Source organism: Melospiza georgiana, chromosome 13 (assembly GCF_028018845.1).
Source record: "Melospiza georgiana isolate bMelGeo1 chromosome 13, bMelGeo1.pri, whole genome shotgun sequence".
Taxonomy (NCBI): Eukaryota; Metazoa; Chordata; class Aves; order Passeriformes; family Passerellidae; genus Melospiza; species Melospiza georgiana.
This window is the reverse complement of record NC_080442.1, coordinates 13361219-13605011: the sequence shown is the minus strand read 5'-3', so window position 1 is coordinate 13605011 and position 243793 is coordinate 13361219. Positions and strand designations below refer to the sequence as shown.

The following is a 243793-nucleotide window of genomic DNA, read 5'->3' as shown; positions in this document are numbered from 1 at the left end:
ACTTACTGAGGCCAGAGAAGTCCTCTCTCCACTCCCCAGGGTGAGGCTTAATGGTTTGTAATACTCACAGGGTCACTGCCTCCATTCCCTCCCTGAAAGCAACAATGGCCCTGCAGGAAAAAGGCTGGGAAAAGGTGCAGGAGAAATGCCAAGGGCCAGCAGCACAGACAGTCCTCCCCTCATCCTTTTGTCACTGCCTGGGCACATGGAAGGGGACTCTGTTTTCTCAGGCTACCAGGAAAGGAGGCCAGTGCCCATGGCTTGGCTGCTGAGCTCTCAGCTGAGGTGCAGCTTGGCAAGAAGGACTTGACTGGAGCACTGATGGTCGGAGGTCTGATACAAACCCAGCCCAAGTACCTCAAATGCACAGAACTGGCTAGAGGCAATATTTAGCCTCAAACCTAGTTTCCACCTCATTTTTTTAAACTGAGGTAAACCCAGGTTGTGCCTCTTAAGCTTTGCTGTCATGGAGATTCCTGAAGCTGCGGAGCTGCTCCTGGGAGAGTGACTAGAAGCCCTGGTTGCTTGGGTCATTACACACAGTGCAAAGCACAGGGGAGGGATCTGTCACTGTTGGGCTAGAAAAGACAGCAAATGGACCTTTCCATCCCTAAATGCTGTGATTTTCTCCACTCCTCATTTCCTTTACGAGATCCAGCCTTGAATGTAGTTGCTGCTCCCGCAGCTGTGTGCCAGGCCCTGGGGGCAGAACATGCTGCTGCTCTCATTCCCAGCATCCTCTTTCTCATTTCACACATCCTATCAGAAAATAGTCCTTCCCCAGCAGGGTTCAAGGGTCACAGTTTGGTGCGAGTGCAGGAGAAGCCCTTGAGTCAGCTTTGCATTTCAGCATTTTGCAGATACTGAACTGCAAATGGTGGGATTGGGCTTCAAAATAACAGAATTTTGCTGCATATTAATAAAAATGGGGTGGACTGTGCCTCTCCTTGCCTTGGAGAAAATATGAGAGGAAGGCAAGTGCTTTGATCCCTGAAGGGGTGAAGGGGCCCTGGGCTCAGCTGTCAAAACAGGACATATTCTGCAGAACATATTCTGTAACTTCTCCTCCCAGGTGGTCCTGTTCTCTCTGGCCCCTTCTGGTGCAAGAAGTGCAGAGGAGCACCACATTTGCCTGCCCAAGGCCAGAGGCAGCTGACTCCCAGCAGGATGGTTTCCCTGTCATCTCGCTCTGACGATCTTGGTTTATGCTGTTTGTTTTCTTTAATTGAATCTTTTATAAATTAACGTGATTTCTGCATAATGTTTATCTTCCTCTCTGCGAGCCTTTATGACCAAGACAGCCTGGAGTGGGCTAATTAAAACCCTGAGCCATGGCTGTGTCCCTGGCCAAGAAGGGAGACGACCGTGTAATGTACGTGGTGCTGATACGGATCTGGGAGCTGGCGGAGCAGAGCACCAGAGGATCTGTCTGTGGCCATCAGTCTTACTTAAGGAGCCTTTTCTATTCATTGCTGTTGAGGCCTGTCTCTTCTCTGCCTGTAAGTGGATGCTAAGATTGGGAGTGAGCATCATCATCCTTGCAGATACCTGTGCTGGCAGTGATGCAGGCAGGTACTTGTGCAGGCAGCAAGGAGAGCTCCCCGAGTGCTGAGGCAAAGCTGCACGCCCTGATCACCTGGAAGGGCTTTTCCTCTGCACTTTGTGGCTGAGCACTGCCTTGAGAAGCAGCTGAAGTTGTCCCCCTGTTCCCCTGAGACCGGGAGCTGTGAATGTGCTTATCTCCCTCAGCAGAGACACGGCTGAGCTGCAGCTTTTCCCACCCTGGGAGCACTGAGAAACCAGGAGAGCTGTGCCAGGGGGCTGGAGGTGTAGGAGTTAAGCCTTCTGTGTTCAGCTCTGAGGAAGTCCTAAGGGGACTTTTCAGAAGGCTGCCTCCTTCCTCTACAGGCCTTTTTTCACTATTGTTCTTTCAAGATAAAGAACTTGGCTCTGTAAAGGAGTAAGCTAAGCACTGTTTTATTGCTACCAGCTGAATAGTAAAAAAGCCAAGCATAACCCATTTGCTGTTGTGCAGTGGTTAAAATCCAGCTTGGTACTTTGCATTCCAAGACATTCTGCCTCATCCTTTTTCATAGATTTCCTGCAAGTAGTAAAAATATCTTGCGAATGACTTATGCCCAACCACAAAAGCCCCCGTGTAAATATGCTGGTGCTCAGTTACAGAAGGGAAAGCATTGCACAACAGCAGCTTTAGGAATCTTTGTTTAATTTAAATGAGGTAATTGCTTTCCTCGTCTGTAAAGGCACTCTCATGTTAACCTCAGAGTGCAGGGTGGTTACCAGCACAGATTCAGATCACAGATTCAGATCCTTAATGCCTTAGGTCTTAAGTGAACAAAAGCCTCCTCTGGGCATGGTATTTTAAATGTTTATGGTTACAAACTGTGTGTGCCTATATCTGGCTCCTCCACTACATGACACATACAGGGTCCAAGAGCAGGCGGATATCAAAGCTTGCTTAATGAACTGCTTCACCTCCTTCCTCTCTGTGGTCACCTTTGTCTCTGTAACACATGTTCCCATGCTGAACCTCGTTGTTTTGGCAGCCTTCCTCTGTGGGACAGCAAGGAGTGCTCTGTATTTACAGTGACACTGAGAAGATGGACAAATGGGGTCTGGAGGAGGAGACTGGAGACAGAAGCTCTCCAGGGAAGCAAGGAGACACTGGTAGGATAGATGCCCTGAGCCTAATTCCTGCAAAGCTGTAGGCTCAAAATGAGAGAAGCCAACCAGAGCAGTGATGGAGGAATGGTTCCCAGTGAACTGGGACAGTGGGAGCTGCTCTGTTTAAACTCATTCCTTGCCCTCTACAATGTCCTTAAAGTCCCCCCTGAAGACCCTTAACATATATTGATGGGTAAAAATTCTTCTTCTCACATTACACTCTCTTCCCATTTGGCTTAATTTCCAGTACAGACCTGCCTGACTCCCTGTTTTATTTTCCATTTTATCAGGGGTGACTATAAACAAATCTTCTTGTAAGATCAGCAAATCCAGTCCACTTTTCAGCTTGTCCTTCCCCTCAACCATGTCTGCATCACAGTTTGAGCTGAGCTTTTATTACTCCTGACAGCTGGGGCTGTGGTCTCTGCAGAATGGTTTCCCCAACCTCTGTGAGCTCTGTGCCAAAACTGGAGTTAGCTGTTCTCAGATTTAACAGCCTCCAGTTTCACACACAGATTTCCAGCATCCCTGGCCCAGCACTCATTCCTGCCATAGCTCACCTTGTCAGCACTAGGAGCAACCTAACACTCATTGTTTCAACCTGACCCCACTCTCTGCCTTTAAAAATCTGCAGATAACCTTCTTTCTAATATGCCACTCGTAATGCTAGCCATGAGTGAGAATTATGGTAGGAAAATAAGTTCACCAGGCTGTTTTCTGTCTTTTTTTGTTCCACATGAGGGGCTTGAAGTGCATTTGTAGTTTTATAATTCATGTAAAGCAAAGAGTAGGAGCTGCAAGTGTGACTCTGAACAGGTAAACAGCAGTCCTGCTCCTCACAGTCTGAACCCACCAAGATGCATTTCTGACTGTCATCCTTTTTGCAGAGACTCTGACAGCCAGCAGGACTGGGCTTCTCAGCTTGGGGTGGAGGTAGTCAGGATGTCTCCATGGTGTATATGGAGATGAAAACCACTGAACCCTTCAGAACCTGTTCTGCCCAAAGGTTTTGGCTGTAGTTGCAGCAAGCAAGGGTTAAAGCTGTTGGTGAGGTCCCAAGCTCTTTGGTGTTCACCACTTTCTTACACAGATGGGGAAAGTTTTGGCAATCTTGCTGTGGTGCTGTCATTAGCATACATTCATTTCAAATTAATTAAAAGAGAAGATGAGATTCCCAAACTCGTTTAACTTCCTAAGCTTTGTTCTCCAGGGATTGATAGTGGAAAAACAGCTGGAGACCCAACCTGTCCTTTAGAAAGGGATGAAATGCAGTTAATCCTGGTTATATCAAAGGCAGCAGAAATGAAAAGTAAATTCCCACTTGAGAAGAGGTTTTTTTTCCTCCTCTGTGCATTTTCCCCACTGTGTTTTTCCATACAAGAACTTTCTTGCCCAGGAAGGTTGGGAGATATTTGTAGCCCTAGTTGTTTAAATATTAATCTGTGCTTTAAGACTCGTTTGTGTGTGCGAAAGAGAGAGACAAGTGCAGTGGAAATCTGACAAATGTACATTCTCTGCACTGGATAGAGCTGCTCCAGAGTGTGCAGTGACGTTAGTCAGAGCCAGAGATGTTATGTGCTTTGACAGGACCAGTCAATTATGGGTTTCAGAAGTACTAACCTGCAGCAGCCCCACAATATTAAATGGGGTGTCTGGGACCTGAGTTGGCCTAAAATCCATTCATTACTGTCCTAACCTGGAAAAATTGCCTTCCTGAGCTGAAAGTCTTTTCAGAAGTGATATCTGTGTTACATAAGTGAGGGTGTTTCTTCTGTAAAGAGAGGAAGCAGAGATCAGGCTGGGAAGGTGGGTTCCCAAGGTGCTGGCTCTGAAGAAAGAGGTGTCTGAACACTTAACTTGGCAATTGAAATGTGTGAGTTGAGATTTATGTAAATCTAGAGTCAAACTCTGCTCTTTCCCTTGCCAAACAACACTCCATGTAGCTGGTTATTATTTGGAAGCAATTTTGCTCTCTGATGATTCAGTGAGGGAAGCTGCTGAAACAAAACAGAAGTGAACTGCAGAATAGTTAATATTGTAGAACAGCACAGGAGGCACATATCATCTTTATTTTTTGGGTCTCAGTCCTCACTCAAGGCAGCTAAGCCTCATCCTGCCAGGGGAGGGTTGCAGTATCTGTGGACTGGCTCTTCATTCATGGTCTGGCACTGAATATGGAGAATATGTACTCAACTACCTGCACCTAGTCCAAGAAGGTAAAAATCCATAATCAGCCTTGTGAAAACATTTGAGTAATGAATAAATCGGAGAGAGACGACAATTTATGCCAAGAAGAAACAAGTAAATATTTTCACAATTTTTATTCATCTACCATTTATTGGCATTTTCCACTAAGGTAGAATGGGAGGCTGGAGAGGCAAAGATGACAGAGCTGAGATTTGGGATGTCCCAGCAGCAGGGATTCTGGGGCCTGGCAGAGCTGCTGTGGCAGCATCATTCTGGTGCTGTGGGATGTGGTGGAGCTGCACTGAGGCACTCACTGTATGAGGAAGTTTTCATAGCACCTGCCCACGGTCTGCTCGGCTGCATCCCACACATCTCAGGCTTTCACACGTAGCTTTTGCAGGTCTGCAGCTCTTCCAAGCAGATACGAATGATGGAGGAAAGGAGAATTTCCTCAGAGAGCAGCGAGTTAATTAATGGCTCCAAAGCACATCATTATAGCAATGAGCTGATGCACTGTAAATCACTTCCAACCAGTGGCTGAAGGTCATATCCATGTGCCATGGACCTTGCACGAATGCCCACAGTTTTCTCCATCTTCAGTGAGTGTGGTACATCGTTAACTGAATTTGGAATTCAGACCTTCAAAGTGAGTGGGCATAGGAGCCACACTCCTGAGGTGTTTGAAATAAACTCTGCATCTAGTGCATGTCTGAGCTGTGGATCTAAATAGCTTCTGGTGAGCTCCCTAGAGCTTTGGAGAAGCCTTTCCAAATGGCTGTGAGTCATATACCACTTCATCATTTAGGTATGCTGATGTGCATTGTTTGTTTGTGAGTTGTCCTTTTATTTCTGTAAATTTAATTGGGTTTTTTCGGGGAGAAAGGCAGGCACTGGCTTTGTTGTCAGGTGTAACTGGCCTGCAGCTGCTTGTTCAAACTGAGCTGTTCCTCCTCGTGTCTGTATCAGTGAGGAGCAGCAGCAGGCATTGCTTCCTGCCATGGAAGTGCCTCCCATTCCAGGCATGAGGTGTTATTAGGGAGGCTAGGAGAGGAGAGGAAAGGGAAAAGTAGAGAAGAAGCCTGTCCTAATTTTGACTGGATTGGTACATCTGTTTGAATGAGAGCATAAATTTGCTGAGCAGACTCATTGTTTCACTGGCTCAACTGCATCATCCTCCTGCTCAGCTGTTTCTAGTGGTTGAAGGAGTTGGGGACGATAAAGGCTTTACATCTCCTTTCAAAAGTTGTGTTTCATTCTGCCTCATTTATAGTATTTGGATTGGAAATAAGTTTATTTCCACAGTGTAGGCTTTGTTTGACAAATGTTAATTTTATAGTCTTTCTGAATCCTGCAGAGAATGCCAGCCCACCTAAAATCTGAGGTGACTTGAAAATGGCATTATTGAGCAGTTGCTTTCCTTTTACCACCACAAGCAGAACTTCCAGACATTTTCTGAGATCAGATGTATCACGGTGACTCTACTCAATCCAAATAAAAGTCGACTCCTTTTGTAAAGCTAAAGTGGATTTGGATGTGCTCCTGAAATGTGAGAAGGAATAGATCAAACTAAAGTATAGATTTCTGGATGGGGTAAGCTGAACTGGGAGCATGCACTGTTAGACCTTCAGGACCTCTGTACCTTTTATCTTTGATTTGAATCCATCTCATCTTTCCAGCAGTCTTTGATTTCCCACGTGAATAAAAGTTCCAAATGTCACATATCTGAGGACTGGCATATAAAAGGTCTTATTTTGGAGCAACAGGAACCACATGCATCCAGCATTGAACAGCTCCCACATGCTGCAGCTCCATTTAATTGCTGAAATCAGAGATGTTGGGAATGGGTTTCATCTGAAAGTCTGATCTCCTAAACTGAAAGGCATAGGACAACATTTGCTCATCCCCTGGAGATGCTGCCAGAAGTCTGTCTCTGATTAGCAATGTTAATGGAGTATTAACATAAGCCACGCCAGCAAGGGAAACTGTAGAACACATTATCATCAGGAGAGCCAGCTGTGTAAAGGCGTGTAAAGATGATGATAAATGTAGTTTGTGGCTTGGGGAGCTGGTTGCTGAACTGCTGCATCCCCTAATCCAGAAGGAATGGAGCGGGAATGGACACACCAGCCTGCTGCTCTCTGTGCCATGCTACCAAAGAGCAATGGAACAGGCAAAGAGAAGAACAGATGTTACCTTCACAGGCAAAGGGAGATGAAGGGGACGCCCCAGCCAAGTCAAGACTTTTGCTGTCGCAGGTTGAATACTTTTGGCTCAGCTCTGTCTTTCAGCTGTTTAGGATTTTGCCTTTTGCAACGTCTGTGGAAGATTGATCCAGGATCTAAATATTGTGATGTCTCTGATTTCCACTCTAAAAACATCTCCAGAGATACTTTTCACTATTTGTTCTTGTTTAGTAGGTTTTTTTCCCCTTTTGACTCAGAATATGTGAATAGTCTGGTCTGAGAGTGAGGCTCAGAGATGTTGTAAACCTGCTCGTTTCCTTTATTGTCTTGGATCTTTCATTGTCAAATATTAGCCATATAAGTCCTACAAATCCTCACACACTTGCCCCACCATATCCCTCAGGATGTCAGCATTTTTTCCCTGATTTTGTACTTGAAATCCAGAACCTTCAAGGGGGAAACTCAGTACATCTGACCCATATATTGTGGTGGTTTCTGCTTTGCCATGCGGAGAGAGAAGTGAGCTCTAGATCAGCTTGGAAAGGAAATGCTTGTCCTTCAGTGTGACAGCACCAACAGGGGCTTTGCAAGACAGCACTGAATCTACTGCCATGAGCTTGTCTCCACAGTTTTCTGGTGGAGCCACACATTTCACCCAATGACCTTTTTGACATTTTCCTGGTTTCCCTCCTGCAGGAACACTTCAGCAGTGAAGTGCCATACTCTGCTGAACAAACTTGGCATCTCATCAAGCTGACTTATTTGGTATGTATTTACACTTGTAGACTTTAGTACTCTCCTGGCAATTGAGCTTCCTTCCTGCCTACATAAATATGATTTCATTATTAGCTTTGTTTAGTTGTTGTTGTGCATCTGTGTGCTTTCCTTCCCCAAACTGCCAAAGAGAATTGCAGGTGTTGATCTCAATTTGCACCCAAAGCATCCTGAACTCTCTACCCCACCTGCCAACTCTAATAATGAGCAGCACTCTTGACCTCCTGCCTAAAACAACCCATGAAAACTCACCCCTGTAATTTTTTTACGCTGAGGAGCCAGTAAGCTCTGTTAGAGCTGTGGCCTCTGTGGTTTTGTTTGTTTGCACTTAGACAAAAGTATTGGGTTTGTCTCAAAGGCGCTTTTCTGGCTTTTCCCTCTTGCTCTTGGATCTGCAGTGTTTACTCAAAACACGGGCTGAGCCAGAGAGGTTGCCTCTGCACACAAGGCCCAGAGGTGCGTGAGACTCGTCCTGTTTGAGTTCTTGTGAAGTGCAGGAGAAGGTGTTACGAGCACGGTCTGGACAGGAAATAAAGCTCTTATTCCCACCATAAATGCTGTCTAGTGGAGCAGGTCCGATGAGAGATCTCATACAATTGCTCGTAGTGTTGGGCCCTCCAAGGGCGTTGGCAGCCTCGGCTCCCACTGATGGGAGTGGTTGGCCGCGCTGATCAGGCTTTGTCGAGGCAGGCGACGACTTCCAAAATACCTCCTTGCATGTCAGGCTGACTCCTGCTTAGGGGAAAATGAAGAGCCAGTGGTTGGGTTTCCACTTTCTTTTGCAGTCTAGGCACTGCCGGGCTGTTTGTGGCCCAGGCACTGCCAAGGCAGCTGGCTTTGGCACCTCAACAAAGAGGCAGATGAGCTGCAAGCACACAACTTTCCACAGTTCTGAGTTAAACCAGCTGCTGTGCCTTTAGAAAGGAATGAGGCAGTTTCTGCACAACCTCTGGACGATTCCTCTTTGCTGAAACTAACCATAAGGCTCCTCTAAGCTCCTACATCACTTTCATTCTGTGAAACCTTTGTTGGTTGGAAAAAGATGTATTTGTATGCACTGAAATGAGGATGCACTGAAACTGTGCTAATGCCAGAGGTTTGTACATATGTTATCTTCTCTGTGATCTCACATCCCATGTTCCTGTAGTTCTCTCCAGGGAATCTCAGAGTCAAAGGAGAACTGTAGGAATTGTGGCATTCACTTCATGTTCAGTCTTTTATAGGAAAAAATACTGCAGATGACCATCACTTGAATGACTATCCTGGATTTTTTGCAAGGTTTTGCAATGATCTTGCAGAGGAAAGTATTTCCTGCATATTTCTTGAAATTAATTTCTGCTCTGAGTCCCAGGACTATGTTTGAATTAAAGTAATTTTTATTCTTCTAGAAAAAAAACCCACAATCTCACTTTACCAGGTGGGACCTGGCACTGTGGGGAATGGAGAAGCTGGTGGAATGAGGGTAGATTTGTTTTTTGCCTGGGAAGACACAAACAGGAGAGGTTTTATGAGATGAAGGAGACACAAAGAAAGAAAGTGAAACCAAGCAGTCAACTTGGTAGCTGCAATCTTTGATCTGTGGCTGTCTGCAAGCAGCATCACAGCTCTTTGATTAGATGTACATGCTCATTATGTGTTGTACTCTCCAAGCAGGCATTGTAAATACAGCACAACAGATTCTGCTTCCTTCTGCCCAAATATCTTTTTTCATCTATATTGCATTAAGACCTTGAGGCCTATCATCAGGGAGAGAAAAAATACAATTTTCTTATTGCACAATGCATTTCATTCCCAGCTGCTGTATTAAATTTATTCCTATTTGAAGTGGTGTCTGTGAGTATAAATCATTTAAGTTTATATGTTTTTGTTGCTGTGGCAACTGTTTGACTAATTGAATTCCAAAGTGTCTCTCTGTATTTCAGAGCTACGATAAAGGGCACACAAATTCTTAGCAGCAGGAGTCTGAAATGAGGAGGGGGGACAGGCAGCCCTGTCAATGTGACATGTCCTCAATCTCCTGGGCACAGGCTTGGCAGTGGTACCTTTGGCAATGGGCAAGGAGGGCAAGGGCTGGGGAGGAGCCAGAGCTACCTGTGAGCTCTCACTGTGGGTTCCATGCTCAGAAATGGTGTTCATGCCCTCAGGAGGATGGATAAGGCATGGAGAGCCCGTAACTTGGCATTGGGAAGATCATGTTTTACCTCTGTGTCTATTTTCCCCATAATTCATCAGTTCTCAGAGGACAGTAGGAAATGCTGGTGTGCTTCGTGGTTAAAACAAGCCCAGGTTGTAGCAGGCTCCATCTTCTTTCCATGGGGACTTTGAACAGCTCCTGGGGTTTATCTGCTGTCTGGGATCATGCATGTGTTCCTAAAGGATTTCTTTCCCTGTCAGTTTTCAGTAGGGAAAGCTCCTCAGAGCTCTGCCAAAGGACTAGGGAATACTGGAGTATCCTGAATCTCTCCAGGGACAATTTCTACCCTGTTCTCTCACTTTCTATTTTTTCCCAGCTGCAAAGCAGAGGTACATGTCCTCCTAGACTAAAGCAGGAGAACAGAAGCATCCCCTTTGCAAGGGAATTGTCCTAGGTGGGGGTAAAGAGCAATTCCTTTGCAAGCAGAATGTTCTAGACAGGAACTGACCCACCTGTGGCATTCCCAGCTTGTTGTGGCAACTGGAATAGGCTCCTTTTTTTGTGTGTTAATTATGTAGGTGTTTATTATCGCCACAAAACGTTAATAGAAAGCCTAATGGAAATCATGCTGGCTAATGAGAAGCTCCTGAATACCTGCTGCTTTTCTCTGGCAATAACAGAAGCCACAACTCAACAGGAAATTATTTGTGCCATTCCTGCCCTGTGCTTTTACCTCGTGATTACGTCTTGTTTTTAACCTTTCATCTGACTCTCTCTGCAACCTGGGGGAAGGCCAGGACCTCTCCCTTCCCCCTGCCCAGAGGGCATGCAGGGGTCTGCTTGCCTTCCCAGCTTTCTGAAGGGTGATCTGTGAAGGGTTTTATGGAGCTTGAAAAGGTCATGGGGAGCCTTGAGCAGCTCGAGTCCTTCCATTGTCCACTTCCCACAAGGGATGCTGTCTAGTCTGGGGCAAGTGCCTGTGGCCTGACAGCCTCCTGGGCTGCTCTTTATTTTGGTGGAGTTTAATTTCCAGCCCATCAGATGCTCCACCAGCTGCTGTGTGCTCCTGAAACCACCTCATCCTGGATAGGCAAACTGCAGCAGGGGCTGGGAGCAAGCACAACAGGGTGACTCCAAGGGCAGTGGGTCAAACTGGGATTTGTTTTTTTCTTTATTGCATTCCAGCTGCTGGTTTATTATTCTGATGCTGAGAAAGGAAAGGGAGCTGTGTTTGATGAGTGAGGCCTGGTTTGGGACCCCAGAAAGCAGCAGGAATGAATAGCAGGGGCAGCATTTCCAGGGAAGGGAGCAAAATTCCTGTTGAACAAGAGCAGGAGAAGGCAGAAGAATGGTGGGCTGGAGCAGGGGTATGTGTGTGCACAGGGTAGGGAGGGGTGTCACACTGGGAGGATACTGGTGAGAAAGTGGGAGTGTGCTGGATTGGGGGTGGGATGTGTTGAATTTTGGAGAATGGGTGGATTTAGCTATGACCAAAATATTCCTTTGTGTCCACCCACATGTGGAGAGCACACACCTCCAACTTCCATAGAGGAGAAAAGATGTCCCTTAAGAAACTAAAAACCAAACCAGAACAAAAAAAAAAAAAAAAAAAAAAAAAAAAAAAAAAAAAAAAAAAAAAAAAATTTGAAAAAGCCCAAACTCAGAAGGCAAAATCCATTGGAGAAACTGGAAAGCTGCATGGCTGAAGCTGTGAATGAAGTAAGAGACTCTCCTCACCAGGCAATACGGAAACTCCCAGCTGGGACCAAGTTTCGCATTTTTTTTCCCTCGTGGGCAGAAATTGAATGCTTCTGTCTTTGCCTGCCAAAAATAATAGTTGAAAAAAAAAGTGGTCTTACTGCTGCAGGAAGAGCCAAACATTTCCCTCATGGGCTGTCTGAAAGAGCAGTTGTGAAAACACCAGATTTCACTGTAAAGGTGGGATTTCTCAACGGTGAGGAGCTGCAAATGAGGCATGTTGCAGGGTCCATATGGAGTTGCTGGTAGGAACTCAATACCAGGCTCTTGGAAGCATTTCAGAAGGGGCTTTCGGGAAACAGCAGAAAAGCAGTTCAAATGACTGGCTCTCAGTGATACAGAAAGCTGTAAAAATAGCAGCTGAGCATCTCCTGTTACCTGGGCACTGGTACCCAGATCCTGTCGAGTGATTTCTCTGGCATCCATCCTCCCTGCCTTGACTTTAACGGGTTGTGCAGATTATTTTATGATCAATAAATATCCAGGCAGACACTGTGAAATTCCAATCAGAAAAATTTACAGCATTAAGGCAGATATTGTATAGCAGGATATAAATAAATAGAAATTGTCAGTCAAATTTCTGGCAGCTGGAGTCTGGTGTCAGTTGCAGTAAATTAAGTGTTACTTCACAAATCATCTTTATAGTTTTTTACAGTAAGTGTATCTGTGCAAAGAGGGGTTTTTATTCAGCTTGCGATGGTAAATATCCTCTGGTTCCTGTGAGTTCAGCATGAAGCCTGGAATCAAGGGGAAACAAATGACAGCAGTGGATTTTACCATAATCCTAAGATTTGCTCCCAGCCCCAAGACTGGAGCTGAGTTTGGGTGCTGAGCAATCCAAGCAGCAACAAACCAACAACATAACAAGGAAGAGACTGGATCCTTCTAAGCCAAAAGGAAATTTCTGCACTCTGGGAGGGCTGGTTGAGGTAATGGTGCAGAGATCCACCAAAAGGGGAGGAGGAGGATGGACTCCTGCTGTCTCTACCCTGATGAAGAGAGCTGTGATTGGTGCCGGCTGCACCTGGAGGTAGGTGGGAAGGATGAATCTGATCAGTACAAAGATCATAATTTACTGCAGATGGGACAGCATTTTACTTACAGATTATTACCTTTTGTTAACAACTATTATTGGCCTTTTATTGACCAGCAAATAAAATTCCTGAAACATCTCGTGACAGTTTCTGCACTGTCGGGATAGCTGCAAAGTGCATAAATTTTAAGTGCCAGGTTTCTATGAATTAAAGCTGAATGCTCACCATGGAACAAAGAGGAGAGGAGAACCTGCTGGTGGTAGTTTTGTACTTTATTTGAGAAGAGAGAGCTACATAAACTATGTCAGGAGGGTACAGATCTACACATAGTTTCATCAATCAATAAATGGAGTTGTTAACGTAACACTGAGGATATGATACCTTGAAGAAGACATAGACACGTGACCAAGGAGTATTTACAGCTCTAACATACAATATATTTATACTTGAGAGAGAGATTTGTGTGCATTTGTGCACACAGGTACCACTGTGCACACTCGGTGCACGCACGCGCACACGTAAATAGGTATAAAAGGCTTTAAAAAAAACCTTACAGAGTTCAAGAAATGAGTCTGCCTGTCGTTTGCAGCAGCTGACCGTTTTCAGGGTGGAGATGGTTTCAGTTTGGGGGTGCTCTGGAGTGGAGGTTTCAGTTTGAAATCTCTGTTCTCCATCGGCTGAACCTGAAGCGGGTGTCGGGTACGTGGAACGCTGGGGCGGGTGTGTGGTGACAGAGGATGGGTGAGGTGGATGGAAGGGAGGGCAGTGCAGTTATGGGAAAGAGGGGATGGATGCACAGCCTCTGGGGCTGGGGTAGTAACACGGAGATGAAAAAAATGACCTTTGGTGATGCCATTAAATCATCCTTTATACTAAACATAAATTATCGACACAGTTTTAAAAAAATAATTTTCTGTTTCATTTCAAGGCTGGGGAGAGAGGAAGGGCCAAAGCAGGGCAGGAAGGAAGGGAAGGTCTGGGGAGGGTAAATACCTCAGCACTTTAACAGGTCCCTGGACCTCACTGCAAATTCTTAATTTAAAAACTCTTCACGTCAGTGTGACTAATGCTGTATCAGTCATCCCCTTCCAGGGTAGCTTGATGCAGATGATGTGGCAGGTAGGGGACAAGCAGGGACCCTACCTTGGCCAAAACTCAGATCAGAGTTCCTCATCCTCTGAGTTAGAGCCAGTGGAGGTGGGGTGGGCAGGCAGAGATCACAGCTTCCTTGCTTTCACCAGATTCTCCCTGAAGGGATAACCTGGCTTGTTCCCAGCAGGAGAAAATGGTGAAATTTTGTTTGGAGAAGGGGAAACTGCAGTTTGGAGAAGGTTGAGAACCATCAATTCACTTGCAAAATGGCAAATAGGACTCAAAAGATGCAAAAGAAGCCCCAGACTAAGCAAATGTGGGTTGGTGTATAGTGTAAAAAACGTCTTCCAAAAAAATAGAAATCAATTCAACATAGATCACCAGAGGGATTGTTCTCCGCTCATGCAGTCTTCCCGTGACATTAGCAGAGACTAAAATGAGCTGGTTTAAATAAGAGTAACATCACAAATGCCATCAAAATGCCTTTCCTCTGAGCTGTAGCCCCATCCTCCTCTCAGTACCAGAGAGGTGCTCTGGTACCTGCCAGAGTGAGCTGAGGAGCAGCATCCTCTGGGGGCCAAGCCTGCCTGCACTGCTCAAGGGCTCTTCAGCTGGGAGGAGGAGCAGGTGCCTGGAAGTTAAGTCTACCCTTGCAGATTTCTGGAAGGTGCATGGGGGTTTTTTGAAGCCAGCACAGGAAATCAGAGTGATTTTTCTGCCTAGGCCACCATGCTGCCACACAACCCCCTGACAGACAGCATTGCTTCAACACACAAATCTTAGAGAAATTACCAGAGGCAAGAGCACAGTGCAGCCCCTAAAAACATTCCCAAGCACAGCCTGAAGACCCCCAGACAGCCTTCACCCAAGAAAGTTGTGTATCCTCAATCTTTACTTGGGGAAAACTTGCCTCCTTGCCTGACTCAGAAGATTCAGAGGGAGTTGCAACACTCCTGGAAACCTAAATAAATGTTGATTGCTTGCCTGCCCAAAAATACTTCATTTCTCTTGAAATAACTTATGTAAAACAGCACTTCATTAAGACATGGTGGGGGAGGGGGAGGTAATTTAGTATAGTTATTTTTATTTTTTTTTCTGCTTTAAGCCTATCTATGTAAACCTCTCATGCAAAAAATTGCCTTCCAGTTTAGCTGAAAATTTAATGGACACTTCTGGGAAAAAATAATAGAAAACTTAAAAAAAAAAAGCCAATTCTCCTTCACACAAGGAATTAGCTGGTTATGGGGGTTGAACGGGAGGATTGAGGGGAACTAAAACAACTTAGGCTGTTAGTACTGAAAACAGAGCTGTCAGAGAGCAAAATGTATGCAGTTAAATTTTTGGTGTTTGTTGAGTTTTAAGCAGAAATTGTGGATCTGGAGGAAGCCCAGTAGAACTGAAAGTTTGAAGAAACCTTCAGGACCCATTTGGATGAGCCCACATCATTCTGTAAGGACTCTTTCCTCACATCTACAGTTCTTCCCCAACCTGGGCTCCCCTTTGCTTCACCACAGGTCCTATCTGACTTTCACCACCCTCTTGATCACTGACCCTTCACTGGGAATCAAGTCCTTGTCCATTTCTTTCCTCTCCCTGTGTCCCAGTAGGCTTCTCTGATCCCTCCTCTTAGCATCATTTGTTCTCCAAGCCCCTTATTAAATTATCTTTGCTGTCCCCTGCAAGCTCATCCTTTCTGACTCCCAGACAGCCCTAAGCACCACAAGTCTGGCCTTAATCCCTCATTTTCAGTACTGCTACTTACAAGTTTTGAAGTTTCGTGTCTCAGACACTTCCCAGTCCTCTCTGTCTCTGTGTCCATCCACAGGTCCCATTGTAGTAACTTCCAGTCACAGCTGGGGAGTGTGTGGGACGTGGGATACAGAGGAAAGTGCTTCTAGAAAGCAGCATATGTTGAGTGGGGGGAATAGCCCAACTTTCTGGCCTACTTTTCTGGCTCTTCTTCTTCACACTAAATTTTTCAGGCATGTTAATGAGCCTGCATGCTGCTGCCCAACAGCTTCTCACCAGGGTGAATAGGTCCAGGAGACATCCAACCCTAATTTGAGGGTACACCTTCCTTAGTGTGTACCCTCATTATGAAATACCTTCCTTATTTCATCCCAAATATGCAGGCTGAGCAAGATGAATGCTGAGACACTTGCCTTTTTTAACTCTGTGAGATAAGACTGCTTCTCTTCACAACATCCTGCCTGTTGGTGTCTTCATGGCTCTTCATCTTTATCTGACTCTTCAAGGCCAGAATGGACAGGGCTTTGTGCAACCTAGTTGGGTGGAAAATGTGCCTGCCCATACTGGGGGTGCTAAAACTAGGTGATTTTTAAAATCTCTTCCAACCCAAACCGTTCTATGATTCTGACAACTCTCTACTACTCAGTGATGTGGCTTCTTCTCTTTTTTTTTGGTGAACATAACTTCCAGTGGCCACAGTGTCATTTATATGTCCCTTAATTGCAATTTTCCAGGAGATTTGTCTGTTTACCCTTTACCAACAGTAAATGCAATTGATGGCTGAAATCTCAATCACATGATGCTTCCAATAAAATAAGGATTCTCTTTCTGAAGGGCTACCAGTGTAATATCTCTCCATTTGTCAAACTGTCCCAATGGATGAGAAGATAAAAACCTTTCACAATCCAGACTAGAGATGGAGCCTTCACAGGTGGAATACCAGTGCAGCAAAAAGTGGGGCAGAGAGTTTAACTCTGAAGGAAAAAATGGTTCTCTCTTGCATCAGAATGATTGGTTTGTGTTTTAAACCATCACTTGAAAACAAGATCCCAGATCATGATTTCACACTGGAAAAAGACATGGGAGAAAGGAACGAAGGGTGAGACAGCAGTTCCCTGGGCAGTGTGGGCACGATTCCTCCAAGGTTGGGTTTCTCCATGCGAGGCGCGGCTCCCGCTCCAGCGGCGGCCGCAGCGCCGGGCCGGGCCGCTGTCCGCGGTGCTGATCCGCAGGGACGCCGCTCACCACGTCTGTCCGTCCGCTGAAATCTCCATTTTATCAAGAGATTGGGGCTGTTTGGGAGCACTACTTGAAGCAATTATGGTTTCTAATTAAAAAAAAAAAAAATCAAAGAAAGGGCAGATCAGGCACTTTCTACTAAGAGGTGCTGGGCTATAAAGCTGTTGTATCATCCAGAAGGATCCAGTCCCTCTCATCCTGTCCCAAATCTGCCTCTTAATTTCAGTTTCCAGGAAGGCCATAAGCCAGGATTTATTCTGTATTAGCAGGAGAAGAAGAAAAAGGAAATTAAAAGTGAGGGGAGGTTTGAGCTGCTCTTGTCCTCTTGGCCAATGTTCTTGGTTACCAGGGTGAGTATTCCGTGTCTTTTCTCATGTACAGCAGTGGGTTTTCTTATATTGTCGACCAACCACAGTCTTTTCTGATGTAATATTTGTTAGTTTGGGTTTTTTTCCTCTTGTAGCATTTCTCTCTCTCCCACTGTTCTGCTCCTAACATCTGTTCAGAGCCTCTCAGAACCTGCAGCCTTTACTGAGTTCAAAGTTGTGGGTCATCAACACCTTCTACATTTAGCCTGGAGTTGCACAAGAAGGTTCAGTTTCACAGGAACAACAATTCAGTCTCTTGCTGATTTCTATTGTTTCAATCTAGCTACATAAGAATGAGGCTGGACTGGAGCAGGTCACAGCCGGAATCAATCCCAACCATCTCTCCAGCAATCAGAACAACCTGCTGGGAGCTGAGTAACGGCTGAATTCTTGGTGAGAGAAATTATAGGCATAAAAACAAAATCAAATATACTCGTGTGCTCATTCAACATTTCAAGGCATATTTATAGGTACTGCTGTATGGCATCTTAAATATCAGAGTTTAAAAAGAAACTGGATCACTGCTGTTGGGGAAAATAATTTTTCTGTTCTGTCACTTTCACTATCTCTGCCCCTGATGAAAAAGGGAGAGAAAGACACTGAATTACACACCCATTCAGCCCCTGCCATCACTTCTTTGGGCTGTTTGGATAGCCCTGGGAAGGATCTGTGAAGATGAGATCTGAAGGTCATCTGATGGTCATTCCTCAGAACTGGAATAGAAACAAGAGAGCTGGACAGGAATCTGAAGCTCAAGAAAAGCTGGAGATCTCTTCCTGTATGAAACTGGCCATGGCTCAGTAGGTGAACAGATGACTTTTCAATCCAGGTCCTAGCTGAGTCCCTTCCTTAAACTGCTCCACTGTATTCTTCTCCTCCTGCATCCAAGTCTTGCTGTCACTGGGAGGAAAAGCTGAAATTTTACTACTGATGAAAATCTCTACGCAGGGGAGATATTTCCACCTTATTTCTTCACTTTTCAACAAGAGAGAATGCTTGAGGATTTCTTAGATTTTTGGAGGGAGAATATCCTTCAAAAAAAAATCCCAGGATCACTGAAAAATGGATCCACATCCATTATAGAGAGGTGAGGCAGAGAGCTACAGCCTCCGAGGCCTGTACTTGTAATGGTCTGTGAGAAACAGCACTGAGCAGCTAAGAGTATTTGTCTTGGGAACTGCAGTCAGTGAACCTTAGGTGGGAACCAAACTAAATCAGCAAACTTGCTCCTGGTCCAGGATCAGAACGAGCTAAAACTCCTTTTTCACACACCTGAGACTCAATTACTGTGCAATCTCTGTGGCATAGACATCTAGGAACCTCTCTGGATAGCAGATGGCTGCTGAATGGTGAGAGCAGATGACAGATTCTGGGCAGTGCTAAAGCAGAAGACCTCAAATCCTGATTACAAAAGTCAGTTCTTGAGGTTAAATCAAGCCAGGCACCTTAGCAGGAGGGATTCATGCAGCATTGCACAAAGCCAACACACAACCAGACTTGGGAGGGCTCTTGTCAAAAGCTCCACCTCCCCTCCTCTCCCCAACACACATTCACACACGCTGCCACATACAGGAAAAAATATCAAGGTTATGTGTTTCCTGAAATATGGTTGGCTGAATAAACACACTTACTGAGAACTCTTTGTAAAACAATAGCAGAATGAGTAACAGTGCATCGCTGCCATGGGAAATAAAAAGGAAAGTAACCCAAATGCAATTCAGCTAGAATCATTCCAAACCCCAAAGGCTGGCCTCTTTTTTTTTTTTTTTCTTTAATGTGTCTGACATTTTATGGCATCAATAATGCAAACAAAGAGGAAATCATATTTGCAGAACACTAATGCACGGATGTCTAAAACGAAATACAATACTGATTACTTTTTAAATGAAGCCACCAGGTTTTGATGTGCTGTGGTGGTTAAATTGGTCCATCAAATTCCTTCCAAAGCAAATTCCAGTCCAAAGCAAGAGCTTGACCTTTTCTATAACCTTGGGTAGCCTTTTCAGCTGTATTCTGATTGGAGGTAATAAATGTTAGTTTGAAGGAATCTTCCTGATGGGTCAAATTACAAAAATGTCACAATTCCTCCTGAAGATAAGGAGAAACTGAAGATATGTCACCTCTTCACAGGCTGTCCAAAACCTTTGGCAAATAGAATGGTAAGGCTACTGTGAAGACCTGTGGGTGAGAGGAGAGATGGGCTCTGAAAGAGATTTCTATTGGGATTTTGCCCTTAGTGCTAGTGGTTGATCTCTTCAGCACCTGATAGCTTCTCTCTTGCCTAGAACCTCCTGCAGATGACTGCAGAGCAACATCTGAGTAGGAAAATAAATGTATCAATAAGCAGATGTGGCAAAAACACACAAAGAACCCTTCCCTTCCTTTTCTGTATTTTTTTACATGCTAGTGCTTTTTTCACAAAGTGAATCTCAGAGATGCACCTCAAGAACCACAGAGAGGATTGTCTCTGCCAGCACAAAAGTGAAGAAGCTGTTGTGGTCCTGCCTGGGAAATCCCATTGCTCAATCTCTTACAGCAAAAGACAGAAGGACTTGGGGTCAGGCCTATGGTTTCAAATTATCAGCAGGAGCATTCGTTTCTGGAGCCAAAGGGCTTCTTTTGCAACGTCCTCTGACTTTCACAGAGTTAACTGTGTGAATTTCTTTAATCCATGCAGTTTTGGTTTGGTAGGCAGCGTTCACTGTGTGCCTGTGTGCTGGTGAGTAGGACTGGATGCCACCATCTCGCATCAGCTGGGAGTTTGTCTGCCATTTATATCACATCCGATCAGAGCTTTGTGTTTGGGGATTGTATGTCTTGGAATTAATCAGTGCAAGCAGCTAATTGCCTCTAGTTAACTAGTGCCTTTTAATTAGGACTGTACTGCTGGCTGGATACATGAAGGGAGCTGTTTGTCACCGGCAAAAATTTCAGCCTTGTGATGTAAACCTCTTTGGGGAATTAGAAGGAAAAAAAAAAATACAGGCTGGAGCTATTGTCACTTTAGAACAGCAGAAAATCAGTTTCAGCAGAACTGGCCTGGATGAGGTTGGAGTCACGCTTTGCTGGGGTCAGAAACGATAGCAGCTGCTCCCCAACCCTTCCTCCCGTGCAGAAGGGTGGGACACTGTGGGCTTCAGCTGGGATTTACAGGAGATACCCCACATGCATTACAATGAGCGTTGCTGTAAAATTCACTGCACAGAGGTTAATCTAGATGTCAACACTGCCTGACAGCAGTGAAATTACTCCGGGGCAGTGCTCCTTCTGAAGTCTTAATATAACAGTCAATTCCATCCTGCCTGCAGGAAATGAAAGTTTTCTGCTTTGTGTGCGGAATCATCCGGCGCCAATTTTCTCACTGTTTGAAGTCCAAACTGTTTGTGGTCTTGGGATTCACCTCACATTAAGACTTTCACTTCATTTAAAAACTCTGCTAGTCAAGTCCTGAGAACTGCAAGGACAGGAGCTGCACAGGGAGAAAAAGAAGAGGGCATGGAGGGAGAAATCTGATCTCACCTACCACATCGAAATCAAACTGCTTCACCAGCCCTCTGAGCTCAGAAAAGAGAGGGAATGCAGAAACTCAGCTCTCTGAGTATCAAGCAGCAAAGACTGGAGAGGCTGGAAGCCAGCAGAGAGCAAGAGAAAACATGCAAGAAGACATTTGGACCGCCCAGAGCTATGATTTTCTTTAGCGGTATTTCAGCCCTTCCCTGCTGGGACCTTGTCCTGAGCTGCCAGTAGTTAAACTCCCCCTCAGAAGAACTGTTCCAGTTTTCAGCAGTGGGATCAGTCACTTGTGCTGGGAGGGAGGGCAGTTCCTGTGGAGGACTCCTGACAGTGCGGGGAAGTGATGGTTAGATTTGTGATGCCTCTTCCCCTTGCAGAGATGCTAAAATTGTGGGACTAGCAGAAGAGAGGAGGAACCAATGGTCATTCCTTTAGTTTGAAAAGAGCTCTCAGATTGGGTCTGGGAGAAACCCAAGCCACCAACATGAAACTGATCTACCAGCTTACTTAACTGTTAGGGAAAGCTGGAATATTTTGTCCTTCCTTCTCTTCAGTCTCTTATCTCTTTCCTCAGCTCACTTTTTCAAAATTGCAAGCAATAGGACTCCAATCACTTCTCTCAGGGAGCAGTTTCATGGCTCAGTGTTGCATTGGAAAGGAAAAAGAGGCACAGGAGAGATGGAATGCTCCTCCATTCCTGCCAGAGCAGCGACTGACATCTCTGCCTCTGTCATTTATGACACTGCCAGCCAGAACAGATGTTTTGAAAACACCTACTTTCTCTAGGCTTGAAATTCAATATCTGTACTTTCAAGGACAGCAGCAAAGGGAAAAGAATTTTTAGAATTTAGCAACTATGTAAACATTAAATTTGTACTGATGTAAGAAATGCCTTGGTGCGGGAGTGGAGAAGCTATCTTAGACTTAAGCAAGTCTATCCACTCCTGAAAAGCAGTGCTGAGGGGGGAATTTTCTCTTCTTTTGCTTTTGGTACTCATTTTGACACACCACCATATGCCAAGGCTCCATGAGCCCACCATCCATCAGAAAGACACTGAATGTAAATGGAGAACAAAACTTTTGGGTGGCACGGTGGCACACCTGTGCCTGTGAGTCCCATAGCAGAGGAGCCCTGTTGGTGTCCAGAGCCTTCCAGCTATCAGAGGATCCACCACAGCGTGGAATCACAGCCAGGATCTCCTTTATTCCCCTTGCTTATTCTCATCATTGCCTTACAACCAGAGAACACACCTAGAGCTGTTACAAAACATTGGGTACAAGCCATGGCTGTAGTGCTTCAGCTGATTCCTGGCCAGATCAGGAAAGGATGTAGATACTCCACAGGGAGGGAGGAAATTAGAAAGATTTTTTTAAAAAACTTTTAAAGGTAATATGCTGAACAGTTTTCACACAGACTGGCACACAAACGAATGCTGATCAAGTGTTCCAAACTACCTCTGGGTTTGGGGGCTTGTGGTGAACATGTCTGCATTCTTCAGCCCATATCCTGAAGTAAGAAAACCTACACATTTGAGTTCTGGGAAATAAGAGCTTTTCATGTGAAAAGAAACAGCTCATATGATACTTCTGTCTGTGCTCCTGAAACAGCATAACTTTTGAGACCCTCTTTTAGTTGCATTTTCTTACAGGAAAAAAAAAATCACAGAAAAGCACAAAACCTAGTGATTTTGTTTCCCATCTGCATAAATGGTCCCTTGATTTTATTAGTTTCTGCCTCCTTTTTAAACCAGTATTTGCCCAGTTTCATAGCTAACTTTTCCTGGAGCTGCAGTACGTTGCTATTTTCTTTTGTTTTTGCTTGTATCCATTGTGCTACTTAAAATTCTACACCACACTCCCCAAATCTGTCTTGATTTCCCAACCCAAGATACTCAGTTGCCTTCTAAAACCAGCTTTTCCCTTTCCCTGCCTCTTTTATTCCTCCATACATTCTCTCACCTTGTTCCACCCACTCCTTGGGACAAGCAAACAGCTCAGAGCTAACGGTGTCTCTCAAGCAAGCACCCTCTTTTCCACAGTTTTCACATTTGTCCGGGCAGCACAGTTCCCAGAGTCACCCATCTGCAATTCAACACCCTGCAGACCCAAGGATAGGCAGTCCAGACTTTTTCAGCCCCCAAAATCCATACACTGATGGACATCTAAAAAGGCCAAAGTTGGGCAAGTTGTGCAGGAGACAGGATGGACTTTCAGTCTGGCAGATCTCTGCATCTCTTCCCTTTGCTACATTTCAGCTTCTGCCTTGCAACCTGACAGACTGGGGTGGAAAGAAAAATAATGGCAGGAGAAAACAAACCAGGTCACTGATGAGACCCTGAGGCTGGAGCCACATTCACTGCCTGCAGTTTGCAGCCCTGGCACAAAATTTCCACCAGTACCATGCACCAAAATAGCACCTGCACTTCCAAGAAAGCATCACTCCAGTGACACCCTTGGGTGACTGAGTTGGTGCAAACAGTTTTAATTTTTAGGGAGCAGCATGCAGCTGGGACAGGGAAGACCCTATGGCCCCTTCTCAGCTGTGCTCAGGCTGATGTTCCTTCCAGCTCCCTTTCACAAGTCCCTTGAGAAAACTGCAGGTGGAAGGGGCTGGGTGGTGGGAAGGTCTGCCTGGATGTGCTGGGAATTTGGCCTGGCTTGCCCCAGAGCTGGGTGAGACATGTTCCCAGGCAGCATGGATAGCTCTCTGCTCTGAGTAGAGGCAGGGCATAGGGAAGTATCGCTCTGAGAAATAAAGAAGCATGAACTCATTTCTCTTTGACTCCAAACACTCATATGTTGATATTCTGTGAGAGTTTCCCCCAAAATCTGCTTTTCTTCTCCTCACACATAGCCCCATCACAGAGGCCCTCTTCCTACAGGGAAGATCCCCAGTCCATGCTGATGGGAAAGCTCTCTTCTGCTCCAGGAAAGGTGCTTCTGCAAACGAGGTCTCAGGGTGGTCACCAGGAATGCAGCACAGCTGCTTTCCCTCTTCCCCTCCAAAACTGTCATGCCAAAAAGGGATTCAGCAATTTCTGTCATGTCTTTGAACACAAAGCAATCTTCTCCTTGCTCCCAACAAACCTCCATCCAACAATGACAGGCCAAGGGGGCCAGAGCAGCAGCAGAGCAGATGTCACAGCACAGAAGTGCAGCTTATCCAGCTCTTCTGAGCAACAGTTCACAATTAACTCTGACAAAAAGCCAGAGCAAAGCAGCCAGAGCCTGAGCATATCACCACCTTCTTCAGCCATTTGCCATCTTCTGGAGACACATAAACTCTCCTCACAGGCCACCTAATCCTAAACATGCAGCATCAAGGCTCAGTGTCACACTTGGCTCCTGAGCTCACTTTGTCATTGTGACAGTACAAAGAGGTGGTGAAGGGGACAGGGTGGTGGTGCTGGGGAGGAGGGGAAGGAGGAGAGAAGTGAGGAAGGGAGGATGTAGCTGCTGTGAGGAGGGATCTCATCAGCTGGGAACCAGTGTCTGTAGGTGACTTTGTAGTGTAAAAGCCAAAAAAGAAATGACAGAGTGGGAGTGATAGAGAGGGGTGGAAAAAACTGTGGCCTTGCACAATGGCTGGGAGGCACAAGAGCAAGAAACCCCTTGGGGTAAGAGACAGGCTGGCCCAGGAAAGGGTTTTATCCTGGAGATGCTGGACAATTAACAGCCATTGCTTGTTCTCTCCCTGTGCTGAATCTCCAACCCTTTCAGCCAAGCAGCCTGCACAAAAAGGGAGCCAGGCTGGGGCCAGCAACCCTTTAACCAGTCTTTTCCCCTTTCAAAGTTGGACCTAAATAGGCAGGATATCTTCTCCCAAAAGAGCAAGGTCCTGCTATGGAGAGGCAGCATGTTACAGTCTTCCTGTGTGTGGACTCCTGGTGCTGGCCCACAGCCTTTCCATGACCATGCCATCACTGGTGATGCTGTGAGCTCCTGGTGCCTGTTCAGTGGCAGTCTGTCCAGGCCCCACAGGCACCAGTCTGTCCTAGATCTCTCTAACAGGCAGAGGAAGGCTGTGTCCTCACCCCCACGTGGGCACTGCCACCACTGCATCATCTCCCACCCCAGGCTCTCGCTGCCCATTACACAGACACAGAATAAACCCACAGCTGCTGTTGGCACCACAATCCTCCTTTACCAGTGTCCCCTGCCCCTATCTGAAACCATCAGACAGGCCATGCCCGTGCCATGAGTGAGAGATATTGATTGTCAGGAGACATGGGGGATGGGGAGAGGATGCAAGATCTTCCCTTCCAGTGCATAACCAGTCACCTAGCTCCCCTTGCATCTCTGGCCATGGGGAAGGAGCCAAGATCCCCTCTCTGTCCCCTCTTCCCCCATCCGCATTGCCTTCCACAAGTGCCACATCCGAGCAGGCTATTTTTGTGCTGGCAGTTGTTGCCTTCTCAAAATCGCCTTGACAATGCCTGTGCCGCCCGTTCCCTGCCTCCTGAGAGCAGCTGCCAAGCTGAGCTTCCCCCTCATCCTCCATTACCCACGTGAAAAAAAGGCCCAGAAAGGTTTTGTGTTCTCAGCCCAGTCCGGACAGGCAGGATCCAGCATCTGACTGAGTATTTCCCCAGGTCAGGATTATTTTCTGCTCCAGGGAGATCAGGCACAGCGAGGATGCTGCTGTCTCTCCCTGGCTGTCCCCAGCACCCCCTGTTGCTGCCTTTCTCCTCATTGAGATGCAAGGCTGGCCGCTGCGGCCATCCGCTGAGCCGTCTGCTCCTGGAGGCACCTTCCCCTCCTTCCCCCTCCTCCCGGGGCTGCCTGTGGAGCTATTCTTCAGCCTCTGCATTTCACAACAGCTCAAAGGCAGATGCATCAATCCTTTCAGGGGATGGCGACGTGAGGAGAATGGCAAGGGAGCTGCAGGCAGGTGTTGGTAGGTTCCCAGCCATCTCACGAGCCTGGTCCCCCTCCCTGTCCCCCGCTGGCTTGCGCCTGAGGCTTGGGCTGAGGCATGGGGCACGAATGGGGAAGGGGAGAGGATGGGGAGGAAGAGTGCTGGGATATGCTGACCCCCCCAGAATGCCCAGCAGGGCTGCAGGCATGTTCCCAGCTGTCTGCACCCTGTAGCCTTTCCCCCATGGGGAGAGCAAGGATCCAACCCTGCTCACTAAAAGTTTACGCCGGGGGCCGATTTGGCCCTGGTGCAGACAGCTGAGGGCAGGGGAACAACCCCACGGCCACCAACCAACCCCACGGCCACTGACAGCCAGAAGGGCAGGGAGGAGTGGGGTTGTTCCTCCAAAGTGATGCCCTGGGTGAGCAGCACTCCTGTCTCACACTGGAGTGGGTTGGGGATGATTCAGGACCGGGTCCCCAGGGCCCCAGGCACAGCTGCTTTGGTCCTGCTGCTCTCCCAGCACTGGCAGAGGGCTGGGGCAGGGGAGGGCTGGGGCAGGAGCCTGCAGCCTGCAGGAGGGTGGCTGCTCCCCCGTGTGTGTGTTTTACCCGGTGTGTTTTACCCGTAGGTGCCACAATCCTTTGACTGTGTGTTCAAAAGCCTTGAGTCTGTACATTTAAGAATCAGCAAATTAGAAAAATTGTCCTGAAATGTTGGAGGGAGGAAAAAGGCAGGAAGGCAGAAAGGGATGAGGAAGGGGTTGGTAAAAGAGAGTTCATCCAGGGGCACTGCCCTGGCTCTGTGCCCATCACCTGCGGGCTGGCAAGGAGGGAGGGAGGCAAGGACGAAAAGGGAGGACTGATTTCACACATTCAGTGCATATCATACAACCAGGGCAAGGCTTTCTTCCTGCAGCTCCTACCCAGGATGGCATTGCTGCCACAGCCAGTCTAGAGCCCTGCCCAGCTGCCCGAACCATACTCACAGCTGGGTTACATTTCACTGCTTGATTGCTCGGGGGAAAGATACCTTCTCCTTTCTTTCTCTTTTTTTTTTTTCCTTTTTAATTATATATATATTTTTAAGTATTTTTTCTCCCTTTTTTGTTTCTTTTTTTTTTTAATATATATAGTCTCACAATTTTCTGTAACAGCAGCTTCTTTCTGTATTGGTGTGGAAGTTATATAGAGAGAGATATCTATAAATATATATAAGCCAAACTGCTTTACAGGTTGTTGTTCTGTGGGTTTTTTGTTGGTTTGCTTTTTGTTTTGCTTTTTTTTTTTTTGTTTTCAGTGTTGTATGTGTAGCAGGCACTTGAGTTTATATGAAGATGTTTGCTTGGGAGCTGAGGGGAAAAGGGTTTGGGAGGGGGAGAGGGAAGGAAGGACGGGAGGAAGGAGCAGGGACTTCCAACAAGTGGCCACTGCTAGCCAAGGATGTCCAGGTAGATTGGTGTGGCCTTGCCCAGAGCATGGAGGATCTTGTAGATCTCCTTGATGTTGAGCCTTTGCTGAGGTTCCCTCTGCCAGCAGCCCAACATGATGTCGTAAACCTCCTTGGGGCAGACTCGGGGCCTCTCCAAAACTCGGCCTTGGGTAATGCACTCAATGACCTGAAAGAAAGAAAGAAATAAAAGAAACATTGAATACCAGCTGGGCAGTTTATGGAGGATATCCTGTGCCTGATATTGCTTGGCTGATGTGGCATCAATTAGTCAAGGGGAGAACTGAGAAGCCAAATCTCAGAGATCTGCACATCCTTAATGATCACCTGTTTGCTGCTAATGATGATTTTACCATGAAAATTTGGTCTCCAGCTGCAGTTTTTCAGATCTCAAAAACCTTCCACGTTTGACACCTACCTACCTCAATGCATTCCCCAAAGAGGAGGTCACAAGCAAATGAAATAGGTTTTAATTTTTGATGTTGGCTTTTCCTGCTAAATGAAGAATGAAAATATCCCCACAGTACAGCAATATTTTGCACAGCTGAAATTATATTTTTCTTGTCTGAAAACCAAGAGTCCGTTCCACTTCAAAGCCCAGGAGAGGTTTATAAGGAACAGTTCAGAGCATCTTTTCCTACACACTTCTCCTCTTTCTGACACAGAAAAGTAACAAAAAGAATGACATTTCATGTCAAATCTCATCTGTGAAGGAGAAAAAAAAATTACAGTGCTATCACTCTGTTCTGGGTCAGATTGGTGCTGTTAATGAGAAAAATGTGAGGTCCTGGATAACAGTAAAGTCTCTTCAGAGGGATGCCATTGGAAAGGACTCCCCTAAGAGTCTCTTTGTGTTTTGTTTACTGGAGGAATGAATGAAAAGGAAAGGGAAATATGAGCTTCCAGAGAGCTGCTATTACCGCCTGGCCTCCTTGGTTGGGGTTGATGAGTCCCAGCATTGCAGAGTGTGAGCAGCCTGCCACGCTCTGCAGATAAACACCAGTCCCAGGCAGCGTGTGGAGGGAAGCCACCCAGCAAGAGGTGTTTGGAGTTTATCATTTATGAATAGTAATGGTCCCACCACGCAGCTCAAGGGATACTTATCACTGTGCTGTTTGCATATAAACACAGAGGGGAGAGATTAGGACCAGCTGAAAGCAAGAAGAGCAAGGCACAGCATGAAGAGAAGCCTGCATTGCCACAGAGCTGCTGGATGCTCACTGTGGGGAGGAGGGGGTGAGCTGTGGTTCCTGCCAAGACATCCTGGACATGCACAGGAGCCCTGTGCTGGGCTCTTTCTCTCCAGGGCAAAGGAAAGGCATAGAGAGAAGGTAATGGACTGGCTGAGTGGTGCCCTGCCTCATTCCTCTGCTCAAAGAGGGTTTCTCCCAGCCTTGGAACAACCTGCTGAAAATGCTGTAGAGGTATGAGGCCATGCAGGTGGCACAGGAGGGAGTGGGCATCCCAGCCTTGCCAATGCCAACACCCAGCAGGGACAATGCTCAGCCAGCCTGATGCTTGCTCCTCGTCCAGTCCTGGCAGCCAGGAGCTTGGCACAGGCTCATTGACCTGTCCTTCCTTGGGCTCTGCCTCTCCATGGGGCTCTGGCACTGTATTTGGACTTCTACAGGGATTTTCTCTGATGCCACAGCATGCAGGAGCTGGTGGAGCTATCTGCAGCTACAGAAGTTCTGCCCATCCCTCCACAAACTGTGAAAAATGAGACTGATGAGAGCTAATGTGGTGCCCTCCCACAGGGGTACTCCACCAGGATACTGTGGTCAGCAGGCAGAAAGAAGTGGATACACCAACAGGTAAGGGAAGGATCATATTTTATCCCAGGAACGGTAGCAAACCAATACACCTTCGGGATGAAGGGTGGCTGGTTTTAACCCTACTGCTCTGCAGAGGAAACTGAGGCAGAATGAATGGGCAAAGCTGAGCTGTCACACTGCAGCGTGCCTGCTGCCCATGTTCAAGCTCCACGTGCTCATTTGTGTGTGTTTGTATTTGCCCTCAGAGGGAAATGCAAGAGCAGCTCATTAAACAGCGTGACAAATAACTTGTGTCGCTGTCGATTCCGTTGTTTGTGCCTCTGAAATGTTTGCGTGTGCTGCTTTGGGATGTGCAGTCAGGCCCCATTGAGCACACCAATGGGCAAGCATTAGAGCTGTAAAGCAACACCTTGGATTTGCCATCTCTGCAACTCACTTAATTAAGGGATCTGTATCCAGAAAGCAGAAAATGCACATTTTTCATTACAAAAGGTGAAATTTCTGAAATCCATTAGATACACAGTAGGATAAAAATGTTCAAGGTTCCCGCACACTGCTATGTCAAAGCATCTTTTTCCTCTCCTATAATACCTCCTGCTATTCCAAGCAAAAATTTTCCAATGCATTTCTGCTGATGTGCCTCAAACCTCAGCAGTGACACCCTGCTAATCCCAGCCAGCCTTCCCTCAACATTTTTATAGGGCAGCCCTGTCCTGGTGGGCTGCAACTTTTCCTAGTCAAAGAAATAACAAGGGCAAACAAGCTCCATGGGTTCCACCCTCAGTGAACTGGGGCAAACCATATTATAGATATCCCAAAGGCAAAAACCCCAAGGAAATGTGCCACATGAGATACACCAGGCTTAAAACAACTTCTCACAAACTGGAGCCTGCAGTGAGCTTTAGCTGCAAAAGGAGAAACCAGGGAAATTCAAGGCATGACTTAGATCCCAGCAGTAATCTGGGTATCCCCAGTTCTGGCAGCACCCCAAGAGTTTATAAGATATGAAAGATACGTCAGGATCTTAGCAGCGAGGGGCTGAGGATTAGCCAGCACATGGCTTTGGCAGAGCTCTTTGATTCCTGCAGGCCTCAGTCTTCCCAGCTCTTAAACTGAGAAAATGACACTTTTCCTATGGCTTCACCATGGGAGTGCCAAGGAGGGGACCATCCATGTACAAATTTCGTTGCAAACCACCTGGAAAGGAGAGACAGCAAAAAAATACAGTTTTCAGCTGAGGTGTCTCAGCACTGTTGTACCTCTGTGTTTGAGAGCTGGAACCAGGGCTGCTTCCCATAGGTGAAAATCTCCCAGAGGATCACCCCGAAGCTCCAGACATCACTCTCTGTGGTGAATTTCCTGTACATGATGCTCTCAGGAGGCATCCAGCGGATAGGCAGCATGGTGTGTCCTCCAACCTGAGTGAGGACAAAGGCAAATCTCAGTGGTGACAGTCCTGAGGAAGGGGTCATAGAATTAAATCATGGAGTCAAGCTCCTGGCCCTATGCAGAACACCCCAACAATCACACAAATGTTCCTGAGAGCATTGTCCAAATGCTCCTGGAGCTCTGCCAGGCTTGGAGCTGTGAGCACTTCCCCGTGGAGCCCCTTGTCATGTCGGCTGTGACATGATGTACACAAAATCAGGGCCTTTCTGTGAACTACAGCACCAAGGAGCTGTTCCAAAAAGCTGATCTGGCTCCTGTCCCCCTCACCACCACTCATGGGTTTACCCAGCAATCCCACCTGGTTAACATCATGCACAGGGAGTGAAATGTACCAAGATGAATTACATCCTCTCCAACCAAAATGGGCTGGTAAGGCAATCAAATGCCAAATGCCAAGAACATACTCCAGCCCCACAGTCTGGTGAACCTGGACACAGAGCAAGAATGGTCAGCAAAACATTTCAGGGCCTCAGTACTCTGAGGCACCCACCAGAGATACAGCATGAGGGCTGTCCCTCTTCAGAAAGGTTCTCTAAAGGCATCTGTGCATCACCTAATTGCATGAAAGATTTTTTGCTCACAAAACTGTGCTACAGGCCTTTTCAGAGGCTGCTTTCCATATGTAAATAGCTGCAGGACCACCCTGCAAAATGTGGTTTGTAGGTAAAGAACAGGCTCTCACAGGCAGGGATATGCCCATCAATTAATGGAGGAGGGAAAGCCAAGCCTTGTTTGGAGAGTTTGGAACTGGGTGTGTAAAACTGGGTTATGCCAAGCCAGGGAAAGGCAGCTCCTCAGGTAAGAGTCAGCCCTTCTGCAAGGCACATGAATCCAGCAGGCACACAGGAGGCTTGCGGGATGCATGCAAACAGTTCCAAAACAGATGTATTTACCTTCAGATTCACTAGAGATTCCTAAACAAGTTTCTCTGAGCAGGACAAGTTTTTCTCTGTGCTGTCTTTCTGCACAAGAAGCTCCATCTGTGGGGAAACAGCTAATTGCTATGACCAACCAGTGCTGCAAGCAGCAGGGCTGCAAATCTCCACACTTTTTTCTGCTGAGGGTAAAATGTCCGAGGCTTTAGCAGTGATGAGAAAAGTGCTTTTGTGGAGCTGCTTGGAAGATGCTTGTCTCATTAGGGACACCAAAAAAGCAATGCTAGTAACTTTGTAGCACTGCAGCTGAATCAAACAGGCAGAAATCTTTCTGGTCCTACGAAGGATGAGGGGAGACAGTGTCTGCTGTCTAGGATTCTAGCATATGTGTGCCAATTCCAAGTAATGAGATTGTTGTGCTCGCTCGGATGAAAACATTTCTCCTACAAACAAAAGCTCTCCTCTGAGCTGCCAGTGTTTCCACAGGTTTCTTTGACTGATTAAAGCAGAGCTAGTGTGGGGAAGGGTCAGTCCAGGGACATTGCAGTGCTTGGAAGCAAGAGGGAGGTGTGTTGGAATAGGGTGTGAAGGGGGTAGGATGCTCTGCTGGCTTTCTGCATGGAGGGGTTCAGATTTCTCTTGGCAGAATTTAGACTCAGGCTTGCAGGGTTGTACTCAGAGGGCTGCAAACCAGCCCTTTCCCTTACTCTGAAACAGACCCTCCCTCAAAAAACCCAGGATTTTTAAAAGTCTCAGGAAGATCTTTCTTTCCTAAGTGCAGATGCTTGAGGATAAAAAGCTCATTGCAGCTCCGCACCTCCTGTTTTGAGGTGGCTTGGCTGGTGTGTTCTCAGCTTGCTTCTCTGAGCTCCCAAGAATGTTCTGCTGTAATAGAAATGGAAATATGCTTTTCTTTGTTTGTTCCTTCAAAACCCTAACTCCAAATTTAGTTCTTTCCTACATTACCAGCTTTTACAGGTTGCTTTGCCTTCTTGCAAAGGGCTCTGAGGAAATGTTATAAGCAGAACAGGACATACATCAAACTTGATTGTTGCAAAAACTGTTTTGTGCTAATGCCTATTTTATTCTCCTTTAAGTAGCACTAACTCTTCAGTTTTCCAGCAATCTCAAAATGATTACTTGCTGAAAAGCTCTCTACGTTTGCAATATCCTGAATCTTGCAGGATCATTTGTGATTACAGGCAGTACAACACACTGAGCACAGTTAACTCCCTTTTGAAGAGGTCTCAGAGCAGCTCAGAACGTGTGAACCAGCTTACACAGACAGCATCACAGCAGCACTGCTCGAAAGGGAGAATCCTCGTTTACACCACTCAAGGATCTGGCCGTGGAAACACAGCAGAGAAGCCAGTAGTGCCATCTCTAAGCACTAAAATAAAGCTAAAATAAAGTCAAGGGCTTTGGTCACCTCTAGGCACACCCTGGTGAAGACCTGCCAGCAAAATGACACACGCAGCCAAGAGCTGTCCCAAGGATGTGACAATACAACCTTGGCTGAGCTCCTAGGCTGAAGTTCAGGAACAGCCAAAGCATTCCTCCCAGCCATGTGAGACACAGCTTTTACTACAAATTAATCTGGTAATAATTAATAATCAAATTAATTTGGGAACAAAAATTCAAACAAGCAATGCCCAGAAATTTGTGGGTCCCAAAACCCAGCTCAGAGATGAAGTGCTCCTTGCAGAGGCATCTTTTGCATCTCAAGCAGGGTGCCACATTTTTGAGAGCAAAGATTTAGCCTTGCACTTACCAGCCATAAGCAGAACAGGCATCAGTTACACTCTACCATAAACCCACTGCAATGTCTAACCCAGCACATAAGGCTGGCTATTACACTTTAAAGGATTGCCTTTGACTATCCCTTGCTGCTTCCCTTGCAAACTGATTAGGATTAAAATTCCCATTTCACAGATGAGAAAACAGATGCAGGAAGGGCAGGGGAAGGCCCTGCTCTGAAGCTGTGCAGTAAATGAACACCAAGTCCTCCTGGCCTGCAGTCAGCCATGTCCTGTTTTTTGATGATGTAGCACAATGATTTAGAGCTGAGCACAGAGGGATTGTGCCAGTGATGCCACAGGAGGCAGAGTGTGTCCAGGGTGACAGAAATCCTTTGCATAACGTGTAGTGATTGTGAGCTGTGTTCTGCCACTGTAGACTGGCACGTGATTCCCTCAGCTACACACTTGTTTTACAGGACCAGCCATTGCCAGGAGCATAAAACCAAAATGATGCTATTAAATCAGGCTGAAAAAAATGGGTGCTGTTTTCTTCTTTTGCAAAGCCAGCTTACAAGGCACAGCCTTGGCTTTAGCAAGAATCATTACCATGCCTTTAGGTAGAAGGTGAAAGTTTATTTCAGCCTCTGCTTGCTCAGAGCTGGGTCCAGCAGGCTTCAGAAATAAGTGACCATGCAGAAATGGTGCTTGTTAAGAGCATGCTGCTTCTGGAACTTCTCTAAAACAGCCATGTCCTCTTCCCACACCATCTTCTCTATTTGGGAGCTAGGGCTGGGAGAGCCCTGCTAACAGGGAGCCTCACCTTCCCCAAGGGTAAAGTGTCCTGAAACAGTGGCATTACAACATCTCCCCTGGAGACACTCCACAGTTTGGAAGAAGGCTCTGCTTGCAAGCAAATAAGACAAGCAAATCCTCTTCTGCTCCTCTCTTTAAATCCTATGATGCTGCCAAGCTTGCCCTTTTGCCTTGTTATTTTAATGCTTCACAGATCTGCAGACTGGCCTCTTTATCCCATTGCCATGGCTGTCTAGCTTTGTTTGACATTTTTAGCTAACTTTCTCTCCCTAGATCAACTCCCCATGCCCACACTGACACATTATTCCCACTGCTCTGCTCTTTCTCTTCACAATGCTATCCTGGTAATAAATAGAGCAATCAGTGCACATCCTCTGAGCAGCCAAAGTTTTCTTCCTCTCCATTTCAAGATCACAGTATCACCTCCTTGATTCCATCCCTTTCCAGTGGATGCTCCCAGGGGCATGACCTGGTCCACGGCTCTGTGTTTCTGATACTCCAGGGCACCTGGCCCCTGCTCTGAAGCCTCATTACACATCCAAACCCTTGGACTAGCAAGATATCCAGCCCCTCCCTCTGAGCAGCTTATTGCTGGATTAGATATGAACCTCTGGGAGCTGGGGGAGGTTCATGAAAGGCCAGCATTAATGGCCATTAGGGAGAGAGATAATTACTTAATGCTAGTACAGCACTTTGAGGATGTAAAGCTATATAAGTGCTATGTACATGTAGTATTATAAGGCTTGAGGTTTGCCTGCCACCAAGGAAAGCTGGTGTCTGGGGGAAAAGTTCTCCTTGTCCCAGCTTCCTGAATGACATCCAGCTGATTAGGAAAGGAAAAGATGACATGTTATCCCCTGGTGAGTCTGGCAGTACAGCAGCAGGTAGTGGAGCAGCAGTGCTCAGCAAAGACTGTGCAATAAATCCACAGTTTGGGCCACCAGCAGAGATAACCTGGAAATCAAAACCAGAGTAGGGCTGAAAAGCCGTCATGCAAATTTAGGACTGGTGGGAATACAGATACTAGCACATTAAAGGCAGCTTTTGGTGGGAAGCACTGTTTTCCCCCTTCCCAGCTCACGTATCAGGGCTGTAGTCCAAAGCAGCATTCAAAGGGGAAAAACTGAGCCATCTTTTCTACACCCACAGCTGGAAGGCACCTCCATGGATCTCAGCTCAGAATGGGATTTGTCCCCAGCACGCTCTTAGCCTGTGTCTTATTTTTGTTTTTGTGCAGTTTCCTTTGCAACATTGAAATAAAAACCAAACCAACCAAAGAAAGAAAGAAAGAAAGAAAGAAAGAAAGAAAGAAAGAACCACAACAAAAACCCCAGTGCTTCTGTTTTCCTTGGGCATTTGACATTTGCTTTCCAAGGTCATTTGCCACCTTTCCTCCTGCTCCTGGCACACTTAATGGAGGCTCTGCTCCTGCCTTGGGAAGATCACAAGAACCACTGTAGATGTCTTTGTATCATGCAGCATTATTTGAACTTCTCATTTTTGTGCAGGAAGCAGAGACATTTGAGTTTGTACAGAATCACATAGCAGCAGTGGAGACCTTGGCACCATTCCTCTCCAGGAAATTCCACTCAGCCTAGTGATAAGACACACATTCTCTGATTGCCATCTCTGTTCCTGCTGCTGTAGGTAGGGGTGACCTGGGATCTTCTTTCCCTGCAGGCCTGGATGCCATCCCAGCCTGGACCACACCAAATCTTGTGTCCTTTAGAGCTCAGCTTGAGGAGCTGGGTGATGCAGCTCTGAGCCTTCCCCAGCAGCCAGCTGTAAGTCCCCATCAGGACATGCTGACTCCTGCTGCAGCAGGATGTGCTGTTATTTCAGCAGCTCTGGACAGCCTTGTATGTATAAGAGCCACAGGTGGCTCTCAGGGTCATCTGAGGGGATGTAAGGGCAGAAAAAAAAAAAAAAAGCAATGAAAGCAAGAAGGAGGAAAAGCTGCTCTGTTTGGCTAAGTTGAGCTCTTGGAGAACAACAAACAAAACTGCTGTATATTGTGCCTTTGTGAGTCAATGTTTGTCAGTTCAGGTTGGGGCACAAGGAGGTGACATCTCAGGGTGATACAAAGAGCAGCACATGCTGCTGGCTGGGGATCCAGGAGAATACACACTCCTTCCTTGCCTTCAGCCTGGATCCAGCTACACTGAGAAATTTTTCAGATGTGCCAGTATTTTGCCTCTGTGAGCCCTGACAGATTCCTGGGCACCTTTTACAAAGCACAGGGATTAACTCTGACATGCCAGAGAGAGCTGAGCTTTGCTGAACCTTAGCTGTCCCCACTTCATGGTTTCAACTGTCACCTTAGCAGGCTCTTAAGTACCCAAGTTTAGATCAGAGGTTGCTGAATTTAACTGCAAATTATGCCTGGATGTGATTCCCAAGTGCTTTATCTGTAATTTCCTTTCAGCTTATCCAGGAAGAAAGGTCCTAACTATATCTGAGACTGCACCATTGCCAGAATTACCCAAAATTTTTGGCTTCCAAAAATCCCCAGGGTGTTGCCCTGACGGAAAGGCAGGGTGTGTTATAGCTGCCCCAGCCCGTGGGCTGAGCATCCTCAAAGTGACTCAAAAGCCATCATAGCCCTGTCCTTGCCTTCACCCCTTGTGTCTCTGCGGTCACTGCTGCCATAGCCAGTGCTGAAAGGGAGATTAAACAGTCAGCAAACAGCTTCCATCAAACTTTTCAACTGACTTGGCTGTGTCCTCAGCACGCTCCACTCTCCAGGAACAGCAGATGTGATCTTCTGACAATTCTCACTGGCTACACCAACCATCTCCTGCATTGCAGGCTCTGGCAATGCCACAGCAAAAGGCTCCCTGCCTGCCTCCCTGCATGCCAGCAACCAAAGACAACTCACTGCAGTTTTCTAGGGATTTTTGAGATGTACAGAATGCACACAGCAACCTGGAGCTGTTTCTCCTACTTTTATGGAGCTGTGCTGGGTGTCCCAGTCGTGCCCAAGGAAAGGAACATGCTGGTTGCCTGCTGCTAGAGGTGAGAAGGTTGGATTTACCCGGAGAGAACATGGAAAAAGGAACCAAATGTCCCTGCCACGAGGTGATGCGAGGAGCCAGATGGACTGGTTCAGGAGCAGGAAACACTGACCAGGCAGGGTTAATGTGAAACCGAGAAAGGGGTGAGAGCTTCCTGCTGTCAGTAGGACTGTTTGGCAAGGGACTGTTTGTTCCCCCTAGATGCACACACTGTGTTTAAACATGAGTCTAAAAATAAAACCTGCCATTGACATTGTTTTTCCTTACTTCATTTAACAACCTAGTTGCTTTATGACCTGTAATTCTGAATCACGTTGAATCAAGCAGTGTAATTTGCAAGCAGGGACAGCAACCTTTCCCCCCCTACCCCCCATCTCTGCTCCACTGAGTGTGTTTTAATCCCACGGTTTTCAGCATTCCTAATGAGCCATTAACAAGCTGCCAATTACTTATGCAAATGAGGGAGGGCAGACATGGAGGGGTGGCTGTAGCTAGAGGTAAATTCTTCTACCTCAAAATGGTCTGAGATAAATCACTGCTGCTCCAAGAGCTGCCTGTGCCCAAGAGTCCTCTCAGCCACATTACCTACTGTCTAAAAATGCCAGAGGTAATGCAGGAGATGGTTAAGACAAGGGAAACAGAGGAGAAATTGCACATATATTTTTAATTGTGTTTGCCAATAATCTGCTTGGTGTGCACCTTACTACAACTCACTCTTCACCTTTTCTTCCCAACACTCAAAGCAGCTGCACTCGCTGCTTGCAAACAGCTGCACAACCAGCCTGCAGAGGGATGGCCAGTTCCATGTTCATCTGAGTAAAAGCTCCAGAAGCCATGATCTCCAACACCAGGATGTGAGCTGTAAGAAACCCCACCCATGCCTTATTCAGCAGGGGGGTCTATGGGAGCAGAGGAGCTATAGTTTGTAAAGCCTGTAGTGAAGAGATCAGCAAAGGCACCAGCAGCTCCTAGCAGGTTCTAAACTCTTGTACTAAAGATTGCTGCCAGAACCTTCCCAGGTGGAGGAGAGATGACCAAACTGATTCCTTGGGTGACTTACTGAGAGCTTCTGGTGGCCCAGAATGACAGAGCCTCGCACTGGGAACACAGAGAGCAAAGTGGTAGTGCTGGGGGAGGATTCTCTGGTCAGCTCCCCCAGAGACCCTGGAGTTCCCTGCTCAGCTCTGGGTGAGCACGGGGCAGCTGTGGACCTGTGTGTGCCAGTGGTGGCCTCTGAAGTCCCCTGCACAACCTGATGGGCACACATCACAGCCAGTCAAAGCTACCTTTCTCATGGTCACTGCCCAGATAGCAGCAGAGGCTGGGAATGCCACCAAGTCTATTCAAACCACAGCCTCCAGATAGTTTGTTAGGCGCCTCACAGATTTACCAGCTGTCTCCACAAGGCTGGAGACCCTTCCATCAGAACACACTTTCTTAGGACAGGCCTGCTCAGAGAAATGTAATACTCATGAGACAATGCAGCTCACTGCTGGTTCCAGCTTTAAGGGGGATCTGGATTCTGCAAAGACTGCTTGTGCCAACAGAAGCTGTCCATGAATGATCTGCATTATCATTTCCCTGGTAATGCTACAAAAGGTGTTTAATAGCTCAAAAGCTAATTGGAAAGAAGTCAAGTTAAACCATCATGATGCAAGAAACACATCCATCAGGATTCTGTTCTTTTGGCAATGCAGAGAATGAAAATCAGCCCAGTTTCTGGCTATGGGAAGGGGGAGAAATATTTGCCCAATAAATCTTAACCTGGTGGTATAAAAGCCAAGTCTGAAAATGGCCTGAGAAATGTAGCTTAGGAAATAGCAGCAATAAAGAACCTGCATGTGTGATCACTCCATGCTGAAATGCTTTCAGATGGGTATCTCATCATCTCCCTTCCATCTCTGTCCTGCCAGTGCCTCCCCTCTGGGTAACCAGCAACACTCATCTTTGTCTGCAGCCAAAGCCATTCCTGACTGAGGACTACACAAGATGTAGATAAGGCTCCATTACTTCTGGATACTGGATAATCAGTTCAACTGCCTTAGCATTAATCATGATAATATTCAAAATTCATTAGGCGAGATTGTTTGGAAATCTATTTCTTGTTAATGTCAGATTCGCTGAGCATCGGCCTGGCAGCATGCAGACAGAAAACTGATACAAGCCAGGGCATGCCACCTCTCTATGGAAGCATTCCCTTTTTTTATGTGTAGATAGACTGTGATGTGGCAGCTCCTGCCTGGTTTGTGTTTTGTGAATCTTGTCAAGAGCAGTAGAACACCATGAGCACACCATGCTGCCACTTTGTTGATCAATGGACAGCTGCAAAAATAAATAGCTGCATATATAGTATACAGGTAATAATATGTATACCATGGAGTTTTTAAGGGGGAAGGTTAGACACTGAGATCTGCACCCACAAATCTTAATGATTTTGTATCTAAAACCTGGACAAGCAACCCGAAAACTTCTATGTACAAGCATGGTATGGAGGTACAAAAATAGAAAGTATTTTAAAAATTAAAAACTGTTCTTTGCTTGCCTGAAAACTTACAGCACTTTAGATTAAGCATGAGGCATAACTGCTTTACCAAGATGAAAATCTTTCAGGAATAAAATAGCTGGATCATATCTTGTAGCCAGTTTTGTATACCAGTTGATGATTACTCCAAACAATGAACTTCCTAGTGGCCTATTTGGCCCATTTAGGCATTTTGGGTAATATTGCTTTCCTTCAGGTGTGGGTTCGCACCCTCTAGTTGAACAGTGGTTTCTCAGCAGGGAAATATCACAGAAATACAGACCAATGTCAGAAGATACAGAGGCTTTCTCTCCTAATGAAGGCAGTGCAGGCACAGATGGCATCTCAGATAAACACGCTGAAAGCTGTGTTAGAATAAAGAGCTCATCATCGGAGGCTGCAGTGTCACACCTACTAATGATGTGATTAAACCCATCAGCGCCGGTGGGAAAGCTGTGCCAGCTCTGGCGCTGCCGAATGAAACGCTGCATTTCACAGCAGGGCAAACCCCAACCTGCACCCCCAGCCTCCATCAGTCAGAGCACTGTAGAGACACACTGGGGACAGAGATGTTCTTGGCTGAACTTCCTGAGACCTAAACTAGGGGAAGTTGCCATGGACATCTCTTTTCTGTGCCTGCCTCAAGCATCCCTGCCCAAAGCGGGTGTGGCAAGCAGGGGAGAGGCTGCAGGTGGCGGCAACAGCCCAAAAGGGACAGGCACAGGAGAGGACAGTGACAGCACCTCAGCACTGCTGTCACGGGGGAGCAGCAGTGGCACCAGGAAGGGGAATAAATAAAATGTGATGTGTGGATGGTGAGGCTGGGGTTGGGCTGCAGGGTTCTGCTGGAAAACAAGTTAATTTTAAAAATTTGAAGGAACCAAGCTTTGCATTCTCTTCTCTATTTTTCCAGCTAAGACTTTCTATGCATTGAAGTTCCCTCCATTCTCTATCAAGTTGTCTGGATGCCCTTGAGTAGGACAGAGCTGCTGCAGTCCCATGCATTTCAACCGCTGTGTTAAAATTCTTCCTCCCTACTTTATTTAGCCAGGAGCATAAATAAATAAGCAAACCCACAAACACAGGAACCTGTTTCCCAGATGCCATTAGAGCCCTGGAGCACTAAGTGGCCATCACAGATATCACCAGTTGCCTTCTGCTCCCCTTCCTGCAGCCAGCCAGACCCTCCGCCCCAACCAGCCCCGCTGGGGCCATTGCACAAACCCAGCACCCAGTAGGACACATCTGCCTGGTTTTGCCCTAATTTAGGGCTCCTCCAAGACAGCCAGCTCTCCAAACAGGCCAGCTTTCCTAGAAGAGTCTCTAGCCACCAGCTCTCCATTAGGGTTAGCCACAGGCGGAAGGACGGAAGGAGAAAGTGAGTCTCAAAAACCGCTAATGTTCTGCAGTGTCAGAGAGGATGAATGACCCCTGCAGACATATGCTGAGCAGACAGGACAGCCCTCAATTATGTCACTGCTGGAGCATTTACTTCAAGGATAAACGTGACTACAGATGCTGGGTTTAAAGCCCTGGCTGCTTTCACTCCTCTGGACAATCTGCTCCAGTCCAGGAGTGTTAGGGGTGTGTGTGCGCCGTGCCCCCACAATAACATGCACCTGCATAGGAAAAATTTTTACAGGGGGGAGTAGAGCTGAAAAAATCCCCCATTAAATTTCATTCTTCTCCTTTTCCTTTGTGAGAGCAGGCCCTAAAGGATTTGCTAAGGTATTGATGGGTGTCAATCCATATATAACCAAGTGAACAACCCACAGCCTCCCTCAGGAAATCACGAGCAAATCTTGCCTACACGACGGAAATTTCCTGCTTGCCACACTGATTTTCCCCAGTCATCCTCACCACATTATCCCTGTGCTAACTTCCATACACTTCTCTAAACATTTTCTAACCTTCAAGCTCACAACTTTGTAAATATTTGCAATCAGGTAGCACATCTCCCCACTCTGGTCATCCTTCAGACAAATTATTTACATACAGCCCTTTCTATCCTCAGTAATCAATGGCTTCACACTGTCTTTGTTTCTGCCTCACCTCTTCAGAAGCTGTTGACTGTATGGATGCTCTTTGTGGGGAGGAATTGGAGACATGTGACTATGTAATAAAAGAGTATTTAAACCAGTGATTGCTGTAGAGACACACGCTTTGCTCTTTAGCTTGGGTTCTTTACATGGAGGGGTTTCAGAACAGCATTTGTTTCACTGGCTCACTGAAAGGCAGAAATTCTAGGGAGCTGCCACTGAAAAGAGGCTGTGCTTGGCTTGAAGAGAGCATGGTTTATAAAGACAAAATGCAACGTGGCCTGGGGCGGGCACAATCTCACTCTACAGCACTATTTGCTGTATATTGATCAGAATGGGCTTGCTGCTTTATTAGCCACTCAAGAGATGCAATGAGCTGCCACTGGAATTTGTGCTTGATAATCAAAGGCATTTGTCATTCCTCCAAATGCTCCGTGAGTAGGTGTTTGATTTGGGTGCACGTGAGAAATGGGGGAGAGCAATCTGGAGCAAGAGGCATTGTCCTGATGCACTGCAGCATCCTCCATGGCTCCATGGACACCACCCCACAGCATGGTCAGGGACATGGGCAGGGTCTCAGGCTCAGCAGAGTCCCTCGCCACTGGCAAAGCTGTTCCTGGTGACACGTGAAGAGCCTTTTGCCTTTTAGCAGCCCGGCACATGGATCTCCTTCCTTTCTGTTTTGGCTTTCCTGCATTTCCTAGACAAACTACTCTGGGGTTTTATTCCTCCCTTTCTCTGACAGGTACAGGTGGCCTTGCTACCCTCTCATTGCACCTCCCCCGGCTTGAATTTTAAACTATTTAACAGCTTTAAATGCACCTAATGAGGCTTCAGCCTGCACTTTGCTGCCATCCCTCTGCTTCTCTGGCACCAGGAGGAAGAGTGGTGTGGAAGCCTATCACAGATTCCCTGCGTTGGAGATCTAATTACACACTAACTGGTGACCTTGTAAGTACAGGGTAATCTGCTGTGTAATACCAGGGTAAATGATCCCAGAACTCCTGTCTTTTCCACTGCAGCCTTCTGCAGAGATGGAAATACGGCCAGTTAAATGGTAATTAATCTTTGAACCATCTGACACTCGCCCAAGGCGAGTGAGGAGTAACCAGCAGAAGCCCCACTGGCTCTGGGCAGGGCAAGGGACTCAGGAGCCACTGCTCTGGGAGTGTCCAGGTTCACCTGGCCAAAGCAGGGACCGCCTCGTCACCTGGCCTCTGTGGGAGCCAGCTGCCAGAGGCTGCTGTGGGAACAGGCTGCTTTCCTGGGGCTGCATGAGCTGTGTTTTGGAGAGACACTGAATTATTTGGAGAGACACATCCAGAATCATCTGCAGAAGGAAGGGGGCACCAGGGGTGTGTGGATGCCTAGGGGGAAAAGGAACCTGTGCTGTCAGTGGAAGCAGGATGGAGCCAGAGGTTCTGAGCAGCTCAGCCATGCTGGGATGAGCTGTCTGGGGCACTTCCTTACCCCAGGCAGGTGGGTAGGAGCAGCACCAATGCTTTCCTCTGAAACCATCCCAACCAGCCAGGCCCAGGCATTCACCCTGCAAAACTCCAGGAAAATCAGCCAAGAGATCCATTTTCTCCCTCCCCTCTGTGAGATGCATTTCATTCCCTCCCCTGCTAACAGCCTGCTGCCCTGGGGCTGGGGGCTGCCTGTCTGACCCCTGCTACCTTCACGGCAACAAAATATATTTGCATTCAATTCAGACCCACTGACATCATTCCCTCTGAAGACCTGCAGTTTTTTATGGTAAGCACAGTAATGATTTTCAGATTATAGACTAATAAAATATTTTAATTTGTTCAGCACATTAAGGTGGGCACTGTATGATTATTATGACATTTAAATAGTGCTTTAAAAAAAAAGAAAAAGGAAAAAGGAGGGTGAGAGGGTCTGCTTGCATTTCTTTTCCAAGCATGAGCACTGAAATAGAAACTTAAAATCCCACATGTGGGTACTGAGATCAGCTCTGATACCTCCCCTCTGTGCCTGTTTCACTTGAATACCTGCCAAGTTAAATAAGCAAACATGGGATTGCAGTGTCCTAGTTCCAAACCTGGTTTTGGCAAAGGAGCCCTCCTCCTTAGTCACTCTGGCCATTCTGTGCAGCAGTGGCCTGAGCTAAGCACCACCTCCATGTGCCACCAGGTCACACCTGGGTGGGTCATCACACCTGATGGGTTACACTGAGCTTTTACACTTGAGCCTGTGCTCACCAATTTCTCCATTCATTGTATTATTATCCATTGTGTATTAAGATGAACTAACTGGATAAATCATGGGTTTAGAGCATCCCATCATTTTCATGGCATGCAGTGAGCTGCTGCACCAGGCACCTTCCTCTGCCTGGGCAGCACCTGCATGGTTTGGAGTCAATCAGACTGCACTGGACAAAGCAGGGGCACTTTGGAGGGGGAAAGTTGCTCTTGAACCACCATGGGTTGGTATGGCTGATAACTGTGGAATTCCTTTCCTAATCTGCAAAACAGGACAATGAATCTCCACCCTTGGAAGCGTTCAAGACCAGGCTGGATGAGGCTTTGAGCAACCTGGTTCAGTGGAAGGTGTCCCTGCCCATGGCAGGGGAAGGACACTGGATGTCTTTAATGTCCCTTTCAATCCAAACAATCCCATGATTCTGTGAACTCACTGCCTCCTCAAAAATGCTGTGCAGGTAATGGCTTGCACAGTGAAGCTATAAATGGCAGGGAAAAGCCTGTCAGCAAAAGGAAAAAAATAGCCAAATGTTTAGCTCAGCATTAGTTATACCTGGCAAGAGAGACAGAGGGTTACACAATGAATATGATGGTGAAGAATAGCAACAAGGTTCCTTTGTGCTGTGAGTACTTTTGCATTGCTCCTCACCTGGATCACTCAGGAGATGATGTGAAGTCTGTTCTACAAGGCAGAGGCAAGATTGAGCTCAGGCCTCCCCCTTATCATTGCCTGACCTTGCACGTTCTCTTCTGCAGCCTCAGCATTTCTTTGTGGTGAGGATTTCTGGGTGGTTATTTTAATAAAAACTGTGTTAAATTTCTTGCTTCCACGCCAGGTACCTGCTGTTTAACAAATGGGCCATGACTAAGCATAGACTGGAAATCAGGGGCAGCTACGATTTAAAGCAATGGGATTCTGGGACTGTCTTCTTCCCCTTAGGAACACAGTTAATAGTGGTGCTTGATTATGAAAAAGATAAATCTGATGTGATTGATGCAACAGGGGATTGGATTTGATGATCCAGGGAATCCTTTCCAGATCTCTTTGCTCCTAATGAAGTAATTTTTTAAAGGAGTTTTTAAGGGTGTGGTGGGGATGCAGTGCTCTGCTGGTGGCAAACAGTGGTGAAGTGTGCAGGTACCTGGTGATGTTTAGTGGGTCCCCATGCCCAGATTTAATCAATTCTCATCCACAAGAGGATGGAGCAGTTATCTTTCCTGGTTCTACTGATCTAGAGCAAACCAAGCAGAGATGGGTGCAGGGATCCTACCTGCTTCCTTTGCACTTTCCAGCCACTGAGAACTCCCAAAATTCATTGTCTGTGAACCAATACCTCAAATGTCTCAGCTCACAGATGGCCTACATATTCCTAAGGTACTCACCTGTTTCCCAATGCTGCAATGACTGTGCCCCTTGCAATCTTATTTTCATGTGAATCTCCTTGGTGAGCACGAACAGGGATCGCTCTTTAACAATGGCAAAACGAGGCACAGGAGAACTAATGGAATTTCCTATGGTGGCAGGAAAGGGACCTGCAGCACAGTGCAGGTCTGGGGTCTCACTGCTGGGCTTTTCTCCCTGCACCTGGCTCTGCCCTCCCTTTCCAAACAGGCAGAGCAGAGCACAAAGCAGTTTTCAGCCCAAGCATTCACTGATCTAAGATCCACGTCCTTTATCAAGCCCTGGGGGCTGAGTTTGGGGCTTTTGAAGGTACAGGGCAAGATTTTTTTCAGAAGTGATGCCCAGGGAAAGTGATAATGTTCTTTTTTGTTTTTCCCCTAGCAGTTTTAATTCTTTAATTCCCACTTGCTAATAAGATAAAATGCTGTGATTTCTGCAGGATCAAATGGTGCAGGATAAGCTAAAGGAGTTAATTAATTAACAGGCTTTTAGAGCTGGGAAAAAATAATAAAAAAAGCAAGAAGGTTGGTAGATAATAGCTATGAATACTGCCCCAGCATCTCCTGCCATGACACTGTAGCCAAGGGGAGGCTGTCATGTTAGTGCTGGGCATGGCATTCTGATAGTCAATAAAAATGATAAATGAGAGGGTGAGGCTTTTTCTCTCCAAGATGTGGTTATTCACAAATGTGCTACATTTCTCCAGGGCCTGATCCTGCAAGTAATACCAGGTGTAGCAATTCTGTGCTCCTCTGGCTTCCCCAGGGATTGCTTGGAGCAGTGAGTGCTAGGCCCAGTGGCAAGTGGTTGCAAGATCAGATTCATAGTGTGCCAAGCATTTTGAATGAAAAGAGCTATAAAGAAGTCACATATTATTATGTCACATTGCAAAGGTCAACCCCAGTATCTGTTCTGTCATAAGGACATGATTCAAAGACAACAAAATAGTGTCAGGGCACAGGGGAAAATAATTTTTTTAAAACTGCCTTCAGGGCCAAAGATACGAAATTACATCAGTGCTTAGAACTAAATTCCCATCCACACCCCACAATTCAATTTTGGCTCAGAAAGGCATAAGCATAACAAAATCACCTTTCAGTGGCAAATCTTCTTATCTGCAGACATATCCTCTGCAAAATCAGCAATATCTAAACCCACACTCCCATTTGGTTCTGGCAACAGTCAGGAAGTGCCAGAGCCTTGCTGTGTCACAGACCCCAGGAAGGATTTGCAGGATCCATTCAGCTATTGTAGGTGTTCTCTGGGGCAGGAGGAGGGGTCCTGGCACTCATCCTGCATCACCTGGCCAGGAGCAAACAGCTCCCCTCACAGTGCCACAGGAGGTTGAGGTGATTTATCCCACACATGCCTACTTTGCAGATATTTATGCTCATCTCTGGGACTGCTGGCACAGGGAAGTTATTGGGAAATAAAGAGTGGAAACCATCACTCTCCTGCCTTAAACTATGAGGGGTCATAACTGCTCTGTTCAGTGTCTTAGGGTGGATTAGCTCCACCCACTTCCAAAACAGGCTCAAGCAAAGACTCCCTAACTTTCTGGATCAACAGAGCATTTCCCTGTGTGCCAGCAGGAAAATCCCACAGGACAACCAAGTTGGATGTTTGGTCCTTTCTCAGGCTCCTGCAGCTCCCTGGAGGGGACACTGAGCTGAGGATGCTGCAGAGAGCACCACGGGATGCTGCCTTTGCCCTGTGGGAGGAGGGCAGGGTGAACAGAGGTGTCACCAGCCCTCAGCAGGTTCACACAGCTCACGTGGCTCCCATCAGCCACACCCTTGGCAGAACCAAGCTCCTTTTCTCTGTCAGAGCTTCAAACTCACAGCAACCCCTCTGGCCAAGGGATGGGAGCAGCAGTGTGGGGTGCATCCACTCAATCCCAGCTGCAGACACCCAGAGTGCGCTCAGACCAGCACATAAAAGCTGCCAGGGCTGGCATGTGACAATACAACCACCCAGTTTGACTGTCCAGGCAGCTGTTGAGAGGACAGCAAGGTCAGGGACAGTCCCAACGAGCAGTGCAAATGCCACCCTGCTTGGAGACATGGGGTAGTTTAGCTGCACAAAGACAAACCAGGCCGTACTTGCTGCCACCAGAGGCCAGCCCACACTGTCCACTAGTGCAGACACAGCCTGGACACCCTCAGAGGAAGGTGGCACTGAGGGCTTCTGCACTCACCCCATGTTACCTCACCATCCAGAGGAGCCCCAGAGAGCGGCTACAGCAGACACGTGTGCAGCTCCCATCACAGACCAGAGCCCCTTCACTGCCAAACGCACCAAACCCGAGCTGTTCCCAAAACCACTCAGCCCCAGGAGTCATTCCATGCCCCAGCAGCAGCAGTCCCCCATTGCAGGGTTTGGGATCACTCACTGTTGCAGCTGCCGACGGTGCCAGTCTCTGTCGCTGCCACGCTGCGCTGAGCTGGCCCTTCAGACGCGGCCCTTCCTGACAGTGAATGGGTGAGAACAAGGGAAGGAGACAAACAAAAGAGAAGGGAAGGGTGAGAGAGGGAGGGAGGGATGGGGGGAGGATGAAGCAAGGGGACAAGAAGGGAAAGGGTGTGTCTTTAACTGAACCAAAAGTCGTTTGCTGGCCGCAACATCCCAACGCTGCTCAGCCTTTGCTGTGAGGGCATCATGCAGGTGAGACCTTCTGGCCCCTGTGGCCACCACCTCACACCCCACACCTGCACCAGGGCACAGACAGGGTGAGCTGGGCAAGAGTCGAGGGGCACTCAGCCTCCTGAAACTTCTCCTTGGACTGTGAGGCCACACTGAATGGTCACACAGAATGTCATCCCTTGACGGACCCAAAATTCTTCTCGAGACGAGAAATTCTAGGATGCTTGAGCACTTGCTCTGTGTCTGGTACTTCAGCATCCTGCTTCTTGCCCATTGCCAGCCCTTCTGAACATGGTGCAGGGACTCATCTGCCTCTGCCAGCAGAATAAGGCCCAGGTCTGATATCTTCACTGAATAAGCTCAGACCAACCAGAGTTAAAGGTATCATTGGCCAAATGTCCCACTGAAGCACCTCACACATCACCCTACACTGGCCCAAATATCTTTGTCCCATCAGTACTGTCACAGGCTGGGGAAGAAAATAGCTGATCCCACAGCTCCAAATCACCCACAAACCTGCCAGGAATCAGAAATCTGAAGTTTAGAAAGGGGCAGGGGAAGCAAAATTCTGGGGCAGGAAATACAGCACTACATTTTCCTCTGCAGCAAAGTAGGAAAGATTTGGAGAATAGGAGAGAGAAAAAGGGGTAGGGATCTCAGTGAGCACATTAGGAGTGAATGAGAAGCATAAAATCTGCTGACTTTCCAGTGAGGTGTTTGTGTTCCCACAAGGACAAAATTCCAAGATGGAAAGGCAGTTGGTGAGCACAGCGGTTTGGGGGTACACTCCTGGCTGTGCTACTGAGGAACTCAGGCTGAGAACTGCCTGGAGAATGCCCCAAATACGGCCTCAGGGTGTGTCCAGCTGGTCATTGCCCTGGCACCTGCCCACCCTGCATCAGCAGTGGAGACTGAGCTGCCGAATGTAGCCGACAGCTCATTCTGATTGGGGAATTGCCCATTGGATGACTGACTCACCTCCCTTCCCAAAAAGTTGAGGTAGGAATTGTGGGGAGGAAAGGCTTAGAAAATTGTTTCATGATGGTTGTTTAAATTGCCTCTGCGTTACAGTTGGGGGAAAACAAAAGAGAAGTCTGTGCATGAAACTGCATCCTAAAGCCAGCTGTGGCAGAGGCACGGATGTTGGAAAGAAGTAGAGCAAATGAAGTCATCCAGCAGTGGGAGAAAAACATCAATATAATATAGTGCAGAACAAAGCAAATTCTACCTCAAACACAGAGCTGAAAGGGAAACATCTCCTCTGTCAGATCTATTACCATGCATTTATTCCAATAACAAATAACTAACCGGGAGAGTAACCCAAACCTGATTTATTTCTCCATCTAAGTAAATATGTAGAGGCAGCTGAATTTGAGACTGAAAACCACTGATCTCATATGTTTTTTCATATATGTTGGAAAAAATAGGAGTGAAGTTTCTGCCTTGCTGCCAGGGGATGCTGGCAAAGCATTTGAGCAATAGATATTGTATCTTGTCACTAATGACTGCAGGGAACTAAAAGGGATTTGGATTTTTTAATGCTTCACATTAATTGATAATTTGGTCTCAGAATCCACAGTGGAACAGAGGATTTGCTATATTGGATCTGTCTAGTGGCCCATAAAATCTGGCGTCTTGCCTCAGTGATGCTCAGAAAAATTATCATCCAGCTCCTTTGCTTAGAAGGTTTTTGGCCATTCCTGCAAGGACCATACAGCAGAAAGGGGCAGAAGGTCCCTCTGCAGCAAACATTTCCAAAAACTCTGATATGTGAGTTGGCAGGGTTCTCTGTATATATTTGTTTGGTTTTTTGTTTTGTTTCATTGGGGTTTTTTTAAAGCAAGAAAGAAACTCTTTAACTACAACCATTCTCAACAGATACACTGCTGCTTTAACTCTTGGTCTCCACAGCCCAAAAAGAGAGGAGGTGAACTCCAGGTGTTTTCAGAAGGCAAACAGGAGCAAGGCTGAGAGGCCAGAGTGGGGAGATGCCTTGTGCTGAGCAGAACACTATTGATTAGGCAGTATAAAGATTTCCCTCACTAATGCCTTTAGCAATCTTATCATGTGTCGCCCACATAATTGGATGGGGAAGGGAGAGGTGGAATCACTTAAGCGTTCAAAGCTCAACACGCACTGAGAAAAGATTCCCATTCCTTGTGTGTGTGCAATTTTGTGCATCGTTGCCCCTTGATTGTACATTGAACACGCTCTCTTTGACAGCAGGGCCCTAAACAGCCCTGGGTATTAAAGCTGCTTTCAAATAGGGCCTTTCTCCATCCAGACAGGGAGGAGAAGGAGCTGGGAGAGGCAGGAGTATGAAACTGGGGGGATCAGGAGGGGAAAGCCTGGAGAAACTCTGACTATGCAGGAATCAGCAGGAAAAAAAGAAAAGCAGTGGTTTCCTTCCATACAAGCATCTTAATTAGGGATGGTAATGAAGATACTTGCATTTTAATTTTTTTAGGGGGGTCTTCAGTTTGTCATGAAGCAAAGCGTAATTTATCCACGATCTCACTAAACTTCTCTGCCTCCACTTTATTTGCTGATCACACCGAGGTTGGGGGTGCTCCCCACCTTTTCCTGATCAGTGTGTCACCACACAAAAGATCTCTTGGCTGCACCCATGGTAAAGGAGAGCTGAGATCATGGTCTCCTTGAGAGGTGGGAAGGCAGGAGGAGGCCAGTGGCCAGCTGGACTGCAGTGAGGAAATGGGTTTAACAACCTAGACAAGATGAGAAGGGAGGGTTTTACATTTGCACATTCCAATCTCGATGGACTGTAAGTGGCAGTGCTCCTCCCAAAGCATGAGCAGTTCATGACCCACACTCTTTCTGGTCCATCTGTGCTGGAATCAGGGAGCTGGATTACTATGCTGGCATAAGGTTCTTGACCTTCTTCTGCTCTAGATGCAGCTTAAATCAGTTTAAATTTAAATACAGTTTAAATTTTTACCCACCTTGATAAAACCCAGAACCATCAGCATCTCTGACCTACTGTGTACAAAATCCTTCCTTGTTTCTGGTGACACCCCAGTGAAACTCATTGTGGATGGATCTCCACCAAGGGAGAGTCTATCTTGCTTAAAAGGAGGCATTGAGCTCTTTTCCCTGTCTGTCACAGCTTTCAGGCTAATGGGATGCTCCAAATGGGGACAGGAGAAGGAAGCGAGCACACTGCATGCAGGCAGCCTCTAGCAGGTGTTGGGAACCACACTTGGACAAAACAAATTAAAACAGGGGAAAGAAAAACAGTTTCACAGTCAGGGGGAAGGGAAAAGCTAAAGGATGGATGGGGATCACAAGTAGCCTCTCTTGTCTCTCTAGATCTGTTGGCTGCAGTCAGGGAACACTGAAAATAGAAAAGGGTCCTGCCCTCCATAGTAAAGTTTTATGCAAAGGGAATTGCTTTGAAGAAAAGGGTTCCTGAACTTCACCGCAGGAAATTTGCTATTTCAGGTTTTTACAGCAGAGGTGAGAGGCTTGGGTAGTTTGGCTGCATTGAGAAACAGCCCCAGCGTTCTGAACAGAACTGACTCTAACCTATGGGGATGGTATCACTACCCCAGGGATGGTTCCAGCGCTTGACTGGTTACTCCCAGGACTCTCCCCAGATCTCAGGAAAGCAGAGATCAGTCTGGAAAGCTTTTAAGAGCAGCCAAAGTCCAGTCAGCATGGACATGGAATGGAAGATTCATCCCCGTTGACTCCAAACTTGTCCTAGACATCCTCAGGTGTTTCAGCTCGGGAAATACTGAACAACAAACAATTCCTCCCTGTTTGGCTACATCTTTGACCTCTGCAAATGGAAGGTTAAAAACCATCAGGAAGCTAAAATGAAAGGCTTTGAACTCCCAGCCCTCTGGATCTCAGCCTGATGTTTGGGAGAAATCAAAAGCCTCAATTCAAAATGCCTGGGAAATGGGGCTGAGCTTTGATTGAAAGATCCTAAGTTTGATAAGCTCTCAGTAGGTATGTGAGGGTTTGGGGAGAACACAGGGATTTAGCTGGAGGTCAGTGTTTAGGTGAATACTGAGACTGTATTAAACAAAAATTCTGAGCCAAATGACTTGCAATGACAGCAGCAACATACCCCAAGCAGGAGAAGAGGTGAGCGTGGAGGTCAAGTACCAGAACAGGGAGTTTTATCTCCCAAAAACAAACCGCTCTTTTGTGCCTGTGCTTCAAAGAAGATGTCACCAGATTGTGAGAGCTCTTCACCTGCCACATCCCTCTCATTACTGGAATGAAATAAATGGCAACAGCATGAAAACAGCAACTCAAGCAGGAGAACAACAGGTAGACATTGAGAAGAAGGGGAGGGAGAAAACAGGGTGCGGATGCAGGTCTTGACAGGGTGGAGAATTAGGGCAATTACCATTTCTGAGGAAATGCCAGGAATACAGCACAACCTAATTTCCCCAATTAATTCTTCTGCACTTGAGCTGCTTTGTGTGAAGGGCTCTTAAGGTTCCAAACAGGAGAAAAAAAAAAGAGACTCAACATTTGTTTTTCCCTCAGTGTAGAAATGGGGAAGTGTCGAGGGAAAATGTCTGGCTAAAACACAAGATGATGCTGTTACATCTTCCTTTCAGGAGATAAGGAGCTGTGCCACAAACTCAATTTGCAGAGGTTTTTATAGGAGCCACAGAGATATCAAAGACCAGCACGTTCAATACCACAATGACTTTTCCTGCACGCAGAGCACACCAGGACAGGCACAGAGACACTTCACCCACACACCCACATTGAGCCATTCCCTCACCTCCCCTTGCCAGCCCTACTGCAGCTTAGCAGGAATCTGCTTTCTCTGCCCCCAAAACCCCAGTCAGGACAGTGAGGCACCATGGCATGAGCCACCCACACCTAAAGAGGCATAAAGATGTCATCTAGGAGGAGTGACGGCAATAAGAACAAGGAAATAAATAAATCAGGGGTTGGGGTGATGGGATACATGGGATAAACAGATGTTGAGAAGGGCATCAATACTTTCAAACACAGACTCTTGCAAATAGGAAGACTGTAGCTCTGCTTGACTGGCACATCTGTATCAGTCACATCTCCAGGTCATTATGAGGCTTTTTTGCCCCTACTCTTACAGGTCTGACAAAGCAAGATATATTTCCATGATCCCGGCTAAGAAGGAGAAAATTAAAACACTTTTCACCTCCAAGTCCTCTTCCTAATAGAACATACATTTGTAGATGTGAAACTTTCCCAAAACCTGAGCAGAAAGGATGTACAGAGAGCAGCATATCACGTTTTCCTCCTCAGAGAAGGGCTGGAAGAGGAAAAGGTGGTGCACAGATGCCGCTGCACAGCACTGAGGTGCTGGGAATGGTGCTGATGAGGCTGAACGTGACACACATTGTACCTTCTACAACAGATCCCCCCAACACCCAGTGTGGCCAAGGACTGAGCTTGCTGCCTCCCATCAGCACTGAGGACACTGCCTGAGTGCACAGCCTGGCTCATTCTCTGTCCAGAGCTGAGTTACAGCCAATGTACACCGGCTCTACCATAAAACCTGAGAGTGGCAGCTTATTTTCCCTCCCAAATTGAGGCAGTACCACATTCCAGCCAGAAATTCAGAGGGAGTTTTCCTCCCCTGTGCCTGTTGGCCTTTCCCTTAGCAGGTGATGGTTCAGAGCCCCAGCACACTCATCACAGGGCTCCATCCTGGTGCTGACAGGGCTGGGCAGCAGTTCCCCTGTGCTGGGATCCACAGTGCATGAGCTGCACAGCAAAACCACAAAGAAAGCACCAGGGGGCTGACAGGATCCTGAGGGATCCACAGGAGCTCTGAGGGGCTCTGCACAAAAAGGCGGATTGGGGAAAGTACAGCTGACCCTCTGCAGAGAGCTCAGAGCTGCTGGGAACAGAGCACTAGTGATGGTGGGATTATTTTGGAGCCCTCCATGGAGAAGACTGTGGGTCAGACTAAATCCAGTCTCAACACAAGGCTTGTCTGTTAGTCTTACCCACCATGCTGGATGAGCCTCCAGCTGCTAAACCTCAGTGACTTATTGCACACCTGGAAACCTCACTGGAAAAATAACTGGCTGTGTCCATGAGAAAGAAGCCAATCTTGAGTGGCAGAGGAAAAGAGATGGTCAACATGGGAGATGGTCACCAGAAAAGCAACCTTAAATGAGTACTGAAAATTATCAAGAATATGGGGGTTTTGCTGGCCGTTTTAAAGAAAGAGAAGAAATAAATTGTTTGCACAGTAAACCTTCATGCTTCATAGGAGGTGGAATCTCAGACTTTTTAAGGAACGCTGACCTAAGGCCAAAGTCATAGCAGAAATTCTGATGGTCTAAGGGTGTGAGAGCCAAGGTTCATGGGAAGAGATATTAATCTTTTATTAAACCAACTGATACAACAGAAAATAACAATAAAAAATAAGTACTCAGAGAGGGTTTGTGCGCCTAAAATCCATTGTTTCTCCTCTATCAACAAAATCATAAGTTCCATTAAAAGATATTGCTTCTTCCTGCAAACCTTTTTTCTCCCAAATCCAAACAATGCTCCAGGATGATGAGGACACAGAAACAGGGAGCATTTTTGTCATTATTATTATAATGACAAAATAATTATAATATTATTATTATCTCTGCATTTGTAGAAATAAATAAAAATAAAAATAAAAATAAAAGTAAAAATAAAAATAAAAATAAAAAAATAAAAATAAAAAAAATAAAAGTAAAAATAAAAATAAAAATAAAATTAAAAATAAACAAAACATAATAATAATAATAATAATAATAATAATAATAATAATAATAATAATAATAATAATAATAGTACAGAGCCCCCTTTTCAAATCCTGCATATGTCTTTTTTTTGACAAGCAGGTGTGCTCTGCGTGATGAAATGACCTGCAGAATTGAGATTGATCTCTGTGAAAGGATGGAGCTAAATCCCTTAGAAGGGTCAAGCCCAGCCCAGGATTTGGAGCAGGATGCCAGAAGAGTAGGACAGAGGAAATATGGACAGAGGAATGTCTTCATGAGGTTTAATGTCTACATAAATCCTTCCTCTCTTTGGCATGTGACTTCACTGCTGATGTCCCACCCATGTCAGGACATCCCCTTGGGAGTTATTAAGGAGTCTTGACTACAATTTAAGACTGTGTTCTCATCTGAAGATGAAGAAATACTGCCCTGTCCCTGGACAGCTGCCACGTGATTTTTGTTTTGGAACTGAATGACACATTTTGGGGGGAAAAAATGGAAAAATATTTTGGTATTAGTGGAGCTTGGGAGGGTCCAGAGCCACAGACGGGCTCTTGGAGTACCCAAACCCCAGAGTGCAGGGTGAAAGAGCAGCTTGGGGCTCTGATCTCAGCCCTGGTGATGCCCCCAGCTCTGACACTCCCCCAGAGCCACCAAAACATCCTCCAGGACAGCTCTGGGCAGGGCCCCTGTGCCCCACTTGCTGCAGTCTCTGTGCCACCCTCAGCTTGGCTGAGGCACCGTGTCCCTGACCTGCAGCGTCCCACCACCTGCTGTCACAGCCCTGAGTCATACCTCAAAAAAAAAAAAAAAAAAAAAAAAATTGCCTACCCACACGGTTTTTTTAGAGAAAACAACAAGGAAAATGAAATCCGCCCAAACCTTTCCTCTCCAGCGTGGATATATTCCATCCCGCCTTCCCACAGAGACCCACACCAAGGATTGCACAGCACGTTACACAACACAGCACAGAAATGCTCCTCCAGCAGCCCCTCCTTCCCTCTGCTCACAGGAGCTGGGCCACTTCTCCCCGGCTCCCCAGTTCCTCCACTTTCCTCCTCTCTCCACTCAGATGCTGCTCCACCTCCTCCCTCCACTTCCACCTCCACAGTCACTTTCTGTCCGTCCTCTCTTCTCAAAAGGAGGTTAAAAGGCAGCAGCTGATGGGATCCCTCTGTGATGGAGGAGGAAGAGGATGCATCAGCCTTCAGGCTTGTTCCCCCTTTGCAGAGAGGGGGAACAAGCCTCTCTGCTGTTTTTGTTACACAAATGTTTGTTTTCTGTACCCAAATGCGTAACAGAAAATTAATCAGTTCACCTTTGTTAAAGCAATTTCGCATCCCACAAGCGCAGGAGCCAGATGGTGTACTTTCTTTGTCTTAAAAGATTAAAAAATGGGGAAGAAAGGAAATGGCTAGGAACTAATTCTCAGCCTGGAACACGGTAATACAGCCACACATCCAGTTATCCAGGCTTGCAGGGCCTGAGCAGGAGCAAACACAGCGACCCAGAAGGCTGAAGAAGAGTGCTTGCAGAGTGTCTCTCATTTTGTGTCAGTTTGAGTGGGGGATTTCTCCCTGTGTTTCCAGAAGATGACAAATTCCAGCCTCTCCCAGGGCTGTAGCTTGGACACACCAAGCAGGATTTTTTGGAACCAACTGAAGCAGAGCTTTTCTCCAGGTCCCACAGGTGGCAATGGCAGCTGTATAAAGGGGAAAGCTGCCATGCACAAACACTGGGAAACAGACTTGGAAACGTCACCAGGCAGATCATGGATGTGACCAGGGACAGCACTGAAGACTTTGAAAGTTCAATTCTCCAGCCAAATCTCCAGCTTTCAGAGCTGAGAGCAAGGAGCAGTTTGATTCTCCCACTTGAGCTTGTTTGCTCATATTCTGGGAGGAATGTGGTTGGATTGTGCCTGGAGGGGGATGAAGGACCCCTAGCCCCTGGAATTCTGCTCTTTGCTGGCCTGGGGAGGCTTCCCAGCTCTGTCACCAATTCCTGCTTTGGCCTTGGGCAGGCGATGTAAACCCTCTGCTCCTCATGCCACCAGTGTAAATATGGGCAATCAGAACCTTATTTTGCTAGAAACCTTCTTTAACAGAGATAACAGAGAATTAACTTCATGATCAAAAGTTTTAAATATACTGAAAGTAAGCGACAACAAAGAAAGGAAAATCAACTAAGAACAAAAGTCTGTGATGGTCTGAAACTCAGTTCTTGCTCTGGTAGGTAGGTGATAACTGTTTACTACTTTAGTCATATTTGGCAATTTGTGTATGCAGAGAAAAGTTCAATAAAGAGCCTTAGCACACTGCATGAGACAGCACAGAGCAGTCCTCAGCAAAGCACTTTGCACAGACAGGATGAGGGCTACAGGACACCACCACAGAGAAGACAAAAAGATCCCACAACAACAGACTGGCCTGTGGAGATCATCTCAGCCCTCCCAGCTGTGGCAGCAGCCAGCAATTTCTGCCCTTGCACAGAGGGCTCTTGGTGCTGCAGGAGCACGAGCTCGGCTGGGATTGTGCCCCGCAGTGAGACCCTGCCTGTGGCTGGGGCAGGATTAGCAGGGCTGAAGGGAAGAAGGCAGGCAAGAACTTGGGCAATCACATGTGCTGCTTCTCATCCTGCCCTGGGCTCTTCGCTTTTCTGCTCGTTCCTTCCTGAAGTTTCAGCAGTTATGGGACCACATCACCTCTCTTTCCTCATCCCTGCCCAGTAACTGCACTGAGACCTTTTCCCAGCATGAGCTTTTCTGCTGCACAGTGAGGATTGGTTCCCTCACTGGTAATTAAACCCAGTGGCAATCCAGTGTTCTGGCCTGGGAGGAGTGATACATCTCAGCACAAATCTGATCACGTTTTCCCTCCTCCCCAGCACAGTAACTGCACTTGGCAGCCATCACATAATGAAAAATTCCTGAATTTGATCAAGACAATAGGCCACCCCTTTCTGGGTAGCTTGGGGAAATCATCCTCCGTGCCAAACATAATGTTGTAAGCTGAAATAAATCAGCCCTGTGCAAGCATCAGGCCAGAAACCATGGTTCCCTATCTTGAGAATCCCTTCCCTGCTGGTGGATGGTCCAGAGACAAACTCCTACTGCAGTGTGCCCCAAACAGTTCTCACATCACATTTCTCCTGCAGCTGGGAAGGCAAAAATGCTGTTCCCCCAGGGATGCTGCCACCAGGCAGGCAGGACAGTGCAGACAGGTACAGAGGGAGTGTGCAAGACAAGGGAACAGTGTGAGCACAAATCACAGGAGAAAAGGCTGGGAAGGCACTCCTGGCTCATTGAGTCTCTCCCCAGAGATGAGTACAGGATCAGCCTCTACACTAAACCCAGGCATTTTTGTCTAGTTTCTTCCTGAACCTCTTTAATGACAGGCTTTCAGCAACCTACCCCTGGCAAATTATTCCATTGTTTAAATTATGACCTTTCTGGAAAAAAAAATGTTCTGAGGTCAAACCTAAATTGACTATTATTTCCTCTTCCATATTTTATGCACTTATCAGTCAGTCTTTCAGTTGCCTTCTCTCTGGGTCCCTGTATTAAGTTTCTTTAATCTAACACCAGAGGTCACAGCCTGTAGTATTTATCATCTCTCTGGATTACCTTTAATTTGTCAATGTCTTCAAAAAACAAGGAATAAAAATAGGCAGTAAGGATGGAATGATTTCAGAGCCATCCAAAAGCATGTGACTGTGTGCTGGGGTATCACAGAGTCTGTGTGTAGGCATCTGCATGGGTGTCTGAACTACAAGCATGGCCAGGAGAAAGCAGGATTGAGGACAGTGGTTTAGGGATGCCTGATCAACTTCTGTGCACATGTTTCAATGAGGTAATAACCAAGCAAGTGAGCCCAAGGGCTCCAAAAACTGATTTACTGTAACATTTCCCATCTCCCTTTGCTCTGAGCATCAGAGTGCCACTGCAGCTGCCTTACCCTGTAGTAATCAGTGCTGTAGACATCTCTTGACATCCCAAAGTCTCCAATCTTCACCAGCAGGTTGGCTCCGACCAAGCAGTTCCTGGTGGCCAGGTCTCTGTGCACAAAGTGCTGGGAGGCAAGGTACACCATTCCAGAGGCAATCTGGCTGGCAATGTGGAGCATCTGGGATAGCCCTAGCTCCCCTTTGGCTTGTCGAGGCTGCCCATCCACCAGGATCATTGCATCTGGGCCGTGTGCCCTAGAGGGAGGAAAGAGCAAAAAGCACAGAGTTGGGTCTCAGGAGTGACAGGAATCCCACACAGTCATTGCTCTTGCTGTTGGGGACCAGCCCCAGCTCTGTGATGTGAGACAGACACAGCTCCAGTGGAAAGGAACAGAGAGAGCTATATTAAAACTATACTAAAAGAATAGAAGAAAGGATTTCTTCAGAAGGCTGGCTAAGAATAGAATAGGAAGGAATGATAACAAAGGCTTCCGTCTTGGTTGGTTGTTTCTAATTAATGGCCAATCTGACTGTGATTGGCCATTAATTAGAAACAACCAACATGAGCCAATCACAGATGCACCTGTTACATTCCACAGCAGCAGATAATCATTGTTTACATTTTGTTCCTGAGGCCTCTCAGCTTCTCAGGAAGAAAAATCCTAAGGAAATGATTTTTCCTAAGAGATGTCTGTGACATATCACGCTTTTTTATTTTAGTTAAATTAAAAAGAAAAGTGTTTGTAATTTTTTCTGCTGGGCTCGTGCAGAGGAAAGAACAAACACTTGACAGGTTATCTGTTGCCAATCAAAACCTCAATCAAGTGCTGATGTGGAATGATCAGGGAAATAATTCACCTGTAGAACACAACCAGGACGTTGAGGCTTTGGGGGAAAAAAGTCACCATTCTGGCTTCCTCTTCTGAAATCCCTTTTCTGTCCCACAGCAGTCCAACTGTGGTGCTGCTTCACAGGAAGGGGAACACCAGAACTCTGCAAGTTTCCTAACAAAGCCTGTTTGTTTGAGCTAACAGCAAATGGCAACAACTTATTGCAGGCTGCATAATGGCAACATGCTGTTACCCCTACTTCGAAACTGCTGCTGACAGGAAACAAAAGCTGGAAAACCAGCAACCAAAGGAAAAAGGGGGAAGTGATAGACACCCTCAGTGAGCAGAGAGGGATGGGGTCACTGCAGACCCCAAGGCAGGGGGGGCTTGTGCCAGGAACGCCCAGCCTTGCCCCCCACCCAACCTGCAGGCAGATTCCTGTGTTCACCATGCCTAGGGATGCTCCTTGGAAGGCCTTGCCTGTATTTCCCCATGCCAAGAACTTTTCTATCAGTGTTTTCTGAGGCAGGACAGCATCACTGCAGCCTGCCTGGTGCAGACAGCAGGGTCTGTTGTGGCACCATCAGCCTGGTGGCTTTGGAAGGCACAAGGAGCCATGCCAGCACGTGCCACCACTAACCCAGCTGGTATCTGCTGATCCTGGTGCTGCCCCTTGCCACACCAGTGAATGTTTCAGGCCACTAAAACTCTCTGTTCTCCGGGAAGCACACAAAGGTCTAACAACACCGAGGGGAATTTATTTATTGTGCTTTTCTCTAGGAAACTGGGTCTAAAGTGAGTCTCTTCCGTTTTACTGTTTTTCCAATTTCTGCAGTTAAACTAGGAAAAGTCCATCTGAGCGTCTTACAGACTCCCAGTGTCCCTGGCCTTCAGTGTCTGGGAGTCACTGTCCCCTGCTGTGGGCTGGGTGAATTATTCCATGATAAAAACTGCTGCTTGCTGAGGGATTCCAAGCAGCTCTGCATCACCAACCCTTCCAGATCCCCTTGCAGCCCCCATTCCCCACCAGCAGACACCTTACCTGGCAAAGCCCAAACTCTCTTTCCATATGACATTTCCTCAGGCTTTTTGAGTGCTTCTTTGCAGGGTTTAAGCTCCCTTGTCCCCAAAGCCATCTTCCTTTGGGACATAAAGTGCTTTTTCACTGCCTACCACATTCCAGCATGCAGGCAAAGGAGCACATATAGCTGCTTTTTCCAAGGCTGCACAGGAAGGAGAAGCTGGCAGCTAAACACAGCTGGAAGATGAGAAGCTGCAGTCCCAGGGACCACACAGCTGGAAAAGTTTCTTTTCCTTCATAAAGGCCAAAGATAATACAAGAAGCTTTCTTTTCCAATGAGACTGGAGATGAATTTCATCAGGCATGAGTGCTTCTCAGACATGTCCCAAGAAAGAGCTGGGACATGGGAGTGAGAGGTCCATGGCTCCAGCATGATTTCAGCCTTAGGAACACACTGCTGAAGCAATTCCATCAGGCAGTGGGCACATGACATCTTTCTGAGACACTGAGAGAGCCTGTTTTGCCCTGTACTCTTTGGGAGGTTAACTAGAGCAGTGAGAGAGGCTGTTCCTCAGCTCTAATATCTGACTCCTCTAAGGAAATAAGGTTGGTGGCTCTGCCAGGAAAAAGGATAGGTCAATTTGGAGTTTTCCTTTGTAAAGCACTTGAAGAGCAGCATTTCTCGGCCTCTTTTCAGACTGCCTGCCTTCAGTCACAAGGCTGAGGCATTGTCCTTAACACTGCATCACCAGTCTGGGCTAAAACACCCTTTCAGCCCAGCCCCTGGTTTCATGCTGGTGGCAGAGCTCAATCTGCTGCTGCTGGGAGGTTGCTGAGGCCTCCAGGTGTGACAAAAGAAGGTCCCAGGTAAGCAAGGCTGCTCCCCCTTGAATGTGACTCTGAGGAGCTCTGTGAAGCCAGCAGCCTTCAGTCATCCTACCTTGACAAAGATGTCTTGGATCTATCCAGAGCTTGAGACAGGGGCTGAGCTATAAATCCTATTCAATCTGCCCACAACTATACCAAAATGAGGATGAAAATCGATGCAGGAATATTCCCAGCTCACCCACTGCCCTGCAAATGCCCCAGAGCTGGAGACAGGTTGGCACTACTTGGCAGAGGAAAGAAGAAATATCTAGGATCCTTCCTTATATTCTTCTGGTGTGGGTGATTGCTTAGAAGCGAAAACCTCAGGTAAAAACTTGTGCTTCCTGGTCAGAAACTGTGTTGGTAGAAAAATACTCAGTGAGTGTATCCCAACCCCAGACCTAGACCTGCCGTGCACAAGATTCTTGTTCCCCCTGCAATCATATTCACACTTAGCAGTCAAAACAGGAAAATATCAAGGGTCCAATTTTCTAAATATTGGGAAATAAAACTACTAATTATTTCAAGAGGTAAGTACCACTCCACTTGCGTGCAGGTTTCAGAGTGGAATTTCTATTTTGTGGCAGAAGAGCACCATAAACATCCTCCCACAGCTGCTCCCCGGCCCTTGCTGCTGCTGGAAACAGAGCACACAAGTGATCTGCCTCAGGCTGGTGAAATGGTTGAATGATGATGGGGGGCACTGGGAGCTCTGGTAATTTGCATCTCTCTAGAGACAGAGAAGGTAATTACAGCACTTCTTGAGGCCTTGCCTGACTTCATGAGTAGTCTGGTGCCACAGGTTAGGGACCAGGAACAGGGATGGACCCCACAGGCACTGCCTGAGACTCCTCCAACATTTATCAGGCCTTTTCTGAATGCAGGAATGAGAACAGTGACCAGTAAATGCCTAGGATGCAAATCAGGTCAAGGACACCAACAAATTTCTCAAAGGAATATTTTGAATATTTTGGTTCTTGTGCTGTTGAAGCAGGAGCTCAGTGGCTGAGGCAGTGATGGCAAGTGGCCCTCCTGCTTCAGTGGGACATGGCTTTGCTGGACGTGCAGGACTTGGAGCTGCTGACAGCTGTGGCTTCATGTCTTTCCATCCCCACAGGGCAGAGAAGGATCACAGCCACGCTCCCTGCAGCTTCAAACTTGCTCAGGTGGGAGAAGAAAACCCCAATTTCCACATCTCCTGAGATTACCTAAGAGAAAATGTTGAGACAGAGCTCCCAAAGCCCTAAATCTGGCGAGTACCATCACCTCCTCCAAGCTGCGCTTGGAACAACCATCCATCACCTCTCACCCCACCAAACAACAACACCATTAGTGCACCACTGAGCTAGAACAAGTCCCCCCGAGGCTGTGGGGCAGCCCCACAGCAGCACCTCCCATGCCCTCATTACCACCCACCTGAGGAATTTGTTGAGGTCCCCGTGCTTCATGTACTCGAAGACCATGATGAGCGGGTCGCCGTCGCCGCAGACGCCGTAGAACTTGACGATGTGCTCGTGCTGCAGGTTGGTGAGCAGCTCTGCCTCCCGCTGGAAATCCTTGCGGGCTGCCAGCGTGGGGTCCTTCAGAGCCTGCAATGAAGGATGCGTGTCAGAACTCAGGACATCCCTCCAGGTGCCCAGAGCTGCCAGGGGGCTCGGAGACCCTGGCACACAGCCCGGAGCACCTGTGGGTTTGGTTATGACACGTGGAGCAAATCGCCAGCTTTGTATGAGGACCTGAAAGTCACAGAAGTTTAAATAATGTAATAGTAACATTATTTCTACCGGGTGAAAAGGTAGATTTTGGGATTTTTAGTATGGGGGTTTTGGGGACAAGATGGAGGGACTTGAGCGTGTCCAGTCCTCCTCCTCCTCCTCCTCCTCCTTCTTCTTCTTCTTCTTCTTCTTCTTCTTCTTCTTCTTCTTCTTCTTCTTCTTCTTCTCTTCTTCTTCTTCTTCTTCTTCTTCTTCTTCTTCTTCTTCTTCTTCTTCTTCTTCTTCTTCTTCTTCTTCTTCTTCTTCTTCATCTTCTTCATCATCTTCTTCTTCTTCTTCTTTGTCATCTTCTTCTTCTTCTTCTTCTTCTTCTTCTTCTTCTCTTCTTCTTCTTCTTCTTCTTCATCTTCTTCATCGTCTTCTTTTTCTTCTTCTTCTTCTTCTTCTCTACCTCCATCTTCTGCAGTGATGCTGGCGCTTTGGGATTGGTTTAGAATAGAAGTGCACTGTCTAACATAGGTGATAGGCATTGGAAAGTAATTGTAAATATGTTATACGTAGTTTGTAGTATAAAAAGGCAACACTGCTCCGAGGGCGGTCAGAGTGCTGTTGGATGCCTTGCTGAGCAGACCTTGGCTGGGCAGGAGGAAAATTTTATAGATAAGAATTAATAAACAACTTCAAGACTGAAAATTGAAGAGCTCTGACTTGTTCTTGGGACATGTGGGCTGAAACAGAAACTTTTTACATATCTCAGGACTGCAATTAACAACTAAGCTCCTGAGAGATGCACACACAGAGTGGGCTCAGGTGGGGGAAAATCCAAAACAAAGGGGTCACAGCATCTGGGAGGAGCTGATGAGGAAAGGAGGGGAGAGGAACCACCCAGTTGTGCTGGTGGCACCATGTTTGTGTTGTCATTCCTGTAGTTACTGTCCCACTGGGCTCCCCAGCTCATTTCCTAGGCAGCAGCAAACATGCCTCAGAGGGTAATAGCTTCCAATTATTCCCAGCTTGGGCAGAATTTATACTGGTGACCTAGGGGTGAATGGCTTCATATCTCATTATTATTAAATTCCTGAGCCAGCCAGTCCTTGCTATCTGTCTTTTATTTTGAAATAGCTGACTACACTGCCTTTATTCAGAAGATGGATTTGCCTGGCTGTGCAGTTATTGTGTGGATTTTTCAAACTGCCTCTGAAGAAGGACATTGTCAAGTCTTTTCTCATAATTTTTAAAATCATGTTTTTATTCCCTGCTGTTTATAACAACTCCCCTGGCAGACTGATGCTGAAACCAGTATCCTTATTGAGAATACCTCATCTCCCACAATTTGAGAATGCTATTTTGCCATTGCAAGGCAGCTTGCGTGCTTCAGGTGGTGTGGACCAACCTGACATTGCAGAGTTGCCATAAAGGTGCTGCTGTGGCTGCAGCTGATGACAAGGGAGGATTCTCCAGGGTTGGGCTCTGGCTTGCCTGTGTATTTTTGTGCAGTTGCATTGGAGAGTTAGTCTGAAAGCAGCTTGTTGTCATCTCAGGGTATCAAGGAAGGGAACCTGATAAAAAAGTTTAAGTCCAGACCATTTGACAAGATGAAATGGCCACAAGAATCAGCACAGTCTTTTAAAATTAAGAAAATGAAGAGTCTGGTCTTGAGTTGCTGGTAGTGCATCGTATTCGCTGCATCCTCCACATGTCAGGACTGTTTAGGACCAATTCTGGCTTTAACTGTGCAACCTAACAGGAGCTGAAAAGGACTCAAATCCTGAAAAGGACTCAAGGAAACTTGTTCCACTATCCTGTGTTGGTCTGACGTGCACCAGTTGCCCTTCAGTGGTGGGGACACTGGGCAGCTCTCCCTTTACCTACACACAAATATACCTTCCCCCTTTCCCCATGCCTTGAATCTCCCCATGCAGACAGCAGAGGTGGCCTGAGCAGCTGCAGGCTGCAATTTACGTGCAAAAAGGGGTGCTAAATGTCAGAAAGCTGTTCATGGAGAGTGGGGCCCAACACTCTGTTACTGCACCTGGGCTGGTCCATGGTGCTGCTGGCTCCAGAGAAGGTGCTTTTCCCCTTGGAGCAGACCTGCTGTGAGGCTTTTCCCCAAGCCTTAGGACACTGCCTCATCTGATTCGGCCCCCAAAGTGCTATTCACATGGCATAAACCTATTTTAATTCTTTGCCCTTTGGGATAACTTGACTAGAGATATTTAGATGAATGTTAGTTACATGGTGCAGATGGCAAAGCATCCATCCTTATCTCAGGCACCCAATTATTTTAGTCATTTAATATCTTCATAATGTTGATGCCACCCTATTTTTCTGCAGGAAAATAGTCCCTTCCCCCATCACTCTTTTCTCCCCCTTTTTCCTGTGGTTGCACATAATATTTCAAGCTCCAGTGAGTTTAGGTTTCATCTCCTTCACACACAATCATTTTTATAAGGTGTTAAGATTGTAAGTTTGTTGATCTCACACACCAAAAAAAAAGTTATTAACTCCCTTCTCATTGCTAAGGTTGCACAACCAAGCGTTTCAAAATGAGGGAGCTGGAAGGGATAGAACAGGGAAAGAGGACCAGAACCAAAGAAAGAGAAGGGATGTCTCAGTAAAATCAGTGGAATGTCTCTCCCAGGAAGGTTCAGGGTAGATTATTTTTTTGTGTGTCTCCATCACACAATTCCTCCATAACTTCTGGCAGGTCCCTGAGCATCTGCAGGTTGCAGCTGTCATCATGAAGTGCCAGTTGTTCTGATATTACTTGGAAAATCCCCTCTTATTCAGCCTCAGGGCCAGGCTTCCACAAGCACCATGTGTTTATTGCTGCAGCAGGGCTCACCCTCAGTCAGGTACCTGCTGTCCATGCGGCTGGAGGGAGAGGTTGGTAACTCCACCCTTCACCTAAAGCAGATCTCTTCAGCTCAGTTTTCCTGCTTGTGCTTCCGCCTTCTGCAAAAAGGGATGATACAACCCCAGTAACTTGCTGGGAGGCTGTGAAAATGGGGACACTCACATCTGGGGGTTTCCAGCACAGGAATGATCCTCACAATGGAGCAGCCAAAGAGAAATGAAAAATAAGGTGTTCAGAGGACAAGCCCTGAACACAGCCCCTCCAGCATTTCTAGTACTTGACTTTGTCACCTTAACACTCTGCTGGATACAGTGCTTGTGCATTTCTTAGGATGCTTTTAGAAGCAAGCTGAATAAAACAGGAAGCTTGTCCATGCCTTCACATCAAAACTCAGTTTATCTGCAGGGCTGCAACCTTTAGATCTGCTAAAAATCTGAGTCCATTTAAGCAAGAGAGTAACACAGCCCCTTCCTTTGGCCCTGGGAGAGAGTCCCTGGGAGCAGGGCAGAGGCAGGCTCTGGGCTGTGGACTCAGCTGCCCCTAACCAGGGAGTCCTGCTGCTGCCCTGAGCTGCAGTGACTGGGATGGAGTTCTCAGCCTCAGAGGGGGGCATGAGATCTTCAGGAATTGCAGCCAAATCTCAACTTAATATGTAAAATATGTAAAGCCTTTATTCCTGCCTTTTTTTCTTTCTTTTTTTTTTTTTTTTTTTTTTTTTTTTTTTTTTTTTTTTTTTTTCTTTTCTTTTCTTCCCCTCAGACTTCTAACGTGGCCCAAATTAGAGGGATTTATTTTTTTTCCCTGCCACTCCCAGAGCTGGCAAGAAGCCAGATTGCAGGGCCCTGCTCCAGAGCTGGAGCTGTATGATCTTGCAGGATGAAAGGCACTCTGGAGATGTAAGCTCATAGTAGCAATTAACAGAAACAAGTTCGGATGCTGTTCCTGCCTACATGCAAATGAAACTCTGAAGAGACTGGGGAGCCAGGCTTGCTGGGGGATGGCTGGCACTGACAGGCAGGTACCAACCCTGTAATCAAACAATTAATCACGTGGGTGTCTGCATGTCCTCGGCTTTCACCACTCTCAGAGGCGAAAGGTGCAATCTTGTGTCGCAGACATCTTTTTATGAAAATCTTCTCTTTAGGATTTTTTCCTTCTGAGAAGCTGAGGCGCCTCAGGAACAAATGTAAACATTGATTATCTGCTGCTGTGGAATGGAACAGGTGGATCTGTGATTGGTCTCATGTGCTTGTTTGTAATTAATGGCCAACCACGGTACAGCTGGCTTAGACAGAGCGTCTGGGACAGCTGCCTTTGTTATCATTCCTTTCTATTATAAGCTTATCTAGCCCTCTGAAATAAAACCTTTTCTTCCATTCTTTTAGTATAGTTTTAATGTAATATATATAATAAAATAATAAATCAAGCTTTCTGAAATATGGAGTCAGATCCTCGTCTCTTCCCTCATCCTAAGACCCCTGTGAACACCATCACAATCTTGCACTTCACTGCCGGAGCAAAAGGGGTCATCTGAGCTAAAAAATAAATAAAGGCTAGAGCTGCCAATGATTAGAGCAAGTCACAAGTAACTGGATGCCTCCAGCACTTTGGAGAGAGTGCTGGAACCTTTCCCCCTGCAGAGCATCGGTTCAAATGCAGACCTTGTTCCAAGGAGTTGGGAAGCACTGGTTAAATCCAAGGGATTAAACTGTGGCTCTGCCAACTGGTGCCACTTGAGAGGAGAGCACAGCTCTGCACTGAGTGCTCTCCTCTGCCCAGAGCCACACTGATGGGGCACAGCTCCCACCAGGAATATCACAAGGATGCAAGCAGCACAGCACAAGCCAAGCTGAGCTCGTGTTGGCTTGAAATACTCAAAACAGGAGCAACCTGTGGCTAAGCAAGCAGGAGCAGAGTGGAGCCAAGCCGAGTTGCTTTGCCCATCTTACAGCAAATTGATCCCAGAAAATTGGCTCATCATGCTTAGCTTTCATTGCTCATTTCTGCTGAGGCCTTTTTATATTTCAGCTTCTGCATGTTACACAAAAAGATAAAATCCAGAAGGAGCAGGGCCGCGGTGCCTGCTGGAGGGAGTTGGATCCACACTGTGCGCTGCAGCTGCACAGGAGCTCAGCTCCCAGCCCAGCCTCTCCTCCCTGCCTGTCTCCTGGCCGTGTCAGCAGGAAGGGAGGCTTTGGCACTGCTGAGAACAGACAACCTTGGAGCGAAACGCTGAAACTTTGTGTGACTAATTGGATTTACCACAATCTCCGGCATCAGATAAATCTCCACCCCTGGCCCCCAGCCCTCCCCTGCTTCCCTTTCCCACACAGGCTCATCCAGTCTCCCTTCATTGGCCAGCCCCTGCCCTTCTCTCTTGCCCTTAGCATTTACCTTCACTGCCACCAGCATTTTGTCGTTGGTGGGGCTGAGGTTGTAACACTCGGCCAAGAACACCTTCCCAAAGGCACCTTCTCCCAGCTCCCTCTTCAAAACGATGTCTCTCCTCTTAATATGCTGGACATCTGTTGGAGGGAGGGGAGGAACAGGGAGAGGGTTGAGGGGAAGAATGAATCAGGGTTAATTCAGCAAATGGAAAACAACTAATTCAATTTTCTTGCAAGCTGCAAGGGAACTGAAATTGTTTCGCGAAAATATCTATGGGGATCTTTTTACCCACCCACCCACAGAAGGCAGCCATCTCTGTGATGGAGTTAGTCCCATGCAAAACATCTGTGAAGAAAGTACGTGAGGTTTATCAGTTCTCATGACAAGCTCATGGCAAGCTTGTCCTCAGGGGCAAATTCTGCTACAAGGACTTGAATCTCTTTGGAATGATCCTGGAAATAATCCATCTCCTGTGAGGTGTAGCAAAGGTCACATCCTTCCAATGAAAGGCCAGGTGAGATTAGAAGGCCCTGTTGAGTTTTGCATTTCAACTGGGATTAGTTTAAACTCGAGCAGGACGGATTTTTGAGGCTGAAGCTTGGTAAGTCAAAGCATTCCTGGGAGGAGGAGGAGCAGTGACCCCAACATTCCTTAGGGCATTAGCAGGAGCTGGCTGAAGTGCTGGAACTGCCCCACAGCAGGACCCTGACCCTGCAGCCTCCCCCTGCACAACTGTTCCCTCAGAAAGAAGGTCATCCCAGGACACCATCACTGGCACAACAGATGAGCTGAACCCATTAGTTTCAATGATCCTTCCCACTGACATTTAGGACAGCGAGGACTGACGGAGAATAGCAACTGAGGATTCAGGAAGAATCACAAGAGCAGTAGCTTTAATTTACCAGAGGTACGGAGGCCAAGGAAAAGTGGTTTGCTCAGCTAACAGGTCATTCCTGAGGATTAAATCTGCCCAGATACCAGGCACCTGCAGGGGCAGGTTAGTGACTGTGGGATATCCACTGACTCTGGGTCATTATCAAATTCCACGGGTGGCTGGGAGAACTTGTTCTCTTTTGAGGACAGCAATAAGGCACAGCAAACCTCTAAGCACCTTTGTGGCACCACAGCACCCCTAGAATTCCTCAGCAACACAAAAAAGGGGGGTTTTTAATGCTTGGAATGAACTGTAGAAGCTGTTAGAGATGCACAGCCACCACAGCATTTTCTGAAGGGACAGCACCCAAAACTTCATCTCTGTGAACTGTCCTTCAGTGGAGCTTTCCATCACCATGAGAACTGTGGCAGCACAGACCACTCCCAGCCTCAGCCTGATGGTCATGAAGGCCAGTGGAGAGCTGTGCACTCTTCTCCAGTGCCCAGTTAGCAAAAGCTGATGCATGAGAGGTCTCCTCAAGCAGAGGCATTACATGGGACAGTGCCCTCTTTCCACTCATGTGTGATGTTCATAACCCTGAATCTGTTTGCTTGTAAACCGCATCACTTTTGATCCTTCTCCATCTCTTCCTTGTGCCACAGGAGCTGTAAAGGCATGTCCCTTAGATTAGGTGCATTTCCCTGCAGATGAAGGAGGTGGAAGTGACTAACTCTGGGTTTCAGACTGGCTGCAGGGACACATCACAATCTGCCACCAGCTCCTGCCACCCAGACACCCATGCAGGCACCTGTATCAGCCTGAGGGATCACACAGGCACCACTGAATGCATCAAAAAGCTAATGGAACACAAGGATCCTAATGGCTTTCATGCAATTAAGGTTTTTAATTAGGAGCTCAGAGGCAGGTTTATGGAGCTGCCATCCCCGGGCCCTTGGCTTGCTTGGGAAGATGGATGCTGCAAGATTGCACAAGCAATGGGCCTTGTAATGAAAGACACCTCTCTGGGAATTCCCATTGACCTTTCTTAATTGTTCAATAGGCTGAAAACTGTTTCTTACCTATATTAATAATATCAGTAACATTAAGGCCCATGTTGGTAGGCACATCCGAAATGACTTTGGTTTTAAACCTGCAGTGGCAGCCAGGGAGAACAAATCACATGTGGACTTTGCCTTCTCCACCTGGTTTAGCTGAGTGTTTAAGGAGTACCTGGAGAAATCTGAGATATAATGTGTTGAAATGTAAAGCAATGAACTTGGGTGAGGAAATTCCTAATATAAGAAGAGCTCAAATGGCACCAATTTACTTAATAGAGTAGAGGAAAAGGGGTTTATCCTCTTTGGCTTGGCAAACATTTCTATAGCACTCACCACTACATTACCTTGGTCTTACTGTGTTGTCAAACCACATATTTGCATTCTTGATCTCCCAAATAGCAGCAATCAAGAAAGCTGTAAGGAATGATCTTGTACTAAGAGGAGCCCAAGGATATTTTTAAAAATTCGGAAATGTAGCAATTACAATAGGATTGTCCCATTTGGTGTGAGATGAAGTTAAATAGGAAACAGTCTCAGAAAAAACAGCAATACTATTTCAGAATTTTTACACTTCTGATGAGTAACACCATGAGAGAGGCAAACCTCTCTTTCCAAACTCTCCAGGGTATTGTCCAAAACTTTCGGCTCCCAATGTTTCCTCCCAATAACATCTTAATAAATTATCAGACATTTCTGAGAGCTGGCATCCAAACTGTGTAATTACATCTATATTATTAAAATAATATCCCATCTGTCTCTGAGACCAGATTTTACAGCTAGTTGTTAAGAGTCACCTGAGAAGTTTCAGGGAGAATTCATATGAAGAATTAAATGTGGTATTATGGCAGACAGAGTTGAATTGAGGGAGAAGCAATCCTTTTGCAGTAGTGGACTTGTGTAGCACTGTTGGATTGAAAGTTAACTTGGGTGGCTATAAAAATAAAAGGGTCATGAAGTTAAGTAGTTTGACAGCAACTGGACAATCTTAATGTAGAATCAGAAAAGTACATTTCCTGATGGCAATTTCTCTCAACCTCAAATAGACATAAATTTTGCTTCACAGTATTTTAGGCACAAATGGAATAATAAGTGAGTTATAATAAATTGCTTTTCCACATGCTAGAGGCCTAAAGTAGTGAAGTTTAGATCAAATCCTTCCCTTTACGGCGAGATCAGCGCTATGATTAATTCTAACCCACTATAAAAGACAGGTTTAACCACAAGGCAGTGACAAACCCCATGTCACAGCATGGCCAGCAGCATTATTGTGCTCACCTTGCACCTCTGTGCTCACCCATCCTGGCTGTAACTCACGAGGAAGGCCAAATAGCCATGAAAGATGCTGTGCTGCAAGGGCACCTCGGAGGTTCATCTGCATAAATCTGTTTACCTGCTCCTGGAGGAAGCCGAGCCCTGTCTGATAAACAGCTGGTGTTTATTTGTTTTAGGCAGGCAGTGCTGTGCTAATCTGTCTCGGCTCTGTTGCAGTCAGCCCTGTAGACAAGGTGGATGCAAACTGCCTCTCCTGAAGCACCACTCTTTTTGTTTTTTTCCCTCCCTGTGTACCATTTACTTATAAAAACAAGACAACAAGACAATTCATAAGAAGATCCTATGCAGAAGCCACAGCAAGACCTGACAGGAAAACAAGCAGAATTGACAGCATGATGTGAACTCATTCAAAGCCATGCTGTACCTAGGGGAAGGATGTGAGCGCCTGACGCTGAAGTAATTCCACTTTACAATGAAACACCTTCCAGTCCTTGGTTTGGGATCAGTATATTTTTTCATGACACAGAAGAAAAGCTGGGCAGATTCCCCACCTTCCTCTTTGTCCATCAAGATTTAACACACAGAGAAGGTGTTTCAAACTTTTGCCTTCACTGTTGTTCTGAATATCCCATTAACCACATCAGAAAGCACCTGACCTGCAGCTGGCTGGAAATGGCCCATAACTTTAGCTCAATGATGGCAGCATGGGGGTAAGTTAGAGCATTAACAAATGTAAGTCTAGGACCCACTTTCACACATGCAGATAGTTTCCCCTTCTCTGAAAAAGCCAAGGCAGAAGGATGGCAGCTTTGCATCTGCAAAGGGATCTTTGCCTAACCACCTCTGAACCTTTTGCAGGACAGATGATTTAATCTGTGCTTAAAGTGAATTTAGTCAGAAAAGTGGCTGTCTGAAACCAGAAACTTCTTCCTCCCCATCACTTGCTCCCACGTGTCCTTAGTCATGTCTGTTCCTCTCCTCGAGACAAACACCTTCTGGTTTGCTAAACTTGTGAACCCAACACAGCCATGGGATACTGGGGAAGAAGAAGAGGGAAGATGATTAATTCTGCTTTCCTCAAGCATCAGTCTACCATGTCCCAATGGGTCGCTTCTGCACTGGCCCTTTGACAGAGTCTGGAAAAATCAGAACTTTTCCACTCCCATCTTTTACTCTCATATTGCAGAGTGTCTCTATGTTATGGCAAGGTCAAGACAAAAAGACCCCAACTCAACCTCCAAATTCCAGGTAGAGCTCATGGACCTGGTAATAGAGTGTGTCCAATGGAAACACCTTGTTTTGAATAACCACCACCTTTCAATCACATGAGCAGATATTGGGAGTCTGTATGAGTACATTTCATGAATCTAATTTTCCAATTACTGTCTCATTTCTAAATCAGTCCTGGGCATCAGATGAAGAAGAGATGGGTTCAGTGACACTGCAAATTCTGCATTTCAAATTCCCATCACAACCAGCATCTTTGAAACCATGGTTTGCTAATACTCTTGAATGCATATGATTGTGTTTGGACACAGATGACTACAGTAGGAGGAAATGGACAAATCAATCTCCAGAGTAAACCATGAGCAGGGCCAGTAGCTAAGTTAGAGCAAACTGCAAAACTACTAATGCTGGATCATTTGCACCAGGTCAATTTCAATTGTTAAATTAATTTCAATTATTTCCTCACATCATCTTTCAAACTCCCAAATAGCTAGCAGTCTGTCTTCTTGTATTTCTAGTGGGTTTCCTCACCCTGGACTATTAATTCACAAGCAACCTGTAGCTTGCTGGTGGAATAGGCCAAAATTATAGACGTTTCCACTTTTAATTTTGCTGCCCTCTTTATTAGAAGGTTCCTCCTCTTCTTGCCTAGAAAAGACCAATATCAATTTTTTATAAATTTTTCTTCTCCATCCACATGTGACCCTGTTTTCCCTAAAGGTAGGTCCTTTCCTGCACCTCTCCATCACCAGCTCCTCTTTCCCTTTTCACATCATGGCATTTCTTCTCTCTGTTTCTTCTTCTCTATTTTTTGCCCCTCTTCCTGTTCAAGCCCTGTTTTAAACCTGACTTATTTTAGATCTGTTTCTAGGGTATCCTGATTTGGGTCTGATCCTGGGCTCTTTCTAGATATGGTCCTGATTTTCATAAGCTGCTAATGCCTCATTTGCATCAACAGCACTTTATAAATGATAACAACAATGACATTTTTCAGCAGTGGCTGAGTCATTTGCTGTAACAACTAATTTATGCCAAAGAATTTTCTCTTTTCTTTCTACATAAGTTGTCCACAAAAAGGTAGCAAAGTTCTCACTTAGTCAATGTGATTCATTCATTTCTTCCTCAACACTGCTGGAATAACTCTTGTGAATAAATGCTGCACAGCTCCGCTGCTCCACCACAATTAAAATCAAATAAACAAAGCTTAAAATTTACACTGGAAATCTTGTCACCACCAAGCAGAGAGCCCTTCATGTCAGGCAGTCAATCACAGCCTGGATGGGAACCAAACTCCATGAGTTACCCAATGTACCTGATCAGAGCAGAGCGCGCACATTGGGCAGGATCAGATTAAAAAGCCCTGCCACTGGACGGCTGGCAAGGCATTCTCTCACAGATTTGTCTCACAGGGAGAGAGGATAACACATAGGCAGGCTGCACAGAGCCCGAGTCTCCCTCCTCACCTGGTGCAAATCCATCAAAGTCAATGGAGGATATTGATTTCAATCACGGACTGCTGTGAAGTACATGTAAACAAAGGCAGAATTAGTCCCACATCATTTTAAAAAATGGAGACATAAACAGGCTGTTTCTTATCTCTGCCTGGATTCCAAGTAGGTAGCCCTTCACTTCTGGTGGCTTCTGTCCCAGCTCTGACATGAGCCACCTCTGGGAAAGGGCCCAGGTACACGCTCCAACAACTCGGCACGGTGCCCAGACACTGGGTCTTTGCCAAGTCCCTCTGTAAGGCACCCTTCAAGGACTTGGACTCAAAAAAGTCATGATTATAAGCACCAAGCAGTTCTGACACAAATCATAGAGATTTATGTAAAGCATATCTGAATCTCTGGGAACTTGGTGGAGCAACCACAACCTTCAGCTCACTTAACGATCATACTCCTTCATAAAGACTTTAAGAGAAAGCTATTTTATGTTTCTGCAGTTCTTTTCATTTTCTCACCATCCCCTTCATTCCTTGGGAGCAGCACAAGGCATGAGTGCAGCTCCCAGGTGGGAAGGAGGCTTTATTGCTCAGCTGACCCAGCAGACCCAGAGCTAATGCACTACATGCTGCTAAATGGACCTTGGTAAAAAATAACAGGCCTTGACGCATTTAGCTGGACAATCTTGGCTAAAAGAATGATCCAGTTATACCAATCTACACCAGGAGCTAAAGTTCAGTGCAATTGAGCTCAGGGAAACAGGAGAGGAGCAACCTCTGCATTTGGCAATACCTGACATCCACCATTCCCAAGCATACCCCTGGCAATCAGGACATCACCAGCTCCTCTGGCTTTTGCTGTTGCAATAGCAGATGGAGAGGAGCTGACTCCAGCCAGCCCTGATTTGAGGGAGAGATGCTGCAGAAGAGCCCTCAAGCTGCACAGAGGGGTGTGATTTGCAGCTAATCCAGTGACTGGATTATCACCCTCTGAGCTGCAGCACCAGCTCCAAAAGCTGCCACACAGAGACCACCAACAACAATGCTCATGTACAGTGCTCTTAGAGCTGAAGGGAAATGGAAAGGGAGTTTTTGTGTGTGTGTAAAAGAGCTGATAGAAAGGCAAAGCACAAGCACCCCTTAAACCAACAACTCATCAGAAGCGACTCCAGAGCCCACCAGGCTCCCTCACCAAAACACCCTGACAACAACCTGGAAGCAGGTGGCATTACCTGGTGTGACATACCTGCAAAGTTTAAACCCAAATCAAAGCAAATTCACATTTACTTAATGGAAAAAAATAATCTGAAAAATAGGAAAGTTAGAACGCCCTTGGCACCCTTCCACACTCATTTTTTAAGCAAAAACTTCTCTCTGACCTTAAACCACCTGATCTTCCTATTAAAAAAAATGCAAAACTTCAAGCCCTTCTCATCCATTTCAGTCCCATAAATCTGAGTACAAACCACTTAGCAATTATTTTATGAAGAGAGCAATACAAAGTGTCTCACGGGGGCTGAGCAGTCTCAGCCGGGAAGCGCAACACGGCACAGTCCTGCAGAACCAAGTTATCCTGGAGAGAGATAAACAAAAGGAGATAAAGCAAGAGGAAGGATCTTGAGCATCACCCCCAGCCTGACAATGACCACAGCAGAAAATGAAAGAACCCTTCAGCACATCCATGCCTTGTACAGCAGTGGGTTCTTGCCTTTGAGTCAGAATCCATCTCCTCCTCTTCCTGCAGATTTATGATTTTCTGGAATTACTCAAGCAAAAGTTAATATCAACAGGACTTTCCCTTGATCCAACAAGGTAAATCTCTTCACCTGAGCTGTTGTCAATGATTAAAAAGTTCTTTAGTATGGAGACCTTGAAGACTTTACCAGAAGAAACCCAATGCTCCCAAGGCTCCCTGTGGCCACCAGGGTTGGGGTTAGGCAGCAGGCAGCTCTAAATGGGCTCCCAGTTGTGCCCCACTCTGCTTAATCTGCTCGTGCTCAAGACACATTTCAAGATCCTCTCAGGTTAAGGCTGTCCCTCTGGTCCCCCTTGCTATTGTCACCCCTGCAAAGCCTGGGGACAGGTTCACCCTGTGCTTGCCAATGTCTCTGCATGCACCAGCTTCTCCTCAGCTGGCTCCCAGGGGAACACAAAACACTGCTGATGGGACCAAAACCTCACTAACATTCCAGGTAAAGGCTTAAAAAATCTTAAAAACCATTCAGTGATTCCTGACATTATCTGCACCTTCCTGATTTCTGTCTGACACTAGGCTGGAAGGACAAATTGCCTTTCCAGCTTCAGCAGCTTCTGTCTCCTTAGGCATCCAGCACCAGCTTCTCATCCTGAGGGGACACTCAGGCACTGCCTTTGTATACAAGGTTAGCAGAAAGCTGGCACCTTCTGAGGATGAAGACAAGAATATCAAGACATGGGTAGAGGGGGAAAGGGCTGCAGAGGTCTTTGCACTGGGTGAATGCCCCAGAGCCCCATGACAGCCTATCACAAAAGGGATCTTACACAAAACATCGTCCTCACCAACTCATTGATACACTCCAGCAGCTCTTGGAAACAGGGACTGGGATTCTTGGCAGGGTGGGAGGAAAAGGGAAAGGGAGAGGAGAAGGGAGTCTTTCTGGTGAGCATGTTTTCTTTCCACCAGCCAGGCCCCTGGGTCCCCTGCTGCCAAAGCACTCAGAATAAAACATTAATTCAATACCACACATTTAATTACACATTATTTGAAAGTGAATTTATTTAACAGAGGAAAATAGTCTTCAGAGAGCATCTGCCTCCTTCAGACTCATGCGTCTGCAGGGAGGGGGGCTTGGAGAGGAGATAGGAGGCATAATGGTTTGTTTTACATCAGCAGCTATTGCTGTTCAGCTCATCCCTTGAAAACAGGAGATTTTAAGGAGATAGAGTTGTGTTTTGCAGCAACTTACCAGCTGATTTGATTTTCCAGCTAGTTTTCACTTGATTGGAAAGTGCTGCTGCAGACAGATACCACTTGTCTTTCTGTTTTACTATTTTTTCCAGGGGAAAGGAAGGATTACTGGTGGAGGGTTGGAGGGCGATTGGCTGCCCCTCGAGGGACCACGTGATAGTCAGATTTCAGGCTTAAGGCTTCAACAACACAGTAATCAGACACTTAACAGCATCCTACTGCCCAGATGGATAATCACAAGAAAGTGGGAAGTGACCGGGGCTCAGCAGCAGCCTGGCAGCTTGGGGAATGTCTGCCAGCAGGGACACAGAGCCTTACCTTCCATCCTCGAGTCAGAGGGGCTCAGGGCTAGGGATTGCCCAGCCTGGGAGCTGGCTGCATGGCTCTGCCTGCTACAGCAGGGCCAGGAGCCTGGCAGAACCTGCTTTCAGCAGCGTGCAGCCTCACATTTCCCCAGCCAGAGCTCCGCTGCAGAGATGGAGCAGAGTCCAGTGCCTCACGTTTCCCCAGCCAGCAGAGATGGAGCAGACTCCAGGGAGCAGCCCCTCCATGTCTGAGCTGCTGCAGGGCCAGAAATGAGTTCCTGGGTCCTTTGAAGGGAGGAGTTTGCTCACATTGAACTCAGCCTGAGTTTTGGCTTTTGCTGTTCTCTTGCATCCCCAGAGTGTCTCAGCAGGCAGATGTCACACAGGGCTGGCTTAACTGGTGCCACATGAGACTTTCTCCCATCTTTCTCCCTGATCCCTGTAGTGGCTCTTCACTCTCCTTGATTTGGGACCACACTGAAAATCTCCCTTATCTCTGCAACAGCCTTGATAAGACTGCACTCCCCCTCGCCCCAAGCAGACACAAAAGTGTCCCAGGCACCACCACTGCTCCCTCCAAAATGTGCCAGCAGAGCTCAGCCCAGCCAGTACTGACCCCCACAGACACCCCCTGGTCAATCATTGCCCTTTTTGGCCCCAGCAGCCAGATCCTGCTGCTGTCATCCCCATCCCAGCCATCAACCCCAGTGCCTGCTTGCACACCCATGCAGATATTGCAGCACAGGTTCAGGTCACAGCATTAACCTTTTCCTTCTAATTCTGAGTATTTAAGGTGTTTTGATACTGCTGTTTCAGTGTTGTTCAGTCACTGCCTTTATTCACAGTTTGAAGGGTCTAGCCAACACCATAATTGCTAAAATATTCCAGATATATTGAATATGTTCTGGAAAATATGTGACTATTAGAAGGGTGGCACTAAAGAAAGAAGTATGGTTTGGTAGTGGTTCAAACTAAAACTGTGATCTCCATTATAAAGTACAGAACAAGAACTGACCTTAAAGTTGGGTGCAAAATGAAGAAGTATTTTTAGACAAAGTGCAGCTTCCTCCAGATGTGAAACTGCATAAAGACTTTCAGAAAAATCTGTTGTGACAGAATTCCTGGACCATCTCAAAGCAGAAAATTTGGTGAAAGAGCCTTGTGTTCTGCATTTTCCAGCTAGAGCTCCAGGCAGGTTGGAAGTGCTGCTGATTGTTGCTGTCCTCGCCACCATCACAAAGAATAAAAGGAAAAGGACAATTTGAAAGAAATGTAGCATCATCTCTTTGTGTGTGTGTGTGTCTATAAAATCCAGGTAGTAATATCACTTCTTGCCCCATGCCCAATCATTTTCCCACCAACAACTTTGCTTGGTGGTCATTAAAGGAGTGGCTAATGCAGCCAAACCCATGGAACAAGAAAATTCCAGACGTGAGGCCACATGGAGCAAAACCATGAGGTGTTGAGAGACAGATCTCAGGCTCAAGTTATGATTTCGTTAGAAAGTCTCTCTCTAGTTTGCCCAATTTCCATCTCCCTCCTTCCTTCCCACCTTTCTCACAGGACCGACACAGGAGCTGTTTTTGTGTCTGTGCCTTGATGAGGTGTTCCCTCAGATCCACATTTTCCTAACACCCCAAATGGACCTTGCTCTGCCTTTGTTTCTGCCTGAGGTTTCCTTGGCTTGTTCTGCCTGCACATCCCTTTTTCCATCTCAGCAGCTCCTCCTGCAGAAGGAAACCCCTGAAGGAGGAGTAATGTGAGACAGCTCTGCCTGCTGGGCTCTAAAATTACTGTGGTTTGGGTGATTTAGGCTATTGTTAAGAGGCAGCAAATTATGCAGAGAGGGATAAAGAGGAGGAGGATCATACAAAGGAATTACTAATCTGATGGGGAGAGCAGCTGGTCCTCATTTAACCTCCAGGTCTGTGCATGATTGTGCCTCTTTGCCCTGTGCCTGACTCACAAGTAGCAACTAATTTTGTGCTGGTGCTGCTGTGAGGCTGCACGCCAAGAGAAATCCACTTTTCCTCCAAGGTTCTCCTTGCTATAGGAAAAAAAAGAGGGGAGAAAGGAGCTCCACCAGTACCCTGGCTCCATCCTGCAGAAGAGGATCCCTAAAGGCAGCAGCTCAGCCGTGCATTGACCCCAAAGCTGCTCCATGGTGGGATCCAACTTGTTCCCCAGGCATTGCTGTGCAGAGGCACTGCCCAGCCAGCACCACCTTCCTCTCCTTGGCACAAGCAAACCTCTTTGGGCAGTGAGAGGTGAACCAGAAAGAGGTCTCCTTGGTTAGGCTTTGAAAATCCCTCATCACCAGGAGGTGAGCACTGTTTAAGGAGCCACGTGCTCTTGTTAGAGCGTCCTTCCCTGATGGCACTGCTTCACTCTGTCCCTTATTGTGGCTATAAAGGAAAATCCATCCTGGGTTATTGTCTCTGACTCTCCCAGCATGGGGAGAACACAGGGTGATAAAACAATATATATTTGTCCATTTTTCTGCCTGCCATCCTTCAGCAATGTCTCACACGATTATGAGCCAGATGGTTGGGGTGAATTTTCACAAATTCCTGCACAAATTTCAATGAGTGCAAGAGGGGGGGGGGGGGGGAAGAATCCTACAGTTTTCTCCTGTGGCCAAACATCAGTGTCTGCACCAGAGGAAATATGCCCAGTTAATTCTTCTTAAAGGCGCTGGTGAGACTCAAGAAAACATTCTGCAGTGCTGGTAGCCTCAGAAGGCATGATTAATTGCAGATGGTGAAAAGGTGCATGTTCAGCTTTAACTGAACTCTGCTTGAAGACTGGATGATTGTTAAGTTGGTATTCAAGGCACATGTGGAAGGCAACCTATGAGCATCTTCAGCTACAAAACCAAGATATTATGTATATATGTATATACACACACGCATATACTTTATATATATGTCATATATGGCTTAACAGTTTAAATTTAATTGTGTACTATGAAGTTTTACAGCAAGAACATACTGCTAGTGGAAAGGACCAAAATCAGCAAGATTTCTGGGGAAGGTGGGAGAGAGTAATACTGTTTTTCAATTACCAAGGGATGCAGAGGCATAAAAAGAACCTCCCAAAGCTGGCAACAGCAATTTGTAAATGAATATATGTAGGTGATGCTGCAGAGCACTGAGAGGGGTATAATGGTGGAAAGATCTTCAATACCTTAAGCTGTTTCTCCTCACTAACCTAGGACAGGTCTCATTTCATCCAAAAATACCTTGAACAAGACTATATATGTTGCTTTCCTGAACTGCCTTAATTGAAGGGCCAACATCAGATATTGGGATGGTAACATGGCAAAATGAGAGGCCACTAATCCAATCCATCAATCCCTCTACAAATCCTGTTTCCTTATTGCAATCTGAGCTTGGAAAGTGACCCCAAATTCAGCCTGTATTGAAAAGGTCACCTTGAAGTCTTTTCTTTATCAATCAGAGTTTAAATCAAGTCTTTTAACCTTTTCCCAGGGCAGAGATTTTTTTAAGCAGGTAGTGGGAAAACATACCCAGATCAATATCTGAGTGCATATGAGCACCCAGAGTTCAAAACTTCACTCAGACTTGCATTTACACAGCCAGGCTGCAATTCTCCTGCAAACAGAGCTCACATCAAGTCATCTGAGGTCTCCAAACTACAAACTAGAATTGTTAAGAGAGAAGAAAAAAAAAATAAAGAAGGAATGAATAATTACCGAGCTTTTAAAAATCACATCTTCATTTCTGGAAAGAGTTCAACGAACAAAAAATTCCTACCCTGCCCAGTTTGCTTCATTTATCCTTTCTTAATGGATAGTGCTGCTTCTCTGTGGCATAAATTGCATAAATCTCTCTCTCTAGGGATTCCTCTCTCAAACACATCCCAAATCAGGGGAGGGAGGCTCTGGCTGTGTTTGGGACCTTGAACATAGTCCATGCTGGTGAAAAATCCCTCAGTCCTGCAGCAGAGAAGACTCTGGTTCCCGCCTTCAGCATTTTCTTCTAGATCGTTGGCAAACATCAAGAAAAACACAGGCGATTAACAGTGACTTCCAGGACACATCACTTTCTACCTCTTTCCAATTGGAAACACTTTTAGCAACATCTCTTTTCTGTCTCTTGCTCTTAGGGCAGATTTCTACACGGGTTCTTTGTTTTGTCGATGCATTTGTCAATGCTTCTACCCCTAGTCATTAATTTCAGATGCCTGGTTCTTGTCACACCCTTGTGGAACACCTCAGTGTACTTTATCCACTGAATTTCCCTCAGATATGGTGGCAGGATTAGCTGAGTGTGACCTCCCACTCCTTCCAGCCACATTTCTTTGGCCTTTACAGAAGGTTGCTTTCAGGTGTTCTCCCACAACATCCTTTAAAGTTTAAGAAGATTCACAAGAATTTCCCAAAGCAAACTTTGGTCTGTCTCTTGTCCCCATTATGTCCACCACTTTCCAACTCTCATCCATCTGCCCAATTTTAAACAGGCAAATTAAAATGTCAGCAAAGAGCTTGGCAAGTTGTGTGCATGCCCTCAGGCTGTGCTCTCCATCTGCAGAGGATGCTCACCTGGTCCCGTGCCCTTGAACACTGATATGAACTCTTCATCCTCCACAAAGCTGGATGCAATTTTGGCAGATGAAAAATATTTAATAATCTTTCTCTCCTCTTATCACTGATTCAGGCTGGCTTTTTGTTCTGCCATCAGTGTAAGTACTCCTTATATCACTCTCAAGAAAAACACCTTCTCCTCCACATCCTCTGTACCAGACCCCTGTTTTCCTCAAAACTCCCAACCCCTCCTTGAGGCCAGTTTTGTTGTCTCTGAGATGTTTATGTGCAAAAGGATTTCCCTGCCTGAAATACACCCTCAGCATCTGTATGGCTGCTGCTTTCCACCCTTTTGTTTTCTCCTGCACTCTTCTTCCTCCCCTCTCCTTTCATTGTGATACTTCAGCAGTGCTCCATTCTGGTTCCAGACTCTGGCTTAGCCAGCCTGGTGCATGTCAGTCCCATCATCCTGCCTTTTATTACCTTTATTTTTACTGAACTGAATGTTTAGGGCAGCCTTCCCAACGGTGTCTGAAAGACCTGCATTAAAGCCCAGCCAGCTTTCCTCCACTCATTTTGCATTCCCTGCCAGCCAGCTCTCCAAAAGGCCACTGGTTTTGTGTGGCTGCCCTTTCTGCAGACCCTCCTCAGCACTTCAGCTCCACGGGGAATATAATCACTTCAATTTCAAGTGTATTTATTACAGTTGCTCAATTTCCTTTAATCTGTCATTTCTCCTTCTCCTCCCCCCACGACTGCTTTCTTTTCATTGAGCTGTGAGTGCTCTGAGGAGGTTTTTACCTCTGACCCTCTCTGCCTGCTCCAGCCCATCCCTGCACTGGCTCACGCTGGGCTCCTTCTGCACTGATTATTGCTCGTTACCGTGTGGCTTAATGAATGTGCTGGGCCCTTTGCAAACAAATGCCTGTGTCACAGGCAGCACCTCCCACTGCTGACCCCTCAGGACTAGCTGAGGCAGAGAAGACAACACTTCCAGGCACAAATTGCCTGTATTATCAGCACTGAGAAGCAAAGAGACCAAGAAATCTCCAAGGCCTGTCTGACTCTTAACAACAGAGTGCCCATGTCTGCCTGAGTCTTGTAAAACAACATATTTCTGGGCAGGGAGAACAATGTTTTTATGTAGGGGATGCATGTCCCTCCAGTGACAAGGCTGTAAAACCACAAGCATCCCTTCAGAGCTGGAGCTGTAAGAGCCAGAGAAGCCCCAGCTGACATGAAAACCATCAACATGCCTCCCCATATGTAAAGCTGTGTGAGCACACACACCTCCCGAGGCTTAATTGGTGTATTAATGTATTAAAGCACTGACACAAACAAACAGGGACTGCCTTCATAAGCTACAAAATCCTTGAGTACATTGTAATTAGCTGGGCTTGTTAAACCACTTAATAAGCAATAGATAGCATGTGTCTGATGCCCCTGCGTCGTGGCTCAGAGGGAAAGACAGGCAATTGCTTAAATATGAAATGTGCTCAGCTCTTAGGTGAATCCTCAGAACTGTTCCCCTGACATCAGGAACTTCTGCCCAGGGCAGGCACAGCTGAGATCAACACCAGGATCACTCTACACAGCCCCCACTCCTCCCCTTATGTCCTGTTCCCATTAGACAGCTCAGGTTGGAAAGGTGGGAAGGGCTGGCACTGGGAAGCAGCAAGCCATCAGCAGCATTCCTGCTGTGATCACCCTTTTCCCACTCCCTGAAGAGTCCCAGGATAGGGGAAAAGTCAGCAGGGACACAGCCAAACCAGGCAAGACAGCTGCAGAGCTACCCAGCATCCCTGAATGCAAATGGGCAGGCAGTGCTTTAATTTTATCCCAGATCCCAATCTCACTCCCACAGTGCCAGCACCCATCCATGTGCCCCTGTGCAGTCCAGCTGGCTATCCAGCTCCAAATTTAACTCTCCCAACACATCACCACGCACCACTGCAGCTTTCCCAGAGCAGGCAGAGAAAGAGAAGCTCCCTCAAACACCGCCTCCACCCCAGTCCACCACGGGGATCTGCAGCTCTGCAGCTATTCCTAGATCCCAACTGGATTCTTCCTTTCATCTTTGTTCTGCCTCCTATTCTAGTGCTGAACCCCAGGCCTGCTGCCTTGGAGCTTCTTCCAAACGCTGCATTCATCCATTTTTAAAGGTGACCTTCCAACTTTAAAGGAAGTTAGCAAGCCTCGCCGTCTTCATTTGCCCTCTCCTTCTTTTCAACCTGCTCTTTATTATGAATTAAAAAAGGGGCCTGAAAGGTTTTCTCTATTAAAAAATAAAAGCTTTAGAAAGATGACATGTTTCCAAATAATTTCTCTCCCAGTTTTTGCAGCAGGCATCTTGCATACCATGGTGCTCGCTTGCTGCAAACTATCAGCAGCCAGCCCTGATGCTCTGATTCAGCCACTTACCTGACCTTGTGGGGTGCCTGTCACCCCACCCCATCCCTGGCCATTCTCTCCCTAATTCTGTTGCTGCTGTTTGGCCAAGCAGTGCTCTGAAAGGTTCTGGGTTGAAAACTACTTTTGAGTGAGCAAAGTGGGATTATTTTTAACTTGGACAATACCAGATACTCAGGCTAGACTGTGGCCTCACAAGCTCTTGTGCTGGCACAAATGAAATGCAGCAAATAAATGAAGTTCTCTTTATTTCACCTTACTGCCAAAAGTGCATTTTACAGGCCCTGGGGCTGTATAGCAATGGAAAGGGAAGGTGTCTCTAGCCCTGAGCAATAAGATTACTCTTGCCAATGAATTGGTGACAGTAATTAAAAAGGAAATAGCAAAGCAACATGAGAGTTTCCTGCTGCTCTGGTACAACATTTTGCCATTTAATCAGGGCAAGCAGAATATGAATTTTTACTGTAATACAACTCATATAGGAAAGAAAACCATAATCTGATAAAGTGAAAGCTCAACTTCCAGCCCTTCTCCTAGATTACAGAATCAAACAAACAACAACAGCAAAGCACAAAGAAAATAAACCAAACAACCAGTCCCTCTTCCTCCCTTTCCACCCTTTTGGCTGTGAGTTCTGCAGCTATCCAGACAGGTTGTGTTGTATATTTATTTTTGCCAAGAGGTCAGGACACCACAAATCACTGCCATACAGCTACATTCTGGATTTAATCATCAGCATTTGCTCCCATCCAAGAAACCAGAGATGTTTTCTGGGCTAAAGACATCTGCCTGCCAGGCACAAGGCTCACACTCACAAACTCATTTCATGCTGACCCCCAAGTGACCACGAGCAAGCAGGAGCCCTTACTTAGAGCTGGCTGGTGCCACACTGAGCCTGGAAGGGCTTGGCTCACTCAGAAAACACCAGACTCTCTTCCCAAGCCATTCAATAATCCCTACCTGATACTGTTTGCCAGGCTAAGTGTTAATCCTTAAACCCTGCTTGATCCCATAGCATCCCTAGGACTCTCATTCTCCTTCCAAGCCAACACATCCATGTTTTTCCTGACAGCCCCACTGTGCTCTCACATGCTCACTTGGACATAGACTTTAACTCTTCAAAAGCCAACCATCAAGCTGCACAGCAAGGGAAGCAGCTGATTATGGTCCTCCTACAATTATCTACTGAAAATAGGTGAGTAGTTCAGATTTTTAGGAGAAAAAGAGGGCTTCCCAAAGCAAAGGCAAGATTTCAAGGAGGTACTGCCAGGTCAGGTCTGAGTACAATACATAATGGAAGGCTCCTTGCTTTGCCTCACAGCCCCAGTCTTTCCTTGGCTCTGATGCTCAGTTTTATCTTTGGGCTATGAATGATTTATGGAGCCTTAAAATATATATAATCTATATCTCCTAGAACAAATAGCCTTTTTTTCAGGGGGTTTTAAGGAAGCAGGGAGCAGCATGTGTGCTGCCTGCACTTGGGCTTGGATGTCCCTTGGGAGAGGACCCTTGTGGCTCCCTGCTTCTTCCCAAACCCAAGCAGCTGTTCTGAGCTTGCAGCTGAGCCCTGTGAGAGACCCCAGCTCAGTCTCTGGGACACAGGGATGTGCTGCTGAGGGTCTCCAGATCTGCTGTGTGGAATCACACCCAGCTCAGAGCCAGTCTGTTCTCATCCATCCCAGTGCATGGACACTGCCAGTGGACTGTGGGGACTTAAATCATTTATACAGAACTGCAATAAAAAACTTACCTCCGTGTCACAGCCTAACCCTCTCAAGGCTCTGCCGTCCCAACCTCCAATCCTCTGCCTTGGGCTGTGGATCACATTTAATGAATGTGTTCCTTCCCTTGGAAATCCAACACCACCTTTCCAACATGGATATTTGATTGCTACTACACACACAAACGCAAGCATACACTCCCCCCTGCATCACGATCAGCAGGCATCTACTTACTTCTCCAGACCAGGACACCACTTTGGACAGCTCCAAGGATCTTATGCCCAAGGCATTTCCTTTCCCACTGCAGAGATGACCATCCTCTGGTTTCTTGTTGAGGAACCTAAGCATGGAGCTGGGTGAGATCTGGTGAAAGCTCCAAGCAGTGGGGACCTGCTTTTACTCAGCAGGGAGCACAGGGAAATGAGAGGTGGAGAGGGAGGGTTGGAGTCCTCAATGGATCATGTCCAGCAGGCTGTGGGATGGTTCTCTTCCTGTGCTGGCACACCAACAGCCCAGCTGGTTAACAGAATGAGCAGCACAGTGCTGTCAACTAAGGGCACAGACACGTCCCAAAGGGTTGAACCAGCCCTTCAAGGCATCACCCAAACAGATTCCTGTGCAGCCCTTCGATTTCAGTGGCCCTTTCAGGTCAAAGAGCCAGGTTTGATCTGAAAGGGACACAAATATTGCTAATAATCTTACATGGCTTAACCTCCTCAATATTATTCTGCTTAGCCAATACCAACTGTGAACAAACCCACAGCCTAATCCTCCTACTTACACGAGGTCTTCAACTCGTGTTGTGCTGTATCTACAGCTCATGATCACCACATTTCCTTGCTCCTTGAGTCTTAGAGGTCTTCCTTAGAAGGAACATTGCCAATCCTTACCTATTTGGGTGTACATGGCAATATCTTTTATGCTCAGGAGTCTTCTTTGTTTTCTAAGGATGACTCTGTCTTTTTGGTGAGAGATATCTGCCTTTCCTTGTGACACTGCTATTGATATCATTCTGCCCTTTTTTCCTAATTTTGAGGTTCATGCCAGCACCACTGAATCCAGAGAAGGAAATTTGGCAAAACATGAGATGCTTCACACATTACAGCCATGAAGAGAAGCTTAAGGACCTACAGAAAATTTTACCCAACTCCCAAGAGTCCACTGCAAGGTTAACAGGATTAAACCAAGCTCAGTCTAGTTGACAGGATGATACTTTCATCCAAGATACGCTGTCAGGGATTTTGTTACCTTCTTCTGAAGCCATGGCCATAAGATCTTCTGTTGGGATTGAGTGGCAAGTGTGTCATATGGCTACAGAAAAGCCATTCTCTCTCTGCTGGCCCTGGGCAGGAGAGTTAAGGCACGCCACAGCCTTTTTCTGGCTGATTGCTAATGAAAATGAGAGACTGGCACTATCACCAAGCAGCCACCCTTGCAGTTCTGTGCTCTCAAGTTTTCTGAAGGAGTCAGCAGCTATGCCAAACACCTCCCACAGCTCTGCCATACCTGCTGGCATTTGGGCTGCAGCCTCCTTCACCACGCCTGACCTGGTGGCCGAACAGGAGAAGCCGTGGGCAGCAGCCCTGGCTCCCAGCAGCTCTTGGCTCTTGTGGCTTTCCACTCCCACACAGTGCCAGACCTGCAGCATCTCCAGCCAGGAGAGCCCCTGCTTTCTCCTGAGCAGGGACTGACAGCTTCCCGCTGATACTGTCTAATGCAGCCAGTTATCATCGATGCGTTTAGAGCAGATCCATCAAAATAATTCCTGCTACAGGTCTGAATCCAGCACATTACACACAATAGCTCGGTGGAAGGAGAAAAAATGACACTTACCTGTCTTTAAGGGAGGCCCTTCTCAGTCTCCTGCAACATCTGTGGGTGGTGAGATGTGCTGGCTTTGGGGGACTGGTACCTCTGCAGGTGTTCCAGCAGTGCTGAGCATGTGACTGGAGCTTAAACACTTGAATTTCCAAACCCTCTGGGACCACCCAATAAACCAACGTGTCACAGACATCTTTTATGAAAAATCCTTTCCTTAGGACTTTTCCTCCTGAGAAGCTGAGAGGCCTCAGGAAAAAAATGTAAACAATGATTATCTACTGCTGTGGAATGCAACAGGTGCATCTGTGATTAACCCATGTTAGTTGTTCCTAATTAATGGCCAATCACAGTCAGCTGGTTCAGACACAAGCCTTTGTTATCATTCTTTTTCTATTCTTAGCCAGCCTTCTGATGAAATCCTTTCTTTTATTCTTTTAGTATAGTTTTAATGTAATAAATATCATAAAATAATAAATCAAGCCTTCTGAAACATGGAGTCAGATCCTCATCCCTTCCCTCATCCTCAGACCCCTGTGAACACCGTCACACCAACGTGTCCAGGAAGCTCAAAGCAAACCTGCAGCCACCTTCAGAAGCCTACAGGAGGCTGGACCAGGCACTATCAGGGAAGAGGTGACCATGCACAGCTGCTCCTCTCATCCCCACGTATTGCCTGGCCCTGATACAGCAAACCCAAAATGCTCTGTTGATCCAGAATATCTCTAAAATTGCCAGGCAACCAGGCCTCACGAGGAAACCTGAGCAGAGGTATGACTCTTCAGCCTGGCAAGATGAGCTCACACCAATGATGTTTGAAATGTGCATTAGCATGATGTCACTGCACGTGCCTGACAGGGGCACCAGGGACTGAATCCTGGCAGGACCAGGCCTTGGATACAATAGCTTTCAAGACCTGGAGCTCCCTCTCTCTTGTATCAGGTGTTGGAATATACTCCACCACCTTACCAGCCTAGTCCATGGACTGTAAGCATCCCTCCCTCCCTGTCCCAATTATCCTAATAAACAGCTGGACACATCTCTGACTCACTTAAGATAATGATGACCTGGCCAAAATCAGTTTATTCAGACATCCTGGCAGTTTACTGAGCCTAATGCAGCTCCAGTCTGGCTCTCCCTGGCTCCTCATCAATGAGCCTGACCTCCAGCAGTGGCTGCTCTGCCACCAGTGGATGGAAACCCACACAAGGGTCAGACACAGGCTGCTCCCAGGATTCTGACTGGAGCCAGGAAAGATGCTTGCTTTGAAAACAAGCTCTTAACTGTTCCAAAGGCCCAGACAATGGCAGTTTTTCTTGCCTGCTGAAAGACCTGTCAGGATGGTACTAATCCCAACATATGAAAAGAAACACGGGGTTGGGGACAACCCCAAATAACAGATGATTGAATGGCTTCTCTGCATGTTACATTTCTACCTGTCTGAAACATTCACTCACCCTATCCAAGAGCAAAACTAACACCCATCACACAACACAAATATTTGAAGCAAAATCTTGGAGAAAAAAGGCCAAATACTCTGAAATAATAAACAAATGCTTACAAAAAGTCAACTTCTCTGCAGGAATCAGGCACAGATCACAAATGAGTCACTAACAGCAGAGTAAATCACTTAACCAGCACTTAGAACAAATCCCTCCACTTTATACAGAACAACCAAAATTTATTCCTGCTGATTAGTCAGCAATTACACTCACAAGTTCAAAATAATACCAAAATTCAAATGTAGCTGTCTTGCAGTTGCTCTCTGCTTTACTGCTGGAGAAACTATCATCATCTCTTTGCGAAGGAATCCTCCTGCAGTTATTTACTGGTGTGTGGGCTGGGATTTATTCTAGCTCTCTGGCATCAGACCACATGCTGCCACCACCAAGGAGCCTGCCTGTCTTAAGGAAAGTAGTGGGGACAGCACTGGAGAAACCACAGAATATAAAGGCAAAGAAAAATGCAGCACAACAGCAGAGATACATCATTGCTTCACCAGGTAAAGCACCTTTTCCAGCTGAGAGTGGGCAGGTCTCCCACCAAACTACACCCACACCTTCAAAGCAGCCGTTTGCACTTCCCCACACTTTGTTAAATTTTCTTCCAACTGCTCAGGCTCTGCAGGCACTGCTAAATGCATGGTTAATATGGACTCCTTGACTCATTGCACAAACAGCACCAGAAGTGCTTCCAAACGTTAAGGAAAAAAAATGAAATCACTCAGCATTGATTTCTCGTGGGCTCTCTTTGCTGCTGCTCCTCCAAACCTGTGGTTTTTAGCTTTACTACTGTGTCTAGGCCTCTTTATCCTCTGCTAATGCCAGGCTTAACCCTGAGGATCTGCAGCTTGTTCTGGGTACAAATCAGAGCAGAGCTGAATCAGCAGAAGCAGCTTCCTCTGACTCCCCACAGCTGCCAGGAATTCCCTGGACAGCAGGACATGGACACAGGGAAAGGACAAAGGCCTGATGGTAGAAAGAAACACCAAACCACCACCTTCAAAACAAGCTCAAGCCTCTTGGGAGAGAAGGCATTGACTCCTCAAAAGCATATCTAAATAGACAAAAGAGCAGCAAAGAACATCAGGACTCAGTGCAATGGGGATAAGCAGCTGCAGAAACTCAATATACCCCAATAATGACCTACAGCATCCCACACACCCTGCAGCAAATCTGAGCCCAAGGTCCCACACAGTGATTCCATCCTGGAGAGTGCCAGAAACACACTGTGCCCGTCATGCTCCCTCCAACCAGGAGCTGAAAGAAACACGACTCCATCTTTTTAGAGTCAAAGTACATGAGCCAAAACTTTGTTTCTCTGCTCATTCACACACAGGCTCCACACTCTACAAGCCCTGAGGAGGCAGGGTTGTGATGTTCAGGAGGAGCTGATCATTCCTGCTAGAGATCCTCTGTCCCCATCCTACCAAGCCAGCATCCCAAGCTCCTCCAGTAATAACTCCTTACTTGAAGAGTCATTTGCAGCCAGAGTGGGGAGAGAGCAGCACAGCGTTACCAGCTCATGGTCCAGCTGTCACAAAGAGCATGGAGCCTTCACATGGGCACATCAGGCAACAGAGACAGACAAGAAGAAAGAGCAAGAAGAAAGAGCAAGAAGAAACAAGTGCCCAACCCCTCTGTGATGCCTGTCAGAGCCCATAGTTAAACCAGCTCCTTTTGAACTGACAGCATTAAAAGTATTGTGGGAACTCATATGTAAGAAGTCAGTTGCCCTGAAACACAAAGCAAAGTGAAACAAAGCTGACCATAGCAGCAGGCTGAGTAATTGGCTAATCAACCACTGTTTGCAGTGTTTCTGGGCTGTGAAATCTCATAACAGACCCTGCAGAAGTGGAGAAGAAAAGACAGAGCTTCTAAACCCCACATTTGTTTCCCACACCTCAGAAAGAAAAAGGAAACAGGGATGGAATCCAATGCAGCTCAGCTGCTCATCCCTTGTGTAAGGTTATGCTAGGAGACAGACGTTTGTCTTGGGCACTGCAGACATTGCTGGAAAGGTCAAGGTCTCAGCCATCACCTAATCCTGTGAACCACAGCACCCCATCACTGCTAGAGAAACACTTATTAGAAGGGAAGGTCATGCAGAAATTCACCCACAGCATCATTTTGAGACATTCGCTTGAAAGTCATGCCAGGAAGTTATAGGAACAGAAGGATGCTGGAAAACATGTTTTTAATTTGCTCATCAAAACTCTCACCAGGTTTTCTAAGAGGGTTCCAGCACCATCCATCAATATGTGCTCAAACACACCCCCGTCCTCATGCCCACTGTCACCTGCAGGTTGGCACAGCAGCTTTTAGTTACATCAGTGACATCTCCTGTGAACAATTCTAAGAAACAACTGAGACACACCCTCATGCCAAGTCCCCCACACTGCAGGATGGTTCCTCTCTCCTCCTGGAGCATCCAACCACCTGGACATGAATTTCTAATGAGGAACCAGAGCACAGTGCTCACCTGTACCCCACTGCCTCTACAGCAACACACCCTTGAGAGATTAACATGAGGTTAATTGTTCCTGAGGAGAGCACAACAATCCAACACCCAACAGCCAATTTTGCTGGTTTCTGTCAATTTGCACAGCCAAGCAAGGAGACCCGAAGCAACAGCATATCCTGAAACAAAAGCACTGCAGCCAGAACAATCTTTTACTGTCAGGCTCCCTGAGAGATAAGGCTTCTAATAAAACTTTTCCCACTAACTATAGAAACTTGTCTTGGCAAATCCTGACACAATCTCCTGCAGTACCAGCTTGTCCCTGAGAATATGACCATTTTATGCTACAAAAACCAACAGGTTGTCAACTAAGACCATTAGCAGCTAAGCTCCCAGGCAAGAAAATATCTTTGTGCCTGATGAGAATGACAGAAGCAAGAGCTACACCTGAGCAATGTTCCCATCACAACTGTAAATCCCACCCTCCGCACCCGCCAAAGAAGAAAACAAACCAAACTCCCCACACGTGGACCATTTCATGAAGAAGTAGACTATAGGACATGTCATTCTGAACATTTATTTATTTTTTCTTCAAAGAAGAGGCCTGGTGCAGCTGTTTCGTTAGAAAATAAAGTGTTTATTAAGAAACTAGACATTGAACACCCCTATAGTCTCTGTGAAAAGGGACCGTCCCATTTCCCATTAGCACAGGATGATAGTTATGGCAAGATAAGAATGCACAAAGATGGAGGAATCTCATTGACAGAAAATGAGGTAATGATTTACAATAATTAAAAATAAAATAAAATTTAAAAAAGAAACATCCTTAGACTTGCTACTTAAAGCCACCAATCGCAAACAGCCACGACTGGCTTTCGTTTTCAGCAGTGAGGAACCAGAGACTTTAATTGGTGTTAAACAAATTGAGACATCGATCACAGTGGGGAGAACTGCTTTTAATTATGTTGTATGGTCCGGAGGATTTCTTCTAAGCAGAGATGGACCTGAGCTGCAAAATTCAACCCTTCCTCTGCTAGGGTGTTTGGATATAGGCTTCTGGTCCAGGCCCACAGATGCATCTCTACGACTGATACACACAGTTGAGAGCAGAGTCCCCTGAACAGTGCTAGGGAGAGGAGACAGTTCAGACGGACAAGACATCCCCAGGTCAGGTGGGCAACTTCCAGGAGATGGGGAAATTCAGTTCAGACAAGCACCCAGTGATTCACACGCTCGGCGAAGCTCCTCCTCACTCTGTGAATCTGCAGAATTGAGGTGTCCATGGCACACGGCCGCAGGTCCTCTCTGGCAGTGCACCTCTGGCATTTCCAGCTCCGATGCGGGCAGGAAACGTTGTTGGGAGATTTGGTCATGGTTTCTGAAGCCATCCAACCTGAGCCAGGTCTCCTCGTGCTAACACAGATGCCCCCCTAAGGCATGTCCATTAACTTAAAGCAATCTGCCACCATCTCTCCAGTACTCTTCTATTGCACTTTACCTTTTTATGCAAACGAACCAGGAGAAGAAGCAAGAGAATGGAATATTCCCAGCGCTATCCCTATGGGACAGCTGATAATAAAACCTCCTGGCAACCTCCAGGGTGGTTCATGCAGGTCACCTGTAAAGGCAGGATGAAGCAGAACATCCATTCTGAGGCTTCTGCCCAGTTCTGGTGGAGAGGGACCGTGACTCTTTCCAGTGGCAGTGACCCTTGAGGGCTGGTGATTTAGAGACACCCCTGATGTGATAAGGTCACCTCGGGCCACCAAGAAGGCAAGCAAAGCTGAGTGGCTGGTGAGCAAGCTCCTGATCCAATATTCCTCTCAAAAGGATCTGGCCACACCTGAATCTTTTGGAATATTTTTTGTCCTCTAGAGAAAATTTGCTTTGCTTATAGGTTACCACTGATATGTGTGAGCAAATCTGTACTTCCAGTACACGTGACATCCAGACAGTCCAAGGAAAGCCCTGCAAATTGCCACGAGGGCAGCTGGCTTCTCTTGAGGACAGGATGAAAGGGTTTACTTTTCCATCTGAGAGGCTTTGGATGAAGTAAGACAAAAGTGGGATAGGAGAGGGGGAGAGAATACAAATATTGGTCAGAACAGGACCGATACTCCTGTTTTTGCCAGAGAAGAATCAACAGAATAATTTTTTTCCTCTCCTTCAGTCAGCCAGCATTGAGCTGATGGTTCTGGGTATGCAACTGGGTTACAATCAATCTCTAGTGGGGTGGGCATAGAGGGGAGAGCTAAATGGGGCTGGAGAAGGCCCAGCAATGGGACCTGCGTGCGTCTGATATGCTTTTCCACTTTGCTTACTGCTCTAGTCCTGGCAAGGACACAGACCCTCCTGCGCTATGTATTCTCCATCCATGTGGGAAGTGCAGGCAACTCCTCAGATAAAGCTCATCATTTAAGCAGCAGGGAGAGACCAGAGTACGACAACGAGATAGTCAGATCCAACGAGCCGCTCTAACACACACAGACAGACAGACAAACAAGAGAAGCCTCCTAGAATATGTGCACTTCAGAGATACCACACTCTCCTCCTGTCAGAGAAGTAAGATACTTTTTTCTCTTTTTTTTTCTCTTTCCATCCTCTTTCCTTCCAACATTATTTTCTGTGCAAGAACTGGGAGCGGGGCTGCCTTTGTTCTTACCAAAAGTCTTCGTTCTGCTTTAGTTTCTTCCAGGCTCCCCGCCTCGGCTCGCTCTGGGAGACCTCCCATGGCGGTGCCACGTAAGAGGTGATGGCAGCATTCACTGGGTGTTGCGAAGACACAAGCTTACAAGGAAAACTCCAAGCAGGGAGGACATGACTAAAGATGTCAGTTTGGTTGGCTTGGTTGGTTTTTTTTTTTTTTTTTTTGTTTTGTGTTTTATTTTAAAGCAAAAGTACAATTATTTACTGTGTTATTAGGATGACTCCTTTCAATTGGGTTTTAATTCTCTTTATTTTGCTCTCATTGCTGCTGTTGTGCCTTGCAGGAATATTTTAACGAACACAGCGACCATTGGAGGAAAAGAACAACCCTGTTATCTGGTGACAGAAAACCACAGTTTCAGTTGGCTTTAACGTGTGTACAGGCAGGGCTGTAGAGTCCTATTGGGAGGAGACCTCAATCCATACAGACCACGCTTACTGCTTCCCACCATTTTGAGGGCACAGCCTATAAACTTGACATCAGAACAGGGACTTTTAAGGAGTTTTTAAAAGCCATGACGTCCTTTGCTGAAATAAACACTGACATCCTCAACATAAATGCCTTGGTTAAGAGGTTTGGAATGTCCAGGGAGGCTTATTGGATTCAACATAATTTCTCTGAAACCTAAAGGGGGAAAAAAAACAGAAAAAAGAAAAAAGCAAAATAAAGTAAACGAAAAAACAAAAAAGAGCAAAACTAGAAAAAAAGAGAGAGATATCGACACACATGTGATTATATAAAAAAGAACCAAATGAATAACTAGCAAACGGCTGCCATTAAATTAAAGCCAAAATGTCCTCTCCAGGCAGGGCTACCTCACTTTGTCTTTCCATAAAGAACAGGCAATCATTTCATGTGGAGCGTGCAGGCACAAGTGCTCTGAGGACAAGGGGCATGCAAGAGGTCTGGACAGACAACTGGGAACAACTCTTTTCCACAGGTTCCCATAAAGTCCAAATTCCTACCTAGTCCATCTTTTCCCTAGGCAGACAGTGAGGAATAGGGAGGCTCCTTCCTGTGCCTACTTCTCTCTCATGATTTATCTAATCTGGCACAACATTCTTGAAGCCAAAAAGTACCATTTCAGGGCTGGGGACACCTGACTCTCATAACCCCACAGACCTTTCTTCATCCCAGCTGTCCCATCTATACCAAACCCTGCATGCTGGAGGCATCTTCTCCTCACAAAACCCCACCTCTCTAAAAAATCTGATTAGGATTTGCCAGAAACACTGGCCCAGATGAGAAAGAAAAATAAGGGGAGCAGATATAGGCAAGCTCCTTCCTTCAGTCCAACAAATTTATAGGGCAAATATACTGTTTTAAAGGGCTGTATCAAACATCTCCTCAGAAGGTATCTGCCTTGGGATGCCCCAGCCAGAGAAATTCACTTATTTGCCACAACAAAAACATGCATGGCAGGATCTTGGGGATTTCTCTCATCTCTAGCAAATTCTCATGGGTTTAAAGGGTTTTTTCCAAGAAATTAGTGGGATGTCTCGTCTACATAATTGCCCTAAGATTTAGAAAATACTCCTGCAGTCACAGGATCCTGAACAAATCAGTTAAGTTAACTCAAGTCTGGCATCACTAGGGCAGCATGGAGCAGCTTGGATGCCGTTAAGAATTGATCTCAATAGGAAGAGTATTTTCAAACAGGCTAGGAAATTTTTTCACACCAAAACTACACCAGCCAGAAGACTTTTCCTTTCCTATTTCTTCTTTCTATTTTGTCTTTTATATCAGTTTATGTTTCTCCACTGCACTATCTTACTCCATCTGCACATCAAACACATTTCCTTTGATGGACCTGGGGATGCAGACAAAAGCTGTTTGTTTGGTTTGGAACTGTTTAACTTGTTTGGGGGAAACTATCTGTTATTCTCAACGGCCCTTAAGGGCTGATCCACGTGGGAGAGCAAGCCAGGCTCAGCTCTGGTTCATGTGTCATAAACAAGATTCATAGGCAAATTCCAAGCAATGAAATATCATTAGTAAACGAAATGAGAGTGAAAAAGAGCCCAGCTCAACTCTCATGGTTTAAAGTGATCAGAGTCACTGGGACACAAATAAACATGGCATCCCTGAACGTCACTATTTATCGTGTTTTGTTTTTCATAATATAAATACATTTTATGGCCGCCAAAGGATAGCTGGGAAAGTCTATCCTCTACAATACCAAGTATCTCCAAGGAGAGCTCCTGTCTGCTTTATTTTCCTTGCGTTTCTCAGCTCTGCTAAATTAAGGCAATTTCACTTCTGCCAGGCCACATCCAACAGACCTAAAAACCCACTGGGGACGCACAGCCCCAGCGAGGGGACATGTGAAAGATCAGCAAGGCTTAAAGCTGGGGACTCCAAGGGCTTTGCTGTCTGTGCTGTGAGCTGCAGGAACCTCCAGTGACAGCAGGGTTTGTGCAGTGGGGGTTTGCCCACCACTGGCATGCAGGGGCTGCCGAGGGACGATGAGGACGTTTCTGGAGCTGAAGGGCTGAACACACATCCCCGCTGGCTTGGGAGAGCAAGGCAGCACCAGTCCTTTTGGCATCCTCTCCTTCTGATTTATTAAAAATCCCCAAAGAATCTGAAAAACAACATGCTCCTCTCCTGACTGGTTTTTCTCTCTCTTCCTCACTGCTGTTTCCCCTATTGTGCTGATACCTTTAACCCCGTTCTCTTGTATGGAGCAGAAACCAACAAGGCTCTTGCTAGGTTTATGTTTATGTCTTCGCTGACGGATGTGAGATGGATGATGCTCACGGAGATGTCCAGGGTTAAAATGGGTGAATCTCAACAGGTTCAGAGTTTGGATGCTGCTATGACAAATGTCATCTACCATCACAGCTATTAGCTTCTGAAAAACCGGCTTGGAAATATCTTTGAAAATGTGGGGGCTTTGCTTTACTTTTTTTTTTTTCTCTTTTTTTTTTAAGGAAAATAAAAGGAGAAATAGAAATATTCAACTTCCTAAAACAGTTCGGGAAAATTTAAAACCAATAACTTTTGTGGAGTTTCACATTTGTCAGTGCCAGCTGGAAAATGGGAGGAAAAATACTATCTTTGACATTGGTTGTAGATTTTTTGTAGGGAAACTCCAACATGCAAGCCTGAAAATAGTAAGGAGGTAAAAATCCCTACCCTGTAGATTGAAATCAAAAACATCTCCAAAGAGCAACAAAATTGGAAAGGGTCTGACAAACTATACTTTGTGCTCCTCCCAGTTCTAGTGATATCACTTTTTAAATTAAAACATAATACTGTCTCTACTAATAGCCATTGTATGGTAGAGGAATAAATGTATGGAGAGTGTTGGAGAACAGGGAAGAAGGAATGAGCTCAGATTTGCTGTGCAGCTCTAACAGCTTGAGATGGAGGGAGCAGATGGGACATTTCTCTAAGCAGGCTGGATGGATATGGCAATGAAAGGACAAGAAAATTGAATGCAACCAAACCATGCAATCGGTTTTTGTCCTCAACCCTGGCCATCCACTTAGTCCTCCAGAGCTGTCTCATGTTTCCCAACACCCTGGCTCATGGGTTTTGGCCACTCTGCCCCATGCCCATACAAATCCAGTCTATGGACAGTGCCCTACCAGGAACACACTTCCTCCACTGAGAGAGCAAAACTAAGGAGAAAATCAGATATTTTTCACCTTGCCTTCCCTGTGTGCCTTCTGGTAAAACTGCTGCTATTCAAATAGAGCATGTTTCTAAAGTCTTGGAGACCTGAGGCTGCTCCACATCACCTGAGAGGAGCAGCAGGGATTGTCACATGGGGAGGTGAGGGAATGACGCAGAAAATGATGCACTACTCCTCACAGCATCCCTATCTGCCACAGCAGGAGTGATGCAGACCAGTTTTGAAACCCAGGGATGGAAACTGCCTCTGAAACAGCAATATAAATTGCTGTGGGAACGGATGAGAAAAGCAACGGGATGCTATGTAACGCCTGGCAAAAATGGGTTAAACAAAAATAGCAAATTAAGGGCAACAAGCTGGCCAAACATAACTCTGCTATCCACACAGCTCACATTAGGCAAAGGAGCTTTGAGCTCTCTTCTGAGTTACAGCAGAATTTATGATATAAAGGAAAAGCAGTAGGAGACTCCAACAACAGCGTGCATTTTATCTGTCTCTCTGCGCAGATATGAAGCATGAATAGCATCAAAGAAAGCATGAAAACCATCAAGCCTGGCCCACATCCTGAGCAAAGGAAATAGCCATCCCTTTAGTCAAAGTCAGCACTGCTGTGTCTGTATCTGAGGGGTAAGCCACACAACAACCCAGGTTTCCTGTCATGGATGGGTTCCTCTGCTGGGCTAGGAAACAAAACCCTCTTTTTTCCCTTCCTCTCACAGCATGTAACAGGGTGAGATGCAGCCCAGCCTAAGGCCTCTCTTGCCACAACAAAGCAGGTCACAGAAGCTGAGCAGAAACACACTGTGAGGCTCTCCGTGATGCTCTCAGCTGCAGATAACCACATCATCTCCTCTACTGTTCAAGGCAAAGTCAGAGAGCCCAGATCTCCTCTCATTTACACCAGCCCAACAGTGTTGACCACGATGGAGAACCTCAAGCAAATTCAGTCCATAGATGAATTTCACACTGATACACAGAGCTCAAGCAGATCTTCAAGTAGATTACACCTCTTCTTAGACTAGAAAGGCTCTGAGAGCTACAGAAATTCTTATAATCTTTAATTTTCATGTAAACCGGGTCCTTATTCCCCTCCACGGCAGCTCACCTTGCATCTGTTTTCATTTTCCATGGTTAAACCTCTGGCATAAGAGTCTCCCACTTTAATCAAAGAGATTTGACGTCACAGGAAGCCTCTTGGGAATGTGCTAGATGGAGCTCTAGCTACAGCTTGTGCCATCTTCTTGTGCTTTTCCACAACCCAAAATCACAAACAGAAGGTCTCAGCACTGCGAGTGTTTTGGAGGGCAGGGAAAGGAGGAGATGGGCTCAGAGCAAGAGAAAAGCAGAAGCAAACAGATCCAGGAGATCCCATTTCCACATCAATTTCTCTAATGTTTGGCTAGAGCAGAGCAAGGGGTCGGAGAATTCTGCAGGCACTCAATGGCCAAACAGCTTTTCCTTGAGGAAGGGGCAGCATTCACAGCTTTCCACGGGGTGAACTCTTGAGGACTTTGTAAGATTCACTAAACCTTTGGTCGGAGGAATTCCAGTATCCGCTGCGTTTCCACCGTTGCCACCACTAACATAGGCCATGTCCATATTAGCCAGGATCACAAGCTTGTTTTCTCTGGAACTCTTTCATGGATGGAGTAGTTCCAAGATACTAAATGATGTAGCCTGATAGCTCAGGAGGCAGAGCTCCAAGATTCCCCACCAGTCCCCCCTTAGGAAAAGCCCCAAAGTAGGAAAGCACTTAACAGGGTATAAAATAAAAAATGAGAAGGAAAAAAAAAAATCTATTTAAGACCAAGGGTGACAGAAAGAAAAAAAAAAAAGGCTATTTTCAGGTCTGAGATGGCCTGTGATTCGAGCCAAAGCTACCCTCTTGTCCAGAGGCACAGCCAGTGCTTTTTCTCCAGCCTGCACTGAGGTACAGCTATTTAAAGCCACTCAGAGGCCCACTGCATGATGGAAAGCAGCCAGATCAGTTGGGCCTCATCGGTTTTGTTTTTGTTAGATTGAAGCCAGAGTATGTGAAATGACTTGTAAGAGGACCAGGGAAGGGGGGAAGGCTGGGCACCCAGCAGTCTCACCCACGGCACGCAGAGCTTGGTCTCTGCCTCATTTAAGGGGCAGTGGGTCACAGAGGAGGTCCCTGAGCAAGGAGAATGGCTCCTTTGTGCCCTGAAATACCCACGGCCATGCAAAGACACGTGGCAAAACTCTCAGGGGTTACAGGTCAGCCATGAGAACACGCTGCAGGAAAGTGTTTGCAAAGTTGGAGGTAGCTGGCATTGTGGGCATTGTCCAGCTGTTCCCCGGCCTCTGCCTCCCCTTGTGCTCACACTGGAACATCCAGGAGCCTTCTCCTCTACCATTCTCACTGCTGGGAGGGAAAAACCTGTCTCCTTGCCTCCACAGGTCCCCACTTCTCACCACCGTGCACTCTCGCTGCCTCTGCACTCCACAAAGCCCAAGGGACCCGGCACGAAAGATCCCATCCTAGCAAGTAATACATCATTTTCATCACTTTGGTTTTCAAATATATTCTTATGTCAATTTTTAATTTTTTTTTCAAGTCAGCCCTCGGAGTGCTGCCAATTTAAGCACAGTGCACAGTGCTACAACACCTTCTTATTTCTACTTTGCCTGACAGGTATCTGTGTCCTTGTGACACTGCCTCTGTTCCCCAGCTGCTTCAGATAGCAATAGTTACCCTAAGCATTTTACAGAGTTATTGAAACCACTGACTAATGTGCCCAGAAATGAATATCCACTGGGAAAGAATCTGGTTTGGGCTCGTGTTCCTTAATTGCTGATTAATTCCAATTATGGTACAGCTGATCCACCAGTACCACAGATCACCACATCAAAGAGCCAACCAGTAAAGGAAGCCCCTGAGTTAGAACAGCAACAGCTCTGTTTCAAAAGTTCCTTTTAGCTGGAAAGTGCTTCATAAACATTAATTTGTTATGCCTCACTCACTCCCTGGGGAGGAAGGAGCTGTTATATTTAATACACAGGCGGCAAAACGGTGTCACAAAGCAGGACCACATTTTCTCCAAGGTCTCCAAAGGAACCAGTGACAGTCCTGAACATCCAACAGGGAACAGCCTCAGCTCCAAAGCTCCATCCTCTGCAGGAGCTCCGGGCTCTAGAAGGGACAGAAGTGCTTGGTAAAGCCAGAGGGCTGGGATATCACAGCAGGCATCAAGAAGAGACACAGATGGTGGGCAGGATTGCACACAATTCTGCAGCCTGCAGCTGGGACCTCCCCAGCCCAGGCAGTGCCAGGGATGCTCTCCTGCTCTTCAGAGGATGGGAGGAGCCGATCAAGGCCCAGAATAAATCCTCGCTTGTTGAAGTCTCTTTACTCTGCCATCTGCTCCAGCAACACCTTATGTCATCCAGAAAGGCCAGAGCTGCCCTCCAGGAAGCCCAGGAGCTGTACAAGCCCGAGAGTCTGAAGTGTCAGGAAGAACATCCTGTGGGAAAACACGATTTTGTGGAGTTTACAAACCGAGGACGGAAACTGAGGAGAGCAGGAGATCTCAGCAGGCAAGGAGGCACCGAGCACTACAGAGAAGCTGTAAATGGGAACAGGAAGAGCTGAGGGCTAAAACACAGTGAGAGCAGCGGGGAGTTTCGAGGAACAAGATTTTGTTGATTTCTTTTTGGCTGTTTGGATGCTGTGTTGTCCAGAATTATTGTTCTTCATCTGTGTCTCTCCAGTGCTCCCACTCTGCTGATTTCTTTGGAAACAAAGCTGCCACCGCAGGTCTTCAGCTCTTGATAATTGCCCCAGTAGATGGTTCTCAAAATAAGTTGTCTTCTGCACCAAAATATGTCAAAGGGTGTTATTACACTTCCCGAGGGAGAGCTCCCAGCTCCAGATTTTGTTTTGAGACCATGTCTTGGTATCTTTCAGTATTTCACAAGCTCTAAAACACACACCCCAGGGCACAGGGAAGGCTGTGCTCTCCCAGGGGAAGACAGAAAAACATGGGTTTATGCTGATACTACAGAGCTCCTGTGGGACTATTTGGATAGTGCCAACCAAACGAGCGTCAGGTATTTGTGGCTGCCTTCGTTCTGCAGCAGGGGCTCTGCTCCCACCAAACACACATGAAACATGGTAGGTTTTTGCAAGAGAATGTATGAAATGCCTGGAAAGCTCCTTTCACACATTAAAACACGATGAGGTGAGTGAGGAGCCCTGTGGGGGGCTGCTGCTGTGCAAGGAAACCCTCACTCCACCCCAGAGCAGAGGGTGAGCTTTGCAGAGTGGGGAAGGTCTGGCATGGCACAGCAGGGCAGCAATTCAAGATCTAAGCCCAAAATGTGTGTCTGCTGTTGATTAGGGGTCATCATTCAAAGGAGGGAGGAAGGATCATGAATCCTTTCTGACAAGCTTTTCCCAGCTAGTGGTCTAGCTGTGAATTTTTGCTCAAGCAATCAGCTCCAAGCTTAACAAACTACACATCTGCCAGACCCTTCTCTGCCCCAGTTTCATTCTGGGTCTGCAAATAAGTCTCCCTCTCTCCCTTCTTCCTCTCACATCAACTCACCTAAATGCACAAGGCATTTAAAGCACTTGAGCCCAATTTATTTCACACCACGTCACTCTGTGCAAGCCTTTGTGTGTCTGCCCCACTTGAGCCATTGGCATGTGCTGATCAAACATCAGCAGAGATGGGGCAGTGAAGGGGCTGAGCTCACAGGCCTCCACATGGGGAGGCACTGCAACATGGAAACTCCTGGGAACACAGCTATCCAAAACCGATTTTCCCTCCACTAGAGGCTTTTATGCTTGAGAAAGAGGAAAATAGCTTTACTTAAAAAATAAGGAAAATAAGTCTTTCCTCTTCTGCATCATCTCTCAACAAAAATCCTACTTTCCACCACAGCTAGGACATCTCCCCCTCTATTTTAGCTGCTCCTTGAAGCAAGAACTCCCCACACCATGACTAAAACACACCAGAACGTACGCTTCTAACAGCACCTCCACATTCGCACGAGCAACTAAGTGTGGGAGATCACAGCCCAGAATGCAACCTCACTCCCAAAATCAACCTGTGTGTGCAAGAGTGCCCAAGCGTGTCTGAGTGTGCATGAGTGTGCCTGGGTGTGCATGAGTGCCTGTGAGTGTGCCCAGATGTGTCTGAGTGTGCATAAGTGTGACTAAGTGTATCGGAGCATGCGCGAGCGTATCCGAGTGTGTGCAAGTGTGTCAGAGTGTGCATGAGTGTGCCTGGTGTGTGAGTGTGCCCGAGAGTGTGCAAGTGTGCATGAGTGTGCCCAAGTGTGCTCGAGTGTGCTCGAGTGTGCCCATACAGAGGACTCCAAGCTGCGTGATGCCAAAAGCACCACCAGAGCGCAGGGAGAGCGTGCACAGCCCCTGCTGCGTGTGGCACACGTGGGCTGGCCGGGGGGAAGCGTGAGAGGGAAGCAGGGAGGGATGGATGCCACAGCTCGGAGCACGTGGCACGGAGCAGAGGAGTGCAGGAGAGGGGCCCAGAGCTGGAGCTCACGCGTGTGGGGCTGAGAGCACAGCGCTGCTGAACATTTACTCTCACATTACGGATTTAATGGCTTTTAACAGGAGACTTTGTAAGCGATCAGGAATTGGAACAAAAGGAGCTGGGGGAATAATTATCCTAACCAGGGGAGCTAAAGAACATGGCAAAATCTGTGCTGAGCAATCATGCTAATTAAAGGCACCCAGAAGAATCAGGATAGAAACGCCAAATGGTTTTCACTCTGCTGCCCTAATCCACTAACAGCCTCGGCACTTTGACTCCCACCAGCTGTGGGAAGGACGGCTCTGGGTGAGCTGTTTTGTAGCAGTAAATGACAGAGATAAACAAGTGACACGGGGTGGGGGGGGGGGTTGGTCCCCTCTGCAGTGGAGCCTGAAGCGATGCTTGGCCCGCCAAACCGAACAGTGGCTGCTTTGCACCAGCAGCCTGGGAGAGGACCAAATGCTCTCACAGCCTCCAGCTGAGCAGGAAAGATCCCAAGAAAGCAGAACAGCTGCTGGCAAATACCAGCATGAGGCTGAACATAGCCCACAGCCACCAGGCTGGTCCTTTTGGGCTGCTCAGCCCTGCGGTGTGCTGCCACTGCAGGGAGCTGTGCCCCCAGTGCTCAGTACCCTGCTCTGGCCTGGGATGTGCTCCCAGTGCCACACCAGAGATATGGCAGCATTGGGTATGCTGCTGCCCTGTTCGCATAGCTTCAAGCATCACAGGGCTGCTCAGATTTGGCTTTCAAAGGTAAGGACATCTATGCAGGAGGCACCATCCTGAGCTTCTAATGGTTAAAATTCCAGCTGGGGTTCTTGCCATCTAGCATCAGAAAAGCAACAGCTAACACTGCAGCATGGGCACATTTTCACCCAGAAATGTGGAGCCTTGACAAGTGTCCATGTTGTAGAGGAACAAAATGAACACTAATGCTTCAGCAGACTAGAATCTTTACAGACCCAAAGAAAAAATTCCCATGCATTCAGCTAGTGAAAAACCCAATCAGACTCCTCAAGGAGCTGTTGAGCAGCCTTGGTCTGGTGGGGATTTCAGGGGAATATCTTCTTCAGATATACCAGAAGTCAAACAGCACATCACATGCCAAGGTAGATGGGTGCAGAAACACAATTAGCAGAACAAAACAGAGTGGTGAAATCGCCCACTGAGTACAGAGAAGTCTCTCTCTGCCCTTCCCAACCCCCAAGAGAAGGTTCTCCTCAGGTAACTGCTTGGGTGAGATGTGAGTCTCTCCTCCCCAGCAGTGCAGACCTGGGTTTTGTTGCAGTCACCTGCATTGGCGCAGAATGAGAGCTGTGCTGGGGAGGAGGTGGGGAGGCAGAAAAACCAAAGCCAACAATTGCCATCAAGTAACAGCTTTCCATTTAAAAAAGTTAGGGTTTTTTGTTAATCAACAGGTCCATTAACATGGAGCAAATATCTCTGTAATGGACACCCACAGGATGACAGGCTGAACTATTTGTGTGCAGCATCTTTTGATTGATTCACCCTAAAGATCATCAAGTAAATGAGAGAGGATGTAATACTTGTGCAGGAAACATTCCACAGCGGATACATTGATTGCAACGCTCAGCCAGCTGCCGTGTGCCAGCCTCCTCTTAAACAGACTTCATATTTGATTCTCTGATTAAATATTTTGAAATGGAGAAAAAAATCAGCCCTAGATTTGTGCTTCCTTCATGGAACCTGGTATTCTTCCAAGGAGAATCACACGAGCGACCAATGTCTAGCCTCCTCCCTCTCTTCCTGTCATCAAGACTTACAATTCTATTCCCTTGGTCCTTGTCCAGCCACAGAGACCACTGCCACTCCACTGCCTGGCCTCTTCCCACTAAATCCTTGGATCAAGACAAGAGAGCCTGTTTGGTGGCACATCTGGAGACTTGTTGATTTATTCTTCCAGCCTCTATGTGCATTTTGCCTGCCTGCTCCTCTCTGACTCCTCCTCTCTCACCACAGCAGATCCATTTTCAATCAAAACCCCACCGAAAGCCCAACAGGACAAGAAAAGACAGGGCTGAGAATGAGGAATACCCTGAGATGAATACAGAGTCAGAGAGTCCAGGACCCATGAGGAAATTAGCAATGAAACCATCAGCTGAGTAATTTGCCCCAGCAGCAATCCCAGCCAGCAGGGATGGCCCTGGAGCCAGAGCTGAGAGCTTGTGCTCTCTGCAGCTTGCAAAAACAGGTTCTTTTTCCACAGACTGAATCCCAGGCTGACACCTCCTTTATGAGCTGCTGAAAAACACCATTTTCTGGACGAGCTCTGCAAAAACACAGTGACACTTCCAGTTTATGAGCAAGCCCTGCCGCCGCTCACCGAGCCACAGCCTTGGAGCTGTCAGAGCCGTGCTGAACGAGAGCAGCGGGGCCAGGAGGCTGCTGGCAGCTCTGCCGAAGGGACGTGCTCGTTTCACATGCAAATGAGCCACACAAATTGAGACCAGACCCTCCTTCTCCCCTCTGAGCCATGGTGAATTGCAGAGGCGGGAGGCAGGTGAAGGGTCTCCGAGGCAGGTGAAACGCAGTGGTACGAGGGACCCAGCATCTAATTGGAGGCAAGAGGAGAAAGCTGAGCACTCACCCAGGGCCCACAGGGAGACACAGCTAACCCTCCCTCCTCCTGAGATAAGCTCCATCAAGAGATTGTCCAGCCTGTTGGGTTAATGACTCCTTGAGGCTAATCAGCGGTGCCAGCACCTACAAATGAGGGCCCTCCTCTGCTGTAGCTTCCATCCTTTCTCTCCTTCAGCACCACCAGGAAAATAAATAAATAAATAAAGCAAGCCTGTAGGTCCCATCCAAGCTGAACTGCACGGGCCATCGCAGCCAAGCAACAAGGTAAGTGCTGCAGGTATAGGCTCAGCTGTGGATTCTGGGCTCCTGCCTACTCTTCCCTTCTTTTCAAAGAAAGTAAAATTGAGTTTGCATCGACTACTGAGAAAATGAGACAACATTATACAGGACACGACCCTCTGCAATCAAATTAGGACATTGCAACACCATAGCCAGCATGGAGTGTGTAGCCCTGACAGGGTATAGGATCAAGGAGAATGATTTTATGCAGTAAACATTAAAATACAAAAGGAAAATGAATCATATCAGGACATCCATCAAAACTAGAGTAAGAAATAAGTTTGGAGTGGCACAATAAGCAGCACTCCTGTCTTGGGGCTTCCTTCAGAAGTCTTTTTTGTGTTCCCACTCAAACTGGCCACACTTCTCAGGGCTGGCCATTAAAGACATGGCAGAAGTTGGGAAATATTTTTGCCACTTGCTGCAAAACTTCCTCCCAGCCCCTTCCCCAGAGCTCTGGCAGTTTTCAGGAGAGTAAAGCCACTGTTCACAGACTTTCCAGCTGTGGCCCAAGAACAGCACACCCCAGGGTGCTGATTTCAGGGGTGCTCAGATCTGCTTAGATACAGGACCAGGTACAGCAGCAGGGCTGTTCCTCACTGTACCAGGACTGTGGGCATGTAGATCTGGAGCCTGGGCTCTGTGCGAGCTGGGAGGTGAGTTCTGCCGCCCTAGGCTGGTCAAAACCCAGTTCAGCCAAACTCCCTCCATGACTGTTTCACCCATCAGGCAGAGGAACATGCACCCTGCTAGATGTGGGAAGGAAGACACAAACCTTCCTAAACTCCTGATTTCCTAAACTGATTTACATAGCAGTCTGTAGCAGTGGTTTCCCAACTGCATAATGAGTACGTTAACTTTGGCTAAAACAATTCTCCAGAGATGAAGAGATGGAAAAAAATAATCGAAACCAACTGTGATAGAGTTTTTGATTAAGCAGCTGATGATCAATAAAAGTTATCTGCGGGGCACAGAGTGTTAATGAGCTCCCATTCCTGTATCAAAGAAACACCTGAGCCCATGGTCCCTGCTCCACAGAGCCCACAGAGGTTAGCAAGACTGCTCCTACTGAACTGACAAAGTGAGAATATGGGCTAAAATGTCCACTGGTCTCACCTGCCCTTATTCCTGTTAAAAGGGTGATGGTGGAAGAAGGATGAGAAATAACCTTAAAGCAGGATGTGGCTAGAAAGAGATGAATGAAAAAGGTTAACAACCTGACTCAGACTTGAGGTGCTATGTTTGGGGGGGAAAAAATAAATTGAAAAGGCATTCATAGCCTTCTCAGACAGCTCCATTTATTTAAAGAGGCCTTGGAGCTCTGCAGCTGTAACACCAACACCTCCACAGCAGGGAGCAAGAAGGACCAGCCAGTGAGGCTACCAGCTCCCTGCCACCAGTGATGCAAGGCACAAAGTGACTCACACCACATCCTGTCATTGCTATCCCCTTATCCTTTCCCCCACAATGTCATTGCAAAAACGGTGTTAAATCTCCGTAGTTCTTAATATCTTAAATTCATCCCCAAAGATCCTGAAGCATTAAAGAGTGGACTTTATAGAGAATTTCCCATAGTAACATAGCCACCTGTTTAATAGCACACAGCAGCAAGGCTGCGCAAGGGTTTCAGAGAGCAAGTGGAAAGGAGAGCTTCATATTAAAGCTACAGAGAAGAGACAGAGGCTCAGATCAGCAGACACATAAAATATCACTACCTCCGCCTGAATTTAGCTATTTCACTGTAACTAATCATTTTGCTCTTCTAGAAATGTCTGGAGAACTGTTAGTGACCACAGGGAGCTGCTAGGATCTTTGTATTACATTTCCTCCAAAAGTTCCCTCCTCTGACAGCCCAGCCCAGCCTGCCTACAAAAGGGATTTGTTTTCCCAAAAACCCACTTAGCCTTCCTGTCCTTAGAGGGTCTAGGGAAAGCTGAGAAAAAATCAGCAGACAGGATACTTGCTCCGAAGTGTCCCACAGGGAACAGAGGGGATGAACAGCACATTAGGATTTCTCCCCCAATTTCTCAAATTCTCACGGAACTGGGGTTTGCAATCGCCCTCTGCAGAGCCCATGTCAAGACAGATCATTAATACCACTTGACACTGAGGATCTCTTGTATTAAAAAAGCACAGCAATTACTTAGTTCAAATCTCTATATTATTCATAAGATCTATATCTATCATGGATATGGTATTTACATTGCTATGGGGAAATGTAATAAATAAGGCAATAAGCGTTTTCTTCCTCCAGGTCAAGATGAAAGCCTGCATCTTAGACATCAATGCTTTCCTTGGGCAGCCAGGCTCACATCCCAGCCTCCCTGCCTAATTCCTGCAGCCAGGGACCAGAGCCAAGTTGAAAAATCACTGCTCTTCCTCTGAGCCCAGCACTTGGGTTTTAACACACTCCAATGACTGGAGGAGGCAATGCCCAGGTGGAATGAGACCTGCAAGGAGAGGTCTCTTCAGAAGTAGTCAAGAGAGCAAAGCAGAACATATTAAGACTGTAGCAAGGCCCCCATGAAGGTGGAAAAGGGAGAATTTGATCTAAGCTATCTGGAAAAGAGCAGGAAAGGTTCAGAACTGCCATTTTCTGGGATCATAATATGCAGCTGACAGCTCCAAGGATGTGTTTATCCATCTAAACCCCTGACTCCAAAACACTGGCTGTGAGAGGACTTCAGGTGGGGACTCATAAACATGCAGCATGGTCCAGTGGGCTGAACATGGGCCAGGCTGCTAGCTGTCAGCAACCTGGCGTGACCTTGAGCAAATTGATGTCTTTCCAGCTGCCTCTCCTCATCCATAAAATGGAGATGAAGATGCTCAGCAGCCCCTTGGTGGGCTGGAAGGAGAAATGCCTCTTTCCAGGAAACATTGTAGATACAACATGCCAGGTTAGTTCTCCTCATTAAGAGGATAAAATCTACCCCATGCCTCAGATATTCAGCTGCCTGCTGTGCTCTCAGCAATGCTCCCCTGACATTTGGGCTCTGCTGGGATCTGGCACAGGAGCAGAACAGTCCCACCCCACCCCATCTCTGGGATTTGCCCAGAATTTATTTTTAACACAGCCTCAGTGCGAACGTTTGTGTTGGGTTTGTATGAACTCATGCTGATCCCTGACTCCGAGCTCGTCTCACCCTGACTGTGCCAATAGCCAGGACTGCCAAAAGAACAGAGGGCACAGTCTCCCCCACCCTCACCAGGAGTCTGACACGGGGCAGACCCAAAGCCTCCCACCTCATTCCACATGGAGGAAGGAATCTTTGGGCAGCCACCTCAGACGGAGCCATTTCTGCTGTCCAGGGTAACTAACTTGTTCTAGAGCACAAGACATGTTCAATAGGGCCTTGAGCTGGGCTTAAAATGACCTTTCAAAACCATGCAGCCCCAGCTAAGTCCTTTATTCCCCTGGTTCTGGAATGTGAGCAGTGGGATAGAGCTGGAGCCGTGGCCCATCTGAGAGAAGACTGGGAAGATTGGGCCGTAACTTTCTGATTTGCCAAGCCCTCAGGTATAGCTTGAAACACAAGGTCCTTGCTCTTGCATGCACCTGCTGGCCACCACCTCCCTTGCTCAGTGCTCCTCATCAATTACAGCACAGAGACACAAAATGACTGATACTTTTAATACAAAGAGCCTGTCATTTATTTATTAGCTGGCGACAGGCCCTGCAGCCCTGGATGGATGCATTATAAATCAGCTGCATTTCTAACCATTAAAAATTCATCCAATTCATAATGTAGGATGCCTATAATTTCCTTATTAGTGTTGAGTGTGAAGGATTTTTCTTTCTCCTCCCTTGGCTCTTTGCTTTCCCAAGATCTTGCTCATCTGAGGATTAGCTTGGCTTAATCCTGCAAGAGGGAGGTGGAGGGGTGAGAAGGGCTGGGAGAAGGGAGACAAGGACTAAAGAAATTTTGTTCCAGTGTTTTCTCCTAATTGCAATTTCCCATATATACTTAGGAGACTTAGCTGTCTCCTGTCATGCTTATGGGAGCGAGAGAAACGCTTGTCCTGAATTTAAGAGATGTTTGTATAGTAGGAGAAAAAAAAATTCCCTTTAATCTCACAAAGGGAAAAAAGGAGTATGGTGGTTGGACAGGGAAGGATGATGTAAAACCTGTTAAAAGTACAATTAAGATAAGAAGAGGTGTCCATACATTATAAACCAGTGCATTTAAAATAGATCAAACATATATATGAGATTTATATATAAAAATAAGTAGCGTAGTAGACTTCAGACTCAGTGCTCTCATTCAGTGAGGAAAAATAGGTTAGTAGGCCTGACATTTTTACAGACCCACAGCGGTGACAAAAAACTTCAGGTGCTGCTGCAGCATCAGCAAAGGAACTTGGAACGAGCATCAGAAAAAGCTGAGTCTACATGAAACTGTAAATCATCACTTAATTTGAGTGCTGCATCCCATGTTGACCAGGCTTGGCTGCAGAGAGCAGGACAGCCTGGTCCTTGGTGTGGTACACACAGAAATGATATTCATGCTTTCACTGAGTCCCAGATTGTTCCCATCTCTTAAATAGATGTATTCAGGGAGGGGCAGGGAGAGAGGTCTTGAACAGATTCATGCCAAGCTCAGCACTAGGTAACTTGCAGTGTGTTTAGGAATGAGTGTGCAGGAATCTAAAAATTGATTATGCAATAAACCCTGCCTCAATGGGAGACAAGCCCAGGCAGTGAGAGCAATGCTGTGACTCCAATGTACTTTTCACCTCGAGAGATGCTTGCATACAAACCTTACATCAGCTGCACATGGAAATGGGTTTACTGGGTATGTTCACTTCAGCAAATCACATCTTGTTCAACAAGGCCAGTGCTTTACTCTCAGCCATGGTGAGAAACAGCTGCTTCAGGTCAGGGCTTTGGGAGCCCACAAGCAGAAGTGGAGCTTCCATGAGCAGCTTCCTTCACCCCACTGAGCCACCAACAAGAGCAAGACAGACTGCAGGATGCTGAGGTGGACTGGAAGTGTCCAGCAATCAAAAATGACAATTTCTGCATTTTTGTTATCTGAAGCAATTGTACTCTGCTCCACCTGCCCTGTGCTGCTGGGAGACATCTCTGTCTGCCCACCCCATCTCCTCAGAGCCAGCCACCACACAAGGCTGGGAAACAAAAGCCTCCTTCCACACAAGAAACTCTTGAGGCAGGATATTTTTTTACATGAATCTTTCCCCAGGTTTCAGGACTGAATGGGATGTTTTGGGCTGTTTAATCCAAAAGCAGCACTAAGCACAAGTTTGAGGTTTTAAGACCTCTACTGATGTGCAGGTTCTCTGCTACATTCTGGGTTGTACTTGTCCCACAGGGCAGCACCACTATTAATATTCCTGCTGTGTGTGTGGTCATGCAAAACTGCTCCAACTCCTGAACAATAGCAGCTATTTTAAATTAGGAATCACAATTCAACCAGACAATGATCAAACAATGAGAGCCTCCAATCTCCAAACTAGAGACACTTCCTGCCTGATCACAGTGAGACCCCGTACACTTCTGAGAGATTTTAATCCTGACAAGGAGCCAGGGGAGACTAAAAAAATCTCAACACAATGTCCTTGCAAACTCTGGGAAGTCCTGGTTCCTTCAAGGGCACCCCCTAGCCAGGAACATCCTCTTTATCCCAGGAAAGCAGAAGTACCCCAGCTGCCAATCATTATAAGCCACAAGGAACTCATTCAAAAACAAGAAAAATGTTTAAATGAGGGCCAAAATTAATCAATACCACCACTCAGCCCATGCACACATACACATATTGGCTATTTTTACAGCGACCCACAGCAAAATTCACACAATCCATGATCCATTAGGAGGACACTTGACACCTGGGCTGCCTGAGTCTGCAATAGCCCAAGGTGGAGAACTGTGCTGCTACCTCTTGTCTTGCAGGGATGAAACCAAAGCCCTGAGGAGTGCTGGCTGGTGAACAGAGCCTTGCTCTCTCTGGCACAGACACCTCCTTCAGGTTTAAGCACACCACAAGCACAAATGGATAGGGAGAAGCACCAAGACCCAGACACACAGCTGGTAACAGAGGGAGTGCAAACCTGGGTTTATCCTTATTGTGTCCCACTCCTCTGACCCTGCCACGATGAGTCTGGACTCGTGCCAGACCATGGGTGAGTGGGCAGGGACACTGTGGGGTGTGTGTGGACGCCAGGGAATGCTGCAAGAGGAGTGGGAGCTCATCTCTCTGTATGAGATGAGCAGGGGGCTGGATAGCAGGTGGAAGGTCAGGGTGTACATGCACATCCTCCATGAGATGCTGCATTCTTGGGCACTCTGGTCCAACCCAACTGATGCAGGGAGTAGGCTGCCAGGAAAAAAGAGCAGCCTGCTGCACTAGAGCCACTCCAAATCCAGTAGGAAAACAGGTCAGGACCTCCTCTCATCTGGCTTGTTAAGTTCTTGACAGTTCACACATCACGAGCTCCCTTCCTGAAATTGCCCCAGGTGAGCCAGCCCTGCTTCCTGGCCCCAGGAATTAAACAGTCCAGTGGGGATGCTTTTAGGCAGAGGAGAAAGCAGAGTTTTGTACCAGACAATACTTCCCTGTCAACTCCTTGATGTCTGTATCCAGCAGTCTCTCCATAGGCAGGTCACCATCAGCAGCCCAAAGCCACATTCTTCTTGATTTTAGGGTTTCTCTTCCTCATGGATCTCCACCACCAAGAACCAATGTATCATCACTCAGCTGTGCTGCCAGTGTCACTTCCCCATTTCGGGGCTGGAGCCTGCTGGTCCTCCTTTGATCCTGGGTGTTGGTACAATTGTCTCCAGTAAGCACAGATTAAAGCAACACAGAATGGATCTAAAATCCAAACAGCAGCAGGAGGTGATCATCTTGTGCTCAAACCAAGTCAGGTGCTCATCCCATCTGGAGCAAGCAGGGCTGCACTTCAGCTCCTCCTAAAGCAGGCAGGGATGAGGCAGAGCCACGCTGCTTTTCTTCCTCATGGTACAACCACACAGACAACATCTCCAGAGCTGGCTGAGGGGTAAGGTATAGGCAGTGGAACTTGCCAGCCTTTCCAAGATATCCTGAAAAAAACTCATTTCTGCAGCACCATCACAACAGGAAGGTCTGAAGGGTGAGACTGCAACTCAAAGTGCAGGTGCAATAGTTGGGATGGGCACTCCACTTGTGCAAAAGTAGGTTTGATTTCTGGAAAATGTGGGTATTTCTTCCACTTGGTCTTTCAGGGATAGAAGAAATGATGCAAAGCAGAAAATAGCTCCAGGTAGGAAAGCTGAGAGCTGGGAAGGTTGGCCTAAGTCCCACTGTCCATGGTGTGTCTCCTGTTGGTCAGATGTTGCAGCCTGGGCATGAAGGTGATTCTGAGCACAAGGGAAGTTCAGTTCTTCTCTGGTGGGGGACAGAAGCAGTAACTTTGGTTGCTCACACATTCCTTCACATACCTACAACACCTGCTCTGGGAACAGCCAGCCAGAGCCCACAAGGCTTCTTCAACACCCAAATCTTTTGCAGGATGTTGACATCAAACCGTGGAGCTCAGAACAGTTTCCATGAGAGCCAACAGCAAACCAGAAGGGAGGGAAATTTGGAGGCAGAAGGTTATTGCAGACCCCCAATGCCTTCACCTGTTGGCAGCTGAGCTCTGAGGTCAGGGCTGTTCCACAGCCCCCAGCCACAAGCTCAGGTTTTGCTACGAACAGTGAGGAGACACAGCACAGAGCAGCAAAACACACATAAATGAGTAAACAGCTACTCACAGGTCCTCGTTACAACCCTTAAAACACCTCACATGAGCTGAGTGAGGAGGACAAGACTATGAGACCATGAGAGCTCCAGCTCAGAAGAGTCTTCACCCACAAGTGCCTACTTCAGAAGAGTAATGGGAGCTGGGTCCTTCTGCAGAAGAGCCTGGGACTTCATTTTAGAGGAGACAAGAGGAAAAGAATAGTTTGGAGAAACAGCAGAGCGCTGTGTGAGGGACTGAAACCTGTGGAGCCTGGCCCCAGGCAGGGCAAGGGGAAGCAGAGTGCTGCTGTCACTTCACCCTGTGCTCCACATTTATATTACATGAAAAGAATATTTGACAAATTATCTTATCCCTGAGGAAAAAAAAAATAAAAGGAAAAGTTTCTTTTCCAACTGTTTCAGTTTTCTTTTTTAGGCAAATAAAACTACAAGCACTTATGACTTCAGTTTTATGTTGCTGCTGTTTTTGGCAAAAATGGGACCATGAACTGACCGAAAATAGAAATGCTGCATACTTTTTATCTTCCCATGCCCAGGATGAACAAAACATGCTAGGCAAACAAAAAAAAATTAACAGTTCTAAGGGTAAATATCCTTTTCATTTTAGTTTTTGAGATCTATTGAAAGCAGAGTTAAGAAAATCTATTTGTTTAAGAAATATGATTTTTGAAATGACCACGATGTTCCTTCTAAGCTGCACTGAAATAAAAGATAAAGACAGGGTACTGAGTGAAAGAGTGCTGATGGCGCTTTTATTGTGTGATTTGCCTTGTTTTTTTCTGAAGTACTTCTTTTTAGCCGATTACCACGTATTTACAGTTAGTGTAATTATATCTAATTACTTAATTAGCATGAATACGTGTAATTACTAACTTTGAATATGTAATTATGTCAGGGCAGCCTGTAATAAATGAGGTTGAAAAAAACCCTCATTAGGACTCTAGGAAAGGACGGCTGCTCCACCCGTGTGGAGAATGCATCCCAGTCCCCAGACTGAGCCAGTCCAGGAAAACACAGCCAGCTCCAGTCCTGGCTCGCAAAATCCTCCCCCAAAATCAAAGAATTTGCCCCAAAAGTTCAGCTTCACATTACTTGTTGCAACTGAGCATCCACTGCTGGGATGCAGGTGAGGATCTGCCCCCCAGATCAATTTTCTCCATCAGGGTTTGGATTTTTGTCTCCAATTTGTGTAATTCTCCAGAAGACGTGTTTTGTTAGATGAGAAATACAAGGGAACTGAACAACTCCAAAACTGTGCTGTGGCATTTGAGTAAAGCTCAAGAGATCAGATCCAAGAACTAATCTGCATCTGATGCATTGTGCTTAGAATTAATTACTACCTAATTACTATTATTAAAGTAAAACGACCTTCCAAAATGTTTCTTCTGAAACATTACCAATATTTCACCACAGAAATCTCCAGCTACTCATAATTGCAAAACTTGAATTTTGGGAATTCAAATCCTGAACTTCTAGAGAGGGGGATAACATAAGGAACTGCTGTTACTGACGGGCCTGCCCAGAAGGACAAACAGCCACATTCTGGACAGAAATGGGGGTAGACTGGATCATGTTTTGCATTACCAAAATCTCTGACCATTAGCTGATGTTATGTAGTCCTAAACTCTCATCATCATCACTTTGCCCGCTGTGCTTGCCACAAGTCCCATTGCTGTCCTCTGATGTATTTATTTCCAGATATAGAGGTGCAAACTCATCACAACCTGTTGCTCTTTGCCAAGCAGATATGAACTTGGTTTCCCTTCCATGTGCACAAGATCAGGAGAAAAAGGTCTTTTTAGTTTATCCTTCTAAAATCCACAATGTTGGACTGTCCACATTGCCAAACTCTTTTCTTAACCCTCCAGGTAGGGCCAAGGACAGCTGAAGCAAGGGAAGGATGCAAACCCAGCACGGCCCAGAGTTACAGCACAGAGATGAGGGAGCATCTTTTCGTCAACTAAATGCTTCAACATGAGAAAACACAGTGATGCTGGTGTCTTCTGTGCCTCTTTGAGAAGCCCTCATCCAGGAAGGGAAAGAGAATTCTGAGTCAAGCTTGCTCCCCCTCTGCACTAAGTCAGGCAGTAACAGAAAGAGGATGAGACAAGTGCAAAAATCCCAGAAAGGCAGAAGTGAGGGCTGGTTCCAGTGTCCTTCATCCCATAAACAGGAGGACAGCACATTCCCAGAGAAGAACAGGTCTCTGTCTCCTTGGGGACACATTGAGAAGAAGATCCCATGGGCCAGCACTGCACAGAGGGAGCGAGAGGCCTCCAGCTCCACGGGCAGGGAGCTGCTCTCCATATTTCAGCTGCAATTCCATTATGCAGAGCTAAGTGGCTGGGAATAAACATCCCTCATCCCTGCGTGATAAGTGATGCTTGCTAGTATGGAGGGTGACAGAAATCTATATCACATCAATGTACTATTAATACTGCATTAAGCACACAGAGTTTGCTCCCCTCGCTGCAGCACGGCAGTGGGCATCAGCATGTCCTCCACCCAGGCAGCATCCAAGAGCACTGGGATGCTTGCAGGAGGAAGGAAGGAGAAAAGCTCCGTGTTGGAGAGGGAAAATGCTTGCTGAAGATGTTGCTCTAGCAACAGCTCGGTGCAAAGGAGAGATGCTGGGTGTCACGGAGCACCTTTGCTCACAGCTGGGCAGCAGCTCTGGAGGAGGTGGTGGAGTGAGGAGTTTGCATCTGTACAGGCTCAGCTGGGCATAGAAGCACTCCCCAGCCCAGAGGAGCTCTCTTTAGAAGTGACAGCAAAGGGAGAAGTGTTTGTGTCCAAGATCTGCACAGGGAGATGGAAAAACCCTCCAGCATGACAACCACGGGGAGAACAGGAGCAACAAATATTCTGCAGCCCGGGCTTATGTTGAGTAGAGCACATCAGATCAAACAAACCCCTTACAGCAAAAGCTCCCCAAAGCATGGTTAATTTAATAGGTGAATTATGAAATTTTCCAGCCTCAAGCAAAGCCACCAGTGAAGTCAGAAGTTTTTGACCAAGTTAAGGCCTGGGGACTAAAATAAAAAACACACACCAAATTCAGCTCTGCCTGAGGAGTCATGGATTGGGTTTTGCCCCACGAATGACAAATCTAAAAAAATTAGTGTTTTCAACATGAAAGCACCCAACTGTAGTTTGCCTCTTATCATCCCCCAAAGGAGTACCAGTGTTGTGGGGTTTGGTTTCAGCCCCACTGCCTTGCAGTCCTGGAAAACCTGGAGCATTCCCTCCTGTGGCACCCTTCACAGGAGAAGCGCCTCCAGATGCCACCCCAAGCATCTCTGTGAAACCTTCAGATCCTGCTCAAACAGCCCCATGAAACTCTGAGGTCAAATCCTGCTGTGAGTGACTTCCCCAGCAGCCCACCCAGCTCTGACAAGTCCCACAGGACAAAGGCTCAGAGCAAAACTTAATCCTCTGAGGTTTAAGCTCTGCTACAGCCTCAAGAGCACCCACATCTTGCAATGGTCGGCGTGCAGATTAAAGAGATTTGAGACAGCACAGCAGGGAAAGGAAGAAAAAATAAAGCGGGGGAACCCTTCCTCCCAAGCCATCAGAGTTTGTAAATCATTTTGAGATGAGGTGCTATAAGAAATGTAAAATATATAATTAACAGCACAGAAAAACCACGCTACATTCAGCTTCTCCACTCCTGCCTAATCACCGCCCTCCTCCTCCCCTCTCTACAAACAGACCAAATTTAGCACATTGAAATGAAAATCAAGGGAAAGCCAGGCACGTTCTTTGGGTACATCCCATGGCTCTGGCGAGTGAAGGACAGTGCTAAGGGCTTGGGCACAAGCCAGCAGGACCCATGAGGGTGCACAGTGGGGGCTGCCCAAGGGGTACCTCAGTGGGAGCAGCAGCTGCAGCTCCCCTTCCCCAGATGGAGGCAGGAGCAGCGTGCTCCTGCTGAGCACTCAGTGCCACATGGCTTCATGCAGGCTGGGAGATGGGCCTTCTCCCTGTTTGCAGGGGCTGAGGTCTGTCTCCTGCCCCTGTGAGCAAAGGAAGAGCAGAGGTGACATCAGCACAGCACTCCCTGCCTCTGGCTGGGCCACAGAGATAGCCCAAGCTGAGGGCTTTTCACCTTTTGTTTTGCAGGATCTTTATTTTTGCAGTTCTACCTGGAACCAAGACACACCAAAAGGATGCGAAATACAAGAGAGGAATGTTACCCAAACCTCCTGCACTGCTCAGCTTGCATGTCAGAGCTGGAAAGAGGCCTGGGAGAGCTCAGCTACCGCCTGTGAGCCGCATGCTGGGGAAGGCTGCATCCCACCACTCGCGTGGGAAGTGGTGCAGGACTCCCAGAAAAGCATCCTTTTACACAGCACTTTTCTTTTATGCTCAGAATTTAGAAACACAACGTGGAGAGGGACACTTGATCACCTCCTGCTAGTCTAATGAGCCCCGTTCACGGACCAATTTTATACAGGAAAGATGCAGAAGCTTTACAGAAGCCCATAAAATCAAGACATCCAGCATCTAAAATTCCTGGAGACAAAGATAGCTCCAGGCGTCTGCCACACCTATGCCCATGTATCCTGAGTTTCCCCCTGGCCCTTTGGGGAGCCAAAGAGGCAGCCCCATGACTGGGAAACTGCTGGAGGAGGAAGGGGAGGCAGGTCCTTTCCCCAGCCAAGCAGGGGTCACATCCATCCCCACGCTCCCAGGGGGCTCTTGCTCACACCTGGGACCTCATGCTCGGAGCTGATGAGGAAGAGCCCGGCTTGGAATGGCACTTTCAGGCAGGGGTGGGGAAGGTGACGGGTGGGTGGCAGAGGGAGGGTGAAGGGAGGTGAAGGTGAGAGTGGAAATTCTTTTCTGGAAGCATCTACATGTATGTTGTGATTTCTGAGACCTGAGATTCACTTTGGTTTCTGGACCATACCAAGACCCACTCTCCTCAAAAACCTCCTTCTCTTCTTCCTCATCCTCTTAACCTCTCCCTCCCCGCCCTCCTTCCCCCAGCCCCCCAGCCCTCCCCTGAGCCCTGCTGGGGGCACTCACACGTGTCTGGCTTGTGGCAGTTGTGACCTTGTCGGAAGTACTGGGGGTTCTCGATGACGGGGATGCGCGTCATGCCGATCACCACCGTGTCGGGGCCGGCGTCCAGCGACGAGGGCGTCGTGATGCCGTGGTTGATGTGGTGCAGAGGGCTGGCTGAGTCCTCCTCGCCGCTGATCACTGCCACGGGACCTGCAAGCAGCACACACACCCGTCAGGGACAGCAGAGGACAGGGAGGCCTGTTAATCACATGCTCATTGATGGATCACCACCAGCCCATCCTAGCGGTCTGTGACCGTGTTCACAGGGGTCCGAGGATGAGGGGAGAGACGAGGATATGACTCCATGTTCCAGAAGGCTTGCTTTATAATTTTATCATGTATGTTGCATTAAAACTATACTAAAAGAATAGAAGAAAGGATTTCCTCAGAAGGCTAGCTAAGAAAAGAATAAGAAGGAATGATAACAAAGGTTTGTGGCTCGGACAGAGAGTCCGAGCCATCTGACTGTGATTGGCCATTAATTAGAAACAACCAACATGGGCCAATCAAAACCTCTTGCATTCCCCAGCAGCAGATAATCAATGTTTACATTTTGTTCCTGAGGCCTCTCAGCTTCTCAGGAGGAAAAATCCTAAGGAAAGGATTTTTCATAAAAGATACCTGTGACAGCGTTCCTGCTAGTTGTCCCATCCCCGGGCTTAGTTTCTCTGGGAAGCTCACAGCATAGGGAAAACATCTCAAGTTTTCCTTCCTGGCTTTGAGGTACCAGGCTAAAAATCCCAAAGGGTTAGACAACTACAGGTGACACCACATCAGAGGTGAGTCATGCAAAAAGTCCTCTCCTAGGGCTGTCATGAGAGAGCAGTTGCTGTGGTGCCTGTATACTCTGGCATCACAGGCTTGGCAGAAATCATAACCAGGCTTAGACTGAAGAAACATCACCTCCGAAGAGTTAGTTCACCTGAAATCCATATTTGTGATATGTCTGTTGCCCAGTGTGTTACCCATCTTTTTGCCCTCCTGCAGCTTCACCTGAGCAAACTCACCGAGCCCTTCAGTCAGGCTGTTGCCTACAGGGACCCACAATGTACTGGAACAGATCCTGCCCAGCTCAGGCTCATTCCCACCACCACCAATGGCAGCATTTTCCCCTAACCTTCCTGACCCCCAAAATTCACAGCACCACCAGGCAGGCAAGAAAATGAAGCAAAGTAGTCAGGCATGCAAGATAGGAGCAATGGAAGGCTTCTGTCCCTTATGTTTTATTTTGGTATTAGACCCTCTAATACACTTTTCAGCTATTCTTGCTGCATTGGTGCTGGACAAGGTAGGTACCACAATGAAATCTTGCATGAGACCTTTTTAATATTTTAACGTGAGAAGAAAATCCACACTCAACAAGTGACACTCCTTTTCTCCTCTCTGGATGTTACCAGGGACTACCAGAATCTCAAGTAAAAAGGAGCAGAGATGCTGCAGTTAGGCTTTCAACTTATTCAGAGCAGCCAGCCTTTTACCTACACTGCATAAAAACTGCTCATCTCCCATCAGTAATGTGCTTCTAATTGCACAATTACTTTATTATGTAGCACTGGCAACAAAGAAGGGACTCTTCAAGCCATTTTACTCTCCAGAGCTACTGGGAGGACGAGGCGAACACCGGCTCCATGCAGCCATTCTGCCTGCATTAATCTAGTCTAAAGGCTGCTCATTTTTGGAGCTTCAAGTATTGTTTGTTCTTCCAAGTGGGATATAATAAAGTTATTGTGTAATTAGCAGAGTCTTGGCAGCTGTGACAGGTGTTTTAGTCACGAGGAAGAAAGCTCTCGCCCTTTACTGTGAATTCCTTCTGGCAGGTTCTGCCTTTTTTAACGTTACTCCCCGCGCCCGCGTGACTTCCCAGCTCTTGAGGTGCAAAGGCAAAATTCAGCTTGTGATGCAAGATGCCTCTGTTGGGACTACACACGGTGTACTTCTCCAAACACAAAAAGCAAATGGGCAATTTTGGTTTGAATGACTTTTGTTCCTTTGCAATGTCAATTCATTGCAGACAAACCAGGAGGACTCGGTTTTGTATGATGTGCACATTCCTGCACTGCTGCACTGCTGGCTGGCCCAGCTGTGGTGGGAAGGGGAGAACTCTGCATTTCAAGGTGCAGTTTAAAAAAAAAAAATCATGAAAATATTAACTGGTATAGACTGGTGTGAATAATCTGACAGAAGACCCTGAAGATCTCCCTTGCAGTGGGAGAGGCTATTGAGGGCTTACTGCTTTCCTTAAGAAGCCTAGGCATTGCTCCAAGGAATGGCACCTTATCAGGCAAGGGGATGTGAAAGGCCTCTCTGGTAAATTATAGTCAGGTTGGATGAGACTTTGAGCAGACTGGGCTCATGGAATGTGCCCCTGTCCATGGCAGGAAGGTTGGAGCAGCTGATCTTAAAGGTCCCCTTCCAACCCAAACCATTCTGTGTTTCTGTGCGAAGGAAGTTTTCATTGCCTTCTATTCTGAGAGAGCAATAACCCCATCTTTGTGTCAAGGAGCAAAGAGGATGTAAGAAACCATGGCACAAACACCAGGCTGACACAGACCCTGCTGAGCATCTGCTTTTCAGGGACTCAAAAGCTCTGCCAGCATTTGACCCTTCCTCAGCATCTCTTCATTTTTAAGGAACACAAATCATGGCAGTGTCCCTCCAGCACAGGCAGGTTGAAAGGGCATGGCTACATCTAAAAGAGCAGGGGACAATCCAAGAGGTTGGGTACTTGTGAAAACAAGCACAGCAAGCACCTATTAGCCAACATTCTTGTGGCCATTTCCCTGGCAATAAACAGACCCAGAGTTTGACCTTCTTTACACTCCACAGGGTTGGTTTTTTTTCCTGTGGTTTACTTCTTAGGAGGACTTTCTTCATGTGTTATCTTAGTTTCATCTCCAAACATATCCAAGATCTTTGAGGCATGAGGTAACCACATCTCAGCTGATCCACAGCTGCATCCTCACTCCTCACAATGTTCACAATGGACATTGTGTCCCATGAATGGACTCAGCCTCTGAGTCATCCAGTTCAGGTCAATGTCACCAAGCTTATCCATTTACAAGATCTGCCAACCCTCAAAAGCCTCAGATCTGATCTCTGATTGTTCATCTCAACCCCTTCACATCTCTGCAAAAGTGGGAAGCCCCAAGAACTGCGAAGGCAGAGGCACCACAGGGAGAACACAACTTGTAAAGTGTATATTCTATCCTTGCAGTATTCCAGAGACAGTTTACTGCCTCCAACTGTACTCACAGGTCTTGAAAAAAACTGAAATAAATCACATTCCCAAGAGTCCTAAGGAACACTTACAACACATTCACTGCATTAGCCTTCCAGCTTTCCAAAACAGTTCTGGTGATTGTAGGCACTGATTTGACATGCCCTAGAACATATAATTAATCTCAATATCCTCTAAAGGATGTCATTTGATTAAAGGCAATTTTCAGTTGAGGACTTCTCCAAGTTTCTCCTATTAGGCTGTGGGGTTGTTGGGTGTGGTGGGGGAGTATGAATCTGGACAATATTAATCCCTACAGCCACAGTCGTGCTGCTTTATCACATTAATTCTCTCATTTCCATCTCTTCTAGCTGGTCACTGCTGAGATCCAGTTCTCTCAAAGCTCACAGCCTCTCTGCTGTCACTCTGAGACTCAGATGAGTGCTGGACTCACTGTGCAAGCCTGAGACAAACTTTAAAAACATCGTGGATATCAAACAGCCACCAATCACTTTTATAGGTGTGACTATTGCCCTGACTCAAAACATACTCTGCCATTAGCAATTCCTGGAAATAAAGCAGCTACCTAAACTTCAAATTTTTAAATTTATGTTGGCAATAGCATATATTTTTTTTGCTTTTAAGTAGGCAAAGAGGTCCAGTTTTCAGATGTATAATGCTGATAAATAGCTTTATTTGGAAGAATTTTCACTGGTTTCACCAGTGCATTTTCCAGGTAAAGGTAAAGGAAAAAAATTAAGCAGAAAAAAAAAGAGAGTACAGATTTTAGAGATTTAACTTTACCTTCCATTTGACAGGGAAATGTGCAGAGAGAGATAGAAAAGAAGACAGTTTTGTATAGTAAAAACATATAATAATAGACAAAAAGGTGGCTTGGAGTAATTCGTAATGTACCATCCTGTGATTTTAAAACATTATATAAAATATTTCAGAGCTTTTCAGAACAGTGGCTGTTTTTGTGAATAACTCAGCCTGTATTGTGGACAAACATACTACAGATATTAACTATTAAAAGGGTCTATTAAAACTTTAAGAAGTCTGAAACAACTGAACTCTTTTCCATGCAGTTTTCCTGACAAGGAGGCAATTCCAGCAGTAGTGATGGAGGCACTCCACCACTCCTTTTCCCTGTGAGGAAAGGCTGGGAAGATGTTAGGGCTGCCCAGGGTTACCCCAAGGGAAGAAGCAGCCACTGCTCCAGCCCCTTCACAATGCCAGTGGGAGAGTCAGCCACAAGGACCTGGAAATCAGGACCAAATTCATCTGATATTCACCAAAGAGCTGTGAGGCAGCTTGGAAATGTTGCTTTTGGAAACACCACAAGCAGCAATTCTGTTCTGCCTTCCCTCCCACATCTCCTCTACAGCCAACTCCTCTTTCCTGAGAAAAACACCTCACTCAAACACCACCATTCCCAGCCTCATCTCCACCCTCTGTTCTGCCCCAGCCTCCCAGCCAGGCTGCACTCCATCCATCCATCCATCCATCCATCCATCCATCCATCCATCCATCCATCCATCCATCCATCCATCCATCCATCCATCCCAGAAATTTCCAACTTGTCTCATCTCTTTGCATCCACCCTGGCATTATCATCTCTGTAAACACTCCTCCAGATTAACCCAAAATCTCTGCTTTTCAGAAAATCTCTCATTCTCTGTTCAGCACTGTTCCCCCTGGCTAAACTGGGGTTTGGCTTGGTGTTTACCTTCACCTCCCTGTTTATCTGGAAGCTCTGTGAACAGGATGTAGCTTTCAGTCCATTTCTCTGAATTGCCTGGTTCATTCACAGTGTTATACAGACAGCTTGTTACTCATGAAAAATAAAGCAAATAATAATAGTAATAAATAGCTTAGGGACCCCTGTTTGCAAGATCATATCATAGTGGGAAATTATTTATCAAGGATAAGAGCAATACTTTATGATAAAACAGGCTCAGGAATATAGGGTACTGTATAAATAACCATAGATTAGAGAAGATAATGGTCACTTCTCACATATTTGCAACAGAATGAATGCCCCAAGGCAAACAGGTGAAGAAACAACAAAAACTCCAGCTTGGCATTACAGCAACCTCTGCAAAGCAACAAAAGCAACTGAAGGTGAAGAAAACATGACCTCTAAGGGAAAACTGAAAGAATTATGCTTTGTGTTCAGAGGAGAAGACTGAAGGGACACGTGATAACAGCCTTCAAATATGTAAAAGGTTGCAGCAAAGAGAAATATAATAGCTGTTCTCCACGTCCACCGGGGATAAAACAAGAAATAATAGGTTTAAATTGCACTGAGGGAGATTAGAGTGTGAATGTTCTCCCTGATGCCTCACGGCACGGCTGGTTGAGCACCGGAACAGATAACCCAGGGATGCTGTGGGGGTTCAGCCACTGCCAGGCTGGGGAGGGAGAGGTTAAAGAAACTTCTGCCAAGGACAGTTTAGCTGCAGGGAGTGACGCCGCTCAGAGCCCTCACAGGCTGCAGCACTTTTTACTTGGAGCCAGAGCCCTCAGCATCTTCCCTTTATGGTGCTTCCAAAGAAACTCCAAGGAAGGGTCTCTCCAGTGCTGCAGAATAGTTTGGGCAGCATCAGAGGCACTGTGGGTGTAGCTCTGGTCTCCAGCATGGTTTCAGAAAGGACAACTCCCTGCACATCCCAGGCTCAGGACAGAAACCGAGCTTTCTGAGGCAGAGAAGACTGATGTGAGTGCTCAGGGCCATGGAACAATCCCCTCTCCCCACCCACACCTCTGGGAGCTGTCGTGCAGAACACCATTTTTTGATCAAAAATGATCACTGCAAGAGCTAATTGTGCCATCTCCACTTTCCTTTGTAATATAAAGAAGCCATATAATTAACCTAGTTAATTAGGAACTGTATATGACCCATAACTAGGAAAAAAAATCTCTCCTAATAAAGTGGGTCACCATGCATTGTATAGCAAGCACAGACCTCATTAAACTCCAATATATAGTATATAAAATCCCTTCCTCCTCTGACTCCAAACCCCTGTTGGCACTTCCATATTTCCCCAATCATAATCTTAAATTCTGTTCTTCAAAAGGTCATATCACCAACTGGCAAGTGGATGATTCCAAGGCTACATCTCTCAGCCCAGCTTTAGAACTCAGAGCTACACGCACGCACATAAACAAGGGTAAAAATAACCTCAAACTTCAGCTTATCAGGAAAGCAAACAAGTTTTAAAAGAAACTTAAAAAAATTACCAACCTTTTGTTGGAGCTGAAATCAACCCACACCCCAGGGCTGATCTCTGCACTAGCAATGAGAGGAACTGAAACTCATAAAAGAATAAGCGAAAGCACAATAAATACAATTAAAAATCCAGCCATGCTCAGAGCAAGATTGCATTTACTGTCTCATAAAGAGAGCCTCGTCCTTTCAGGCAAACAAAAGAAAATCAATTTCTTAATTTTTATTGACAGATGTGGGCAGGGAGCCAAGGCAGAGCTCGGTGCCTAGGCGGAGCCTGCCACGGGCTCCAGCTTGTTCTCTGCCCTCCTGCAATGGGAAGCAGCCACTTCTCACCCCCAGAGACACCAGTCCCAACCACAGGGTCATCTATCACCTCTTCCCCCGAGCCACAGCAGACCCCTCAGTGGTGTAAAACAATGGGGTTTTTCCAGACCTCCCTCCTAATCCCAGCACTCAGCGCCTTCTTTGTCGCCAAGCAGCATTTCCCACATCCATACAGCTCAATTCCATCTCCACGGCCCAAATTCACCCCAAGCTATCCCTGCATGATGCCAATGGACCTGGAGGGCACTGCTGCAGAGGCTGGCTGGAACAGCACAGCCCCTGGATGAGCACCACTGTGGTGGCTGAGGAGCTTCCAAAGGTGCCAATTCCTTCTCTGCCATAGCCCAGGGCACACAGACTCTGCTGTTTAGGGGAAACAGCACAATGAAAAATCAAATCCTTCAGCTTTGCAGGCAGATGAAGACATCAAGAACATAAAACTGAACTCTTAAAGGGATAAACTCCAAATCCTCAGCCCCTCCAGTAAAAAGGCAGGAGCAAACAACAATCCCTTTTCCCTCTCAACAACATGATGGGTTTGAGATCCTGATGATCTCGAGGCGATGAAGATCCCTCTGAATTTTATGGTAAAAGGAATGGACAGGCCTGGGATCTCTGCATCCACCACTGCTTGGGTTGGACACGTGTCTCCTCCCCCACTTGCATCTCCGAGCCCCTCATACACTGCAGATGCATTATCATATAAAAAAGCTGTCAGATCCGTTGTCAGTGGGCGATCCCTACACAGGCAATCCTTAAAGCACTTTCTTCCCTGATGCAACGCTGCCAAAATACTGCCATTTACAGAAGCCCCTTTCCATCTTTACATATTGGCATTTCCTGCTCTCTCTGATTTTTTCAGGTGATTGCAGCAGGGAGAAGGCAGCTCTTGCTACAAAAGGGGGTGCATCAGGGCAGAGGGGGCTGCAGCAGCCTTGTACATCCCCCCTTCACCCTTTCCAGCCTCCAGCCAGTCCTCTTTGGAGCACCACTCCATCTGCTGTAGAGGATGTCCAAACTCCCTCACTCCTCCCATGTCCTTCCCTTACCACTCCTTCCCAAGTTTATTTATTGAGCTTAGACACCAATCCTATAAGCACTCACACTCAGGAATGGAAACATTAAGATCAAATCATATAAAATATAAAGTCAATGCATATGACGGCACAAATGCATAAATCCAGCAGAACAAGAAACAGAAAATGCTTACAGTAAAAATGGTAATACAATCTGATAATTAAAAAGGGTGGGATCTGACAAGCCAGAGCCATGCATAACAGCAAAGACAGCCAGCACTCACAGGAAAGCAAAGCAAGAATTTTTTCCAGCCCAGTGTTACCAAACATCTTCAGCTCAGAAAGTGTCTGACCAGCAAAGAAACTGACAACTGGCCACAGGATAACCAGATGAATATTTTAGAACGTGCAATGCAAGGATTTGCTGATGCCTGAGGGATTGACAAGCCAATACCTACTCCCATGCTATAACATATGGGTACTGGGAAGTTGGTTCATTTGCCAAGATAAAAAGATTTTCACTGCTGAGATCAGGTGAAACAACTAGCAAATAGTGCAGGCAACAGGAGAGGAAGAAAAGTAATTTTTATTCAATTGTAACTGCAGGGAGGGAGATAGTTTAGTCTGGCAATGCTGCTGCTGGCATTCAGACCATACCCAGTCACCTTCCACCATTCCTCCCACCTATCTTCTCCCATTTGCTGGTAGCAAGATGTTTTCCCCACTGCTGGGCATGCACGTTCCATGCATGTTGTGAGGAGGAGCCAGCTGCAAACCAAACATGCATTCTTGCAGAGAAATCTGCTGTGATGTCACCTTGGCATGGCAGAGGTGGCAGCAGCAGGGAAACTCACACCTGGATAAGGCAGGAGGAGTGAGCGGGGACACCAGGAATGCATCTTTGTGTGGCCAACATCCCTGCATGGCTCTGCTGCCCCTGCCCCAAGGCTGGGGTCCAGGAAGGGCTGGTGAGGCAGGATGGGTGGCTGTTGGGTACTGGATGCACTACAGTACACCAAAACAAATCCCTGTTGCCTTATCTTCAATGCACAATTCCCTCTCTAAGGCATCATCTTCATTTGAAGAGCAAACCTCATTTCCTACTCCCACGGCTCCATCCAGCCCCATCAGCTCCAGAGCTGAGCAACATCCTGCCTGCCCCAAATCACAGGCTTATTGCCATTCACCTTTCTCCACCCTTTGTTCCTCTTGACTAGATTTGCTTCTTTTTTTTTTTTCCAAGCAAAGTCACCAAGCTGTCACCTCGGGGGCACCTTGAACTCCAGAGCAACACAGGCTTTACAAGGCAGGAGCCAGGCAGTGCCTGGGCAACGGCCTCACCAGGATCTATTAATCTCTTGGCTCACTCATCCCTATCACAGACACACCGTAAAAATGATATAAGCATTTCATTCGAACGGCGCTGCAGAGAGATTGGGAAGAGCATGGGGCCAATTGATTTCCAGTATGTCTGCTCTTTACCTCCAGGTATAAATACAACAGCAAAATCAATCGGAATAACATCATATCAGCTTTCTAATCTCTTCTGTTCGCGAGACACGCTTTATATACTGCAGCATTTCCTACAGCTTCTCCACAGGAGCCTCCAGCACCTCCGCACCCCTCACGTGCAGGAGCTTCCTCGCTCCTGGTCCTTCCTGTGACAAGCTCCAGGAGCTGCAGGGCCAAAGCACAGGTCTCCTGCTCTGTAAGGATCTCCCAGAGGAATGTGCTGTGGCAGTGTAAGAGCAGTGCTCAGTGGCACCTGCTGAGCCCAGGGTCATCCTTGTGAGAAGGGAAATGTTCGCCCGCTCACACCCCACTGTGATGGACACTGATGGGCAGCCAGGTGTCCCCAGATCCACTGAGGATCAGGGGGACAGTCCCACTGACACAGGAACATGAGAAAGGCAGCAGCACCCTCGGGACCCCGTGGCTGGGTTTACCACACCTGGCCCTGGTGCCATTTCACCTCCTCATGAGCATCCAGGGTGACGCCACACAAAGACCCAAGCCTGGAGCAGAGCTGCCTGCTCAGCACCGAGCAGACACATTTTCTTTCTCCATTTCTAATTTATCATCAGCCTAAGGCTTTTTATCCTCTCTCCTGGCCTCCAGCCACGGAAGAGGGGGACTGTGACAAACTGATAAACACTCCCCCCAAGCCTTTGCTTGGGTGAAAAGGCAAATGAACCGTGAGAATGAGGAAAGGGCTGCCTGACAAGGTGCCAAGGGGGCATTTAAGCAAACTGCAGCTCAGCACCAAAGGTGATGCTTTGCCCCACCTCAAACCAAACCTTGACCAAATAGGTGCCAGATGGAGAGGAAAGGAGACGTGGTTTAATCATAGAATCACAGAATGGTTTGTGTTGGAAGGGATCTTAAAGATCATCTACTTCTGACTTCCCACCATACCTTCCACTAGACCAAGTTGCTAAGGGTCCATTTATCCTGGCCTTCAACACTTCCAGGGATGGGGATAACCTACATCTTCATCCATTCTGCAATCCAGATGGCAAAGAACATGCACATGGTATGCATTAAGGCAGTGGCAACCGCATCATTTTCCACACTGTGGCCATCTCTGGGATGTGTTATCTAACCCAGCCAGTGTGGAGCTCCCTTAGCACAAGAGGCCCCCAGTGATATTTGGCAAGGGGTCACTGGCAGCTCCACCACCAGCATGTCCAGCCTGGTGCTGGATCACTGACCTGAGCCAAGAGCGTGATGCTGCAGGAGCCTGACCCTGTGTCAGAAAATGCTTAAAACAGTGAGAATCACTGAAGGCCTGAAAGCCAGCAGCTGGGACCACTGCTGCCCTCCTGCCTGAGGCTTCTCCTGACCTTTGCAGAGACTGATGCCCAGTGCTGCTGAATAAACAGCATCCATGGAGCAAAAGCCCTGCCAGCAGCAGCTCTGCAGCACAAGCCAGGGCAGCAGAATATGCTTCCCACCAGCCAGGACCACTGGAGGCTGAGGACAAGCATTAGGCGTGTTTCTCATTAGCTCTGAGTCCACCAGCTGCCTCCAGCCCCCTCCCACCACTTCCCTTCCCATGCCTTGGCCACTTCAAGATCAGGCTTGGGTCATCTTGATCCACTTGGAAAGCTTAGCCGCCATGAGAGCAAACTGCTTGTCCTCTGGCTCCAATCTCTTCCTGAAATTAGTGCCAATGGAAGTGTCACTATCAATTTCATAATGTTATTGGATAAATGCAGAACTGGGCCAAGTCCCATATTCCTGACAGCCCATCAAAGAGGTGGGGATTATGGGTAAGGAGACAGGCAGCCCTGGCAGGAAAGGCAAAGGCTCCAGATCAATTAGGCTGACGAGGCTATCTCACAGCCACATCACCTCGTGCTGACACCACTGCCTTCTCCCTGGAGCCCAGCTGCCCCTGCACCAAGAAGGTTTATTTTTTCCAGTGGTAACCAGAGTCCTTCCAAGCCCAGGGAGCTGAGCATCCCCTCTCCAAATATCCAGTTTATGAGACTCTCAAGACACCAGGGGATTTTGCAGTCATAAAAAGACATTAATTTTCAGGCCTCCTTATTTTGGTTTAATATTCTGTCGAGCTAAAAGAAAATAAAATTATCAGCCATTAAACAAAAAAAGTGCCTTACTCTGCATTGCTCAGAGGTTTCAAATGGAAGGAGTGATCAAAATGTAAAGTACCTGGCACAACACATGTTTTGTCTTTGCAGTGTGTTTTTCTTCTTGGTTTTCTTTCAAGATCCTGCTTGGACCATGAAAGTAAACTGGTCAGTACCATCTGGTTCTCATGCAGTAATTAATAGTGCTTGTAATTTTTCAAACGAAAATAGGCTTCAGCTGCAGCTTTTTTGGTCAACTTTTGACCTTTTTGTTTTGAAATGGAATTTTTATGAAAACACTGAGCAGCCATCAAGGCTGCAGATGCCAATGGGTTCATTTCCAGCAGACACCTCATGTGTCCAGTCCCTGCCAGCAAGCAAGGCATCTGCACTTACTCAGGGTGCAAATTTGTAGACTCAAATTTAAAATCAGAGTTGTGATGTTTGCTTTCAGGCCAAAAGATAACTCCTTACATGGTCAAAAAATAATAAAAATCCTTGCACTCATAGTTTGCCTCAGTTCATGCATGAGGGCAATGAAAATTTAAAACTTACGCTTCTCAAAAAGTAAATGCACTTTTTTTCCCCTCCACAGCCCTCCTTGAGATGATCTCCAGCAGTGATATCAGTCTCTCAGATTTATTCTATCCCAAGATAAATAGTGTGTTGCTTACAGAATCAAAACGTATTTAACTTGTATAATGGTTTAAATCCCGAATCTGCTCCCGTAATATTATGAGACTCTTCTAGAATATGAAGTCCATGTCAGAAATATCCATGAACAAATAAACAAATCCTTTTTCCTTCATGCTGAACAACCGGGAGAGGAAGCAAGGCTGGGGTTTAGGTAGCCCTGGTGCTCCCTAGCCCATCAATAACAGTGTTGGGTATGTTAAGCTTTCCTACAAGGCCCAGAATCAACAATAAATGAGTTTTGGAGGTTTCTACAAAACCCTTTGTGGACTTAAAGAGTAGAGGGAAGCCCTTGACATTCTCCGGGCAGAACTGATGGGAAAGGAACTGATACTTTTTGGCTCAACTATTACCAACTGCTGCATCCATGCACTGGTGTTTTCCAGGATGTTGTGCCTTTCTCCAAAATTTATAGCCCTCGGTCATAAAGGTGATGGTTTTGTTTAAAAGTCACAGAAGCAGTCCCTGGAGAAAGGCTCTGAAATCACAGCTTTCTGAGGGCTGACAGCTTATTTGTAAAACATTGCAGTTTTGGGGTTTCCACTGGCCTTGCTGGGACCCTCATTAGCTTTGAGAGAGAGTCTGTGAACAGGGAGATAAAACAAGCAAGGAATAAAAGGTTGGGAGATGTGGAGAAGGATGTAACACATCTCCCCACTCAGAGAAGTTGCAGCATTGTCGATCCACCGGCCCAAACAACCCCTGTAATAAATTAGAGAGCCATTCATTGAAATGGCTCCCTCTGTCCCCACACTGACAGTTAATCTGTAATTCAGATAGATCTGTCAGAAGGCAAGAGTCCAGCATACAAAATAATTAATTCCTCTCCAAGGTCTGGAGATATTTCCCTTTCTAAAGAGCACAGCACACTCCCCTCCTCGCCAGCGAGCTCCAGGCATGGACGTGGCTCCTGTTGGAGGTCAGCAAAGAACACCACATGCATTTCAATACAGATGCTCACAAATGCATCACCTGTCACCTCAATGCTGGGCTGGCAGTCCTGGGGTGGGACTTCTTCCCCAGGCCTTGCAAGGAGTTTTCCTTGTATCTCCGGGTGCCTTCCTGCTCCCTCAGTGCCCAGCCAGAAACTCTTGGCCTCTTGCCCCACCTCAGCCCAACACTAATGCTCTTCAAGACCCATTTTTCTGCATCAAGAGTCTAAACCATCAATTAAAACAAGCAGAAATGCAGCATCTACTGATTCAGCTTGATAAAAATAGCAGCTAGTGCCCAGTGTGAGTGTGGAGGTTGGGGCAGAGCACATCTTCTCTCCCAGCTTCCCCAAGATCCACCTCTGTTCTCTACAACATCAGGATAAAACCAGGACAGTGGCCTCTGGCTGGAAGACACCAGTGGAACAGAGCAGCTTGGGAAAAGAAACAAAGGGTGGGAGTCAGCCACATGGACATGCTTCAGTGGGTGGCTGGGGAATGGGGACAAGTCACATGAATCCCCATGTGAGACCAGCAGCACCCGAATGTGGTGCCAGCCCTGGAGGCAGGGCAATCAAAACAAACACCTTCCTTTTGCCAGGACAGAGGCATGAAGAAGGGGGAAAATGTTAAAAAGGACTCATGCATGAGTGGATGCAAGAGATTGCATCCAGTCATCATGGGCATGGTTGGCACAAACGATGGCCTGACAATATTAAGTGACATTAAGGAAGGATCTTCAGATTCAAATCTTTCTGATTCTGCTGATCCTTGCAGCCTCAGCCACCAGCTTTTAAAGTTTGAGTGCATAAGAAACACCACCAGCCAAATCCCTGTCTCCCTGCACATATTTCACATCCTTCTCCCAAGATATTTCATCAAAATCCCCAAGGCAGGTGGGAGGGAAGCTGCCTCACGTTAGCCTGTGAGCCACGGGGACAGGGAAAGATTCAGCATTTACCTCTGTGAGTCAGTACTGTCTCCCTGCTCCACACCCTGTGCCCCCAAAACACATCCCTGGTTCAACAGCATTGTAGCTCACGACAAGTGACACAGCAACACATCCACACTGGGAAGCCAGACCTGAAGACATGTGGAGGTCGAGTGACCTCTCCATCTGCACCACCAAGGGAGCAGAAAGAAGTGGGATAAACAGCATCCCTACCCACAGTGTGGTTATAAGGGAGGAAAATAGAAATGTGATCTTGCACAGGGCTGGTGGCTTTCTGGTTGAGGGTAACGTGTTTGCTGAGCATCAGCACAAGTGCCCTTTGTACAAAGCCCACTTTAGGCTGTCCAGAGCATCCTGCAGCAGACCCTGCCAAGCCCATTCCCAAATGCACCTGCTTGGAGCACCCATGGGAATGGTAACATCCCACAGACCGTGGCTCGAGCGTGCAGACAGCACAAGCAGGCAGCTGGAAGGCAGCACAAGGCAGGGAAAGCTGTGCTGGTGGGGGCTGCTGGACCACAACCAAGTCCCTTTCTAGAAGCAGCTATCAAGTCTCTGCAGAAGTAGTGGAATGGAGCCACTTTTCATCCTACCTCTCAAGGAAATCATCGCTGCTGTTACGCAGACACAATTATGTCTCCAGAGCCTTTTAACTGCAGCTCTTTAGAGATGAGTGGGTTGATAGAAATCTATTCACAGGACTGACATCGCTTGGCTGGGTAAGGACACTGCCACTGAGTCAGTGGCTGGGGAGGGATCACAAAATAAGGCTGGTGATGGGGGAAGTCCTAGGCAATGCCAAGGCAGCATCTCCTGGGGGAGCTGCCTCTAGTCCCTTGACTACAAAGGCAAGGCCAACTTCTCATTTTATTCTTCTAGAACTTTCTTTCAAGCAAAAACAAAGTAATAATATTGGAAAGCTCCTTTCCTTTGGTTCATGTACTCCCCCTCTGGAGGGGCTATCACTAGGAGATGGATGGCTGCACGTGCATGTCACAGGCAGCAGGGCCATGCAGAGCAACATAAGGCTGTCTCTTCCCCATCACCCTGGCTCTCCAGGTAGCCCTAAACAATGCCAGACTTTGAGCACATGGCAAATGAGAGCTTGGCCATCGGTGTCTCGGTCACCTTGCCAAATCTGAGTCTGGAGCAGAGGGTTGCAGGAAGCTCTTACTGTGGGACCCTTGAACTGCATTGCAGAGCCCTCTCTGAGCCTGACAGAGAGGCCGGGGGCTGCTTTATCATATCCACCATCTGCTTGTTTGCTTTGCCATCCTCTGCTCCTCCTGGCTACGCTCACAGACTCCTACCTGTTCTCCAAAAGCTTTGCTGGGTCTCAGTAAACAAACCACAGGCAGGGACAAAAATAGGGAGGGGAAAGGCAGGGAAGGGGGGGAAGAGAATAAAAATTTAATTAAAGGCACTTTTGCTTCAGGGCCTCAGAAAATTTACAAATTCATAAATCACTTAGTAAATGCCCTGAGCGGTTGCTATGCCAGGCTGCCTACCAGTCCCACCAGGAGGGCCATAAAGCACGAGCACAGAGCTCGGCAGCTCCCTCCTTCCACCTCCACCCTGCAACATCAGGCAACCTTGAGCAGCTTGTCAAGCCCGTGACAAGTGTTTCTGCAGCCAGGAGCAATCAATCTGCAGCCCCATTAGCAGCGGTGCGGGGAGCTGCTCGTTTCACCGGCAGCTGCGGTACAACGAGAGGCCGGAGAATGGTGGGAAGTGGGGGGACAAAAGTCATGGCAAAGTGGGAGTAGAAGACCCTCAGGATATATTGCTGGAAACGCAGAGTTCTTCAAAAGCATGTTTTCCAATGTGAATAGGCAAAGAAGCAGCACAAACCAAGAGGTGGGTGCAGAGGGATTCCTGCTGGCCACTACCTGAGGGCATTACAGAGAAAACCCAACTTCTGGTAATTCCCAAATAAATCAACCCAGCCTTTTCTCCCACATTTGGGAGGAATCTTCACCAGGGGTTTCACACATGCTGTCCAGCCCCAACGTTCTTCTCACAAGGCTACATAGATAGAGAGCATCCTCTGGCAAACAGAGGCGAGAGCGAGCCGCATCCCCGCGCTCCTCCTTCGGCACGCGGCGAGAACAGACTGAACGTCCAGCACCCGGGGGTGGTGCACAGCTCTGCTATATTTAACACAGCTCTCAGCACAGTCTCTGCTAGTGTGATGAACCAACACATCTTTGCCAGCAGCCTATCAGAGGAAGGCTTGGAATGACAGAATCGGGAGTATTTTTCACCCTTTACTCAGAACTTTGAAGGTGGGAGTGGAGTCTTTTCTCAGAAGTGTGGTCAAGTCTCAGCCCTCCCTGCTAACAAAGCAGATGATTGGTAAAATGTTAACAAAACCTTGCTGGCTTTCCTTCAAGATGGGCATCAGTGGCTGAAATGGAAAGGTTATCGCACAGGAAGAGACTGGGACATAAATTCATTTGCCAAACTATATAATTGTCTAAATTGCAGCCAGAAATATAACATACAGGTTAAGAGAAGCTTTCAGAATCACTCAATCTACCACAGGCTATACTTTGAGCTGTATCAGCTATTGACCCATCTAGTAACACCTATTTTCCAAGAGACTGAGTCAAGTGGGATAGACCAGTGCTGGTAATACCAGGAATCTGGGACAGATAAAGGGTCATTCTGGCAGAAAGGTGAAGGCAGAACTGATTTTAAGATGCATCACCCACACCAACCTTTGCCATTTCTAAAGATAGGCTGAACACCCAAATCTTTCTAGGAAACTGCAGGAATCTCACGTCTCCGTTTAACCAACTACAGAGCTTTTGCTTCAGGTAATGAGTAGAAGAACAAGAGTTGAAAACCGAGGCAGGAATGTCTAATGGGAAATGCTGGGAGCCAGCCAATCCTCCAGATCTCCCTAGCCAAACTTTCCAAATCATGGTTTGAAACACTCAGGACAAAAATAGAATACTTGAAAAAAATTCTCAGCACCCTGCAAAGGAAGGGTGTCAACAGTTCACTCTGAGGTTTTGCTTTGTGTTTTTAGATCATCTGCTCAAGGATGAAACCCTGCCAGGCAGAGGAGGCAGCACAGCCAATGCCATGGCATCCATGAATACCGGGGCACTGGAGGGGCACAGACAGCCACTGGGGCTGGTCCAACCACAGCCCAGCTCCCTTTGTCCTGCTGGAACAGGAACCACAGGAGCTCAACCAGGGGCAGGTCTGAGTCGGGCTGTTTTCATAGGTTCATTTTCATTATTTGATTAACCTCTTTTTTCCAAGGCTGCTCTCCAACTTCAAGATGCAATGTTTGGAAAGCTGCAGAGTATGGAGACTAGCAAACAAGTTTTCACAGGAAAAAGGAGCAGATCACCAATGCAAATGACGCCTCTGGCAGGAACACAGGTGAAAGGGACAAGGAGTTCAGAGCCAGGGTCCTGGCCATATAACTGATGTGTCTCCTGTTGTGCAGGAGCATCCTGATAACATCCATGTCTATGGGCTGGTTGTGCATCCATCTGCCTACACAGTTATTTACAGTACCAAAGTATGTATTCTTTTATTTATCTAAGCAGCCTCTCACTTCTTCTATTTCTCTTTCTGCAAAGCTATAATATTTACCTCTACTTTAGGACAATAGAGCTGGTTTTTATTCCACAAAATTCCCAAAGTAGAGCAGTTTCCAGGGGACATGGCTCCCCTCTCCCACGTCCTCACTGCAGCTCAGGGTGGTGGGGTGGGATGGGGATGGAGAGGGGACATGTGCCCACAGGGTGGCAGTGGCTGTGGCAAGGTGGGCAGGCAGGACTCGTCCCTGTGTGCGTGAGGATGTCTGTGACAGCAGGCAGGGCTCAGGCTCAGAAGTGTGGAATATGCTGCCACAGGGTATTTCTTTTTCAGTGTAAGCTGGGATGGCAGCTAACCCAGCTTTCTCCTTCTACCTGCCTAGTCCAATCTCTCTCTTTCCACAGCGCTCTGTACACACAGGAATGCACAAACCTGGCAGTGCTCTGTTCTCACTCACACTCAGATGACTCTGCTGGGGATGACCATGCCTGGCACCTCTCAAGGTTGAGCCCCTGTTTTTCCCTGCAGGCAAGCTCACACCTCCTATCATCACCCCTTATATCACCATTTCTCCAGTGGGCAGCAAGGGCAGATCTTTCAGGAGTCAGCAGCAAAGACCAGCCCCCTCACCAGCATAAGCAATGAGCACACTCCAAACCCACAGACAAGGGAGGTGGTGCTCAGCTCTGCATCCCCCCCCACTCCTCTATTTGTGGCAATACCTTCTGCTTTATCCTTCTCCATTTTCCCCTTGAAGAGTGGAAAAAAAATGCAAATAGGAGCTTATAAATTATCAATTCTTGATTGATTTTGCTGAGAAAAGCACATAAAACAATCACACAACAGAGGAGAAGAATAATTTAGCATTTCAAGTGGGGAATGGTGATGTTGCTGAGACAGCTCTATGCAGGCAGAGCACTCTCAAGCCACCCAGCAGGATCTCCCCACTCCAGCCTCCTCCTCCTGTCCTTTGAAAGCACACAAACAAAGCCATAACCTTGTCTAGATGATGCCTCAAAACACAGAAATCTGTATTTCCATTAGCAGGACGATGCCCTTCCAAGACAGTTACCTGAGAGTACACACACATGAATGCAGCTCCCTGCACACAGGCTTTCATCAAAAAGATCCTGTGGTTTGACAGTCCAGGATGGAGCCACAGCCTGCAAAATTACTGCCAGCAGAGCAAGACTTATGCATGAAAGACTACAGTTTCAGCCCCAGAAACTGGATGCTCTCAGGCAGAGCTATTAAGAACAAGTCCCTGTAATCAGTCTGCATCAACAACTTGCCACTGCAGAGGGTTTGTGCAATTGCTGTCCTCCTGTTCCTGCTTAGTTGCACAATAGCAGATATTTTAGAGCTCTTTGCACCCTGTGAAGTCTTTAAAAAAATGTTGTCTCAAGTGTTGGCTGCTCCAGAGTTTCTCCAACATCTCATGAAAACTTTCTTCCCCGAGTCTGTGTGGGAAGTCAGAATCCTTCCCCAAAACTGGGGTGGTAGCAGCGCCCCAGAGTCTGCCAAAAGGCTGCACAAGTAATGCTTCAACTGCTCCATCCAGACTACAGCTGACACCATATAATGCTCCTCAGCCACCCAAGCAGCATTTAGCTTCTGTCCATGGAATTAGTACAACATTGCAGCTCAAAGGCTTTCCAGGGCAGCTCCTGAAATCACACAGGGATTACCTGCAAGTCAGAGGCATGAAGGAGCAAAACCAACCACTGCACTCCACACCACTCAAAAAGCTGGTACCTGGGGACTGAGACTCTCCAGTGCCAGAGGCTCTACCAGTGCAGACTTCAGCAAAAGTCAGCTGTGCCTGGAAGCAATGATTTAATGGAGAGGAGGGAGCAGGAGGCCAACACACCCACCAAAGGCTCTGCTGTAGCTCAAGGAGCTCAATGGGTGCTCAAAGTTCCTGTTGCACCTTCTGCTCATAAACCACATTTTCTTGAGTTCCTCTCAAATGTCAGCAACACCTGGAGCAGTGCAAAACACTGCAATGAAAGAGCTTGGGCTAAACATGCACTACCCAAAAATGTTGCCTGTGTCCTAAACTGTACAGCTACAACAGTTGGGCTTTGATGCATTTGAGTTGGTTTTTGTTTTTTTTTTCAATACATTCACTTCTTCTCATCTCTTCTGTTCCCTTTTGGCCACAGAAGCCCACTGTGCTAAACATATGAGTCCAGTACCTGGAATCTGCATGTAATGGAAAAATATTTATCTGGCAGTAAAGACTGTATGTGTCTACCTCAGAACCAAATTTCAAATCATCTGGGGTCTTGGCAAGAGTTTGGTTCTGAAGAAAAGAACATTTTGCACACTGTCTAAACTTGACTTACTTCCCTCCTTGCCTTTTACACAGAGTGATTTTATTTTTGATCACATAGGGGGGAAATATACATACATTATTTAGAAATAAATAAGGAAGATGCTGAAAGAGGTGATGGCTTGTGGATGGGAAATTATATTCCTTCACAGCTGCAGTGATGATCTGATTAGGATCCAATCCCTTCACATCCCTCATGTGCTAAGTCATCTCTTCAGAGGTGAAGTCACCAGAGGGTGAGGGATGGAGGGAGGGGGGTGTGCAGAGGGAGGCTCTGCACAATCTGATACCAAAAGAATTGTGCAATTGCCCTCTGGTCACCTTACAAAATGAGAAATTTCCTTGGGCACTGAAGCACTTTTTCTGCAGATTTTTGCAGCAGCGTTGTTTAAAACTACAGATTCATTGCTCAACAACCATTTACGTGCGTATTTGGATCCTCTGCATGAGCTAGAAATTCATCCATCCTTTTTGGTCTGTTCTTTCCCTTCTCTCCCAGACTTACCACCTTCCTTACAAGTCTGCCTTTCAGCTCTCTCTTGCTGCTGTTTCCAAGCTGCGTAGGAAATCACAAAAGTGTGCCAGCGCTGCTCCACCAAGCCTTATTCCAGCTGCCTCTGGCTAGATTTTCAGCATATAGTAAGAACAGCCTTTTTTTTTTCCCTTTTTCCCCTTTTCAGAAGTTAATTTCCTCTGATCCAGACAGCATTCTTAGCCCAGACAATCCACTGGGGAGCTCCCCACCATTAGCTGCCCTCCTGAGAACACAATCCCCCCTCCTCATGCATCTGGGAGCATCTCTGATCCACAGACAGGGTTCAAGGCTGGTATTGCTGCTGGGATGCACAATCCCTTCACCACTACCAAAATAAATTCTGGGTTTTCTCCCCCTTCCCTCTTACTTTCATGCTGAGTTTTTTGGGTTTTTTTTTTTTTTTTTTTTGCAGCCAAGGAAATAGAGCCCTAAAGACGATACAAGGACACGGAAAGTAGAGCAAAGGAGATCAAAGATTCCAATTTACTCTCCCCCATCCCTTGTAGGAATTGAAGATCAGCTGGCAGTAAAGCTTTAATAGAAGCATTAAAAGGCAAATAAAGGGAATTTTTTTACAATGAACAATGTGACAAGCATACAAAAAGTCGCACATGCAGGACTCTGCCTGTTGCCATCCAAAAGGAGATTTCTGCAGATTTTAGACACAAGGACAATCGTTGTCCAGGCCATGATAGCACCTCCAGTATCTGGAAAATGGGGAGCTTTGGGGGGGCTGTAGGTGCCCTTTGCTTAAACTCCAAATGGATGACAAGGGGGATAGGGAAGCTGGAATTCAGACCAATTCAGGCCTCCTAATCCACCACCACTTGCATTTACTCACACAGGGGACTTTCCAGGCCAGAAAACTCAACCTTGCCCAGCTCCCATGCTGCCCAGGATGCAGGCAATCAGGACAACTCCATCCCCTTCCTCACCCCATCCCAGCAGGAATATCATCACACCAGTTCAAAGAGAGTCAAATAAGATCATTAACCTGTTCCTGCAATTCAGGAACGGGGACATGGCACCAAAGGGAGCCCCAGGCTGGGCTGCAGACTTACACAAGCTGAAGCAGCAGAGCACAGCTGTAATTTGTCATATGCCACCTATCATACAGCTCACACAGCCAAAATGAGTATTTTTTAGAGGCAGTGACATAGAGTAAAACAATCTCAGGCCCAAGTGACTTCATGGCCAAAGATTATGGGGTGCACGGAAATAACCTTGGAGGGCTGTGCTTAAAGCAGCTCTGACATGAGAATAGATTCTCTCTGTGCAGTCTCCTTCATCAGAGTCCTTTGGTTCCAGCAGACCCAAAGACAGACTCAAGCATCATGACTTTGGCAAGACACCAGGGAGCACAGGGCAGCACAAGGCAGCAAAGGCTGCAGACTAGGAACGCCCTCGGCCCCAAAAGCCTGTTTTTGTTTTCCATCAACACAGAAATAAATCATTCCCTGTCCCTCTATGCACACACACACACACCATCTTTATTTTTATTTCTTTTTTTTGCACTTGCTGGTTCAAACTCAGCCAAATTCATTAGTCTAGGTCACGTTTATGGATGACACATGCTGTACAGCCATGAAACAAAAAGCAAGCTTGGCTCTTGGGTGCAAAATATTCTCCCTGTGTCCATTGCAGCTGAGGTCACAAGAACAACAAGTTCACTAGAACTTAGCTGGTGCATGCTACAGCTTTGTTTCCAACCACAAAACATTCCTCAAAAACAATGTCCAAGAAAGTGCTGTTGCTCTTTAAGCATTATGTTTCCCAGGGGTAAATGTTGGGTTATTGAGAGTGGGGAAGATGGGGAAAAGCTTTTGTTCCTGTTTGGGGATTCATTTGGCTGCATTTCTTTCCTCATGATAAGTTATGTTTTTACTTCTATTTTATTAAAGCATCTAGACACCTTTGGGAATTGATGCCCAGGACTAGAAAAAAAAATGTAAAATGAAATTAAAAATCCCCAGCAGGATCAGGATTGCTGCCTTCTGCCTGTGGATTGTTCAGACTCAAGCCAAGGCTCAGCCTGATCGTGCCTCTCTCTCTCTGACCCCATTGCCTCCCCCTGCAACACCAAAAATCCACAAATTGGTGTCCTCACTAACCCCTCACCCCTCTCCTCTGAGCTGCTGGCTCCTGCCATCCCCAGCCTTTCTCTGCCCTATGCCACAAGTCTGGGTGGTGAGACAGCACAAACCCTGATGGCCAGCACAGTGTCTTGTGTTCTAACCCACATCAAAAGCTGCTTCATGAGTTCAGACGCTCCTTTTAATGAGGAGACGAGGGGAAAAAAAAAAAAAACACCTCCTCTCCTGCTGCTGAGCACAGCTGAGCACAGCTCCCTCCTCCTGCCCCTTCTGCAAATTGCTGGGATATTGTCACTAATTATCAGGCTCAACAAGTGAAATTGTGCAATTTGCTACAGACACGCTGCAGAGCTGCTGAGAAGAGTGGGGCTGGGGGCAGAGGGGAGCCCGTGGGGCAGGGGGCCATGGGGCAGCTCCTGGCACGGGCAGGGGTCCTGCTGGCAGCACTGTTGTGTTTGCGTTTCGGAGTGTTTGCTTTTTATTTTTTTCCCTCGCTTGATGTTTACTTCAAGCATTGCACTCTGAGGGCTTATAAAGAGGATTAAGTGGTGAGGAGGTCTCGCAGAGTTAGGAGGAATTAATCAAGCGGTAATCAGGAAGGAAATTAATCTGAAGAGTTAATTAATCAGCCGAGGCAGGGAGACTGCAGCCAGTTGTCCCTATCGCACCTTGCAGGTTTTGCTGTTCCGTGCAGCTGCAGGGAAGGGAGAAGGCAGCCCAGGGCTGGGTGGCTGCTCAGCCACCCCTCCACACTCTCTAAGGGGAAAAGAAAAGCCCAACGGGCCCAGGAGGTTTCCACACCCACGTCCCCCCATGCAGGGACCTCAGTGAGGACATCTCCACCCGTGTGACATGTGGTGAGCACTTGTCATCCTCCCCCTCTGCCCCCAGACCAACTAAAACCTTTCCAAAGGCTGCAGCATCCATTTCAGAGACTCCTCCATGCTCCAAAGAGGCAAGAGACTATTTCCTTTGGAAAAGGGACCTAGATATACAGCCCCCAGGTTTTTGATTGCTTAATTGATTCTGTATACCCCATGTTTTCCTTCCAGCATCCTAAATAGTCCTTTTAGTTCTTCATTGTTCAACTCTTCTAAATATGCACCGCTGGGGATTGCTTCCCTTCAATCTGGCCTAGCTGCATTTTATATATTTAGTTTTTCTTTTTCCTAATTTTTTTTTTTTTTTACACAATACATTCCCTGCAGAACCTTAATCATTTTAGTTGCTCTTCTCTGAATTCCTTCCAAAAGGCGTCAGGCAGAGCGTTTTGCAAATTTGTTCTTGTCCCTTCCGGGCTGCATTTTGACTAATGCCTGTTTCCCTTGTGATGAGGCATACCCCACGCAGGCTGCCTGATCAGGGATGCTCAACCTTCATCACAGCCTGAAGCACTTGGGGGAGCAGAACTCCCCAACTCGCAGGGGCTGCAGCACGATGCATCTCTGAACTCAAAAAAACCCAGGCCGGTTAACAAAGACATCTGAAATCTCATTAATTTCACCGCTATTATTACTATTATTAGATTATTTTTATGCACTGAGCAGGCATTTTAATTGCCTGGATGTGGATAGGAGTTTCTATTGTGTGTTTTATGGACTGCAAGCAAAGGTTCATCCCTACGTGCTGCCTACAACTACAGGAGGTACTGAGCCCAGGGTGCCCCAAAACAGCTCAAAGCAGCTCCAAAACAGCTCAAAGCAGCCCCAAAATAGCCCAAAGTCCTTTCTTCAGAGGGCAGCAGGGCCCATCCCTCCATGTGGTCACCCCACGATCACTGAGGTTCAGGATGTGACAGAATCATTGCAACAGACCATCAGCATTAAACATAATATTAGATGTACAACCTTCTTTCACCTAAACTGTGTCAAAATAAAAGGGAAAAAGCTGCATTTCACAGAAAGGGCCTGTGGGACTGAGAGGTGAGGAACCACAGGTGGGACCTGGGGCATGCAGAGGTGAGGGGTGACTGGAGAGAGCCCAGCTGCACTGAGGATGATAGGTGAGGTTATAACTGGCCACAAACAATGGTTTTCATCAGCAGAAGGCCCCAAAAATGGCTAAAGCAGCCTCAGCAGAAACCACACCCACTCCACAGCTTCATTAGCCACTAGAGCCATTAAAAGATTCATTTTTGTCATCCCATTCCCTTCACATCAGTTTTACTCCCAAGGAAGACTGGGAAAGGCTACCTGCTCTCCTCACACAAAAAGTTCCCACATCACTCAAGGCTGTCTCTCCCTCTAAACCATGAACTTGTCTCTTTTTAATTTTTATATAATGACTATTTGCACACATCCTCCACAACAAAAACTGACCTCAAAAAATAAAGCTGAAAATGCAAAAAAAAAAAAAAAAAAATCGCTGTTCTTGCCTAAAACAAAGTGCCACAGAGTTTGGAGGGAATGGTGAGATGCCCCTGACTCATGCACATTGCCCCAGAGAAGCAGCTCCCCACAGATCATTTTGTACAGGGAAAATCCTGCTCTTTTCTCACCTCTCCCACACTGCCTGTCTGTAAACAGCTGGACTCATTTCATTATAACTCACTTCTACTGTGACTGCTGATTATAAAAGATTGATTTTAATAATTTATAGCCTTGCCAGCGCCACAGCACTCTGGCCACCAACAGGCACCCAAAAAGGTTCTGATCTGGAAATCTCTCCATTCAGAGCCAGATACCTCAGTAATCAATATGGTACCCCAAGAGCTGAGAGAAAAAGGGATGCTGCTGCTCCTCTCCACACTAATAATGGCAAAAAGAGAGCAAATTAGCAAATAGCAGCTCCTTCCTTTGAAAGAATTAAGATCTAATCCCTGAGAGGGGTGCCACTGTGCATTGACTTTAAGGGATGCAATGCTTTTTATTCTGGCTTTTTGGGTGGCAGTTTAAAGAAGAAGGCATTAAGGCCTTCTTTAGTATCTAAACCTACTGCAGAGGGACCCCAAAGCATCACCTGGGTCCCACAGAGAGATGTATGGGTAAAACAAAATAAACCTAAAGAATAAGCACCGTGCACCTACAAGCAAATATGTAAGCTTGATATAAATATGCTCAGATAAATGCACACCCTCTCAGATGATGTTATCAAATACATTACTCTCCCAAATCCCTGCGGAGCAGTAGACCATCTCCAAGGTCATATTAGCATGGAGGTAATGTAATTCCATTACCCAGCCTCCTTTTCCCTCTTGTAGTTTTCTCTGTTGATGTTTGCTCTCTTAATTTTAAACACCAGTCGTATATCTTATAGCCCAGCCTGGGACCATTTTGCTCAAGTGGTAGTAAACACATGGCTTAATTCAGTCATTCTCCAGGAAAAAAAAAAAAAAAGAGAAAAAAAGGGGAGTTTTCCTGCATGAAATCCCCACGTCCACCATGAGATGATCAAGGCAGAGCATGCTGAAAGCTGCCGTAACTAACTCGGGCTCAGGGAACAACCAGAACACACAGGGTGGCATCAGAGAATCCACACATGCTGCTCTTGTCAGGAGAAAAACATCCAAGGGGCCGCAACTCAGCTGCCAACATGTGCTGTGTGAGCCTCCCAGAGCAGGGATGCAGCTCAGAGCTCACACTGAAGGGTGATGGGCAATTCCCCAAAGGGTGAGGAGAATTCTCCTGTCTGAAAGCTGGACCAAGGGCCTGACAGCAGGGTAAACAGGGCAGGAGGGGAGAGCAGCCAGCAAGGCAAGCTCCAAACAGAGAGAGGATGGAGGAGAGTGCAAGCAGGAGCCAGCACAGCCACTCTGCCCCATGAGCAATAGTGTTCCACACAAGCCCTCTGCCACCTTCTGCAGGGAGTTTGTCCTTCACAGCAGAGAGCTGGACCCTTGGGGTGACAGCACACAAAACCTCTTGGAAACCTGGCTCCACTTCTCCAGTCCACACCCTGAATTCCCCCTTGCTGGACACCATCCTTCTCTCTATGTGCCAAAGCCTCTCCTAACCCATCCACAAATCTTCCTGAGGTTCAGGCCATTGCTCTTTGTCTATTCATCTTCTGAAAACGTCTCTAATCTCTCATTTCTACCTTTTATTGCCTGCAGAAGGCTCTGATAATGTAACCTCCTTCACACCTCATCTCTTCTAGCTGACACCATAACAAAGAAGTTTAATAATAACAATCTCCAACAAAGGGAACAGTTAAGGAGCACAGGAAGCACTTTTCTCCAGCAGACACCAGAGATCTGCCAGGAACATCCACCTCCGAAGACATTTAGACCTCTTCCAAAGCTCCCATGTTCCACTCTGTGGCAAGCCTGTGCTGATTGAAGGCCATGCAGGAGGTCAACGGATGCAGGAGGTCAGCACTCACACCTGCCCTTCACAGGAGATGCTCAGGACAGCATTTCAGGATGCTTTTGCCCTCAGTATGCTCCATCTTTGGGTCTCCCAGCCTTTTACTATGTCTAATGGATGGTCCTGAGGCTCATTCTGCTACCAGAGGTGAGAGAGCCACAGCTCCAAAAGCTTCTGCATCCGCATAATGAGGAGCCCACCCCTCCTGGGTGGCTGTAGAGGGAGTCTGCAGTGATTCCTCTTGTTAAGCCTCTGCAACATCAAACTGATGAACTGTCCAAGGCAGAATTTTTAGCAGAGGATAAATAAAAATCCAGCCATGCTATTTTAACAGTCTACAAGGCATCATTTCTACCTGGCTGACCCCTAGCCCCTTGCCTGCTCTGGATGGCTCATTGGTCTGCTGGCCGCAGCAGGGAGCCTGTCTCAGTCCCAGTCTTCTCATCAAGACCAGGCAAACTTACCCACTGAGTTACTGTGAGCAAAGCCCTTTTTCTCCAACGAAACACTTTATTAAGTACCATCTCCTGTTCCCATCATACCCACCCCAGCACTCGTTAGACATTAAACCCAGGATTGACGAAGGATGTTAGAGGAATTTCGGTAGGATTTGTCTATTAATTCCCTTTGCTACTTTTTAAACTCCTATGCTTAGAAAAATGCTGGCACATATGTACTTCTCAACAGGTGGCCAGTAATGAAATTATCTGCCAGCTGCTTTCTCAGTAAAGCTCAGCTAATCTGGTAAGAGGAGCACCCCCAACAAAAAAAAGAAAAATAACAGCACCACTGAGATGGCAAATCTCAGAGCTGCTGTCACAGCTGATGGAGGCTGGAACACGGGTGAATCCTTGGGTGCTCACTCCTCCAGAAGTGCACACACAGCATCTCCCCACCTCCCAGCCCACATCTCCCATGTCTGAGGCAGAAGGAAAGGCAGAGCCACAGCAAAAGCCTGATCTGTGCATTTGTGATACGCCCCAGAAACAGGGATAAACAACCTCAGACAGATGAGAACTTGCAGTTTCTTTATCTTCCAGGAGCCAATATTTACTAGAAACATTTCCCTCAGCCTACAGCTTCTAGGAAATTACAGCTGAAGATTTTTCTTGGTACCACAATGTGTTTGACCCCCTGCTCTTCAACAGCTGCAGCTCGAGGCATGAGCACAGAGCACGCAGTACTTCTGCTCACTCAAAACACATGCAGGATGTGCTGAACTATTTCCAGCCTCTAAATGTGTAAGTTCAAATTCAAATCTTCTAACTGTGATAATTCAGAGAGGTACTGAGAGGGTTTTGTTGAATTTGATCTGACTGTGATGGAGACATGAGGTTAATAACTGTGGGCTTCCGCACACAGTTCCCCCTGCTCTGAACTAGCATGTTTGTGTATTTTGCATTTGCTCTACACCTTCTTAATCAAGACAGTCATATATACCTTCTCAATAATTTAACCTGACAGAACTGTATTGGTCTGTGCATCAAACAAACCTCTTTATCAAGACAAGATCTTTCAGTAAAACTTGCAAGGACTGCAGCCACATCCGTGGGTAAGGCATCTCCCATAGCTACTGTCTTACCAGACCAATAAAAGAAATTAAAATTCAACCACCAACCTTCCATCTCCCACACCACTAACCAAAATGGGAAACACTTGCTGCTCCCTCCTCTCCCCAGCCTCCTCCTGCCTTCCCCATTCACACCCCAAAAAAAGCCAGAAGCACTGCTTTCCCTCCTCCTCCACTGATCAAGACATGCCAGCGTGCTTAGGAAATCATTAGTGCAAATTACAGCCGGGATTATTTATCCTTACAGAGCCTGCCAAATGGCAAATGGGAGCTCCAGCCACTCCTGGGCTCTGAAGCTCCACGTAGACAAATAGGCACTCACCACCAGCTATTAACAGCTTCATAAAGCCCCTCCTCACCTGCATCTCCCCCCTCCATGCCTGTGGGAGAAGAGAGAGGAGTTTCCTCCTTCTCTCTCTGCTTCGGTGAGGGTGACATGAAGCATTTGTCCAATAAGAGCCTGGACTGCTGCATTGCCTCTCCCTCCTCCATCCACACACTCATTTCTTCTGCCTGGAACTTCCCTGCACCTCTGCATTCACAGTGCACTGCAGACACTGACGGTGCAAGGGCCATAAAACCTCCAGAATTCGCGTGCCATAGGAGAGTTCAGAGGTCCTGGAGCACGCAGAGCCTTGTGTGCACATGCCAGTTTAGCACTGACTTCTGACAGTAAAATACTTGGAAATGGCTCTTGGGAAGAGCACTCAAGGGCTGAGTTCAAACCTTAAGGTTCTCCACTAAGAGATGTTAGAGGATCCTGAATTTGCACAAAAGCCTGCTGGTTTTGGAAACCACAAGTTTTGTTTTTTGTAAAAACAAAAAAGAAATTTAAGGGTAAAACCTGATCCAGGGGTAGTGTATACATTTCTGCCACTGGTTAGAAAAACCAGGATTCATCCTTAAGGCACAGGTTCAGACAGCATGCTGCCTCCCTGCCTGCATCCAGGAAGGTTTCCAAAGGCAGGTATCAAAGCAGAGCTGCACAGCAACCAGGAATTTGAACTAATGTGCCTTTTGCAGGAGAGCTTACACAGCTTTCTGCAAGCTGTCTAATAGCAGGTAAATAAATGCCAGGCTTTGCCTCAATGAAATAACAAAGTCAGGTATTAAAAAAAGAGAGGCACCTGGCAGGCATTCAAAGGCCCAGTAGCACATCCTAGTAAAATACACAATCAACAAAATTTAATAGCACCTCTCTCCTCTTTTAGCAGGAAAGCAGAACTTCATTCCTGTCTGGCAGATTAACACAGAGCCTGCCCCTGAGGCTGGTCCCAAAACCCTCACCTGAGACTGGCAGAGCCCTTTGCTGGATCACCCAGAACCCAACACAGATTCCAGCTGCTCCACTGGGATGCACTGAGGAGAAAGTGACTTTTTTTGGTGCAACCTGATCACAGTGGCTTCAGCAGAACTTAAATCAATGCCTTTACCTATACGTATCAAAAGGTAGAAAAAGTGCCTTGCTTTACCCTTACAAGTCCAGCTTTAACATGCCAGAGTGGAGCACTGTGCTCTGCTGATGAGGGGTTTTGGCACATGCTGACATCCCATTAACTCCAATAGCACCTTAACAGACAGCAGCAGCCAAGAGGCATTACTTGAAATCTTTAAGCAGACAGAATAAGCCCAAATTGCTCCTAAATACACCAGCAGCATAGTGAATTTAGATAAAAAACAAACATGCTGAAGACAATATGTTTTGTTATTAAGAATTAAATAACAATATATAAAAAAGAGGAAGAAATAGCTAAAATCCAGCTGCCCTGCAGCAGGAGGGTGGAATGGGATTTCTGCAGACATTCAGAAGTAAAAGGCTGTATCTAATTTCAATTTCTATCACAATTCCTTAGATCAAGGGAGATTGAGAACAAACAGGATATAGAAGAATTAATACTCCTTAAATATAATTAAAGCATAAACCAAAATAAAATAATTAAAACAGAGAGAAAGGAAATTAAATAATTGTTAAAACAGCTAAGAAAATTATTACTGGAAAATTCAACAATATTTACTCTCTTTGTCCCACACAGAGGAATAGACTTTAGCAAGATACTCTGAAAAACACTCAGCAGCCCAAAAGGCATGAAGTCTCATTTCCAAACCCTGCAGCCAATTTAATTCCAGGCTGAGGAACTTGTCAAGAAGGCAGAAGCTCTCTAAATCTGTAAAGACTTTTCTCTTTATATACACATATATGCATAAAACTTGTATTTGTTATCCTGCCTGGTGTGAAGAATAAATTAATAAACCTAACTTTAAATTTATAGTGAAAAATCAAAGGAAAAAAATGTTTAAGAGGCTAAGTGATAGTGGAATCAAGAGGATGAAGCAGTTGGTCTATAAAAACAAATCATGCTGAACTACCTTCAATGCCTTATTTTCCCCTGATTGAATTACAAAATTAGTCAATGAAGACTGTAATATATTTGATAATGTCTCAGAGAAAAACTTTCTTGAAAAATTAATTCAAACTGGCTGGGATATGAGCACTTTCACAGTAATACAACAGTAAATTTGATTTACAGTGCTCTTCCCCGCCAGAGCCAGTCTGGGTGGCATAACTATGGCAGAGCTTTAAGCCAGTCTACATGGCAATATGTGTCTGTTTAAGGGATGAGGTGGGACCACCATAATTTCTGAAGCCACTATTGGTATGAGGCTCAGTGGCTGAGCAGAGCTGGTTCATTCCCACCAGCTCAGCTGCCTTCTCCTAATTCAAGAGGCACCAAAAGCACAAAGTCCCAGGGGCAATGCATCCCTCAGCCAGCAAACACAGACAGAAGTAAGAAAACAAAGATGTAAACTTCAAAAACATTAAATAAAAAGTTTTGGTGGCAAATCACCAATTTACTGAGAGGCAGAAACCTGGAAAACAGGTTAATGTCAGATGGGCTGGTGGTGACCACAGGCTGCTAACAGATTATGAGCCTGCAGGGGAGAGCACAGAGGGACCAAGCTCTGCACAGGGAGGAGCTGTCCCCATCCAGCACTGGGGGACCAAACCTGGGGTAATCCTCAGCTCTTTTGGGTGCAGGGACAGGAGACTCCCACACACCAGGGAGCTTTAGCAAAAGGCAATAACAAAGAAATGTGATGGTGGTGATGGAAGGACTAGGCTGGGATAAAGGAGGGCTTGCACCCATGCCCTTGCTTAGCACTGCAGGAACAGCCAGCTGCAACAGCCCCAGGGATGAACAGCCAGGGGGATGGAGTGCAGAAGCATGTCCTGAGTTAACTTAAATAAACAGAGTGAGCAGTTCTCTGGCAGCAAGCTGCCCTGCCCCTGGCCCTGCCCCAGAGCACCTTTGGTGGCCAGCAGAGAGACTCTGCACAGCACACATCCTCCTGACAGGGCTCAGCAGCCAGACTCCCACCAGCAGCAGGAGTGTCTGCCCTGCCCATCCAGAGTTCCTTGCTCAGGCCTGCTGCAGCATCCCACTCCTATGTGCACAGGGATGGTCATGGGAATGTACCCAAAAACCAAATGAAAAATTGTCAGAGAAATTAAGAAATCAATAAGAAAAAATATTGATCCTAGACCATTGTTACCTCAAAATTATAGGGTTTTTTTTTTCTTCATACCATTACTACAGCCACTTTGGATAAAGACATGCTTTGCTATTTGCATGGACTATGCACCTGCTGACTGGGGAAAACTTGGCTGTTTTGCTCTTTCCAAAGCAGTGGAAGAACAGGAGCCCATAGGTCAGACTCATGGCATCCCTGAACACCAGGAGAGGGTGCCAAGAGGCTCCTGAGCAAGAGGTGAGGAGATCTGGCCAGCATCTCCTGCACTGCTGCACAGCCTGGGAGAAGGAGAGGCAGAAAGTGGCCCATCAGATTGAGCATCTCCAGGTCTGATTCCCATCTCTCCTCTGCATGGTGAGAAAGGTGTCTCAGCCCCAGGGCAGCAGTGTCTTTACCTGCCTCCCCAGGTGCCAGCTCCACTCAGTGTGATGATTATTAAGCCCTGCCAACAGATATGAAACCAATGGACACAGGTCCACAGGCAAGCGCTTCACAAGCCGCCCTGCTCGCAGGTTTTCATTATCCAGCTGGAAAATTGGGGATGTCACAAGAGTTCTCAGAGCACCAGGATGAAATTGCCTTGTCAGCAACAAAAAGGCCAGTTCAGGCTCCTGCAGGAGGAGGAGGAGGACAGAGATGGGCCAGGGAGCCCCTCGGGCACTGCCCACCCTGGAGCACTGTGGCACCAACATCTCAGCTCCTGCCCTGTGAATTGTACTGTGAAGAAAAAACAGAGTGAAGGAAAACAATGTTCTTCCTCTCACACTAATTCACAGCCTCTTGTCTCACTTTTGACTGTGTGAGGCTGGGAAGAGCTTATGGTTTGCTGGGGGGGGGATGAAGCATGGGCCGGCATGGAGAGAAGATGGAGGTTCTTGCAGGTTGTTCACACAGAATGAGAAGTCAAAGAGCTTTTAATCCAAAATCCAAGCAGACACATCCTTTTTCTCTGCTGTATCTGTACATTTTTTCACCCTCTGCAGTTTTTGAAGTTGTGCATTACTTTAGTTTGAGTGACATCGAAGGCAGATGTGGCAAAACCACCCACCCAGAGACTGCTCCTAAACAGGCATCTGATCCAGCATGGCTTTCTCACATTTCTGGTAGGGAAAACCCCTTGCTGGTCACAAAGTCAGGCCTTTCAGCAAGATCCAGGGGCAGCCAGCAGAGCCACACAACCTCCCCAACACCAAGGTGCATGTGGTGCTGGGCTGAAGCGTGAGCATCCTCATGTGAAACAGTCCTTTCTACCCTCCCAGAAGAGGCTGGTAACTCCTGTGGGTGCAGGACCAGAGTAAAGCTTTTCTGGAGCTCCAGGTTCCAGCAGATACAGGGTGAGGGGCTGTGAGACACAGAAAATGCCCAGCTCCAAGCCCTTCTCCTGCCACAAGGCTGAGAGCAGAGGGGAGATCCTGCAACACAGCCTGGGTGTGGAGCAGAGCACATTGACAGCTGATGACGAGGCTGGGATGAGTTTTCTGGGGTGTACTGGGCATCATTCTCAGCTTGCTGCCCCTCAATCACCCTGACAGCAGCTGTGCATCATACACTGAATCCAAAGAAAGACCTGTGGCCAGTTTGGGAGACATCCTGACTTCCTTCCCTTAACCATAGGACAGGTTCAGAATAACTGACTATCCCTCTATTCTACTGCATTATCCAAGGCCATGGCTTAAATTGAAGACCACTGTCCCAAAAAGAAGCTGGATTACAACCCTCGCTCCTCAGACACAAAATATGAGCCTCCAAATGTGATTTATTTCTCCTGTGCACAAAATACTACCCAGCTGCTTTTGTGTACAGGCATTATCTTCTGGTCCATTGATTTTTAATAGCATGGTTGTAGATTGAAATTAGATGCCTGAGCATCCAGCTTCCATCAACAAATGCTAAATACTGGTGCTGCTGATGGAGGTTTTTGGAACTGTCCTGGACATTGATAGGCTCTCTATTGCACCCAAAGAAATAGAACTTGGAGATGGAACAAGCCCATTAGATCATCAGATGCTCCAGTGCTCTCTACAATTTGCTTCCCCAGTGCTTTTACCAGTCAAAGCTTGAGCAGCCCAGGTGACAGCTCTTATCTATTCCCTTGGGAGTTTATTCCACTGCCTCTAAATTTCTAGGCATTCCTTCAAGCACATTCATCCCAGGTTCAAAACCATGCAGCATTTTTCTTTTTCTTCTCTCCATTTGCCTTCACAGCTGCCCAAGGTTTCCCTCACCAATCCTGCATTTGCATCACAGTCACCTGTCCCTTGACAAAGTGCAGAGCTCTCCTGCTCCAGGGCTTAAGGACAGAGTGACAGATCTCTGCATCCCTGGCCAAATACCACATAAATGAACAACAGTCCTGCAGCAAGTCGTGAGGAGGAAGAGGTGATAAACTCAACAGAGACATCCTCCCAGAGGACCATTTATCAGCATTAGCAGCTGCAAAATCTTTTTCAAAGAATAGCTGGACAAGTGCAGTACAAACCGCAACTAAAATATTAATTAAAGTCCTTTGGTCTTTCCAACACTGCCCTGCACCTTATTAAAGGCACATCAAAGTTTGCATTCCTTTGTCTGGTCCTTGGCTGCCTGCAGAGGACAAGTTTTGTGAAGTTGGTGGGTCTTCATCAGATTTAGTTCTATTGGTTAAAAAAAATATATTATCCTGCACAGCACTACAAGGAGCAGCATCCCCAACACTGCCAATTTATCATGCTTTGCTGGTAGAAAAACCAATACTCTGAGACTGGAAAAGGGACATTTCAATTTAAAAAAATGCATTAAAAAATAAACGCCATTCTCTTTCCAGCACCTCAGCTGATGCAGGATCACAGGTAAGATAAGGGTCACTCATGCAGCTTTTAGCACCACAATGTGAGAAGTTTTTGACAAAATCTGGGAAGAGACCCTGCTGGTCTCCTGGGCACACACCAGCCCTGCCATGGGGTTCCTCAGGGTGAGTGGTGCACCCAGGGTCGAGCATCCAGCCAGGGAATGGAGCAAACACAGACACCCTGAATGAGGGAATCATGCACAGGGAGGAGCAGCCTGCAGGGATATGCTGTGAAGCAGGCTTGGGGTTTCTTGGGTCACCTGAACACCACTGATTTTTTTTTTTTTTTTTCTGCTTTCAGCAGTGGCCTAAAAAAAGACACCTGGGTTTTGTAACAGCAACCCAAATAAATAATGGCTGGTCAGTGCACTTTGCATTTCCTTTATAAATAACCTATCGATACTTCTGGGAGTGGGAAAATGCTTTATTTCTAGATCTAAATGAATCCTGACTTTTTCTCCTGCAGGGTCACTCAATGCACCTGTCCAGCCAAGGGTGGCTCCCTGCCCCTTCAGACAGCACCAAGGAACAGTGTGACCTTCCAAACCTTCACCTGAACGGAGGGGCAAGGGGTGCAAGAATTTAACTGCTGGAGTGAGAGGGATCTGCCTTTGCCAAGAGGAGAAGGAGAAGCCTGTCACAGGCACAGCAGCTCAGGGGACAGGTGGGATCTCTCAAATGTTTGCCACAGAACTCAGGGCTTCATAGCAGCTGTCCCTTGCTGCCACCATACAGTTACAGGCTGCATGGCACAGCAGAGGGGAGACACCTCCCATAAAACCACTAAAGCAGGAAAAGATCTCTAAGATCATTAAGTCCATACATTCACCTAACACTGTCAGTTCTACCACTTTATGTGTCCCTAAGTGCCATGTTGCTTTAATGATTAAATTTAATTTAACGAAGCGTTTAAAAAATCCATGTTTTTTTCATGCTTCCAGGGACAGATTTCACCCTTTCTTTGAGTAGACACTTCCAATGCACGACCACCCCATCAGTGAAGAAATTGTTTCTAAAATCCAATCTAAACCTCCCATAGTGCAGCTTGAGGCCTTGTTCTCTTGACCTGTTACCTGGGAGAAGAAACTGACGCTGACCCCCACCAGTCTACAACTTACTTTCAGCCAGTCATAGAAAGCAATATTCAGCAGCTCAAAGAGCTTTATGCTTTATCACCTTGAAGGCATTAAATAAATAAACATAAAAATAGCACAGCTTGCACTGCAGCAGAGCATAAGCAGGTATTTATAGAAGGAAGCCCCAGTGAAACCACATGCCCTTTCAATCCACTTCCCAGGCAAATAAACCCAAGTAATATTGAGGAGTGGAAGTATATCAAGGGTATTTGCAAACAAACTGAAGGATACCAGCAAGGAGAACCCCTGCATTCCATCAGTCCCATGCAGCTGCTCTGCTCGGATGTTTCAGGGGGACTCAGCACATCTCACACCCAGCTCAAGGAACACAGCAGCAATGGGTTCCCAATTCCAGCCCACTGCTCTGGAGAGCCATACAGCCCCAAAACCCTGGAATTAGCTGTGGCTGCTGATGTATGGCTGTTTCTCTCCTGTGGCTGTGCCACACTAATAGCGCTTTGCTCTTTCTTCCTGCTCCCACTAGATGCCAGGATCCCAGGAGGAAGGAATGAAAGGACCCTGATCACAGATTTCTCCTGAGCAGCAAACCCTTGATGTGCAGGCTCTCCAAGCTGCAGAGGGTTTGTCCATGCCTATACAACAAATAATCAGGGGAGAAAAAAAAATTAATAAAATCAGTGTATGAGTACAGCCAGGCTTGGCCAAGGCAACATGGGACAGAATTAAGCCTCATCTGAAAGACAGATCATGGCTCTGATATATATATATATAAATAATACTCTCTCTCTATATATATATAATAAAATATATATAATAAATATAAAATACATATATAATATATATAAAATATATATTATATTTTTATGTGTAGATAGATAGATAGATAGATAGATAGATAGATAGATAGATAGATAGATTTCCCCCCTTTGAACCTGTAGCAATAATTGCAACATAATGAAAGAGGAAAAAGAAAAAAGAAAAAAAACTAAAAAATAAATTAAAAATCTAAATCAACAAAAGTAAAAAGCCAAGCACCCAAGATATCTTTACAGGAGCAGCTCCTCCTGAATTAGAACTCTGGAATTGTTCTGCAATCAACTCAGCGGACAGTAACCATCTGTTTATGGAAAAAAATGTTAATGGCCCCCAATCATAATCAAATAGGCAACTGCTTTAAGTACCTTTTAACTAACACTAAATTACAATGGAATGGCTCTGCAAGTATTTCTGACATCCACATGCACATCAGCAGTGCCAGCACTTTGATCAGGGCTATTAGAGCAAATATCAAATAAACTGATAGCAATGGGATTCCTGAAACATTACAGAAAGCGTGGGCAGTATTTGTTTACTGTTCATTCGGTTCTCCCCCACCTCCTTGCTGTTTCTGTTTATTCTGAAAGAAAACACATATATGCATGTGCACACACGTGCACACCACCCACCGCAGCAGGCCCTGTGAAAGCCTGATCCCCGTGGTTTTCTGTCCAAGGCTGAGCTTCCATGTGAACTCTCCAATGTCCAGAAAGCCTTGAGGTGTTTTTATCTGCAGGACATCACCTGAGCTGTCATTCTATTAAGTTCCCTTAATTCCATGGTCCCTGTAAAGGCGTCTGTAAGTCCTGCTCCCTCTCCTCTGGGTGGAACTGGCCAGCACACACAGAAGCTGCAGCACAGAAAGGGGAAATGCAGGAAGGCAGAGCTGTGCACACACACTTGAGTGTGAGCAGAGAGGAGCAGGATCACACGCCTTATTTCTTTAGGAAATCAGATTAAAAACCAATTGAGTCTTTGCCAGCTGTAACCAAGTCTGAACCATCAGCTGGCACTGACTCCACTCGAGGAAGAAAACCTTGTTTGGACAATGGAAGTAGTTTTTAATCTCAGAGCCTGGAAAACAGTTAATCTCAGCAGAACTACAAGTGCTCTTGTCTCTAGACTTTCTCTAGCACCTTTCTCTGCATATCTCAGCTAACTCCATTTGGTTTTTATTGAAGTTGTGCAGCACCAGGGATACATCACAGATATGCATGAGTACACGTCCTTCATCCCCAGGCAGTTGCAAATGTAACAGAAAACAACTAAAAGGGGAATATATTTTAGTCCATCAACCAAAGTATTTACAGTCTCCATCACTGTGCCATCCAAACATTCTATGTGCCCCAGATCTTTTCTGTGCCATTATTATTCTTTCACAAAATTTAATTTTTCTTAGTCCTGGGACTTGCATGTGGCTTTTATATTATACTACAAAATTTCATTTCCTGTCATCTGCTGAGATTAAACTTGGATTGGAAGACGCTGTTTACAAGGGTTGTAGTGACAAGGCTGACCCCAGGAGGTGAGGTGTAAAGCTCTCCCCCTTTGGGTGGGCACTCAGGGAACATGGGACACTGGCCCCAGAGTTGGAGCAAGTAGCAACTGAGAGGAGGATATCAAGCTCCTTGTTCCCATGTGGTCTACCCCATCCCAAAAAAAAACATCCCCTTAGGACACAGAGTAAACCAAAGGAATTACAAATTTCAACGTATGGTTGGTAAGACTCTTTTCTTTTTCCCACATTAATACAGGGCTTTAAAAAGCATCCCAGCCCCTCCTCTGTATACAACACCCTTCAGCAAGTGGCTGCATTTCTGCAACTTCAACGAGCCTCAGTTTTAACATTCACATCTCCCAGTGGTTTTCGCTCCAGTGCCTCTCTGTTGCTCACTTTCCACACACAAAAAAGGAGCTTTGTTTGCCACTTCCCTGCCGCCTCCACCGCCCCAGCTCCAGCGAGCTCCCAGCTCCCCCCAGCTGCCTCAGCCCACCCCTGTTCCCTCCCAGCCAGAGCAGCCAGAAAGGGGCTCTGACCTCGCCATGGTAATGAATGCCCTCTCTGGAGGGAGCAGGGATGGCCCAGAGCCAGGCTGGGCGAGCCCAGCTGAGGAGCACAGCGCGTCAGAGCCGCTCTCAAAGGAGCTTTTGTTGGTGCCAGAGCGCCAGCCCAGCGAGGCACGCTCAGCTCTGCAGGCTTCCCACCCTGGATCAGCAACAGGCTCTACTGCAGTGCTCCAAGGGTGTGCCACCAGCCAGAAGAAGACAAAAGTGGGCAAACCATCCCCTCAGAGTCCTCTCCCAGCACACTCATCCCTCAAGCAACATCATCTTTCTTTCCACAAAGGCAGTTGGGGTGTTGGACGCTTGGTTCTAAGGTTGGTGGGCAATCCATCGGGCTGGCCCAGGGAGCCTTCCAAACTCAACGTGACATCCAGCTTTGTCAGTCCACGCTTACCTCTCTCGAGGAAATAAACCATCTGCTCAGCACTTGGAGAAGCAGAAGGAAAAAGATGTACTCAGAAAGACTCATGAGGTGCTTTAGGTAACATGTCCAACACGAGCACACAATGTTCTGCATCTGACAAAATCAACAGGAAAAACCTGCTCCTGCAGGCCTGCCAAGCTGGGATTTCAACAACAAGTGGCAATATATCAGCTGGCAACAAACAGCTCCTGAATCAGGGATGCACTTGCCCAAAAAGATTCAGGGTTTGGATTTTTTTTTTTTCCTTAGTAAATGATAACACACTGGGTGCCACAAAGAATGTCTCCTGCCCAAGAGTTAACTGAGCAGATTTTGGGCAGTGTGAGTAGGCTATGGTGCTGCCTATGACAATTGTGACTCAATCTCACTGGTTTTGAAGATGTATTTATCTTCTGTTAACTCCATTTCTCCAAGCAAAGCAAATAAGACTTGTAGAAAATTTACAGAGTTTTGGTTTCATATCAGAATTGGAAGAAACACAGCATGAGGAGGAAAGCAGACTTTTCTAGCTAAGTAATTTTGCCTCCATTAAACTTCACACACAAAAGCTCATTATGGCACCCCCCTCTTGTTTCTGGGAATGCAGAATATCCACTGACATACTTATCCAAACACCTCTAAACACATACACACATCTGTTCACCAAGACTTGTTACTCACATTAGGCTCACTTCACTCCCCTTTGATTCTTCCACTGGAGTCAGATGTTGCTTTTCCTTTTCATATTTATATCTCAAAGCTCCATCAGTGGCACATGCCCAAGCACTTCCAAAGTGTTCTGACAAATCCCTCCAGAAAGCACATAACATCATCCCAGTTTTACAGATGGGGAAATTAGAGCAGAGGCAGAGGTTAAGACAGCTAATTGCCTATGGCCACTAAGTGAGTCAGTAGAAGAGCTGGGAATTGATCCCAGGAACCATGTCTTCCATTCCTCTACTCCACCCACCAGTCAGTACACTCCACCAGATGGTTCTTATCATTGGACATATGGACTAAATATTCCTAAGTTGGTGTAGAAGATTCACTGTTTAATTAAATGTCCTGTCCTCTATCTCCATAGGATGCATAGAAGAAACTCCAGCCAGAATCCCATCTGGACCCACTCAGGAAATGTCTACGTGAAGAAAACAAAGCCCTAGGCAAGTGCAGGGAACATTCCCACACCTATCAACCTGCCCTGAAGCAGAGACCACAGCAAGGCCAGGAGACAGGCAGTGATTCTGGAGCCTTAGGAGAAGCTCATGTTTGTCAAAGCCTGGCTTCAAACAGTGCATGCATGAGCCCCCAGTCAGGCTGGGAACTACTTTGTCAGGTGAAGGCTTTTCCTTCAGCCTTCACCAGGCACCACCAACCCTGTCCAGCTGGAGATACCAGCAGAGTCACAAAAAGCAGATGGCACACAATTATCTGCTCCTGGCATTGGCTCTGTCTCACCACAGAGCTGGTGTCCCTAGGACAGAGACCAGTTCTGTCTGGCAAACATCAAATGCCTTCCCACTTCGCAGTCAGTATCAGTGACACTTGAAATAAATTTCTAAAGTCATTATTCATGACAAAGAGGAGAAAACCTTTCATCAGAGAGCCATCAGAAAGTGACCTTCCACACCATTGCCTTCCCAGCATGGACATGAAGTGACAGCAGCATCTTGGTCCTCACTCAGAGATAGGCACAGGGTGGCTGCACCTGCCTTCCCAAGAGAACTCAAACCAATTTCACATCTTTCCGTCCCCCTGCACACTCTGTGCACCACCAAGTCCGTAAAACAGATTTCACCCAAGCCCCCGCTGTCCTGGACACAATGCAGGGCTGGAGGGAGCAGACTCAAAGCTCTCCTGGACAACCTGTGGATGCAGTTATGTACTCAGAAGGAACACACATCCACACTTGTGCCCACAGAAGCTCACACAGGTGAGAACCACCAGCCCACTTGTCTCCATTACTCTCTCAACAAGCAGAAGAGGACTGCACTCCCTCCAGCGGGCTTTGCATTGTAGGAATAAAGCCACAACACCTTTCCACGTGTGCTATAAGAGCCGGGCAATCCTGGAAGGTGCCTCCTGCTTGGGGAAGGCGGCTGCACCTACCTTTCATCCCAAACTTGGAGCGCCGGCCATACTTGTTGATCATAATAAAGAGCACGACCAAGAGGACACAAGCAAAAGCTGCCAGCCCAACCGCTATGGAAACCTGGAAGGAAAAAGCCTTAGAGTCAACACAGAGGAATTCAGGGGTTTAAATTAGAAATACAGCACCTCCTTGACCATTTAGCCTTTCTGTAAGCTCACGTGCATGCCATGGGACAGAGAGAGAGAGAAACAGCAAGCTTTTCCCAAGGTGGCTTGTGAGAATTTTCAGGGAGTTGTAAGGATGTGATAACTTGTTAAGTATAAACAATCTGCAGGTGGTGTTTTTCTACTTTGTCTTTCTGTTCTTCTCAAGGATGGTGTATGAGGAAGGTGTTTTTGTTAGCTAGCCAATCAAATGGAATCTATTGTATCACTCTATAAAAACTGTGGTTCTCTTGAATAAAGCCTTCTTTGCTCTTTCTACAACACAGCCTCCTGCCTGTTCCTGTGTCATTCTCAGTGCAAGAGTGACAGGCTCACATTATCTGTGCACATATATAGCTGTGATATCCACAGCTGCAGCCCTGTGGATATCAGCTATGGAGGAAAACACAAGCTAAAGCAGCAGGGCCCTGACACAGCTTGGAGGCATTGCAGGCTTTTTGCAGGGCTGGGAGGTCTGGGATCTTGCCATCAGTGATGCTGTTCTGGTACCAGGTTTTCCCAGCCTCTCACTCCATATATCTTCAGGAAAAAAGGCCTCTGCTCCAATGCCTGGGCTCTCCCTTCACTGCATCACATCACAAGCCTCCATTCCTGACATCAGCTCTTTGCCATGACATCACAACGCTGAAGCTATTCAAAGCTAGCCGGGAGCACAATTCTGCCCGCATCCAAAAATCCCTCAGGACAGAGTGAGGGAAAACAACACAACACAAAGAGAAAACAGAAGAAAGTAAGTAGAACTAAGGAGTTTTTCCTTGTAAAACATCCGAGTTTTCCAAAGGCCTCTAACGATTCCCTATTGATTGTAATTTTACTAGTAAATATTTATAGTAGAGCAATGTCCAAGCCCTTCACTGGAGCTGTGGTTCCACTGTGGCAGTGTACAAGCAGGGAAAGAAAACCTCTTTGCCCTAAAGGGTTTGCCATGCCAGGCTCATTTTAATATTTATGAATATTTATTCCTTCCAGTCTTTGCTCAAAATACTTTTTATTGCATTGATGTAAACAACAATTTCTCTGGCATGTGTCCAATTGTTCTGTACTAGGTCTTGTGATGCATTTAGACTGCTTCCTTTTACAAAACTGTATTCTGCTATAATAGAAAATACATCATTTAACTAAGAAGAAGTAATTTCATTTTGCAATCCTTTTCCCCGCTCTCGGTACATTTGTTATAATATTTTTAAATTTTTATTTTACACTCTATTTTCATCCCCAGTTTGTTTTCTGTGCTTTATATTTAATAATCAGTGCACATTATTACCCCAGCCTTGCTGTTCAAAGCTTCCACTTCAGTTAAAGGAGGTTTTCTGTTAGATGAGAACTGAAATCAGGGTGTACTGAGTTTTGCTTATTCTTTTGACACCTCATGGATTTCAGTATCTTAAAACTTTCACAGAATTAGAGCAATTGTGTAATGTGCTAATTTTTTTTCACACTTTTTTCTTCTTTTTTCTACTAGGATTCAGCAGAAGAAAGACAATGCTGAGCTCTGATAAACCCTAGACTCACTTTCCTTTTTCATTTTAGGCATGTCCTACACAGCAGGAGAGAGGGCAAACAGACATTGATAGAATTGAACCAAACCAAACCCAGGTCCCTCACCAGGGTAATCTTAACAGATCAATAACAGTCCAAAACACACAATTTTCCTGCTTGTTTGTTCTCTGGGGCCACTTTTTAAGAGTGAGAATTCCTGACCCTGCCAGCAGAGACTTCACAGGATGCCTTATTTTCAAAGGGTTCCCTGGTTCCACACTGCAGACCCAAGAGGATCAGATGGTTTGTGTCAGTATTTTACCAGCCCAACACAAGCCACAAAATCCCTCTGATTGTTGTTTGAGTCATAAAGGAAGAGATTTCCCTTGCAAACCTCTCAAAACAGCAGAGAAATACAAATACTGAGCAGTTCCGTAGAGAAGAGACCAGGACTCACCCCAAAAGTGTCCTCCTCTGGTTTGTGGGTCACAGTGATGGGTGGGGTGGGACTCACTTCATAATCACCGACTGAAACCAAAACACCAGAGACAGAACACTCAGTGTGGCTCCCGTGGGACTCCCAGCACATTCCAGCAGCAGTGCCTGACCTAAGGAGATTCGGTTCACCCCTAAAAGAGGCTGAAACTTTCTGTTCCAGAAGGCACAAATCAACCATCAGAGAGTTCCCTTTCTCAATCAGCAGAGAAAACACAGACCAGCACTATGCTGATGCTGTTCCAGCCTCACAAATGAGAAACATTTGGGTGCCTGGTGTCCTGGAATAGGTTCCCACCACCCTTGAGCTCTCCTCCTAGCTTTCAGAAATCTTCTCAGCTAAGTGGGGTTAAAACACAACTGACCCCAGCAGAACTTGATCTGAGCAAAGAGTAAGCTGAATGCTTTTTGTGGTGTGTGGTGTTTTGGGAGGGGAGGGAAGAATCTGCTGAAGAAACATGACAGAATTGAGTCCTGCTTCTCATCCCAGCCCACACCAGAGAGATGTTGTTGTTGGGGACAGCCAATCTGCATGAAATTAAGATCCCTTTTGCTAGAGCACAACCAACCATCATTTCCTTTACAGGACCTTCTTTGGGAACCACAAGAGGCAGATGAACAACTCCTGGTCTCCTGAGATTATCAAGCTGGTCACAAGCTCCCCCAACAATGTTCATGCACAGGGAAGCCAGGGCTGTGTGCAGCCTCCACCAACATGCCTCTGGATTTCTCCTTTTTGCTATGTAAATCACAGAGGGGAAGGGGAAGGGGAAGCCACAGAAACAAACCAGCCACAGAATTCAAAAGGCAAGGAGACACTTACTTGAGACAAAGCTGTCCGTACTCTCTGTGGGAAGGACAAAGAGAGAAGCAGCACAGTTAGCAGCGCAGCAAAGGGAGAGGGGTCTCCTTCCCCACCCACTTCAGATATCCTCCACCCCAAAGAACCCAGGAAAAAAACTTCTCATATTTTTTCCTCTTGGGCAACTGTTCCTGGAAATTGCAGCAGATTTGCCAGCAGGACATGCTGGAGATCAGGATGGAGAACCTTGGGCTGAAAGAGGAGGGGAGGGATACTACTGTGAGGCCAAAATGGAGACCAAGTAGCACTTTTGAATGACTGGTAAACATCCCTGCTTTCAGCAAAGCTCAACAGACACACAGGGCTCTACAGGATGGAGGTGGAGGGGAGAGAAACAGGTTTGGCCTTGCATGGCAGTGTGCACCCATGGATAAAATCCTTCAATGATAAGGAACAGCTCCCATGGAGGAGAGCCCAGCTTGGGGCTGGGAGTTAGAGGAACCTCCTGTGACCTGCTGTTGATGAGCCACTCAGAACAGGTGATAGCTCCTGAACTGGACAGGGAGGCTGTGGCTGTCCAAGAGCTGCCTCTTGCCCGAGACAAGCAGAGCAGGCCCTGCTGTCAGCCTGCTGGCTGCTCCAGTCCATTCAGCAAAGCTCCTCCAGCTCCAGAGGTGGCTGAGGCCCCAGACAGTGAGGCCTAAAGCCCTCGGTGACACTCAGTTTACACAGAATGAGAATCACGTCAGCTTCCAATCCGCTCGCCCGTGTAAGAAACTGAGCCTGATATTAACTGGATATTAACTGGAGTTTGCACAGCTTTGCTGGCACAGGAGGATGCTGGAATGCTCACACTGGAGCAAGGGTGAGGTTTGGAAGGGGAGTGTAAAACAAACCCCAGGTGACAAACATGGCTTTCCAAACCAGGGGGAAAAACCTGAACAAATATTTTTGTTTTCAGTCAAGCAAAAGAGCAACTTTCCTTGGCTTTTTCTAGCAAGAGGAAAAGAAAAAGAAAACAATATTTTATTTGGAGCCTTTTTCTTCTCTATTAAGGCAGAGTCTAGTCATAAAATTCTTGCTGCCTCTACATTTTCCCCTTTCCATTTTTCTCTGCTGGACTAAGCAATTTCAACAGAAATGCACAAAAAGGTTCTTTTTCCATTAAACCCTATTTTTCCAAGCATAAAAAATAGCCAAGGAATTTCAGCCAACTTCAGTTCTGCGAGAAGTTCTCAAAGAACTGAACACTCATCACAGGTACATTAACTTCTGTGGATTAAATAAGGAGTTGCTAGCCTGTGGCAGAGATACCAATGACAACGTGCAATGAGATTTTTACAGGAAATTACATAAATCTGTCCTGGGAGCCACTGCCCTGCAGCATCAGAGAGAAGGCAGATATGACATGTCCCAGATCCCAGCTTCTAACAGCACCTTGCTCCTCTAGCCTGGAAAGCAGAGTGTGGCCTTTTACCAATGAGAGGTTTTTGACCAGGGAGTGCTAAAATCCATGGTCATTGTTCCTTTTCTATGCTGAAAAAGTCTTCCAGGCACTGTGCTTTCATTAATTAATTAAGAATAATAATCTCACCCTGGGTAGTGACAGCAAAGCCCTTGCATGTGTGAATTGCTGTAAGCAACAAGGGGTTTGAATGAGCCACGCTGGGGAACCTTCAGTGTGTGGCATTTTCTGAAGGAATCTACCTTCAAATGGGAAATTATAAACGTCAGCTGCAGTGAATGTATGTGCCAGCTGTGGTAGTGGACGAAGCAACAAGCTTCAAGGAAAGTAAATTACATCCTGCATTGGGCTGACAGGGTCTGCCAGGGTGAGGAATGGCTTGGGACTTTGGATCAGAAGAAATAAAGGAAATGGGTCAGCTGCTGCTGAGAGATGGTTCATGGTCAGTAAGCATCCCACACCAACATGAGCCATGAGTGGAGCTGCATTCACAAGGGCAATATTTTACATGTATTCACAGAGCCCCATTCTCCCAGAGCCCCTAACACAAGATGCTCTTCAAACATCAATGTGCTTTTCCACACCACAGCGTGGCTCAGATCCCTTTCCAAATTCAGCTTTCCAGAACAGCATCTCTGCCTCCCTTTCCTGCAGGTCCAGCACCTACTTAGGAGCTGCCCTCGTTTCACAGATGGGGAAATTGAGTCTCAAAGGTGGGACCTGACAGAGCTGAGACTGCAAACCTGTGCGCCTTTCCTCACCCACCTACATTTGATAAGCTCTTCTGCCCTGACAGAAGGAAACATAAATAGGTCAGATAGTCAAACAGGGCAGCATCCTTGAAGTCAGAATACAAATTTTCCACTCCCATCCATATCAGCTCATTTGTTCAATTGTCAGATCTTCAAGGCAGAGATTTGGGTTTGCATTTATGATATTTGACCTGCGGGAAAACTCTGTGTACATATATGGTGTGATATAAATAATAAATGAGAGTACCGTTGGTATTTTGCTATATTTAGCAAACGCCCTATTTTGCTGGATTTTCTTGGGCTGCAGGGGCCAATTTAGAGCTGCCACTTTCTCATGGCATCATTCCTGAAGGCAGCACAGAGATCTTAACTCCATGATGGCCAGCGTAGTATTTCACTGTCAGGGATGCTCCTACAGAGCAGACAGGCCAGCACAGAAGTCTCTACAGTGCTTCCCAGAGATGAATCTTCATATCCTCAAATGGATTTTTTTTTGCACTTTAGCTGTGAATCACCAGGGAGTGCAACAGGGAATTCCAAGCAATCAGTTAAGAAATCCCAGCAAACTGATGCAAAGTGACTAATTGAGCTGTCGCATCTTTTGTAGCCCTGTCATCCTGGAATTGCACATATTGCATTTGGAAAGAAAACAATCCTGACACCGCTGCATCCAGCTTTAATCATTTCACAGATGCAAGCTGGAAGTAAAAGAAACAAAGGGACAGGCTGCATCACTTCAAAGGCTTTTCCTTTCTACAGCTTATGACTACCTCACAGCAGAACACTTTCTCTAGAAAAAATTCAGCAATGTCTTTGGGGCACACAAAAGGAAATCCAAAATAATTGGGCAAATTTACATCCTATTCCCAGGGAAATTCCTAAAGGTCTTTAAATAAGTATATAAATACACTGCAGAATATGCTACAAAATAAAATGATCTAAAGCAGTTAGCACCTCTCCCAGCATTGAAGAGTTCATGTGACACCATTTTGGAGGAAAATCATACTGGCCAGAAGAAGAGGCTGCCAGGGGTCACCTCTTCCAACCTGATGTTCAGACAAAGCCAGCTGGGGTTGCCAAGGCCTTGTTGAGGTGCAGGGGCCATAGCAGGACCTTCAGATTGCAAGGAGCCCTGATGAGACAAACTGAATATCCTACCTGGAAAAGGCTTTTCAAGGAAGTGTCCTTTGATGGTTTGGTTGGCTGAGCCCAGCTGGTTGGTGGCCACGATGGTGTAGTTGCCATTGTTGTAGTGGGTGGGTTTGTTGAAGAGCAGGCAGCCCTCAGACACCTCCCCTTGCTGGTAGAACTCCATGCGGATGATCTCGGTCTCGCGGAGCACCTGGCCGTTGTGCAGCCAGTGCAGGGTGGGAGCTGGGTTCCCGTGCACTGCAAACGCAATGCAGTGGTCCATGTGCAGCACCGGCTCCTCCAGAGTAAGGATGCGAGGGGGATCTAGCAGAGAGAAACATGGCAGGCTCACAGCAACCTCCACCCAACGCCACCACTCTGTGCACACCACTGAAAACCTCCAAAATCACTTGAGCCTTCTACTCTTCCCATGGATGTCTGGAAAGAAGCAGTGCTGTCATGAGAACCTCTCCATCCTCCCTCAAAGGAGGATCTGAGCCATGGCCAGGCCTCTTGGCCTTCCAAACTGGGGTATAAATAAAAGCCAGGGATGGAAATTTCACCAGCCCAGAAACAATTAAGCTCAAACTGTCCTGTCAACATCTACTGCTGCTCTCCTTCCCCCAGGGGATCCTGGGGAGACTGCCTGTCCCCGTTAAGGAGGACACAGTGACGTAGCACTGCTATATTACATTACAGATGTGCAAGGTGCCCGTGGGAGGTCTCCAGTCACACAGAGCAATTCTGGATTGCATAGCTGTGGAAGCAAACATCCCTCAGGGACTGATTGTCCTTGGGGGCTTTGACTGCCTGAATATCCCAAAGGAGTTCTCACTCGCCGAACAGCCTCCAGGGGTGTTTTAATTAAAGGGAGTAGAGTGGGAGAGGGATGAGAAAAGCAAAAACTCCACCTGCAATTTATTGCATATGCACTGTCTTCCCCTTGGGACATGCCGAGAATTCAAATGTTGCTCTGCTATAGCTTCTGAAACCCCATTTACAACGCCTACACCTAAGGTCCCAAACCCCAAGGCTGGCAAGGTCTGAACTAGAAGAACAAGTTTTGTGCGAAGATACATGACACAATGATGTATGTCTTCCCTAAAACTCTCCTTTTCCTGCTGCCATCCAGCTGCAAAGACATTCCGCATCCACGAGGAAGAAAACCAACATACCAAATTTCACCCATCTTCATGAAAAAAGACAGTGAATTTTTAAGTCATGAAACTGACAAAAGAGAAAAAGGTGCAGAGCTGGTTGGAGCTCAGCAAAATTCTCCCAGCAGCACCCATCTACCCTGAACCACAGAGTCGTGTCCCAGCCACCCTCTCTCGTCCGCCAGCCCAGATCCGCATGTGGCTTGTTCATATTTCCTGGCAAGGGGATTCAAAACAGGCAGCCACCTACATGCACAAACCCAGATCTTTCCAGTGTAAAATTACAGCCTGACTGATGGCTCTGTGCAACAAGACCAAGGGTAGCAGAAACTGTCAGCAGCTCAGAGGATTTCATGGGTGAAAATAAGCATGGGCATGGTGCTGCTGAAAGGGTGGAGGAACAGATGCTAAAACACCGTGCAAAAAACATCCATCTGCTGACCAGTCAACTCTGAGCTGGGCTGAGCTTTAATTACCTCCATCCTTCAGTCCATCAATAGCACTTATTGGAAGGAAGATGAAAGTAGTAAAGCATCACACAGGATGAATGGGTTTACCAAGAGTAGCCAGAATCCCACAAGGGTCTCTGCTCTACATGGCAAGGTTGAGGTGAGGGACTGATTTTCAAACTACAGAGTAAGGGCAAATATTACAGACACAGCAAAATAGAGCAAATCTCAGCTGCTTGAGACCACAAAGCTGTGTAAACTTCCTTTTAAGGTCAGGGGTTTGTTATATTAGAAAGCACAAAGAAAGTTGAGCTACTTGCAGATAAAAGTGAACAGTTCAAATTTGACACGTGCACATTTATATGACATTTGAAGTTTAACTTTGTAGGATCTGACCTGAGAAAAAACCCTTACATTCCTGAAATTAGTGGCAAGGTTTAAACTGTCTTTAGCGAGGGTGCCATTGAACCTTCATATAGCACCAAGACAAGAAACTTTGCTTTTGTTAAGAGATTTTTAGTCCCTCTATGGCTTTCCTTTAGTCTGTTGAATATTCCAATACCCAGGCAGGAAATTCCCACCACCATCACTGTGGCACTGCTATTCCTTCCCTGTTCTTGTGCTCATTTCTGGATTAATGGAGGCATCAGGCAAGCAAAATTACTGACATTTGAGAGGGAGATCTGTGTGAGGATCCACCTCCAGCTCAGCTCCTCCTAATCTTCACACCCAAAATCAGTATGACACAGGTAGCAAGTGGCCATGCATTCAAGCAGCTCCCAGGGCAGCCCCTCTGGACTCTGCATGGACAAGGGCTCTCCACTGGTACTTACAGTAGACAGTGAGCAGCACACTGGCATTGCTCATCCCCACCACGTTCTCAGCAATGCAGGTGAGCAGGAATCCATTGTCCTCACTGGTGACGTTCACCAAGGTCAAATTGATGGCATGAACATTGGTCCAGTTGAGGTTGGTCTAAAAATCCCAGAGAGAAATACAGACAGAAATCAGTGTCTGGTGGGTCCTTTTCTCCCCTCTACCAACCCCAGAAAAGGAGCATCACAGTTTCCATGTGAGGAGGTCTCCAAAATCCAAAGACAGAAGGAAGGTATTTCCTCACCTGATCAAACACAGCAAATCTTGTAAATACTGGGAAGGGGACACCCATGGCATTGTAGCACTGATAAACATGGCCAGCCTCTAGAAAATCTTACTTAGCTATTGCAAACAGGTCATTTCACTGGAGTTCCATCAGAAGACACATGAGTTCATTCAATCAGGGAGCACTGAGCTCTGAAGCTCTCTCATCTTCACTTTCTGACCATACAGAAGGAAGGTTTTGCTCCCTTCTGGGAATTCCCTGCTTCTCATGTGGATAGATCATGGCTTAAGCTTTCCTTTGGATACAACAATTTCTCTTTTCTCAAACCATCTGCCCTGCATGCACTGGCCTGCGAGACCCTGGGGGCTGCTTTGGCAGAGGCACAGGCAGCACTGGGGTGCTGCAGCCCCTACCTGGTGAGTGTTGATGGAGTGGAGTTCAGCCACTGTCCAGTCCACGTCCGGCAGCGGCGATCCTGAGCCGTTGCAGGTGATGACCGCGTTCTCCCCTTCCCGCACCGTCAGGTTCACGTGGCTCACACTGATCTCAGGAAGGTCTAGAGGAGCCAAAAAAACTGCTCAGGTCCGGGGCAGAATTTTCTACAGCCAGGAACAGGAAGTGTGCAGACCCAGATCCCACCAAGCTGTTTTCCAAATCAACCTCCAGCACCCTGAGATGAGTAGTATGAGGCAACAGAATGTCTATGCCCTACCAAGAAAAGGAGGGGTGTTGGACATTGGACATGTGGCAGCTGAGGAGACCCTCTCATCAGCTTTGAACCCAAAAGCTGCTGTCCAGTTCTGGCCACTCTTTCACACAACTCCCATACCCATCTGTCTACTCCCACGGAAGCTGCTCACGAGGCCAGTCACCTGGGATGAGAAAACTGTGTATGCTGGGAGAGGATCCAAGGCATCCCCACCCACAGGGACAAGGCACAGAGCACTCAGCATTCCAGGTGAAGGAAGTGTCCCTGTAATTTATAACAATCAGGAAAAGATGACCAAGGATGTGTCCTCATATTAACTGCAGCTCTCCTAATAGAAGGTGCCCTTGTTCTTCCTCAGTGGTAGCAGAGGGATTCACTGATTTATGGTGGCTCTGATTTACACCAGATCTTGCTTGCTGCCACTGGCACCAAATATCCTTGTGATGTGAAACAAGACAGTGCTGATGGCAAGAAGGCCAAAGAGTCTTCTTGAATAGGGGAGGTTTTCAGAGGCAAATTGAGCAAGAAGGGCAGGAGGAACTGACCAGTGGTCCCATCCCATCATAGGGCAGCAGCATCCATCATGCCAAGGCAAAGTCATGGATGGGGACACACACACCCTTTCATGGCCATCAGAGAGTGATACCAGGAAGGAAGGAGTATTGTACTGATTAGGGTGATGCCAGAAGAAAGAAAGCAGCAGTCAAAACCTGGTAAAGCTGCATAGGTGGCAGGAATAAGGGAGAGGGAGATGGGAAGGACATGTATGTTCTTCTCCAGAATGAGCTGGTACCAAACATGGCCAAACCAAGCCATGCCTGCCCTCAGCACCAAAGGACAAGGATTAATAAATATCCCTGGAGTCTTAATGCTTGAACAGAAGGACTCCTCTGGAGGTAAGCAGACCACTGTGGCTCCCTGCCCTTCCAGGAGTTTGCATGGTCAGGGGAGATGCTTGCCCTGCACACCAGCACATTTTTTCTCCCAAATCAGCACCCTGCTGTCCCTTATAGTCTAATGCCACCATTGATGGAGCCATCTCTCCTCCTCTCCCTGATCCCTAAGGATTTTTTTGTTGTTGTTTAATTCTTGCAGCTTATTCATCCCATGTGGGGCGGAAATTACAGCGCTCTCAAATCTTTTTAGTTCATCCACACAAAGGCACACTTTGGCCAATTTCCAGAGCTTAAAGGGACAGGGTGAACTTGGAAAAAAAACCCAAAAAAACAACTAACCAACAAAACAACAAAAAAACCAAGTCATGCAAATCTAAACGTGCATGCTGTTTGTCTACTACTGCTACAAGCAACAAGCCCAAATCCCTAGTACAGAGGATGATTATAAAAAAAAATAAATCTGGTTTTCCTCCTTTTTTCAGCCTGTGAGTTTGACAGCTGCTTGTGTACAGACAGTTTAATTGCTCTGTGGAAGGTACATCTCTTTTTCCTTACTCTGCAAGGGATGCTTTCCAGTAATAGCAATACCAGAGCAAAACCTGACACCAAACAGGCAGCTGATGTGTGAACAAGGTGAAGGGAAAAGGGATAACTATTGAACATGCCTCGTGTTGCTCCTGGGGCCGTTGGACTCTTTTAAACATCAGCAGGAAATAGAAAGAGATATAAAGTCACTTCTGGCTCTTCCCTACAGATATGGGATTTCAATTGAAAAATAAAACAAAAGAAAATGAATAGAGACATGTATTTCCTAAGAGTAATTACAGAAGATTCTGTGCCAGTGTCTTTTAACAATATGCTGCTTCTAGGATTCATTAGGCACAGGAAGATGTGCATGAAACAGCTCTTTTCAAGACATCACACAGCCTCACTACAGACACTTTGTCAGGCAGCAGCATTGCAGTGAAGAAAATGCCCCAAATCACCCAATATCTTTCATAAGCACATTAATAGCAGCCTCACATTTACCCAGATATTCTATTTTTAATCTACAAACTATCCCAACCAGCTTCAACCTTCTTGTTCTCAACCACATCATTGAGATCCTGCTGCCTCAGGCTGCTGAAGCTGAGCTGCTGGGTTGTTCAGGGATCCCTCCTGGCCTCCCTCATGTCCACCCCAGGGATCCTTACCACACTGGGTGATGTTCATCTCCTTCAGGGTGATGATGGCTGCATCCATGGTCATGCAGTAGAGATCCTGGTACTGCAGGTTTGCCTCGCTCTTCTCCTGCCAGAGCTGGATCCAGCGGATGTCACAGCTGCAGTTGAAAAGGTTCCTCTCTAGTCTCCTGTGGGCAGAGAGAGGTGAGAGAGGATGGTGGGATGGGGAAGGATGAGCAAAGCTGCCACCTGGCTCTGGGATCCCCAAGGAGGGCAGCCACCATGCATGTGTAAAGCTGAAGTAGAATCTTCTCTGCGTTATCCACCTGGGGTCTTCTGGCACTTATTGCTCCCGTCTTTGCCACAGTCACACATCCCTGCATTCACAGTCTCCTTCATGAGTGTACACAAGGTTTTACATCTCCCAGGGCAGCACAAAGACACATTCACTGTCTCTCACCACAAGATCTGCACTACTATGGCTTGGTCCCACTGTAACCCAGACACCCAGAAGATTCACCCCTCAGCAAAGGAGCAGACAGCTCTCTACTGCCCTAAAATATCAATTTACACCTTCCAATCCCACCTCAGTGGTGGTCCTAGACTCTGCTGGGCAAAGCACAATCCAGTCCCCCACAAGCACTCAGAGGAGCTGGCAGCTTTTCTCCCAAGTTCCTTGTACAAACACAGGCTCCTGGTGACCCAGAACACAAGCTAATGTGCAGGGGAACATGCATTTTAATCAAATCAATCAGCACTGTGCTGAGACCCTGCTGACCTGGCCAGGAGAAATGGAAAAAAGCACTGCCTTTAATGTACTTCATTTAAACCACACTTACACATAGTTTATATACCAGGAATGTTTATTATAATTGATTTTCCAACTTATTAACCATTTCATTTACATTTTTAAAGCTCTGCAGGTGTCTGTGGACATGCAAGAAGGCCAAGTCCCAGCAGAGAGAATAGTCCAGAGCTCAGCCAGGGCAGAGCTACCAAAGCTGGTTGCAATAACTTGAGCAAAACTAGGAGATACAGCCTGAACAAACAAAATATCTCCCCACACAACTGCAAAGCAAAGAAAGTTGGGATCAGCAGTGCCAAAGATGAGCTCAGTCACCCCAAAGCAGAAGGGCATCTCCAAAGGTCAAACCATTGTTTCACGTGATATCTAGATCCCCCGTCATACAGGGGAAAGCTTTTTCCCTGCTCTGTTCCACGTGTTACTGCAAAATTCATGCTTGCTTTTACAAAATTAATTTCACCCACTAACAGGATTTGGAAATGACCTTCCAAACATCTGCAGCTGCTGTTTTGTCAATGCAGTGCTGAAAAAGGAGGAACTGAAGGGGTGTTCTGGAAGCACCCAGGGTTGCTTAACCTGAACCCTAATGATGCCACTTTGCATTTCCAAATACATCAAGATGTCATCTGACCTTTTTTTTCAGAGCAAACACTGAGTTAAGCTTCACTCTGTGGCTTTTCATTAGTTCATTTCTTTCCCACCAAAGGCACATAAACCTCTGTGACACAGGTACAAGGCTCAGACAAGCAACTCAAAGGCCAAAGCACTAAATTTAACAGACCAGAGCAGATTAGTGCAGTGATTTGAGTGATGAGACATTCCCTGCGTGCTCTGACAGGTACTGCCAGGGCTTTGCACAGGCTTTACATCCTCTTCTACACAGCCATAACCTCCCTCTCAGGAGCCCCCCAGAATCACTGACACCAACAGGACATGGGATGGCAAGTGGGAAAGGGCAGGGCAGGGAACTGGGGGTGCACCCTGGGACCTGGGGGAGCTCAGGTGCAACGGGGGAGAAATTCTGCTCTGCTGCAAATATCCTCACAGAATGAGGCTGCTGGGAGAGCTGCTGTCCTAGCACTTAAGGGCAGCTCTGTGAGTAATAGACAGCAGCTTTCCTGGCCCATTGTTAATTCATGAAGGGCCATGAATGATACAGGAGCCACGGGCTTCAGGGCAGAGCTTGCCCACAACCTGCCCCAACACCAGCAGTGTAACTCGCTCTAATCAAGACCCCCAGAGGGGCTTTTGCACAAATTAACTCCCATCACAGGCTGGATGTACTGAGTGCCATGGGCAGCTGGCACAGCTCTGCAGGTAGAAGGGGCACATATGTGCACCCGTTGTCCCTAACAGGCATTGCTAAAGCATTCCTAACATGCAGAAAATACCCTTTCCTCCTTGCCTGGTGCCTGCCTTGCTATGCCAGCCAGCTCCCCAGGGAGGAGCATAGGGAATTCCACACTCACATTGTCCTAAACCCACCCAAAGACCTTGGTTTAGGACATGAGTGTGGAATTCCCTATGCACCTCTCTAGGTGGGACACATCCAGCACAACTTAATCCTGGAACGAGCAAACAAACCCAAAAGGCATTTTTTGCATGCAGGCTGCAATTGCTGCCAAATCGTGCTTGGCTGCAGGCACTCAGGAGCTGTGCACACCCCTTAAAACTGAAAATGCCTGCGAGAAATAGCAAATGTCACAGCTGCAAGGGAGCTGGGCTCTCTGCACAAGCAAAGCTGCTCTGGCACTCAAGGAGTTAATCCAAAAAGGGGCTGAACCTGCACCTCAGACAGAGCCACTCACCAGCACCATGAGCAGAGAGTGATAGTAGGGTGTACTCAGGCCACAGCCCCTTCCCTAAACAGGTACAATATGTTTGGGAAAGAGAAAAATTGTGGCAATCATGCCATGAGCTGTCATTTGATGAGACAATGACCCATTAAAACTGAAACCCTAGAGCCATGCAGGTGTCAAGTCAACTCTTCAACAAAACTGATGCTGCTGGTGCCTGGTTGAGCCCAGCTCTGCTCCCTGCAGAGAGCTGTACCCACTATCTCCCAAAACTGCCTGGAGAGCCTTTTTAAGGTGGACCAGTGTGGGAGACAGATGCCATCAACCCTCCAGTGTGTTCTGGAACAGACAGGGACTTCACACACACAGCAGTTTTTTCCAGACTAGGCAGCTAAATGAGACACATGCCCCGTCCCATGCCTCCCTACTCATCAGCCAAAGCAAAGCTGTCTGCAGCTAAAACCTCTCAGAGGGCAGCAGAGATCCTTGCCACACTTCTTCTGTCTGTTTCAATTCACATGAAATTCCTGCCAAGGTTTCATACTCTTACAATTAAAATGCTCTTCCTATCTTGGGACTGAGGCCACTTCCCTAAGCTTGAGAAAAAAAAAGAGCGCGCAACAGAGAGAGAGAACAAAATCTAATTTTTTTTATTCCTAATTATTTCCCAGAACCAGGGCTTCTCTTGGTGGTCCAACCAAAACTGTTATTTCTGAGCCCCTGCCAGAAGGGGCTGGGATAGAAAGGGAAGGACTGGGACAGGGAGTGGTGTGTGCTGTCTGACAGCTGGCTCAGCTAACGCAGAGAGCGGGCAGTACCCACTGCCCGGCCACAGCTCTATTACTGGGACTGCTGGTGGTGATAAGTTTCAAAGCTGGAGGCACAGACCATGCAAAGTTGGACTCATAACATTAACAGAAGTGCTGCTGTGCCCCATCCCCACCAAAGCCTCTTGCTGTAGCATTGCAGAAATGTACTGCAGGGCAACTTGGCAGGCACTGCTGGTATTAGAAATGCTGATGGGTTGGGCAGAGCAGCAAGATGTTCAGGACTACAAGGTTTTATACAACCAAAGACGTAATTGGATCCAGAGTCTTAGGTCTTTCCGGGAAGGAATTTCTTGAAATGTCAGCTCTAAGCTCTCTGAGGATATTACAAAGGAAGCCAAGGACATGACAGAGGAAACCAGCTGTGACTTCTGGATAAGAAAGGCTCTAAGTCCAACATTTATGAGCTGTTGCATGTGTCAGATGCTTCTCTGCACACACTCAGCTTCAGACTTAGGAGAGTTGTGCACTCATTAGCCTGAGCCCTGCTGGTCAAGGTCAGCCCATGCCATGGGAATTAGGGCTGGAGTTACTGGAAACAATTCCAAGCCTTGTTTCTGGCCAGAACGAGCAGGAGATAATACTCTCTGGAAGTGTGCCTCATTTTTGCCATCCTTTCTTCAGTGAGTCAGCAGGGAAAAATCTCAGCTCTGTTGAACAAGAAATTCTTCTTTAAAGCATTACCTCGTTCACCAGGCTGTGACACCTTGGATGCAGCCGAGCAGCAATTTCAAGCCCCAAGTTGCCATCCACCTGCCCAGCACTCTTCTGATCTTTACTCCTCATTGTTCGCTGTGAGTGGCTTTGTCAGGTCTCGTGTTCCCTGGCAATCTCCATGTCACACTCAGTTGTAGCTCCTCTCCTCCCAGCACTCTCCTGGAGACAATCCTCTTGCTGCTTCCCTCACCACATGCTCCTCTGCTCCGAGTTGCCTCGTTCTAAGTCACGGTTTTGGCTTGGGTGCCTTTCCTTCCTCTGGAACCACGATTCCCTGATAGCACAGGGGCACAGGAATTCAGTATAAGGCATCTCTGGTGGGCCTCTGCACCCACTTGTTCCACCAACCCTCCACACGGATGTGGAGAAGGGATTCTGGCCAGCTTCTCTGTGTCCCTGGAGTCTCCTGGCCTCTCCACTGCTGTGCACAAATGCTGCTGCTCAGCCTGTCTTCCCAAGGCTGGTGTCTCTGCATTGGCCTCTGCTGCTCACCACCTTCTCCCTTTCCACAGAGTTTTGGGCTCAATTTCAAGTCTTTGGCTGATGCCAATCTGCAACTCCCTTTCTAGCTTTCACCAGTGTTTCACACTCGCTTTATGTGGGCCATGTATTCCATCTCCTCAGGTTCTGGAAGCCTCCTTGGAGCTCAGTGTGCCAAAAAACTCTCTTACTCACCCATCCTCTGCATTTCTAAAAAAAAAAATACAGTATTTCCCACTTTTGTGGATCCATTAGTAATTTCTCCCCAACGTGGAGATGTGCTCTTCCTCACCAGCAGGTACCATCCTTCTAGCTGTGAGGACTACAACCACCTCACAGTAGGTAATGTGTGTTTACCTTAATTCCCAGCATCTTTATGTGAATGATTATTCAGAGCCCATGGCTCAGGCCAGATCTCTGTGCTGCCTTCTTTCCAACAATTCCAAGGTTCAGCATGGCCCCAGGAAGGATGCTGGAGGCACATCCCTCTGCCCCTTAAAAAATGACATCCATGGGGGCATCAGATAAAATATCCCTCTTCTGCTGTGTTTGGGGATCAGCATCACCAAATTATTCTGGTAATCTTCATCCTAGCCATGCTTATGTGGATGAAAGATCTCTAGTTACTCAGAGGGGAACATTTGTCAGGAAGCATCTAAAGCAATTCTTTAGGAAAAATGAACTTGACCAGGCTCTTAGTCCAGCCCAGCCAGCAGCAAGGCAGTCCCTGTGGGCTGGCACATCTGTAGGTCTAAATTGCTCACTGGAGCTGGTGGCAGAGGTTGCCAATACCCTTTTCAGAGCCTGGAGCAGGAGAGTTTCACCTGAGGCTCCTGCCCCACATAATGCCAAGCCTCCCTGTGGGACACCAGGGACAACACACACCACATCAGAACTGCTTTTCCACCCCACCACGGCTTCCTACCAACCAGCCCTGTGATCTCCTGTATTTCTTTGTGCACGATTTCTTTGGTTCATTGGGATTTGTTATCTCCAAGAAAGCTGCTCTGAGCACAGCTCCAACTGGAGCCAAGTAATTCAGCTCCTTCATGCTCGCCAAGCTGCAGAGTGCTGGCCCCAGGTGACACCATCCAAAGCCACCCCAAGCACACCAGCTCCCTGCCAGGATCATCATATCAGGACAGCACAGATGGATTCATCAGGTGAAATACCCTTTGCTGCCCAAAAAGCAGCTTCTCAATTCCCTTTGTGCTTGGTATTGGTCTTTTGAGCCCGGCTGGAGCTGGCAGACCTGGGACGTGCCTGAAGGAACAAAATATGACCAAATGAAGCAAAAGCACATAAAAACAAGCCCCTTTGGATGTATTCCCATTAATCTGCAGGCTCACCATTACCCCAGGCCCTGCAAGTGCCTCCAGCTCAGGACTGCAGTCCCATTTGCTCCTCCACTCTTGGGTCTCTCTTGGGTAGCAACCATCAATCTGAGTTTTGCCAGACAGTGCAATGACAATAAGTAAAGGTCTAAGAATACAAATGACTCATGCTATTAAACTTGAAACCCGAGCCAGGCTTGAAAAATATTTAGAGCTGTAATCAGCAAGGAGACAAATTCTGAATTCAGCATTTTAACTCTGCAAGCCAAATTTCCCCATTAGAAGGGCGTTTCTCCATTTTCTAATATCACTATTAGTATTTTTCATTTAAAAATTTGACAGAAATAAAATACACTGCAGTAACACCAGTGATAACACACTTACTCCCACTTGAAAGACTGTCTTTATTCTTTCATAAGTCACTTCTAGCTTACAGCTCTATTGATCATCAGTGAGGATGAATGGAACTTCCCAGGATCCTCTGGGACAAATCCTACATATATTTTTTTTTTTATACCCACCAAAAAACTATTCCTAAAATTCAACAAAACAGGTCATCAGGGCAACGCTCCATTGATTTCATGTCCACTTATTCTTCAAGCACGATGCTGAATGCTCTATCAATAATTCAGCAGGCTGAAGGCCACCAGTGCCCCAGGAGACACAACTATCTCATCATCTCCCACATCAGAGTTGGGAGGTGTCTCCATTGCTGGAGAGAAAAGGAATCATGGGCCTAAAAAGCAGGATTGCCTTCTTGTAAAGCACGTGCACCAACTAAGGAAAAGCAGTTAGCCCTACCCTGCGACAGATGAGAGCAAGTGTTTGAAGAGATTCACTCAAAACCTGGCCTAGTAAGTATTTCTAATGTGCTCACAGAGTTAGTCAGCCATTTACTACTCCAAGCATGACTTGTTCATCATCCCGACATTAATTAGCCAGCTGCTGTGAAGTTAAAAGAGAAGCAGTTCTGCTCTAGTGCTCCCATACCCAGGAAAGCCTCCCAAGGATGCTGCTGCCCACTGGAGTTTTAGGTAATTATTCTCTGGCTTCAAAATAACTCTATTTGGAAATGGTTCCTCCTCTCAGCCTCCTGCCTTTTCCCAGGAGATCCCCCCAGGGTGGGACTTACAGTTCAAAGAGTCGCAGTGTCTGGAAGAGTTGCCATGACAGAGTGGTGAGCCGGTTCCCGGAGAGGTCTCTGAAAATTAAGGAGGAAAAAAAATAAAATGAAGTAGTCACTGTAAATAATTCTTCCTGCACATGGCCCTACCACCTCCACAGAGCTCATCGTCCTCCTCGATGGGGAGGCTGTCAAGCAGTTTAGAACCCAAGTTCAGATTTCATAATGAGAGATTTTAATGAGGACAAACCCTAAATGAAAGTTTCTCTTCTTGGTTTTTTTTTTTTTTCTTTTAAGGGTAAAAGTGATTTATATCCTGCTGCAATGTTAAGGAAAAAGAAAAAATTCCAGTGTCTGATTCTTGCCCATGATTCTGGAGCTCAACCAACCATAAGCGAAAAGAGCAAGTCTAATTTCAGAACTTGAACAAAAAATTAAGTACAAACCTCACGTTAAAAATAGTAACAGCCAGGTTCAAATGACAGCACGATGATTACCCAAGGTGTTATCATATGATCTGCAGTAGCTGTGCATTCCAGGTGTCCCGGAATGGCTGTGTGCTGCTTGCACCCAGGGGTACCACTGCTACAGCAGCCAACAGCTCCCCATCCCTCTCTCCATCTGCCCAAACTTGCAAAAACATAAATCTCATCTACCTGGGAGAGCTTTGCAACCCAGCAGACATCTTCTCTTTAGCTGAAAGCCATAGAGGATGAAAGAATGTAAAAGGAACTGAATTAATAAAAACAAGAGAAAGAAATGTGTCTGGAGCAGGGTGAGCAGGAGAACAGCCCCTGCTTTCTAACAGCACAAAAAGATGGTAATGAAACTCATTCTGTTCTGGCCAGCCTGAGAGCCACCAACCCAGTGACCAGCCCATGGGTGAGTGAGCAGAGGAATGGGTGATCACAAGTTCTGGGAGAGCCCCAAATGCCCCATATCTCTTTGCTGGTCTCCAGAACACACAGGAGGTGCTGTATCACATCCTTCACCAAATCCATCCCTGCTGAGAGCCACAGGCAGGCAGGGCAGCCCCTCTGCCTCAAACCCACAGGGAAGAGCAATGAAGAGCCAGAGACATCAATCACCTGAGGTTCACTCAGCTCTGGGCTGGCCAAATGGGAGGTGCGACCCAAGGCAGTCCTGCTGTGCAGGGCGCAGCCCCCAAACCCTGTTTGATTTGCAAATAAGTGCTAAAACCAAGAGAGCAAAGCCCTGAATGGCTCCTGCTGGCACAGGTCTGATGCACGAGGATTTGGGATGACAGATTCATTTCTTCCCTTACTCCGAGTTTCAGCAAGGGAAAAGCAATTCTGGTCCTGTCCCACCTGCACAGAACTCTGCAATTAGGAGTGGGGAAGCTGCTCACACAGCAAAGCTTTGTCCCAAAGGCTCTCCACGAGCCTGGCAGAAGAACAAGCCCAAACACAATGATGGCACAGTGCTGCCTTTTTAAATTCTGGCTCTGCTTCACATCAGACTATCCCGCTGTGGGAACCACAGCAAACCACAGGTACCTCATTTCACATGACTGTGATCCCACCATTCCCTCGTCTGTAGACAAACTGCTCCCAGCCTCTGACAAAGGTGGCAAAAATGGCAGGTAAATCTAAGCAGGGGGGAAGAAAAAGATTACAAGACTCCCTCCTTCATCCATCCCAGAGCACTGAGCACCTGGAAATTTTGCAAAGACAGATGAAAAGTGGGAGGGGAAGGAGCAACTCGCTGTTACTGAAAAGTGAGACAGTAAACTCCCTCCCCCAGCCCAGGGAGAAGAAGGAAGCGTAAAGGGGATGCATGAGAGACAGCAAGATGTGGGAGAGAGGCAGAAATGCAGAGGAGGGAGTGAATCTCGCTGGAATGTCCTTTCTCAAAGGTCATGTTTTGCTACATTAGGCAGAAATGTCAAGAGAAAATTGGATTCTGAAAGAGAAGAGAAAAAACAACAGGCTTTCCACGCAAATAAGGGAATCAAAAATAGCATGATCGTGTTATTACAATTTAGGACACAGAGAGATGGAGAAAGGATACATCCTCACTAATGCAGGGGGCTTTGCCAGGCAGATGTGCTCCACTCCTCATCTCCCACAGTGCCTGGAAACCAACTCCTACCACCTCCTCCCTCCCCCAGACAATAACCCCCAGCCAGCGTTAGGGACAGAGGAGATGGCTCTGCCCTTGCTCACATCTGGCAGGAGACTCTGTGCTCAAAGGGCAAAGCCAGGGTTTGATCTGACCAGACCCTCAACTTCTGCAGGGCTGGGCAGGGGAACACACACCCACAGCTCCATTTCAGATCAGCCTGGACACATACAGGGAGGAACACATCTGTCACTGGACACTGACACCTTGGGTACTCCAAAACGTCACAAAGGTCCTTCCTCAGGCTCAGAGACAGGCCTCAGCACAGAGACACAAGCACACATTAAAAACGCACCATTTCGGTCACAAAATCTCCAAAGGTCAGAGATGCCAGCACTGGGATTCCACACACAAAAGGGAACAGCTACTGACTTGTGCTGCAGAAAACAGAGCTCCTCCAGAGAAACTGCACTGCACAGCAGTGATTTCTGCCCAGAACAGATCCATCCCACCTGCTGCATGGGACAGGTTTCCTGGGGAAGGGAGCATGTGATTCTGTAATTAGAGATGGAATCACAGTACGTGCACATGAGGAGGTTAAATTATGGCTCCACAGGTGAGGCTCTGAGCTCCAGCACTTTGCAACTCCTGTTTGGTGATTGCAAGGTTCCCCACAGTCACAAACCTCAGCTGCACACACCAAGTTCCCCAGTGTTCTGTACAGCATTAAATGGGGAGGGTTGGGGAAAATCAAGGCGCTCAGATCCAGACTTAATCCTCTCACAGCTCCAAATCAAGGCCTCTCAAAGGCTCATTCTGCCTTCCTGCAGCCATTTCCAAGCCTGTTGCCACCTCCAAATCCCTGTTACAGGTGTGACAAGAACTCCATCACCCTATGCTGTGGCTAGGCAGTGCCAGCTTCTCTCCTTCCTGACCCATTTCCTTCTCCCTCCTAGCTGGCTGAATTGCACTACTCATTTCTCTCCACTCTCTCCCAGATATTTCTCAGCCTCAATTTCCTTATCCATGCCCAAATTTCCTATGATCTTCCCCACTTTTACACCCTCCCACACCAACAGCAGTGCCCCAAGAAGAGCTGCTACTCCTGTCCCTTACTCATTCCTGAACATCCTTTGCAAAACTTCTCCCCTCCAACTGGACCAAGAGCTATTCTGCTGACCTAAGATGTCTCTGAGCAAAACCAAGTCTTCCAAGCAAAATCTGCCCTTTGACAAGATTCCTTTCCCTCCACAAAAGGTGGATGCAAATGTTCTGCAACAGCAGCATCATCAGAATTTTCTAGCTTGAACAAAACAGCTTTTTCCCAACCTCCCTTCTACCATCTCAAACATTTGAGAAAGCTCTTACGTGAAACTAGAAAGAAATAAGAAAAAATAGAATCAGCCAGAAGCAGACACCCAAAGCAGAAAACTCTAGTCTGAGCAATTAAAATTTGGCAGAATTATAGGAAAGTGGAAGCAGTCCTGTAGCAGTGTGCCAGACAATCTTTATAACAGCCTATGCATCAGTTCCACCTGTAACAAAACACATCAGACATCAAGGAAACACAGGCAGAGGGAGGCAAAATGCCTTCCCTGCATTTTTCTCAGCAATGAACAGAAGCAAGTCTCTCCCAGGACAGATCTGCCATCAGCACTCCTGGAACATATTCAAAGTGCTTCTTTGCCATGGGACATTTTCTCCATCACTCACAAGATGCTCTTTTCCATGGAGACAGTCTCTAGGAGTAGCTGCCAGGGTGCTTTTTGCCTCCAAGAGGAGTTGAGTAGGGAGAGGGGGTTGGAGAGAGCTCACCTGGACCAGGTCCAGGGCAGAGCCACCCAACCCACCCATGGCTCAGGCTCAACACCACTCCACAGCCCTCCTGCTGCAGCAGCCCTGCTCCCAAGGCTCCTGCTCCTGTCCCCAGCAGCCCTCTCCATCATCACCTCAGGGATGATGATGGATCACATCATCACCACTGCACACCTCAGGGACAGGCTGTTACACTGAGTGACAGCTAAATCCCAGCTCCTGCTCTCTCCCTCCCTCCATCCTCCTCCATCTCAGGGGGGAACACGCCATGTCCCACACACTCTCCCACAGGCTCTGCCAAGACCTTGCCCAGGGGGGGTGACCTTTGCCATTTTGTCACAGCATGAGTGACAGATGCATCCATGGAGTGCCCCATGGAGTCCTGGACAAGCTCCTGGGGTTAAAGAAGGGATGGGTGAAGGTGGAACAAAGAGGAGTCCAGATCCGCGCAAACCAGAACAAGTGGACTTTAATGCAAGAGGAGACAGTGGTTTTTTTTTTTCTTTTCCCTTAATTACCCAGCAGCCAAAAGTGTTTCCACTATTAAAGCCATTTTTACTCAGCTAAATTAAGCCAGTTGCCTCATTAATGACACCAACAAGCAGGAGCCCCTGTAATTAAACTGTAAGTTATTTTATGCAGCTCAGCTCGACGCAATGGCAGAAACGCTGCTGCTGGGGAGGGACCCTGTGCACCTGTCCCTCCTCCACGCAGCTCCATCCTCCACTTGCCCTTGTTTCCAAGCTGACACATTTATTTCTGCATGGGAGAAGTTTTTCACACGTTTTAATAACATGGTGCCACTATGAAAATCCTGACTGGGAGGGATTAACTTGCCAGAGCAGCTGGGGCTGAGGGAGCACGAGCGAGTGCCTGGCAGCAATGAGAGGAGAGATGCACATCCTCAGCTGTGGTCCCCAGTGCTGGATGTGCTGGTGGCACTGCATGTGACTCCCTTGATATTTGGGCACAACAGGTGCTTCCCATCATCTCACACAGCTCACAGCAGCCTTAGCTGGGTGCTGGCGGCCACAGGAGAGGAGAATGTCACAGCCTCACATGCTGCTGTAGGGGCAGCTCTGTTCAGGCTTGCTTTTCCCTGACAGATAACTCCAATGACCTCTAAAAGCACTGTTACACTCCCAATCACCCTCCCTGCCTTCCCTGTCCCCCTCCCTCCTCTTCCTGTTTAGTAAGCAGCTTTGCTCATTAAGGGAAAAAATGTACTGTCCTCCCTTAATGAATGTGCTAAAATTACCCCAGCAAGTCCCAGAAGCTGTGGCAGGACAGGCCTCCCCACAAATCAGGCTCTGCAAATATTAGACTTGATTGGAATTTCCAACAGCTCAGCCCCAAGTCCCAGCAGGACATGTTTGAGACAGCCTGAAAAAGGACTGGGCACTGCCAAGTGCGTGCAAGCCTCGCATGCCCGGAAAGCAGAGTGGGCAGAGCAGGATGTGCCATTGGACTGGTCAGCCTGGGATTTCAGAGCTGCCAGGAGCTCTCCTGGGTTTGCTCCCTCAGCACCAGGACACGTTTATTGGTGCTGTGGAGGAGTGAGACAATTAACAGAGGTCCTCAGCCATGGTCTGGCATTACCCACATTTTGCTCCTCAAGCAACATCCCAGCACCTCCAGGGCTTTTCTGACCCCAAACACAGCAGAACCAAAGAGTCTCCAAGGTTCAATCTTCCTTTGTGTGCTTAGGCAGCAAAACTATATCCTTTCTGCTGTCCACAGGCTCAGCCCTGCACCTTGTGAGGCATGTGTCACACAGCATGTGCCATGACATAATCATCTCACTCCCCACAAACTATTTCTTGTTCTAGGGCTAGAGTCAGAACCTGCAATAATCTCCCAAACTCAGAACCCTGCACCAGAGAGGAGAGAGGCACCATGATGGGTGACACACAAGAAGAGAGTTGTTGCCATTCCACGTGCACACCCCTGCTCCTGGAGGTGTGGAACTGGAGCAAGGAACCACCAAGCCCTTCGTATTCCTCAGTTGCAGGTCCCTGATTTTCAAACTCACATGGAGACAGGGCTGAGGGAGGCAGAAGGGGCTGGTCTCCTGCATTGTTCTTTAAACAAAAGCATTAAAAAAACAAAAAGCTGCAGAGCAAGTGGGAAGGCATGAAGGCACCACACCTCTGTCACAGGGCTCCCACAGCCATCCCACAGCAGCACATCTGCCCCACACCTCTCCTCCCAGTGCCTCTGCAGTGCAGCAGCCGTGTCCTCTGCTGCCTTCAAGCCAGCCCAATTTTAATTAAAGGCCATCTCCTACGCCATGACACTTGCACACCCTCCAAGTCATCTCTCTGAGGCATCTCCCAGCTGCACAAAGCTTTGTTCAGAGACAGATCACCCCTCAGAGCTGATTGCTGCTCACAGTTTCAGTTCAGCACACGGTGCAGATGGGGAGGCGTCACCAGATGTGGGTCACTCTGTCCCCTGTGCTTCAAGGCACAGCAGATGCAGGGATCTGGCCCTCTGCACTGCACTCATCTTGCCCTTGTGTTTGTGCAGCTTCCATTGCTCTTCTCCAAAGACATCTGGACTCTCAGAGGACTTGAGGAAAGGTTAAAAGCTGGGTCAGCCCTGCAGTTGCTTTCCCTTTGCCTGCCAGCTTCCCTGCAGGGCAGAGTCCAGCAGCAGCCACAGAACTGGCCAGTCTTCTGCTCAAGGAACAGAAAAATCAACTTGCAACAGGCAAGAACCTTCCCCCATAGCTGCCCTCCTGCAGCCAAGAGGTCCTGAGGGCTGCACTGCCCCCACCTCATCTCCTCTGTCCCAAACTGCAGCGATTCTAGACCCATTAGACTGAAACATTACTGCACACTGGGCTTTCCTCCTGCTTTGGCATGCAGAAGTAATAGAGGAGATGTGTGCTGGCTGAGGACAAGGGTTGCCAGCTGCCAGCTCCAGCAAGGGGCTGGGTTTATCCAGCCCTATTTGCTTCAAACTGCATTGTTCTTCAAGCTGGGAACAGAGAACAAGCAGGGAATGCCTCCTGCTCATGGATTTCCAGTGAGCCCAGAGCCAACCCCACGGCCCTGTGTGAGGGAAGAGTTCAGAGCTGTGGCACGGCACATCTTGGGGGGACGGCATTGGAAGGACAGTGACGCCCACAGGGCCTTTCCCAACATCTCTGAGCACACTGTAATTGGACTTTGATCATATTAGAGTTTTTCCAACCTTATTGATTCTATGAACGTCCTAGAAGCAATAGGAACAAGTGCTCATCAGAGGAACCACCCAGCTGGGAGGTCACTCCAAATGCCCAGGCAGACACTGGGAGAGCTGGATGAGGTCCACACAAGAGCCTCAATGTCAGCTCATTGAGCACAGATGTGCTGGGACAGGTTCTGGGGCTCCATCTTCCTCCTGAACAAGGACTGTGATCACAGCTGCTAGAGAGCTCTTACATCAAATTTATATTAAAAAAAATAAATAAATTCAAATATCCCCACCTACTCGGATGCCCAGAAATCAATGAGCCTTGAATAACCTCGAAGGGGTTAGCAAAGAGAAAACTAACAGCTGGGCCTGAGCCCCAATTTTCCTGATTGAGGGAGGAGTGCCAGAGGCTGGGATGCACTGGGATGGCAGCAAGAGCTCTGCAGAGCCTCTGAAGGAAGGAAGGGGTATAAATACAAGACTATATATATATATATCTCCAGCAATAGCAAAACAACAGGGCATACGGCAGGGTAAGCTCTCGGCAGACTCTGCTAAATGGTTTCCAATTAATTAACTGATTACATGATAGAACAGAAGGGGATTCAAGTGAGTGCTGTTGACCTTTAAGAATAATTAATATCATCAGGATAGCAAAACTCGTCCAAGAAAAATAATTAGGAAGATTCTAATATTGCCTCCAAAGCCACATTGAAAGGGGTGAGGAAGGTTCTGGTTAATTCAGAGGCACAGTTCCCACGTATTTCCTAGGAAACCCATTTCTCCCTTGCACTTACTTCCACCCTCAGATCTCCCACACACACGTGCTTCTTCCCTACCCCAGTACATCCTCCCCCTCCTCTCCAGATCCATTTCCCTATCACCTCTCCTACACCCCATCCTCCTTCTGCTCTCCATGTCTTCCCTAAAGACTCCTTGCTCCAATCCTCTGTTGTAACCTTCTCTCTCCAGCCTGGCCCCTGTCCCTGACACAGACTCATCCCATCCCCTGCTCCTCTTTGGCCAGCCCAGAGTTCCACTCTCTGCCTTCCTGAACCTCAGGAAGAAGAAGCCCCGGTCCCTCCACATGACATCAATCCACTTTTTATCTCCAGTCAGCACTGGCACCTTCACAGGCTGACAGAAGGCAAGCACTACATGTCATCCCAAAAAAAGCCATTCCCTGCTTTTCCTCAGCAGCCAAATCCATCCCAGGGGCTGGTCTGAGAAGCAGATGTAAGAGATGCACAGCAACAGGAGGAAGATGGGAAATTCGGATCCCATTACACCTCACCAAGCACATGAGAATGCTCCCACCTCGCTACTTTCTCCTTGCTCAGTTTGCTTGGCCCCAGTGTCATGCATGGGAGAGGGGTTGGAAAGCCATTTAGCCAAGCAGGAACTGTAGTGCTGAGCTTCTCAGGGAAGGCAGCCTAGACACCCTGGGAGCGAGGTTACATGAGCAGCCAACATTTCTTGTGAGGGAAGTGTAAAAAAACCAACCCTGGAACGAAACCCACCTTTGCAGCGAATAAATAAATTTCCTCTGCTGCTTATTATCATTAAAACTTCTGCGGCTTGACACTTCGCTAAATTATAGATAAAAGGAAAAATGGTCTTCCTGGGCTCAGAAAAGCAGGCTGCTGCCAGAGCCCTGTGTTTACAGCAGCTAATGAAGAGAAAGCCTGCCATTAGCCTGCAGCACTCGCCCCACCTCGGCGGGGAACGGAGCTACCTGCACCCCCAGCACTGGGAGCAGCAGCTGGGAGCTGAGCTGGGGACAGGCAGGGGGAGGTGAGCACGGGGGAACTGAAGGGCCCATGCCATCAGGCAGCAGAGATGGCAGCTGCCCTCTCCCATGCTGTGCGGAGCCTCCTGGCCGCAGCAGGAGGTGAGGCTGACGTGCTCCAGCTACGCCTCAGCAGAAGACAAGAGAAACACCCGGCTTGGGAGACAGACAGCAGCGAGCAGGACCTGCCTCCCCCAGGCTGCTGCCTCCCCACAGTGTCCCTGGGGTGGGCATGAGGAGCAGGGAGACACAGCAGGTGCCTGGGACACACCTGAGCATGGGTTTAGGAGCATCTCTGCCCAAAAACCTGTTGGCAGCACCTGAGCACACAGGGAGGGATTGTGCTCTGAGAGAGACCTGCCTGCAGCCACAGCTGAGCCGTGGCATGATGTGACTCCTGACAGCCCAAGGATTGCTGGGCTGAGGGAAACAGGGAACTGGTGGTGACTTAATCCAGGCAGAGCCCAGTGAAGCCTGCTTGCTGCACTGCACAATTATAACCACTCCAAAAGCACAAAAATGCTTTGCCTTTGACAGTTAACTCTGTCAAAATAAACAGGAATGTCTGCACACAAAAGCTCCGTTTTACCCATCCTTCTCAATACATTATGTACTTAAAAAGAAGTATCTTTTGCTGGTCACTGTGAGGAATATTTTCCAATGAAAAGACTAATCACCACAAAGCACTGAATGCTTCAGAGTGCAGCAGGCATTCCTTCATTATTCTGAGACAGCAAATTACCCACAATTATCAGCACGCACAACTGGATACAGAAAACATTTAGCCAAAGCCCACGGATTGTGGTTGCAGTGAGGTTGGATGGCAGATGTCCTAGAGAACTACTCATGTGAGAAACCCCCAAACAGCAGCTGGGTAGTGGTGCTGCAAAACAAATCCATTCACGCTGCAGAGCACAGTCACTGCCAGGAATCACTGCAGCCCAGAAAGTTTGTATTCACAGAATCTTAGACAGGCGTGGGTTGGAAGAGATCTTGGAGATCACATTGTTCCAAACCCCCTGCCGTGGGCAGGACACCTTTCACCAGGTCAGGCTGCTCAGAGACCCATCCAGCCTGGCCCTGAGCACTTGCAGGGATATTGCAGGTATTGCAGCTGTCAGAGAGGCAGCTGGGCAGGCTGGCTGCACAGCAGGAGAGATGGAAGAAAAAACCACACTGCTGGCAGTGAAATCAGCCTGGGCACCCCACAGGCATCTCCCACACTATGCCCTGAGCCAGCTTACGAATAGGAGAGCACAGGCTGGGGCTGGAAGGGGAAGGAGTTTGTTGCAAGAGAAGGGCAGATAAGGCAGGGGGCAAGGCGCAGGGAGGGCAGGGAAGGCTTCAGCACAGGCAAGGAGCTGGGTCAGAGGCCAGAAGGCCGCAGGGAGTGGGAACGAGCGCAGGAGGGACGGGAGGAGCCGCCGGCCCTGTCCGTGGTGCTGAAGCGCGGGGCATCGGGCACCGGCGCAGCTCCCTGGGGAGCAGCCCCGGGAATGCCCAAGCTTGGCTTCAGGCATGAAATACGGTCACCCACAGCTCCCCGGGAGACACACCTCTGGCTCTCACTGACAGCCCTCTAAACACCCCGCAGTTGTCACAGACACATCTTATAAAAAATCCTTTCCTTAGGATTTTTCCCTCCTGAGAAGCTGAGAGGCCTCAGGAACAAACGTAAACATTGATTATCTGCTGCTGTGGAATGCAACAGGTGCATCTGTGATTGGCTCATGTTGGTAGTTTCTAATTAATGGCCAGTCACAGTCAGCTGGCTTGGACAGAGAGTCCAAGCCACAAGTCTTTGTTATCATTCTTTCTTTTTCTATTCTTAGCTAGCCTTTTGATGAAATCCTTCCTTCTACTCTTTTAGTACAGTTTTGATACAATATCTATCATAAAATAATAAATCAAGCCTTCTGAAACATGGAGTCAGATCCTCATCTCTTCCCTCATCCTCGGACCCCTGTGAACACCGTCACACACAGTCTCTTGCATCTGATGGAATTCACAACTCATCCCTTCCCAAATACAACTAAGGGGAGGGATTGGTGGGAAACTCCACCCTTTGACCAGTATTCTAATAAAATTTTATAATTCCAATAAAACTCATGGCTGCCTAACTTATGACATTTAAATTCCTGCCTTGCCACACACCGTCATGAATTAATGTCCCATCATTCATGCCCTGCCGTATCTTATTGCTCAAATACCATATGATTTTAATGTTTCTATTTTTCTGCCCTGGTGCTTATTGCCAGTATATCAAAAAGGGGAAGCCAGCCCTCTAATCATACTGTTAGTAAACCAGGATCATGGAAAGACAAATCCCAGGACAGATAGCTTTGGTGGTCACTAAACTTCCACTCATCCTGCCATGACTGCTCATTCCCCGGACAACTTTCGAGCAGATTTCCATGCCCTCAGGTACCTCCTCCCAGGGAGGCTCCCTCTTCCCTCTGCAGCCCCTCTCACACTGGAACAGGTAGGTAAGAAACGCTTTGCAGCACAGGCTTTGGGGGGAAGCAAGAGGGACAGTCAGAGGCTCTTTCTGGAGCCCCTCCATGCTGCAACGATCTCAGAAGCCTTGAAACAAGATCCATTCCTTGTCATGCCCAAATTTCCAGAAATCAGCTCAATCTCTGCTACTGGTGGTCTCAGAGATGTGGTGAGGTTTAACCAAGGTACAACTATGTCCCATTTTCAGGATCACAGCCAAGAGAAATGTTGTGCCTCTCTTTGAGGGGAACCTCACCACAACACATCCATCGGGCCATTGTTGCTCAGCAAAGACTGGTCAGAAGCTGACTCCCCCAAACCCACCAACTTGTCTGAAGTTCATATTTTACTCTAGTATTGTAAAAAAGAAAAAAAAAATAGGCAAACAAAAAAAATCAACTAAAAAAAAACAAAAAACAACATACAAACAACAAACCTCACATCACTGTAGGAACAGCTTCATTTTAAACATTTCCTCTTTTTGAAGAGTGGATGGGAAAAAACAGGACCTTTTCAAAAACCACAGCTGCCCATTTCACATGTCAGTAAAAAGACAATTGATCAGATTTCAGAAAGGGAAATAACTCTCAACAATGTAACTGCAAAGATCATCTCAACCTTTCAAAGGAAGGAAGGAGAGACAAACCCAGAGCAAAATCCTGAGAGCCCAGGTTCCAGAGTCATAGACATTACATAAGAATCCAAACATGCAAAGCTTATTTGTGACAGAGTTATTGTAACTGATCTTACATTGCAACAGCATCTCACAACTCAAGGCCAAGTTTCATTAGAAATCATACAAGGTGTTATGTTCAAAGCAGAGAAAATAAATGTTATTCCAGGTTTTAAGGTGGGTAATAGAAGCAGGACAAATCTTGGCACAAAACATGAAGTGCTTGAAACTCTCAGGTCCTGCTAGAGTACATCAGTCACAAACTCACTGCTCCCCCTTCTATCACAGTACAATAAACCCTCTCCACAGCCAAGCAAGGCAGCCTACAGCCAGGAATTAGTTACCCAGTCCTCTCAATGCAGGTCAAATGATTTCAACCCAGCCTGAAGGGAAGCCACAGTCCTGCAGGGAGCTGGTCTCTCCTCTGGCCTTGTGCACAATGGCTGGTAAGACACAGGACCTTCCTCTGCCACTGCAGCACAAGGAGAAGCTGCAGTTAGCTGCTTATCAGTCACCTGCGGCAGGAAAGTGGGAATAAACATGCCATCAAACCCCTGCTGCCCATTAGCATATCAGCAAGGACCTGCTCTACACTGGCATCCGGGGGACAGAGCAGATGGGGAGAAACCAGAGAAGTTTATGGAAGCAGAGGAGATGTTACAGCTGTTTGTTTTAGTGGCTGTGCTGTAGGCATGCCCAGAATTTTATAGGGCTGGAGACACATGGGGGAAAATGCCTCCCTGAGTTAATGGCAGCACAGTGATTGGATCTTGTAAGGGGCTGGAGCAGGAACATCCTCAGAGTACAAATGGGAATCAAAAGGTAGCCAGGCTGCTGCCTGCTTCAGGATAGTAAAGGAATATTCACCTAATAGTACTTAAAGGCTGTTTAAATCTTTCTCATAGTTCTTATTTTGCCTATATTCACGAAGAGAAATTTAACTCCCATTTAAGAAATGCAAACCAAACACATTAAACTAACAAGAAGGTGGTTTGGGTAAATGCGTTTTGCTCCACCTTCCCAGAGAACTCAGAGCTCACCCAGTGTCACTCAATGTGCCCAGCTGGTATCCACAGCCTCGTGAGGCTGCATTGATTCAGGAGCAGGGACGGAAAACCAAGGCAAATTAAAGCACAACACTTTGGGTTAGGAGGAGACTGCCAGGATGGGTATGAAAGCAGTGCAGTGGTGGAAGGACAAAGCAGGAAGAAAACATCAGGAAAGAGGCAGAAGGCTCATAGGATATCCAGAATCAAGTGGAGGGTTGCAGGCAGGCACAGGGCCTGAAGCTGGTTGTGGAGTGGAGCAAGAGAGAGAGAGTTTAACCCTGATTCATATCTAAGAATGGCTCTTTCAGAGCAAGACAACAGATTATTAACACTGAGCAGGGGAAAGTGACCCTCAAGGCATGACCAAGAGGAAACAGTGTTCCGCTTGGAATAATTCAGCATCTGATTATTTGTTTATTTCTTTATTTAGTGTAAGATATCAATCTCCCAGACACGCAGAGCAAAGGAAGTGAAGCTTGCCAGCCTTGCACAGGGTTGCCTGCAGCCCTCTGAAAGCACACAGGCCTCAGTTTTTGGAGTGCTATAAGTCCTGTCCTGACACAGCACTGAAGAGGGCAGAGGGAACCTCACCAACTTCATACAACCCTTTAATTTTCAGGGGATGCAGCCTTGTGTTTTTCCTGTAACATAACTCTGGGAATCCCCATGCCAGAGCTACAAGCTACATTCAATACCTAGGTACCAGCTCATCTGGCATGACACAATTGCCTTGAACCAAACCAGAGTACTGAAGGCAACCCCATCCTCAGAAAACACTCCAGCCTACAAAGGACATTCTGAGAAGCTCCAGATTAATTACAGCTCAAATTTGCCCATCAAAAGAAGCCCATGGATCATCCAGCCCAGTCTTTCAACAGGCAAAGCATGTCCCTGCAGCATTCCTGCCAGCACCTTCCAGTTATTCCCCAATCCTCATTTTGGGGAGAAAGAAACCAACATGAACATACAGATAAAAACACCTGGGAAGCTGATAATCTGACCACACCATACTCAAAAAAACAATTACACACAGCATGAGCCAGCCCAGGGTCACAATCTTTAAGACCTTTGGGTGAAGACTGGAAGGAAAATCTTGATCTTCTCCCCTGGCAGGCAGCACTGAGAGAGTGCTCTTTGATGGAAGCTGTGTCTGGGCTGGCCCACAAACTAATTTTGAGCGTGTATAAACCTCCAGAAGACAGTTTAAGAGGAGCCTCTGATGCAGACAGAAATGGTAATTATTAATTTTCTAAATAGAAATCTGACTACTTAAGCCTTATTTAAAAGCATGCCTGTCTCTGTAATTACACAGCCTTAATTTGTTTTCTTTACTACACAATAAATAAGGTGTGCACAATTACCTCTGCAAATACAAGGCAGTGCCTCCTGACTGGCTGGTTGAGTACGCAGCCGCCCAGGAAAACATTCTGAGGGAATCACAGCCTTAAATGCCTGCTCCCAGGAAAGGGTGACTCAGGCACTGCAAATACCAGCTGGTCTGGCTGTAGGCACAGCCTGCTCTACTGTCCCACAGCCAGTGAAGTCCTGTCCTCCCCTGTGCACCCGTTCCTGGTGCACTGTGAAGCTCAATCCTGCTGTGGACTTCCCAGGAACATGTTAATGCTGAATTCTTCCCCACAAGGCACTACAACAACTTCTCTTTACTCTGCCTGGTTTCATGACATGTGTAGAAAGTTGATAACCTCTCAACTCGTAACCTTCTATCAAGTTCAAATAAATTGGCCAAAGGTTTCCAGTGTCATTAGGAGGACAGAGAGAGTGAGAGCATGAGAGGCTCTTCCCTCACTAAGCTGTGCTAAACACAGCAGCAGAGTAAATATGAATTCAGATGGTTTATATTTCTCAAATTTGAGAACCATACCATCCTAGAGCTTTCTTGTACAGCCTCAAGCCAAAGGCTGAGGTTTTCTGTCAGCACAAACATTTCCTCTGCTCAGCTGCATCATCTGCTAACGCTGACACCCAGAAACCTTGGCTACCAAGGCTCAGTCTTGCACAGCCTAGACATGTTGGTCCTCACATGCAGGGCATGAGATTGTCCAGGACCACCCCTGTAATAGCCAAAGGGCTGTCAAACATGCACAGAAACCGGACCAGGAACCTATCAGTGCAACTTCTCACAGTGAGATGATGCCCAGTAAGGGCACACGACACTGGAATATATTCAGCTTAGATCAGACACACTTAGATCCACCCCTGTTTAGCACCCAGCCAGTATTTGTTCTAGAAGGACTGAACTGTCTCAGCCCAACCATCAGCAGAAGAGGTAGATCCATGCTGCAAAACCCACTTGTTATATTTTGGATTGTCACCATAGCAGCAATAGGCTTCACATCACCAATGATCAGACCAGCCATGGAGCCCTAATTGTCCTCATTCAAGGAGAGGGAAGAGGAAACCAAAGAGGAAACCAAAGCTATTTCTGGATTCACACCTCTGGCTCACACTCACCCACTGCTCCTCCCCTGATTACGTCAGCCTCAAGCCCCTTGCACTTAATACAGCTAATTTCAAACCCTAAAAGGACCTAAACCCTAAAATGACCCTGCCAGGCTGCACTTTGGAGCACCCTGAGGTCTACCACTTGAGCAGCTGAATGCTCAAAATCCCCTTCATGGGTTTCCCACCTTTCCTTCCTGACTCTGTGGTGGGGAAGGGGGAAAAAATTAAGCCAAGCTTCACCCAAAGCCTCACAAACCTGAGCTCCTGCAATTAGAGCTGGGATAAGTGATCTGCTTGTGATTGCACAGCTGGGGTCTGAAGACAAGCGCGTGCACAGAGGAAGGGCCAGAAATAGATGTTACTGGGAGAAGGCAGAGCTATCTGGCCCATCTGAGAGGAGGAAACCTTGATGAAAGGCACTGGGGAAAAAACTCAGTTCAGCAGGAAGTTTTGATTTAACCCAGGATGGGAAGGGAGGCGTGTGTGGGGTGGAAATAAGCTTTTGAGACCTCAGAATTTGTATGTGAGCTTCAAGTGAAAAAAACCTGCTCAGACCCAGCTTGTAACACCCTGCAAAGGTCCAGCCTAAGGGCCCCACCACCCTGTGCCAACCCTCCTGGCAGTGGAGCCACTCTGTCATGTGTTAGACACATTTGTCATCTTATTGACTCAGCTCCACCAGCAACCATCCAAACAGCCACTAACGGAGAAAGAAAACCAGAGTGGCAGCAAGAATGTGTAGCAGTAACTCAACAAGCCCTAAGAACCATCCCATAGTCCCAGCCCTGCACTCAGCCACACCACAAGAGGATTGGGACAGTATCCTTCACTCCCAACCACTCCTGTACCTCACCACAGCAGCCCAAGACTTACAGCAGAGTGACATTTCCATTAATCCTTTTATCCCTGACTCCTACGTGCAGAGGCTGCAGCAAATGTCAGGCCTTTGAGCTGAGCTCGCAGGGAGGCAGAGCAGCCAAGGAGGCCCCTTGATGTGCTGGCACAGTGCTGGTGCCATGGAGGGGATCCCAGGTGGCAGCAGGCTGTGCAGAGCCTCTCCAGCCACCCTGGCTGCAAGGGAGCATCAAAGGCATCGTGGTCTGAGAGCCTTTGGAAGCAGCAGGGAGCCAGCAGCAGCCCTGCAAGCCCAGGTCTCCACCCTCAGCCGTCCAGCATCCCTCATGGGGAACATCCACACTGCCAAGCCCCAGGAACAGCATCAAAACCCGCTGGCAAACACCAAGCAAATAATATACTTACTTGCCTGGAGCTCCAAAAGGCAAGGGAAGAAAGATGTTAAGAACATGATCAATCTTACAGGGCCCGAGCAGTAAACAAACACATATTTCATCACCACGTACCAATCCTAACTCTTGACAGAAGATGGATGTGGGGTTTTTTCCACTCACAAAAGTAATTCCAAAAGACAAAAACAAACACTTTGGGGAAAAGCAGCAACAATTGCCTGTGTACACATTAATGGCACATTCAGCCTCAAAGCTAGCATACATGGCCTTCTAAACTCCTACGACATCCAAACTAATTTCATCAGGAATCAAATGCTATTCATTTTATCTGCTAGATACATAAACAGCAACGGCACAATTGACAAACAACCGTCAAAAAAAAAAAAATCAATTCAGAGTGGTTCAGAGAGAACTGCTTCCCAGGAACAAACGACTACAGAAAATACAAAACAAATGCTACAAATCAAAATAACAACGAGCAGAAATCAGGAATATCCCAGTGGTCAGAACTAACGAGGGTTCATTATGAAAATATGCAATTCTTTAAGCTCAAAAAGGCTCAGTTCATGTTCACAATGCCCTCAACTATTCATGTCCTTTGGTACTGCAGATCTTCTATTTAGTAAGTACTTTACTGTCACTTAGCAACTGTAAATGGTTTTCCAAAAAGGAAGCTTTTGGGGTTTTTCAGTTCACATCATCTCTGAGCAGACATCAAAAGACAAATGCTCTGCAGGTCGCATCCATCTCCTTGCCCCAGGAACGAGTCTGTATCGATGGCCCAATGCACCCACACACTCAAATGAATGCACTTTTTCACTGAAGAAGCCACTAGCACTGCTTTCCAAAAAGCAGGGATAAACACTCCCATTCAGCCCATCAGCTGGTGCCCAAAGCCAGGGCCTCTCCCCAAACCCTTTTCACCTTTCATATCTACAGTGGAGCAGAGAGGGCTTTGATCTTGGACACAGCCCCTTGGACAAAACATTTCAAGCCCACGGAGCACCTTGCACAGTGGCCTGAAATTCAGGCTTTGCTTTATCACCTTGGGAAAAGTAAATACACATTTGGAAAAGAAACCAGTGCACTTGGCCTCAAGGATGTGGAATGACACATGACACCACTCTCTATCTAACAATGCCCCAGGCAGCTGGACAATTGTGCAATGTCCAGGATAACAGGGCTCCAGCCTCTCTGGCACAAAACATCCCTACCCCGTGCCCCTGCAGACACCAGTTTAAGAAGTCAATAATTAACAGCAGAGCTGGCAGCTCCATACCCCAGGATTTGTGTCAGAAAAGCAGCCTTTGGTTAAAAAGTAATGAGCAGGGCAGGCTCTGGCCATGCTCTGGGGTGGGTGGCTGCCCCCAAACTCGGCTGAAAGGGAAATGTGCAGCAGCCATGGGGCTGGTAATGATGCTGCACTCATCAGAGCTGCCATCAAAGTCAGGGCACTCATTAGGAACCCAAACCCCTCAGCTTCCCAGCAGAAGCTCTCCCCATCCTTCACTGCAGCCCATTCCACATCCATATGTGTTTATCTTTTCCATCTCCTGTCCTTTCCCTTCCCCATCAGCATTCCCCTTCCCTCTCCTTGCTGTCTCCCACAGGAACTTTGGGGATCCACCTTGGGAACCACATTTCCACAGGGAGAAGAGGCAAAAGGGACAGGAGCCATTGGCACTTACATATAGCGCAGGTGTGGGTTCTTGGCAAAGGCTCTTGGCTGGATGTTTCGTAGTCCTGAGTTCCTGATTGTCCTGTGGAGAGATGCAAAAGGGCAGCAATGGAGTCAAGGCAGACAATTGCTCTGCTCCCACATCCCCCAAGGCTTGCTGGGGTGGCACAGGCCATCTCCTGCTCCTCTGCTCTCCCTCCTTCTCCACAAGCAGCACTGCATGGCAAACCTACCACAGCAAAATCATCTCCCATCTTCACACCCAAGAGGAAACCCTGCTGCTTGCAGCTCTGATAAAGAAGGGTATTCTCCATAGGGAATTGTGGATCTTGAAGGGAGAATAACCCTTTTCACAGCCTACTTTGGAAAAGCTCCATCAATGCTATAACCAGGATTTGTCAGTACTCTCAAACACTTGGTGTGAATATTGGGGATGGCCCTGTGCAGGGCCAGGAGTTGAACTTGATGATCTTTGTAGATCCCTTCCAGTTCAGCATGTTCTGTAATTCTGTAAATATCTGCTGTCTCTGCTGCTTTGTTACGTGAGGAGAGAACAACAGCCAGCCTGCTTAAAGGGTTTTGTGTGTTAAAAGTACAGTTTGCTGGAATTTGGTTAGTGGCTGCTCAGCCCCATACAGCTCCTCCAGCCCACATGGGAGCTGTACTTAATGTGAAGCTCCCTGTGAAACACATTATTAGAGTCTCTGATTAGCCCTGAGCAACACTCTGCATCTCACACACACAGCATCCAGGGTGCTCACAGATCCTGAGGATGTAGGAGGGGGAATTAAGAAACTGGCTGGCATCCTTGCTTGGCCAGGCTTCCAAAGCATATGCAAAGTCCCTTCAACCTCATGGACCTCGGTTTCCCCTCCATGACGCACAAAATTGACCTCTGTCCATGCTCAGAGAGCTGTGCAGGGAGATGCAATTCCCTTCCTGCACAGCACCACCATGATGGTAATGCACTAAATGAGGACCAACAGCCCAGCAATGAAGGATTGGTGGAGACAGCTGGAATTTCACATTGTGGGGCTGGAATGAGTCAGAGCAACACACAAGCCCAGAACCAGAACAGCAGGGGAGAGGAGAGGTCAGGGCTGATGTGTGTTGACAGAGCTGTCAGGGGCTAGCAATCCTCCTCCTCACAGACCCAGCCAAGACCAAAAGGCATTTCATCTCCATTTTGTGGACTCCCATAGCAAAACACAGCAGATCCAGCAGCTTAAACTGGCAGCATGGGGGCTGCAGAGGGAAGGAAGCCATGGCTCTTCTGGAAGAAGGGGCTGCCTAGGCCCAGTCCCCTTCCCAATGCACAGGACATACTCACAGCCTCTGGAGTCCTGTGTACAGCTCCATGTCAACGGCGTTCAGCGTCTGCAAGTTCTTCCAGTTCTCTATGTGTCTGTGGAGGAGAAGGAAAGGCTCAGCTGTGGCACAACCAGATGGTTGCTGAGCCCATGCCAGGGACAGCACACAGAGGGAGGATGTGATACCCCACCACCCAGCCCCATTCTGTTTTCCCAGCCTCTTGGAAAAGTCAAATAACATGGGTTTGCCCACAGTTTCAAGCACAGAACATGCAACCAAGCCATTGAATACCCTTGCCCAAGTCATTGCCCCTCCCTGCACACACCAGTGATTAAAGACACGATTGAAACGGGTCTGGCAAAAAGAGTGAAAGCAAATAAAACATCTCAACGAAAACTCAGGGCCATAATAAAAAAAAGTCATATTTATCCAGTCTCTAACTGGGGTGGATAAACAGGCTCTCAGTCTTTGCTGGCTGGACACACTGCTAGCAGGAGAGCACCAAGCTTAGTTTGGAAACATTGCCTTTATTACAAATTCCTCAGTCGCCTGGGGCAGTCTGGCAGGTATGTTACAGAGAACAAAAACAGAAATAGATCTGTCACCGCAGGATCACTTTCAGTAAATATTAGAGGCGGGGGAAGGTGACAGACCAGCAGCTCCAGAGAACAGGGTCCCCTGTTATCAGCAGCACAGGAGTGATGCTGGCAGCAGTGGGGCTGCCTGGCTGTGGCCACTGCCTCTGCAATGCTGTGTGGTGTGAAAGGAGTTCAATCCTCATCTCCCAGGCAGCTTTCAACCAGTTCTGGCTTTCTCCCAGATTAAACTCAGACACCCTCCCACCAGAAACACAAACATTTTCAAGAGGGTCTTTTCTGAGGAGCAGGTGGAGGCAGTCCTCTCTAAAAGCCAACTGAGAGAGGGAAAACATCTGGCAGGTCCCATTGGACAATATGTGAAAGAAGCCCAACTTTGAAGTCTCTGAACATGTGCACCCAAGCTCACATCTGCCTTGATGCAATAGTTGGCTTTGGACTTGGCCCTGGAGAGGGGAAACATCTCCAAGTGATGAAGGGTTGGAGTGATGAGAAAACACTGAGAACTATGCTGTGATTCTAGGCAAGAAGGTTGCAGGACCTCACATGGTGAGCAAGCAGAAGAGGGACCTTAGACCACTTACAGAGCAGTCACAGGGGGCCACAGATTCCTCCTCCTTGCACAAAAACAGGTCAATTAGCATGAGGGAAATACATGGACCTACTTCATCCACCCCTCCAAATTACATCCATCTCAAAAAAAGTAAAACACAAAGCCTGGATTAAATCTCCTTATATTTCTCTGCTCTCACCATGCAGATCCAAGAAAGGAGAGACCCACAAGAGTCACCTCTGCTTTCCACATGTTCCACAATTTGTCTGCATGCCCAGAGGGGTTATGCTAAGGACACAGCACAAGCTCCCACATGCTGCTGCACGCCAGGATAAGTCACAGTTCATCTCCAATGCCCTGCTCATCAGCTGAGACCGCCTGTGTCCCATACAGAATGAGAAACAGGACATTATTACAGCCACTTCGTGTTCCCTGCCATTGTCTACGGCCCCTGTGAACATTTCCAGAACAAAACACAGACTGGGAGGAGGCAGTCAGGAGATCCAAGAGCTCAGTGGAACTCTGGAGTCAAGACAGGGCTGCCAGCTCAGGCCCGGGGCCATGGGTTTGCAGGATTGAGCAAGGCCAGAAACAAAGGTTGAAAACATTTTCTATCTGCAACTCCTACACAGCAAAGTGAGGGTCCTCCAAGAGAAAGGATATGGGATGGAGGAATGGGATGGTCTTGGTTTACCACCAGGGCAAGCTGCAGCTACAGCATCCAAGCAATGACCTTCAGGGAGGGATGGAACAGCCCCGAGCCAGGAGTTACGGAGCAACCACAGCTGGGAAGGAGGTGGCGGCCAGATTGGCTCTTGTTTTATTGATCGTGTTTGCTAAAAAAAGTCAAGGTTATTTTTGACACTCAAAGCCATGTGGGCAGCACTCTAGAAGAGACAGAAAAAGACCTGAGCTTGTTTCCAGTGACATGGCCAGACGTGAATTTCCTCTGACTCAGCGCTGGTGCACGGGGGTCTTGGGGCCTCCCCATGGCATCCCCTGCTCCCCCCAAGTGACATAGCACTAGACTGTAAACACAGCTCCACAACCTGCATTGTATTCCAGCCTCCCAAACAAAGCCCAGGAGCTTCCTGAGCCAGATATGCTTTAGTTCATTATTTAACATAGACATACTCTACCCGTAGAGAGGCAAGAAAAACAGCAGTGGAAAAACACATGCACACACATCCATACGATAATCCCCCAAACCAGCAGCTGCTTTATATACAGTGCAATGCAGGGAAATAATTAGGTGCACAGGTCAGCAAGGGTCCTTGAGTCCTTTAAAATACACAAACACCTCCCTTCTCAGGGATTTGCAGAAATGGTTTTCCCCTTTTCTCTCTGATTTTTCAACTTAGCATGAGTTGTACCTTTGCTCCTAGAAGTGACAAATCAGTCTTGGTTTACAGGCACTTCAAAGATACACCAGGAAAAATATTTTCTTTGGTTTCCCAATGCTTTAGAAAGAATAGTGTAACTTTGCACTGGCTGGGTTCACCCGAACCCACTTAAAAAACAAAACAGAAATGCATCTTATTCTGAAAGCTTGAGGAGTCAAGCTGTGATTGTAAAATTGGCAGTGGTTGTGCAGAAAAGCAAACCAACCAAGCGGAGAAACTCCACCCCTGAAACTTCAGTCCCTCTCATGTCCTTCAGCATCTCAGCTAGCTCCCCCTCTTTTCCTTCCAGGGTTTGCTTGCCCTAGAAATCCTGAATCCTCCCACTTGCTGCTGAAGACTGAGACCTTCCCTCCTCCTCTGCCTCGGTTCATTAACCCAGCAGGAGCACGGGTGCCTGGTTCACACCAAATACAGCTGTGACAGCTCCCAGCCCTGCCCTGGTCTCCTCAGGCAGGCATTGAGGTATGAATTACAGTCTGTGGGCTACAGCTTACTCCTCCCTGCACATCCCTAAGTACATATTCCTGTGGCATTCCTCAGTTATTACTAAGGCAAGCTGCTCTTCTGCAAGACCCAATAGCTTGAAGAGCATTACCATACTTCACAGATCCTGAGGAGCTCACCACAGGCAGACCCACCTAAACTCACATCCAACTTCTAATCGAGAACATATGAGATGCATCACTAACACAGATGATGTTTCTCACTCATTTTCTGGGTGGAGAATGGAGGGTAGGGCATGTTTATTTAAATACTCACTTCCTGCTCATAATTCTTGTATGCTAGAAGGGTCCAAGTCCCCTTGCTTGCACTGCAGAGCTGAATTATACCATGTCTTCTACAGACCAAGCAAATTCCACCTTGGGAGTAACAAGGGCTTTGCCCTCCCCACTCAGATTGAAACGCTGCACCTCTCATTCCTTACCCAAATATACTCTCTTGCATTGTACATCCATTTTATCTTGTGTCAAAGCTGTCTTTGCTTAAGCAGCTCTTTTTCTTTCCTGGTACTTCTTCCTCCCCCCTTTACAAGCAGGAGCCAGGCCCACCCAGCTATCATTTACAAGCTACACTATGCCAGGTCTTCTAAGGCAGCACATCTGTACCTGTGAAGTGTGAGGCAAATTGTCTCAAGTGCCCTTAGAGACACTAACTCACATCCCAGAAGTGATGCAGATATATTGCTCAGGCAGAGTTCTGGCAGAGAGCTTGTTTTGTTTCTGATTTCAGACCCAGAACAACTAATGCTCACACTTGGTGATCAGTGCAAGAGGAACCGTCATGATAGACACATAGAAAATGGCTATTTGCTTTATCAGCCTGTTTAAGCCCCTTTTCCTTGGGTAAAAGTGACTAGAAACAAAGAGCAGCGTCTAGGAGATCTCACTTGTGCAACAGCATGAGCAGCTCCCCAGTTACACTGGAAACACCTTGATTTGCAGCCTGAGATCGCACTGGCCTTTATCACAGCCCCATCAGCCAGGAGGTTTGTGTTTACCCCATTATTAAGCGTTGCCCCCAGCATTTCTGTCCAGCAGAACATTTCCAAAAGACATTTCCTAGCCTTGTTACACCCACATTTATATCCCCCCCACTTGGCATTGCAGTGTCTCCTGGGTTTGTTACTGCAGCTGTTGGCCACCCTCAGCTGGCTTTGTGTCCCCACGGCTCCAGCAGCAAAGCCCATGAGCTGGCCTCTTGTGCCAGCACCTCAATAAGAGCAGGAGCCAACACCACCTCCAAGCAGCCTCAGCACTTCTCATCTTTCAGCACCTCCCACCAAGACTCCACCTAGCACACCTGGGCCAGACAGTGCCTTCTCCAGAAAAACAAACCACTTGTGATGTTGTGCAGCATCATATCAACCTCTCATCACAAAGTCACCTCTTTGCTGAGGAAATCAGCTGCCTTTCCAAAGGAAGGCATATGCTTAGCCTGGCAAAAGCTAACCTTAGGACACCAACCCTGCATCACATCTCAGGTACCCACAGATATGCTTTGTTGTTGAAAGCCTTGTAGGCCACTGCAGCCAAACCAGTGGTGAGTCCCCAGCTCTGTGCTGTGTCCCAGTTAACAGCAAACCTGTGAAGCATGAAACCCTGTTTGTCAGCTCAGCAGATTGCAAACATCTCATCCCTCTGACAGATCCCCTGTGGAGCCAGCAAGGCAGCCAGGTGCCTTTGGCTCAGCATCACACAGACAGATCAGTGACCTTGCTGACCATAAGGTCACCGACTCACAGGGTTTAGGTACCAGCAGGTCTGGAAAGTTCCAGAACCTTGCCCTGTTTGCTGGAAGGGGGTTGGTAGCCAACAAACCTGTGGGAACAGCAATTCCTTTCATTCCCAGAAGGACTGCCTGTGTCTGACAGGTTGGTGTCATCTTCCTGAGACTGCACAGCTCCACATGCTCCCCTTCCAGCCCAAGGCCAATGCAGCAAGGGAGACTGGAATATCCACTGGGATTCAAACACAGCCAGGTTCATTTCACCCCACCAGGCAGAGGTGAAGAAAAAGCCTCATCCCAATTTACCAAGCAACTTACTTGAGGCTACTTACTGTGTGTGGTCTTCTTTCACCCTCCTCATACAACACTTGCCTAATCTCCCTCAGCTTTTCAAGCATTGTGGTCAACAGCTACAAAAGGCACCTGAAAAGCACCAAGTATTACACAGCATGTGTAATGTTCCCCAAAAGTTCCCCAAATCTGTGTCTATCCCAAACTGGGTATCCCACAAGGATGCCATCAGCTCCAATCAGTGCCTGAGCAGGTGACATGTCCCAAGTGCCACCACTCATGTTTGGATGCTGGGCAGTGAATAAGCTGTGTGCCAGCAATTAGGCAGCACCCCAAAACACACATAATTATATTACATATACATATATATATATATATATAAATATAATTTTTATATATAATTATATTATATATGTAATATATTTTTAATATATAATTATGTTACATATATATTATATTACATATATATATAGGGAAGGCAAGCAGAGCATTTGCCTCCTCTCTCTTGTAGTGCCACAGGAAAATTAATTCGTCACCCAGGCACATTAAACCTCACAATCCAGACAGACACATTAGCTTTCAATTACCTGATATGTTTAGCATTATAAACAAACCTCCTGGCACGCCGCTCCAGACCATGCGAATGTGAATTTGATTGCAATGGGAATAAAGGAAAGACCTGTCTGAACCCCTGACCAGTAAGAGCTGCCTCCTCCAAGCAGAGGTGCTGCAGATGTTGATGGGAAGCCCTGAATGTTGGCACAAGTCCCACACAAACCCAGGGCTAAGCATAGCCATTGTGGCCACTGCCAGCTCCTTTTATCCATCCCTCACACCCTACTTTGGGCTGAGGAAGGCATAAAGAAATCAAACATCTTTCATAATATTATAAGGCACTTATCACATAATTTAATAACTAGAGGCACAAAGGACTTGGTTCCCTCAATATGAAATTTATAAAAGTGAATTGGTAACAGAAACTTAAAGGCAATTGCAGCTGAATAAAGACTTACAAGGACAACATTTCCCCCATTTAAAGCACAGTCTCCCCCTTCCCAAAAAGCATGGAAAGGTCACCCAGCAGTGGCTCATTAAGGATAATTTGAGGTCAGTGGGGAAGGGGGGTTAGAGGAAACAAGTGCAACTTTGTAGAAACAATTATGAGCATAACTCCACAGTGTAATTGTGATTCGTCAGGGTAACGCTGATAAAACACCACAGTGACACAGCTCCCTCTGCTCTGCTGCTCCTGCCAAGGTCGTGCCAGGGTGTGTGGGGGCTGCAGAGTGTGACAGGGATGCACTCAGCCATGGGCCAGCCACATCCAACCCAGCCATCCAAACCAGACCCTTCCAGGAGGGCTGAGCAAAGGAGAAAGATCCCAATCCCCAGCTGAGGAAGGTGTGGGAACAACACAGCTCCCCCAGGGCACTGCACAGCGGCATCTCAGAAATCTTCCTGGAGGAACCCAAGTGCCAGACACAAGCAAGTCACAGGACACAAAGCACTCAGAGAGGACTCCCCCAGAAAACACTTTTCACAAGAGTCCAGACAAGTTTCATGTTCACCCCAACAACATCTGCCTGGCCTTATGCTGGCCAGGAGCACCCACAGGGTGCAGAAGAGCTGCTACAGCTGCACTGTCCAAACAGATTGTCATATAGAGACACCCTACAATGGAAGATGCCCTGAGAAACAGCTTTAAGCTATGCTGAATAGGTTTGTGGGGTTTTTGGTTTTTGGGGTTTTTTTCCAGGTTTTGCACTTATTCCATCCTGTCCACTCACAGGGACACACAGGAGCTGGACATAAAAAACAGACAGCAGAGCCAGTGCCACCTGAACCTCATGCTCTGCTTTTGTCTCAGGGACAGCAGATCCCCTCAGGCCTCACTGTGCCCTGTGTTTGTGCATGCACCAGTTTCCTTCTGTGATCTCCTCAAGCCTCTGCTTCCCCCAGCAGCTCTGGATGCTGGCTCATGGAGCAGGGAGCATTCCTTTCAGGGACAGTGTGTCAGTGTTAGCAGAGGACAGCAGGCTGCCTGGACACAGCAGGGACAGATGGCTGCAGCACGCAGGAGGCACTATGTTCCTGTTAGCACACACTGCATCCAGAGAGCTTCCATGAAGGGAATTATTCCCAGGCACATGTTTTCAGAAAGGAAGAAATAGGTGTAAAGTAGGATAGCAGAGCTGAAGAAGGGCTGTGGGCAGCAATACAGCTGCCACCACAACAAATACTTGCCCCAATATTTCATCACTATTTCTCATCTAGTCCTGGGAGGGAGCAGCCCTGGGGTCCCAAGCAAGGACTGAGGTATTCAAAATCATCCAAGTGCTGAAGAAACCTCATTTATCAGAGACAAGCAGCAGTGCAAAACCTCAGGAGGAAACTCCCAAGGGCTGCAGCATCTCCTGTATGGGAAGCAGGGTTGAGGGGACAGCACTCCAAAAACATCTCTGTGTAAGGGCTGGGCTCCTGGTCCAGCCCCAGCTCTCTGCCCACCACCTTGGCTCCTCACAGCTCCTGCAGCCTCTCTTCCAAATTCTTTCTTATTTATTCCCACAACTATCTGACCCCTGCACAGTCCCAAACACCATCTAGAGTGAGAAGGCGTGAAATGGGATGAGCAGTTTTGTCCCGCAGACATGAATATAAATACACAAACACAGACACCTTGGGTGAGTCATCACCAAAAGTGGGAGTTCACTCCCCACACGCAGCATCAGCCAAAGCTCACTCCCCTTTTCCTCAAAGTGCCAAAACCAATTATAATTCCCCAAAAGGGCATTGCTTTTATTATTCTCTGGTGGGAGAACGTACAGAGTCAGTCTTCTCTGCCCAGATATGTGCTTTCTACCATTGGACGTGGATCTGGGGGACATGGAGCAGAGACTCCTGGCTCAGGACTGCTAACATCAACCTGTGCATGTCTAATCATACCACATCTCCAAAATAGCCATGCAACTGGCTAGGATGGGAGGGCAACCCAAGGACAGGAAAAAAACCAAAAAACCTTCCCCTGGGAGTTTTACACCACACAAACCTCAGCATGAAGCAGCATCCTTTGGGATCCTGCACCCATGTAAAGCAAAAGACCATCTGCTTTCCAGCAGCTCTCCAAGCACCTGCCATGCCAAAGGAAAGGATGCTTTATCTGTAGGATTTCATATGCAGGGAGAGCCAGCAGTGTGCAGCATTTTGTGGTCTTTAAAGATCAAAAGGCATTTTAGAGAGGAAGCAGCACCCTGGTCAAAATCTGCTTCAGAAATCACATTTTGCTTTATTAAACCCTCCTTGCAATTTCCAACTGGAAGTCAAACTCCCTTACACTTCCATCTCCAGACAGGTCTGGGACTTTTCAGAAATCAAACTATAATAATTTTTAAATATTTTATATATATGTATGTATGTATATATATATGCATATATATTATACGTATGTATATATGCATACACATATATACAGATATATATAAATATATAATATATAATATATACTATATCAATATATATATAATATAAATATATATATAAATATATATAGGATATAAATAGAAATATTTTTATATAAAATATATATTTTATATAAATCTATAAATATGTTTTTTATATATATAAAATATATATATAAATAAACTAATACAGGCAAAAAAAAGGTGGCCAAGCTCTACTCCAAAGGCAGCTGTTTCTCCCCTGAGGAGCACAGTTCCTACACACATTAGCAAGACAATGAGATGTACTAAAGGTACTGAATCACCAGAGTTCAGCTTGGCAGGAATAACTCCTGGTAAAAAGCAGTGCCAAAGAGCATATGGTAGAAAGGACACCCCCCCAAAAAAACAGAGAGCCTTGGAGATGGTCAAGACAATATTCTGGTAGGCTGTAGTAGCTCAGCTGGGACCCAAAAGGGAGCACTGCCAGCCACATGCACTCATTGCACTTCATGCTGTGCTTGAAGACAGGAAAACGGATGGAAGAGGAAAAGGAGAAAATAAAATCTCCCACAAACTGGCTGTTACTGTGATGGATGGCACTGGGAATGGGGAGACAGGAACAGGAGTCCAGCAGAAGCACATGTGGGAGCCAGGAATGGGGCCGTACAAGTGCCATGGTTGGAGGGAGCTGCAGTCCTTAACCCAGGCCTGCTGCCACCCACCCACACAAACCCACAAGCACACTTCCTAAAACCACAGCCACTGTGTGAGCCTCATTTCGGGAGTTTTACATCCTTATGAGCTTTGTCTCAGCCCTGTTCTGATGTAGGTGCATATATTTGGGCAGTGTTCCATGCCTGGGTCATGAAAGCAGCACAGAAAGCAGAGCCCAGAGCTCAAACTGTGGGTGCTAGAGGGTGTCTCAGCCTCTACAGCCAAATCCAGAGCCCTTCCACAGTCCCCCATCCTCCTCTGACCTCCTCTGCTCCCCCACAGCTCCACCACCCCCCGACTGCAGCTCATCCCATTTCCAGCTTTCCCACAACCCCAAACACTGGGAAAGCCACTGGCCAAGGAAGAGGAGAGGAGAGAGAACTTGGATCCTGCTCCTTTGAGGCTGCTGGGTTGGTTTTTATTTTCCCAACCATCTCCCAAGGAGCCTGAACTTTGATCCCCCAGCATTTTGGCTCCTCAGATGTTTATGGAGCTCAAGCAAGCAGGCAGCAATGCCCAGCTGGGCTGGCCACAGGCCATGCTCCCACCCTCTGCCCCCTCAGGACAGCCAGGGCCGGGTATCTCCAGCCTGAAAGGAGACTTTCCAAGGCCCTTGTTACCTCCACAGCATCACAGGTCTGCCTGCTCAGCTCCCAGCTGCTCCCCATGAAGCCAAACAACGAGATAAATTCTCCACACAGTTTATTTCTGAGCCAACTGCTGTGACCCCCTGAGGCTTTTATCTGCTCTTCAAATAAATCACAGCCAGCTCTGCCCACCCTCCCCAGCAGCAATGGAGGGGAGAAGGCCTCAGTCCCCTTTTCCCTATGAAAATGCATGAAAAAAACCTTCTCCCTTCCCTCCACTAAGCTTTTCCTGCAAGGGACACACACACACACACAGACTTGGCTCTTATTGCACAAGTGTAGGAACAGAAGCATCACTCAGGAGCAGGGGGATGTATCATTAAGGCATGGTGACTCAGAGCTCAAGGCTTCCCAGGATAACAGGTATTTTGTGGGAAGTCAGCTGGCTCTGGAAAGGAAAAGCAAACCAGCATGCCTATAAACATGACACAGGCAGGGAGATGCAGGGAGGGGAAGAAAGGAGAGCAGGGAGGCAACAGACATTTTAAAAGCTCCTCTCCCAGCACTCTACTTTGTTCTTTTAAATGTAAATAAAGCACCTTGCAAAAAAATCTCACAGAAGACACTCTGACAGCCAGAGACACTGCTAACCAGGCTGTTGTGTTAGAGCTGATCCAGCTGCACAAACAGAAAATCCTGGGACAGTTTCTATCTCCTCTCTCAGCTCAATCTGCCATTCCTCTGAACCATGGAGAAGCCTCTGCTTGCCGGGCACCTTGATTTGCACCTTCCCAAAACACCAAAACCAACCTCTCAACCAAACCCCTTTGCCCACCATGGGCACCTCCTTCACCAGGGCCAGAGGTGGGTGAAACCCTCAAGCTCCCAGTGTCCAAGCACACTCAGTGCTGCTGAGTTTCACTGGCTGCTCATCAGGGAAGATTTGTTTTACACCACGAGCAAGGCAGGAGGACACAACCTGAGCCACTGCAGCGTGGCCAACCCATGGCAAACATCACCCAGCACTGACAGACCCACCCTGCCCTAGCAGGGTCTCCTTGCACCACTTGAAGGTGTTGTTCATCACTGGGGCTTGGGGCTTTGCACAGTTTTAAGGCCACAGCAGCGACACATCACAACATCCCTGAGATGAGCACAAATATGATGAGCCCGTCAGCTTTGAGCTGCTGAAAATGAGCCTCCTGTTCTGAAGGGTTTCCAGGAGGCTGGCATTAAACTGACAGGTAGAAAATCTCACAGGGGTGTTTGAGGAATCCAAAGGTCCTGCTCAGTATTAATTGAGGAGAGGCAGGGAGCAAGGAAGCTACAATTCACCTCCTGACATGGCTTGCCCTTTCACCACTTGCTCTGAAGAGGTATTTAACAGGACACGTGTCTTTCTGGTGCCATTGAGGGTCATGGAAGAATTTTGAAGCCAGAAAGCAGATCATCAGATAAAGTCCCTCCAGGGAGATATTGTTTTATTATTTTTTGTTTGTTTTTGCAAGGAATCACTCAAACTTTGTTTCTGCTTTTGGGCAGCTGAAGGGCCCTGAGCATTCCAGCACCATCCTCAAACTGCCCAAGCCCAGCAGGTTATCAGGAAAGGAAAACTCACTCTGCACAAAGAATACAGCTGCATCTCCCTCCCCAGGCCTCTGGACCCTACAGGAAAGCAGGAAGAGGTGTAAGACATCCCTGACTCCTACCTGAGCTGGCACAGCCCCCAGCACCACTGAAATCACCCTGCTGACAGTGAGCACAGTGATGCCACCAGCTTGGGAAATGACTCTGTGCATCAGCAGCTGCAGCATCCTCCATGGCTCCCCCGAGGCCAGCAGCACATCCAGGCACACTCCTGCCCCTTCCCAGCCCCAAACCCTGGCAGAGCTGCCCCAGGAGGGCATCCCAGCCTTCCCCAGACATGCAATGCAAGCACCAACTCCCATTTCCACATTTTGGGCTGCCTGGCCCATGAGGTCTGCACAAACACACAGAGCCAGAGAATTTCTGGATGAGGGGCAATACAAGATGTCCTGAAGCCCCTACCCACCCCAAACACTGACCAACAGATTCTGCCCTTGATGGTTTTAAGCTGGGCTGGTTTTGGCTTTTCACATCTTTCCCCTAAGTCCCCTTTGAACAATCCTGTGGTTGCTATGGAAATACTCTCATCAGTATGGGTGGAGCATAGCAGCCCTGGCCAAAACTCCCTGTGGCTCCCAGTTGACACCAGTTCTAGGATCTGGCAGCACTGGAGGTTACTCCAAGCTGCACAGGGAATGCCTTGAGCTTAAAGCAAAGCCTGGCACTGATGGATGAGTGAGACCCACCTGGGAGTCAAGGGCAGGGACTTGCAATTCACCCAGGGATAAACAGGTTAAAATGAAAATTGAAATACCCTCACACCGGCTAAGGGGTGAGAGGATTACAAACAGCAAAAAGCTGCAATTTACCCCAGCTAAACCCTGCTTGGAGCAGGAGGTGGCCACAGACAAGGGTAGCAGGAGCAGAGCTGACTTTATCCCTGGCCCTGCCACCGATGCAGCCTCCAGGGAGGCCTCTGCTGCCCACTCTGCCCTCCCAGCACTGACACGAAACTAATCAGCAAGCAGGGTGTGAACAGCAGCCATCCAGCGCTGTGAAGAGGGCTGGGAGGCAGAACAGAAACCTTTTCCACGTGGCAAAGGGAGCAGCACGTCGGGCAATTGCCGTGTGCTCCAGTGGAGTCACCGCGTCCCCCCGGGGAGCCCCAGCTGCACAGCACCCAGGTTGGACACCTCCAGTCTGTCCCTTGATGAAAACACTGCCAGAGCCCTTGCAGATGATGGATTATCCTTTACCAGCAGGGCTTGGAGAGAGGTCCCCAGGCTCCAGAGAGCAGCTGAGTGGGAAATGCATCTTTTCCATGGGAATGGGCAGCAGGGCAGCAGCACTCCCTGCACAGGGAGGTGCCAGTGCTGTGCTGGCAGATGTGCTGCAGTGTCACCAACCCCAGATTTAGGCTAAGGGCCAGGGACCCCCATCTCCATCACCATCACCCACCCAGCTGGGGGACAGGGAGGATGAGATGCACTCCAATAATTGTTCTTTCTCACCCAAATTCAGCAAATTCAAGAGAGAGCAGAAAACAGCAGCCAAAATGCCTCCCACCCCCTGTTCCAAGTATAGGTATGCAGTCTCTCTTGCTCCCTGATGGCAGAAGTCTCATTGCAACAACCTAAAACATTCTGCTCCACAATTTTGGGGAGATGTTATTGAAAGGACATGCAGGCAAAGCTGCCTGCAAAGCAAAGGGACTCTACAAAATCAGCAGAGAACTGAATCAGCCCCACTTGGACCAAGGACAGCAAGGAAGCCAGAGGAGCAGCCACCCGTGACTCTGTGCCACTGTCACCTCAGCTCACAGCACTGTGCCAGCACATGTCACCATCCCTTCTGCCACACCTCCAAAGCCCTGGGTGACAGACTGCACAGCCCCAGCATCCCCTGTGAGCCAGAGCTAACCCCAGCAGCAGAACAGGGACCCTCCTGTATCATGGAAAACTCAACCATAGACCAAGTAAACAGCTTTCAGGATACCCTAAAATGCAGTTCCACCAATGTCACAAACAACTTTTATGAAAAATCCTTTCCTTAGGATTTTTTTCTTCTGAGAAGCTGGGAGGCCTCAGGAACAAAATGTAAACAATGATTATCTGCTGCTGTGGAATGCAACAGGTGCATCTGTGATTGGTCTCGTGTGGTTGTTTCTAATTTATGGCCAATCACAGTCAGCTGGCTCAGACACAGAGCCCAAGCCACAAACCTTTGTTATCCTATTCTATTCTTATCCAGCCTTCTGATGAAATCCTTTCTTCTATTCTTTTAGTATACTTTTAATGTAATAGATATAAAATAATAAATCAAGCCTTCTGAAACATGGAGTCAGATCTTTGTCTCTGCCCTCATCCTAAGACCCCTGTGAACACCATCACACTCCAAAATTCACATTTTCTCTGTCTTTACCCCAGCTTGGAGGTCCCCACCAAAACCTCAGCAGCACAAATGCTTTGGTGAGGCCCAGCCAGGCCTGCGGGTGCTGCCACCAGGAGGATTCTGCTATTAGGCATCAGAGCAGAATTTGGGGCTGACTCCTGGGGAGGGCTGCACCCCACTGCACCCCGAGATGCCCAGCAGAGAGCTGTGCCCACTGCCTGCAGAGCAGCACAGCACCTCAAATAAAAACTCCCCACAGCCAGCACAGTGAATAAGATTACAACAAATATAAACTAATGATACAGCTGTCAAGACAGATTAGACTGCACAGTGTAAAAAATTGCAGGGCTGTTTAGTCACAACAATATAAGATTAATTTATCAATACAGCTTATGTGGCACTGGAGAGATAGCAAATTGAATAAGTGAATCTTTTCTACACCTTGCTCAAGGAGGGAGCCTCAGACCTGATGGGTGTATGGGGCTGGATACCAGTGAGGATCTGCAGGCAGCAATCACCCAGCAGGGCTGGTTTGACACAGCCCAGGGGGATCTGCACCTTCATCCCAGGCTTAGGGGATGGCCCACGCGCCACCCAAATGCACAGCTCTGCACCCACACGCTCCTAAAGGTGCCCACCCTTCTGCGGTGCCAGAGTCAAGAGTGATGGTGTTAAACCAAGACATCCAGAAGCTGCTGCTGCAGGCAGGAACCTCCCAGAGCTTTTTCCAGGGGTTCCTACAAGTCCAGCACCCAGGACTGGAGCTGTGTGTGCAGCCTCACCTCAGCTCTGTCCCAGTTACAGCATGTACATATACTGGGGCACACAGGAACCCCAGCAGCATCCCCAGCTCTCACACAGGCAAAAACATGCACAGCCACCCCTTGGGGGCTAAACCTGGCAGAACCAGGTGAGCTTGCAGCCCTGAGAACATCTCCCATGAGCTCCCCAAGAGCAAGGACCCGACCCAGAGGCCCTCAGGAGGTGCTTCCCTACTCATCCCGCAGCTTCTACCCAAAGATCATTTGCACTGGGCCCACATCTTTTCAGATCTCTCATGTGCTGTCATCTGTGGGTTAAAAAATGTGCAAGTAAGTAAAAAGGTGCAGCAATAATGAGCCAGGGTTTCGATCTGTGAAGGTGAGAGCACAGCAGCATCTGCCAATACGAAGGAAGCACCCGTTTCTATAAATATTGAAATCCGGTAATTATCATCATTAGAACTAGTTGTGATTTAGCCATAGCTCAATCCCAACAAGTAAGAATGGCATTTATTTGCCACAATTAGAACAGCTAAAAATACCTCCCAAACTTTGCCTGGTTCAGCCCTATCCCAGCAGGCTCAGCTCTGGGCAGGGAGAAATGCAAAGCAGGGGATATCACTTGGAGAACCACGCAGGGCTGGAAAAACCCTGTGCCCTCATAGGGACACCAGGGCACAAACACAAGGCCACCTCACCTTCTAGGAGCTCTTCATGGGAGCTCTGCTCCATGGCTTTCTCCCCAGCTCTGGTTCATCCCAGCTCATTCCTGCCCCACAAGGGTGGCTGTTCCCTATGCAGAGCAACATTCCCTCTAGCAAGCTACATTTTCCATACCAAAAGTTTCTTTGCAGCTGCATCAAAAGGCACAGATTCGCTTTAAAAGGCAAGCAGAAAAGCCTGGCTCAACCAAGCCAGCCCAGTGGGGGTTACATAGCCCCAGTGGCACCCAGATGATCCAAACCAGCCTTTGATGACAGCCATGGGTCTCCTCACCTTGTGGGAGCCCTGCAGCTTTGCCAAGAGCCTCCACACCCTCAGCATCCCTCCCAGGCCCCAGCTGAGTGCTGAAGGACTCCTAAGCTCAGCATGCTGGACAGACAGACCCTCCTGGAAGACCTCACCCTTCCCAGTTTCTGCAGACAGCTCCTCACACAAAATCCTGTGAGCAGCATCAAGCTATCCTGTCCTTCCTCTGCAAAGTGACCAGAGGGTCATCACCTTTCCAGAAGCTTTAAACATGAAGGGGCTTGGCCATCCTCCCTTGGGGACACATCTGCATTCCTGCTGCCACCAGCAGTTTCCCAGACTTTTCCTCAATGATAAAGAAATGCCTGTGAGGTGCAGATAAATATCTTAGGAGGCAGCACCTCGCAGCAGTTACAATCAACCCTCAGCTTCCCATGCAAGCCCACAATCCAGGAGAAAATCCCCATCTACTGACACAAATCATCCAGGGCCATCTCCTCGTGCTCCTTGTTCCAAGAGTTGAGATTTTCCCTGAGGAAACGTGCCCAGCCTCCATGGTCAGGGATGTTCTTTCTGACAGTCACAGTGAATATTCCCCAGCTTATCCCATAATATCTGGAAAGGGCTGTGAAATGGGAGCTCAGCAGCCTCTGTGTGCGGGGGCGAAGGCGTTGCTGAGGTGCTGCTCCCTGCCAGGACCCAAATGTCCATCCCAGCCCCTCTGGTCCCCATCTGCTCCCTGCCAGGACCCAAATGTCCATCCCAGCCCCTCTAGCCCCCACCTGCTCCCTGCCAGGACCCAAATGTCCATCCCAGCCCCTCTAGCCCCCACCTGCTCCCTGCCAGGACCCAAATGTCCATCCCAGCCCCTCTAGCCCCCATCTGCTCCCTGCCAGGACCCAAATGTCCATCCCAGCCCCTCTAACCCCCATCTGCTCCCTGCCAGGACCCAAATGTCCATCCCAGCCCCTCTGACTCCCACCTGCTCCCTGCCAGGACCCAAATGTCCATCCCAGCCCCTCTAGCCCCCATCTGCTCCCTGCCAGGACCCAAATGTCCATCCCAGCCCCTGCTCCTCCCTGAAACGCCTCCAGCCCTGGGATTTCTCAGCCTTCCTCCACGGGTGATCTGACCCCTCTGATGCCTCTTTTTCCCTGCTCTGTTTGCTTCTGAGCTCTCTCCAATTTGTCGATATTCCCATAATAAGGTGCCTCGAACCTTTTTTATTATTATTTTGGGGGTTTCTGTTGTTTTGCTTTGCATTTTGTTTTTTTTTCAGTGAGAATAGCCAGGTTGCAGCTCTGCTCCCACAGCTCCCCCCCCTCCCTGAACACAGCCCATCACTGTGAGTTTAGGGCCCTAAGCCAGTTCTCAGTCCATTTGGCAGTGTCCAAGGCAAACTGAACTAATTTTGAGAGTAAGATTTGGTGAGACACTATATCAAATGCTTTGCTAAATCCAAATATATTAGGATTTCCACGTTCTGCTCAGCCACTAATTTCGTGATTCCATCAAAAAGAAAAAGCAATCAGGTTTGTCTGGCAAGATTTATTCCTTCTAAATCCCTGCTGTTATTGCTCATGCTTTCCTTATCCTCTAGTGCTTCACTTTCTTAATACTGCAGGACTGGAAGCGTTTGCTGGAAATTTATTTTTGCTATTTATATGGATTTTGAAAATCTGCCTCTGCTCTCCTCCGCTGCCCCCTGCCTTTCCCACTGCTGTTTAGCATCCCTGTGCTCCCACCAAACACATCATCTCCTCCATCCTCCTCCCAAAGGCAGAGCACAGCAGCATCATAAGCCCAGTGTTAATACACAGCTCAGACACCAGATACTGGAGAAAAAACTAATAAAAAAATGTTTGGCAGCAGGAGAAAGGTCTAAAGGAAACATCCAGCTGGGTCAAGCCCAGGTCCATCACAGAGCATCACCAACAGTTAATATTAAATGCCTGAATCAGCCATCCTGAGCATCTCCATGTTTTTCTTGCAAATTTTCTGGCAGCCACACTCAGGGTGATCAGGGAGAGTTGAGCCACAAGTGACGCAGGTCGGTGCCATTCCAGGGGACACACACAGAGTCCATGCTGGGTCAGGGCCAGCACTTCTGTAAACCAAACCCTGAACCACTCTCAGGCAGCTGAGGAGCTCCTCCAGGCCTGGGAGCTGCAGAGAAGGGTCAGGAAAGGCTGCACTCCCCTGCTCTAGGCTGGCACCCCAGGTTCCCACTCGCACCTTGAGGGCTGAGGTGCTCAGAAAGCCGCATCACAAAGCACTCAGACCTCTTGCTGAGTTTTCCTCCCCAGTGAGCCAAGCAGAACCCTCTAAGCCCTGTGTTCCCACAGCAGCTTTGCAGACAGCACCACCCCAAAACACCCCATGGGTGACCCCATCCCAGCTCTGACTGTGCATCCACTGGCCTCTGTGGGAGCAGGGCAGAGCTGCCCCTGCATTCCAGGGCATCCCTCACTCCTGCTCCTTAGGAGCTGTGCTGGAGTGCCACCGGTTTCTGCTCACCAGGGTTTAGAGAGACCCAGTGATCTGTACACCAAATAAACCTGCCTGGGTGCCAGCTGCCTGCACACCCTGGGGACACCCCAGCAGAGCAGCAGCACTTCCAGCCTGTACCAGGGACAAGCCATGAGCTCCAGACACAGCCTTTCCACACACACTGACACCTCCCAGCACACCCAGGTCATGCCACTGAGCTGATGTTTGGCTTCCCACACCTCCACCAGGTCAGGTCTCTGTCAGACCCTTTGCCTCAGCTCCTGTGTGTCACAGACATCTTTTATGAAAAATCTTTTCCTTAGGATTTTTTGTCCTGAGAAGCTGGGAGGCCTCAGGAACAAAATGTAAACAATGATTATCTGCTGCTGTGGAATGCAACAGGTGCATCTGTGATTGGTCTCATGTGGTTGTTTCTAATTTATGGCCAATCACAGTCAGCTGGCTTGGACTCTCTGTCCCAGCCACAAACCTTTGTTATCATTCTTTGCTATTCTATTCTTAGCCAGCCTTCTGATGAAACCGTTTCTTCTATTCTTTTAGTATAGTTTTAATATATATCATAAAATAATAAATCAAGCCTTCTGAAACATGGAGTCAGATCCTCATTGCTTCCCTTATCCAAGAACCCCTGTGAACACCATCACACCCGTGTGCTGTTTCAGAGGAATAAAAATACACAGCATGGTCATGCCAGCAGCTCAAGACTCAAAAACAGGGCATCAGCACCCAGCAGAAGCCCAGGTGACAATTCTCCCTTGCACAAGGGACCTCTGCTGCCCACAGTGAAGGGGACTTACACAGGGGCACAGTGAAGCTAAGCCATGGCATGACCCCAAGCACTCAAGGGATAAAAGGAGATTTTCTCTTTACCCCAGCTATTTTTACATCTCAGAAATGCCTCCTATCCCAGGAGCCCTGCTGAGGGCTGGGACACCAACACCCTGCAGTTCACAGCCAGCTGGCTGCAGCCCAGCTGAGGATGAGAGCCCAGCCCGGCTTGCAGAGCAAGGATGACCTTCCCCACAGGCAGGCAGGCAAAACGTCCTCCACCAGCTCCCACTGGTGAGTGATCCTGAAGGAGCTGGGGGGAGGGATTAACCCATCCTGGGACAGCTGCCCTCCATCAGCCCATCCCTGCCCCAGCCTCACCACGATTTACAGCACAGAGCAAGGGGGGTCAGCAGTGGGGAACTCATGGGGACAGAGGATTTACAGGGAAGGGCTGGATTCGGGGGAGGCAGAGCAAAGCAGAGGGTGATTTACAGGGTCAGCAGCAATTCACACAGCAGGTAGCTCAGGGGAGGCAAGGATTTACAGGGGCAGGAGAGAAGGGCATTTTATGGGGCTTTATTGGGAAATGAGCGTCCCCTTGCCCTGACTGCTGTGACCCAGGGAGGGACGTGGGAGCTGATCGATCCCCAAGGAGCCTCCCCCTTCTTCTGGAGGTCACAGACAGGCCACATCAGGGGGAACCATCCCTATCCCAGCATGGCTGCATGCTGCAGCTGCTTCTGCTTGGCCACAACAACCTCTGGGTCATTCCAGCCCGTCCTTGTCCCACCACCACCCTAGGGCAGTGTTCCAAGGGCAGCCTTGGTGGTCAGTGCTTCCAGAGAAGCTACAAATAAACCCTCAAACATCTCCTCCTGTAGTTGGGGGCCCCTCCTTCCTCCTGGCAGGCCCCACAGCCCCTCCCTGGTTTCTCCCCCTGCCAAGCATGCAGGGTCATGGTCTGCTGTCCCTCCAGCCCTTGGTGGGGACAGTGAGCCAGCCCAGGGTCACCAGCACAGACACACTGAGTCACATCACCCACTCTCCAGTCCCATTTTCCAGCTGCTTCTGGCACCCAGCAGGAGTTGGGGTCGGCCCCACTCATGACCCTGAGCACATCACTTTGGGCTAGCAGGTTCCTTCCCTGTCCCACAACATCTGGGATTGCAGCAGGGCTGGTGAGGGACACACTCTTCAGCAAACAGCACAAAACGTGAGGGGTAGCAGTGTTTTTTGGGTCTCCAGCTACCACAAATGTCCCAGCCCTGGCTGTCCTGAGTTGGCAGGTGCCACGCTGGGCGCAGAGGCACAAGGGTTACCCTGGCCTGCTCACACTGCACACGAAGCAAAAAAAGGAAATAAATGTATAGGAAAAGCTGTCCCAGCACAGCAGCTCCACCATGTTGTGACATCCCCACTTTGGAGCACACCATGGCTGGTCTCTGTCAGCTCAGCCTTGTGTCCAGGATGAGCCAGGACACACAGGCTGCTGCCCCCAGCTCCTTCCTGCCACTGGTACAGGACACAGGCTGCCCCCCCAGAAGTGACCTTTGCAGCACATCATGGCCTGGGGACCAAAGCACCAGCCATGCCAGCTTTAGGGTGTCCCCAGCTGACATGCCAGCCCACACCTTGCATGCTCCTACATTTACTCCCCAAAAAGAGGCTTGCAAAACAAGAAGTGGTGAGGTTTATCCTCAAAGAGCCAAAAAAAAGGGGAATTCACTCAGACATTTCATCTCATTCTCCAGACACTCCCCTATTTTATAACAGATACAGGAGGCCACATGCTAAACAAGTGCAATCCCTGCAGGACTGCAAACCCCAACCTCCTGCAGCACCGGGCTGCTCAGCACAGGGGTGCAATTAGGGGTGCAATGAGACTCATGCCACTGGCAGAGAGAGGGATGGAGATAAACAGCTCCAAGCACTGACCATAGACACCCATGAAAGCATCAGCACTGCCCTGGCATGGCATGAAAGAGATGAAAATAAAGTTGTGAGCAGCCTGCACAAAGCAAGAGAAGTTCCTCTCTCTCTCAGCCTGGAGAGATGCAGCTTTGCAGCCCAGACAGGTCACACCAGGCAATGTCCCCGTATGTAGGAGCCCAGATAATGCCCAATCCTTTGCAGGTGAGGACTCATCACAGCCCAGATAATGCCCAATCCTTTGCAGGTGAGGACTCATCACAGCCCAGCTGATCCCACAGATCCTCAGCTGAGATCCATGGGCAACATCCCAAACAAGCTGGTCCCCTCATCCCTGTGAAACTTCCAGAGAGGCACAACAGCAGCACCCACCTCACATCCTCACCAGAACCACAGACAGCAGCAACACCAGTGCCCCCCTCCCGCTCCCCCAAAGTTTGACTAAAGCTCAGGAGTATCTTTGCTTTTATAAATCTCTGCCTTTTAATGATGGCTTCAAGGCTCAGAGAAAAAAAGGCCCATTAAACTCACTGAATAAGTTAATGGGGCAGAGAGAATCCATTTCAAAGCCACCCCAGGCTATTTTCCTCTGGAGCTAAAGCCTGAATAAGCAAAAAGGAAAAATTAAAACTGTACAGTGCTTTGCCAATAAATAACCCCCAGTGTAATCTGCTAGCAGGCAAGCCTCCATTTGCAGAGATAATAGGATGCAGATCAGCTGCAAACCACCTCCCCTTGCAGGGACCACCACCTTTTGATTGCAATTAGCTCTGCTGAGCCAGGAGCCTCCATCTCCTGCCTGTCCCTTTCCACGTGCCTGGGCAGGAGGGGATGACACATCCTGCAGGAAATGCCAACATCCAGCACTTGGCTCTGCAATTCCCCAACATCAGTGCTCCAGGCACACACCCCTGGCTTCTCTGCCCCATTTTTCCCAAGCCCTCCTGCACCTTCATGCCTGTCTTCTCCCCCTCCTTCACCAGCAGCACTGTGGGTCCATCCCTCACCCATCAACCAGAGCCCACACACAGCTGCTCCTCCCCAAACACTTAAAAAACAAGTGCATGTCCCAGAGAGCAAGGAAAAAAAATAAAAACCTCCCTGCTTGTAAACGTTGATCCCACTAGACGCAGTTTGTTTACTATTTAATATTTAAAGATGCTAATTAAGTGTCCAAATAAATAAATCTCTGCTCCCTGTGCCTTTTGGAAGGCAGGGATCCTTCCCTTGGGGCCAGAACATGCTGGGCACCCTGCTTGGGGCAGAGCCTGAGAGTGCCACCACCCTCCCCCTTGGAAGGAAGGCAGCACACCAAGCTGGGAGATCAGACACATCGAGTCCTGGAGGGGAGCACAGGCAGGGCAGGGCACAGAGAGGAGGATTTCCAGGTAGGGGGGCTCATAGTGGCTCCTCTTGGCCCTGGGATGGGAACTCAGATACAAGCAGGGAGCCAAGGGCCAGAGGATGAACCCACAAAGTGATGGGGGGCACAGACAGCAGCACACATCCCCACAGCCACCAGCAGCCAGCTACAGACACCCACATCCCTCCCAGCTGCCCAGAGCCAGGAAAGAGAACCACCCCAGTTCCTTACCTGAGAGCATCCCTGCTCCAGCTCCTCTTCTCCAAACCAACACACAGCACCTTGCCAGGAGCAGAGAGTGCTGCCTGCCTCCCTCACAGCCCCCCACATCTCTCCACAGTTCAGCTCTTCCACCTGATACCTCTTCAGCCTCATTAGGCTCTGCCTCTCCCAAATCCGCTCCAGCTGTATCCTGCACCTTGCCATTAACCCCCACAGTGCCAGCCCTGCAGAGCTCCTCCTTGTCCCTCCCTGCCCAGCCACCATTCCTGCACTGTGTGGGTGCCCTGCCCACCCTCCTTGGGCTCAGGCTTTGCTTTGATGCTCCCAGAACACCCCTCAGCACCTGCCCTGACCTGAACAACAACTCCCAGGATGATGCTGATTCGCTCTGTGCTACTCTACCCTGTCCTCCCAGACACCAATATGTCCAGAGCCCAAGTGAGGCTCAAAAGAGGAAATAGTCCCCAGCAAGATTCAGCTTCACTGATGGGGCACAAAGAGAGCCCCAGGAGGAAGGGATGCTCTCAACAGGCAGGGCAGCTGGGAGCACACAGCATCCTTGACCCTGTGTCCCACTGAACTTTGCTTGCTCTACAAATGGCTCAGGGGCCTTCACCTTACTTTTCCTGAGAAAATTTTGGCTGGGAGAACACAGGCAAGGCATGATACAAAGCCAGGATCCACCTCACCGCCCCAGGAACAGCCATCCACATCCTGGAGGAAAGAGTTTTGGGGACAAGAGAGATTTTCCCAGCCACAGAGCTCCCCACAGGCAATCCCAGCTGTACTGGAGGGACACAAGGGATGCCCAAGCTGGCCCTGCCTGCCTGGGTTGGGAACAGGCAGGAGGAGGGCAGGCAGCCCAAGGGAGCACTTGCACAGCTGGATCACAGACTGGAGAGCCAGGACTCGTTGTTCCCAGCCCAGGTCACTGCACAGCATTTCCATGGAGAGCTGGGATGGGGGATGAGGCCAGGGCTGCTCCAGGAGCAGAAGGAAAGTCAGCAGCTGCAGGCACCCGAGATCTCCCCCATGTGGCTTCATGTCCTGGCAGGGTCAGGAGTTAGAGCCTGGCATTTCTGCAGCTCAGCTGAGCGTTGATATTCCTAATTTATCCTGCCAAAACCCTGAGCATGCACTCAGCAGCACTCAGATTCCCAGCATCTGTTTGAGCATTTCCACATTACCATTTCCTAGTGGGAACCTCCTGGTGAGAACTAGTTAAGGGACAGCCTTGCAGAACCCAGGAGGATGGGGGCTTCACCATGCTCACATCTGCTCCTACCCACTTTTGAGTCCCCCAGGGACAATGCAGAGCAGCCAGCAAAGGCACCAGTGCCCTGTGCCCTTCCCAGCACGGAGCTGCAGAAGAGGCTGCATGGGGGCAGCACTTGGGCTCAGCCTCTCCCTGCATCCTTCTCATTTAGCTGTCACTTCAACAAGCACAGGAGTCAGGAATAAACACCCTGACTTGTGGATGTACTGTCAAACTCCCTTGGGAATCCTTCCTGACCTCTCTGCTCCACTGCTGGGAATTTTGTTTTTAATTAAAAAGGCAGTTTTTATTTATGCAGACTGAAGCTGGGGGTGATGGCACATGCAGGTACAGGAAGGGCACAGCCACTACCAGGCTCCATTGTCCACCATACCAAAACACTGGGGGGCAGCTGGAGGAAAGCTGGCTGCACACAAGGCTCTGGCTTCTCCTTCAGCTCCTCAACTGCTACAGCACATGAAAACAAGCTAAAAATACAGCACATGTTTTCCTGGTGCCACCCTTCCAGGCAAGCCAGCTCTCGCACAGAGGGGAACAGGGAAAGCTCCCCAGTTCCTTGGGGTCTGGAAACCATGTGGGATAGGGATACCCAAGGACAGAGCACAGCAGGATTGGTGGAGCTGCCCTTGAGCTGGGCACTGATTCCAGTGCAGTGTTCCAAGGGGATTCCAGAGAGATTTTAATCCCCCTTTCTTCAGCTGAAGCAAAGCCCAGGCCCTGAGCAGTATCATGGCTCTGACCCATGATCCATCACCCAGTCCCCAACACACCTCCACCCAAATGTTGCCTCTGGCACGATGCTGGGGGTCCATTTGCTGTTGCCTTGCAGGACCACAGGGTGTCACAGCCCTTCCACCATGCTGGCAGCCCTTGGCAATGGCCAGCAGGGAAATAACTAGTCCCTCTTTGGCCCAGCTGCCAGGGAAAATGAGATCATCCCAGGAGCTGCCCATGGAGGATGTTACAGGGTCAAGGCCAGAGTCCTGCCCTCACTCACCCTTCCTCTGTCTCACACCAGGCTCTCAGCCTTCCTCCCTTGGAGAAGGACGTGTGATCTCTTCAGCTCCCTGACCTCCATCCAGCCTGTTCAGCAGAGGTTTAATCAAAGGAGCAAAGAATATTTTACCTACTCTGGATGCCCTAAAAGACAGCTCACAGCCTGTGCCCTCAGGATTTCTCCATGGACCTCTCTCATGTCTGCTAAACACAACAGGACCAATAGAACAGCCTTGTTTATCCCTCCCTCCATGCTTGGCCTCTCCCTAACCCTGGCCAGTGCTGGGCTAAAGGATCTCCATCCTCACTCTGCTCCTTGCAGGCCAGTTCCACCACTGCTCCATGCCTCAGTTTCCTCATCAGTACAAAGGACAGACCCATCAGAGGCTTCCTGGCAGGATCACAGCCAGAAGCTGCTCACAGAGGGCCGGTCAAAATTGCCCAGCAACACCTTCACACTGCACCTGCTTTGACTCGGCCAATACCATCCAAAAAGCTGCAAATCACAGACAGGCTGGGGCTGTATCCCGCTGGAAGAGCTCTGGGTAGGTGGGGATGCACTCACCAGTGCACAGAGCAGAAAGCCACGACCCAGCAACCCACTCAGCTCCTGGGGGACCCTCCAACACCAGCGGGTGCCCACACAGGAATGGGGATGCTGGACACAAGAGGGGTCCAGCACCGCGGGCACCCAGAGCAAAGGCTTTCCAGCGTGACAGCGAGCAGGGAGTGACCCCGAGCCCCCACAAAGATGCGGCTCGGAGCCGGCCGCGCATCCCGGAGCCGGCCGCGCATCCCGCATCCCGGAGCCGGGCTGTCTGCCGCTGCCGCTTGCCCTCTAGCGGCACAGCCGCCTTCAGACGGGAATAGCGGAGCGGAGGAGCCGGGATGCGCCGGGCTCCGGCAGCCCCAGCGGGGCTCAGCGGGCAGGCCGGGCGCTGTGGGACACCCACGGGGATGCTCGTTTGTCACCGCTCCGGCGCCAGCAGCCTCGGTGCGGAGATTTGGGGGAGGACGGGGACAGCCCGGTGCCGGTGCTGCTTGCCTGGCTCTCAGGAACCTGGAGAACCACGTGAGGTGAGTGAGCTGCTGGTCCTCGTCTCATGTGGGGACAGAGTGCTGGGATACCCAACCACGAAGTGCAGCCTCTGAGCAAGGAACTCGCCCACAGCACCCCCTCAACAACAGCTTTGCTGTGCAGAGGGGAAAGCAAGAGGATCTGGGGAGAGCAGAGCCCACAGGCTGCTGTCAGACACACCTGCTTAGAAAGCACCGACAGCACCCGTGGAAGCCCCATCTGCAGGAAACACCAAACTCCTGCTGTTCCACAGTGCCTGGCAGTAACACTCCGAGTTACAAGCACTGGTAACACTCACTTTGGAAGCCTGGCAGGTTTAGGGCTTGGGTTATTTCCCACTTGTCAGCAGCCCCCTAAATGGGATCCACCAAACCCAGCCATAAAGTCCAGGACAACACCAAGCAGGGGCTCTTCACCGAGCAGGACAAGCCAAGCTCAATCTACCTGCAGGGCTCCCCAAAGGTGATCCCATGGGACATCTCAGGGACTCTTTTGTAGCTTCACTGACATGACTGGGTGCATGGCTGGTCACAGGGCTGTGGGAGACCTCAAGCAGCCTCATGCCAAAGCACATGACATTGTTTTGCTTCATAAGGGCGAGCTAATAACACAAAGCAGACCCAGAGAGCTTTCCCTGACTGAGCTCTACAAAAGCCTCCATGGACAACAAGGCAGCTCCTTCCTCAATCTCTTCTTCCTCCCTAAACATCTGTCCTAGACCTGAAACACCTCTGTCTCACCTCTCCAATGTAAGGAGACAAACCATCAGTCAGAACCAATTTAGACCTCCCCAAAACCTGCAGGACATGAAGACTTGGGACACGTCACATGCACCCTGAAACCATCTGGGCCACCAGCTCCTCCTGTCAGGCCAGCAGCTCAGGCCCCATGTTTGGCTCAGAAGAAGTCTGGGAAGTGCTGTCAGGCACCAACACTGTCTCCTTCCTGAAGAAACACCTGACATCACCTGTGCCCGGAAAGTGCCTCTCCCCAGGATTGGTCAGCAGACAGATCGACAGGAAGAGCAGGGCAAGGAGCCAAGAGCCAGCCACAGGAAAGGGGGAGGACACAGATCACTGCTCCTGGCTTAACTCACCTCCAGAGCATCAAGACCATATATCTCAGCCCAACTCTTTGTCTCAAATAGCTCTGCACCCTTTTCTGTCCTCAAAGCTTGGTGCTGTGCCCGCCTTCCCCATCCTGACATCCTTCAGGAGAGATGCTCTGCATGAACAAGAGCCTTGCAAATCTAAGATGGATTTAATTAAGGATCTTTTTGATCATCTCTGGAGCAGCCAAAGCCTCTGGGACCAGAGATGGGAGGCTTTGGGAAAGCAGAGCCCTTCATCTCTGGAGAGTAGTAGTACACGAGGCACACTGGGCACAGCATGGCTGATTCACAGAGAGGAGAAAAGTTTGTGCCTGCTGCCTGAAGCAGAGCAGTCAATAATTTGAGCACCACAGGAGCCTTTCTCATGGCTGTTTGGGTCACCAAGGCAAGTCCTGCTCCCTCCAGCCCTTCCAGGAATAGGCCTGCCCTTTCTTTCTTGCCTCCTTCCCAGCCACGGGCACAGAGGAGCTTTCCCTGTGCCTCAGCTCTCCGTGCAGCAGCAGGGAAGGGGTGCTGCTGCTCCAAGCACCCCCTCTCTCTCTCTCCCCCTCTCCACATGCTGCCAGCTCCCACCAGCGAGTGGGGGCTGCGCTGCCGCTCCCCCCGCAGCTCCCGGCGCTGACGTGGCACTGCCACCCCCGGCACGGAGCTGCTGGGACAGCCCAGCAGCAAAGAATAAAGATTCTCTTCTTGCCTATGGAGAGAGCAAGATGCTTCTCTTGGCCCAGCCAGTGAGACCCAAAAATCCTGCTCCCACTGTGGAGCAACCCAACCTCCTCTTGGGTTGCTCTGAATTCATCTCACCTTTGTTGAAAGCAGCTAGGAGCTGCACAGATCCACCTTGACTATCCACACATTGAGTGTATTTCACCAGAAGAGCCCCCGTTCTCCCCAGCAAGGCTGGCTAAAGAGCAAGGCTTCCTATACCAGGGACATCTCCCTACCCCCAGGGAGCCCAGGGGTGACACACGCAGGCCACCACCGCCTGCCTAGCAGCATCTCCGCAGTGCCATAGCAACAGCTGAGGAGTAGGGAGGCCCAGATGGCAAACTCCTCCATCTGTCCTTCCCCACGCACGCTGCCGGCGCACGCAGGCGCTGCCCACGCTGCCAGCGGGGTGATGAACCCCCAGCCCGGCCACCCCTGGCACCCTGACAACCTCCAGTCCCGTGTGTGCCAGGGCTGGGGACCTTCCTGCCAGACCCCCACAGTGCCAGGGCTGGGGACTCACCTGCCAGACCCCCGCAGTGCCAGGGCTGGGGACCTTCCTGCCAGACCCCCACAGTGCCAGGGCTGGGGACTCACCTGCCAGACCCCCACAGTGCCAGGGCTGGGGACCTTCCTGCCAGACCCCCACAGTGCCAGGGCTGGGGGCCTGCCGTGACAAACACACACACGGGGGCCCAAGGGGTTCTGTGCCACAGCAACTCTGAGATCAAAGTTCTGCATCTGAGCTTGCAATGAGTAAAGCCCCACATCACAGGGGTGAGCGTCTCTGTAAGTCACACCAGGCTGGGGACACAGCAAAGGCCACCCAGTTGTACAGGAAAGGTGATGGCATTGATGTGCCCCAACCCTGTGGTGACCTCTCCTGAAATTGGGAGGGGGAAGAAGAGAGCTTGACTCCAAACTCAGCCAGGTCCAAGCTGGCTCTCTGGCTGGACAGGGCTGCTGGCAGCTCTCACAGGGGTCTGTGTGCAGGGTCTCATCTCCAGGGACGCTACCCAAAATCAGGTACGTTTCTGGCCATGCTGGGAAAGGGCAGAGGGACATCAGCCAACCCAACCTCCTCCTCAGGGCAGGAGCCTCCTGCCTTTCCCCTGCCTCACCACTGACCTGGCACCACCTGGATTTGCAAGGTTGTGTGTTGCTGTCCCCTTCAGCCCAGCCAGGGCAGGAGCCACCCAGCCCTGACTTTTACCAAAAGGAAGCTAGAAGCACCAGCAATTGAAGCAAAAGTCATTCTTTTGAAAGGTGCAACAGGATGGTGGGGTACCAACCACACTGAGGTACCCACAGGCCTGGTCCGCCCCACCATCCTCCTTGGGCAGCACTACAGCCTGGTTGTTGTCCCCCTCTTCTGTTGTCCTCACCTCACAGGGTCTCATCAGCCCCTGAGATAAGTGATATAAACCCAAAACTCCTGATGGTTCAGCCCAGTGCTGGGTTGGGATGGGATGGCATGGAGGGGTCTTGCCCTCCCTTGAGGGGGTGGCATGGACAAGCCCTCCAAGATGGCTATATTGTTTTTTTTAACCAGCTCTCTGAGTGGGCACTGGCAGTCTATCATCAGCAACACTCAAGCTCTGATTTGGAAGCTGAGCTCTCTTTTGGATGTGAATAAGGCTCTGCCTGGTCGCAGGGTTGTTCCACCACCCCACACTCCATTTGCTTTTCCACCAGTCTCAAGATCGAGCAGCGACCACCACCTTCCCTGGGCCTGTGGGGAGGTTCCAGCTGGGTCACTGCACCCCTCGGCCACTGGGACAGGACTGAGCCTCCCCTGCTCACCCCCAGGCCAGATGGAGAAGGTGCTTTTGCCCCCTGGCTGCCCACAAGCTGCCTAAAGAGGCCAAGATCCCCATGAGCATGGCAAGCAGGGGGAAAACACTGCTCCTTGCCCAGCTGAATCAGCCTCACATGCCAGCAGTGATTCAGCCATGACCAGGCTGGGCTTCTAGGCACCCTCACCCCAACACCCATGATGATGTCAGGGCTGGCAAGGAGAGGCCTGACATCAGCCTGGAAGGGTGCAGGACCTGCTGCCTTCCACACAAGAGCATGAACATGGTTCAAGTCTGGCTCCCAGCAGTGACCCCTTTGCTGGGAACCATAAATCAACTCTCTGCTCCCAAAAGTATCCCCTATAAACCACCACTGCCTCCCCAGTAAGCACAGACCCCTGTGGAAAGTTTTCATCTGTGCACAATCTCAGCCCCTGAGAGCATTTTGGGGTTCACCCCAGCCCTGTGCTCCAGCCCTCCCAAGCCCAAAAAGGGAAGCACGGGTCCAGCAGCGATGCAGGGGGTGGAGGAATGTGCTTTGCTCACTGTGAAGCAGAGAGACATATGAATTCCAGCAAAAACTGGCACCTTCTTTTCCTTCCCCAACTTAGGAGAAGCTCCTTTCCAAAAGAAAAAATACCCAATATCTGTTTCTGGAGTTGTCCCTTTTTTTCCCCCCCCCCACTCCTTTTTACAGACTGCTTATCAGCATTTTTCATTTTCAAAGCAGCAAAGACATTTTCTGGGCACAAAGCACTGGTGTAATACTACCTCTCCCAGCAGTTCAGATGTCTGTGCAATCTGACAACGCACAGTCGCTCACGCTGGTGGCTCCCAAACCCTTCCCTGCCTTTCCCGCTGCTCCCCGGCCCCCAAAGGGTTAAAACTAAACCACAACAAACAGCGAGCACAGGGGAAAAACACGAGTTTCTCCGACTTGCCCAGCATCACCCTCATCCCTCCAGCATCGCGGGGAAAACACGCCAGCACCACGGCGCAGGATAAATATGGGGCAGTTGGGAGGGGAGTGCTACGTTAGCTCCCCCCATCTACTCTCCCCATTGCTGCTGTTTTTATGGAGGTTTGCTGGGAAGCGGGAAGGCAGGGCTGTGGATTCAGGGTCAGTGACCTGCTGAAAACCTGCCTGGGTATCTCATGGACCCGTAAGCAAACAGGGAAAGCAGCTCCCGTCATCTTTACCCAGCAAAGGTGATGAGCAGAGCTGCGAGAGAGGCACTGCAATTACTCCATGGCTCTGCTGCAATCGCACTGTGACCAAATAAAACAGCCTCAGGAAGAGACCCAAAGCCCTCTCCCTCCGTGCAACCATGCCACCGAGGTGAAAAAAATTAAATAAATAACCCTCCATTACTCATTTCAAACCTTGCTGCATTTCACTGCCAGAATAAAGGATTCCACCTCTTCCCTGCTCAACTCCCACTGGCAACTTGCTCTGGGGGCTACATTTCCCTAAATGCTCACATTTCAATTAGCATTAGAATAATGAAATGGCTCAGAGTTCATCTCACCCAAAAATGTACTGGAAAATAAAGAGCAGAGATTGGAAGCTATGAGGAATTTTTTTTTCACACACACACCAAGAGCATGATGGATTCAGAAGAGGGAAATATATTCCTTTCTCGACTCCACACTGATGAGATTAACATGGGCTTTGCTAACTGCCTCTCCAAACAAGGATAATGCAACTTCAAGTTGATTTTCCAGATAAACAAGCATGCAAACAAACGCAAAGTGCTCAACTAAAAATATCTCGCTGCTCCGATGCTTCTCCCCACCGCTGCCACCACCCCGAACCTAAAACACACAAATCCTATCGCGGCACCACGACGAGTTACAAAATTGCAACAATGTGAATTAAATAAGCTACTTAAGGAACGTCTCACTGTCCTATTTTTATTTTTTTTTTTCTCCTCTTAAAAATGCAAAACCGCAGATCCCCTGATACACTCAGCCAGGGCAGGGAAGGGAGAATTTTCTGATGTGGGGATGTAAAAAATAATGACATTTTCACTGGATGCAAAGTCTGAAGGAAAAAAAAGCGGTTCAGAACTTGCTTTTCTCGCCCAATTCGGGTGAATAAGCGGCGGCGTGTGTCTGTGGCGTCCGCGTTCCCCTTGCAGAAGCAAACAGTTAAAGGAAGCAGCAGCTTTAGCATCTTTGCCTGCTGCTCTCTCTCCTGCTAAGGAATCAATCTCATTTACTTTATTCCTCCTAAGCCTTGACCAAACTGTTGCTGGGCTTTTTATGATGGTCTTTTTTTTTTTTTTTTTTTTTTAAGGGGGATGGGGTAAGGGAGAAGGCAGATCTGCATGCTGCGCCCGGGGAGCCGAGCCCAGGCAGCGCAGCGATGCCGGGGGCACCTGAGCCCAGCGCAGCCCGCGCCCTGCCGGGGAGGGGGAGCCCTGGGGGACCCCCACTTACATGGAAGTGATGTTCCTTGAGATGTCCGTGATATTGATGCTCGTGTTGCCATTGCTGCTGCCTGAATCCTGCCCTTCCAAGAGAGGGAAGAGGTTCCCATCATCCGGCTTCTTGCAATTGATGTCTGTCTTGCTGCAAAGACAATTAGCAGGGCAAGCCAGCACCGAAAGCAGATAGTCTCCCCAAATGCTCCAGAGCAAAAAAACCCTCCAGAAAGTGCACTTGGTAGGGCAAAGAGAGACATCCATCTCCGATTGCTGCTTCTAAAAAAGAGGAGGAGGAGGAAAGGGGGGATGGAGGGAGGGGAAGGGGGGGAAAGGGGGGAAGGAAACAAAGACAGAGGGGAGGAAAAAAGAAAAAAAAAAAAAAAAAAAGAAAAACAACAACAACAAAACCTCAAGCGATCAGCTGCAAAAATCCTCCAGCAGATGAAATCATGCTGGCAGCTGGCTGGGAGAGGCTGTAATTCCCGCTAGGGCAGCGGCCGCGGCCGCGGGCGGGGATGGATGCATGCCGGCCCGGCCGCCCGCCGCTCCCGCAGCCGCTCCGGAGGATCGCAACGGGAGGCTGGGGAGGGAGGGATGGGAGGGGAGGAAGGGAGGGAGAGAGAGAAGCAGCCGGGGAAATAAATAAATAACAAAAACGGTGCGAAAGTCACCAAGTCCCACCTACTGGGCAGAATTAAAATTGACACACCTGCAAAAAAAACAGACAGAGGGAGAGGGAGAGGGAGAGGAGGGGGCGATCTCCCCTTCCCATCTCTTCCCTCCCTCCCCCGGCCTGGCCAGCCCTGCTGCGGCGGGCACAAAAAGCAGGGGAGGAGGAAGAGGAGGAGGAAGGCTCGCAAAGAGAACCGGGCTCCGCAATAAAAAGGATTCCCCACCCCCCCCCTCCCTCTCCGCTAAAAATCAGTGCAGGAGGAGGAGGAGGAGGGGGGAGAGGGGAAAAACCCCACTGCTGGAGCCCAGAGGAAAAGTTGAAGCTGGGGTTAAATTTGTGCTGGGGGAGAGCAGAGGGGCTTTGGCTCGGCTCCTGCTTTCTCAAGCTCTTTTGGAGGACGATGCTGCCTTTCGCTTGGTTGTTGGGTGGGTTCTCCCCCCCCGCCCTCCTCCTCCTCCCCCAACCCGGACATAAGGGTGGAGAGGAAAGAGAGATTAAACTGAACTGGAAGAGAATAAAAGCCAGTGTGGATTACAGCAATTTAAATGTGTTTTTTCTTCTTCTTTGGAGGATCCTAGCGAGAGAGGCAGATCAGACGGCTGGGTGTGAAAAAAGCGGCTGAAGAGCATCCAGGAAGGACTTTCTAGAAAAGATGCAAACCCCCCCCCCCCCCCCACCATCGAGCCCCTAAAAAACGCATCGGGGACCAAGGCGGCTGCCGGGAAGCGCAGGCAGGAGCAGCCACGGTCGGGGCTCCCGTCCTCCCTCCCTCCCTCCCCTGGCTTCCCCCTTCCCTCCTGCAGCAGATTCTGCAATCAGACATGCAAAAAAAAAAAAAAAAAATCCTGAAAGAGGAAGACTGAAGTGTTGAAAAGGCTGAGCTCGGAGCGCCGAAATGGCATCAGGAGAGCAGTGAGTGCGAGCTGAACAGCAGAGCGAATTAAGATGCATGGTGCATTTTTGGCAAGCACAAACCCAAGCAGATCAGAGCTCTGCTTAATTTGCTCTGCTTTTCCACAGCGCTTTTCTGCATGCCTTTTTTTTTTTTTTTTTTCCCCTCCTCTCCCCAATAGTTTCATGTCTCTGCTCCTCTGCACAGACACACAGCAATAAAGGGATGGTGCTGCAGGCAGGAGCACGGGCAAAGGGAAGAATTACAGGTGTAGGACTCCACGTATTTCAAGGGTCTACTTCTGGCAGCAAAGTGCTCTGCACAAGGAGGAGAGACTGAGCCAACACTTTCAGACTCTGTTACACACCCAGAACCATCCTGCTCTGGAAGGGGCAACGGGATTTGGAGGGAAAGAGGGAAAAACTCCACCACACCGAGAGGATTTGCAAGTGGGATTCATCCTCACCCACTGCTGCCCAGCCCTGCCGGGAGCCCTGGGAATGGCAGAGATGTGCAAGGGGATGCTCACTCCAGGGCATCAGTCCTGCTCCCATGGGGTCTTCTGGGGTGCCAGGAATTTCACCAGGGTTGCTCCTCCCAGGGGAAGCAGGTGTATTGGGCTAGAGAAGAAATAGCAAAGTGGGAGGGATGTTTTCTCCCTGAGCCCCTCCTCCTCTGAATTACCAAAGTGAAACACCTGGAGCAGAAGAGCTCACTGGAGTGCCTGGCACGGCAAGAAAGAGGAGCTCTGGGGAGAATTTTGTAGATTCCCTCTCCCATGAGAAGCATCTCCCATCCAGAGGCACCAGAGAGGACAACACCCAGGAGTATCTTCTACTCCCTGCCTCAGTTTCCCTGCCTGTATCAGAGAAATGCCATTCTTGTGGCTCAGCCCTGTGACCAGAGTGCAGAGGACACTGATGGAGCACCATGTCATATTCCCCTGCCCATGGGGATGCCCACTCAGCATGTGGGCTCATCCCCCAGCAGCATCAATGATGCCACACTGCCCCCAAAACCAGGGCTTCCTCTAACCTGCAGCTGGTGCGAGGTCACAGACTCCCTGTGGCACTGGACATCAATCACCCCATCCCATGTAAAACCAGTGTGAGGCCATCAGCGTACCCTGGCATGTCACCACGGGGTAAAGTCACAGGTGGGGACACATTCAGGGGGTGCACACTGCAGTCCTGCAAGGCTCTCTTGTGGGCAGATCAGCACCGGGACATGCAGGAAGCCACTGTCACCTGGAGGAAGCCACTGTCACCTGGAGGAAGCCACTGTCACCTGGAGGAAGCCTCGTGCTGTCACCTGGAGGTGCCAGGGTGGCACTGCTTGGCCAGGAATGCACACATGAGCACCCTGTCCCTCTGTCCCCCAGGGTGTGGGGTCACCCCTTGGCCTGGAGCAGAGTACAACTGCTAGCAAAGCACAAACACAGTCAGAGAGGTTCTCAGGTCTAGTTACCAGCGTTGCCCTCTGCTTGCAAAGCCGAGGTTTAACCCACAGGATGCCGTGGGGATGTCTCAGGTCGGCTGTCCTGGGTGTGGGGACACAGGAGCACACCCACCCCATGACTTTCCCACCCCACTCTGCCACCTGGTGTCAGGCAGGCCCTGCTTCAGCAGCTGATGAGAAGGGCTTGTGCCAAGCCTCGTCTTCCTCTGCCACCAAGAGATAAATCTGAGGAAATGTGGCCAGGTAAAGCAGGGGAATGGGACAAGCAGAGCCCCCAGATGGGTGCCTGAGGGCAGGCGGAAGGATAAAGAAATTCAGGGTTTGTTCACTCTTGCTGGTGGCCAGGCAAAGCAGGGGAATGGGATGGACAGAGCACCCAGCTGGGTGCTGGAGGGCAGGGGAAAGGTAGGTAGGATAAAGAAACAGGGGTTGTTCATTCTTGCTAGTGGCCAGGCAAAGCAGGGGATTGGGATGGACAGAGCCCCCAGGTGGGTGCCCGAGGGCAGGGGGAATGTAAGCAGGAGAAAGGAATTCAGGGGTTGTTCATTCTTGCTGGTGCTGGCTGCCAGGGGGATTGGTGAGCCCCCTGTAAGAAGAGGCTGCAGTGACAGCAAAGTCCCTGCCACAGAGGGAAGATGAGCCACCACCTTGCTCAAAGCCCCTGTTTCTGTTCCCCTGCTCAAAGCCAGCTCCCCTCACTGTGCATGGACAGAGGAGTCGCTGCCCAGCGCTGCCGTTGGCACACCCAGACCCCAAAGAGGACAGGGATGGTTGGGAGCTGCCCGTGGTGAGAACACGTCATTCCCGCTCCCAACCCTGCCTCCATCCCTCACTCCTGTCCCTGTGGAAGAGGGAGGCAGGAGCAGGGCGTGAGTGATGGGGCTGTCAGAGCACAGAGATGGTATCTCGAGCAGAGGCCTTGCTGCTATTGCTGTGAGGGATGCTGGCAAATTGCTCTTTCAAGAAGCATCTCCATGAAGGATGAAATCAGTGCTTCCTGTGAGAACTTTGCCCCGCAGGGGCTCGGGGGCTGGGTTTCCCCTGGCCCTTGAGAGCCTCCAGAAATTTCACAGGATGCACTTGGCCAAAACTACACCCAAGCTCCTCTGCAGAGGGCTCTGCCCCATCCCAGCTGCCCTCTGCATGGGGATACAAGTGGCTACTGAAACACTCATCCCAGACAAAAGAGCAGGGCTAGAAGTGCCTGAGGAGCTCCTGACCACAGGCAGAGGTGAAAGCAGCTGTTTGGGTTTTGGCTCCACTCTTCCCACCTACAGAGCTACCTTTAACCTCTCACTCTCAGCCTGGCCATCCCCTGGGGACAACATTCCCCTTTGCACTGGTATCACAGGTGAAGGCTGCCCAATGCCCTGCTTGCCTCCTGAGGCCTGCAAACACCCCAGCCCCCGGGGGCAGGAGCAGAGAGAGATCCGTGTCCAATATCTGCTCAGTCATCACAGCTCCGACAGGCACTGAGCCTCTGATCTCAGTATTGATCCGCAGGCCCGCGCCCAGCCTCGCTCCTCTTACCAGAACACCACTCCTGCTCCCTGAAAATGATGAGCTGACACTTTTCTAGCCCCCCTCCCGCCCAGGAGGATCTGCAGATGTGCAGACAGCAGGTCCACTTTGCACATCCCTGACAGACAGCCAGCCCCATGGGCAGAGCTGCTGGGCAGGCAGGGTGTGAGCTCTGACAGGAGAGGCAGCAGGGAGAGGGGCTCTAGGCTCTGCCCTGGGGATCCACTGCAGGTTCAGGTGCCCCTTTGCAGAGACACCCCAAAAGCTGCACATTGGAGAGGGTCCAGCTTCCAGGGAGGGATGTCAGGGTTGGTTTGAGGGCACAGCATCCACCATGGCACCACCAAGATGGGCTGCAGGAGGGAAATATCAGCCCCTGCAGAGCCAAGAGGCATTTGCCTCTCACCTGAGCTATGCAAGCACACAAGCATCAAAAGTGTAGCTCCCTGAAGCAGAGCTCCTTGTTCCCACCACCCTGGGAAGTGGTGAGAAGCATCTTTTGATCTGATGTCTGCCTTGCTTTGCAAGTGCTTGGCAGGAGGACCCCTGTGCAGCAGGGAAGGTCACAGCCTGAGCTTGGGTCAGCATGGGAACCTGCAGGAAGGGCAGCAGGAAGGGGGCAAGGAAAGGTGTGTGGGATATAATTTTTGGGCAGTGAGAGCTGTGTGATGACAGGTGAAGGTCTCAGCTCAGGGACGTCACTGGAGAGCAGCCTGTGGTAGGACACTCCAAGCTTGGGTTGACCTTGACCATGCTGTGGACGTGTGGGGACAAGGGCAGGAGGAAGCCATTCCAGCTGATGTCCTGTCCATAAACTCCACAGGGCTGATAACAAAGTGTAGGGAAAAGCATCTGACTGAGAACTGTTTGCTCAAATTATCAGGAACGAAAAATCGGGAGAAAACATATTCAAGTGAGGTCTAAAGAAACAGCTCTGTCACGAAGATAACAAATACTGCTGTGCTTGCATTCAGTGCTGGGACCTGAAGCAGTCTCCCACCTAGGCAGCTCCTGAATTAATGTGCCTAGCCAGGGAAAAGGGCTGGAAAAGGGCTGGTCATGGCTGTGATGTCCAAGACATGGTCCGGGGAGGATGTCTGCAATTAAATTTTAAAAGAAGACTGAAACAAAGGTCTTACGAAAATAGGAATAAATAGGAAAAAGAATAGGAAAAAAAATTAGGGAAAAGAGTAGCATGGAGCAGATTATAGCTGCCATCAAGGAATCAAGGCAGCGCTTTGATCTGGCAGCAGTGCTCAGCAGAGCCAGCCCCTCTCCAGCCCAAGGAAAGAGGAGAATTCTGAGATTCTGAGCCCGGGATGGGGAAGCAGGGCCAGGCTGCAGGGCCTGGGGGCAGCTCTGGGAGAGGACTGGGCAGGGAGCTGCAAAGGGCTCCCGGGAGGCACTGGAGATGGCCATGCTGCAGGCAGATAAGGGGAATTACAGCCCCAGCATCGCTGCTCTGATGTCCTGCCATCTGCAACTCTCCCGGGGCATTTCACAGCTCAGAGCCACTGCCTGTGGGCACCAGGCAGGAAATTCCTGATGAGAGTGGCTGGGACACGCAGGCAAAGGCACAAACCAGGACAAAGGAGCAGAAGCATCCATCATGTTCCCCCATTATTTCCCCCAAATCAAGCCTGTTCATTCAAAAATCCCACATTCCTAAATCGGACAAGTGAAGTATTTGGGACTGCAGTGGGATAACAGAGTGCCTGAAACATCCCACACTGCAGGACCTGTGTGTAAGAAAAATAGCTCTAGATTTTAAAATTCATCAAAATCATTGATTAATTAGGCCACAAGCCTTCAGCTTCTTTTCAAGCATGTTTTTAAGAACAGCAGGAACAGCTACATCCCTGCCTGCCAAAGTACTGTTCCCTTGCACTGTGAGGTTCCATCCCAGCATCCCAGTGCTCCAGCCAGGCACCTGTGCCCCTGGGAGCCTCCCCTGAGATCCACTGCCTGGCTCATGGAAACTCGGGCTGATGCTGACCTGCTGGGGAGGAAACTGCACAAAAGGAGTGGTGTCCATGGCACACACCTCATCAGAGAGGTATCAATGCTCATCCCAGGCCCTCAGCAAGCCTCCAGGTCAAATCACAGCTCACTGGAGAATTGATTCCTCCTTGCCCTGAGCTCTTCCCTGCACAGGGGCAGAGAAATATGTTCCATATCCCCATCCACCCTTGTGAGAAAGCTAAATTGCTTTCAAATAAGCTCCCCAGCCTGTTTATGCCTCCAAGTGTTTTTTCCTGGGGAGTTTGTTGGGTGACAGAGCAGGGTTAAGCAGAGAAGAAACTAATATAATACAACTCTTCATAAAATGATTTTCCAAAATCTTTTTGTAGGGTGCTGCTTTCCCAAATACATCTGTAAACCCTACAGCAGGGTAGGGAAGGCAGCTTTTACCTAACATCCTTCCCAAGCATTAGGGGGATGAGGGACTTGCAGCCCCAAGAGATGGCTGTGGCCCCAAAGGGGCAGCATTTCAAAATTCTCTTCTATGCCTCCCAGCCCAAGGATGAGGTGGGGCAACAGCTGCTTGAAATGGTCATTTGATCCACCAGAGGATTCAGGAAAACCTTGAATTTAAATGTCTCCTCATCCCATAATGAGTGCAGGTGAGACATCTGGTCCCACTCCCAACCCGCCGTGCAGGGAGAAGTGACCATGCCAAATCCAAAGGAACAGGACTCACAAATCCTGCCTTGGCCAGCAGCCCTGGGCTGAGCAAGAAGGGCTCTGACCCATCCACCTCCCCTCACCCTGGAGAACAGCAAGCAAACACAGGCTGCTCCCCTGGGCAGCTGGTGGCATCTGTCCTTGCCTGCTTTGATGCCTCTCCAGCATCACCTGAAGGCTGGAGCTCCTGGAGCAGAAGGTGACAGGCTGGCAGCAGCCCCAGCAGCAGGACTGTGCCTCTGAGCCCCCCTCTGCAGGCACTTGTTTCTCCACATGGGTTTTGCAGAGTCATTAACAGCCCCGCTGAAGAAGCATCTCATCCCTCCCTGCCCGGGGATGGCAGCAGCTGGGGCCCGGGGGCATCCCTGTGTTTGGATCCCTGTGCCAGCCTTCCTGGGGGCTGACAGCACCTTAAATGAGGGGGCCTTGCTGTGGGGGAAAGAGCTCTCATGAGCTCTGCTCACCTGGGAGAAAGAGGGGCTGGGAGGGGGGCTCCAAAGGAAAACCCTTTATTGCTCCTACAGGCTAAAGAGGTTAGCCTGGGACACCTGGGGCACACAGGTGTGTGGGTGGGATTGTCCCCAAGGTGGGGCACCAGGTCCCCAGTGCTGCCCTCAGCCCCCACGGGCCACAAGGGGAACCGAGGGCAGGAGCTGCGGCCACGTCCTGCCAAAGTGTCTGCAATAAACAGATCAATAATTAAGGGAGGATGTACATTAGCCTTTGAACACACTCCAGGTAGAGCTGATTTTAACCTTCCAAGGCCAGGGGGTGGGGTGAGCAAAGGTGGGGGGCCTGCAGTGAGGCTGCAGGAGGATGAGGTGGGGATCAGGGAGGGAAATGGAGCACCAAGAGGAGGAGGGCAGGAAAGTTGCAGGATTTAGGGACATATGTGGGAAGCAGCCAGCTGGGGGATCCATGGGGGGGCCATGGAAAAGAGGACTGCAGGCATTTGCAGCAGCATGGCAAATAATTGCAATGATCTCTGGTGTCATTGTGGCTGGTGAGAGGCACCAGCAAGGTCAAACTCGAGGTCCCTGTGCTCATCCAGGACACACTGCAGGGCAGGGAAACAGTGGAGGACACCAGAAAGCCCTGAAGAGGTCTGGGCACCCGTGTCATATTGTCCTTCACAGCGGCACCTGCATCACCCCTGCTCTGACACATGTCCTGCCAGCAGGGAAAAGCCAAAGCCTGAGGTGTCAGTGCAGGTAAATCTGAAAGGGGAAAGTGCCCACACCTCCCAGCCCATGGCTGAGCAATCCTCAGCCCTGAGCCATTCCCCATCACCCCACCAGTGTGAAAAGAGGCCCTCCCCATCCTTACAGAGAAAGGCTGACATGATTTATGCCTACAGCACATCCAAGCTTGCTGGCCACAAGCTCCTGCATTTGGGCTAGTGCTGGAAACCACACAGGAGCGTCAGCTAATGTGAAACACAACCCACCTTCTCAGTGGGATGGGGTCCCCAGAGCCCATCTTCCCATTCCCCCTGCCCAGCACCCACCCCTCTGCCAGGCAGGGCTGTGGTTTGGGATAGCCAGGCACATCAACAGCACACCCAGCAGCAGCAGCATTAACAGAGCCCTGCCAGTCATGCTTCTCCTCCCAGGGAGGCTCTGGGAGAGCCCTGCAGAGAGCTGGAGACAGATCTCTCCCACACAGAGCTGATTTGGCCCCCAGCCCCAAACAATGGAGAGCTTCCCCCCAGCAAAGAGCTTCAGCAGTGAATTACTACCACTGGAACACTTGTGATGCAGTTCAGATGAGTAAAATAAATAAAAATAAAATAAATAAAAGTGATTAATGACTGATTAAATATTAAAGGTTGGCTTTATTTTTTTTTTTCCTAATGCACAGAACATTGCACCCAGCTGAAATCTGCATATGGCCCCTACAGGTGAGATGACCAAGGAGCCCTGAAATGACACCAGGTTCTTCTGGAGCCTCTTGATGGAGACCTCTGCTTCCCACCAGGACGGAGGTGGGTCCAGCAGCCATCTCATGTGCAGATTATTCAAATGGAATTTCTACAATCAAGCAGATAAGCTGAGCCTGCAGACCAGGCTGTGCCAGTCTGACCTGTCTGAGCACAGACCTGGCAGTGCTGAGCAGGCAGGTTCAGCAGCAGCTGTTTCAATGTGCTGCAGGGCTCCCCTCACCCCCTCACCTCCTGCAGGGATGTGGCAGAGCATCTAACCAAGTTATGATAAATATTTCCAACTATTGCTTATTAACACTGGCAACAAGAGAGGTCCTGGTCTCACCAGTCCTGCCACAAGAGACACCACCACATCCCAATCAAAACTGCAGCAAAACAAGGTTTTGAGTGGCCCAGAGTCCCATGGCTCAGACACAGGTTGAGCAACCAGCAAACCTCCATGCAGGGAAAACACATGAAGAGTGCATGGTCACTTCACAGTGAAAAAACATATTTTATTGTGGAATAATCCCTTCAGCACCAGCAGGTTCTTTGCTTCACCTCTAAAATCCTGCCAAAGGGGGCGGCTTCTAAACACAGCCCCCTTCAGGGTTATTGCAACCGAGTGAAAACATTGTTCATGGTGCTAACTTTGTTTTTCTGGTGAGGAGCAGTCCAGGAGGCAATGCAGCATCACACATGCATCAGCCTCATCCCTGGAGAAAATCACTGTCCTGCTCCCATCCCTTCCCCTGCCATCCCTGGCTGGCCACAGCCACTGCCCAAGCAAGGAGAGGGATGCTGCTCAGTTCAAATCCTGATTATTAGGAACTCAAAGGGAAAGGAATGAATGAGTGCCAAATGGCAAAGGATAAAATCAATATGGGGAGAGCTGTTATTTAAGCTTCTGAGCTCTGGGGTATTACAAACATTGGAGAGCAATGAAATAAAAATGATACATAAAGTGACAACATCATCATGTCTGTATAACTGACGCCCTTAGCAGCTGTTTGGTCTGAACAACAGAAGTAAATCCAAATCTGTGCCTGCAGCCCAGGGCTGTCTGGCATTCCTAAGGGGGCACTTCGTGATCAGAGAGAGAGGAAATTACAGGGTATTTTTGCCAACCAGATAGTTTCTAACCTGCTCTGGCCACCATGCCCTGGAAGGCTGCAGGATCACACAGCCAGCAATCAGCCCACAGGCTGCACACTGAAATTTCTGAAAGAGGTCTTTGCTGCAGGTGGAGGGGACCCCAAGGGGCATCCCAGCGGCTCCAGGGGTACGGGGTGGCACTGGGGCTCCCCGGCTGAAGGAGCCAGCCCTCTGCCATGACCTGCAGGGCACATCCCCTTGGCCAGCCCTGGGTCCAACTGCACTGCACAGGCAGTGCTGAGGACAGATCTTGCAAACCAGGAGTGAAAACACCAGGCTGCCATGCAACGTGTCCTTTCTTTGCCTCCGAGGCTGCCTGACACCCTCTTATCACCCTTTAAAACTTCTCCGCACCAACACCAAGCAATAATGTCTGTTTCTCTCTATTGGGGGAAAACTGAGATAAGTTTTTTTCCAGCTTTCTATGCCTCTTTTCCAGCTCTCTATGCCTCTCCAGCATCTCTCCTCGTGTTGACCAGACCCTGGAAGCTTGTCAACCTTCCCAAACCTGCCTTCAGGCTGTTCCTCGCTGCCAGGGTGTGACGGTGTTTGCAGAGGATGAGGGAAGAGACAAGGATCTGACTCCATGTTTCAGAAGGCTTGATTTATTATTTTATGATATATCTTATATTAAAACTAAACTAAAACCATAGAAGAAAGGATTTCATTAGAAGGCTAGCTAAGAATTGTAAAAGAAAGAATGAATAATAAAGGTTTGTGGCTCGGACAGACAGTCCGAGCCAGCTCACTTTTGTTGGCCATTAATTAGAAACAACTCTATGAGACCAATCCCAGATGCACCTGTTGCATTCCACAGCAGCAGATAATCATTGTTTCCATTTTGCTCCTGAGGTCTCTCAGCTTCTCAGGAGAAAAAATCCTAAGGAAAGGATTTTTCACAAAAGATATCTGTGACACCAGGGGCTGTGCGGGTATCACTGCTGCCATCAGTGGCGGGTCACAGCCACCAGTGTCGCGGTACCCCGGGTCCCCCAGCAGCCACCTGGGGACAGGTGGGGCTGAGCGATGCCGCGGATGGAGCCTGAGCCACCAAAGAGCTCTTTGGGAGGCAGAGAACAGCTGGGAGCTGAAGGAGCGAGTTGCGGGAGGATGCTGCAGTGCCGGGATTGGCGCTGCCGCCTCAGGGACAGCCAAGGAAAATGCTCCAGCCGAGAGCGGGAAGCCTTGGCACTCTCTCCCCGGCTTGCAGAGCGAGCAGCTCCTGCGGGGCCGGGGCAGGTTTAAGCTGCCGGCAGCGCTGCGGGGAGCGGGGGGAGCGCTGCGTTAACCCCGCTCAGCGCTGCATTAACCCGGCTCGGGGAAAGCGCTCCAGCGCGGGCACCAAAAGGCTTTTAGCACAGCCCAGCCATTACTGCACCGCCCTTATGGTGTGCTGGAGGGAGAGAAGCAGCCTCCAGCTCCCACAGCAGCGTTTATGCTGCCGGAGCCGCTCAGGGATGCACTAACGGGATGTTCTGGTGTAAAGGGAGAAGGCACCACAGCCAAACCAGGCACCAGGGCAGCGAGGGTCATACCAGGATCTGTCTGGGGCTGGGGTGCCCAAGCTGGATGGGGACAGGACGGGACAGAAGTTCTTTCCTCCTTGCTCCCCCCAGCATGATTCTCCTAAATCTGGGAAAACCATGTTGGAGGCCATACCAACCTGGTACGGCCCCCATCCCTTCTCTGCCCAAATTGCCTTTGGGCAAAACCCCCACGGATTGTTCCTTGGGCTTTGCCCACCTTCTCTCACGCCTGCAGCCCCAGGATGAGCTCACAGCTGCTCTGATCTACCCCACAGGGCTATGGCTTTCTCCTGCCCTCCTGCTGCACCCAGATGCCAAGCAGGAGGGGTGGGGAAGGAAGAGGGGAATTTTCTGAAGGAGAACTGGGATCAGTTCTCTTTGAGAGAGGAGAAGAGACAGCAGGAACAAAGCAGGAGGGGCAGGGATGCAGGGTGTGGGATGGTGACAACATCACATGGGATGGGATGGGATGGGATGGGATGGGATGGGATGGGATGGGATGGGATGGGATGGGATGGGATGGGATGGGATGGGATGGGATGGGATGGGATGGATGGATGGGATGGGTTCAGGTGCTGCAAGGCAGTGCAAAGACCTGTCCTCTGGAGAATCAGGGCTGCAGGAGTGGCTTGGCAGGACAAGGAGCTGCTGACAATCACATCTGGAGAGTAAACATAGCCCAGCAGAAGAGAAAAGGTCTAGAAAAACCTGAGAGCATTGCTTTCTTCTGCTTCTGCTCCCTGCAAGCTTTCCTGCTTTGGGAGAGAGGCGGAAGGTCCCAGATGCAGCCACAGACACCTGCAATGTCACAGGTTTCTCCCAGCCTCTCCAGAGCTCCTGGATTTTTAATTCTTTCCACCTCCTCCCAAGTTCTCATGCACATCTCTCCCGGTGATGCTCAGCTCCCACACCTGACCCCAGCTGAAGATGCAGCACAGAGCAGCTCTGTGGGTGGGTGGTTACACTGCGCTTCGCCCACTGGAAGTGTTGGGAGTAGGGAAGAAGAAGAAGAAAGGAAAGTGAAAAAGAAGCAAAGAAGCAGCCTCCAGGCTCTGCCTCCGTTTCTGTGAAACTTCAAATAAGTGGCAAAAAAAAGGGGAGGAAATCAGGGGTTTTCCCATTCTTTTCTACACAGGCTCCATTTCCAAAGTGGGGAGCACAACAGGTTGGGAGGGCAACAAAAAGGAGCTGTCACCTCACAAACATCCTAAGACCTCAGCCCAGGAGTGCTGGGAGCAGAGAGAAACTTGCCCAAGTGAAGCCTCCCTGTAAGCAGCAGGTTAAGGCAGGTTTCCTTGGATACAGGGAGCACTCCAGCTGTTTAGCAAATGGCCAAGAGAAAACTCCAGCCTTGCTTTACAAAACAG

The 243793-nt window shown here is 48.0% G+C and overlaps 1 protein-coding gene across 3 annotated transcripts; it reads right to left on the bottom strand.

Moving 5' to 3' along the window:
• Nucleotides 1-13018: 13018 nt before the first annotated feature.
• NTRK3 (neurotrophic receptor tyrosine kinase 3) lies at nucleotides 13019-231361 on the bottom strand. 3 transcript variants are annotated; one of them, XM_058033644.1, is made up of 18 exons: nucleotides 230609-231361; nucleotides 198910-198984; nucleotides 197590-197661; nucleotides 179117-179185; nucleotides 172056-172213; nucleotides 169671-169813; nucleotides 168989-169130; nucleotides 166577-166873; nucleotides 163223-163246; nucleotides 162362-162432; nucleotides 160219-160321; nucleotides 118979-119167; nucleotides 67882-68012; nucleotides 62332-62504; nucleotides 58209-58452; nucleotides 47265-47339; nucleotides 30058-30216; nucleotides 13019-27192 (listed from the first exon to the last, which is right to left on the bottom strand). In XM_058033644.1, exons 1-18 carry the CDS (start codon nucleotides 230854-230856, stop codon nucleotides 27007-27009), a joined length of 2559 nt encoding a protein of 852 aa, XP_057889627.1. In that variant the 5' UTR covers nucleotides 230857-231361; the 3' UTR covers nucleotides 13019-27006. The 3 variants fall into 3 exon arrangements, with proteins under 3 accessions (XP_057889627.1, XP_057889628.1, XP_057889629.1); XM_058033645.1 differs by lacking the exon at nucleotides 47265-47339 and having other exon boundaries at nucleotides 230609-231360; XM_058033646.1 differs by lacking the exons at nucleotides 13019-27192; nucleotides 30058-30216; nucleotides 47265-47339; ... (1 more) ...; nucleotides 62332-62504; nucleotides 67882-68012 and adding an exon at nucleotides 92017-94784 and having other exon boundaries at nucleotides 230609-231344.
• Between the last annotated feature and the right edge of the window lie 12432 nt (nucleotides 231362-243793).

What these genes read in the sequence shown, in the direction of transcription:
- NTRK3 (XM_058033644.1), bottom strand. Translation starts at nt 230,856, where the DNA reads ATGGATGTCTCTCTTTGCCCTACCAAGTGCACTTTCTGGAGGGTTTTT. An exon ending in TACACAGGACTCCAGAGGCT is followed by an intron (nt 197,662 to 198,909) that starts GTGAGTATGTCC and finishes ATCTCTCCACAG; the next exon opens with GACAATCAGGAACTCAGGAC. An exon ending in ACTCCATCAACACTCACCAG is followed by an intron (nt 169,131 to 169,670) that starts GTAGGGGCTGCA and finishes TGGGATTTTTAG; the next exon opens with ACCAACCTCAACTGGACCAA.